Genomic DNA, 266,486 nt, shown 5'->3' on the forward strand with positions numbered 1-266,486 from the left:
ATCATAGCATGGGTTCTCACTGACTCAGTAGGTGGATTCAGTTCCATTGTGTGTTCTATTCAAAGAAAACTGTCTTGAGCAATGTGCGTAATTGAGGAAGAGACCAACAGACTTTGTGTGCTATCAGTGCTTACTGAGCTTTTATACTGCTTTGCTGAAATTTCTAGGTCAAATTTAAGACATACAGTTAGGTCTATATATATTTGAACACTGACACGTTTATTTTTATTTTTTTTACTTGTTTACTTATGTTTACTGAAACATATTCCAGTAATAGTTATATAATGGACATAATGTGTAAATGTAAACTTTAAGCTGTCATTTAAGAGTATTTACAGTAAAACTGGATAAAGGGTTTAGGAGTTTTAGCTCCTTAACATGTGCCACCCTTTTTAAAGGGGACCAGAAGTAACTGGACAATCGACTAAAAGGTTCTTTATTGGACAGGTGTGGGCAATCCCTTTGTTATGTTGTTATCAGTTAAGCAGAACAAAGGCCTGGAGTTGATTTGAAGTGTGGTGCTTGCATTTGGAAGATTTTGCTGTGAATGGACAACATGCAGTCAAAGGGGCTCTCCGACACCACCAGGAACTCAATTATTACTCACTTAAGGAGACCAGAGTGTAAATGCGGTGTAATGGAGACATAACAAGTAGCTAAACTCCAAATTAAATTAGCTTAAATGCTGTTTATGAAATATTATACCAAAGCGATTTACAAACCAAATATAATACATATATAATATGCACTGTATACACGTGCAGCAGCATGGTGTGCACACTGCACGCCATGCCCAGATATCCCAAGTTTTTAGCTTAAACCTTAAAATGCTATTTTATGCCAAACTCTGTTATCATTGGCATTTTTCTTACAAATGGGGAAAATCAGCTGCTAGTAACAAAGTGCCTAACCATACAATTCAAAATAGTTTTTTTGCTAAGCTGTCTGTTATGTAAACACACAACACTGGTTAGGTGCTTGAATGATTCATAGGTCAGTGTTAAGTTGCTTAATAAGCAAAAGAAAACATCCCTCTATCCTTTCCCACTTATCCAATTCAGTGTTGCACAGGGGATTAGAGCCTATGCTTACATTCACACTTATGGGCAATTTAGAATGACCAATTAACCTAACCCACATTAACTGCATGGCTCTGGACTGTGGGAGGATACTGGAGAACCCAAAGAGAACCAACACAGACATGGGGAGAACATGCAAAATCCACACAGAAAGGATCCAGAGTGAATTCAGACCATGAACAATTAGGCGGGTGTCTAATGATTCAGAAACAGTTTCAGTGGAACGGTGACTGTCAAGAAAAATGGGTGAGGATGACTGTGTTTTGTAACCATGTCTTCAGAGAGGTTTTTTGGAAATTCAGTTGTGACACAGTGACTCACACTCAGTGCCTGCCTTTGTTTGTTGGTGATTGGGGATGCCAGCACTGTGTCCAACTCCTTTAGATGGGAGAGAGCAAGTAAATCCATCATGGGTAGATTCAAATAAAACAAGAACAAAATGAAACTAGGCAGCTACTAACAGGGAACTGTGTTTAATAACATCTACTTTGTGGACATTTTTTTAATATTCTTTCCCAACTATATCAGTACTAAGCAGGAGGTTGTGTTTTTTCTATGATTTGGTTCTCAGATTGTTATAATAATAACATAATAATAAGCACATTTCACAAAAATTGTGCTTGCATGCAGAAAGTCATTCACTTTTGGGTTGTCTCATCCTCATCATGACTGGGAGGAGTCTGGTCTAAATGAGCAATGCCGATTGGTTGAGAAATGGGTTTGGTTTGTCAAGTCCACAGACAAGTACTATATAAATTTGACACATTTTAGTGATAAAGAGACACAAGCATAAGGATCCACAGGATCTGTAATATTCAGGGAAACATGTCTACAACCAGGTGAGCTGAAACTCTCGTATAAAGGACCGCATTGTGAACTGACATTTCGTTATTTATTAGGTTGATGTTTTGAATTTTTGATCTTTTTGAAAAACATTTGCTTGCTTTTTGGTCCAAAGTGAAATGAAGACCCAGCAGGATCTTCACGTGGCCACTCCAGTGAGGGAGAGCCTTGCCCTCACCAAACTGGCCGGGACCTCTATTTACCTCAAGCTGGATTCGTCACAACCGACAGGATCCTTTAAGATCAGGGGCCTCGGTCACCTGTGCAAAACGGTGAGTAATTCTTATCTGGTAATAATTTGATTTGCCCGGCATTTGAAAGAGGATCTTGTCGGGAGTAAAAGGAACCGGCAGGGATCAGTTTACTGGCTCATGAATTCTGTGTTGACATGTTTCTTATGGGTTTCCTTGTAGCTGGCAGAGCGAGGATATGAGCGATTTGTCTGCTGTTCAGGTGAGAATACAACAGTCTCTACTTTACCATATTGATGCATTCAGTGTGTCTAATTTTTTGTTTGTTTGTTTGTTTCAATAGGAGGAAATGCCGGCATGGCAGCAGCTTATTCTGCCCGCAAGCTCGGGGTTCCTGCAACTATCATTGTCCCAAACGTCACACCGAACATAACAGTGGAGAAAATGAGGGACGAGGGAGCCACTGTGATCATTCATGGCAAGGTTAGTTAAATGTTCCTCAGTCACTTTTTTACTTTTTCCCAGAACAAATGAATGTACGAGGGTGGTAGATTCTGAATGAAAATGTTTCATTTTATTAATCCGCAGGTTACATTTAGAACACAGGATGTGACTATTAAATGGTTTTCGTTGATTCATTGAGAGGCAAATATCCAACCTTGGATAATGCTGAAGGGAAGTGGGGGGGAAAACAATATACCAGATCATTTGTATCTTTTCTTTCCACAGAATGTAGATGAAGGCATTGCATACGGACAGGAGCTTGTGGCAAACAACGCTGGCTGGATATACATCCCTCCCTTTGATGATCCCCTCATCTGGTAAGATGGCTTCAGTCGGCATCCTCGGAGCTGTGACTGTGTTTACATTAGCCTGCTGTTACTGTGACACCTGTTTTAGCATTCATGAACAGAACAGTTGCAAGAAGTAAATGAGATGATGTGGCAAGATGTATGTTATCACAACTACTCGGGGTGGGGTGGGGGTTGTCAGATAACTAATTTATGTTTGAGATGTCACATTCAAAGTGTTAAGCTTAACCATAAATTATTGAAATTATGGGCTACTTGGTATATAATTAGCATTTGATAATCATATGCCACAACCAAGCTTTATAAACCAGGCTGCACCATGCAGAGATTTCCTATATTGCTGTGCATTAAAGCAAAATCAGTGCTGAGTTTCTAGAAACTGACAGCTTGCGTTTGTGTACAAAGGGAAGGCCACACATCTCTGGTGAAGGAGCTGGAGCACGACCTGAAGGAGAAGCCAGGAGCGATAGTGCTGTCAGTGGGAGGCGGGGGCCTGCTGAACGGGGTGGTGGAGGGACTGCGTCGCGCCAACTGGGCTGACGTCCCTGTTGTAGCCATGGAAACCATGGGTGCACACAGCCTCCATGCAGCCATGGAGGCTGGAGCGCATGTGACTTTACCTGCAATTGCAAGGTACTGCTGATTAGCTAATTAACTATAAAAATAAGGGTGTCAACGAATGTTCGGACTGGTGGTGAACAGCGGCCTTGTATTATACTCTACAGTGTTGCAACCACACTGGGCGTGGCAAAGGTCTCAGCGCAGACAATGAAACTGTCACAAGAACACCCGATTCTGTCAGAAGTAGTCACAGACCAGGAGGCTGTGAAAGCTGTTGAACGCTTTGTGGGTGAGTACAACCTGAAGAGACGAACAACAGATTTGAAATGACCGATCTGATCGCCGATCTCTCCTGATATTCTGTCTCTGCAGATGATGAGAAGATCCTGGTGGAGCCTGCCTGCGGTGCTGCTCTGGCAGCGGTGTACAGTGGCATTATCAAAAGGCTGAGGGATGAGCGCAAGCTGCCGCAGCACCTGGGCCCTGTGGTCATTGTGGTGTGTGGCGGCAACAACATCAGCTTGGAGCAACTGAACAAGTTGAAAAAGCAGCTTGGCATTATTTAACTTCACCCTGAGTTTTCCTGACCTTTCTTCCTTTTCCCCACCTGGTCACAAACCCTAAACTCTATTTTACTGTCTGTAATATATTATAAGTACTAGTATGTAGCACTTAATAAAGATGGGATATGTTTTTAATTGTGTTTCTGTTTATAAGCTCAAAAGCAATAGTTTAACCCACATTTAAGCTGCATTTGATTTGTATTTAGTATGTTTTGTTTGTAGGGCTGTTACATATGGTGTATATGTGGTGTATACTGACTGTATGTTAGGCACCAACATGAAAATTTAGTAAAGATGCACAAAACTCCATTTGACGTAAAACAGTTCACTCAGTGTGTAACTGTTCACCATAAAATATGTGAAAAAAAGCAGGTCCAATTATTTATTAGTTATTGGCCTTAAAAATAACCAAATTTCAGACTATTCTTTATTTTAAACTATAGTTCTGTTCTTTGTCTTAAAACTAACAAGTTCTTCAATTTACCGTATTGGGCAAAAGTCTTGAGCCGCCTTTGATTTCTTTGTATTTTCCTTGCAAAAAGCCACTGTATTTATTTATTTTTTGTAATTTAAAAAACTGTCTTGAGCAATAGCTCTCGAGAGTCAATCAAGAGTTTGATTGGCATAAAATATATATTTTCTTGCACCAACAAGCTGATTCCCAAAGAGCTATTAGCCCAAAATCTGGAACATCACAGCATGGTGTGCAGCATTTCCTTAAAAAATTTGAGGAAGCTTAACAAGTAAAGAAAAAAAAAAAAGAAGAACTGGGCTGAAAATCAGTGTCAACAGGTCTTGTCATTCATATGTAGGGGATAGTTTGAGGCTAAATTTCAGCCAGTGATGTTGGGGATTTTTGTCGAAACTGATGGATTTATGAACACAGAAAAGTACAGTCAGAATTTGATAAAACATGTAATACCATCTGAAAAGGATTTTGAATGACAGTGGCTTCATTTTTCAACATGACTGATGCCAAACACACTGCCAGTGTAGTAAAAACAGCATGAAGAACTATTTGAGATTACTCAAGCTTGTCTAAGAGAGTTATGTTAGAGAATAAATGTGGGCATACCAAATATTGATTACCAAGTGCGCTACAATTGTAAAAAGTCTCTTTATACCTTATATACTGTATCTCCATGTCTTTTTTTCAATGTTTCAATAAATCGCTCCATTTATTTCCTATTTTCTTAGCAAACGATAAAGAAATGGGTAGCGCAACACTTTTCACTTTACTGCAACTTTTAATTTATACTCAGAACTGAGCAACATTCAAACTCCAAGCTTTTATAGCTGTTAAGAAATCAAGAATGCAAAAATGTTTAGTTAGGACAACACAGCAATGGTAGTTTTTACAATAGCTAACACGAATGCTTCTTTTTGAGTGAAAAGGATTAAAAATTGTTTAAAGGCCTAAAGCTTCTAAGTGAAGGATTGTTACACCATCTGTTGGTGAGGAATTGCACATAATGGATTAATTACTTAATTTGTAATGATGAAATCTCCGAAAATTCCTATTTTAGTTTCAGTCTGTATGAGAATTAAAAATATATCTAAGCCACAGATCTGACTGAAAAAACATAATCTAAAAGTAGCCTTCATGATGCGATTGCGAAGTTAATTTGCTCATGTGAAGAGTGCAATGTCAAAGCTTTATATTTATTTCCTCATAGTCCACACTAATAAGTGAAAATTTACCCATGTATCACTCATGTATTTTTATATCTGACATATAATTGAGTATAACATTTGAAAATCTTTCTCATTTATGCAACGTGCTATATCCGTGTGTTTTATGTAACACATATATGATGTATGTCATTTTCTCTGGGCAGTACAGCCTACAATACGCAGCACAAAACCCATCCCACAAGCCTGTAACATAATTTATCTTTATACTCACAGCAATATCACAAACCTGGCATATGTAAAAGGTACATAAATTAAATATGGTTGAGTAAATATTTCTTAATACTTAGTTTATAAAAGTTAGTATTTACCATTACACAATATATTTTGTAACTTTTTTATGCATGTGTATATGTTCTAAATATATGATAATAATTATATATATATCTATATATATATATAGTCATATAATAATTTCAAGTGCTAGATTTAAAAATGTAACACAATATCTGAATGCTAAAAAATGCACTGCACTGATATTAAAACAAGTATTAGAAAAATATGTCACAACTTCATCTGCAAGGTTTTTGGATTCATGCATCAAATAAACAAAAATCGATATTTGATGATTGCAAACAAAAACTGTGTGCACTTCATCATCAACGCCATCTCTGGAAAACTGGGAATAATATTGTTACACAGGTAAACCCAGCTTCGCCACCTGATTGTGTCTGACCTGATATAGGGGTGTTGCTTTTAAAATTACCAGCTACAGCTGTATTATTGAGTGTTAAGAAACATTATTATTTGTGGCTATAGTTTATTGAGTTATGACTGAGTGGGTTCAGATACAGGGTTATTGGGGTTAACCTAGCTAGGCCTCGCATGCAGTAATGGTTATATTTTTGGTGGCTTTTTAATGGCATTATCTGATCAGCGCCTCACTATCTATTATTATATTATTTACATGTTAGCACAATCTCAACAGTCAAATGCCAAATAAACAGTTCAAACCGATTTCCCAATCCACGTGGCCCTACACGGAAGCCCCAACAATATGACCTGAAGGGAGTGCCTCTGGTGACTGCGCAAGGTGAATGCATATTTACCCTCCCCGGTCTACAGCAGGACTTTACCGGCCTCACCAAAAAAATGATGACACGTTTGATTTGAGTTCTACTATGTAAATGCCCCCCTAAAAATGTCCCAAGTAACACATTATTATCTGGATTTTTCTTCTCCCGACTCCTGCAGATCTCCCTGCCTCTCTGTGCGCAGCAGCGCTCAGAAAATCCGCTATGGCAACAGGGGGAAAAAAAGACAAGAAAAAAAAAGAAAAAAGGAAAAGATTTGACAACATGGCGCACTTTCCTTGAGAAAAAAAGTTTCTCTTGAACAGCCACACAGCTCCGTTTTTCAGCCTTTACTCGCACTTTGTCAACTCTTTCGCTGCAACGTGGACTTTTTTGGCGACGCTTGGAAGACTTCTCGTTGCGTAAACAGTCGACACAAAGTCAACAAAGAGTGTGATGGGATGAGAGCGATAACCCGTCGCAGGCAAACGGGATGGAGAAGCAAGCGACTCTGAAAGAAAAGGTAAATTATAAAAAAAAAAACAACTAAAACGACTCTTTCGTAGGCTGTCATGCCAGCTGTCATTTTCCAACTTGTTGGTATTTTATTGCCCCCCGGATTACTTTTTTACCCCGCGTCCTGGACAGGAAATACCAAATGACCATTCTGTGAAAACCTCGTAAAAGACCTCTATCGATTTTCCAGTCATGCATACAGCACTGTTCTGCACACTGGATGTGTGGGCTGTCCCAGTGCACACAATAACCAGCGTAAATCTGATTTGAATATCGCTCGATTACAACATTAACTTGGAGCACATTTATTTAGTTTTTGCACGAACAGAAGACTTTACAGTGGCAGATAGTTTCTGTGTATTAACGAGAGCAAGTCCACACAGTTCCTCCAGCCTGCAGTCTGGACTACATTATAGTAGGAGAGATAAGTTGCTTTCTCTATCTCTGTCTCCTTATGATTACGTTGTTAGGGTGTCCTCTGTATTGATGTAGGCTTTCATTATCTCTCGCTCTCCACCCTTCCTACCCAGTGCTGCCCACATGCAGTGGGCAGCCCCCCCTCTGTATGTTGTAGTAGATTAGACAGCAGAGAGCGGACTTTTCTGTCAAAACCTGCATTCTCTTGGGCCTTGGAAGCACTAATCCATAATAGATGCCTCTCCTGCCTCTCCTTTGGGAGCAAACCTTTGAATGTCAGGCCTGGGCGATAGTGTTGGTTGTGTTGCAGATGTCACAAACTCAGCCTGTTTGTGTGTTTCTGAAAGGTGAGCTATGGTTTATATGGCACTTACACACACAAAAAAAGAAAGACAAAGAAGAAGAAAAAATCTTTAAAAACCTCCAGAGGTTTACCGTACACGAATTTATCAAACCTCAGGTGCTGAATTTGCTCTTAGAGGTGCAATAGAAAAACAAGATGCTGTAAAGGACCCCCCCCCCACACACACACACACATATAAAACCATGATCTTTTCTCTGTTGTCATGTGATACAAAAGGTTATTTAACGGTTGTCATAGAAGCACTCTTTTTTTTCTGCTGCTTCTACTCCCTGGGCCTCTGGAAGTAATTACCAAGCCAGCCCTATCCCAGAATTCAGTCCGAGGAGGTGTGGTGAGAAAGAGGTATAATGGAAGCAAGCCCAAAAAACAGGCAGCCCGAGATGAATTTCATGATTCAGTAATACTCAGCCAGCCGTCCCTGTTAAACGGACACGACGCTCTCCTACTTACTGTAATCAATCAGATGCTTACCGGTTTGATGCAGTTAGTAAGATCGGAGTCAGTACAGTTGGTCTTCCTGCTGTTTTAGTGCAAGAGTGGAAAATAAAGAGGGACAGGGAGAAAGACTTGCACTAACACATATATTATATTTGCTGTGGTAGGAAATTTTGCAGTGCAGTGAAGACGTCTTTATTAGGCTGAACGTCACAGTGATGTTGTTCTTTAAACCGCTATGTGTAATGCTGTAATAAAAAAGTGTGAAAGAAGAACAGCTGTGGACTCCGGGAAGTTGAAGATAAAAGGTTACTTGGTAAAGAGTGACATCATGACAAACTGTGCTTTCATTTAAAGTTAACATATGTGCAGAAATAATTAAAGTTTGCAGCTAAAGACAGAAAATGTTGTCTGCAATGGTTTTGCACAGCTCTGATTGTTTTGTACAACCTTTATTTAAACTGTAAAAACAACAGATGCCTTATAAAGTGTTTTATTTTGGAATGGGATTTGCAGTGGCCCTCATGCTGTGTCAACTTTTGACTTGAGTCATATTGCAGCAACACATCTGCAGGAGTTGCAGCTGCACTATTTACATACTACCAGGATCATAACCTCCCAACACATGACACAGCAGGAAAAATCACAGGCAGCAGTTTCTCCAGAAGCCGTATCGCTAAGCTAGCATGCACAAAAATGAGGCTCCGAGCCTCACTTGCAATTCAGCTGGCAGTAATGTTCTAAATTGCACCTGTGTCCTGATGTGACACGTCAAAATATCTGCTGTGAAAAGGGCTTATTGAGCTCAAATACCACAGCACATGCATTTTATTTTGGCACACAGGAGTTTGGCATAGACTCTGGGTCATGCACTCTTTCAAAAACACCCTGCTTCATATTCATTTCATTCATTAACGGTCCCTTGTGCTTCAGGTGCATGTTCTCAGTGCTGCAGTGGTAGCAGTGGGCAGCAGACATTTTTGGCATGTTGCAGGAGCAAAAGCACAGGTGTAATTGATCACAATAAAAATGACTGTGTTCCATTTAAATGAGCCACTTCCAAGGTCCTTTTAGTGTGCATGTTGGCTCACTGTCGTGGCCTTGCAGGACACTTAATGGAACTGAGCCATCATTAATGAAATTTGCTTCACTTGTGTTTTTCCGACTATGACAGCTTAAAATATCGGCCTTGGAAAAACGCTCACCGAGGTCTCTGCTTAATGGAATTCCTCTTGGTTAAGTGTTGTGATTTTTTTTTTTCAGTCAGACTGATCAAAGCTCTCCGGCTGCTCCCTGTCCTTTTCTCCAGTTTTCAATCTTCGGTTCTCGGACAGCGGGCAGACCTATCCGGTGCGTTGGAGACGACGGAGCCAGGTACGGCCTGAGCAAAGCTGAGTTCATGGAGAAAGTGCAGCAGAGCAATGAGGCGTGTCAGCGAGGTGACTTTCAGGCAGCCGTTCATTTGTACAGTGATGCACTGCAGGTCGACTCACAGAACTGCATCCTGTACAGTAACCGTTCAGCGGCTTTTCTCAAATTGGGCCAACACCAAGCAGCTCTGGAAGATGCTGAGAAAGCTTGTGAGCTTAATCCCAAGTGGCCAAAGGTAAGTGCACCTCAACAGCCTAAAAAGCTGTGGATTCTCAGAACGAGGGGCTTTTTTATTTTATTTATTGCAAAATAAAACAACATAAGAAGTGAACTAAACAGCTGTTCATGCTACATCTCCCATTTTATGTTTTTTAATAGAAATCATTGACTAGCGCACAAATAGAGTGTCATTTCCACGAATGTCAAAGGTTAAATCTAAACTGGGTTATCTAAGCTGCACAGATTGAAATGTGTCACGTGCCAAATGTGCTTATTAAAAAACATCTTTTTATAAAAACTGCTGGCAGCAGAGGCAGCTTTTTCAGTGCAGCTGGTAATGAAGTAGCCACATAGTTATATTTTCATTGCATCGCTGTTTTTACTCACATAAATGAGATCATTTATCTTTAGTTTAAAGTGTATCAAATCCCCATCACGTTTCCACTCCTTCAGTTTCAACCTTGTGGCTTCTGATCAATACAAACTTTTCTGGGGTCTTGTCTTTGATCTTGTCCAAGCCACGTGGACTAACCTGCGATAGATTTCACATTACTCAGCCACAGAGATCACTAGCAGACCAATTCCTCTCAGTGATAGAAATGCATTGATTTCGTGATTTAGCACGCAGAGATACTTTTGTCTCTCCAGCGAGAGATTGATGATAATGTGGTAGAGTGGTATTGATGATAATTTGTCGCTACCAATGATGCATCAGCGGCCACCTCTTCTTTGATCTGAGGTCGTGCGTCTTCGTTTGCTCAGGTAGGTTTCCTCCTCTGTGAAAGTGTGTCATTGCAGTGAGAGCTGACACTGTCACTTCTTATTATGTCGGTTACGTGTGCGTCCTGTCCCATTGTCTGTGGAGTGCAGCCTTAAACACACCTATTGTTTACTGTAGCTTTTTATACTTCTGTTGTTGTGATCGTGTGCTCCAGCTAGTCCGATATATTTCACTTGATATTATAAATTTCTGTAACAGTAGTCTTGACTTTATGGTGTCACTTTTCTCTCTTGCATCTTGTACAGTGGGAGAAATTTCACAAAACCTCTGAGGCCTTTGAGACCAAACTATAATTGAAAATCACTGCCAAAATCGTTCGCCTCCTTTTTACACGCTATCCAAGTACAATGAACTCTTTGTGGTCTGACTTGGGGGATGGTTCGCTTAATCTGTGTAGCTCTGCTCAGCCTGGATTTACTGCCATTTGACAGTTTTCACTCTCATGCCCAGGCTTTTGTTCATCGTGATGTTGATGTATAATTTGACCCTTGTGTCTTAGTTTGTAACAGGAAACAAAGGGATTTATGTATGTATTAAAAATTACACAATATTGCTTTGCAAAAATTAAATCTCTCGACTCACCACTAGGGGGCAGTCTTGTCAAACCGGAATAGATTTTCAAGGTTTTTTTTTATTTATTGTGCAGAACAAAACAGCAGCCAGTTTAATTTCCTTGATGCTTTTTTTCTGTCTTCTGAATGAGTGTGTTTAATAAAAGATTAAGGTAGAGCATTTGTGAAAGCAAACTTCCCTGCATGACAAATGTATAGGTTGATGTTTTGATACATTAAAAAAGAATTTAGCCTCTTTTACTCACATTTTTTTTTAAATCCATTCTGCTGATTATGAATGAATAGTTGTACAAATTACAACTCATGATTCAAAGAAAAGATTCGTAATATCTGCCTTGACACTCATGGTGTTGGCCTCTGGGAAAGAAGGGTTTGGTGGAGTGCAGTTCATCTGCTGTGGCTCGATGTTTGATGAAAGAACAGGGATTAAATCACAGGAGTGTGCTGGCATTCAGATCCTGTGTGAGTACATAATATCATCAATCATACCTCCCTATGACTGCACTTCTGCACTGGCCCATCAAACAGTGACAGGCGTGGTTTTGCTGCCCCGAGCACCGCGCTGCAGCCCACCCTCCTGAAGCCCACAGCCAGCCTGTGAAGGAGCTCCCTGTCTAATCTGTCAGCTTTCCTTGCTGTAACTGCCAGAAAACACATTCTGAAAGAAGAAAGAAAATGTGGGGTTTAATGACCCAAGACAGCTTTAGGCCCTTTGTACCTCTCCCTCTTACTGAATATAAAAAGCTTAAATGAGAACAAAATAGGGTGCCATTTCGTAGACACGGGGCTCACGCGTTGTGTCTGCGCACACTTTTAATCTGCAGCCAGTGATGGAGGGAAACTGCGGCGTACAATGGCGCCTTTTGCTGTGCATTATTAATATGGAAGAACAAAGGGAATGATACTCTAAACTTTTTGATCGACACGCTGGGTGTGTGGCATCACCGTAAGATGGCAAACCTTTCGGCATCTGCTCGCAGTGAGCGTTTTGTGATCCTTTTCTGCGCCTCAAGTGTCTTTTAGCGACTGAGAGGACAATGCTCTTTTCTAGATGGAAATCCGTTGCTGCTCTTCTCCTCCATCTGCTCTCCCCCTCTCAGCACTGCTGTTCCAGTGACATGTTAAACAAACAGGCCTTTCTGTCATCACTCCTATTCTCCTACTTGAGCGCTGACAGGAGAGTTCCTGGGGACCCAGAAGACAACTGGCACCGCAGTGTCAGGGGAAACATCTCTATCATTTGCATATCTTCTGATTACAGGTTATTATGGCACTTGTCATGGGTATTCCGTCTCTTCAAATCTTTATTGCCAAAGTTGCAGATTACACCCACTCATAATGATGGTGAAAAACCATCAAGCCTCATTTTTCGCACAAGGCTGCCACACTTCTTTTTTTTTTTTTTAACACATTTATTTCGATCCATTTTTCTTCTTCAGCAGCTTAAAATGTCCATTTATGTCCCAATAGAGAGGCCTTGGGTTTAACTGAGACAATGAGTGTTTGCAATGGAAAAGGTCATGGTGTGTGGTGTGCTGAAAGGGGACTTTAATTACAGCGCCACCATATCCAGTAAATGCGTAAGGAGTGGATGCTGACACCCTGATGGAGCATAAAGCTTCTGTTTCCTGCGGCGTTGGGTGATGACACGGGAGTTTGCTGTCACAGGAAGAAAGGCATTGTGTGTGTGCGTATGATTTGAAGACCTCATCTTTTGCCACTCTCAGCGGTGCTCTACTTTTCATGTGGATGAAAACCACTGGGGTGTAATGCTTCCCTGTTGGTATGACAGTCCGTTAAAGCAGCTCTCATCTAATCTCGGTGTGTGTACAGAATAAAGAAACTAGCTTTTGATATCACGGGGAGAGTTGTCACAGCTCTCGTGCTTTTCTTTGTGCTTTCATTCACACCACCTGTAATGTGTATTTAATTGCATCTTGGTTACCGATTCTGTTATTTTCATGCTGATTAATGGACTAAAGCTTCTGTGAGCTGGCAAAAGTCATTTGAAATGATGTGTGAGTCTATGTTTGAAGAGCAGAGAAGGTTTTTGTCATAGTGCAGGAAGATTACAATATGGTATGTGTGGATTCATTAAAGAAACTCAGTTTGTCTACATTTGAATGCCATTCTGCTCAGTAGCCTTTTTGGGGTCTCACTGGCTGGATGACTCAATCAGTCAGTTTGCATGTTATCCACATTGAATTATGTCAACAAGGAGTTTTTGGATGGCCTTCTGGTTTCAGTGGAAATGACTGGTTTGTCAGCACTATCATAATGTTGGTGATTGTGGCTTTGAGTGACATTTCTCTGCTGTCGAATGGCTCTGCATGAGATTTGGCACTGCCCTCTGTAGGATGGAAAATAATATTTTCGGTGACTTTTTCCTTAGCTGTAAATGCTAATTTGGTTAAAGCATTTAGGTTCATGGATACATGCCTTAAAAAAGTTAATGACACACCATCAGCTCAGGATCAGTTGCCGATTTATTGGCCAAGCATCGGAACCCGCCTTGTTTTGACTGACAAGATGAGATTTGCTGATGCCAGTGGCCGATGTTTATCTGCTGTGCCACATCAATTTTGGACTTGTTAAATGTTCAAAGACTGTGTGATGAAGAGCTGAAAGTCATTAAAGCTGTTCAATTATTTTCTATGATGGAGCTTCTCTGGTGCAAACAGGGAAATAAACAACAAGAACATCATAAACAAAACTGGCATCTTTGGCTGCGTGCCAGATCGTAATTTTAAAATCTGTATGGATCCTTAGTTACTTATTAAAACATGGACAAACAAGCATGGAAATGCACTATATAAGAGATAAACAGGCTTGGTGCAATTATAAAGACCTTGAAAGTCTGTATTTGCTATGACCACCTTTATTCTTCTACACAGCCTGAACTCTCTTAGGCAAACTTTTGTGTTATTTGTCCTGTAGTCATCTCCAGGCTTCTTGAAGGACACTGAATGTAAGTTTTTGGCTCTTTCAGAACCATCTTTGTGCAAAATAGTATTTATTCCTGTCAAACTGTGTTATCTTTGGCTTTTTTCAAAGATTGAACAAATAAAAATATGAACAAATGATGTTTTTTTGGAACAGGCTGCTAGTAACAAAATGCCCAAAGATTCAAATTAAAATTGATTCTTTGCTAAGTTGCTGTTGTTGTTATGTGTAAACACAACACTTTTCACCCCCTGAGTTAGATGCATTTTTAATGCTTAAATGATTTGTAAGTTGTGATTTAACAAACAACGACAAAAACACGCCTCTGATAAGGGTCGGCTACAGGGACTGAACCGAAAGTGAGTCAATATGTAAAGAAGCCAACGTCCTGAGAAAAGATGAAAGATCTTTAGAAAGCCTGGAGAATAAAATCATAGAAAAGTCGGGCTCCTTGGAATCAAAATATAAAGAAATGAGGGTTCACTCAAGACCTTTGATCAATACTTTAAAATATCAAAAACCTAAAAACGCAATTAGGATATGTCGTTATTTTAAGATAATTAATATAAGTATATTGCACAGGTGTGTTTGCTCATATACTGTACTGTATCACCCCACAAACTGCCTGCAAAATGTAAGTAGAAGAATGAAATGTAAATTGGAAAAAATAAAAAATAAATGCTAAATTCTGATCTTAACTCGGATGCCACGCTGTGTGTGAATTAATATTAATGATATCCTTTGATGCATATTTATGGTTAGCGTGAGCTGGTTTGATTTAAAGAAACTGAGTGTGGAGAACATCAACCTGCATACCTTCCCAAAGTTATGAATAAATAATTATACGATATGAATGCCTCTAGTTAGTCCTGAGAATACCAATAGACAGCAGAGACTCATTATACTGTGCACCATGTTGTCAGATTATTGAGTTACAGAGAAACATGGGGCAGATGATCTCATCTAAAGCAGCATATCTGTTAGAAGATCCCGCTGCAGTGACGAGGCACACTTCATGATTGTAACTGTTTGATTTAATTAGTGCGAATTTTCAGAGGTTGCAGAAAGAGCTCCGACATTTATAATTGAATATGGGGTAAGAATGGAGGAGGAATTTCATATCTACTGAAAAGCCAGGAAAAATTTTCAAAAATGTTAGAAAAAGTTCGAATGAGCGTGCTAGAGGTTTTACGACTTTATGCCACTGTTGTGGTTTTTTTGGAAGAGGCGTTGGTAATATTCAATTGTTGTCACAGTATGCGCAAATTCCCCGCTGTCTCTCATCATGAGGAGGTGCAATCAGGTTACAAAAAAGGGAAAAAGAGAAATCTTCCAGCCAGCTTCCTCTCCCACTCTTGTTTTCCACTTCGCCATGGAGAGAGTAGAGCTATGAACCACTAATAAGAGGGTTCCGTTTCGCTTCTACCCAGCCGAGGGTTGACCTAATGAACAAATCAAATGAATGGCATATAATTATAGGCCAGGGAGGCCGGGACGGACAGAGGGTTGGCGCTAGTGGGCACAAACCTGAAATTATTTGTCTGGAAAATCTGTGAAATAAGCGGGAGCAGTTAAATTCTGACTTTTTCCTTTAGAAGGCCGCTGCGGCTAAGCAGTACAGCACATATGCACCGTGATGGAGGGAAAGTGACCACACACACACATGTCGGCTGTTTTGATTTCAGCAGCACGTCCTTGGCAGCTGTGTCATTCTTTACGCAGATGAGCTGGAACTTGTACTTACTTACGCGGCAGTGTTGCTCCCTCTTACATGGTATCCACAACACTGTTGCTTCATTGCTACTCATTTTACAAAAAGATGCTTCTTTCTCGAATCAGCCCATCTTCTTTCCCATGAGCTACTATTTAGTAAGTATGCAACAAAATTTGCTTGAGCTACGACATTGTTATGAATCTGATGGATGCTACTTGCATCCCAAATCTCATTCTCCTCTTTCAGGCTGACAACTCGCTCAAAATTGAACGCATAAACATCGAGCACATCCTGTTAGAACCAGCTCACATCCTCCGTCTGCAGCTTTGTCACGACACATAAATTAGATCTGTAATATGACTGATAGAAGATATATCCAGGCTTGCTCATATGCTTATTTGATAGTTGATGTTCTGTTTAGTAGCTTTTTCCTTCCCCCCCCTTTTTTAAAAATTTACAGTTTGTCAAAGTCTTTCCAAATCCTGCTTAGCTGGGTTGCCGTGATGGTGGCCAAGTGGTTTTCCTCTCTGCCACCCAGGCTCCACACCAAATTGTAGTGTTTAGTAAAATTTAATCTGCTTTAAAGAAACACCAGCTGTTTAAAAAAAAAAAAAAAAAGGAAGAAAATTAGCATATCTCGTGTGTGTGTGTGTGTGTGTGTGTGTGTGTGTGTGTGTGTGTGTGTGTGTGTGTGTGTGTGTGTGTGTTCTTTTTACTAACCACAGGATCTGTACACTATATATCATTGTCGCTGGAACTTGCAAAGTTCACAAAGGCAGGCTTTCAGTTTTCAGTGGAGCTTTTCAGGGTGATGTAATTTAGTTTGATATGTGGGTGATGATGACCTCCCTCTCACCCCACAGCTGTCTGTCTCCACACTGTCCAGGGGGCAGAGATGAGTCAGAGCTGGTAGCTGATGTCACTCTGATGATAATCTGCCGGGCCCTATCGACACACCATCAGCACCTACTAACTGCTATACAGAAATGTCATTTTCACAAATTTAGAGTGTACTCTCTGTGGGTTTTATTCTTTTGGATTTGCTCAGAGCTTTTAATTCAACTCAGTTTTATTTATATAACAGAAATTCACAACAATAGTTGCCTCAGTATGGTTTATATTGTAAAGTAAAGGCCCTACAATGTCAGGAAAAACACCCCAATAAATGCATGACCTCCTTTTTCGTTTTCAGCATCTCTCTGATACATGATGTTCCTAATTTTAGAGCTATTGGGTAAATGAATGAAAGGAGTCCTACATATCATGTGCATCCTGAAGGACATATCCTAATCAAGAATGAGTCAAAGATTCCTCACAGTTTTACTGGAGGCCAAGGTAGTGCCATTTAAATACATTTCTAGGACTGTAACCTCAGTTTTGACTGGATTTAGAGGTAAATTATAGGTAATCCAGGTCTTTACAACATATGCCTACAGTTTTAATTAGCTCATCTTGCTTAATAAATAAATAAAGCTGGGTGTCATCTGCATAGTAATGGAAATGTATGCAGTGTTTTCTAATAATAATTCCTAAGGGAAGCTTGTATAATGTATAATGTCCCAGCACAGAACCCTGTGGAACGCCATAACTAACTTTAGTGTGTGAAGAAGACTCCCAGTTTACATGAACAATATGAACAACAGCATCCTCTAACCTCTGTAATAAAATACTGCGGTCAGCAGTATTGGATGCTGCACTGAGGTCTAGCAACACAAGAAGAAGGATGAGTCCACCGTTTGAGGCCTTAAGCAGATCATTTGTAACCTTTCCTTACACTGTTTTTGTACTGCGATGAGCTCTGAAATCTTCAAATAAACGATGCCTCTTCAGATGATCAGTTAGCTGATTTACTGCTACTCTTTCAAGAATTCTTGAGATAAAAAGGAAGGTTAGAAATTATTCGATGATTAGTTAATACAGCTGGATCAAGTAAGACCTTTTAAAGTAATGGTTTAATTACCGCCACCTTTGATACACAGCCCATTAATAAAGATAGATTTTTAAAAAATGAAGCATTAATTAATAGTAAAACTTCTTTGAGCAGTCTTGTAGGAGTCAGATCAGTAGGTAAATATCAGCAGTTATTGGAGTTGCTGTATTTAATGGCACGGCTGTGAATAATTCTTTGTCTGTTGATTCAAATTTTATTTGTGCAGAACTTCATAAAGTCTTTGCTAGTTAAAGTTTAAAGAATGCTTGGCTTAATAGAGCATCAACTCTTTGTCAGCCTGGCTACAGAGCTGAAGAGACCGCTTCCTGTTTTCCTCGATCAGTGACAAATAGTAAGATGTCCTAGCTTTATATAGGACTTCATTTTTATAGAGTAACAAACAATCTTTCCAGGCCAAAGGAAGAACTTCTAAATGAGTGCAATGCCATTTCCTCTTCAGCCTACGTGTTATCTTCTTTAAGATGCTCATTTATACTATTGAATCAAGCATGGCTGATTTGTCTTATTTCTTTAGAAGGCCACAGAGTCGTACGCAGTGAGGATGTAACACTATGAAGAAAATAATCGACCTCTGTGGGAGTAGAATTCATGTAGCTGGTCTTCTCTTTGCTGGCCACAGTGTGTGTTTTAGTTTAACAAAAATCTTTCTTTGTTGTTAACCATTTTGCAGATAAGCTATTTGAAAATTAAAAGCAGCGGTTTCTTTGTCCCAAAGGAAATACAGCGTGTCAAAGCCTAGGTAAGCTCCTCAAATAAGAAACTTTCAATCATGTTAAAGATTTTCTGCGCCCTCAGAATGCTTTTTCACCTCCGAATACACAAATTGATTACCAGCTTAATAGCTTTTCGGCTGCTATTACATGGGAAGAAATGTCAAAAGAACCAGAGAAAACCAGCTCGTTGCCATGCTCGTGGCATACCAGTCTGCGGCTGATAGTGGATCAGCTTTACAACACTGAGGAAATGAGAAAAACAATTGCACCCTGCTCCTGGCGCATAACCCCTAGGGTTGCACGGATGCTCTTTTTTTTTCTCACAGGGATTCGTCTCATAAGCAGCTGCATACTGTAGTACGCTGGCCCCTCCTACTTGGAAGCTAAGCAATGCTCAGGCCTCAAGACCTGGATGTCTCCAGAATTAGCTCAGCCTGTCTCTGCTGCAGGGAGGAAGCACTCCCATTGGGGAAATGGGGTAGAGCAGAGAGCAACCTGCAAGCAGCCCATTAGTATACACCGCATAAGCATGGCAAGATGAATAGCAGAGCTGAGAGGCTTCCTGGTCCTCTTGCCTTCACTTCTGAACTTTAGGTGACTGAAACACTCGTTTTTTTTCTCTTGTGTCAGATCCAGCAGAAAAAAGAAAAGAAAAAACAGTCTTTCTGCTCATGCATAACCTCACTAAAGCATTGTCTTATACTACACTGCCTGGGTTTGGGTTGTACTTACATCCTAGTGGAAACTATTCCTCTTCTAGCCTGTGGTCTGTTTCATGGAGCACCTTTTCGTGATGTAACGTCCTTCCATGAGTCATACGCCCTGCTTCCTCCCAGTGAAATAAATGGGCAGGGATAAAGGTGCCACTAATGTTGTTCTCAGGTGGCAGACTGGCCTTTTTGGAAAGACGTACTGCAGTGGTGTGAGAAAGTCAGCACCAAAATAGTGCTTACATGAAAGTAATGAATCATGTGTACATTTAGGTGTGTGTCAGACTTGTCCTGAAAGACTTCTCTGTTCAGTTTATTGCAGAAACTTTGCCATTATCCACTTAGCTTGCTGTTTCTTATTCTAATAAGAAATGGAAAACTTTAGGACCACTTTAATGTAATATAATGTTTCTTTTTTTATATACCTGTAATTACAAAAACCATAGGGAACTGCATTATTGTTTACACTTGCTGAAATAAGGCAGCCAAATGCATTCTGAATATTATTTGAGAAATGCTCCACTCAAATTGTATCTCCCACTCACCCCTGCAGGCTTAAAAGATGTCTGTAAATAGTTCCCAGTTTTCTCACTGATGGATAACAGCGACTGGCGAACAGCAGCCGGGGAGGTGATGCTTTTACGAGATGAGCGTCTCTCCTCGGCGTTTCTATCGGTCACAACTGCAAAAGGCATCTTTATATTAAGTGGGAGAGTTAAAAATAAAAAAAGGCATCCCTCCTCGTTATTGCAAATAGGAACAGGCAGCATTACTTTGCATAATACCACGCTGTAAAATGCCAGCTAATACAAAAACAATATGTCTCTTCACATCTGTCACCGTTTCATTAAGAAGCAATCACTTAATGTATCGCTAAAAAACAAAGTCCTATTTGTTTGCGTTGCTCATCTGGAACCGCGGCAAGAAATCTAATCAGCCTTCAGTTTAAGTATGACCTAATGTTGCCCATTAAGAGTTGCGTGGTCACAATTTTCCTGCAATTACTGACTTAACTGGCATATTGTTTATGATTAATGACAGATAATTTCTAATAAATAATGAAAGTTTGGAACAAAGAGTTCAGCAGGCACAAGATTATGTTAACCTGCTTCCGTGGTGATCGCAGATTTTGCCACGAGACGGTAGGTGCGACTGTTTAATATTCAAATCCAGCCCAATGAAAGATGAAGCTTCTTTTTCTGTCCAAATATCTTGGCGTGTAATGGCCTTCAGCCTAATTCATTCATCTAAAGTGCTCCTTCTAGATCTCAGGGCTCGCTTTTAGGCAGCTAAATGACTCATTTGTGCCAGGTTATTGCAATTAGCCGTTTGAGTGTGTGCACTGTTGTGTCTTACCTAGATACCCTCTAATTCATTCTACTCATAATGAGTTTGACAGGGAAACAACAACAGCAGCGGTGGAAAAATGGAAATGTCTGGGGAGAAGTATTAGCTAAAAAGAGGAAACATGGAGTGCAGTTGGTGTATTTCTGTGTACAAATCTGACAAGTGACTCCTGTGTAAAAGCCATAATTTTAGTATTCAACCAGAGGCTTTGTTTAAAAAAAAAAAAGACACGTGTTCTCAAGTGTTGCTGTTTCGGTGTCTGGAAAAATATCAATCTTTGTTCAGAAGTGAAACGTCTTTGGCGCTGATGCTGATGCTGGACTGTGTTTATTTCAATCTGACGGCATCTGCTTGTGCCGACTTCATATCCTAGTGTAATCTTACCAGGTCAGACCTATAACATTTACGTAGTATTTTCAAAATGGCACAAGTCAGCCATCACATTAATGGATAAGCATGCTTAAAAATGGGCTGCACATGTCTCGTCTGCAGCTTGAGTTGGTCAGCCTGCTGTACTTTAACGCGTATTGTTCTGGTTAATGAATGGTAATAAAAAGTGTTTCCAACTCATTTTTAGTGTTTGTCTTAGGTCTCTGATAAATCTCACAGACGTCTCAAAGCTGCTCCTTTTATCAGTCATATGTTCGAGATTTTTTCTGTATACGAGACAAAATGTTAATTTGATATTTTAGAAACAATCCTGATCTTTGATCTCAGAAGGGACAAGAGACACAGTACGGGAGTCTTTAAGGGAATTGTTGTTTATTATTCCCTTATTAGCTTGTTTATTACTTATAGGTTTTTCCAGATCCTTTTCCTCTTAGTTTGAGGTGCGTTATATCTGCAGGATAACACATGCATTAACACATGCCACTTTGATAAATGATCCCTGACATGGAGACAGCATTGATCAGGATCTAAGAGCAAACGATACTGTGTTATTCACTTCAGACCGGGGAGCTGTCATACGCGCTCACAGCTTATAATGTCCCGTGTTTCAAGGATGTCACACACTGTGGGGGATAAACTTGTAGCAGTCACGGCTTTTCTCTTTTCTCTGATCATGGTGGTTGATATCCGAGCATTGTGGTGGTTGGATCGCCAACATTTCACCTGAGTGTACTTTAGACCACTCATACTGTATATGAACCAGTGACAATTCTGGAAGAGTGAAGGGCATGGATGGAGATATTTGATCCTGTGGAATGATACAGGATGGACTCATTACGCCTCCTGCACTGAACTGTGAACTTGTACAGATATGCATTACAAACCAATCAATATATTTTATGGCGATAGTCGAACAGGGCATTACTGTTCCAGAGGGAACACTCGGACCAAACAACTGATGTTTCTAAGTCCACACTGAATCCTGTCTGCAGCTTACAGCATCCACTGAATACCAACAGTGCGATGCATTGTGTACTTGGTTGCAATAACCCAACCTGATGTTATGATTTTGACAATACTTGTGGCCAGAACCACATGATGTCTGCTGCATTCATCTGCCAGGAGTCTTTTTCCCATGAAGAAAATGTTTTGCAGGGTCTCATATTCTTCTCTTTTCATTGTACATCTTTGAGATTGCTGCTTTCAGCAGAGCGGCAAGCTCTACAATCTTTGCAGTCCTCAAACCCTGCCCTCCTCAAATCCACAATCATGCCTTTTGCATATTCTGTAAGATCATGTTTGAAGCCCTTTTTTGTTAACCCATTCAAATGCAAAAACAAGCGCTGAATTGGAGTTGCTGTTGTATGCACCTGTTTACGTAGTGATACATATGCAAATAGGAAGTACCACTTACGCTGCAGAAACAAGCTTTTGCTGATCACTTGAGCGTAGAGATATGTATTTGCATGAAACCAAGTCTGTCACAGAGGCAAAGCAAAAGGAATGAGGCTTGTCTAGATTAGACAATACACACACAGTGAGTTAGAGTTGATTTGTTAATTAATGTATCTGTTAACTCCAAGTCAAAATTGATTTCTGATTTGTTTATTTATCGATCTGTTTATCAGTCAGTCATGTTACAACACTTCTCTTGTTGCAGGAACTGAAATAAATGATGCCTTTGTCATTTTCTGCTAGTTAAACAAGCAAGTTCAACAAATCCAGATGCTAGCTTTGGAGAACATTTGTTTTATGTGTAGCCGGCGTCAAGAAAGATGCAGAAACAGCTAAAGCAAGCTCTCATTTGAGCTTTTTATTGGAGTTTATTGGATGGTTAGACTACTGAGTCACAACACTTCCTTAACCATAATGAATGCATCCAAGCCTCATCACTAATGACTGGTTAGTCGCCATGCGCAACCAAATATAGACCTCTGTCAGCCATTTCATTTGGTCTGGTTGGCTCTGTTGGCAGTTTTTTTTCTTTGTTTCAAAACAATCCTCTGCCTCAGATGTTGGTGTGTTAAGTAAAATGCTAAAAGGCAACCCTTAATGGCAAAATCCATATTCCCATTAAACAGGAGGGCAGCTCTGACGCATTCTCCTGCTCATCCTGGCCATTCCCAGATGTTCAGATAGAAAAAAATTGCTCTGTTAGAGCTAAATAAAGAGCCGGTTATGATTAACACTGAAAATTACCTTGTAAAAATAAGGGAAGTATGAGTTCACATAAAGATATTTGTGTATTAAAAGCTAGATGAATCATTTGTATCCATTCATCCATCCAGCTGTTCATTTTCTTAACCATTTAGTTGAAACTCACTTTTTGCAGTTAAAAAGTTGCACCTGCGTGTGTGCAAAGACATGGATTGTTACTGATTTGTTAAAGCTTCTCCTGTCGAACTCATCACACAGAAAGCTTATGTTATGAATGTAATGAAAGGTTAAGCATCACTACCCAGGGAGTACCACTGAATTACCTGCATTCATCTAGCTGCTATTATGCTACCCCGCTGGGAACCGTTGGAGCAGGTGGTGAGTCAGCAACAAACAATAGATTGTCAGTCAGTAAATGCGATGTTAAACTGATGTTACTGTACTTAAAAAACATGTAGTTTCAAAGAAACCATTTTCCAAAGAAAAGCGGAGGATGATCATGTCCACTCAAAGCAGCAGCGCCTCATTCATGTGACCCTCCACCCTAAATCTAATCAAAATTGCACCCAGTCTTTCCCAGACTTTATTATTATTATGATTATTATTTTTTGTTTATTAAAGAAGTAATACTTTCATTTGAGGCTGTAAGCATGTGAATACTTCAATCTTCTGCCATCCTCTCCAGAACTCTTATTATTCACAAGTTTACTGTCTTACATGAAAGACTGCAGGAAAGAATGTGTCAGGTTAACCTTGGAGAATTGCTACCATGATAATTCTGGTCTGCACAGCTCCGGCATGTCTGTTTATTATTGATTAATGCTACCTAATTAGCGCTTGGCACCTAGCTATGTTGGTTAAATGATGTAAGTTTGTGAAAGCCAATCTGAAAGCTGTAAAAACAATACTATTAAAGAAACATGATTCGCTTGTTCGAGACTTTGTAGCTGCAAAGACCTCCGCACAGATATAATTAGAGCGGTACATTTCTCTGTAGTCACTTAAACGGTACGATCAATCAGATGCTTTGAACGCTGGCTGTTGGTGTCCTCCAGTTAATGAAGCGCACTGGAAATAGGTGCAGCCAATGAGATCTTTGCAACGTAGTGTTTTCTCCATTCTTCTCCAGGGGCCAATCAGTCACTTTAATTGTGACGCGTTTTTAGTTCTCTTCTGTCCTCCATTCATCTTTTGACCAAAATAGCTTTGCGAATGTGAAAACAGGAATTTTACATGTGACTGTTTCGTCAGCTTTTGCATTTTTCTGCCATGCAGCACCGTCACCGCTCTCATTGTGCTAAACTCTATTCAGTGAACTTCTCTTTGATAAAATACAGTGTGGAGGCTGTTGAATCAGCCATGAAATTCTCTCTTCTGTTGTGTCAAAGTGTGTGTGTGAAACGACCCATTGGAAAATGAGGTCAGAACCTTCAGAGCGCACACGGTCCTTGGGAAACTCGTGTCTAACAATGAGCTGAAAACAGGAAACTGATGGGGAAGTTTGTCAACAAAGCTCGGAAATGACCTCTTTTCTCTGTGTCATGGTCGCATTTGTAGCTGAAAAAGTCAAAACACTCAGAGGAAGTTTTTACTTTTTACTCGATAACGTGGAGTAATGTAAACACAGAATATAATGCTTCAAGTACCAGAATTTAAGATCACACGAGGGACCAAGAAGAGAGCGTTACAGCGCTCACATCTGTTAGTCGTGTCTGCCAGCGGTGATGCATGAGCTATTATGAAGACTCATAATAAGCAACGCTTATGTTCAGTGAGCACACCACAATGTAAATGTACTATATTTATCCCATGTTATCGTGGCCTGTGCCCAGCCTTTCCAGAATTTGCTTACAGATACACGTGCACATAATTAAATATACATGCAAAGACGATAAGGATATTTCTAATTACTTCCACAGTTTTCATTCATCATAAATAGAATAAATTACTCATTTAGACTCGGCATCGGGATGTTTTATTTATGATGCAGTCTCCTTTCGATTTCATCTACGTGCTTCGTGTAATTGCATATTTGCACCACCACGGCTCGCTTTCCCCGAGCAACACTTATAGCACAGCACATCCATTCAGTGCCACGTGGGATTTCACCATTTCAAAGTCTGTCATTAAACACTATTACACTATTTGGGTCTGTTTGTGGAAACATTTCGTTTTTAATTTCAGGCAAACTGGGTCAACAAATGGTTGGGATGTGTTCATTTATCATGCCTTCATAACCTTGTGTCTTATTTTTTCAAAGACTCTGTTAGCTAACGTCACAGCAGTCATCTAATGTCTCTGGAGTCCACACCTGATGTTTAGTGGATTACAGGTTACATGGTTAACATTAGTTACATTAGTTTAAATTGGGTTACCTGCATTAATATAGGAAGTATACGAGTGTGTTCACTTCATATCTGTCTATCCAGCTAGCTGTTTATACACACAGTTACTCACTATCCAGTTAGTAGTCACCACAAACATCAGAGAGAGTGATATTCATTTCACATAGCTGAGCAACATTAGCATCAGGAGATTTCCAACAGCGACATAAGCAGCACTCCTAGTTCATGGAGGGCTAAATGCATTTAAACCCACAGGGCTTCTACATCATTCAGTGTTAAACAGTGCTTTTGTTTTGTTTTTTTGACATGGCTTTTGTGGAAATTGCTCGTTCCAAAGAAGGAAAAACCATCAATTAACAAATCATAGTTCCGGAAAGTATTAATCTACAGTAATGTCCAAAAGTCTTAAGCCACCCCTCATTCTTTTACATTTTGCTTGGAAAATGGGAAATAGGAGGATAATTTGCATAATTCCAACATGCTTAAAAGTCAATATTTGTTATGACCACTTTCATTCTTCAGCACAGCTTGAACTCTTTCAGTAAAGAGTCATAATTTTAAGTAGTCTTCAGAAGTAGTTTCCCAGGTTTCTTGAAGGACATTCAAAACTTCTTCTTCTTTAGATGGTGGTTGTTTTTGCCTGCAGCTCTGGGGAAGCCAATCCATGAATCGTAATGTTTTATTGTGAGTTTTTCTACCCAGCTATGATTTAGTACATTAGCAGTGTGTTTGGGAAGACAGTCATACTGAAACATGGAGGTGCTTTCCAGGTGATAATGCATAGTGGATCAAAATCTGACCGTACTTTTCTGCGTTCATAATTATATCAATTTTGGACAAGATCTTTAATAGCATGCAGTGAAATGCAGTCCCAAACCATGACAGAGCCTCCATCGTGATTTTCAGATGGCTGCAGACACTCACTGTTGTACCTCTCTCCTCTGTACACATTCAGATACTGTTAATCTGCTGTACATCGTTTGTTTTTTTTTAGCCCTACTGCCACTTTCTAATTTCCAGTTTCCTCAATTTTTTTAAGGACACACCGCACACATGCTGAGATAAGCAAAGGTTTTGGGTAATAGCTTTTAGGGAATCCTCTCGTTGGTGCCAAAATGCTATATTATGCTTGTCAAACTGTGCTATCTTTGGCTTTTTTCAAACATTCAACTATAAAAATGGGAACAAATCCTGTGTTTTTGTAGCTTACTAATAGTAAAATGAAGAAGCAAAATACAAAGAAATGGAGGGTGACTGAGGACCTTTTCACAGTACTATAAATTATTCTCAGATACAACCCAAATATAAATGATATTGGCAATCCCCAAATTAATCAAGTCATGTGCGTTGTTCCTTATCTTAGAGATGTCAACGTGTGCAATTACCGAGCCTGTGTTCAGGAGTGCAAAATGTGCAAAATGCTATTATTTTAAAAGAGCTCCTGTCATAAAGTCAGACATGCATAGTTTAGGAACTGTTTGATGGTTTGATCAGTTTGCCATACCTCAGTGTCCATCCTTTTTTTTCACGATGAGGTCAAATTACTCTATATTAATGTGCCTGCACTTCCCTTTGAGCATTTTTTGTCTTTGTTTTTTATCGTCTGTGTTGCAGAGTAGTTTTATGACTAATCTGTCTGAGACTGCTTTCATCAAAGCCTCCTTTATCCTTCTTGCCAGTCCCAATTTATTTCTTATTATTTCATGTACTTTTACGTGTGACATCCCAATTTCCACCTTTTCCCCAGGGACACCATCAATAATCACATTACTCCTCTGAGATTGATTTTTCAAATAGTCCCCCTTTTCCTCTATCCTGTGAAGTGTCTCAACCGATTTTGCCATTTTCCTACAAGTGGTTTCGCTTTTATTTATTTATTTTTATTCTTACAAGACACTTTGTCCCAACTTTCCAATTTTTCATGAGAAACTATACTGGTCTAGAGTTCCTGTTTCTCTTTAAGTGCATTTTCCACTCTACATGAACTCTTTGAGCCATTTCCAACATAATATTTGCTGCCTTTCTTTGCTGATCAAGCTGCACTCTGTAAAAGTCCTTTTCATCAGCTGAAAAGCAGAAATTGTTGCTGGCTGTTCCTCTGAATTTTTCTGTACTAGGTAGCATCTGTGTTCTCAGTTTCAGTGTTGTAAAAGCTGTCGTCTTTGAAACACTAAATAACAAGCCTGAAACTAGAAACAGTGAAGCATATGCTGCTATATTACCACATTGGTGGTGTTTAAGTGTAAGAAAATATAATATTTTATGAATTAGGTCCATAATTTGTTGCCTCTGTACACCACCATAGAAAGTCAATATGCAATTGGAGTGCAAAAAATGTATTAACTGTTTAAGAATTATAGCCAGTTTTATAGTTCATTTAACAAATGACATATAAAGTATATTCAAAGTGCTCAATTTGTATTTTAAAGCATTTTACTGTAATTTGAAATATGAGGTCCAAACAGATGCCAGTGCATCTTAACTGTTACTTCAGAAAAACAACATCATAGGTAAAGAGGACGGTGAGTCATTATCAGGGTATACAGTATTATCAAGAGATGCCTTCATGAATGGAAACACAGAGGGTTTACAACAAGGTACGAACCACCGCTTACACTTGAGACATGGAAGGTCAGATTAGTCTTCTTCAGAACAGATTGAGCTTCAGCTAATCTGCTCAGATTCAGCCCAAAGCTGTAAAACAGATCAGCCAAAGAATACTGCAGAAAAGTAACTCAAGGGTTTCTCAAAGCAACGAAATAAGATGTTCTTCAAAAGTCAGTCAGTTGCTCGTAAACCAATAGAGCATACGTTTTAGATATTAAATAGAAAACTGAATACAGAAGCACCCACACAAGCAGTAACTGAAGGCAGCTGCAGTAAAGGACCAATCAGAGCTTTTCAACTGAGGAAACACAGCATGTGGTGATGTCAGTGGGTTCTGGGCTAAAGGCACTTATTGATCCCAAAGGATTTTCATTCGAGTATTAAAACCAGTCCTTATATTTAAAATGATGTTAGTCTGTTCAATTTATTTTAAGTCTTTAAAAAATTGGGTACTGTGTATAAAAATGTCCATATGTTTGTTAAACTTCGTGAGTTCAAGCTAACCCTGTATATACACCATGTCCTCCTGTTCCTTTTTTAGTGTAGCTTCTTTCTTCCTGCATTAAACTGTGTGTGTGCGTGCGTGCGTGCGTGTGTGTGTCTGTGTGTGTGTGTGTGTGTGTGTGTGTGTGTGCTGTGGGCTGTGAGCTGTCAGGGTAGTGGAAAATAAAAGTAATTCTTCGGTGAGTCCTTGGCTCTGTTGATTTTAAAGCAAAGCATAATTAAAAACAATATGTACAGTATGTGATGGTGCTGCGTTTCAGGGGAATTAAATTCTCTTTTGCCTGACATGTTTAATTAATAAATAGGCACGTTTTGCTAATTAAAGGCTGATGGCTTTGCAGAGGTCAACACAACCCTGACAGCTGGACTCTACAAGTCATAAATGTAGGGAACTACTGTTCACTGGATATTATGGATTTATATATTCCAAAATATTTATCCTTGGGATTTTTATAACACTATGATTTTGATTTAATTATGTGTTATAATGGTTGGACTCATAGAGTATTAATATGTAATATGTGCCCTCCATCCTGTAGACAAGACAGAGCAATTCAAGGCTTAAACACTTACACACACACACACACACAATAATTCCCTAGAGGTCATGTTGAGAGTGTGTCCCCTTTCATTTGACTGCCATTCACTCCACAAAGAACTCTGACAGGAAGTGTTAATGTACTGGGAGAATTCCCTGGGCTTCCTACAACCGTTGGTGAACGCCTACATTACAAGAATGACCATATTCTGGATTTGAAACATTGAATCTGTTTGGATGTTTCTCCATCTCAGGATTCTCTGGAGTTTTTTTTGGCATATTTAACTAACAGTATTTTCAGGCCTGCTTGTCAGGATAGAGCATTGTGAATGTCTTTGTGATAGTTTGATAGAAAATTGATGCGGCTGTAATTGCATTTTAGTGCTTTGCTGCAGCTAAAGATGCCCAGTTTGCTGCCAATTCTTTCAGTAACAGGGATAAAGGCTGCCGTTGCATTCCTCTCATTCCAATCATTGTTTATCTACTCCCTTGATGAATCGTAACTCATTGTTTGATTGCTCTGCCGTTTCTCATCTTTATCTCTTCTGCTCTGTTATGGTCAATACCCTGGACCATTTGGTGCCATTTCACAGAGATGGTTCCAGCATGACAGGCGAAATGTAATCTGTGGGTGTGTGTGTGTGTGTGTGTGTGTGTGTGTGTGTGTGTGTGTGTGTGTGTGTGTGTGTGTGTGTGTGTGTGTGTACGAATGCTGAGCAGACATGGCAGTAACAGACTGAGTTTCAAGTACAATCCAATAAATTTTTTATTTGTGTTTTGTGGCGGTGGGAGAAGGGTGGGGGGTGGACGGGGAATTCGATTCAACTTTTATTTCTATAATCACAATAGTCATTTCAAGGCGCTTTATATTGAAAGGTAAAGACCCTACAACAAAGACAAACCTAACAATCCCCTTGGAGCAGCCATCTGGCAACTGCGGTGAGAAAAAACTCCGTTTTTAAAAGGAAGATACCTCAGGCAAGGTGACCATCTGCGGAGACCAGTTGGGGAGGTGAGGAAACCTTGTTAATTTCTGTTAACCAACGCGGTGAACATGACAAACATTATAACTCTGAGTCATTTCGTTTTTGAGCACATTTCATTGCTAGTGTTGGCTTGTAGCTCAAAGCATCGCTGAAGTGTATGCTTAGATTCTTGAAGGGCATCCGCATGGGAAGTGAATATCCGCAACAGAGCGACAGGAGACCATGAAATGACCATGAAATCAGTGATTTGTAGCGATGACAAGCACAATAACTGTTATTGACATGAATGGGAACTGTCCCGAGTTTAACTTTTCTCAACTTTGAGGTGAGCTTTGAGGATGCTGCTGCTCAACTGTCATTTTATGGGGGTGAAAAACACATTAGAGGGGTTATCTATGCAATCACAGCCTGGAACGTTCACTAGCGACAAGCCACCAGCTACAAAGCGATGCGTGACGACCGCATCGGTTCATACGTGGACGGACTTTACACTTGTATTCTGTCGTATATTTCAAAGCCTCATCAAAGCAACACCTTTATGTGACATGGACATTTTAGATATTTGAGATCTGCTCATCATTTTTTAATATTTATGTCACTATGATGTTACTAATGCTTTGGGCCAAATTTCTGACTAAGTCACAAATTGTATTTGTAATGTTCTTTAGAGCAATGTGGGAAATGTCAAAAAAACAAACAAAACATAAAACAAAAACACATCTAAAATGTTAAAATGAGCCCTGATTAAATAATCACCACCTGTCAATGTGTGATCCTCAATATTTGGGACTAATTATATTTCCCAAAGGTTCTGGTTGAGGGGATAATGTAATCAACTTAATGCTGCATTATGAAGCGCTGGCTTAATGTCGGCTGGTTAGACATGAGCTTGCAGAAAGTCAGCGGGTCACACAATATTAAAACTCTGCAAAGGTAGCCTCAGATTTCTCATTCAGATGCTGCAGTCCTCCTCCAACTGCACCGACTGTGTGCCACCTCTGTCTCAACAGAACTGTGCCCCAACTGGCTTAAAGCTGCTCTCAAACAATTTGTTTGTGCTCTGTTTTCACTGTGAGATCTTCAGATCTGTTACCGGTTGTGGTTATTTCTGCCAAAGAAGATCAGTTTATTTGATCTTGTTCTACTAGCAGCTCTCCTGCCGGGTGTCATATTTACATAGTAGTACACATGCACAGTTAAAAACACAGTGTGAAAAACACTGCAAGTGTGTGTGTTTGAGATGAACACTGAAATGAAATCAAGTGAATGAAAACAAAAGTTGGGAGAAGTGATTATTAGAAGTATTTTTCCCAATTATCACAGTATCTAGGGGCATTTTGGAATTTCATGGGGTTATTTGGGGGTCTTTGCACCTCTTAATTTCTCTTTCTTATCATAGGTTGCAAGACTAGAAACAAACAAACAAAAAACTGTATTTGATATTTCCTGTATTTGGGGAATTTACGACCCAATATAGTTAGACCTTCTGTAGTTACTAGCTGGCTAATAGCACCTTGATGGGGCTATGATATGGCAAAAAGTGTCTAATACAGCTGTCTCGACCTCTGCTCTGATTCTTCCACAGGAAGAAGGAAAGGTGGGTTTCATTGTCTTATATAAGGTAGGCTTTATTGGATGTGACAGACTAATAACGAGTCTCACTTTGGAGTTAAGGTGAAGGGTCAAGGCTGGTGATAAAGGCGTAGATGAGGAGGGATGTAATTTTTTTTGTGTGCCCGTATGTGTGAAAGGGTGGATGTGTGCCTTTTAGAACCAGGCTTAGAGTCCAGAAATCCTCGAGGGAATAAGGTGAGAACTGGACTGGGATTACAGCGTCTCAACGCTGTGTTGCTGTCACTCACAGAGAAACATCGCCTCACATCCCGTGTTGCAGGAGATTGAGAAGGATTGGATGTGACACGTACAGGTGGGACAGGGTGATGGTATACATTTTTTTCAGACGACACATTATTACAAAGATGGAACTAACCATCAAAGTTTAAATATAGAGACATCACTCTTTCACGACACCGCTGAAATGTGAGCCAAATTAGACCGTTCCTTGTTCTGGTTTATGCACACATAATATCCACTATATCACATTTAGAGGGAGCGTGGCAGCACCGAAAACAATATTTTAAGAGAAATCGAGTTTGCTAGACATCTTGTTTAAGTGTGTGCAGTATTTGCTGACTTCCAAATTGCAGGCTGGCATGACACCCCTGTAGAGTTGTGCTTGTTTTACGACTGACTTTTGTATTAATGTTTACTCTTTGCCTATGCAGTGTGCACCTGAGATTTGTTTATGGCAGGATAACAAGCTGTCATAGTGCTCACAGTAAACCCGTTCAGTCTTGGGGCATTCGAAAATATTCTTGGGAACAGCTGGAGGTGCAGATGACCACTGAGGTAATTTCCCCCATAACAAATAAACAGGTAAATGAATCTTGGTGCTGCCATAATTCGCAGTAAGCCACATTTTCTTTGGGCTTTTATGAACCTTGTGGGTCTGTTTGCATATTCAACTATATGGAGCTTGGGTGCATAAGGCCTATTAGAGTCACAGTGATGTTACTCACATTTTTAATGACAGAGATTGCACACCTCAGTCCTTAGTGGGAACAGTGATACATGTTCCATGTCTGATCCCCGCGGTGTGGACGCTGTTGTTGGTTTGGGGGGGCTACAGGCATAGAGGGGTCTCACTAATTAGGACCTCTGTGGCATTTTCATTCTGGTAGTTCCCTTGGTGGCCTTTTTATTTATTTTTAAAGAAGGCCTTTTTTTAAAATTGCAATGCATTATTCACAACACAGGTGTCAGTCTGACCCTTGGTGACATCAGCTCACAAAGATGCAAGCTCCATCTCAAAACCAACCAGCACCCAGTCATGGCTGTGAAGCGGCATGTAATGAAAGATGACGTGCAAACAGATGCTTGGGGATCATAAGCTTTCTCATATTTTTGGCTGTTGTTTGAACCTCATTTCTATCCTGTCTGGATTAAACTATTTTCTGTTTATTCAAGTGAGAGTGCATTCTAGTACATAATTAAACATATTTATCTGTTAAAGCACTTTAATCAGTAGATCTGGCAGCAGATCTAGAGGCAGAAGTAGGACAAGGACATGGCTGATCACTCTGTTTTCACTGTGGCAGCAGCCTTTTTAGAAGACACCCGCTGAGAGGTGTGGTCATCACTGCCGCAGCTGGACGCTCACTTACCTTTTCTTTTTTTTTTAACTGTAGAAATGAATAACAGAATTAAAAAAAATACCATAGTTGCGGCTCTTTTAACTTTGCATCATTTTTCAATGCTTTTTCACATGTTTAGTCTCCAACACCTCCTGTTCTCATTATTTAACCAGTGAGTCACTTCAGTCAGGGCTCTCACAGGGAATGTTTTTCCCACTGAATTGCTCTCTGTATTTGTCTTATTTCTTCTTATTAAGGTTGTCATGTCAGGTGCAGAACCACTCACTATGTCTGGACTATCAGGAGGCTCTAATTTTCCCTAAATAGTCATTGGGTTTTTTTGAGCACTTGTTTGGGGCGGGGGTTGAGACAAGGACACGATCATCAATGTTTCATGATCTAATCATACTTCCTGCCTGTGCGCCTATAAGAGGATATCAGTTATGTTTGTGCTCTTGCTCATATTTGTGTAATTCTCCGTGAGAAGGTGAGACCGGAGAAGTCAGAGATAAATCGAAGTGTTTGCACAATTTAAGATCTTGATTGTTTATCATATATTTCAGAGGGATAAAGTCACCTCCCTCTGCCCCGAGTGACACCGACTCAGTGAGCTATCCATCACCTGGGTGTCGCGCGCTGGTCAATGGGGGTCGCTTTCAAGCAGTTACCTGTTAACTCAGCTAATGGAGGTCTGTATTTGCATAAGCCCGAAGTGAGTAAAGAGGGGACTGGAGCTTGATAGCATACAAGCTGGGCGGAGCCTCTCTCATTGTACAAATGAGATCATTCATCACTGCTTTGTTTGCCTGTATGCACCTTCTCATGAACAATTAATGTGCTGCAGACATTTTAGCGCCTTTCTGCTCTTCCTTTATCTTACCTTCCGCCTCTCTTTGTCTCACTTTTGGGGACTGTCACTGTGGCGCTAAGCCCTCCTGCTGTAACTATGAGCCATTTATTAATTTTGGCTCCCCCAGCTGAGGCTGGTATTGTGTTTCCTTGACAGCCGAGGGGTTTGCGCACATAAAGCCTTTACATTTTCTCTTTTTTCTGTGTCTTACCTGTTTTAATGATAAGTAGTTTCTGTGCCTCACCTCTGATGTGCTCTAGGCGTTTCCCCATACTTCAGAAAACGTAGCGTGCCGTGTTTTGCTGCAGAGATTCAAGCACAGGATTAAATTTTGCGCTCTGCTGAGCAAGGTTTTTCATGAAGGTAATTTTCATCTGAGATTTTACCAACTTTGCTGTTTCTCCCCCTCCTTTTTTTTAGTGCAGTCTTGTGTTACTTAATTTGGTGCATTTTTTTTTAATATCTAGGATCAATATATTATTTACCTAAGTAATTTAGTCTAAGTGCTTGGTTGCCTGAGAGGTTATACAGGAAGAGGACAATCTGGGAATAGATGTCAATACATCCCAGACAAGACATGTCAGCATAAATCAGCCGATACTTAACCATTAATGAAACACATCCATTTTAAACCTTTTTTTTGTTTAGGCAGACTACTTAATCTTGCGTACTGGTTTTCACACTGGAGACCTATTTGTCTCCACTTGTTTAAATATTAAAGCACAGACGTGAGTTATTTCTGTGCTCGTGCTGGCTATCTTTTGTTTGCTGGCCTTGGCTAACAATGTCATAAAAAGAGTCGTATGAATAATAAATTTAACCAGCTATAGATAGTGATTTTGGTTTGGACTCTTTGTTACTCACTGACATGATTTACATATATCGTGTAGCCTGACTCTTGGCCGTATTTCAGTAACACTGGAGATCAGGTTAAGCTGTTTGCACAGGCTTTTGATACCTATCATTGAGGTTTTAAGATGGCTTGAGTAGACCACAGAATAGGATATTGCTGAGTTGCTGAAACGGGAGCAAGTCAGACATTTTGGTAAGAGCCCTCAAATCAAGAGCTGTCTGACTTTTTACACGACTCGCTCTCTCCTTATGAATAACGTGCATTTACCGCCTGCATTATAAGTGGCCTGAGCCGAGGGGACGGAGTTATAGATATTACAATGCCAATCAGCACAATAGATAGATTAAGCCTAGGTCTATTGTGTATTTATAACAGGGACCAGGCAAAAACACAAGCGGGAAATGCCTCAAAAAATAAACATATTCCTAACACTGATGTGTGTTATGTGCATTGATTAGCCCCAAGCTAGGCTATTAGTAGGATATACAGTCTATCACGTTTCAGTGTTGAGTGAACCTTGTTTTAACGTGAAAGATCAGACCTGTATTATGTTGAGTGATGTGGTGGGATTAGTGGATCTGTCAGTAATCCACAGTAAAACTGCTGGAGTTAAATACAGACACCAAACTCCTCTGGATAGATTTCCGGCCTGCAGCGGTGTCCAGTAATATCTCTTTTTAACTAACTGAAGAAATGCGAACAGTTGTTTAATATTTAGCATAAACAACACAGGTTATATTGTAGATTTTCCACACAATGCAGCAGCCGATACAGCTTCTTTCTGCTCAAGGTGGCAGCCCTCCCACCTCCACAACCTCTCTGAGGCTTGCGAGTGATAAAACATGCATTCAGAGACCTTGGGAATTCACACACATCTGTGCCTTTTCTTTTGCACACACTGTTAAACACAGTGTATGCAGATAGAGATCTCGGTGTGAGGCATTTACAAACAACTGGCACTCTGAGCTGGAGCTCTGTTTGAATTTCAACACAAGGAGCATTACTGCATTAAGCTCTATTAATGTCAGGGTGCCAATTTCTGCCAGATGTGCTCAAATACCAGGACAGATATTGAGAAATTCATTCATTTGTTGGTGTTTCTCCCAGTCATGATAGAAACCTGTATGTTGCTTTAGATATTGCAGTGAGGATAGTAATAAAGATGGATTAAAAATCATAGAGTTGTTGTAAGAAAGCAATTGATTTAAATGTCAGGGTGCATCTCACCCCTCCCCCTGTCTCGCTTTATTGGATATTGTCACTGGAATTGTGTGCAGTGAGTGCTCCTGGGAGACTCAGTCAAGCTCGGAGATCCTTGCAGAGGGCTGGCGTGGAAGGGACTTGGGGGGAGGCATGGTGCTAACATCAATAATTCACTATGGTATTGCTAGGGAAACAGGATGTGAAGGTATATGGGAGTCAAGACCAATGCGAATAACATCTCTGCAAGCACCGTGCAAATGAACCAAATCCAAGACCCGCCATTTATTTTCATAGCATTTCACAGCGGTATAAATATATTGAGCTCATAAAAAACCTTAATGATTGCATTGATTTCAAAGGAGCTGTTTTTTTTTTTTCTTCAGCTTGTGTCCCACAAGCAGAGAGTTTAATTTACTGGTGTAGAGGCTTCTGGTTTTTATAAACCTTGTAGCTGAGAGACGACGAGAAAGGTACAGGGAGCCCGAAAGAGCACAGGGCTATTTCCCAGGCCTGCTTATTAAATTTCCAATCATGGCCTGTGGTGCAATGGCATTACCACCATAAAACACCTCTTTGCTATGTAGCCGTCTGGGCAGAAATTGCTATTGCTGTGTGGAAACTTGAGCGTTTCCTTAACATTGATTTCTGTCGAGATGAGAGGGAGGGAAATAGAGTTTAGACTATCATTAAAACAGAAACACGGAGGAATTCCTGTGAACTGCACACATTAGCTCTAGCTTTTTGTAGCCCCTACCACAGGTGCTGAGTGGGCTTTATGAAGCGTTCCCTCTTGTTTTTTTGGCTGCTCATTCTGGCTGCTAGGAGCCGGTCCCTGTTATTGATATGCAGTTGGCCTAATCCATTACTGTGCTGATTGCCAGTGTGATTTCTGTGACACCCTTTCCCAGGCTTGGGTCAATTACAAAGCAGGCAGTAAATGTATCAGCTACAGAGCAATAAGTCAACTGATTACCTTTCTGATAAACTGTAAATCTGCTTATGATTTAGGATCTATGTTGATGACGATGAAAGCGAGATTGAGCTCTTATTTCATAGTCTAACATTAGACTACCTTTATCGTGCGCCCAGCACTAGTGTCTTGCTGCTTTTTCATCTTATCCCCACTCCCCAGTGATGCTCTCCCTCCCTCTTGCCCCTCCACAATTTTCTCATTAGTGATTAGAGCAGAGTTTCCATTTCCAGGCTATTGACTGTGCCGTTGGAAGCTGAGAGCCCATTACATACGTTGCTCCCACTAATTGTTTCCAGTCATAATGAAGTTCCTCACAGTGGAGGAATGGTAGTTAAGGAGCATTAGGTCATAGACACGGACAGCACAGAACTTTTAATGCAACATACCTGCTGTTTGGTCACAGCCATTCACCTTCTAACTGTGTATTAATTTACTCAGTATGCTTTCGCCTAGAAAGGCCAGAGCCGATTCGTTTTGCTCTTCACTTATGTATTTATTTGGACGGCGGACAGAAATCCGTCTACGGCCAGCAGTGAGGTATGTAGTGTCAGTGCAGGTTATCTGTGGAGCACAGGTCCTCGCCGTCGAGGATTAGATCACAGCAACACGGCGTGACAGAAGTCCCTTTCTCTTCATTCTTGTTCTCTTAAAGTCACTCCTGGCTGTTTGTTGCTCTGGGTGGCTCTCCTCTGTCTACAAACAGTACACATTTCATGAATGGCACACCATCCATCCATTCATTTTCACATCACTTATCCTGGATTTGGTTCACATGGATCAGCGGGAGCATAAGAGCAACCAGATATTCTTTTCTGCCATCACCGCCCTCCAGTTCCTCTTGGCGTTCACCCAGTATACCCTCAGATCTAAGCTGGTGTTTCTTCCCAGTAAATTAAGCTGGGCACATCTTCAAGAAAAGGAGGCCAAGAGGTGGTATTTCTTGGTCCCTACATGTGATGGATATTGATAAGATTTTTTTTATATGAGTGCCATTATTGATTCTGCTTATAGATCTTCTTCTTTATTGATTCCAGATCAAGAAGTAGGAAAAACGTAGGCCCTCCAGAGATTGTTAGGATCTGCTCAGCTGTTTCATTTTCTTTTTTGGTGTAATAGTTTTGCAATGTGGAACTATCAGAAAAACAATGCCAGCATTGATGAAAGGAATTAATAAGCTTGGAGGCGTTTACCTCCACTGAAATGGACAGTTTGGTTCCAAAATGGAGCTGGTTTGTGATTCCAGTTTCACGTGCCTGCATTACCTCAACTGACTTATCTCATTGAAAAGGGTTCTTCCAAATCATTGCGAATTGTGAATTAATGTGAATTGGTAAAAAGACTGGCACTTTCATAGCTTACACACACACACACACACACACACACACACACACACACACACACACACACACACACACACACACACACACACACACACACGCACGCACGCTTTATTCTATGCCTTTAAAGGCTTTTCTATCATGGATGCACTCACCCTTTGACGGATGCCTCGGGGGAAATTTGGGATGCTGCGTGGACTGGAGGAGCTGGGGATTGAGCCACTGGCCTTCTGGTAGTTGGACAACCCACTCTATCTCCTGAACCACAGTCATGTGATAATTCTGTTATCAAATGTTCAACTAACACCCATTTAAACTTTATGTAGCTTTTCATTACGGTCTGCTTTTTTCAGTGCTGATGCTAAAATGCACCAGTGAGTGTTTGAAGTTGGTAAATTAAGAGCTTTACTGCCACAGAGTTGATTCCAGTTCCAGCCTGCGTCATGGTCCACTTACCGTGTAAATTGTGAGCACAACGGGCTCTGAGTTTGCTTCACCTTTTGCCATTGAATTATAGATCTGAAAACTTTCGTGTGACAGATAACATGCTATTGGCTCAAAAATAGACAGAACTGTGTGGCCACTAGTAAGAAGAGCACAAATGCTGCATTGGGAGTAGTTTTGGTCTGGGAAAGAAACTGCAACACTTCTCCACATGTGTGCTGTCTTTGATATGGAATGAAAAATACAGCAAACTGCAGAACCTGAAAGCTTTTCTCTGATTTCCAACTTATTTGAGTCCCGATTAAGAACTGAGTCTTCTTCCAAATGCATTCATCACATAAAAGCAAAATCAGCTTGGTCCATTTTCTGCTGATCCACTTGAAGAGAAATGAGCTGGGTTTTTGAAAAAAGACTAGAAAACTCTCTAAATTTGAATAAAATGATAGTGACATTGCCCTTTTTAAAATTTCTGTTCACATAAAGTAGGCATACATTATCCACGTTAGCCTAAATGCCATGGATTCAGCAGTCTTGGCCTTTTGCTTTGTCTTTCATTAACATAGAAAGTCCTTCTGAATAGATGCTCTGTGTCCCATGACTTGATGAGATGTGGTCTTTGTTATTGAAAGCATAGGTAAAATCCGATGCTGTATTCAGAGCCAAAATGACACAGAATAAATACTTCCCAAGCTGTGTCACTTTATCCAGAGTGCAGGCCAAGAAGAAAATTGCTTTGTTCCTGACACTACTGGCGTGAATCATCTTGCCTTATGCCAGCACTGAAATGGAGCCCAGTGACTACTCATACATTTAATTCTCTGACTTTCTGTATATTCGGCCATGCACGAGAACATCACGCTCAGCCGCTCGGATCACGGGGCCGCACGTTGTTCAAACACAGAGTCACAGCATGCCAAGGGATGACAGGCTGTGTGAAATGGAGAGTGATGACACCAGTACAAAACAGGGGTCTGGTTGAGATGACCCTTAAACATGGCAGAATACTCTCGGCTCCAGTCAAGTGTTTAAAAAAGCTTTTTCTCCTCGATCTCAGGCTGCTGGCTCACCTACACGCTGCTCACTCTCTTACCCGCCTCATAAATATACTGTCGATGCTTCTCTCCGTGTCACATCTTTCTCTCGCCACAAAAGACATGTAATGTGACTTCTGGGCAGTAACATCACTCATCGTATTATGATGTAAGGACCTCATAATTTTATGGTACATACATCAGAAAACAGCGTGTCATTGTAAAGCCTTGCTTGGCTCCAGGGTAGGAGCACATACACAGCTGGAGTCTGCTTAGCAGAATCGGTGCTTCACTGAACCCCCCGAATGATAAAATGCAGTATTTTGTCTTAGAAATGGTCAGTATCTTATTCTTATTCACCTTGCACTTTCCCCTACGCTTTTACCTCCTTTTCCCGCCTCTTACGCACAGCCTAATACATTTCTGTAGGAAAGATGAACTGGAGCTTGCACCCCGGCAAAAGTAAATAACCGAGCGCATGAATTATTGATGAGGTGCAGGACCTTTTTTTTTCTGGAAGCCCATCTTGATGTTTTTAACTTAAAGCTCTCAGTTGCAGGATTCCTATCTGCATGCATATAAACCTGCACGTGTGCATGGTTTTTACTATTCAAAATGATGCAGATTTCTGGGATTTGGCTACATCTAATTCGAATCTGCTCTTGAGTTTAGGTCACATGGGCCCGTTTCACACACTTTGACTTAAAGAAACTCTGCTGTGTTTTTGCCCACTGGTAGCACAATGGGCAGCGTTTTCTGTGAGAGTCCACACAGTGTTTGCTCTAATATGTGCATATACACAAACACAGTGGAATAGCTTCCTGATAGTCATTTGACATTTTCCCATTGATCTACAGGTGGTGACCATTCAGCAGTGTGCTAGTGAAGACCGCTTACAAGTAAACATGTGGGTTTCAAAGAAATTGTCTGTGTAAATGTTTCATTGTAAGCAGAAGAACGGGAATTCAGGGTCTCGAGGATATACAAAAAGCGTTTTGGTGAGTAACTCTGAATGTAAACAGGCACTTTGTTTATTTACAAGAAACTGTAAAGGGCACCTGACCTGAGAACTAAAATGAGGACCTGATGATCTGACTTGCCTTGAAAGCAACAACATTCACACAGTTTTTTAGAGAATAAATCTTGTAGCACAACCATTAAGGTTCTTTTAAAGGGCATTAGCTGTAATTTTTAAAGTAAAGTGCTCAGATGCCGTAGTGATGCGCTGCAGCTGGACGCTGGAAAGCAGCGCAGTAAAATTCATTTGCACGTTCTTGTAAATCATGTTTGAAGTTTTCTGTTACTGTGATCGCTTCTTTTGTGTTATGCCATAGTGAATGCGTCTATGACAGAGAACTGTGTAATTTCACACAGCATATATACTGTATGGAGTTCATACTGAGACCACATAATTTTTGTGTGATTTGGTTGGCTGTTTTAGTAGGTTGCAAATGTTTAAAGACTGTTTTTTTTTTTTTTTTTTTTGAATGGCTGGCAATTTTCAATTCAATTTTATTTATATAGTGACAAATCACAACAACAGTCACCTCAAGGAGCTTTATATTGTAAGGTAAAGACCCTACAATAATACAGAGAAAACCCCAACACTCAGGTGACTCCCTATAAGCAAGCACTTAGCGACAGTGGGAAGGAAAAACTCCTTTTAACTGGAAGAAACCTCCGGCAGAACCAAGCTCAGGGAGGGGCAGCCCTGTGCTGTGAGCAGCTGGGAGTAAAGGGACGGAGACAGGACAAAAAACATGATGTGGATGAGAGCCAGTGATAATAACTCCTGATTGGTGTTTAAACATATGGGGAGCTGAAAGAGGTGAGCAGTGCTAATTTTGACAGCAAATTTTGATTCAGTTTTAGTCACAATTTGAGCATCTAAATTCTTTTAGTTTTAGTGTAGTGTTAGTTTATTAAATATCAAAAGATAATTGTAGACTAAATCTAAAGTTGATTGAGTTGACTAAAAGATAAAGTGTAAACGTTTGTCATGCTTTTACCGGTGAAGAGTTTCTCTATGCTGTTAACAAAGCATCTTATTTCCTTGACATCAAATGTGAAATGTCTAAATATGTCTCCTCTTCTCTTGGAGCATGGAAGCCAGTTGTACTGTTTCCCAAATAAAAGCTGAGCTGTGCAGATCTAATGTGTAAACTTACTGTACAAGGAAACTACTTCTGACTGGCTCATCACTTTTCCAAACCACCTAATTAACTCTGATTGGGTTTCATTTCTTTAGACTATTCTCATCTTGTTTTTATTAATTGACAAAAGTATCATTACATTTTGTCATAGTTATTCTTTCCTTGTGCGTTAGTTTTTATGTAGTTATCATCTTGTTTTTGTTGTTGTCAAAATGGTGATAAAAATTGAAATTGAAATTAATACTGGAGGTGAGTGAAGGAGAAACAAGTGCATCATGGGAAGCCCTTTGCTCTTTTTTATGAAAAGGGAAAGCTTTAAGTCTATTCTTAAAAGTAGTTATCATCCTCCCAAACCCAAGCTTCTCCCCAAGAAGAGCCAGCTTTGCTGTAAGTTGAGGATTTGCTGTGAAGATATTTATCCTACAGTAACACGAGGGAAAACTGGTTGGAGACCTGGTTGGTGGCACAACCAAAATTACTGCAATCGTATGTAGTGAGCTCGAAGTGGTTGCCTCAAAGACGGAGACCAAGTCTGCGACCACTCGCAATCAGCTGCCATCTCCAAAGTAACAGCGATAATATGGCAAAAAGATGGAGTCAGTCTACTATCACTTTATAATTGAAGGAGGTCAAGTTTTCAATTACATACAATCTTTTCGTGATAACATATGAATAACTGTGATAAATGTGCAATCAAAAAATCTGTTGCTGTGTGCATGTACAAATAAATTCACATTAATGACTTACATTCAGAGTCCCACCCATTCAGAAATTCCTCAACAGTGAATAATGTAACTACAAAATGACATAGTTCCCCACCGTTCATGCAGGAATATAAGCAGAATCCAACCAGTTGGTAAACAGTTGAGTTGAGTCCCCTGTTGCAAGTAGATCCGGTGCAGTCACTGACACAAAGTCAGAGGGATAGCAACGTGTTGGCAATCGGTCTGTGTTTCTAAATTACTTTTGGAAAAAAAATAAATAAATAAATCACAAAGCAACCACTAATTTTTCCCTAGTTGCAAGGAGGTTTTTCTCTCTAGTGTGACTGTACAATAATAGCTGATATATTGTAACAGAATGCTCCTAAAGATTTCTACCATATTGTATCCTAAACCTATGTCCTGTTTTCCTGGAAGCACATGCACGCAGGAGTAGATGGCAACATGCTGAGCAGGATGATCAAAAAGCTGATGCAAACAAGGAATTTAATTTAGAGCCACTGAGAGAAGTGTACAGTAGAGCTATTCTCTGCGGCTCATATCAGCACGGGCAATTTTGCTCACTTGATGATGCAATGTGAAAATCATTTCAGCAATAGCTTTACACTCCAGCGTATGTGGCGAGATCACGAGGACCTTTTTCTTACAGTTACACGCCACTTGGTGCTTGGCTTAACCTCTTTCCTTAAGTTGTGACCGTACAACGATACAAGAATATTATTATTTTTAAGTAATCCTGCATACATTTATACATTTATTATTCTTTAAAATTCCTTTTGTGCAGCTTAAACTTTTAGAAATTCAGACTTTGTGTTCAGTCATATTGAATCTCCGAGGAAACATCCCAGTTATTACAGGCGAATTAAGCAAGCGTTATCTGCAGAATAAAACTAATGACTGAACATTCACGCTGATGTTTGTCACAATACAGAATGACATTTCTCTGCATTGGTGCCATTCATATTCTTAATTGAATTTCATTACTCTGCCAATAAAGCACTTCACACTAACACAATCTGACCTCATCTGAAATTCATTATCTGCACCGTAAACATTTTTAGTTATTTATTTATTTTTGCATATATATTACACTCCTTTGCATCAAACGGTGCGCTGCCTATCTCAAGTCCTTTTAGCATTTTTCTTCATTTGCATCTGCCTCATATTTGTTTTAGCCCGAGAGACTGTTGACGTGGGGTAATGCAGCGCACGGAGACAGACGTCTCGCACGCCTGCCGGCCCCTCCGTATCCATCCGTCTGTCATGTTAACGACTTTAAATGCCGGCGCTTTGCATCTCTCTCACAGAGAGTAAAGTGTCATGCGGTGCCCCTGTGGTGCTGCCGCCCTAGAGCGATGTGGCACCAGAAAGTCTGCTTAATTATTTATGATATCAGTGAATTAAATAATAACTGTGCTTTGGATTTTCTTTTCTTTTTTTTACTATCCAGCTCTGTGATTTTGAGTGGTCAGTGATGTAATATATCAGCCTCTTTGCCCCTGAGTCTTTTGCTACAGCATTTTGATAAGTCATTAAACTGTATTACGCTGATGAATTATTCACATTTCCCTTTTACTCTTTCAGTTTCACTGTGCTGTACTCTGCATCCACTCTGTGCACCTCATGTGTGGCTTTCTTTTATTTTCTCCTCTATCTCAAAGTCTCCCAATTGTTTTTGGCTTCCTGGAACTGGATGCAAGGATGTTGGGGTGTTTGCAGCCAGCCTCACCCTCAGCCTTTTTTTTTTCACCCTCTTTCACTTGTTCATTTCACACTGATTCTCACCTTCCTCCCCTTTTCCACTTATTGTTAAGCCGGTGAATGACTCGGCTACCTTATCCACCCCCCTGTTCCTTTACCAGCTGGTTTAAAAATAAACAGGGTGGTGGTTTGGCAGTGGCGCTCTGTTCTAGTGTGTTGTAGGTAGCGTTGCACTGCCTGCTGCTCCAGATGCTCAAAATTACGCAGTCCACACTGCAGCCCCTTCGCTCGCTCAGGCTGCTTGCAGCTGCCACTGAAAGGCTGGGATTTCACAGACGCTCAGTCGGCGTTTCTTCACGGGCACCATGCACGAAATTACGCTACATTACTGCAGTTTCAGCACCCCAGAATCTTGCTCAGCGGGCTCTTTAAAAGACTATTCTTGACACATTTGAATAAGATAATGAATGAAGCAAATGTTGGAACACAGATGGGGCTTTTTAATGTTTCATCGGCTCATGAACGCAGTCCAATTACTAAAAAGATGAGATGTAAAGGATGTGTCGCTTTTCTCCCTCACTGTGACATTTGCTCGCACATGTAGTCCTTGCTTCTGGTCCAGTGAGAGCTTCACTGAGGGAGTCATATGAGCCCAGCACAACAATTAATCCTGCCACTCATCAGGAAGTTGCTTGAAAATAGCAGTGGTTTATAGTGGAATTATGCTCTGCACTAATTAGAGGGTTAGCACTGACAGCGTCAAGGAGAAATGGTGAACTGGAGCAATATCATGTGACAGAGTCTGCTAATGCCATCTTTTAAACACTGAGGAGAAGCAGACTCTGTCAATATTCCTCTGCCTCATTCATACTTTTTTTTTTTTTTTAACAAATCTCTTTTTTCCCCCCCGTTTGCCTTGCTCCATCCTTTTCTCCTCCACCCTTTCTTTTCTTGTCACCCAGCCAGCCCTCTGGCTGTGCGCGCCTCACAGTTGCCATGGTAATGATATAGTTTCTCATCTCTGTAATGTGATGTCTTATTAGCTTTCATTGGGGCGTGTGTCACTATTTTATTTCACGCGCCATTTGGTGAGCTTCGGTCTCCTGTTTGGAGAAAAAACCTCGTGGCTCAGAGGTGAGCAGTGAGTGTACTGACAGCACGGTGTGAACGTGGCAGTGTACGCGTGTCGGGGGTCCTGATGTTGAAGAAGGGGACAAGATTGAGTGAGGCACAGCAAAGGAGATATATGGGGCAACGCCTGCAGTAGCTGCATTACATTTTCTCCTCTGCATTAACCTGCAGAAAAGATGCAAATGTGAATAGTGATATCAATTGCACAGTGAAAGGCATGTTTGTCCCAGGGTAGCTCAGCCTCTCTCTCTGTGCTCTGTGAGGCTGGTACATCAGGGAGGGGGTTTCAGCTGCTACCCAGCAGGAGGCACTGTGTGTGTGTGCTTTCCACCATCCGCTGAAAAAGCACTTTATTTGTACTACAGTGCCTACTACACAGTATCTCCATCTGTCTTGCAAGGGTTTTGTCGTTGGGTTAGCTGACGGGCAGCACTGATCGCGGTGATCTTGTGTTAAAACCGCCACTGCTGTAGCTGCACTACATTCATTTGCACAGTATGTGTCCTTGATAATCAATTCCTCTATTTGCATTGTGTTGGCTTTGGAGACTGTGTCCTTTTCAGGTGCAATTACGCCTTATGTTTTTCCTCCTTTGTGTGCGTTTTGAAACGATGCTTTGAATGTCTGTGGAGAAAAAAGAAACTGTGGGAAGGGGGCTTCGATCAATAATCAGTCAATATCAGCCCAGATGCTACTGTCAAACACATCGATAAGGTTTCTCCGGTGGTGGTTTTCATCTCTCAGTATGTATTAACTGCCTCATGTTAGCCCGCAGGGCTTTTAAAAAATGACCCTCCTGCTTCATCTGCCCTGTCTTTGCAGATGCAGATGTCCGTACACGACTTCTGTTGAGAAGTGACAGCCAGTGCTGTGCGACTGTGACTATTGAACTGGCTATTGGGGTAGTAATTGCACATTGGCTCTCTTAATTTGCACAGGATTGCTGCAGCTGAATGAAGATGTTCAGTTCCTCACTATTTCCAATTTGAGAGTACTCTATATTTCAGTGGGTGGGGGGGTGTTAAATGATTTTCGGCAGCCAGGATGACATCTGTGTTTTGTACTCGAAATCTGCCTATTTTGTGGTGGAGGTGCTAGAGCTGGCATACCATCATGATTGTTTTTGTTGCAAGACAGAACATTTGGATGGACAATGAGAGCATCATAAAGAGCCATTTAATTTTGCAACATAACAATCGAGAAGAATTTCTTTAAGTTCTCGTGCATTCTCTGATTGACCGCTTGCCTCTTCAGTTTGTCAAACATTAAACCAAACTTAAAAGTCACAAGAGCATGCACAAGTATGTTTTTACCTTTTGAACTTTGTGGGGCAGCCTAACAACCACACCATGAGGTTTAATTTACACAGTCTCCACCCACCAAACTGTGCTGAAATACTCCTTTGAAGTTGCCTTGTAGTAGCTCCTAATAATGCTCTTAGAAACCTTCTTTTGGCTCTGATGATGAGGAGGTAGGTGACAAAAAATAATACTAAATCACATCTTCTGATATTCGTGAAAAGATCCTAAACATTCGTGGTCTAAATTAAGTGTATGTAGAGCTAGGACTAAGCCAAAACTTGGGAAGTCATGTTTGGGTGTCTCCTCTTAGGGTGCATTTTCTTTAAAAATGTATCCTCAACAAGCTCGTAGAGGAGGGATGGTGTGCTTTGGATGGCATCTGTTGTCTTTCCTTCTCCTCTGGGCGCCATGCCAGGCATTCGTTTGTCAGATGGCAGTGCTGGTAAGATGGAGGCTTCTAATATATCTTGACAGGTTCGCGCTGCACTCGCCTTGACTGGGCCATTTGTAGTATTTTCAGACCTTGGCACATTATAATTTGTATCTACATTTGTCAAATCAACATGCTGTTCATTTAGTAGTCTTACACCAGGAAGCAAGTCTGTTTAAAAACTGAATTAATGTCCTACACATAATGGACCTGAACTTTATGGCTGATTTAGGTTTAGCCAGCAAATCAATCTAAGAAATCTTAATTTACCTCTTGTGGAAAATAGACAGTGATGGCTTTATTGGCTGACTTTGAGACACTCTTTCCAGGACAAAGAAATGTTAAGTCTTTGTTATAAAGTAGCAACTTGACATCATCTTTTGCATTTTCTAGCTTTGTTACAGCACAGTCGGTCAACTGTTGGCAGTCCAAAAGACACACTATTCAGTCCAGGATCCTGCTTTACATAAAATCCAAAGTCTGCATGCGATAAAAAACTTCTGACAAAGTAATTTGTGAGCAAAAATGCTTTTCCATTTATTCCATTTCACCTCTAGGGCTTTGCACATACTTTAACTTATTTATGTTAGCTTCACTGATTCCAGAACTCAGTATGTGCCAATAAAACATTAAAAGGCAGTCTCTTTTAATATTTTGCATGCACGTTGCTCCTCTCACACAGCATGGAGAAGGGTGATGATGTAAGGAATGAATGTGCTGTGGGAAATAGTTTGAAACTCAACATCCTAAAAAATATTAAAGATAAATATTTGCGTGTGTCTTTGAGGAATCAGTTAAAAATATTATCAATGCAATAACACTAGTCATGAAATGGTATTGTTCACGCAATATCTGGATCGCCTGTCTGTGTTTTCATGCAGACTCGTTTCAGGCTGCAAGAGTTAATTATACGTTGTGTAAAAATGTGAAATTTGGAGGTGTCCACTCTTCAGCTCACTTCTCTGCTTGAGACAAGCAGATTTAGGTCAGTGAGATTTGGGGTTGGCAGAGGGACTGGAGAGCTTGTTCTGGACTGTCAGAGCTGCCCTGTATACCATCTGGATGGCTTGATAGTGCTGCAAAGCCAGTGATCCTCTTTTGAGGAGGATCTGCATAAAAAGATGCCTCCAGTGCAACTCTACCTCTGGTGTATCCAAACCAAACTTCACACATAATGGTACATACAGTGTATCCACCTTTGCGCGGGAGTATAACCTGGCATAACGGCTCCCAGGTGTCCAACAGTCACGACTCTGTGAATGTGTTAATCATCCGCTCTGTGCTCCAGAAAGTATTTTTTTTCTCCTTTAAACAGCTCTGAACATTCTTACTGCCTTCAGCCCCCTGTGTCAGTGCTGTCATGTCCGGGATGTCAAGACGATTTCCACAAAGTCGTTCAGGCAGTCACAACTTTCATGCTCAGAAGCAGCCCTTTATGCCTCAGTAGCAGCTAATCGCTACAGCGAGATGAAGACCGAACACTTAACACTGAAAGCTTTTACAGCCAGGATTCACTTGTCAGATTTGAGAGGTGTAAGGTGCGAGTTTGCATTCTCAGATATCAGTGTGTGCGCGCATGTGACAGACAGCTTGAATGTCGGTGTGAAAGCATCAGCTTCCCCACCTTTCTGCCTCTATTCAGCTCGCATTTCTCTCCAGTTCAGAGGGTTTCTGATAGAGCCAACTTAACAGAAATGCTTGAATAGCGAATGCGGCTGATGAGAAAATCCCCTTTTCTTTATTCCTAAATCCACTTCTTGTAGAGATGCCGTTTACTGTAGTAATCGTGCCTCAAGCACCACTTCTTCACAGCCTGTTGTGGAGCACTCTTCGTAAGTGGGAGGTGAAAATGAACATTGCCGTGGCACCAGTTATCGTACCTTTGATTTTTATCCCTGAGTGTTAATAAATTTCGTGTCAACTTTAATGAGCACATAATCCACTGATAATACAGACTAATTTAGTGTGTATTTTGAGTGTGTGTAATGAAGCCCAGACAGAGATTTATACACTGTTGTGCAGTTGGTGGCTTTATCAAGGCAGTGTGGTTGATAATACTTAAATGGATTAGTAGATCTAAGTGGTCTCCAGAAAGGTAAAGGTTCTGATTTTATGCTTTTTTCTGATTTATTCAGTCCTTACACTTTTTTACAACTTCAAACATCTTAGTTGTGCCTGTTATTGTGCAATTGTTCTTACTATATTTGGCACGCATATAATTTACAAAGTATGAGATTGTACTTGTTTGCTCTGTTGCGTGATGTCATTTTGCTTATCTCCACATGGACCACACACCGTGTGGAGTGAGTGTGATGAAAGACAATGGGTGATTGATGCACACAGAGCATCCACACATCTGTTGTGCTCTTCGGGGGGAGTTTTGAGGGATGCCCAGCCCCTTTGAGAGGTGCTGGGGTGTGGGAAGATGCAGTTGGGACACAGTGTGGAAACTCTGCAACTCTCAAAACACAGCTTTTCCCAACATTACATCATCTCCTGGTCTTTTTCTTCAACCACATCAAACGGTTCTCATGCTAGGCCTACTTAGCTGGGAAGGGCAGAAGTCTACTGGGCTTTTGGCAAGCCTGAAACACGGTCTTCTAGTATTCATGTTTTCTGGCACCTGTAAACCCTAAACCTGACCCAAAATGGAAGTCTTTGTTATATTTCAGACACTGCAGTTATTTAAAGCCAGTGGGCTGTTTGTTGTTTGCAGGACAGAAGTGCTGCTCCAGATGTTTGAACAGGAATATACAGGCATAGAGGCCTTTTGATTTAAATTTAAAAAATGTACAAAAACAATGCTATTACTTCACAGCATGGATGTTAGAATTAAACATTGTGGCTGTAAAAATGGATCACAAAATTCTACTCAGTTCAATTTTATTTATATAGCACCAAATCACAACAACAGTTGCCTCAAGGGTCTTTGTATTATAAGGTAATTGTGGTAAACCACAACAATCAAACGACAGTGGGAAGGAAAAACTCCCTTTTAACAGGAAAAACCCTCTGGTAGAACCAAACTCAGGGGGGGGCAGCCATCTGGCACGACTGGTTGGTGGTGAGGGGAGGGAGACAGGACAAAGCAGCAGGTCTTCACTGTGTTTAAAGCACTCTGTTGGATGGTTTAACAGGATCCAAAATCTGAGCCCCTTTAAAGCCCCAGTGCTTTAAAGAAGAGGCTTATATTGTTTGGTTTGAAGACATCCAAAAGCCACATTTCTTAAAGATGAGTTCAGGCTGACAGGTACAGTGATATTGTGTCTTTGGGGCCAATGCATCTATGATTTAGTGAATAAAAGTGTGGTTATTGATTCTATACATACATATCTGTATGTATATATGCAAAAACATACTGTACAGTGTGTTAGATACGTTGAAAAGAAAAGGGATAGTTTTAGCATCTGACTCTAAAGACTCTACTTGACTCTACAAAACCGTGGCCAGCTGTTATAAATAGTCTGCTTGATAGAAACAGTGGAGTGAAATCTGCTCTGCTGGACGCACAATGTAGTGACATCATTTCTAAATTATGCTCTATAAGAAAAAAATTTGGTATCAGTGCACATCGGCTAACACACACACAGTCCTGTGAAATAACTTCTCACAGGGCTTTACCATGCAGTACTCGGAGAACTAAGTACACCCTATGTCACGTAGTTTGCAGCACCAGCTATAGCTTCAACAACTTCACATTTGACTTTATCAGTGTCTCCAATCATTGTTGAGGAATTTTGGCGCGCTCTTTACAACATTGCTTCGGTTTTGCAAGCATTTGTTTATCCACAGCTCTCTTAAGGTCTCAACACAGCATTTCAATCAGGTTGAGATCTGAACTTTAACTGGGCCACTGCAACACCTCGATTCTTTTGTTTTTTAGTCTGTTGTAGATTTGCTCCTGTGTTTGGGATCCGAAAGGTTGACCTGCGCAGACTCCTTGCGATCAAAAGCTGTTGTGAGTGTGAAACACACTCAAGCTCTGAGCGAACATTTTGGTCACCACATGTTGCAATCTGTTGCAGAATGTGAAGACACAGAGCCACCTTTTTTTTTTTTTTTTTTTGTAGATGCAAAGAGGTCGTTGCCCTGTTTCTATTTGTGTGACTGAGCAATTAGCTTCCTCTGAATTAAGAGATAGTTTGGTCAAGCTAAGTGTGTTGGCTCAGCTAGCAGTGTCTCAGGATCGGGGTGCATGAGAGGGGCCCTCTTGTTTACAGTATTTCCAGAGTATTTTAATTTCTTTAATGAATTATTTGGTGTCTCTTTGTCGATACAATATTGCCTCCCAAAATATCATGATAGTATGCTCTATTGATTGTTTTCTCCCACCCCTAGCTACTGTGTTCTTTTTAGAGAGAAGAGGTTTTCTCCTTCCAAACAACTTGTTTGAAATTCAACATTTAACATGCTAAAATCTGAATGCTCCAGAAAACATCAAAACTTCTGCTTTTATAGAGGTGATCACACTCACTGAAGATCAGTCAATAAAATGCATGTGACTAGCAGCACCTGGCAGCTACTTATCCTGTTAATCAGTATGAAAACAGTAAGTGTGTGCTTAGTTTTTGCAGCACTGCACAGAGTCCTGATAAAACTCCTTTTTCACAAGACTTACATGCTGATATTGATATATCTTTGATAGGTCAGTACTGATCCATTATATCTGTTTCCTGGTCAGTGATTGTGGCTCTAGTGTTACGACTGGGCAACACAGCTTACACACTAGCTTGTTCCAAGCACACTGAACCAATGGTTTACCCCTCTTGTGTCCATTCATCCTCCCATTTTCCATCAAGTTTATCCCAGAGTGTGAAGTACTACTGTTCTGTCAGCACTGCTGTCATCTCCAAATTCTGTACAAGGTGTCCTTTGGCAGCTGGGCCTTGACACATTGTTATATGCCAAGAGATAACTAGCCACCATCAGGCGGGTGGAGAGGAGGTGGTGGAGTGAGTCAGGAGAGTGTCAGCCAGGGAACTGTGGTTTGGAAACTGTTCAAAACATTCAGAACTTTGTTTTGCTGTGTTTACATTTGCTGATTTGTGTATTTTTCTCTCATACCCCTCTTTTGTTTTACTTTCATGGTTAGGTTCAGTGGGTGTGGTAAAGTCGCCTTTTAGATAATTTCTTGTTTCAGTTTTGGTCACTAAAGACTATTTGCTTACAGTTAGGATTGACTGTGGTTTGAAATAGAACATTAAACCTGAAAATGATGTTTACTTAGAGTTGTGTAAATGTCATGCATCACTCCTTTGCAATCATCCATAAGTGCAAATTTTGAAATATTATTTAAATTTGCATTTGCTTAGGATTAGACTTAGCGTTGAAAAGGTAAACCTCTTAATAACGTTTTGCCTTTTACAATCCGGTGAGTTAAACATGATCTAAGTGTGATGTAAGGGGTTCTTTACAAACATCCATTAGCAACAAGCTGGAAATGACAGGCCAAAGGTCACCTTGTGTTTAATTTGGAGACGCCAGCAGCTTTGATAAAATGGCATTTTTGATGCACTGAGAGTGACAAAGGGCTGGTTTATAACCACCATTTAACTCTACCACTCTGAGTAGCTCTTTATCATGAGTCACGTCCAGGCTCATGAAATGATTGAATTCAACTAAGAATAAATCCAGAAAATGAGCCTTTTTCACTTGAAGCATCATCATAACAGCATCGTAATATTGGATTGCCTTTAGTTACAACACAGATTTTGTTCTGGCAAAAACAGGCCTCTGTTTTTCCAGTGCGTTTCAGCCGGTAGCTGGACGGTGATAGAGATGTTGTGATGTGATGAATGCTAAATCGAGTCAGATGAAGTGATGAGTCACAGAGGAGTGTGTCAGCGCTGAGGCTAACTGAAGGCTGCATCTGTATCTGGCCAAGCTGTATACCGAATGGGTGGGGGTGGGGGGGTGTAGTGTGAAGTGCAGGGTGCGAGTGGTGATGGATGAGGACTGAGCAATAGAGGGACGAGGCATGAAATAGAATGAGGATGAAGGACAGAGAAGTCCTGGCCGGGCCACGGAGGGGGAAGAAGAGTGCGAGACAGAGATGGAGAGACTGAGAGTCAAGAAAGAATGAGGGTCAGAGAAAGAGAGTAACCTACTCTCAAAACTGCTGATGTTTGCACTGCTTGCTCTCTGCTGCACGGTGGATTCTCACTTAAATTTGCATTTACTTAGACTGTATCAGGTGAGTGTATCAGCGGTGTGTTCTTTGCAAAGGCAAAGCCTTTACCTTTAAAACTTTTGACTTTTTAAAATCTCCCCAATTAGATTAGCGAGAGTATTAAAGCAGATGGCACTTTGAAAAGGTGAAGGCAACGTTTATGCATTCAGATACAGATTTGTTTGCATTGTTGAACCTCCAGTGGATTTAAAACCATTCTTTTTTTTATAGCTTGTTATTTGTTGCACAGATTACACCAGAGGACATCCTGCACATCAAGACTATTTATTTACATCACCGTCATCAGACTAAGAAACATGTTTAACTTATCAACCTGCCCCAAATTGAAATATTTTTGTCTGCCTCAGGCTTTCCGACACTAAGCAGGTGAACTGCAGAGCTGGGATTCAAAATAAAGAGTCTGATATCGTGCTGGGATGGAAAAGCTCAGCGGGGCGTGTGATTCACCATTTTTTTCCCCGCATCTTACATCAAGAAATAAAGTGCAGTCATATTCTTTACAGCGTCACGGTAATATGAATGTAAATATTTCACAGGTTTCATACTTGAGTGGAAACCTTTCTTCTGTGCTTTATCAACCGCAGTTCTAATGACCTTCCAAATAACCATCTATCCCGGACGTCCCGCTGTGGATCTACGAATCACTGCTGAATTGTGGGTGAAATGTAGCTTTCCTTCCGGCTGTGAGCTGTCACGATCTGTTTGAGAAACGCGAGATTGTATTCATGCGTGCACGCATGCTTACATGCTGTACTCTCTCTCCTACACACACGCGCGCCCACACACACACACACACACACATACAGTGTGGAAACACAGACAGGCGGATTCATCAGTCACTGAGCCTCACAGAGGGTGGTCGCTTAAAGGAAGGAGTGTCCTCTCTGTCTCTTACGGTTCCTCTCTTACTTTAGCTCTCAACAATTAGTTTATCTGTCACACCCCGTCCCTCCTCAGTTTTAATCCACTGCTCTCACTCTTCTGGGCTACTTTAGCGCGTCCTGACCTTATTTAAGGTTGTGTTTGTTTCTTTGGCCGACCAGTCGGGGCGAGGGATCGGATGTTAGCAGGCTAGCCAGATGGCTGGGACTGGAGCAGACCCACTGGCCAAACTGGTAGCTGTGGTAGCAGACAGCAGCTCTGTGGGGAGCAGTTTCAGCACCACTGCTACTCCTGGCCCAAAAATGCTAATTAGCCATCTTTTGACAGGTGTATGGACAGTCCTGGGTTTTGTGTTACAGCCTTAGAGTGGACTTAGAGTCATTTTGTCCCAGGTGTATTTTTCCCGGGACTCTTTTCTTGCAGACTCTTAGCTGACAGGAGCTTGAGCTGGAGTGGGATGAAGATGATTTGAGTAGAAAAGTCAAACAGAAGACAAGGAGGTTTGACAGCAGGGGAGGAAGCTGGTGGGGGTGAGAGGCAGCATGTGTGAAGAGTCTGATAGGAATGGACTGGAGCATTTCTGTCCTTGGAGTGGAGTCAAACCCCCCTACGACTTCCCTCTTCCGCTAGATCAGTTACCGAGCCGCTACATGCGTATCAATACGCCGTACTTCTCTCAAAGTGTTTGCCGTACCTTGCCCGAGGATATCCTGTTAGCCACCTGTTAATAAAGGATCTCGAATCATAAAAGTGCGCTTTACATAACCCTCGTCTCAAAGGAAGCAGAGAGCACAGCTGTTTGACTCAGCCACACTCGAAAAACATCGCCTGCATGCAAATGAAGTCATCTTGCTGATGCATTAGAGCACTGCCTGCTATCTGAGTGGTCAGGGTGAAGGAAGACAACTAATCAGGGCAACAACAGCACTACTTTCCTGTATCTGAGCTCTCTGTATTTCAACCCGTAAGTCAGGTGTTGAGATGAAAAAGAGGCCCGCCTGTGCTACATGGCTAATTTAAAGGATTATCACCTGTTCTACCAAGACACATTAATCCTAATCCGACTTTAACCCCTTTGATCTCAAGTCAGAGTGATTTAAGGAGTAGACTGGCCTAATCTCTTCACAGCAGTGATCACGAGCTACGTGCGCTCGATGGGACAGGAAGCGTCACGCTAAAGCATCTACTGTACTCAACACCCCAACTTTGTGTTTCTACCAATTGCCACTCTGCATAAGTAAGGACTTTTTACTGAGTCCATTTTATTATTTTTAAATCTCCTCGCTTCAAAAGAGTTCATTCTCAACTGATGTGCTCTCGCAGGATTAGATTAGTGAGGGCAGGAAGAGCTGTCATTGGCATAATAAGCCTTAAGTATTAAGGTATTATGGTATAATTATTGAGGAAAAAATACTTTGTTAAAGCAAATCACAGTCTCTTGTCTGGCTTTCATGAATTTGCCTTTAACAACTTTGAGTAACCAAAGCGAGGATTTTATGAGTACTCAAATATTTGCACAGTTAGTTTCAATTAATTGTAGTCTGCTCAAGAGATCATCAGTCATAAATTGTAGCTTTAATGCTTTAATGTGCATGGTATGATTACCAGACTGTGGTATGACTTTGTGTGTGTGTATGTGTGCATGTGTAGGAGTGTGACGGTAACACATGGATACATTTGATATGAGAGAGAAAGGAAAAAGAGACTGGGAAATTTTAGATAGATTTGGTGTGGTAGTGATGGTGGGAAGAAAGGTAATTGAAAAAGAGAGGCATACTTTTGGTTTTGGGGCTTTTCTAAATGAGGGAGTAGAGATGGGTGGGTCTGGCCACAGCATGGTTTTGTGTGTTTTTATGTGTGTGTATATTTGTATTCGTGGAAGCAGATAGACACAAACACATTCGAATGCATTGTCCTGTTCCATCTCTAAGTTTAGTGTATAGACTGAGGGGGACCACACAGGATCTCGGTCTCATGCGTTGGAGTGTGTGGCAACACTGTTATTATTGATCCTGCCACAGACGTCAAACCCCAGTGCTTATTTAACTGCCGGTCTGATTGAAACAATATGCTGGAGCCCGTTTCATCCGTGTCCAAGACCACTGAATTATTAAACACATCTCCAAAGCAAAGGTCTCTCTCTTTGCACAAAGTCGGAACAGAAATGCACTGCCGAGGGACTCCGGGGGATAAACAAGCCCTTCTTCATTAGTGTGATTGGAAGACGGAAAAGGAAGATGAGAAAATTAGTGGATGGGACTTAAGGAGAATAAAAAGATTATAATCGTGTGTCTTTATCACACATTAAGATTGTGAGGAATCACTGATTAAACTCTAGAATGTTTCAAAAAGAAAAAGAGCTTTTAATTGCATAATCACATGCTGTGTAGACTACAGATAAGAGTGTTTATGTTTCCTTTGTGGAAATAACATGGGCTTTTGGGTACATCAGGACATGGTTAAAACACCCCAGAGGCCTCTGTTAAATTATTTATGAATAGATGCATGGATGTTCTATGTTGGAGAGATGTTTTATGGCTTCAACTCACAAGTTGCAAATTAACTGCAATACGCACACTGGCTGACACATTTGACTCGTGATTATAACTCAAACCACAGATTTCTTTCTCTTTTTCTTTCACCGTTTTATTGTTTAGCACTGATACTTGTTTTTACTTCTTACTCATTGGCAGGTTTATCAAGACATGTCACAGTTTCAAGCACATGAGCCAAAAATGGAATGAGATTTCTAGACCTAAACTTTCAAAGAGATGCAAAGTGTTGCTAAGCTTATGGTAGAAGAAATGGGTTTTGCCATCATGTTAGCGGTAAAACCCAAATGACATTATTAGCTGATGTCTTGATGCATGCTCAATCATCCAGGTAAGTAAATCCCAAAAGGTTGATTCTGTTCATCTGGACGTAGCGATTTCAGTGGGAGAAATGTTTCGTCACTCACCCAAAGTGACTTCTTCAGTTTCAGCTGATTGCAGGTTTCCCCAACCTCACAGCCCATTTTTCATTCAGTGGTATAACTTCAGTTATTGTGCAAATGTACTGTTTATAGGGCTGGGGAAACCTGCAGTCAGCTGAGACTGAAGAAGTCACTTTGGATGAGTGACGAAACGTTTCTCCCACTGAAATCGCTACGTCCAGATGAACAGAATCAACCTTTTGGGACTATTGGCTGATATTAGCTATAACGGGTAAAATAAGTACTGAACATCTAACCAATTTCTAAATATATTTCTAAAGTCGATAACAACCCATCCAATTCAAACATGCAAAGAAATCAAACTATAGAAACACAACAATCAGGTGATTGGAGCACAGTGTGAACAAGTAAATATGTCAATTAACACATCTTCTCTTTATGTTTTATGTGCAGCTTGTGTATCAGAATATCGGATTTTTGCATCACCAATGATTAGTATCTGTATCAGTGTTACAAATAATGTATCAGTTAGAAAAAAAATCATGTTGTTTGATAAATGGGATCATAATCTGAACATATAACCTGCTTGGTTAGCACACATAATGATAAAAACTGTAGAGTTTAATGTGCCGGGGTTACAGTTAAATAAAGATAACAGTGTCTCTTTGTTGTGTTTTATTTTGCTCTGTGTCTTTGGCACTTGCTCTTACACTGTAGACACTGAACTGGAACAAGTGATGTTCTTATATGTTTTTGTGGGAAGACAGTTATGTGTCTCTGTGATACATATATGCTCTCTTCTTATACTGGAAAATATCTTTAAATCTAAGAAGGTGACGCACGTTCCCACTCAGACAAACTGGTAATTGCATTTGCTATAATGATGCAGCTGCCAACACAAGGATTCAGCCTAGTTTTTTTTTGCACTGGTGAGCAAATATTTTGCCCTGTTCCTCACTGTAGTCTGACTTCATGTAAATTGGTTCTTCTACAAAGACTCAGTGATGTTGGTCAGGATGTGACACGAAGACCCAGCAAACAAATAAGATTTGGGACGGTTTTCAGGGCCTGTGACATCAGCCTTAGCTTGGGGGCACATTGGGTGGTCAATGCATGTGACCTTCTCATAGCGGGGGCTCCATAACCCCTATCCATCCCTATTAGAGGACACTTATCAGGGACAGCAGCCAGAGTGACACACTCCCAGCTGGGCTTCCCTGGAGAAAATACTGTGAAGCGCAGGGATAAATCCCCACAGTGCACTGAGGTGTGTTTCTGTGTATGCGTGCATGTATATGTCTGTACGTGTGTGTGTGTGTGTGTGTGTGTGTGTGTGTGTGTGTGTGTGTGTGTGTGTGTGGTTGTGTGTATGAGTTGCTCTCTGCAGATAGGACCCTGTGACTCTGAGATATGCACAGGCTCATTAATTAGAAGCTCTCATTATCCCCCCTCAGGCTCCAGACACTTAATCAACACCAAGCTCAAACTAAGACACATGCATGCACGCACTCACACACACACACACATGAACAGCCATCTCACAGAGTCCACAGCAGGCTCCATTCTGACACAACATCATCTAAGAATACAGCTGTGTAAAAGAGGTGAATGAGTAAATGCTGATGAGGGTTATTTGTTTTCAGTGATGTACGGCACAGCAGAGTGGTGGGTGTCATTGCTGTTTAACACTTTTATTGTTCTAATGTTGTTAAGCATTTCAAAACAGATTCATCCGTCTGCCATGTCGCGCAGTGGAAGCAATCCGTCAAATACCGTAAATTATATTCTTATGTTTTAAATTTCGATGCTGGAACAAATGAGCTTTCAAGACTTTTTGCTTTATGAATCTCGAATGCCTGCGAGGTTTACCAAATGTCTGTTCTGCCGTCTTCCAACATGAAGCACTGACACTTTATAGCTACCGAACAGCACGGTGACTGCCATGTTTGTACTGTTACGTTAACCTGTAAATATATCTGTACAGGGGATGTTAGACATTACATATCCTTGTGTTTGTGTGTGTTAGTGTGTGTGCTTTACTGGTTTAAAACCTCAGCCCCTAAAATTAAAAGGATGCTGTTTTTTCAGAGAGGGGATGGACGGTGCTCAGCAACACTCTGATGTTGGGACTTCAGAGTGAGAGCCTGTGCTGGGGTAAATTACACTCAGACATTTGGAAGAGCTTTTGGATCGCTATTCTTCAGTCGTGTGTTAAATACCTTTTCAGTTCTCCTTCTATTCAGTCGCAAATTTCGACAGACAGGTTGCCAGCTCTAATAATACTTCTGGGTGGAGCCTCAGAGAGTGTGTTTAAGCAGTTCAGATTTATGATGGGATGATTCCTCCTCCACCCAGTTATGAAGTTGTGGAAGAGCGTTCTTCCAGCTATGAAGTATAAGGCATTTAGCAAATAAGACGGGGAATGCTGTGAGCTCAGCTCAGTAGAATGACTTACATGTACAGTTAATAGTCAAATTTCACTTTTAAGAAATGGCTTTAAATGCACCTGTGCAAGATGAGGTCAGTTTGGGACATAAAGCGTCTGAACAAGGCTGCCTGGGTGTTGATTGCACCCGATCGGGCTATGTCAGATCTGAACCAAGAGTTTGACCAAATTAAATGTGTGGCTTGTGGAAAAGTTTAGCAGCTATGAGGCATTTTACTAGAAACATTTTATGATTAAGTGATGCAATGACATCCCTGAAGTGGCGCCTCTCTAAACATTTTGCCTTCGCAATCCTCAGTGACGACATTGGCTCACAGTGTTGTATCACAGCAGTGCAAACTTTTGTAGTAGTACAGCAACAGACCTTTGCGCCTTACTTGAATTAGTTTTACTGTAATGCAGTTGTCCAACGCTAGCAGATGAGCCTAACTCACCAACCCTCTGAACAAAACAAACAGCGGAGACATTTTTGAGGGCGTTATTGGCAAGAACAAGAAAAGGAAGCGCAAACTTTTAAACAGCTCCAAGTTGTGGAAAATGAAAGAGGGGGGAGAGTTGGGGGCGGGGGTTGGTTGTTTCCCTCTGAAGGCTGGAGTCTGATTTCCTGTGCGGCTGTGATTGGGAAAGCAGAGGCACGCACAGGGAGCCTGCTTCTGTATGGAGATGCCAGATGACAGGCTGTTGCTGAACAGCGCGCTGAGCTGGCCTTTGATTGGTCATCAAAAACGCCTTTTATGAAACAATCTCCTGTGTAAACCTGCTTTAGAAAGTGGGGCTTTAATGTGTGAGCGTGCGTGTGTGGATGAAAGAGAGCACAAGTGTAAATAGTATCTTAGTGGTGTGGTGTGCTGCACAGACCCAACAGGAGTCATTTGTGGCCATGGGAATACAAGCTAGGGAAAAACATAGACACTGTATAATATAGGCACACATAACTCCCACCTCTCTTGACTACAAATGTGTGCTTTGATCACAGTGCCAGCTGCGGATGCGGATGCAGTGACAGTGTTTATGTTCATCCGAGTGTTTCACAGACTCATTTTGCACAGCAGGAGTTTGTCCATCGGGCCATATGTCAGCTTCGCCCCTCCTCCTGCTGCCTTTTGTTATCTTGGTGACCCCTAGGTGCACTGCGGACCCAGCTGACCCTGAAGACACACTAGTTTATTGACAAACTCACAGCTCCATAGAGTCAATTACCTAAACCAATTTAAATCACAAGCCTACTGGTTAAACTGGTTTCACCTGCACTTCAATATTGACCATTTCTTCAATCCAGCTTTCCCTTTACTTTGAGATCATTTCTGAAAAATAGAGAGAGGAGCTTTTATTGTTACTCTCTTAGTGCTCAATCATGTATCTGGTGATGAGTAGTCTATGTTTTTGCTGCAGGAGCTGGGTTCAGCATCATTAGATATGTTTTTCTGATGATAGCAGTGGTGCACTGATTGAAAAATTCTGGGTATTTCTAATGTTTATTTTTAGGGTTTTTTGTTGTTCCTCTTTTATTATCAGGCAACAAAAGCAATATTCATTATAAATGAATACCTGAACTGTTGTAAAAGTTTTGAGCCCCTCATGACACTATTGTTGAAAGAGCACTTTTAATCATAGAATTTTATAAAACTGAATCACAGATTAGAAGATTAGAAACAGGTATAAAGGCCAGTGGCAGAACGAGACACTGATAATTCAACACATCGCCTGCTGATAGTCATTCTTCTTCAGTGTGTCTCTGATGGTGATTCCAGTGTGTTGTTTGTTATCATTTCCTCTGTTCTTAATTTAAAAGAAGCAGGTATTTTTAAACCGTGCTCACCAATAATATTTTGCAATGTCAGATCTCTGATGTGCGGTAACATATTGCACAGTTTATTGCATCTGACAGTTCCTCTCAGCAGGAAGAAACACGTAAAGTGTATAGAAACAGGGCTGTAGCTGTCTCCAGTGTCCAAGGCTCTCTGTCCTTTGTAAACTGTACCCTTTATGTGTGAATTCAGTCTCTTCTTGCCATGAAAATATTCAAAATAATCAAGGACAGTAGCTTCTATTGAGAATGATCAAGGCAGCAAGCTCATGCAGCAGCACTGTGTAGTGTTATTTGAATTTTTTGAGCTTATTCACACCCGTTTATACTGTGATGACCTGCTAACCAGATTCACTCTATCATTTTTCTTTGTGTGAGGTTGGACACTTACATTTTTAGTGACCTAAGGTCAACAGTCGTCCCTCTTTATGTGGGGGTGCACAGCATTACCAGTCCAATTATCCCACATATTTAAACAATATCCAACATTTTGAATGTCTGTTGTTTACAAAAGTGAACACAGCGTTGCAGAAAATGTGAAAGAGAAAGCGATGGATGCATCGCTGCTGCGAGCAAAGATGATTACCAGACAGATGAGCAGCTGAAAAAACGGTCCACAGTAAAGGGAATATACCAATGTGCAAAGGCTATCGCAAAAGACTACAAAAACAAACTTTAGCTTCCATTTATGTTTCTAAGAATTTGTAAAATTGTATTCATATAAAAAGTAGTGGCTGATGCCAAACATTTAACCTGCAGAGTTTGTTTTTGATGTTAGATACACCCACCTCTTGGCTTTGGTAAAGTATCCCAGATTCATTTATTTTGTAGGGACGTGGTCACGCTATAGGAGATTTTTGGAGAAAAATAATCACATATTCTTTAGATTCATACTGAACTGAACAGCTTTAATCATCTTCTGTGCGACTATTGTTTGTTGGAGTGTGAGGTCTATACCAACAACTTAAACTGACACAAGGACATTTCCTGCAAATCACAAAACCCTGTCCTGTATTTAAAGCATGTTGGGCTGCCACAGCAATTGGCACGTGGTTAGAGAGACTGCTCGAGGATTTAGGATCTAGGGATGTGTCCTTGAGCGACGCACCAATCCACAGCCCGCCTCCTGTCTGGGTGGCAGCACCATCTAAGTGCGTAAATGTAAAGCGTACTTTTTGGCAAGTCTTTGGACGGCGGCGCTATGACCCCGCTACCTTACGACCGCTCAGCTCCACTGCTACAAGTCTCTAAACTGTGAGGCTGGAGGAGCGCAGGGAAGGAAGTCATCAGAAAGCTGTAGTCCAGTTTTTCTTTTCTTTTTTTCTTTTTTTGCTGTTGCGTGAACCAGGATATCCTTCCAGCTGCAGAAATTCCAGGGATTTTTTTTGGTGCTTGAACCCCCCCTTCTCATAAAAGTAATCTTTGCCTGTCGCGCCGTCTCCACCGACCGCTGTGTGACTATTTCTCTACGAATACTTCCAAAAGTGTGTTTCGGCCGCTGGAAAACGGGATTTGACCACTTGTGATGAGTGTTTTTGCATTTTGGTAGTCATTTCGCTTCCCTGTGGTCTGCTCCGCATCGACTAGGACAGATTGGACACAGTTTATTCGCACCGCGCTGGACTAAATTGTGTAACCTTATTATAGGGAAGACTTCTCCTTCTTCTTCTTTTAAAGACAAAACTTTAAGAATAAATTTTCCTGAAACAAGATCCCGATTGGTCCCGGTGGCGCTGATCTTGCGTGCCGAGTGAAGAGGGACCGGGTTCATTACGGACTTTGGATTTACGCACAGGAACCTTTTACCCAAACAGTGTCAGTTGACACAATGTGTCTCTGATTTATCCTCCGAGCTTCAGTTGTGGATTTAACCGTTGTGTGATTTCTGTTGACTGTGCTGTCTACCCCGAAATTGCCGCAAAGCTGAGACTCGCACACCATCATGCATAGCTCCTTGGAGAAAATCTGCTGCAAAATCGAGGGAAGTCGAGAGGCAGCATGACTTGCGCTCTGGATTTCTTTGAATCTACATTCCTTTCTTATATAATATCTTAATGCTGTTCCATTTTGGTTTACAAATATGATGAAATGGCAGCCCCGGAAGAAGGTGAGTGTTTCTGAGATATTTTGATGATAACGTTTCTCTAGTAGATCACAAGTTGGGCAGAGGGGCTCGGCCACAGACTGCCGCTCTGCCTGTTCGCTTACTACAAATGATCGGCTACACCTATAGTAGTAATCACATTAACGTTGTGCACTAAACTATATTAAACTGTAGCCAAAGCAGAGTTTATAAGGACGAGCAAGTTTCTGTTCCGTTACACTTTGATCTTTATGGATATTTTCTGCCACAGAATATCCGTTTTAATGATTCCGAGTACAGTAATCACATGCTAATTATAACATGTAATTTAATTTCACATTACTAGCGCACATGCCAGGGTATAAAATGTGTCATGCACTGACGAAGACCATGTTAACCCATATACTGCTGTCGTGTATGCCCTGTACCTCCTTACAACATCCGACAGCCCTGCGTTCCTGATCTGGACTAATCAAGACATCAGTGATTAATGCGTGGGGCAGTGAACCTCTGGAGTTGTGGGAATATAAATCGCCCAATCAAGTGTCAAAATGAAAAATAATCTCGTCAGGTTTAAAAGTGTGTGGAAAAAGAAAGGAAACATTCTGCTAAAAGTTTCAGAATAAACCGGCACCACTTCTTAAATGCCTCTTTTAACATTTTATTTTCTCTTTAGGATTACTAAAACATGTGTCCAGGTTTCTTGTTTCCATGATCAGATATACATTTACTCTCAAGGTTGTATTGTTATTGCTTTCTATCACTGCTCAGTTTTCATAGCCGTGGGGTATTACAGCATGGAAAATATCTGAAAATCATCTGGGGTCTGTAAAGAAAAAAAGAAAAAAAAGGAAAAAAAAATAGTAGCACAAAAATGCCTAAGATTAGGATTTTTACCAGCAGGGGGCACTTGTCTGACAAGAAACAGTTTTTCCCTTTACAGAAGCAGCTTTACTATGGTCTGGATTCAAAGGAGAGAAAAAAAAATGAAAGGATGAGTAAGTCCTTTCCTTCATTTGTCAGCTGTTTTGGATCATTCAGACGACTTTGTTCGACAGCAGCATAAACACTTGCAGGATTTTTCCTCCTGGCCCAGATCTTTTTTCCTCTGCTCAGCTGCAACTTGATGATGATCTGTCTTTGTGGCTATTCGGGGCACTGGTAAATTAACAGCGTAACCACTACCACTAGCGCTGGTTGTAGGTCTTCAGTGCTGTTTCCTAAATTAGATCTCTGTGTTGTTTGTTCTCCATCAAGTGTCATTAATGTGGCTAATCTCTTCCTGAAAGATGAGATGAAAGCAAATTATAAAACCCAAGCTCCTTAATGTTGAATTATCAACACAGAAAATAAATGTTGCGAGCACGTCCTAATGATTTCTACAGCTGTGCAGTGTGTCTGCCAAAATCATCCGTTAGGTTCCCCCCCTTTGAGGGCTAAAAGCCTTTCCACGCTGCAGGAACTGATTCCTACCCCCAGCCTTTCAGTCATGTGTACTCAACTTGAAAACACCATAAAGATACACTGTCTGTCATATGTAGATTATTTTTCGTGGATTTCAGTGAGGTGAGTTGCACCAGAGCGCTCATTTTGGGGATTCATTTCAAAGAGCAAAATGGTTACTCAGTTTCGCCTGATGTTGATTAATTAACCTGTTGGCTGTATAGGATGCTAGATGCATATGGATGAGCACAAGCACTTAGAGCAGAAAACGCAGACCCAAAGAGCAGTGTTCAATATTTTGAATTGCCATGGAAATAGTGTGTGTGTTTTTGTGTGTCTGACATTGTCTGTTCACCCTGAACTCTGGTAGGCTGCCAAAGATGTCCTCCAACTTAGGTAGTGCAAAAAAAAAAAAAAAAATCAACCAACAAACAAACAAAAAATATGCAGTTTACTGGAATAGAAAGCAGCCAATTGCTTTCTCCACAATATGGAGCATATTGTGGAGAAAGCAATTTCTTTTGAATCCAATGCTCACTTTAGAAAGTGCACACAAACTAATTTCACAATCAGTCCTCGAGGTCCCCGCTCTTGTGTTTATCAGCTTCTCTTTCTGTCTCTTTGCTACACTTGTAGAGCATGAGCAATCAATATAAGTGTGGGAGAGTCATATTGATTCAGGTTGAGTGTCCCATCCACCTCCTCCTAATGGATTATAGTAATGAGTCAAAATTCTTAATCTGCAATGTTGAGCAGAGAGAGGAAATGTTGCCGTCAGAGCGGGTTGTCTGTTGTGGAAAGAAAGGAGCGTGAAAATGCTTTCATTCAGGGGGATTGTGTGATTAACTTTTGATTTGACAGACTTGGTTTGAACAACTGAGCTGATTAAGAAAGTCCATGTTATACAAGCTTAAAACGTGGATGGGAAGGCATATGACTAAAGGCTGCTTTAGACTTTTATTTCCAATACTGGTTCAGTAAAGGTGTATGTAGTGATAATCATTATTTTCCACAGAGATGGCTTATTTTTTGTTGGTCTTGAAAATCTCCTTTCTGTTTGAAGAACTACTTGTGTTTTGTGTTTGCAAGGGTAAAAAATGCTGTGTGGATTTTTGTGGCTGTACAGCAGTAGCCACTGCAGTCTTTTTTTGGATGGGTTTCATACAGGGAAGTAAGCATTAAGGAATGTCGTCTGTGCCTGTCCTGTAGGGAAAGGTAACTCAGGAAGTCAGCTAAGAGATGGCAATGTGCCTGCACTGGCACTTTTAAGGCACCAAGTTACACCCAGACAATGAAGAGCCTGTGGGAGTGTTGCTTTTAAGACAGTGGATATCAAAAAAAGCTGTTTTTTGGTGTCTCCATATGTTTGTGCACACAACTCCAAAGAGCTTTGGACATTAATTATGGACTTGGCAGGAAAACTAAGTTCTTTTCCTTACCCATGATTTTCTTTTGCTGAAAAACACTGCACTCTCCTTTCTTTGCTGCCAAATGTGTTTTCAAGTCATGGTCACTTCGTGTTTTCTTGGGCAGAATGGCTCACAACCTGTTGGTGGTCTTAAAAAGCCAGCCCCTGCATTTAAAGTTCACATAATACCTTGTGGCAGTGTGACCAAGTCCAAAGGAAGTTACTGGTTGTTTTTGTGGTCGTGCCAGATGTTTCTGTGGGTTCTACACAGTTGACATAAGGCCTTCTCACCTGAGATGGACAGGATCCCCTGCTCATATTTCTGTGGCAAGACTCATTTCAAAGTCTGACTTTTACCAACAGCAGGCGTGCTCGTACATCTCCAGCCATGTTCATTGACTTTTTACCTCCAGGATTTTCTCATGCTGCTTTTCCTCTTTGATTTGGTATTATTTATGAGCTCACTGGTGGAGGGGAAAGGGCTATCTCCTCCTCCCAGTTCTCCATCAGTCCGTGTGACGTCTCATGGCTGGCAGCAGCACAGCAGTTTTGGAATACATTAAAAGCAGGAAACACCCATGAAAATGTGAAAACAGCGTTGGAAGACAGATATCTGATGAGCGAAGAAAGCCAGCGTAGCTGTCACTGGAGGGAGGACTCACTTGGGAGGACGCGGGAGTGCTGGACAAAGATTGAAATACATCAGGGAACAAATGAATGGGGGTCTAGATTGTAGGCTCTGTAGGAAATAAGCAGAGCGCTGGGTGGATATTGCAGAGAAGAAATGGGATTGCTGTAGCGCTTGATGGCATTTTTAGGTGGTTGGGATTTGAAGTAGAGAAAATGGGGACAGGCTAAGAATAAGAGTGTGTAAGAGATGGTGATTTGGAGATGTGGAGTTGAGGAGTGAGAGGCCCTAGAGTGATGCAGCAGGTATAATTAATGATAGGGAGTGATAGCACCTGCTGTTCCTGATGTTGCGCTGTATTTAAGGCCCAGCACGCCAAGCGGAACTGGATGTAGCTACGTGGCCAGCCTGCTGCCCCGTCCCCCCCTGGGGAGCGGAAAGATAGGATGGGGTCGGGGTATTGGGTCAAGTAAGGAGGGCTGCAGCGTGGGGAACAACGACTCAGCAATGCCGGTGACATTTATGTGCCGCACTTGCTCCGTTAATCCCATTCCTCTGCCTCCCGCTGGGAGGGCTGGACAGAGATGGAGGACAGAAAGAAAAGCTTCCTGGAATGCTAGGCATCCTCTTTCTCATACTGTGACGCAGTGGTCTGCAGGCATTTGCTGGTAAGGCACTCCTGGGAGTGTGCTGTCAAAATACAACAGGAGAGACAATGGTGACTGGGCCATCCTGCTCTCATTAATCCTCATTCCTGGGACCTGCACATTCCACTGTGAGTGTTGAGATGGATTTTTGGATAGCAAGTGGTAAATACAAGAATTGATTTATGTGTAGAACAGTCCATTTGTAATGTTTTCCTCCGAGCCTCAGAGCACTCATTTCTGATTTGCTACACCATTCCTTCTCCCTCCAGTGATTCTGTTTGAGCAAATGGACCCATGTTTGAGTTTATTGAGGTCATTGTTCCAGAGGTGTGGTCAGCTGCTCTTGGGGCTCAGAAGGTGCCTGTCTCTGGGTGCCTCCGCGGGGAATAAGGCGGACCTAACTTGATGGACTACATCAATTGGAACACATTTTCTTTTTCTGTGAGGTGGAACAGTCCCGTGTAGGACTTAAGCTCTATTCTTTTCAGTCTTTTCATCAGTTAAGCTTCTGTATTATGTGCTCAGTCGTGCATGCTGATGAGAGCCAGCACTTTAGACATAATCTGGGTGAAACATGTTTTGAATAAGGGCTGTCAATGGCACTGGAGCCACATCGCTTCAGCATATGGCCTTAAAACATGCATACTTTTCTCTGTTTCACAACATTTATCAGAGCGCAGCTGCCAAAACCACAGTCTCTACATTCCTTTATAACTCCACACTGGACGCTTTCCAGTGGGTCCTGTCTCCAGGCCCTGCAGCTGTCTCCAACCAATGCAGTCTGTGTGTTGTGACAGACAATCGCGTCTAGTGTGTTCCAAAGGGGGCCTGTGATCCAGCCTGGATGGAGACGTGTGAAGAGCACCACTAATACCACCCTGTCTCATACTGATGCCCCTAACTCTCACTAATTCCATCTCTTCTATTGTCAGAGATGGAATTCATAAGCCCTTCTTTGAAGGCTCAATTTTCCAGGAGTGTGTCCGTGGCTTAGCTGTTGCCCCTAAGCCTGGACTTGCCGTTCCATTCCATGGATTGACAGCCTCCTGAGTGGTCAGCGTCTTGTCCTTTCGGAGATTATTGATGATTATTGAGTGTGAAAAAAAGAGCATAACTTAATTAACCCCCGCATCTTCATGATCACTGCCCACTTGGACAGATGGCACATAGTGTAAGAGAGAAGCAAACAAGATTAGCCTGAGCCCCTCTCGCCTTTTAAGTCAGAAAGAAATAGGTGCTGTGCACTGTTTTTGTAGTCAGACTGTGTAGCAGACACACACACCAACAGCCTCAGCAGAGTGCTTCTCCAGGGGTCACAGAAACAACCAAACCCAGAGCAGATTGTTTTAGTTCCCCTCACCATCAATCTGGCCTAGCTGGCCCTGCCTCTCCTTGCTTTTCTTGCCACATAGGATATGGCGAGGGTAGCAAAGAAAGGCTTTTATTGCTGGCTGTAAAATCCCGCAGAAAGGAACGAGAAATGGCGCTGAGCATGACCCATTGAGCTTTTTTTGTCTCCGCTTCCCAAGGCTCGCTTTAGTTGCTACTCCCTCTTGTAAGTTTTGGATATATTTATATGAGGCTTATACTGGGATATTTATGTCAGCCATATGTTTGGAGCTGCTAAGATATGTGGGCCAAGAGCACTGCCATATTCTCAGCGGGCTTGTCTCCTAAGGGAGATTCACGATTCCAGTTTCTTTAACAAGGCAGACAGACAGGTGGTGACTGACAGGCCCGATGAGATGGAGTCTGTAATGAGGACTACAGAACAAACCCCCATGCTTCTTCTTCTCAAATGATCTCATACCTCATAGATTTTATATATTTAAGTTGGGTTTCTGTTGCAGTCTAATAGAGATCCAGCCGCTTACAGCACAAGGCAGCGTTCGCATGTCCCATCGTCTCACTTTGGCCTCTCTCTGTTCACAACTGTGATCCAGAAGCAGAAAAAGTGTATGATTTTTTTCTGCGTAACAACAAATGTAGCTTACATTTCAGTGACCTTAGCACTTCCAGCTGTAATATATCACTGCTTAAGAATGATACATGTGTAAATGAATATGTGCGTGTCAACTCGTGTATCCCGATGCGTTTGCGACTCTTTTTTTGGGTATTTGTCTTGATGTCTCTTGGAAAAATGTCGTCTTGACAAGTGAGCGATATCCTCGTGTCAGATAGGACATGATTGATGCAAACCGTGCGATATTATAATCCATCAGATAGCGAATCGTTTTGCCTTCTCCTTTTCCTCCTGCACCCTGTTATTCCCCTCCTCCACTTCTCTCCGCTGATCTATATTCCTGCGGCTGAGGTCAGAGGCCACAATAGAGCGGCATTGTTCAGCAGTCTGGAGAGTGCTCCAGTTACCGCTGTGAAATCTCAAGCATCAGCAGCTTCTTAGCTGTTTAAATATATTGTACAAGGCGGAGCACTGCTACAGGGGCTGACTGGACACAATGTCTGCAGTGTGATGTTACATTATTTTAAGCAGTGTTTTAATTTATAGCTGCGTGAAGTGTGTTTTCTGCCTTTTCTTGCCACCTGTTTGGGTGTCCTCCATGATGAAATGATGCAGAACGGGAACACGTATAGTAGCGCTGCTCTGTGTTCTGCAATAAAAATACCAAAAATGGTATGCACACTCATTCCAGCTGCTTCACTGAGTGCTTCAGAAAACATACATGATCAGTCACCGGAACAAAAGAATGTAACTTGGCACACAACAGTTGGTGTAATGGTTCATGTGTGAAATTACCCTCCCAATTTACATATCGGGAGAGGCCCTCCCTCCCACTCACTCTGTGTCTCCCTATGAAAAATCATCAGTTACACAAAGTAGACGGCAGTCCTCGCCAGGAATGAGGCTAAAATACTGTCTTTACCAGCACAGAAAAGTTCAGCTGTATGGAGCTCAGCTAGTAAGTTGCTGAGTCAAAATGTTGAGCGGTGTAATGAATGTGTGTGCTGTTTTAGATTTTACAGACGCTGAATACTTCTCGTTTGTTGCCGCTGGGCTGTGCACGTTTTACAACCGTGTGTGCCCTGGGGACATCATTGTAACATAGCTATGCTGGCTGGCATTTGGACATGTGAAATTATCCATGCCTGGGTCTTGTCAGTGAACATGACTGCATGTGTCCATCAGGCTCTGACCAGCAGCAGCAGCAGCAGCAGGCCTCACCGGGCTACCTGCTCTAAGCAGATCTGTGGAAGGATACAGCCGAACCTGCACACAAACTTCCTACCGTGAAGCATTTTCTTCCACACAACTGGGACATTGTATTATTTATAGCATCGCAGCTAGTTCAACAGCTCCAAACTCATAATAATTCATATTAGGTTCTCAACTGCAATACAGCTTAACTATACTTGGTTTGAGCTGAGCTGTTGACATTTACACCGACAGATCTATTTCCCCAAGCTTTCTGCCACTCCATCCTCTCCTTCCTCCATGTCTGCATCGTGCTGCTGCTCCTATAGCTAACAGAGTCGGGCCTCAGGCAGAGCAGGTGCAGGCTGCTGTGATGGTGGCTCTTCTGATGCACTCACACACACATTCATGGCACACTCGGGGGAGATTGGTTGGCTGTGTACCACTCTCAGCGAAATGGCAGAGCAGGGTTGTTTGTTGGAGTAGAGAAAATGCTCTGTGCTGGATTTATTTTGCAGTCTAAGTAGAGAGTGAGCAGGTGTTTAGAAATTAAAGCAGCCCTCCATGTGTCAACGCGGTCTCGGTCCCCGAGGAACAATTTAGATTTGGTCAAATCCTGTTCGCTGCAAATCTGTTGACAGTGTCGAGTGTTTTTCAGCCAGTTGGTGTTGCGAAGCGCGCCTTTTAGCACTGTGGTAAAAATCTAATTTAATAAGTTGGATTGTCCCTGTTGCTGATTAAATTACAGCTTTCACGGCCTTAATCAGCACAGAAGGACCGAATCTCATGGTGTGTAGATGTCTTTGGGCAAAACATGGCTCGGTTAATCAAGAAAGCACATTTTCAAAAACAGTAAATATGGATTTATAGGTGTTTTCTGAAGAATGCACTGGATATCTCAGTATTGAAGCGCGACATCTCTAATCTCCTACTCGTCTTGTTTCGGTGGTGTCCTCTCTGTTTTTTTGTTTAGTTTTGTTCATGCTGTGCTTTGTTCTGGAAGAAAAACTGACTTGACATTTAAAATGTATTTCTAATCAAAGTGAGAGACAAATGTAATGGCTGCGTGAATGAGCTGTCAGTCTGCCGACTCTCTGCGTGACAGCTTTGATAAAATACTTCAGTTCTTTATTTCTAACACACAAGTCATAATTGGAAAGTTAAACAATAGTAAAACTGCAAGACTTCTGTGCAGCATTTAAGGTGCAGCTTTTCCTCACCTCGCATCGCACCCGACACGTGTTTTCGCGTGAATGGAGTTTGTCAGTCCTCGGAGCAAACCGACAGATGGACTGGCAGGTTGACAGATAATGGAGATGTGAATGTGGCGGGCAACACTCCTTCTGAGGCACCTCTTTGACTGTTATCACAGCCACTTGTCCTCGTTCCCATAAAGAGAGGCTCATTTAATTTTCCGCCCTCGTTTCCTGCAATGACAGAAACTGTCGCCCCGGCGCAGGAAACGCTCTCGTCGGAAAACTTGCACACAACAACACGAAGCAGAGAGATCTCTTTATACCTTTTTATTGGACTGTGCACATTCTGTAACTACTTCTTTTTTTTTTTTTTCCTCATTAGCTCTTGATGCACATGCTTAGTTATCACAATCAGGCTGCATCTTTAAGTGCTTTCCTGTTTGGGAAATTAGTGTCAAATGATGATCTTGTTTGAATGCCTCTCTCTTCTTGGCATGTGTGATGGTGAGTCCCCGGGGGATTTGTGAAAAGATTCAGATTGGAGGGTTGTTGGGGTGGGGGGGTATGAAACCTGATTAGAATATGGTTTGAGTTAATTAACCAAGGATTTTTTTTCCTGATTCCGTCTATCTATGTGTAATCTAATTACAGATGGTGGTTTTCCAGTTTCTATCAAATGAAAATGTAACTGGTCCCAAAGGGAGAGTGTGTGTTGTGTGTGTGTGTGTGTGTGTGTGGGGGGCGGGGGGGGGGGGGGGGGGACGACTCCTCCCATTCATCTAGCCACACACCCACCCACCTCCTCCTGGGCTCATCGTCTCAAAGCGGTATTTGAGGAGTTAACAGATGTGATGTCACAGCAATCAGAAAGCTTTGTCTGTGGATTGTGCTCTGCTTAGTTCTGCCCCCAAACTGCCATCACGTCTGTCAAACGTGCTGTGGGTGTGTCGGCACTCGGTGAATTCGAAATGAAAATTGTACTACATAGCTTCTACATGTGGCTTCAGACAACTAACACTTGTGTGCGTTGTCCTGTTGTCTGTAAGCAACAACACATGTGACCACCTCAACAGAGATGGCGTCATGCTCTTTGTTTTTAAAGGAGAAGCGTCGTGATTAGGCGCTGTGGCGTTGGTCTATAGGAAAATGTTGGACTTTAAAAGCGTTTCGGCTGCAGCGTGGACTTCAAACGTAATTACGAACAGATGGTGGAGAACCTCGTCCCTCTTTCCGCTGCCTTTGTTCTGCCGACTCCTCTCCAGCTTCTTTGCATCTTACTGTCAAACTTTTTGAGCGTAGCGAACTTCTCCGTGCTGACGTGCTCTTTTGTTTCTGCTTGTTGAATATCTGAGCAGCTCTTGTCATGGTAGCTGATTGGAAAGATCAAGAGCCGCTCCTCAGCTCCAGTCTCTTTTTGTATAAGAGAAGTTAAAGGCCAAAAATGCAATTCAAGCACTTCTGTCTTCCCTCAGAGATGACACTCATATTAGCGCCAACATCTTGCTTTCCTGTCTCGCAACTTCTTCTTTTTTCCCTGCCTTTTTTCTCTCTGTCTAAATCCAAACCCCCTCATCTACCTCTGCATATCCTCTGTACTCCATCTTTATGTCTCTGTCTCTTAGGAAGAAACAGCCCTCAGCTGTAAATTGGCCCATTTCTCACATTTCATTACTGAAAGTTGAGGCAGGTAGAAGAAAGTGGAGGGGGGGTGGGTGGGTTTGGGAGAACCTGCTAGCCCAGCACATTGGTAAAAGTGTGAATTCATTAGTCTCCCCGGGTTCTGGAAACAAGAGAATCTGAGATTTTCTCCAATCAGCCAGAAATTTGGCTCTCACTGTGTTTCGTTTCATTGTAGATTCATCAGCTTTTGTACACAAGAATCTTGTACACTGGCTGCAGTATAAACCAGAAGCAGGCGCTTTAACGCCAAACTTTTTTTCCCCCTTTCCTCAGTGGACTGGGCTCACTGGCTTCCTAAGTGAAGAAAAATATCAGGACATTTCCATTATTCTGCAAATGTATAAGTCCGTAAGAGCATAAAATTAGATATCTGTGGAGCATAAAATTAATTCTGGGACCTCTACAAAAGGTCAAAGGATATTTTCAAACTAAACCCACGATTAGCTCCTTGTTTGACATACAGCGTTAATGCTTGGTAAGAAGTTAGCCAGTGTGGAATTGCTATGTCCAGTCACACATTAATCCAGCTTTGAAGTCTTTTAAGTCTTTTGTGACCTACTAAGGCTCGCAAATGAATTTCTCATATTGTTCTGATGCACGTTTCAATAATGCATTTGAAACGTTATTGAAATGATTGGTTTGGAGGGTTTTTTTGGATTTCGGCTCTCCAGTCCACCTACTTTCCATGGCGGTAGATTAGGGGAAGGAGAGCGTAGCAGCCAATTACAGTTATATCTTTGTCCTGCCCCGCTGTCTGTCTGCAGCCCTCTCCTCAGTCAAAAGAGCACCCTCTTTTACTCAAGCAGCCCAATTTGTCAAGATCACTCATTCAGATTGGTGTCATTCTGAGTGTCTGTCTGTGTGTGTGTGTGTGTGTGTGTGTGTGGGGAGGGGGGGGGGGGGGGGCGCTGGTGCCTGCCTTTTAGAGAGGGATGATTACGGCAAAAGCAGATGAAAGGACAAAATGCAGATGATCCTTAATCTCCTTTAGAGGAGTCATACCTCCTCTAGCTTCTCTTCACCCCTTTATCTCGTGATTCTATTTCCCTTTCTTTCAAGGTCTTCCTCATGTCCCGTTGACCCCCGCCCATTTTTTCCCTCTTGATTCCTTTCTTTCTTGATCTCCTCTCTTCACTTCATTATCTCCTCTTTTTCCGAGTCTATTTCCCAGTGTACAGTTCTCATCTTTTTCTTTCTCTCCTCTTGGCATCGCACTCCTTTAATGTGTGGACGTCGTAGCTCCCGACCCCATGTAAATATGTAGGCTAATCTGGGCTTTCATTAGTTTGTGTACATGAATATTGCATGAATGGTTCTCCTGTGCTAGCCCAGATTAGTACTCAGTCTTTTCCCTTGGTTAATTGAAAACCATTATAGCAGGCTACAGTCAGGAGTCGCGCTCCGAAAAAGCTCCTTTCTCAGGCTGTGCTGAGGCTGCTCTGATCTCCCCCCTCCCCTACCACCACCACCACCCTCCGCACCGCAGCCGTCAAACCCAAAGCCCGCTTTTCAAATGGACACCAATCAAAAAAGCTCTTCTGGGAGAGGCAGAGCAGAGTGGTGGGGAAATGAGGTTAAGTGTGCGAACTGACCGACCTTCAATATTGCAACGCCCTCCATATCAGAATCTGACAGCCCGTGAGGCTGTGGAAAGAAAGGGCTTGGTGGGACGAGTGTAATTGGACTGGGATACCAGAAAGTAGATGAAGCATTTAAGGCTCGGACCTGTCTATTTTTCAGTGCATGAAGCGTGTGAGATGACAGATTCACCTCTTTGGTTTTTTGACAAGAGCTTCTGCTTCCTTTTGGCAACAACAAACAATATACATCCATAATATACACTCTCAGTGCTTTATTAGGTTTGGGTGTTAGGAGCTTATAAAACAGACTCAGCATGTAGAAAATTTAAGCTCATGATTTTATGCCCTATATATTTTCTTTTCTTTTCTTTTTTCGCTGCTGTTCAAAAATTCAGAAGAGTGTCTGTGGGGTGCTATTTTAAACAGGCCTCTCCCTTTTCTATCTGATCTCGAGTTGTTACTCGGGGATATGGGGGGTTGAGCCGAGTGTGTCGAGACTCTTTGGAAACAAGGTCCTCCATGTTGCCCCTGGTCACGGTCTCCCTATCAAGTAGCTAATTTTATGCAACCCTCATCATCCCTTTGAAACTGAAAAGAGACACAGAGAGATATTATCTTCGGGATGGTGCCAAAATAAGAGGAGGAAATTGAGTGGAAACTTTTGCTATGCATAAAAGAAAAGCGGTATATCATCACATGAGCATGTTTTCCTGCCCCCATCCTCTCCCCTCATTTATTACTTTTCTAAACGTGACTGTCTTGCTGTTGTTGGTTTTCCTCTCTATCGTTCGCTTTTTATTGTTTTGGGGTGGTTAGGAGTTTTGAGCGTGTGTGTGTGTGTGTGTGTGTAAGGCAAATACATATTAACCTGGATGGATCCATAGTATATGTGTGCATTCCTTCTAGAGCATCCTGAGAATACCAGCACCTATGAGTAGTATTAACCCCGAACTTTAAGACACTCCCTGCAGTTTCATGCAGTTTCCTCAAATATGTGTGCTTTTTGTGTTAGTATCGGAATTCTGTTTTCTTCCTTAACCTTGATGATATTCCGCTAGACACATTTACGTGTGCCGTTCCCATTATTTTTCTAGCTGAATGCCGAAGAGTTGTTGTCTACATAAATAAAAACATGTCATCCCCCTTTCCTCATCCCTCAGTTTCCCCTCCCTCGCGCTCCGTTTCCACCACATGACTCTGCAGCGCTGGCAGGTTGGTGGTAAGGCTTCAGGAATGGAAATGAGATGCGTGGTGGCACTGTGTCAAAGAGCAGCAGATTGAACATTAGCCTGAATCGTCCAGCAAATGTTTGCAGATTTTTTTTATTCAAATTAGCCCCAGAATATTGGCTCGGGAGCCAAGGATGCAGAGAGCGCTCTGCAGTGGACACCTGCTCTATTAACCCCACATGATGTGTTTGGGTGTGATTGCATGAATTAACACAAGTAGGCGTTGGAGAATTTGGTGTGCGAGCTATTTATGTTTTCCTTAGCCTGTGTGCATGTGACTCGGGAGAGCCGAAAGTTAGATTTAGCCACCTTTAAGCAACTTGTTAGTTATTATTTGGGGGGGGGGGGTTACGTCCACTCGGTGTTTGTTCTCCCTAAAGAAAACTTTTTCTTTCTGTCTCAGGTTTAGTCAAACAATGACTCTGAACCTGAGGAGAGGGAGGGCCACTCCGAGCTGACTTCAGACAGGGTTATTTATGTTGTGTGTGCCTGTCGTTGGTGTTTGACTTATTGCAGGGTCACAGGATGTGGGTGGATTTAGGTGCTACTTTATCACTCTTACCTCCCCATTCTTAATCAAGTCACGTCCCACCCTGTCACTGCGCTGGGTCACCTCCAGTATCTGCATCTGTATCCTGTGTGTGTGTGTTTGTCTGAATGCATGGTGTACACTGTATGCTCTCCACTTGATACTATTGGCTTGGACCACACACGTCACCTTTCTCCAGACACTGAAGACTCTATATTCGTTTATAGAATTAGGGACCTAATAATTCAGTCACTTGGTTATATATGCAGGACAACTTTGCATTCACTGCAAAGATTCAGGGTCTCTGCTCATCTTAGTCTAAGTGTCTGATGCATTTTGTCTTATGCAGACAGTTGTGTACAGAAGGTCAAATGTGTGGACACGTTTGACCTTCTGGAGCTCCAAATGCCAGAATGAAAAAAGGATTTAAGAAATGAAAGCGGCAGTAAGAGATATACAAATATTTTTTCTTCTTCTTTGAAAAAACAAAAAGCGTACACCTTGACTGCCATCAATTAGATTTGCGTTTCCGATATGTTATGCCAGCAATTTCAATTTCAGTTTCCTTTCTTTAAGCAGGCGCGCGTCGCCTTGAGATTCCAAATCTAATTTTAAGGAGTCTTTGGCGAAACAAGCATCAGCAACAATGTGAAGCTCGAGAAAATTCACAGAGGATGTTGAGTCAGATTTTGCGCCTCTCTCTCCAGAGCCACAAAGGTGTTACACATACAGCTTTGTTCACGTACGCAGCAGCATAAAAAGGAAGACCAGAAAACGAATGTGTAATATCCCACAGGATGTTGTTTACTTGGAAGGATAGGCTGCGCGTCGTATCGACAAATCAAGACAAATCAAGCCCAGTGCAGATTTGTGATGTCATATATTGCTGTGCTCCGTGTATTGCCCTCAGACTTCCCCCTTCCCGCTGTCCTTGGTTGGTTTGTGTGTGCTGGCAGTAGCTGGCCGCCTCTGCTTTTAACCTCAGTCTAAAGCCATGACTGATGGGATTCGCGAGCCTCCTCCCTGCTTCACCTCTCACGCATGATATATGTTTGTGCAGAAATTCAACTTCACCGGTTTGTGTGTGGTTTATTACGCCTCTCCGTGGGTGTGTCTGTTCCTTAACTTTGACCTGTGTTTGGCACAGTGTCATTTTCTCTCTCTCTCTCTCTTTTTTCTCCTTTTTTTCTTTGTGTATTTTAACTAGGAAGGAATAAGTGCCTGCAGCTCTCCGTTGCTCGCTTCTCTTGTCTAAGTCTCGGCTGACTAGATATCATGTCAGCCGGGTATTAAATGTTTAATGCTTGTGGATGTAGAATATTGCCTTCTACTTGTCCTGATTAAATATTTAGGGGTGTCTGAATGGTGCCTTTGACATTGCTAGGTGGTAAGGGACCTTGTTCACAGTGTGAAGTGTGGGAACATAACTGACTGCCAGCTGTCTATTTGGTTGTGACTACGGTGCAGCTGGGACCTCAACTGAGTAAAAGTGGTGGCAGACACAGAATGGGCAGTGAGAGGTGAGGTTATATTTATCCATGACCTTCCTCTCATATAGAGAAGCTTTTCCTTTCTATAGCACAACCCTGCTTCTTTTTGAAAAGCCTGCTTTGTCCTTTTGAATATGGGACACCTGACAAGGTTAAAACCTGGATGGCATACAAACCTTATTTGGATGTACCCATATAAGTGTGAGCCATGATTTTACTTTTCAGTTTAACTTGATGGAGACAGAAAATGTGATTTTAAAACACTGAAACGGAGCAGACATTAACAAAAACAAAAGTGTTTCTGACTGCAGTAAGTCTTCCAAAGGATAGAAATTAAGGTTTCAGTTTCCAACTGGAAAACCCAGCAGGGTACAAGTACAAAGACAAACTTGGATGAATATCTTAAAAGCAGCCACTCACACACAAAATGGCTCGATCCATTTATCTGACATCTTTGTCCACAGTTAAAGCGGAAAAGATTGGCAAAGCAGCCTTATTTTTTTCCAGTAGCTGACGGAAACGGATCAGTCTATAAACAAATCAATTCTGAATTTATTAAAATCCATTTATAGTTTTTTGGCTTTCCTTGGTTTATCAAGTGCCCTTATGCTTTTTCTGTGAAGATAACAGTAGTCTTACACTATCTTGCTATATAGCAATACACAGATTAGCTTTTATTGTGACTTGTAAAGTGACATGTAAAGTAACCCAGGTATGGAAATCCCAGGTTGTTGATCCTGTTCATCAGCAGTACAAAATGTTTTATCGCTCATTTGAGTGGCTTCTTCAGCCTCAGCTGGCTGCAGGCGTCTCTAACAGTACAGTTAAATAATGCTAACAATGAACCTCAAATTTAGTTCCATGATTTTTGATATGCAAACTGTGATGACCATTAATCAGTGACAATGAGTACTATAAGATGTACTTCTTGACCATCTTACAAGCTGGGATGGGAGCCAGTTATTAGTTTGGTTTACAATCTCAGCGCAATTAAGGAGTAAAAATTACTGCTACGTGTATTGAATAGATTTTAAGTAGCAAATGTAACCAAATGAAGAGATGTCCTAATAGCTGTCTATGAACTACGCTGTGCAAATCTACCCTCCATCACCCCACAGCATCTGGAAAACCAGATTGCTTACTGTGTTTAAAACCTGATCTTTAGAGCCCTTTCAGTTTGTCCAGCTTGGCTTCTGCTCACCACATCCTCAAAGCAGTAAGATGTGCTAGGGTATCAGAAGAGTATCTCGACATGGGACCCCTGGGATCAAGTCAGGAGACACCTGCTCGCACCACAGACCACTTTACACTGCTGGCTCACACTGGCTGCATTGTTCTGAGACGCTCACAATAGAGAAATGAACACAGAGATGTATTCTGTGGAGAGGAGATGATGCATTCTTCAGAGGTTACAGTGTACCGAGCACCCTGGCGTTCTCCCCAGCATACACATCCATATTCACAAGGCAAGGACAATCCAGTAATGTGTCACCCAAAAACAACTGCAGTCTGCAAATGGGGAGATAAAGAGCGGAGAGGCAAACTTAGTCCAGCTGGAGAGCATTCCCTCTGGTCAACAGAAAAAGACAAAAGTAAGCTAAAAGCAGGTCTGACTGAGCCTGTCTGCTTGGCTGGTGTGTTGGATGAGCCACAAAGGGACACAGGGGATTGATCAGAGGAGGAGAGGACCTCCACAGGAACAGCCCGGAGGCAGGAGAAACCTTCTGCTTTACAGTCAGATCTCTTCAGAAGGGACAAATGCTCAGAGGATAAAAGGAAAACTGTACTGATGTGATTGCTGCCTGAGCTCAGCAATGCCACATGATGAACGTAGATGCTTGGATCACAGTTTAGCATGTGCTCTTGCAGTCTCTTCTTCAGTGGTGGTGGCCTGGTTCTGGGGCTTTGGAGAGACTCAATGCAGTATAATACCAGTCAAACTGGGCTTGCAATGTAACAGCCACAGAGCAGATGTGACTTAAATACGCCGAGTTAAAGGGAACTCTAAACTAATAATTTACAGTGAGACTTGTTGTGGTCGTGCTCAGAATAAGCAAAATTTCATGACTGTCTTTGCCCGCTGTCTATTCTTTACAATATTCCAGGGGTTTGTGGTCGGACTGTAATGCTGTTTTCATTGTGTGGCTCTTGTGTTTGTGTTGGTATCTGTTTATTGTACCCATCATCTGAGGAATGTTGTTGTGTCTCTGCTTTTCATTAGCTGGAGGAGGCCTGGAGGGTAAAATCATAGGCTATTGTAGTGCTGTTGTGCATTTCTAATAACACTGCCCCATATCACAGTTCATTAGTGATTCTGTGATCCTGAGGCTTCGGCTCCAGCTCCAGCGTTTACACTGTGCCTGCAGGTTTGTTTGGTTTACACACTGGATGATCATCATTTCATTTCTCTATTTATTAGTCACCACTAAGTTGGCTTTATTTTCTTAAAATTTCCCCTCAAGACAAGCAGTGATGCTCCGCTTAGTCTTTAGGAAACCTTGTTGGGTGGATCAAGGTAGGATAAGTGGTTAAGGTATGAAGGAAGGTCTTAAAGGCCCTGTTATGGCTGAATGGTTTAGTCCTAATCCGATTGAGCAGGCTGGGGGGACTTGATTGGGCGGCATCAGGTCCTCACCGCAGGACAACCAGTGTGCTCACACCTGCCACTCCATGTCGTCTAAATGTTGTAGCTGATTGCTGACAGTAATTAAAATTTCTAATTATATCTGATTCACTATCTCACAGGATTTGTAGAATTTCAGATTATTAGCTGGTTTTGTTTTGGCTCAATTACCCACTTGTGTCTCATGAGAGCTGTAGATCGAAAGCTGAGCTGTGCGAGCTCGGTGCCTCTCGGCGAATCCGTGCCTTAGCACCTGCAGATGTTTATGACAGGTCTGCCTTTTGGTCTGTGTTATTGTGTAATGTTGAAGGGTTAGAACAAGGCGCCTTCCTGTGATGACAGGGCCACACATTGGTGGCTCTTGTTCGAGATAACTGATGAGTATTCAGAGGAATATGTAAACAGATGAGCAGGGTATGAGCAGAGTGCCATTGGGGCTATTGAAGTTTAACCAATCAAACCCATGGAAAACACAATCGGGATTCCCAGATGGTGAAAGAGGGGGAAAAACTTCTTGAGATTAAAAGCAAGAAAACCAGTGGTGGAAAACATGAGTGGCAGAAGCAATCCTCTAAAGCAATCTATAGCAGCTCGTCCAACCTTGAAGGAACGTACAATAGCCCGAGCCGTTTCCTCGGCATTAGCAGTCTTGTGTGGGATGCTGTATAATCTACCTGCCAGATTAAGATGACATGGTCATTGTCTAGAAGAGAGAATTGAATTATGGTGTGTGAAGGGGGTTTAAATGAGATTATGCAGAAAGAACTCATCCGGCATGCGTGAGATGTGCAAAGTCAGGGGCTCGGCACACTGACTACTCTCTGCCGCTCACGCTCACACTTGCTGCACTTGCGCTCATGCAGGGTGTGCTGCTTTGCATATACCTAAGCACCAACACAGAAAAATGCAAATAACAACGCTTAGACATGCAAATGCTCGTCCACACATACACACTTGGCCTACATTCATATGCCAGGCTGCAGTGGGGCTCATTCCCTCCTGCTTTTCTGCGTTCTTATATGCAGAGATGGTGATTTTATTCTTATTTTGGTGACACTGCTTCTCCTGTCTGTGACTCTGTAATTTGCTCACTAATGTGTTTACAGTGCTGGCTTGCTTAGGGTTCCCCTAACATAAGTATACGGGCTAATCCCTTGGATGAGTGCGATTAGCCTAACAACTCTGCAGCATATTTAGTACATGTATCTGTTCTGTTTAACAGCAGCTAATCTCCTTGCACCCCCAAACCACTGAGTTCTCGTGATCCTCCCCCCCATGTTTACATTTAAACTCAGTCTCTTTTCATGTTTTACCTCGGGCTCTGTGTGCGTGCATGTGTGGATGCTTTTCTTTTTCACATTCATTACAGCGGTGGCTGATGCGTGCGTGTTAGTCTGTCTACCTGTACATGTGCGCTTGGTTCCTCATCCATGATGCAGTTTAAATTCTGTGGATGCTGTTCTCTCAGAGGATATTGCAGTGCGTGTACCTACCCTGGGGGGGGGGGGGGCAAGAATATGTTTAGAGATTCTGCTAGAGCAGCCGGCAATTTATCTTCATTGATCATCAGGTGATAGGGTGCACAAAGGCTTTATAACAATGATGATGGTATCAATTAATCACATTTACGGTATAGTGCTCCGTCAGATAGGATGTGATCCCATCCTTCGGGACTAACACATATGCCCACGTATATGTGTGTCTGTGCCTGTGCATCGGTTGAGTTTGGATGGATTAGAATTACCAGATGGACTTGTATTTGCATTAGCCACCAGGGTGCTAGCACAGACGGAGTCAATCTGTTGTTCAGGGCTGAGACCAGGTTGTTGCCCACTAGGGTAGAGCCAGGCCAGGACACCCTGTCTGGGACTCTGCATTAGCAGCAGGGAGTTGGGGAGGGAGCAGTCTATATGAGGTTAAGGAGATATAAAGCAAAGGTGGAAATTTAGAAACTGTTATTCAGTTGCTCACTGATACTGGGATACTGTGAAAGGCAGCGAAAAAAAAAATTTGGACATAGATTTGTGCCGCACTGCTAGAGTGATGAAAGGGATATGACTTGAACATAAAAGGAAAGGAAAAGCAGGAGATTATAAGTTGAGGAAGGCAAGTACAGTGAGAGGAGGAGCGGGGATATGAGGGGAGCTCAGGAATCTAAAACCTATTGCAAGTGTTTTGGGGTCAATTAGCATTCTTCCTGATATATTCATGCTTTTTGTTTCCCCTTTCTTCTCTGGCCTCTTGTGGTTTTTCATAGTCCTAAGCTCTCTGCAAGGGGCTGGTTACAGTGTTTTGCTAGGCACTGCTTGTGTTTGTGTCAGCCAGTCATCACATTCCCTGCAGAAATGGCCCAATCCTTCTTTTTCTCTCTTCATTGTTTCTCGTATATCTATTCCTCTCAACATTCTTCCTTTGAAAATTGATACAGCGTGCATTTAAGGCAACATTCTGAACCAGAAGAATGCACAACTCATCCAAAAGTTATGACAACATTTTTTCCCTTTCATTTTTTTTCCATTAAATAGTAAATGGTCTGCACTTTAATAGCACTTTGTAACCTTGGTGGTTTTATATAACAGACTAATGGCAGCCATGCTGCTATGCAAGGCACTGAACTGACTTTGTGAACTAACTGTGAAACGCCTTGCCCAATGGCACTTCTGAATGCAGAGGGTCTGGGGATTGAGTTATGACCCTCTGCAGTTATTGGATACCCGAGCTTCAGCTGCCTCGTTAAAAAGCCCATTAAGCAAATACGGTATGCAATCCCTTTTCCCGGTGAAGGCAGTATATGTATGCAAGAACTAACGTCTGTCCTTTACAGTAACAAGCTCCATTGTTATTGTGTACAATGCTAACAAATGAGTCTTCGAGAGGTTAAAAGCCAGAAAGGCGTGATTATTGCTCTTCGAGGTCCATACAAATCAATTTCAACTAACAAATAGGATGCTTGAGAAGCTGAATGCCTGTGTGGGCTCCATATAAGCAGATGGTTGGCATTTTTTTAAGACCATCTTTTAAGTTAATAATTAGGAAGTTAGAGCAACTTTGCTACGACTCCAAGATGTGCTTTGCAGTAAAAGATGCTGTCAGATGCTTAGTGGCTTCTTTTTGTAGCAGTTCTAGAGCATGACAGTTGTGGAACAAAAGGAGAATGAAGTTTATTCGTCTCCAGAGCTTTTAAGTATTAGAGCAACCTTCTGTACCAGGCAAATGCTTCTTTAGGAGAACAAGAGAGGGGACAGTAAAGGAAGCAAAGCTTTTTTTTTTCTTCTTTTTTTTTGCGCTACACCCATTACGTGTCATCATTCCAAACTAATCATGTCCTGGAAATTGAGCCCGAGGAAGACTGCTGAGCTTGGATTTCACTCTGCTTTCCATCCCCTCCCCTTTTTCTTCAGCCATTCTTTCAATTTCTCCCCCCTTCTTTCTCCCACCCTCACATCGTTTTGCCTCTTTATCTCAGTCCGATCTTTAATTCACTCTTACACCATCCATATCTGTGCCTTCCTTTAATACTCTCCTTCTCTTTGCTTTCTCTTTATTCCTCCCGCTCCATTTCTCTTTTCTCTAGTCTCTTAGCCTTTCAGTTTCTTGTCTCAGTTTTTCACTGCTAACTACTGAGCCAGGGAATAGTGCTTCGGCTTCTCTGCACTGGATTGTTTACTGTCAGACAAAGAAGTGGATTTTCAATTAAACTGGCTGTCATTAGAAAGACGACAACACACTCCTGCCTCTCCTGAGCCATCTGCAACATGGGCAGACTTCATGCTTTGATGATTTTCCTCAGTGTTGTTCCCCTATTCTCCCTTATCCTGTCTAAAACACTCGAGCTACACGGCTGCGTTTGCATTTCTCTGACGCACAGCTCTTATACCATTGGTTAGGACTCCAACAGACCTCCTTATAATATCAACCTCCACAGTTATCACATGGTGAAGGTCTGCTGTCTGTTAAGATGCTGACTGAACTGGAGACCACCTGGCTGGTAATTGCACTGGCTTAATAGTACCAAGAATGCTATCTCGTCCTCACAGGTGGTCACAAGATGTGGTGGGATAAATCGCTGCATAAATTACCAACCGCAGTCGAACTGCAGATTTTGTTAAAACTGGAAAGTGTAGGTGTTTCAAGGGGAGAAGTGATAAGCCACAGGATTGGGAAATACGATGGGAAGAGGCGGAGAGGACTTACCTACCTACGATGCACACGGTGCGGGGGAGCAGGGCGGCGTGCGGTTGAACCCTGAACGCATTGTGTGCAAGTGTTATCTTTCAATACAAGTAATTCAGATCTCGGTGAATGAGTTTGAAGAGCGGAAACACAGAGGCCCCGAGACAGGCAGCATCCAGATGACATGCATGGTCTATCCTCTGGAGGGGAAGAATGCGCTTCTTCCTTTGACGTGGTATTTTCATACATATTTCATTTTCTCTTGGCTGTGATTACCACCATCTCTCCCTACTTCCAGTCTGCTCTCCTGTTTGTGTGTTGGAGTTGTTTGTGTGTGTGTGCGTGTGCACGCATTGTAGGGAGAAGGGGGCCAGTTATATTAGATTTGGCAGAGGCAGCAAAATTTGCCTGACATGTTGAGGGAGAAGATTAGAGGGAGAAACACAAAATGTATTCAGTATTACATTCTCATCTCACAGCTTTAGCAATTGATTTTTTTTTAAGCACACATCGGCGCGCCTGGACTGCCGATAGCTGAGAAGGAGGTGTGGAGAACTGCCATTATCAGGCCGACGACGCCGATGCACACATGTAAAAATTGCGAATGAAAAGAGGATAAACAGCAATAATCTGTTTCTGCGGATAGAAGCGTGTCTAAAGTCATTTGGGGGCAGCCGCTGTGTATGAGTTTCTCGACTGCTCTGGCTCATTGTCCTTTACTTCATTGCTTGGCCTAAGCCTGCCCTTTGGGTCAGATTACTCACAAAATGCCTCGTAGCCTTCCCAGGATTCCCCCAGTCTGAGCTTATCGTTCTTACACACACACATTCAGCAACTCTACTGGAAAGCCAGCGTACTGTCTTAGTGTTAGAGGGTGCACGTTATGGCTGCCAGTTTTGACCAAGCGCGGAATAGTGCAGGCAACAAAACAAAGTGGAAAAAATACATTCATCAGCAGTGGATGGCTCATATGGATCTACCTCCTTCACAGCAGCACAACAGCAACTGTAGCTGACAGAAAGTTCCTAAATTAAATAGATTGAGATATTTCTGTATGCCTCTGCTAAATGAGCAGACTTCAAGTCAATACTCTTATTGCGTTGGCCATTGATGAGGTTGAACTTTAAATGTAAGCACCAGTCAATGTTAGGCAGTTAATGTCGTCCTTTGGCAATAAATGGTTTCTTAATGGTTAGTCAATTTTCCCACTTTTGCGTGTAGTCTCATATGAAATGATTAGTGACGCATGGCTGTGTTGGGAGAGGGAGCATCAATCAAGCCTGAGAGAAAGAATGATTAATGACACGTGTCTGAGAGGGAGGCCCAAAGGGGTGGTAGGTGGTGATGGTGGGTAAACAGCCTTTCACGCTCAAAGATGTGTTTTTGTTTTCTTTGTTCTCTCTTCTCATCTCACAACTTGTAATTATTAGTTGTTCACACAGACCCCCTGTTTTTCTTTTCATTTTCTTCCTTTTTTTTGAAACAATCGAATTCCAAGAGTCCTGAAAGTTAAAAGTTGATGGGAACACCTTTGAGTCCATCCCAGTACTTCACTTGCGATGCAACAGAATCCCCTGGTTTTGCAGGTAAATATGCGAGGGTTTTATAGAGTGTGCTTCTGCTCTGTAGCCGTTGACGTAATGCCTGTGTTGTTTTTACAAGTCCCCTGCTCCATGTGTTGATCTTCTCTGACGTCAGCATGTGGGGCGCTGTGAACCATGAAGCCCCACAAATCATGTGTGTGTTGGAGCAGATGAGACTCCACTCTCAACTCTCTTTGATCAGTGCGGAAAACTCAAACCAGCTCCTGTCATGCTGCGCCAGTGTGTGGGAATGTTTTCACACAGCATTTACCTTGATGGCGAATTGAAGCTGACTTGGTAGAGGAACGTGACCCTGTTGGAGTTTAGAACAAAGTACTTGTGTTAGTAAACAGATGCATAAGTTGCATTCTTATGAGCTGTCAGTAACAACTTGCAGGCTCTCGGAGCTCGTATGCGGGGGTGTATAATTTCACTATCCCTCGAGCTTTCCAAAACTTTGGTTAGACATTCCAGAAATGCCATCCTGACGATCTGTCCGTGGCCGCAAAGCTAAAGCGTGGATTCCTGTACCATCTCCACTCAAGGTCTAATGGTGTCCATATACTTCTGTATGGAGCTCTCAGATCAGCCAGCACATACTGCTCCATCTATCTGCTCACACTTTTTCTTCTTTCTTCTTAGTTATATCCGTCACTCCCGCCTGGTTCCAGACCTTTGAATCTGTCCACTTCACCAAGTTGACTGATTTGTTTTGTATCGAGACATGAAAGACTAGTTTTTCAGATTCATGAAAAAAAAAGTTTGTCGAATGGTCGCTGCTTGAGGACTAATGATTAACCAATCGCTTGCATTGGTGAGACTAACGGGGTTGTCAAGCTGTGTGCTATTGCATGAGGAAGATGGAATCCGTGTGGAGGTAATGCCAGACGAAAGATGGGAAAGAAACGGAATAAATAGACAGTTCTGTCTGACATCAGGCACGCTGTCACGCAGTATATTCAGTCGTTGCTTCTTTTTCCGTGGGAGTACCTGTAATGTGCTAGCAGCTTTGTATTAGATTGTATACTTAATTTTCTTAATAGCTGTTTTTAGATCACTGTATTCAGTGACCTAAATATAAAATCCAAAAATGTGTGCCTTTTTAAATAAGTCTAACACCAAAAGAAAGATGCACTGTCTTCTAGAAGTTAGGTTGCAACAAAGATTAAGAGATTTAGGCCCCAATCACACAGGCTTGGAGACCAGTGAGTCACTGCCCGCCAACCAGGAAGCCACCTAAGGAAAAATATTGCATGTCCTACTGATTTCAATTAATTCCTGGCTGTCCCAGTCCAAGTCAAGCAGTCCTTGCTACAGTTGCCTGCAATCACTCATCTGATACTCACTAAGCAGTATTGAAAGTGTGGAAAGTGTGATGCAAACCAGAAATGTTTGCCTTCAAAGTGAATTTTGTGCCTTCTGCAGTTTGTTGTTTCAGTGGCAAAGCACAACTTTGACTCCAAAGGTGATCAGTCTCTACTCTTCTTCAGTTTGGTGTCTTCCATTTGTTCTATAAGCAGGCCTGATATGAGAGAAACCAAGACAAGAGCTTCAAAGGTTACTCCTAGTAGGCTTTCAAGGGGGTCTGTCTTGTTTCAGAGAGAGAATGAATGAGGCCCTGCACCAAAGCCCAGTACAAGACACATAATGATTGGAAACAGGAATGAAAAATCCACTTAAATTGGAAATTTTAGAAGAGCACGAGACACAGTCATGATTTTGTTCAGTCAGTGGAAAATGGACTTCTAACTGGTTAAAGAAAATCAGGCCATTAGCTAGCTGTCCAGTGCCAGGTGTCCTCAAGCTACATGTCACACTTTGTATAGGCTACCTTGGTAGAAATCATAGCATGGTATTACCTTAATGCTAAATCAATTACGGGCTTTCCCTCCTCTGAGCCCCAAGCTTAACCTTATCTTAGATGGCCGTGAACCATAACTGATATAATCATAGAAGTCCCCGTGTGGATGTGTTACCAGCACATTATCAGACGTAGTAAATCAGTTTATGGATTAATCAAGTTTAGCCCCCACGTTTTTAAATAGGAGCTCCCCGCTCCCTCCCCTTGTTCCTCCACAGCTGAGCACTCTGCCCATTTCCAGTGCACTCAGGTGTGGCTCCACCTCCGCACGCTGTTAATAGGACATAATGGCTCCGTATCTGCTCGCAGACCAAATGAATTGAATCAGTTCCACTTTGTGATTAAAAACGTGGAACTTGTGACCTGGGTGTTGTACGTAAGGCTGCACCCGAGCTCTAGGTTTGGCTGAGCTCTGTGTTTAGGGGAGTCCAGGGGAGAGGTCTTAGCTCACGTACACCGGATGCCCGAAGCACCTGCCTGCACTCAAACAGACATGATCAAAGGTTCTCAGCAGGAGACTCTCACTGTGGCAGGTTTAGTGGAATTTTAGGGGGAAAACTTTTTCTAAATTCTTTTTTTATATATTTATGGGAAGCATTTTTGAACGCGGGATTCCACCTCTCAAACTACAATGTATTTACACCCATATTCATGGTTTGTAACAGGACTGAAATCGTTTGTTTTTCCACTTAGATGTAAGCAGAAGTCAGAAATGTCTTTAGCACAAAAGCAACCATGACCTCTCATCTTTTTTGCGTTTCAGTGATAGCATAAATAAAGAATAATAGATGCTGACAGAGCAATAGCACACACCTACCGCCTAATTAAGTGTCTCTGTAGCTAACAGCCATAGATAATGAAAGCAGCTGCAGTTGGTGGGAATAGGTTTGACAGCCTTTTTCTTTCTGCTTCTCCCTCCAGCAGCCTCCCTCCTTTCTATCCTCTCTAAATACCGTTGAGATAAATTAGCCTCACTGATAAAAACCTTAATTGTCTTTCTCAGATTACATTTCCTAACCTTTGCACCTCTTTCCCACCGACTCTTAGCAAGCCTCAGATCTCTTAGCACGCTGGACTGAGCTGACAAGTTGTTGTGCACATTTACTTTGTGGACCTTAATAAGCTCTTTTATTCCCTCTTTGTCTTCCACTGGTTGTCATACAATCAAATTGCGCTGATGGAACGAGTCGTCACTTTGCTGCCAGAGAACCCCCCGCAAAGTGAACAAATGTGATGAACACCCTCAGCGCTTTGATCCTATTTAAATTGCGCATTTATGTCACTCACTCTGCTCCTAACAGTAAAGCCTCGTCTGGCGTGCGTGCAGCCAGAATGTGGTGTAATAATGCACAGTATGTGCATCATTCACAATAAGTTATCTGCAATATTGTGTTCTTTTTGAGGAAAACAAAGCCATAAGAATGCTCATAAAGTCCAAGCAAAGTGATGGATACAGTAAGGCAGAGAGATGTAGGGGTGGGTGAAAAGATAAGCAAGTGTGAGGGAGGGAGGGACCGAGAGAGAGGAGAAAGGCAGAGATGAATAACTGTTTGACAGGTGGAATGAAAAAGCCGCAGAGGGTGTTTGAAACAGTGTGTTAGGAGTGTGTGCGGTGTGGTGTGGCGCAGCGCAGCGTTTGGGTCATACATCACCGTAATACAGCAGGAGGACATAGCCTAGCACAGCGCTATGCAGAGCAGGGGAGAATAATGTGCTGCACTTGCACCCGCTCAATCTGATTGAAACACACAGCAGAGCGGGCTACATTTACTCACCCCCCACATTCACACCTTATAAATCTGCTCTTAGCCTGTTCATATTCTCTAAGACACCCCCCCCCCTCCCCCTCCCAAAAAGAAAAACAGGAACAAAAAAGAGACACAAGTTCTCCATCATGCTGAGGCGAGGGTCTACTGTGATGTGTGCCAGCTGGTTTCGTGTTGCTGTAAAGCTGCTGTAACATGGTGAGTAAATTGCAGTGCGTGCACTTAAAAAAGCATTAGGTTGTCATTAAAAACGGCTTTGGCTTTGTACGAGACGTCTATTGATATAGAAATTGATTGTTTCATTTATAAAGCTAGAGAAAAGGGGAATATTAACAAGACAAACATAGATTGTGCTGATATTACGTGACATGCCTATTCACGTTATCTCTATGTCATTGTTTTGTTTTTTTCATTTAATATTTGCAGCTTGACACGTGACTATAAGGGCGCCATATTAGCAGCAGGGTGTCTTCAAAGCTAAACTGAAACTAATTAAGGTAGATGATGCTTTCCAATTGCCTCGGGAGTCAGATGTCGGAGCTGGGAGTGATGTCACTCTCGAGGTGAGCAAGTTACAGTAGTAAAGTCGGAAAAAGCAAGGAAAATTAGGTATTGTTTTGCCTGGTTTTGCTCCTTAGCAACGCGCATCCACTAGCAGTTTTGTGCAATGCAGGACTTTTTTTGCACTTAAAAACACTGCAGCACGTTCATGGATAGAGCCTGGTGAGGGCTCCGTGTGTGGCTCATTTAGCGTGTCATAGATGCACAGCAGTGTCTGTACAGATTACACGTTTTAACGTTTTACTACTGTTTACGTGCACTTTGCCATTGTTAAGTCTGGGTTAGTGGGGCTGCTCTGACATTCCCAGCTCAGAGTCTGACTTGAGGGGGCGTTCCCGTTGAAAATTCCGACTTCAAATGGAAAGTATCATGAAGATCAGTGTCTTGTTTTTTTTTTTTTAGCTTTCACATATCATGAAATAGTTGCAAATTATTTAGATTATTATAACTGGCCCTGGCTCTGTGCTCCTTTCTCTGCATGCCTTTGATCAGTGAAGCAAGATTCAAAGCAGAGCTCCTAGCCTCTCCCTCATGCTACTGACATTTACATTATACACCCTGGTCTTTCTTCAGCCCTGATAATTAGCTCCATCACAACAGCGCTGCAAAAAAAAGTAGTGTGATAGACTCTGGAAGGACGGCGGGAAAAGCTGTGTGTTATCACGTAGGCTGTCACACAAACTCCTGAACCGCGCAGGCGAAGGCCCACACGCCAATCACGCCTAACGACATGCAGCAGACAGGTAAGGGTGATGTGATATTCATGCAACCAGTTATACATTGTGGTCCCATCTGTGGGTGTACCTAATTGGCCAAGGGTTCAGGTCTCAGAGGCTGCCACCTGCTTACACTGTCATTAGCATGGAGGCTGTGTTGCTTTACATTTGTCACCTCTCACCTCCTTCAGGAAGCTGTGGTGTTAGAAAGGCTCAGTATGAACCCTTTTGCTGTTGTGCCAACTTGACCTCTGGAGGTGATTAATTAATATCAAACTAAAAAAAAAAGAGTTGTTGATGAGGAGCACTTGAATTGTCGTCTACCACCCCGCTGTGCTGTTTCACCTCCTGGCCAAGAAGTTGAATTAATAGAGTCATCATTGATGGCTAACATCTTCTCAGATGTGGATGGCCTACTGGGGACCTCAAGGTCTGCCTTGAAAAGAGAATTGGATTCCCTCCATTAATAAGGATTTTATCACCAGGGAGTTTTAAAAAAAATGATGGAGCTTGTCTTGGAAAGATGTGCCTGAAGGGATATTGAGGGGTTCGGGGTTGTGCTAGGAGTTGATAGTTTGATGTATAGAGGTGGATCTCACCGTCGACTAGGATGCTATTTTCATTATTGTCCCGGTCTTGTCTTGGACTGTGTTCATTAGAGTTCAAGGGTTGGTGTGTACCAACTTTCACAGAGGTTGAAATTGGAGTTTTCAAAGGGTATGAAAAGGGCCCTCAAGCGATGAACTGGTCCTTTGGAGCAGTGTAGTATTTGACAGGGCAGCTGTAATTGCTCCCCAGAGACCAGGAAGAGTCAGCATCATCAAAATGGGCACTTCTTAAAGGGATTCACTGCAATCCAGAATGAAATACATGAGAGGAGGGAGCGCCTAAGAGAGCGAGACAGGAAAAGACATTTATTCATTTTGTGTTAATAACTTGTATATTTGTGGAGAAATTACCTCAGATGTCTTTCTTGGGTCCTCTGGGACATTGAAATCTCTTACCCTTTTACTGTCTTGGCCTTTTCTTTTCAGCAATTGTTTTTTTTTTCTTTCCAGAAATGCAATCTCTTTTCATTTGTGTCAGCAGTTGTGTATTGAAACACATGAGAGCGAGGCCAAGCCTCTGGGCCCCCTAGGGCCAGCACCGAGGCTCTCTTTCAGCATGCAGTATGATGTTCAAAAGCTCCTTCAGTTTTCAGCCCAGTTGAAAGCCGGGTGTTTAGGGTGATTCAGAGTAATGGCTGCGGTCATGAGAGTGGTGTTGGCTCATGGGCATATGAAGGATTTTGGACCGTGAGGCTAAATAGCCTGCAATAGCTATTTTCACATCTGCTGCTAGGAGATAATAGACATGGTGTAGCACTTGGATTGAGTCTTTATGTGTGAGGTTTGTCTGGAGGCTGTGATAAATATACCTCTGTAATTGACCAGGGTGTCAGAAACTACTCACTCTTCAGTGTCTGGAGTCCGCGAATGCTTTTTTATGACTGACGGGCAGAGACAGCTGCAGAAGCTGTGGCAACACCTGCTGTTGTATAACTACGCCTGTATGTGTGGTGGTTGAGGAGGTGTATTATCTAGGTCAAATGGGTCACTACTAGAGTGATGGGTGTGTTCTTCATCGCTGACCTAACCTTCTCACCCTTTACCTCTTTCCTCCACCCTTCACTCTTATGCACTAGTGAGCATGATATACTGCAATATACCCGCTACTGTTGCCTTTGACCAATGATTTTTCTATAGACGAGGACAAAATGATTCGCCCCGGCTTGAAATTGAAAGTTTTATTCATAATTTTCTGTGCTTTTTTTAATGGAGTAAACAATTTTCAACATAACATTTCTAAACACAAAACATAAATTATTTCTATTTACATACAAGAGCAGAATTTTCTGTGTTATTAGTCCCTTGAAAAACTGACCTTTTATTAAGCTATAGCTCACAGCTTGTAAAATTAAGTTAAAACTGAGGGTTATCTTCCAATTTACACACAGTATGAAAACTTCAGCAAAGGTTTTGAGCAGTCACGTAAGAAAGCATCATGTCAAAAACAGAAGAAATCAATTTAAACTCGAGATAAAGGATTCTTGATGCTCACAAAGCAGGAGATGGTTATACAAAGTTATCACAGGGTTTCAAAGTGTTAAGAGCTGGACTGAGAAGTATCATTAAGAAATTCAAAGAGAACCCCACAATACAGAATACGCCTAGCAGTGATAGGAAGCAAAAGATTCCAAAGACTCCGGAAATAAAACTAGCGATAGATGTGCCCAAAGACTTCAGAACAACTGCCAAGACTCCAGTGAATGAATTAGCAAAGTCGGGAATTGTAGTCTCAAAGAAGACAATCATGAAAAACCTGCAGAGGAACGGACTGCGAGGATGCAGACCAGGAATCACTCCACTTCTGCAGAAAAGATGCCAGGTATGCTAAGGACAACCTAGAGAAAGATTCTTGAGACTGAAAGTGCATCGTTTGGTCAGATGAGCCCAAACTAGATCTCTTTGGCCATGGAGACGCTGCTTATCTTTATGTATGAATCTCTTCAAGGTTATCGGAATCATTAAAAAAATTTTTTGAAAGAACAGTCAAAAGTAAAACTGGGTCTGGATCATTGCTTTGTCTTCTAACATGACATTTCCACTTCCTCTGGAGTTTTTTTTTTCCTACAATAAAATGACTAATCAAATCTTTGCTGATTAAGACTCAATGAAACATTAGGTTGGCAAACAGTGAAAAAATTTGATGGTTTAATTATATCAACTGGCAGTTGGTCTGCAGCTTGCTCATGGTGCACATAAATTTGCACTTTCAAAGAGCAAACCCTCGTGACTGACTGTTGACAAAAAAAGATCCCTCTCTGTAAACATTCTTGGTGTCCCTTGGGTTGACCCCAATTGGTGACCCATGATGAACTCCTGACCAGAGCTGCCATGTCCTCCTGAGTTGGTTCAGTGACACTCTGGATTGGGACAGACAGACAGCAGCAGACAAACTGACACCCTGACCCAGACACACTGGAATGCAAAGAGGGGGATCTATAGAGATTATACTGCTCGCTTTTCAAAATAGACTCTGCCTTTGAATGTGCGAATCACTCTCTTCCACAGAGGCCCGGTCCCTGTTTCTTCCTTTTCATTCTGCAAGCTTTGCTTTCACTTAATCTAATTTGTCATCGCAGGCAAACAATTTTTCTTTATTTTGTGTGATTGTTCTAAGCGCTTCTTTTTGTATGGCTTAAACTGGCTGCACTGGCAGTTAGAAAGATATACTGTTGGCCCTAATCTCCCAAACCAGCTACCTCTTAACTACATTTGTCCATTATCCTTTCATTTTCACTCCTGACCTCTCCCCTCATCCCCTTGCCACGTTGAGATGGCTTATGGAAATTATCTAAAAATGGAAAGAAATGGAAAGTCCAGGGTTCTGTGGCTCCAACTCAGCACATATTGGTTTCACTCACAGTGGGTACAGCAGAAGCACTTTTTTTGCTTTTTTGGGTCATTCATTTCCTCTGCAAGTAAACAGTTTAGCCTCACTGATAAAATTTACCAGCAACAGATCAAAAATGCCTTAGGGCGATACAACATCATGTTAGAAAGTGCTCATATGATTAAACGCTGAGCTATTTGATGTTTAAGTGTCTTAAAGTCTTTGTGTATTTTATATTTTATAGACTCATGGTAAAGTCAGTGTAAGAATTTATGATTTTGGTACTTTATAGAAGCATTTACAGATGGTTACTCAGTTTAATTACTGAATTGTTTTCATACTTGGAGAAAGTTGGGCATCCCTCTGTGAAACCCTTAGTGCAATTATATGTATATTAGAGATGTTCTGGTGTGTTTGCTTTGCATATTCTCAGTGGTTCAGGACATTAAAATACCCTCCTAAAAATCCCTCCCTTCTGTTCCACGTTGTCCCTGTTCAATCACAGGTAGCTGAGCTGTGTGGGGCTTCTCCGTAAGCCCGATGTCACTCTGCCAGAACCCCAAGACAGCAAAGACAGGAGGGGAATTTGTCTTCCTTTCCCCTTCACTTATCTCTTTTGTTTGTCCTGGTTTCCATAGATGAGCAGCAGCCCTCCGTTCTCTTCTCAAGCGAAACTAAGTGCTGCCGCTACTCTCGACCTGCCAGCTCCAAATTGGCAGCCTGACCTTCTTTTTCTTCCTCGGGGCGTCTGCACAAAGCCATACCTCTACCGTGGGGAAAAATGCAATTAAGAGGTGACATAAACACTGAGCACCCGTTGTAGCCGTGCCCAGAAAGAAGGAGGGGGTAAGGCAGCTGCCATTGTGACACGCTTGCATAGACACTGGTCTATTAATTGGAGTTGCACGTTGCAGAGTGACACTGGGGTGAAGAGTCTTGATAGAGAAAGTGGATGTGACTCGGTGTTACTGAATGAGCCTTGACAGGAATGCGGTGTCAAACTTTGCTCTGTCTGGTGTATGCATTAAGTGCAGCTGCTCTCTGACCTTGTGTTTTCATTCGTTGTAGGCAATTATCACCTAATGTTTCTGTACTGGTGACAGATATGCAGAGCAGGGGTGTGAATTTTAAGCAGTGCCTTAACTAGTATAAACGCCATTTATAAGCATACAAGCTGCAAAACATCTTCAATTGAAGACATAGGATTAAGGCTTTATAAGACTTGTGAAATACTAACAATCTAAATTAAAAACCTGATTTAAATCCAAATTAAACCTAATATTTTTTGGCAAATTGCAGGCTATGTTGCAGGAAATGATTTGGATGAAATGTAGGACACCAATTAAAAGTGAATTCATTGCTCTAGTAAGGAGAAAACACGCAAGCTGAAAAACGTGGCCTGCATCTCCTACTAAATGTTTTCGTTATCACCATTTCCAAGCTCAATATGACCTGATAACTCACCTGCAAATTATATAGAAAATACATGTTATGGATCATCACAACCCTCCTTTTCTTGTAATGTGATATGAGTATATCTCACAGCTTTTATTTTTAGTGGAAGAAGCCCATTAAAACTGCCACTGTGGGAGAGAGCTGCTTAATTGCCAACTAAGGTGTGTGACATTTGGAGCAGCACATTGAATCTGGCCCAAAGTCCAAAAGGTGTTGTGAAGGACTGAGTAATTACTCTGGTCTCTCCAGGCAACGAGTTTAATAAGATGACTCAGTCATGGAAGGGTATTGCAGACATGCACACTAATACACACGCGCGCACACAAAGATTTTTGTGGGATGCCATTTATATCTTAGTGGGGTTTTTTCAGCTACTGGATTTCAGCAGCTGTATAGTTTAAACTACAATGTTTATACCATTCCTACAGAATTTTCTTTATACTTTCTGTTTAACAGATATAAAACATTAAAATCATTTTTAGAGATGCATCAGTTGCAATTTTCTTGATGTATTCTGATGTCCGATTTGTTATTATTCTTTTTTTTTTTTTTTAGTTTGTCTTATTTGATTTCAGCCGGTCTTCATTTTCTTTTTCTACGAACAGTAATTTCTTTCATAAAAATGCCAGATGTGTTCATTCTTTTTACCTTTCTTCCCCAAATCTGCACCCAATTAGTGGACCTTTTTATTACTTTCACTCAAACAAACCTCAAAATCGTACCACAGGTTAGTGTGAAGCTTTTTTGTGCAAATAAAATCCAACTGAAATTAATTGCTGTATAACCCATTTTATCCAACTTGTCTGGGATTGCTGCAGCATCTTTTTTTTCTCTTTGAAACAATGCCAGCTGAGCTGTTGTCAGAGTCGGAGCTAATGAATGTGCAATGAATGTTTCAGTTTATCTGACATTACTGCATCCAAAAAAAGAGCAAAGACTTCAGAACTGATTGAGTTACACACAGATTGGTAGAGCAAAAGGAAATAACAGATGCTACACTGGCAGATAACTGGCACTATCTAGCTATACGGAGCAGTGATATGAGTTAGCCCACTCACAATTATGGCCCTTCATGTTTGTTTCACAGAAGAAATTTCTTGCACAAATCAATATGTTGTGTTTCTGTTGATTACCCAGCATATTGCTACCAGGCATGTTGATAACAATCACAGTTATTGTGGTCTATATCAGGGAGATGTTTAGAAAGGTGTGCATCAAGCTTCTGCACAGCATGCTACATTTTAGCCATGATTGTTGAATGGTTGCAGTTTTTCCCACAGATTTAGGCTCTTTTAGTGGCCTTATGGGTCAGTGCATATGTTTTCAAAAGGTTGCATGCATATAAGCTTATTTAAATTATTGATTTAGCTAATACTGTTCATAAGGTTCTGCAGTGCACAAATGTTATTGCAGGTGTGTCACATGTTGAAGCACTGCAACTCCACCGTCTTTGACTGTGGCTTGTAGTCCTTGTTCTGCTCTGCAGCCTCGATGAGCTGGATGTAGCAGCAGAACCAGCTCTGCACTTGCTGTAGGCTCTGATTAAGACTGGCCCTCAAGCAGATTTCCAGAGCAGAAGGAGGGGTGTTGTTGCCAGCCCTTCCAGTTGTGGAGTTGGAGTTGATCTAAAGTAAATGAGGTCAAGAAAACTGCTTTAATAGCGACCTAGCTAATAGTGAAGTAGGTTGGGAAAAACGGGTGAAGGGCTAGACTTGCCTGGTTAGCAGCCTCAAGAGTCCAGCAATAAAACCATTAGAAGTAGTGTTCCTTTCAGACAGATAACAAAAATAAAAGATTTACCAACTATATTTGGGTGTTAATATTTCTTGCAAAGTAAAAATGAATGTTTGTGTGGGAAACACTGGGCTGACCAGTGAAAAAGCAGCAGCTTCTAATCACTATCAGGATCAGTGCAATCTACATTTGCTGTCCCTTCCAAAGAACTTATGTTTTAATTGTCATTTGTTTGTCCTTCAGCAGGACCGAATGACATTTTTGTACAGAGCACTATAAAGTATTAGATCCAGGAAATTATTCTTTTCCCTCAGCAGCTACTGCAAAAGAATGCAGACTAACTAATAAGGACCTTGGGCCCTTGAAAAGCCTCACGATGGTCGATTTCCAGTGACATAGCAGGAAAATATTATTAACAGGGCCTTTTGCAAAACTCGGAATTCTCTAATAAGATCTTTAATAAACATTTTTCTGTGTTTGATGTACTTTCAAATGCTGAAGCATGTCGGCACGCATGCAGCGGTTATGATTTTGATCAGAGAATTGGCCCTGACAGTGATCTAGTTTTTTTAAATTGTTTTTCATACACTTGAACTTTTGTTTTCTTCATTCTTGAGTAAAAGTAACATAAAACCTAAAAGTAATGTTCCACTAATCATCTGTGTGTCACGGTTTTAACCTGGTGTCGTGCGCTATTTATCTTAGAGAATCTCTCAGAGTGATCACTGGTGATTTATCTGCTTGGTTAGTCTTGTAAACAGCCTTCTGCTCCACCATGTCTGTGCTTCCCATGTTTGTACAGTAGATGAGTGGCTCCCTGGCCCTCTCCTTGGGGTTGTTTAGCTTCAGACCCCTCATAGAGAAAAGGGAACTCCCTTAGGGGAACATGAAGCACTACAGGTTGAATGAAATTCTCTCTGAACACTCCAAAGCTCTCTTCATCTCTGCTGGCTCTGGGGAAAAAAGCGGCAGAAAAATGTTTAAAACAGGATGCTTAATCCAGCAGCACCAAAAAAAAAGCACACTAGCACACTTTTTTTTCTAACCCAAGAGAGAAAACACTTTAAAAGAGGCCCAACATGATAAGCCAGCATAATGAGCCATCGCTGACTGATATTAGGAAGTTTATTCATAGAATAGCACTAGAAGATGACTTAGTGCAGGATGTTATCTTAATGCCACAACATGATAAATGATTCAGGGAGGATAGTGTTAGAAAACTGCAGTAGTTACATTTTCCCAGCACGCAGAGCAGGAGCATAGTTTACAGAAAAGAGGATATATACAGCACATGAAACTGTGTGTTTGGGTGGTGTGCTGGTATATAAAGACCAGTATAGGTTTCAAAAGTGCTGTCTGACCTGATAGCTTGGAAGCTATCTGTTGCAATAGCTAGTGTTGCACTTGATACTGACACTAATAGCTGGATCAGGTATCTGTCCGCAATGATGCTTTTATTGTGTCTTGTGATATAAATACAGGCCGTCTTTCCTTTACAAAATGTATCTTTGAATTTCTCATTTCAGTTTTATTATATTTAGAGTTCAAGGAAATCCCCAGTTAAAAAGATTATGTTTCTGAAGTCAGTGAATAATTGTATAAAATAGCTGTGATTTCAGCGTTGAGATAAAAGATATGAGGGGGAAAGGAAGCTTCATGGTGCACTGCCTTTTAGCTTGTGTGTCTCTCTCTTTCTTCCTCTTTCTTTTTTCACCCCATTTGGTTTTAAGTTGAACAGTCGTCGGGTGAATTTGAACAAAATCACAGTGACTTCACCTTCCCATCTCCTCTGCTCCTCTCTGTGTGGGTGGGGAAGAGCGCACACGGTGAAACAGAGAGCAAATGAGAGGAGCCCAATTAGAGCGAGTGTAAATAAATGACAGCAAAACAGAGCAGAAATTCAAAAAGCAGATTATAATTGAGGTAAGTAATATGATATAAATCATTATATCATTTTGTGTATGTGTGCAAGGGGCTACTATTGTCGCCTTACACATAAAATAATGACTTTCAGTCCGCACAGTACTCGCTATCGGCTGTTACCCAAAGCCAAAGTATCTGTAACAATACTGGGACTGAAAAATTCACATTGGTGCATCTCTAGTAATTACCTCAGTAAGCATGATATAATAGGCTCCAATATTAGTATTGTCATTAAGTAATAGAGCACTACTCTCACATTGTGCCATCTAATAATAGGTTATGAGAGTAGAGGCCCATTTAAGGAGGAGGTCCAGAGGGTGTGTGGGTGTTTGTGTGTGCATGTGTGTGTGTGTGAGTTATAGCAAGGTCTCGAGCAGGGACTAGTGGCTTAGTAATTTATGGTGGCAGGGTTGGCTACGTCCACTGGGGTCATCACTCCCTGGCCAGCCTGATAGGTAATTCATACACCCCTACTATATGGGAGGGGATTCGGCTTCTTTTTGCCATTTATCACGCTGCATCTATTTCTTAAGACCCCCAACCCGACCCCATGGGCTTCTGATGAGGCAAACTGTTGCATTAATACAGTGAGGCTAGAAGTGCAATGTGGGGAAACCACAAAACCAGAGGATGATTGCCCTTATTGGTCAAACTGTGTCCTCTAGGTGTTACACAACAGAGCTGCTGGTACAGACCATTTGCTAATTTGAATTTACAGGTTTCCTGATGTTCATTTGCAAACGGCTGTTTCAGACCTGCTTCTTGCTTGGGGTGATCATTACCACAAGAGGAGGATTTAGTATTCAGCTCAGCCGAGGCGCTGACATGGAAGGGTCTCTGGCTTCTGTTTCTATTAGAGTCCAGGCCCGCGGCTGCACAGCCAACACTTCGGTGAGCCCTTTCTTAACACATGGCCATTTCCCTTCTCCTGCTGCTGCAGCTGCTGCTCCTTCTAACTCTCTAGCTTTTGGATAGAAATATGACACTGGAGAGCACCCATGGCATTCTTGTGCCCTACCCGTCTGTCTTTTTCCTTCCCAGCTCCACTCATGATTTCACATCCAATTTTCCCATTGCCCAGTGACGCCCATTCCCCTAAGACCCCCAGCTACTATGAGATCACTGGACTCCTCTGTGAGTGTGTGTATGTGCTCTGTTATTGATCAGGGTTGTGTCTTTGTGGCTCTGGGCTCCTGCTGCTGTTATCACTGCAGAGTGGAGGGTGGGGAGGAGGAGTGTGGTTCACAGCACTGAGAGCTTGAGGGCAGCGTGTGTTATCTAATGGGATTTACAGTATGCCCAGCATGTGTTCAGTTTTAGCTTTTTTTCCCCCTCTCTCTCTCTTTGCTTTTGTGTTTGCGACGAGCTCAAAAATGCGCGCAATTAAACTAATCATAATTATGGTGTATTTGGACTGACAGTAGTCCAGCAGGAGAAAGGTAACAGGAAATTACAAGAGGCAATAAGAGCGTCTGCAGTGATTCATCTCTAGGATCATTGTAATCACAAAGTAGGAGGAGGGTGTCTAATGCGATAAAAACAAGACTGCTGCTGGATTTGTCTTTCAATTAAAAACTGTGAGCATAAGCAATAAAAAACAAAATTACAGATGCTAAAGTGGTTCTAAAGACGTGCATCAAATGTTGTTTTCTTTTAGAGGGAGAAACCGAGCAAATGATGTTTATTTCATGTTAAGTTACCTGCGGCAGAAGATGAGCATTCATTTCACTTACAGTGAATTGAAGGTGAAAGGATTATCTGGATTTTTCCAGATTTTTACCTGCTTATCCCGCAGCTCCCTGTTACTGTAGGTTTTTTTTTTTTCTCAGTGGGTGTGGATAAGACTTTTATGATGGATTGCACTATAGGTCCCCTCGAGTGCATGCATGTGAATAAATGGGTGCAGCGTGCGCATGTTTCATCTTTCCCAGCCTCGTTCCTCCATCGGTCTGGTTTTTTTTTCCTTCTCTCTCATGAAAGTTCTCCTTAAAACCCTTCCCTGTCCCTTTTCACTCACTTCGGGTCTTTCGGACATGTGTGCAGAATGTGTAGTTAAATTCACATATGGCTGCGCAGTCACGCTGAGCAGAACTGTGCAGCACTCAAGGCACCTAACCCTCCTCTGTGGCCGCAGTGATTAATTACTTTTAACAAAGCAAACTAAGTCTTGCTTGTCTGGATCAATTTTTTCCCCATCTTGGTGCGAACCGCTGTCACCAGTAATTGCCAAACTCCGTGTAGTATGAAAAGAGGTCCACTTTTCAACTCTCGCTGGTCCTAAGCTAACCATAGCCTCAATTTTCCACACTCGTGGGCCTACTCTCCTAGCTCCCATGGTGCTAACGATCCTCTCCCCCCGTGTTTTTTTTCCCTTCTTTTAAATTTTCCTTTGTTTCTCAAATGTTTTTCCTTGTAACACCTTCTTAGGAGCTATAATGGTTTTTTATAAAGCTGTGACATTTTTTAAGTCACATTTTTAGTAGCTACCCTGCTTTTAGGGCAGCACTTATAATAATAATAATAATAATAATAATAATAATAATGATAAAGTAATAATAAAGCACAGTGCTTCTTTCCATCTACGCATGCTAATTGGCATTGCTCCGCCAAGCTGATCAAACACCATTAATCTGTTTGTAGTATATATTTGTTTCTAAATGAGAAAATTAATACATTCCCTTGCTGCAGCCAGCTGTGTGCGGTGAGCCATATTGATTGTTGGCACCCACAGTATGACTCAGAGTTCTGAGCAAGTGTTTTTATTTGGCCTTCTTTGCAGGGGTGTGTTTGCGTGAGCATGCATGCATGTTTTCTTGTTTCTGGAAGCGGATTAATTTGATGTTCAGAGCAGCTGCCAAAGGATTTCCAGTGAACATATACACTGTCTGTTTTTTTAACATATACGCAGTCCACAGGTTGTAATGCAACCTGTTCACTTCATCTTTTTTTTGCCGGACAGGCCGCAGAGTGTCACAGCACGCATAGAGATAGATATCAAAGTGAGGGAAACGCAGCAAACGTTATTAGCAGGCGGGCACAATTAATGATGCATGGTGATGGCCAAAGAACGCTGAGGGAACCTGTTTAATGAGCTAACACAAAGACTGCGCAGATGTGCTACAGGACTACTCAGCGTTATCAGAGGCTGATACCTCCTTTCAGTAGGAGTCTGCCAATTAGCCCTCTATTGGGAGTCGACTGTCAGGATTTCAGAGTAAAATTGGAAGCACTTGCTGCTATAATGTGCATTAGCTGCGATGTGCGGCTCTCTGCATCTTTTGGGCTTTTTTGCTTCTCTTAGTGTGACAAATATCCTGTGAAAATTATGCTACTGTGGAGCTCAGCTACATTTAGGAGTGACCAATATCTCGTCACAAAAAAGCTGCCCTGAAACCTACTTCATTGTCTCCTCATTAATAATGAAAAAGTCCACACTAGTCCACTCATAATCCTGATTTTTTTTCTCTCTCCAGCTTTTCATATTTTCTCTGGCCCAGCAATGTGCTGGAGCATGTCATATATATGATAAGTAGAGGACCTTGTCCGCGTGGGACTCATCACACACTTAAATTGGCGCTCCGTGGAGTTCATATCGCAGTGTGGCCGAGGGGGAATTAGCCCGTCTATATATAAACCTCTGCATGTGTTGTGAATTAAAGTGCATTTATCTGATAATCGCTGGGGACTTCCCTTTGTGCATGGGTATGGTGAAGCAGTGGCGCTGTAGCCACAATACCCCAGTATAGTGATGCTGCTGCTGCACTGGGAGATGGGAAGGAGAAATAGGTCATTCACAATAAACAGCTCTGATAGCCTGGATGGCAGCAGACATGTACAGTAGACGAGGGAGGAATAACAAGGGGGCATCAGTGTGTCTCCTTGATGCGCAGACCTTTACCTCCTTTTCGAGCCCTCGTCCACTGTCGTGTATATAAAATTGTTATGTGCTCCATTCTCATTGTCTTTTCAAATGCTCCCCTCTTCTTTGTCCAGTCTTATCAACCCCTCAGCGATTTATCTGTGATTCAGCTTGCCTTTACTCAATCATGTATGACTTCTCACTAGCAGAATCAAAAGCAGTGGGGCTCATGCCATGCTTTTCATTAGAGCTCTCCATAAAGGCTGACTGTGAGTCTTTTGAAGTATTGTAGGGCAGCTCTGGAGAAGCACACTGTCAGATGGCAGCCTGGGCTGCTGACTCTTGTTTGATGAAGCAACTTCCCACTAAGGCCAGAGCAACTTAATGAACCCAACCCAAGTGCTGACACTGGCAAGGAGCTGTGCCTACTGTGTGACAGTGTAAGAGGGTAATGACTTGGTGGACTCTCCCTCTCTCTGGGATCTTCAGCGATAACCAAGAAAAAAAAGCACCTTGGGCTCCAAAAAACTATTTTGACTTGGCAGCTTATTTTTCGCACTCTGCAAATGCCACTTTCAAGTGTTTTCATTTCGCACAGACTAAATATTTTCCGAATAGAGCTTTTTTTTTCCTTCATTTTTACCACAGTACATCTCGAGTCCTGCTATAAATTCGTTAAATCGGGGGAGATGGAAGCAACATGTGCGATATTAAAACAGCTTATACTGTCATGCTTTAGAGAGTTCTCGCAAGAGGCTCAGTTGGGCGCAGCTTCCAGTGAGTAATGAAGACGCTTGGTTTCTCATGTTGGGAACACTTGTCCCTTCTTTTGTGTTTACTTAGAAGAGGGTATTTTTCAGCCATGCTTGAGGTTAGTGTCAGAGCCAATTAAAGGAGTACAAATTAAGATGGAGGACACGGTGCCTCAGGCCAGAAGAGCACAGAGCCGGGGCCAAGTAGCCTCTTCTATTATGACTGTGGGGTAAAGCACATCAGGGGCACAGGCGATTAGGACTCCTTATTAAATTTGCATTGTAAAGAAATGATCAAACACACAAATTTGTATTGAATAATTGGGATTATCTGTTACACTTTAAAAAAAGACTGAAAAAGACTTAATAATGGCAGTAAACACTTAAAATGTCCAGTGGAGTTTGCCGCTCGTTGCTCGATGGACTGTTTCACTTGAAAAATGTGAGGTCTATAAAAAGCAGGCCTTTCTAATATAGTCTTTTATGACCACCTTTAGCCTAGTCGGCACAGAGGGCACTTATGCAGCCTTGAGTTTGCTCTCTTTTTTTCAGGTTCACCATCTGGCCTTGATTGATTAAAGCTCCTTTAAGTAATTAATGCCCACTTTAATTGCTAGTCAGCCCCTGTGGCTGTTGGGATCGTGTGCAGTGCTCAGGCAGAGCCGAGCCAAGGATCTAGTTGAGAGGGGCACGGAAATCTGTTTAACACCCTGACCCTTGCAGCCTTACATCTAAACACTCTTAAGATGCTAATAGGAATGCAACTATGCTAGCTGCATCCATGTGACAAATCGGGCCATAAATCATGGCGGCAGAGTGTGACGTGGCTTTTCTAACATTGGAATTAACATGCTTGGAATGAGCTACAGGGAGAGTGATTTTTTTATTTTTATCTGGTGTTTTAACACTTTCCATCGGTTTGTTTCCTTTGTGAGGCCGTCAGTTATGGTGGACGTGCACGTACCAGAGAGAAAATTGAATTTCCTCTGCCAAACAGTGCATTGTGACAGCGTGTCACTGCCCGACCCCACAGCTTGCCACTATTGTGCTGTTTCATCTGTTTGTGATAAATGAGCAATATCAGTTTTTCCCCTTCTGTTTCACTCCGACTGTCACAATAGATGTACGCCATATGACACTCCACCGGTTACAAGGCCTGACCTTTTTTATTGAAGGTTCTCTTTGTCTTTTGATAATTGTTTTTAGAAAGCGTTAAACCATCCCCCTAACCAGATAATGCAAGACTCAGTGAATACAGAATACTCAGCATTGATTCCGCATACCTGACTATGACCTTTTCCAATCTGGAGTCCTACGCTGCCTGCCAGTTTGATGTGAGCCGGCTAATCGATTCCTTGCAGCCATGAGAGACTCCTACATTGTCTCTCACACTGAAATCCCTGCCAGGCAACCTGGAGTATACCTGAGTTTCATTGTTGCCACTCACTGAATAATGAAACATTTACCCTTTAATTGCCAGCTCTACATAGAATGATCTGTTTAATTTGCTCTCATTAAAGCCATCTAATCTAATGGGCTAATTAGGGACTTTGGATAGTACAGCAATCACCAGAGTGTACAACGCCTTTAGGGAGGAATGCATCAATGGATCATAAATATTTTACTGTCTACCTACATGCAGATTGCGAGGTGTCTCAATTTGACTTGCATAGGTGCTTAACATGCACCTTTGATGTGGCTTATCTTGTTAACAAAAATGTCACTGTACAGTTAACCGGGGGAATTCTACAAAAGCCCTCAAAGTATGCACGTAAGGCAAAACAAAATCCTGTAAAAGCAACATTTTTTCATTGATTGGCTGGATTATTGAAGACATCTTTCACCCAGTGTGAGGGAAAAATGAGTCTGTCACTGCTTTTTTTTTCTCCTCGCAAACAGAACGCAAACGGACAGATAAACACAGATCGATCGATGCAGGTCAGGGATGTTTTGCCGTTTTAGGGTTTGGCTTTATTAGATTGGGGAGACGGTAATAGACAGGCAGCTGCGTCATGATTCCATCCCTGTGACCCCGGGGCCAAAGGTTTATGTTTGACCCAGGGCAATGGGTGTAATGCCCCCACTGGTCCTCCTGGGGAACATCGGACCTCTTCAACCATGGGGGACTGGGGGATGTCTACCTGCGAGGAGTCACGGGAGATGGATAGAAGCTCGCAGTTTTGGCTTCAGAAATAGATTTAATTAAGCAGAGGCTCCATTGTGCTTCTTCTGTGGCTTTCAGCTTGTCAGCTTGAAGGGCAGTGGGCCCAAAGCTGCAATCATTCCATTTCACTTTTTCAACTGTTCTCCCAGCTAATTTGTCATAGCCGACAGTTATCCCTGGATATTAAATTAAGCAGCTGACATTTTGTGTACCCGCCGAGTCGACTGTGTCACCTTGAAAGCGTAGTGGCGGAGATGTGCAAGGGATGGCGCAGGCACATGTCTTAAACCCTGGTCGACACATGACATTTCTGGGCCACACTGGCAACCAGGCAACAACACCTATAGTTAAAGAGCAAAGACAGAGAGGAAAGAAAAGCAGCAATGCCTTTGTTCCTGTCACGCTATTAGTGTTAATCTAATCCCAGCGTCCTGGCCGGTGTGGAAAGCTGATTTCAAGTAATACACGTTTATTGGAGACAGATGGGCGATTTTCTTCTCGAGATATTGATGTATTTTTTCTCAGTTTGTGTTTGTGTATGTGCGTGTGTGCCTGCAGTGTGTTTGCAGCCTGCTGTCCCTGTTTGATGGACTGATTTGGGTTCCATTATGTCACCAGCGGGGGTTCAGTTCAGAGTCGTAGCTTTGGCACCACTCGCCCTGTGGGTGATCAGAATCCATCTGCAGCAGGCGTATCCCAAACACAGTACAGCACTGAAGGGTGTGGCACGATCTAAACGGAGCTTATGCGGCTTCTATTGATTTCCACATTTGAGTGCATCTCTATTATTGCTGATCACCGATCAGGACACAGCAAGCTACACAAGGCCTTGGGCTACCGGAGCACAGCTGTAGCCATCTGTTCGGTGACAGGCTGTCTGCATTGTGTGTGAGGAGCTAGGCTACTTGTTTAGAGAGACATCAGTGTGCGTGAGATTTTACGCCTCTGAATGTGAGGGAGAGAACTGCTTCAGCTGTTAGTTAAAAAAAACCCTGAACACATGGGCGTGTTTCCAGCTCCAGTGCCCTTGGTACAGAGTATTTGCAAATTACCTATGCTATTTGATTTCATTCTGAAAATGACAGATTTGGGATCAGGCCTGTTGTCTGGGTGCATTTTGTCTTGGAATTACTACATGCATCACACACTGCAATTTGAGAAAAGAAACTTAGATAGTGGACACACGTGTAGATACACAAATATAGCAAAATGGTTACAGCTTTATATTTAATGAAATTATAATATATAAGACAAAAACAGAGTTTGTGCAATTCTAATTAGCTTGGAAGTCAGTATTTCTTGTGGCCACCTTTATTCTTCAACACAGATTTCTTGTCATTTCTTGAAGTAGTCTTCAGGACTAGTTCTCCGGGCTTCTTGAAGGACATTCAAAGCACTTTGATGTTTGCTGCCTTTTGTTCTGTTCTCTGTCAGGATGATCCCACACTGCTTTAATAATGTTGAGGTCCGAGTGCTACAGACTGGTTTTCTATCCAGGTATGCTTTTACAACATCATCAGTGTGTTTGGGATCGCTGTCATGCTGAAAAATGAAACGGTTGCCAGTCACACACTTTGCTTAAGTGCCAAATGCATCTCTCAGGTCCTTTGTGAGGTTTTTGCTGAATTTTTTCCCCCTATTTCTTAAGGACACGACTTTCAGATGCTATTCATCTGCTGTGGATTGTTTTTTGGACTACCACTTTCTCTTTTGTCCTTCACTTCACGTCCAGTTTTCTCAATTTTTTAAGGACATACGGCACAGCATCCAAAGATGTGCAAGGTTTTCAGCCAATAACTCTTTGGGAATCACCTTGTTGGTGCAAAAACACTATTTTATGCCTGCCAAATTGTGTTATCTTTGTCATTTTTCATAGATTCAACTAAAAAAATGGGAATAAATTATGTATTTCTGCTAGCTGCTAGTAAAAAAATGTCTGTTGGTGTGCACACAACAGTGGTTCCTCCTTTGAGTTAGGTGCTTTTTTTAAACTTGAATGATTCATAGGTCAGTGTTGAGTGGCTTAAGAAACAAACAAAACAAAAAAAACATTCCTCCAAAAATGGTCAGGCACAAAGTCTGGACTGAAAATGAGCGAAAAAGCAGCCAAATGTCCAAAACTTTGAAAAACCTTCAAAAATCTTGGAGAACTATTACTCAAGAGCTTTTCAGAAAATTATACAAAGTCTGGTTATTTGGTTTTCAAATGGCTCTAAAAGAAATTCTGTATAAGTGCTTATATCAGGAACAGCGCTGACTGCGTACACACAGTGAAACTTCGTTTACCAAATCATATTATTGTTGCTCGGTGTTCTGATCCATTTGGTAGTCATATATATGTTTTCACTAGATTTTTTTTCTTTAACCCCGAGATCTTGAGCAAAGATCGACAAATGGAAACACAGACATGTTCCCAGGGACTGAGGACACCTATGGGGTTAGAGTGTACAGCCTAAGAAGGGGGCAAGGACATATGCTGAGACATTAATCTCCTAATAGAAAAAGAGCCTCCAACAGCTGGTGTTGCACCGAATTCACAGTCTTAATCTTGTCAACTTTCTGTTCACTTGCTCTGACTGTGAGCCTTATTGTGAACAACAGAGCTGTCACTTGAAGAAAATTGTCCATGTTTCATTGTAAGTGCCTTGTTAGAGCGAAAGAGCGTATTCAGCGGTGTGCGTGAGCTTATTTGTGTATATGCACAGGGAATGTTGGTTCCCCACAGTGTCTAGCACAGTGTATTGCGGTGATTTTTTGCATCATTTCCCTCTTCCTCCTAAGCATAAAAGCATGAATATTTAAAACTACATCAAACAAGGATTCATGAAATATTAAAATATTCGAGAAAGAAGAAAATCTTTTACCCTGTCTCTTATTCATATGTGTTTTGTAGGCTCTCTCTTTTGCTCTCACACACACACTCACACGTAATCACGTATTTGCACACATGCACATAAGCCCTCTCAGAATTCACCCACGGGTACGAACGACAAACCTTCCCCTCTCTATCCACTCTTCTGTGGTATCAGCACATTGCTGCATTAAGTACAAGACGCGAACATGCAAGAAGGTTCAATAATTTACCCCGGATTGAATTTCTGGCAAAACACATTATTCGAAGTCTTGGTTTGTCGATGTCATGTTGTAAAAAGATGCCAAACAGATGTGTCACGTTTCAGGAGGGCATGTGCTGCGTGGGAACTTGGCTTTCAGAGGAGTGACTCTCTTTCTTTCCTGTTTAGGGAGCTGTTTCTTGGCTGAAAGATGAGACGCTGACACTCAGTTGTGCATACAATGTTGTACATTGACAGGTCACAGCAAATCTGCATCGCTGCCTCCTTCTGTGTAATGCCCCCTGTACCGTACCTCTGTTTATTTCTCTTGTCTGGCTAAGAGCTACAGAGGCTGTGCTAATCACTGTAGCAGCAGCTCTGAGCAGATGCTGCTGTGTTTTTAGAAAAGATCCTGTTAAGCGTGGATTCAAATAAAAATGTGTAGGGGTAAACATCTTGCTTTTACTTCACCCAAAATGCTTCAATCCACGCTAACAGCATCGCCAACCTGACGACATTATCTCTGCAGCACTGTTTGATTTTGCTGCGTGCTATTCAGTGTTTTACTTGTACGTCAGTTTCGGTTTATCTTGAGCTCTCATCAGTATCACGATCACCATTGTCCCTAATTAGTATTCAGCCACTGCAATGTAAATTCAGTGGAACCCTCTGTTTTAACAGCGGTACTTGGTTGAATTGACTTGTTGGATTATGCAGAGGCTGAGGTTATGTGACATTTATGTCTTTGTGCAGCCATATGGTGTATTTTGAAGCCCATGGGAGACTAATGGAAGAAGAAATCTTATAAGGCTGTATGGCACATCGATTCTGTCACTTTTGCAGTGATGCATTCAGTGTTGTGCTTTTGTTTTCCAGTATTTCAATGTATTTTCTAGCCGGTCTAGTCTTTCAACCTTATGTAGGATGAGAGAAGCTACAATGAAGTGATTAAAGAAGAGGACGTTTTTTTTGTTTGATTCAAACCTTCCTTTTAAATACATCTTTTTCCCTTCATCTTTTTTCCCCGGTCGTCTCGGTCAGGGTACGGCGCTTAAGAGAATGAAAGGGAGAGCAGTCATATTGTAGGCTAAATCTAATCAAAGGGAGAAGTGCTTTTAAATGTCTTTTGTTCCCTTGGGCAAAACGTTTGTGGGGTCTCTCAATTCTAGCCAGTGCATCCTGCCCAAACTCCACTGCTGCTAGATGCAATTAATATTGAGCGGATTCCCTGAACCGTGCTCCACTCATATAATAACAGTGTTAGAACAAAGGTTAATGCTTTGAATTTAATCTCTGTCGTCGTCATTTTCATTGAAGATGTGATGCAAGTGAGGGGTGGTGGAAATGTTGAAGTGGGGGGCAGCAGGTCTGGAGAGAGATTGGTAGTCAGTGGGGGGTCTCGGACGGAAACGAAATTAATTACTGGTCTCTATAAATTCGATGTCATGTCTCATTTTCCCTAATCCTCTCTGCTTTTCTCACTTGCTAGTCGTGCTAACAGAGAAGCTTGGGAAGGCTAATGAAAAGGCCTCTTAGATGCTAATGGCAAATTAGCCCTTGTGTCACTTTTGGAAGCTATGAGTGGAGTTGCTGCCTACCGAGCGAGAAGGTGGCCAGACGGTAGCCTGGACCGCTGCTGCTACAACTCACACACGAGCCAGCGCACAAAAAACACACCAGCATAAGGGAGTCTTTGGGACTCTTATCTCTTATTGCTTTGTAGCTGTAAATGTGCGACACGAGCCCATATATGACTATTCTGGGAGACACTTTGCTTTCTCCTTAAGGGGATTTATCGGTTTGGGTTGTGAATAATGAGCGCAACGTAGTTTCATCTCTCTTTGCTGGTGTTGTAAGACTGGACCAGAGTCAGGTTTAACAACTCAGTAGGATTTCTGTCTGATCGGGCCTTAGACACAAACATACTGAGTCACTTGCCTGGATGAAAGATCTCTCCGCAGCTAGTGATTCCAAACAGACATGCGGGGGGGGAGAAAAAAGCACACTTATTGTTGGGGCTTTGGATCGCAGAGACAGCGTCTGTTTTAGGTTTCAGTGTGCAGAATGTTCCCAAAAAAAAAAAATTAGTCTCTAACAGAAAGATACAATATGTTGCAAGTTGCATGCAGTATCTGCCTCATGGTACTGATTTATTATGCTTCCAACAATGTGACTTTCCCAGCTCTATGAATAAATGACTGGATGACAAATCTGTTTAATTTCTGTCTCTTTGAAGGCTCTTCCATGTGTCCAAAACATTACGCAAATACATATCTGAAGTTTTGAAAAAAAAAAAAAAAAAGTATAGCAAAAACAGACTGGGCAGTTGGGTTACTCTTTTACAAGTGTGTACTGTCAAAGAGAATGAGTAATCTGAAGTATTTATGGGTGTTATTTTCTAAGCTACAGGCAGACTTGAGTAAGTAGTTCTGTCTCATTCCCCTCTCTCTTTCCCATCACTTTTTTTTTCTAACAGCCAGAGAAATCCCAGCGCTCGACTTGTGCAGTTTACTCCCACAGCAAGGAGACAGAGAGCAAAAAAAATATTGAATAGAAAAACAATCGTTGCTCCTGAGAAGGCAGCCAGCCAGAGTGTAACATGTGCATTTATGTAAAACTTATAATCCAATTAACAAGTACAAAAAAAGCCAGTGATCACTCTATTATGGGAATACAAAGGAGAGAGGTGCCATGTTCAGAAAACTGCTCATGTGGAAAAAATGCTAATGGCGTGAAATGAGTGTGTCTGGTAATGTGTTTGAATAAAGCCCCATGCTGTGGCAGAAGACTTGAGCACTGATAGCTCTTTTACCTCCTTCTCTCTGCAGGCATACTTCCGACAGGGTGTTGCCCTTCAGTACCTTGGACGCCATGCCGACGCGCTGGCCGCCTTCGCCTCGGGGCTGGCCCAAGACCCCAAGAGCCTACAGCTACTGGTGGGCATGGTAGAAGCCGCCATGAAGTCGCCCTTACGAGGTGAGAAATGTGGCAGGTGAACACGTGCACTCTGTGCGCGTGTGTCAGCAGGTCTTCGTGTGTGTGTCTCACTCTTTTTCTGCTTCACCTTCTTCACGTTTCTGTCCTACAGCAGCCTAAAAGCCTGTCTCGGAGATAATCCTCGCTCAGTCAATAAATGCGTTGAGGTGACTTTACCTGTCAGTTTTGTACCTGTTTTGTGGGCAGGCCATCTCTCTATCTGCCCATCTTCCTGTCTTTGTGAGCGACTGGTGGTGTCAAGCACTTACCTTCGGACTCTAAGGAATGACGCCTGCAGCTTCAGCATATCTTATTGTCAGTCAGGCTGACACACATTGATAGCCTGTTATCTTAATGAGCATCCAGCACTAATGCCATTGTCTGTGTCTGCCCCTGTGTAAGCCTTTTTCTTCTTAAAGCTGAGTGGATTTATAAGTAGCGTATTCAGGCCAAGATTGTCACTAAAATGTGTTCTTTTTTTGTTACGCACTGTTATCTGTTGTATCAAACAACTGCAGCGACCTGATTGTCCATGAGTAATCCGTACGGGCCAGCCTAATGAGCCTCAAACAAACCTGGCACCAGTTTTACTTTAGATGACCACTGCGGAGGATTTAATATGCTTCAGATCTAGATGGCACAGATTGCCAGCATAGACTGTGAGTCATCCTGCAGTCTCGCTTTGTCATCACCTCCTTGCCAAACTCCTCTGATGCCGTGCCTCTGAATAAATGTGGCCTTGTTTTTATAATCCAAAAATTACTGCACTGTGCAGTGGATCAGTAGCTCAGAAGGCCTTTGTTCAGTGAGGAATCAGCCTTCCCGTGATTGAATACCGTGCTCCTCTGAATATTCTTGTGCAAATGCGACAAAAAAATATTGCAAAGAGAGAAAAGAATGGAAAGCCCATCTTAGCAACAGTGAGCATATAAGCCTGCCATTGGAACCAAAACAAAAAAAGGCTTTGGGTGTGAGCCCAGACCTCAGCATTATGGACCAGAATGGGTCCTCTTAGTAGGGGTAGACCAACATTTAGCCCAAGCCACTTAATCTCTTAATTGTTTACCCTATTTCCCAGAGTGCCAGGCAACCACCAGAGGACCTAATCCAAGGTGTGTTGAGGAGAGGTAGTTAGGTCAAAGGATTAAGAGCAATGATCCTCTCAGAGGGACTCCTGGCACAAGGGGACGATAATCAATGTTACGCCAGCAAACAGGGAGGATAATCAGTGTTACTCAGCCAAAGTCCCCTGATAAGTGAAAGAAAGGTAGGCGAGCATTGCTTTCTCTCCTTCAAGGCAGAAAGTGCCATGTTTCTGTCGGCCACGTTTAATAGCCGCGCAGTAATTCAGGATCCAGAGTTCGTTACCTCTGCTGCCATTTTAATTGGAACTAATCAACGCCAAATTATATTTATCAAAAACACTTTAAACACTTTAAAGAAGCATTTATCAAAGTACTTATCAAAATATTGCTTGTTAGTTGTGTAAAAGCCTAATTATATAATCATTGTAATTAATAGGTTTCTTACTGGCTTGCCTTTGGTGGTAACAACATTCTTATAACTGTGAAAAGTCTTTAGGTTGGCTCAAATTTATCATAGTACAAATTTCTTTAGTGAAAACTGGATACATTTTTTTTGCTCATCAGCATATAAACCATGCAGCTGATGACAAGAAACAGTTGATTATATCTAGCTGTGACTGCAGCGCTCACTTATCTCGGTCATTTATCTTACCGCTGTCGTTTCAACAAACTTATTTTCAGACTGCTCAGATCACTGTTAGGTTTATGGTTTGCCACTGGGTGAAGAGATCCAGCCGATAACATTTATTCAAAATAAACAAATCCCTGAATGAGACAAGAAGAAGGGACCTAAGAGAACTGAATAAAGGCGTTTGTCTTTTGATAAGCGATACTGTTTTATGTACAGTTCAACCCAACAAAGTTTTGCCGCACACATGCAGTTTACGTGCAGTTTACAACGCACTAACCTGCGTTTTTTTCCTATAACATCAACATTGTCCACCTATATCACTGAGTGGCATGAGCAGTGACAACTCAGCCTCTTATATTTTCACTAATGTCATCAGAATCAGAATACTTTATTAAACCGAGGGGAAATTGTGTGTTATTATTGTGTTTCAGTCCCGTGGAGAATATTCCTGCTGTTCTTCCTGTTCTTATTCTGTCTTGTTTGTTTTCTTCGAGGGCCAGAGAGAATCTTAAGGATCCATTAGTTTTTAATTGTTAATCATTGGGTTATTTTACACACATGCTAACTAAAAAAAGGTTTTTCACTTGAAGCTCAGTCCAGATGAACCATGAAGGACATGGTGTGGCAGCTATTGACCCAGGCTGGATCCACTGCTATTAAAAGATTTTCATTTAACTAGAGTTTCTGGACACTCTGTGTCTAAAGGCAACTAAGCAGAATACCTACAATTGCAAAGTACACTTGATTTTATACCATGGGCATCATCTTAAAAGTAATAATAGATAGAAAAAGTTGTAAATTATTTTGGTTCAAGTACAGCTAGCAGTTTAACTATTAGTTAAATGAATGACCTAACCATTGAATGAGGAAGATAAAAGCATGTTAAGACAGCTGTCTTTTGACTGACCTGTCAGACAGTAATGCTGTCTTTTTCTCGAAAAAGTTCCCAAAACAACTTTTTAAAAATTAATTTAAACCAAAAAAATCGCTCAGAACTACATTTAATTATGAAGCAGTCCCAAAGAGCCAGCAGCAAAATAAAAGGGACTGATTGGAGTGAAATCTCCACAGATGAAGACACAGATAGTGGATGTGATATATGAACGCTTAAAAAAATAATCTGATTGCATCGTTCAGTAGTGCGAGGACTCAAAAGGAAAGTGAATACCCTGCTCTGGCTGCATAGTTAATGTGGGAAACTGATGAAAAATACGGACAGGCTGCTTAAGAAAATCACTGAAATTTGGTCTTACAGAGTGACCAAAAATAGTCTTTATAATGAACAAAGTAATACAGACCATACAAAAGGCTACAGCAAATTTGCTTAGATAACTTAAGGTTGTTTGAGAAATGGAAGTGAAAAGAAATCTGACAAAATTAACAAAATAAATTGCAGATTTGTAACTAAAAACTAATATTTTTTAATATTTTCTGGAAAAAAACAACCTTCATAGGTACAAAAATCACATTGTTTGATATGACTAACATTACTAAAGTATTAACAGAAGAAAACCACAACATGAAATGGGCAGTATGATTAATTCAGTATCATTAATTCCAAGAAGCATCTTTAATTCTTACGTAGGCACTGACTCGTGGTCATGTGGTGCATTCTAACGTCTTCCTACAAGGGGAGGTGCTTAACATTATAAAGTAGTTTGAATATCTTGGTCTTACTTTGGTCTCTAACCTTTAAAAGTCGCCCTTTTTTTGGTATATTTAATAATTTATGTATAAATTTCTTATATTTTTTATAATGACATTCCTGTTAAAGAAACAGGAAAGAAATGAAAGGTATGTGGGTGAAACTGATCTCGGAGCATAAAGAAACGAACAGATGTTAAACAAAATAGTATCCAAAAGTAGTGACTTATGGGTAAAGTAGTGTGCCAGTAGCGATGGTCTGTTGAAAAAACTACGAAGCAATAAATTAGAAATGGTAAGCTGAAAGCTGTCCAAATACAGTTTTGAAATTACTCTTCTGAACATGAAAGGTATTAAAAGGGAATGTTATTCTTTCAGTTTATCTGACAAGGCTGTGTGGGTACTAAGAGGGAAAAGGTTGGGAACCACTGCAGCCTAGCAGGCTGACCTCCCTGGAGAGAGCAAGAAAGGAGGATTTTTATGTATTTATAATATTTTTTTTTTTGTTGCTGAGAGGATTAGTAAGATTTTATTCTGCATTTTTCTTTTTGTCAACAGATTCAGTGAATGATCAAGTCAGACAATGAACTGTTAATACCAGAAGTTGTTAGTATAGCTTATTTTTTAGGGGCATTGTTGACCAATAAACCACAGCGAGTTAACACATTACTGTGTTCATTTCAAAGAAAGTAGAGCAGCCAAAATATTTGATTCCAAACCGAATACACTGCTGGAAAAAAAGAAACACAACTCTTCACAGGGGGCGTTTTTGCCTAACGAACAAAGTGCTGGGTGCCATTGACAGTGCAGGTAAAATATTTTGCTTTTGGTCTTTTAATAAGATTTTTTTTCACGACTTGTATTTAACTTGTCATAATCACAAATGAAATCCAGCTGGCAGCAGACATTTACATTAATTTCAAAGGGAGAGGATGGTAAAGATAATCTTATCGAGTGATATTGTTTCGTAGAGGCAGTTTCCATGAAATCGAGGGATTAAAAATTAAAAAGAGTATTTTATAGCTTCACCAGTCCCGCTGATGACACATGTGCCTAGTGCAGGAGGGAGAGTGCATGCCTTACATCTTTATTCACATGAAATGGAAGGCAGAATATGGTGCATTAGTGATACTGTATGCAGTCATGCTCTGCACATATCCAGTCACTAAAGGAACGTATGGCTCAGGCTGCAAAAGCAATAATAAAAGGCGAGAAAGAGGCACAACGTTATGATGTTCTGTTAGGTGTTTTCTGAAACACGAGGGCTGTAATTCTTGCTTCATATGCAGTAATGTGGAAAAAATATTCACCCTCTTCCTGATTTTATTGCATATGCATATGTCACACGTACATGTTTCAGATCATCAAACAAATTTTAATATCAGATAAAGATCACCTGGGTAAATACAAAATGCAGTTCTTAAATGATGGTTTCATTCTTTTCATTTTTTGGAAAGCTGAGTTTAATTTGACTTGTCACACCAGACCTGCCAGACCTGTTCGATTAAGAAATCTGTTTAATAGAATCTGTCTGACAAAGTGAAGTAGACTAAATGATCTCAAAATGAAACACATCATGCCCAGATCTAAAGAAACAGTCTGGATAAGGTTACACAAGCTATTTCTAAGGCTTTGAGACAGTGAGACGAGGAGCAGCGGTGAACCTTCTCATGAGTGGCGAGCCCACTAAAATAGCATTTCATGAAAAGAGCATCACACCAACAAACGTGGTGGTGGTAGTGTGATGGTCTGGGGCTGCTTTGCTGCTTCAGGACCTGGACGACTTGCTCTAACAGTGAATTCTGTTCTCTACCAGAAAATCCTGAAGGAAAATGTCGGGCCATCGATTTGTGCCCTGAAACTCCAGCACACCTTGGTTCTGCAATAGGACAATGATCCAAAACACACCAGCAAGTCCACCTCTGAATGGCTCAAAATGAACAAAATGAAGGTTTTGGAGTGGTCTATTCAAAATCCACACTTAAAGAATCACTGCCAGTTATTGCAAACACCTGACCTCCGTTCTTGCTGCCAGGGGTGGCGCAACCCGTTATTAGTAGGTTTGGATAGGCTTTTTATCTAATCAATGAAATAATCATCTAAAAACTGCATTTTTTTAAAAAAAATTACAAGGGTTATCTGTACAATAATAAAACAAATGTGATCATCTGAAACAATTACTTGTGAGAAATATGCAAAAAATAAGAAATCAGAAAGGGGTCTTTCTCAGCCCTTTTTCCACAGCACTCTATTGGCCCACGACTCTATTCTCTTAAGCATTTGTTTGTAAGCCCGTGTATGTGTGTGAAACAACACAGTCAGATGTTGTCATAACTACCTGTTTATGAATGCAGCAGTCATGACACCTTTTTAAAAAAGCATTCTCTCAGTGTTTGATTTATGAGTCAGCTCTTGATGTCACTCCGACAGCAATTACAAGCTATGAATGGATATTATATGCAAGCACTGTCTCCATAAGCACGACACTCTGCCAAGTGCTGGAACAGAAGCGACGCTCTTGAAAGAGCATCATCAGTTATGCTTTTGAGTGCTTGTGTGAGGATGCATCTCATATTGTGCGTGTGTGTGTGTGTCTAGGTGAATTAGCATCTGTGGATGTTTCTCAGACTGAGTTACGACGAATTGTAGACTACACATCTGGTCACACGTACCCGCTTGTACAGGCACGGCCTTCTGTGAAGCGCTTTGCCCTGATTAGTAGCAATTCTCCTCGGGACATTTGCAAATACAGGGCCGTGTGAATTTACTCTGATGAATTCAAATGCGTACTTAAACACAGAAGAACGCTAATGCATCAATAGACGGCAGAAAAAATAGATAACTGGGTAAGCCTCCCTTACTCACCCTTCATGTGGTTTGATGCTCGTATCTACCAGAGGACTTTGCAAGTCTGGAGGGGCCTTTGAATCCCGAATCCCACGTGGCCCACCATTGATTTATGTCATTGTGTGTATTTTCAGCCTCTTCGGAGGTCACCTTTCTGCATCTCCTTTGCTCTGCATTTCTCCATCGATGCTGTTGTTGTGCTTCAGCTGCAGTCGTTTCCCCATCACTTTTAAAACTGTCTCAAAACCTACTCATTGTGCGCCATTCCTTTAAATTCCCTCAAATATCCGTACTAGCTGAAGGAAAAGGCACAAATTTGGTTTTGCTCTGTGGTTTGTAAAGACAGTTGCCCCCAGTGGTCTAAATTGTTGCTATTTCTACACAGCACTGTTGGAAATTGCCTCTGATCACTCCAGTCAGAGTGGAAGAACAGAAAAATGGCTCGTATATTGAGTTATTGTTAAATTGTCAGTGAAAGCAGTCAGTCAGTCAGGCTGCAGGCTATGCTTACTGAGGCAGACAAAACACAACTGTTACTGGAGGAAAAGTAGAATCTAAATTCAGACAACAGTCACCTTTGTCGGAGACGTTAAACACGTAACAGTTATTGCAGTCAGTGTCAGATATCGGTGTCCATCAGAGTGTCAGAACAAGGTTCTCCACTGGCATAATCTGTAGTCTGTTTCTAATCTTTGTCTTGCTTGTGTCTCTCCTGCACAGAGTCTCTCGAGCCCACCTATCAGCAGCTGCAAAAGATGAAGCTGGACAAAAGTCCATTTGTGGTGGTTTCTGTGATCGGCCAGGAGCTGCTGACAGCAGGCCACCACACGGCCTCTGTTGTGGTGCTAGAAGCCGCACTGAAGATCGGCACATGCAGCCTCAAGCTACGCGGCTCCGTCTTCTCTGCCCTCAGCAGCGCTCACTGGTCCCTGGGCAACACAGAGAAGAGCACGAGCTACATGCAGCAGGACTTGGAAGTGGCCAAAACCTTAGGTAAGACCCCTGAATAGGGCGGGGGGAGTGGATGCAGATAATATAGGTTAATATAGATTGCTTAGATACAAAAGTTCCCAGAGTGTGGCATTTCATTATTGTGTCCTACTGTTTAAAATGAACTATAAATAATAGAGAGAAAATGCTCAGATCCTCATAAGCCCTTTGACATTTTTTCTTGTTAAATTATGTAAACAGCTAATAAAGTGAAATCTTTGTGATCAGTCATCATACAGTATTTTGGGCTGGTGATGACAGTGTCTGTCAGTCAGTCAGCAGCTGTTGGGTGGTTATTAATCAGACATTGCAGAGAACGAACACTGTGGTTTTATGTAATCCTCTAACTTTGTTATTTGTGCCATTGTGAAATTACGAAAAATTTGATCTAATTTGTTTGTTTCTTTAGTTTGTGACCAAATAAAATGATCCCATTAGCTGCAGTATATTTTGTGCTTAAAGTAGATGTAAGCATGAGGACAGTCTGAACAGTGTTTGAGCATTAAGCTTTGGCTGTTAGAGATCACCTTGTCAGTATGTTTAGCCACACAGATTATCACTGTAAGCATTACAGCATGCTAATGTTAGCCCTAATCAAAACGCATTCTTGTCCTCAACTCCAGCCTTACATAACTCATGTACTGCGTCTCTGCTTACTTTCATACCTGAGTTGCTCTTGATGCATCCATCGGAGCGTGTGTGCGTGTGCGTGCGAATGTTAGAAAGTGCTCAGGCAAAGATAAAAGCGTCGTATGAATGTGTGTGTGATTGGGTGAATAAGACTTGCAGTAGAAAGCACTTTAAGTACTCAGCTGAAAAGGAAGGCGCCGTATAAGTACCAGTCCACTTAACTTACCCATGTCACACAAACACAGTTCAAAAATTGGAAGTTCAGAACAAAACAAAAAACTGAAGAGCTTGTTTTGCCCGGTAACTGACGCAGGCGTTGCACTCTACAAAGCAATCTGTACATGTTCAATGTAGCAAATACTTTAGACTAATTCTTGTGTATCGTGATGAATTCCAGTATAAAAGTTGTTAGTGTGACCTTCCAGTGAAGTTTTCTATTTTGTCCCTTTTGTGTATCTTTCCATCTGAATATATTCCACTAAAATGGTCAAATTCCAGTCGCTGCTGGGAATTTTCTATTTTGTTTGCTCAAAAATAAATAATGCCTGCAGTAAGTATGAATTTGCCTGTTTGGGATTAATATATGAAAAGGGGAGAAAGGCAGGAAAGGAAGGGAAAAAACTTCTGAAGGGAAGATAGAAAAAATGAAAACAGGGAGTAGCACAGACTGGCTCCACTCTTCTTACCCCCACACAGTTTGACACATGACTGGGCAGCACAGCTGCAGATAAGGAGCTGTGGTTCTCAGGTAGAGCACAGAGACTTGTGCTTTACTTTGGCCCTGTCTGTGGGGCCTCTCTGTCAGGAAGAAATAATAAGGCTTTCCCCTCTCACCCTCTGGAGCATTGAGATCAACACTACCAGCTGTCAGAAAAGGCACTCTACTGTGGAGAACTTATAACGGGTTATAACGGCACTTTCCCTTTTAAGGGTGCGATGGCATGTCAGTGGCATAGATGTGGTTCATCACGTCCCTGTTTGACAGTGACAGTGGAATGATGTGAAATAATCACCGGCTGGTTTGCAATCCTCCGAGCTTTACTGTAAATTTTATTTGTTAACTCTTGAAATTTCAGTCTCATCCCTTGTGGTTTTTTCCTCTTCAGGTGACCAAACAGGGGAATGCCGTGCTCACGGGAATCTGGGCTCGGCATTCTTCTCCAAGGGGAACTACCGTGAAGCGCTGACCAACCATCGCAACCAGCTGGTTCTGGCCATGAAGTTAAAGGACAGAGAGGTAAGAAACGCACAAATTGCAGCAGTCTTGAAACGGATAGAGCGGAATAGCTGTCATCTCAGAGGGCGATAAATTGATGTTACTACCATTCTTTCCCTTTTTTCTCTCTCCCTGAGTCTCTTATCATGTTGTAGGTGTGGAATTGTGCTGTGCCTAGCATTCTTCAGCTCTGTCTTTTAGAGGGTACTTGAAGGTGGAGGCTGAAGGTCACAGAGATGCTGCTCCGCTTTGTCTATTTAAAAAAAAAAAAAACTGGCGTCAAGTTAATGCAGAGAACAAGTGAAGGTGATGGCGGAGGACGAAGAATGAGGAAGTTGTAATAAAGGGCAGTAGGATAGCCTTGGCAGCTGTTTCTCCTTATTATCAATGCAAAGTATTTATGCAGATATTATGTAGATGTGTATCTGGTTTGTGAAGCAGTAAGTCTGGGACTTTGGAGCATATGCCTGCTTTGGAATGTAATTTAGAGAGATTAAGTTGTTTGCGGCAGCGAGAGAAAGGAGGAGTTGGAAGGAGAGAAGAACATGAAGGAGAGGGAGAAAAAAAAGTTGGACAGACTGATCCACTTTTCTTTCAATCGGTGCCCTTTTTCTCTCCTTGCTCTGTCATCTGCTTCTCTCTCCCTCTCTCTGCGGTCATTGGTGGGGGTTGACAGGTGCTTGTTCCAACACAATTCCTGTTGCACATGCAGAAGAATGGCCTCTGTTTCCCCTTCATTCCTTATCCTTCCCAACAGGCAGGCCTGCTTGTTTATGCTGCCTGATATCGGGAGACATTTAAACGGTCCAGCCAGACGTGGCACAATGCGCCAGGATGAAACTAACTGTTGAAAATGAGGCCAGAGGTGCCCTTGACATCTTTCACTCTCACATTCTGAGGACATGTGCAGAGCACAAGTCAGATTATAAGCCTACAGACGCCAGAGTGAAACCTCTCCGTTATTTGATGTTAGTGAGGGATACAGGCAACACATGTAAGGCACTGACTGCTTTCAGCTATTTGACTGTTCTGCTAAAAAGAAATGTTTTGATTATATGAGATACAGACATGAGATAGTTCTTCTGGCCAGAGTTTGTAGTGACATCTAAAGACTGCAGAGAAGTATATCAGACTATCTGCCACTAAGGCCTGTGCTGTCACTTCACTGTCGCTTCTTAAAAGAAAACAGTGCAGAAACAGTGCTTCTATATGTGAAACACAAGTGGGAAAATGACCACTCATGTCTGCAGGAACATCTTTGGGTCTATTGGAGGTCATTGAACAGCATTAATAGTTGCCTCATATGCGCAAGGTCTCGATTGCCCCCTGCACAGCCCGCCCTACTTGCCCCCCTTGTCCTCTTGTTCATCTAAAGGCCCCTTAATCAGAGTCATATGTGTGTCACACCACCTGGTCTCCCTCAGAACACACTGGAGCCGAGTGGAGAGCTCATTACAGTCAGCCTGGTGTTTTTGTTCCTGATGTGGATTTTTTTTATCTGGCCTTTCTGAAGCTGAGGTCACTTCCTAGAGGCCCGAGGAAGGATGTTGTTGCTGCCTGGATTTCCAGTGTCTGGCCTGCAGTCTAAGGGTGTTACGAAGGCACTCAAGCAGGAGATGATGCATAGATTCTCAGGGAACATTGGGAATTTGTACCATTTGTGATATGTAACAACTTGAATTATTTAGTAAATTTCCTGGGGACAATAATGAAATCATCTGGTGAAATGGTTCATTTAGGAAAAATAATGTTGTGGACAATGGCACTGAGCTAATGTTGGATGTGGGTTTTGATTGCGTTAAGCCTAAGGTTTTAATCATGAAGCTAAAATGCTTGGATCTAATATGGACATGCATGTGTTTATATCCTCTTTTTCCTACGTTTGATAGCACTCTTAGATTCAAAATCAAATTCAGGTCATTGCAGCTCCTGGAGGTTTTTCTTTTCCATAGTATTTGTTTTCTGTCTCACCATGGGAACTGGTCCTGGTTGACATCAGAAGCCCAAATTCGATTAAACCGGCCCTGATTAGCTGGCATTAGTGATAGCTATGTCAGGAATGACTCCTCCTATATATTAGACTAACACAACTCTACTCAGAAACCCCTTCTTCTTCATCACGGAAGCCATCAGCATCTGTGCTAAAGGTGTTAGGGAAGCCTTTCAGCAGGTATCAGTGCTGCTGGCCTGGGAAAATAGTGACGTTCACCAGCTGCATAAGCTATCTAGCAAGGCCTGATAGTGTCCATAAGCCATTAGTTAATTATGACTAAATCATGAGTTTAGTGTATAAACTCTCATACGATGTGAAAATGTAATCAAACTGTTTATCAGAGTGTGATTTTTAGGACACTCAGACCTGTTAGCTGGTATGGTGTTTGTTTATAACCAGTTATTGTTGTTGTTTAGCCAGCGAGTTGTCAGCTGTTTGGAGATGGGAGGGTCACCAGTCTAGTCTGCTGACAATAAGTAATTGCGGCAATATTGGAAATAATTAAACTTCAATTCAGGAGATGAGGCTGAGGTGAAGAGGAGGAAGATGAGGTGGTAATTAGGGATGAGGGAGAGCAGTGGTGGAGGAGGCAGATGAAGAAGTGCAAGAGAAAGACATCATGAGAAAAAGATCATGAAAATATACGAGTACAAATGTCTGACAGCGCTTTTTGTGATCTTTAAATTCAAAGTAACTCATAAGGTGTTCTCTCTGTCTCTAGCTACATACATAAAACCCGATTAGGTAAAACAGCAGTGTCCATCTCAGTCACTGTATACAAGTTTGCTGGGCAACACTGCAGTTCCACCACTGCTATGTATTTTTAATGTATTAGTTCTAAATTTTTGAGAAAGCATCAATTTGTTGGTAGATATAATTACACGCTTTTCAATGCTTATTTATGAATAAAATATTATTTTTTCCTGTTAAATACCCTATAACAACTACTTACTCTACCTCTAAGTATCAATAACAGAGCGTCATTAACTAGGATGTTTTATGAAAGTAATTGGTATGTGTTTTTGGGCTGGTGCTAAGAATCAAAACCTGTCCTTTTCAGTGCTCTGTGGGACCATTTTTGAGAACGCTAAGGCAACACACGTATTGGGATTTATTTGGCAGATATTGGCAGCTAGCCCACCATATGGGTTTTGAAGGAACAATAATGGGTCAGCACCCTTTAGGATGGCCAACATTAAAAGATGTAAATTGTCACATCTAAACCATTCTCTAAATCAGCGGTCCCCAACCTTTTTTGCCGGGTTATGTCCGACAATATTTTCACAGACCGGCCTTTAAGGTGTCGCAAATAAACACAACAAAATGAAACCAGTACCGGTACCAAAAAAAAGATTTATTCATAACACACGGGAATAGACCCAGGGAAACCGAGTTTACAATAAAAATTATTAAAAAAAATAATGATAAAAACTGATTAAAACCCTGAAAGCCATAAATTTCACACCCGAGCCTCAACTCTAACGGCCAGGTACCAAACGACTCACGGACCGGTACCAGTCCGTGGCCCAGGGTTGGGAACCGCTGCTCTAAATGCTCTGACTTGGAGTTTAAAACAACCTTCACGGTGGTCATATTGTTTGCTTTCTCCTCAGCTAAGCACATAGAGGAGATTCGTGTACTTTCTGTGTATCAAACATACATGCAGTTACCCTCAGGAAAACCAAGGTCAGCATGCAGCCTAATCCTGCATTTTTCACAGAAAGCATAAGCTTGTGTTTACACATGCAGCTTGCTGCCCTTTCCTCTTTCTCCTTCATGGAGCACTGTTGTTCACATAGTCGTCAGTGTCCAGTCTGTGTACTGTGGATTTATTTGGTCAAGACCCCGAGTTTTGTTTTGTTTCTTTTGTTTCTTTTCTTTTGTCTATACAGAATTATTTCTACTAGATAAAAAATAGTTTATTGTAGAGGAAGTCTTTAGTCTCCTGATGGCCTGTGTGAACATTCCACCAGGGACCTGGCAACCTTGTCCACTCACTTAAAGGGAGTTTCTCTCAAACAACATGCATAGCTGCATGCTGGGCCTGTCCTCTAGTGTTTTTAAGTAAGATGTCCACTTAAGGATTGGGTCACTGACCCCAGTGCACCCAAGCCTTAATGCAGGCTCTTTTTAGGATGTGGCCCCTCCTCTATCAAGTGTAATTGGAGATGATTATCTTTTCGGCAATCCAGGAATCAGTATTTTTTTCCCATAGAAAGATTTCAAATGTATGCTGTATAAATAAAACTTATGGATAGTTAAGTAGTGAATATCTAATAGCCAGTGTCTTTGCTATAGAAACAAGGAACTGACTGTTAGTCAGCTTAATATATAGTAGGGGAATCCCAACTCTTCCTGCATTGGTGTCACAAGTGCCAGTCAGTCATGGCTGGTGTATTTGATCTGCTAATTAGGGCTCACAGAAAGGTTCCCATAGTGGGATGCTCGCCCAAGCTAATCAGAGTACAAGGGTTATATCCAAAACATTGCATTCTTAAGTTGTTATGGATACAGATTATAGTAAGATTGCACTCATTAAGTTAATTACTGACATCTGAGCATGTGGTGATATCATTAGGAGAAGTCAAACAACTCAAAAAATCAAATGTGGCCAGATATGGTACAGGTTTCAAGAAAATTGCTGAAGGGGGGGGGGGGTAAATTTGGACTTTAATGGTTACTATTCTTAGCCTTATTGATTCTTTGTACAATGAGGAATTAATAACTCATCATTTTCATTACAGTTATACTTGTTCACTTTTATTTTTGCCTTGAAATAAAATATCTTTTTTGGAGAATGCTGCAGTAGCATTGTTACCATGGTTCTATAACTCTCATGAGTAGTGTAACAAACAGAAGTTTGTTTACACTACTCATGAGAGTAATTGAATTTTTGCATGTGGTAGTCTAACAAACTTCTGTTTGTTAGACTACCACATGCAAAAATTCAATAAGTTGTTATGAACATGGGTAAACTCATAATCACGTAAAGAGGTTATATGGCTTAACGTTTGTGACAAGGTAACATATACCTCATCGCGTATGTGTGCTAATAGTGGTACTAATAACACAACTGACAGTAGTAGACATAAATCAAAGCTGTGCCACAGTAGCTACTGTTCTCTGCAACATGGTGCACAGTTTCCTGTCTGTGATGAAGGAGCAGAGACAGACAGAAAACAGGGATCCCATATGAGGCTTGTCTATAACTCAAGAGGCAGTACAGTACCTGGATTCTGTTATGTCAGTAAAGACGCCAGGCCTAGGATGTCTTTTCATCTTCTAATAACAGTGGAAAATCTCTGTTGTGGCTCTTTATGGCACAGTGCAGCAGAAAAGTCAGGCATCCTGTTGGATCCCTGCTTTCGGCTGACCAGTGTGGCAATAATAGCTCATCGTTATGAATCTGAAATGATGAAGAACTGGAAAAGAGCAAACAAAACAGAAAAGACAGCAGAGGCAGGGTAAACGCTCAAAGAATAAATGCTCTGTCATCCACGAATGGGAACAGGAGCTGCAGTCCAAACCAGTGAGGTCATTGGCTAGCGTGAAGTTAGTGTTTTTCTTTAGCTCACTGCTTTTTGGAAATAACCTTAAGCAGAATTTAAGCTGTCAGATATATGCAGAACAGATAAAACATAAGCTAACTTGCTAGTCTTTGTAGCTGTGTCTGTGTCGTTTCCAAGTTTTGTTTTGTCCCAGTTTCCACACCTGGCTTTTTCCAAGGCCTGCCAGTAACCATATTTAACAAAGGCTCTCTCTGTCATTGTGAAACAAAGCTGTTAAACTAGGTCTTTCCTCTCAATACTCCTGTTTGCCACCTCTTCTGTTTGTCTGTGACGTTTTCATCTTAAATAGTAGGTTTAACTAGAAGGAGGTAACCCCTAATTTGGGCTGTGAGTATTTAGGAGAAACTGAGGCGGGCTGGCAGTGGTGCACTCTATAATTATGTTTTGTGTGATGTTAAAAAGAGTCTCCACTGCTGACTCCCCCAACCCCAAACTGACATGGAAATCGCAATCAGAGAAGGATACAAACAATGCTTTTTTTTCCTTTTTTTCCATAGGCCCCCGCACTACTACTTCATCTTCCACCACCATTCTCCTTTTAATTCTGGCTTTGTTTATCTAAGCTCTCCTTCCCTTTCACGCCATCTGCTGCAAGGAATTTGCCCCTCACGCTGAAAGTGACACGGACTGTTTCGTCATGGGTGTTTATCTTGCTGCTTGTTTGGGGCTGTATGGATCCTGCTGGACCCTAGCTGGTATAATGAGGCTGAGGGCTGAGAGATGAGCCTCTAAATAAGGGGTGAGGCAGAGGACTAAGTGTGGGTGTTCCTCTTGTCAGGGTCAGGGTTTGTCAGTGTTTGTCAGCACTCCAGCAGAGGAGGGGATCATTAAGGAGTCATTAGTGTATGGACGTGTGCCTCCACCACTCGTCTTGGGGCCCACGCTAATAGAGGATGGAAGGGGAGGGGGGGCAGCTTGGCACCCTTGTCTTTTTTCTGTAGCCTTCACTGCTTTGTTGATTAAAAAGGATTTTGGGATGATTAGAGGGGTTAATTTAGCAGAAATGCTGGGTGGGGGCAGGAAGAGATTGCTGTCTAACTAAATAAAAGACAGCACACCTGTTTCTTACAGTGCACGCTTCACAGGGAAAGGTAGCTTTGTGAGGGCACTCAACTGTTGATATTAAAACCACTATGAGCAATACTACCTTGCACAGAAGTATTTGCTTCCTCACCTCCTGCTGTGCTGTGCTGAGGCACAGACCTGGCTGTAGTGCAGCATGTCCAGCCCGCTTTGCCTTAATGACACACAGGCTCTCCTCGGCCCACTGGTTTAGAACTGCACTGCAGCCGCTCGCTTAGCCATGAATCATGAGAGATGGACGGCAGGCATCAGCCAATGGGCCGTGACCAGAGCCGAGGAGCAAGGATTGCGTGTGTGTGCTTTATTTTGAGCACACATCTGTGCTCCCATATTCTAGTGTGATGTAAGTGTGTCATGTCTTGTTCATGTGCATGTTAGTCTTGGAGCTTTTCAGTGTGCAAACAAACATGAAGCACAATATAAGATCGGGGGAAAAAATGATGGTTTCCACCTCTATACTGTTCCAGTATTGTGGCGTGTACTGATTTGTCCCCTAACACACTACTGACCCACAACATGGACTTTCATGCACACCAGAGTCCAGGCATCATCACCATGTGTATGTATGCACACGTATGCAGGCGTGTGTATTTGCACTGTGCATTTGCTGCATTCGAGGTGACGCAGTGTTGTGTCTCCCCCAGTGGAGCATTTGGAAGGCTGTCAGAGAGATGAATGACTGCCGTTATATCGACTAGTGCTCCTTGCCGCCTCCTCCCTCTTTCCTTCCTCAGCGCCCCGTGCTCTATTTCTCCTTTCCTCTACCCTTCCACATCACCTCCACTTCTTTTCGTTTCTTCTCTTCCATTTCCCCCCATCTTCATGTAATTTTCTTTCCTTCTCTATCTCTGCTTTTATAGAATCACACACCATATCGCTATATTCTCTGTGAGCATTGCCTTTAGAAAGAGCAGAGACAGTGCAGTGTTGCAGGATTATTTGCTATCATGGGCTTGGCTTTTTTAAATTGACAGCAAATCTGGATGTTGCATGGTCTCTTTGATTTACTGGTTAAAGAATCAATGCAGAAGCATTGCAATCCCTGTGTCTAATGCTACTCTAACAAGACTTAAACTCTATAGTTCCTTGTGTGGGTTGAACTTTGCAGAATTGGGAAGTTGAGCAATTTGTCTTAAACAACAAACCTTGTCTATCTTTTCATCTCTTGCTGCTCCAATCAGTGGCGAGTGATTAAATAACAAATAAGCAGTGTTTCCTGACATGCTGTTGTGATGCACTTTATGATCATCACTGACATACGCAGATAGCGATCGTCAGACACTCCGGAGACAATCCATCGTGCTCCTTGCAGTTTCCGCTGCGCCTCAGGACACTGAGTACGCCGTAGAAATTTTAATCATTGGGAAAATCAAATGTCCGCTCATTAATCTGTGCAGAGAGATTCGATGTCGCACGGCAAGAGGGATGAAGATGGAAGGTGCCAACTCATCTTCCCTTAGAAAATGTGTAACAATAAGGGATGAAGCCTGATTAAAGGTGCCAGCCAGTGCACCATTAATTCACATGGCTTTGATTGAAATAAATTGGATGCCGGAGTACCCAACAGAAAAACTCCAAGCTCTCCTTACCAATATTTTGAATGCTCCCACTATAGTGCTTGCTTTCTGGAGAGCTTTCAAGTGGTCCAGGCAGCCTGGATAATGTGTTGTCTTTTAGTCAAGGATTAATTCATTATCTCGTCACATCGGTGTAATCCTTATTACACATTCGGTGAGTCATTCTCATGTAGATTCGGATAAATGCCATCGGGTCAATCTTAGTGTTCTTCACTGGTGACCAGAAATGTGTCACGGTCTAGATTCTGGACAGACCTCCCACTTAAACCTGGCACTCCCTCCTCCTCCTTCCCTCCGGCCCTAGTCCAGCCCAGCCCTCATCCAGGCTGGCCAGAGAGCCATTTAAAGCTCTGGAACTGCATCCCTTTCTCCGGCCCAATCGATAGTGGAGCTGTCAGCAAGACGAATGGAGGCTTTAGGAAGTCCATTTTAATGAAGGAGAAGGAGCAAAGGAAAGAGAGGTACTTGGAAAAGGGTGGGGGCAAAAGGACAGGTGGAGGTCCACTGAAAGTAGCTATGAAAGGAATAAAGAAACACAGAGAGTGAGGAAAGGGGGAAAAGGAGAGAAGCAGAGCAGGAATATGTGTGTGTGTGTCTTTATTGAACGTGTGTATAAAATTATGTGTGCACTGTGTAATACCGTCTGCATTGAAGGTTGGGGATGGGTGGACTGGGTTGATTTAGCTACAGTAAGACCTATTTCTAGCTCAGCAGTGTGAAATGGCTGCTTAGCTATAGTAACTTGTAAAGCACACTCCAGCACAGAAACCTATATTAGTTTTATCTGGCCTGCACACCAACACCACATCAAGTCTGGCTCATGAATCATGTCAGCAGCCCTGGGGTAAAAAGACATTGTTGTGACAAGGGAGAGCTACAAATCCAAGGAAACTCCCTCCACAGCCACCCTCTACCTACACACTGGCAGATCAACAGATCTGTGCACGTTTGCATTTAGAAGATGTCCTCTGGAGCGGACATTTGGCATATGATTCTGTTGGCGGTGCTTGTTTTCAGCCCCTTTAACAGGCATTCTGAGCTGATACCATTTGCCTTGCGTCAATATGCAGAAAAGGATACATGCTAATTGGTGATTAGCGGTAGAGGCTCGAGGTTAGGCACAGTCAGTGGTGTAGACCAACAATCTCTTCTGGGCAGTGGCCCAGCTAAACTCACTGGAGCGATTACTAGCCCTTGATTAGTCAGTACGACTGTGAAAATGATTGGCCATTTTTAAATATAGCCAAGTGCCTGCTGTCATCAGCCAAAAAGTTGACAGAACCCTCATGGCATGAAATAAATACACGAGTTTCTATATTTCATTTTACTGTTATAAAACTGTAATAATCGATAAGGCCACTGACAAGTAAGTTGAACAGGGGATTTTGTTAAAATGCAATATTCTGCTTGGAAACTCATCTGAACAATACTTTAACATGTATCAATCACCTAAACACTCTACCCCCCACCCCCACTCCTCCATGGCAGTTCCTGAAGGCAGTGGCCTCTCCCAGTGAGACTATGATGCTCAAGCTGCTCTGGAGTGGTTTGATGAACAACACAACACTGACCCAGCCTCCAAACTGCCAAGATAACTATGTGAATGAGCATCATCCTCTGGCTGTGCTGAAACACACCAAAACCTCTGAAGCTCCACCCCACAACTCAAAGGATCCACTGGTGACACTATAGGATACCGGTCCTGTTTCAGCACCATTATGGGTCAGACCTGTTTTGGTAGCACAAGGAGGAACTTTACAATATTATCCATGTGGCTGTAAAAATTTTCCCTTTCTTCTTTCACTGAAACAGGTTGCGTTGGGAAGAAATTCCCCCTCCCCTCTGTGTTTTCCTTTTCTCCTGTATTTAAAGAGTAAAGCCAAAAATAGGAAGACATGTGTAAAAAGGATGAGTTTGTCCTTAGAGATAAGGTGAAATTCAGACTTAGTGGCAGAGTTTTGGACAAGTCCATGTGTGTTTTCCAAATGGTTTCTGTGCTACATGTGAACAAGAGGTCTCCCATGGGAGTCAGAGAGGTCAGTGCAGCTACAAGCATTTGATGTTTACGTTATATATAGCTGCTGCACACACAGGGATGTAGGAGGCGGCATATTTGCACAGTGAGGAAATGGTCTTTTTGCATGACTCCTGACATCACGCCAAAGACGGGGGATTATAGCTCCTCAGTTTGGTTTGGCGCAAGCTTCCGCACAACTCCTATACGCTGAGATTTGTTCTCTTTTTCGCTTTGTCTCTCACCACTCTTATCTTTAGCTTTTGTCCCGACTTACAGCAGTGTCAGCATTCTTGTCCTTGTGGCACAGTATCCAGACCTTCCAGAGGCTTTCTTGGACGGGAGCCCCGGTTTCTGTATGAGGAGGTGGAATGTGTCTTTGTGGAAAGCCATCAGAGAGAGCAATAAAATGGAGAGAAAATACGATGCCCCAAGTGCGTGAAATGAAAGTACTCCATCTTAGGAGGGGATGAAGCCCTCTGGGTTCTGCTTATACTTGACCTTGCAGCACACGTGGTATGGTCTCTAAATAACAGTCAGGTCAGGAATTAGCTGGCTACACATCAGCTTTAGAAAAATCTCTTGAATGTGCAGCCTTAAGTGTAGCATATTCAGTAGAAGTCTCAGAGGTAAACAGTCCTCTGGTTCATTTTATTGCTTCCTTACTCAGAACTAAGTTGCTATTGCTGGTGCTGTCGGTAGATTTAGTTGGCTTTTGCTTCTGACCAGGTGTGTCCATCTCAGGTTGGATTGGCTCTCATCAGACATGCAGATGCACACAAGTACACTGATGGAACATTTATCCTGAGATTTAATTACTGTGGACAGAGCAGTAAGTTTTGATTTCATAGTAAATAAAGTACTGTTTAACCGTCCTGCATTATTAATGAGCTAACGCAACTTAAAGTAGTAGTAATTTAGCTATTTAATTAAATGCAAAATGTAAAAACTGAGTAACAAAAATAGGCTGTTGAACAGTGAGGTGCACATATTGTTCCCATACTCAGAGGAAATTACATCCTTGACTGGAAAAGGGAATTTTAGTTTTTGATATTTCTCCTGCAAATTGGCCATAATTGGTTCATATTGTTTTTGATACCAGACTTGCTTTTACAGACTGCACACAGCTGTTTGTGTGCGCTATGTTTTGTGATTGCGGTGAAAGCATTTGCCCGCATGCATATGTGTGAGCTGGGTGTTTGTGAATATGTGCACGGGCACGTTTTTGACTTCATCGCCATTCGGAGAGGCTTAGCGTGATTAGAGTTGCGTGATCCTCTGAAGAGTTAATGATGAGAGAAGCAGTAGCTCCGCGGAGGCCAATCACACACTAGCCTCTGACAGCACACGGAGGCTTATCTTGCTCTATGCAGTGTGTGTTTCTCTGACTGCGTGTTTGTGTGTGTTTTTGTGTGTGTGCACCACATGGGTTCTAATGCGTGGGAACATGTATTTGATGGGGTTTAGCTATCATTTCTCATGATAGTGTGTGTTATCATTTACTATGAACACCATTAAAATATGCATGATTTCTTTGTCTGGGTGTTTGGCATTTGGGGGTTTATGGACATACGATGAAGAATCCATAATCATATAGCTTCATTATGCCAGTGCCAGACATAGATCCAGCACAGGAGGGGCTCTTGGTACCTCCGGGTCTCGTTCGGGGCTAAACACCACACTGAAAAAGACCGTTGGCTGTTTTCCCCACCCTCCCCTCACTCTGCGGGACTGACTGACAGGCTTAATGACGCTGTCGGGGTTACAGCATGTCTCCAACTCATTTTCGAATGTGATTGAAGTTCGCAGTGGGTAGCTTTTCATCAGTGTTGAGCAGACAAAAGGGACCTTTTTCAGTGTTGTCTTTGTATGTGTGTGCAGTTTGTGTGTTTGCACATGTATGCCTGGAGCTCAGATGAGATGCACAAGAGAAAAATCACTTTATGGTTGTAACCCAGACTGTGCAGGAATCCCATGTTCCCAGAGATGATAAGCTTTCTATGGGCTTGTCTCTAGTGTGTACTTCACTTGTTTATTGGATGCCATATACTGTATATAGACTGTGTGTGCTGATGTAGTGTCAGAACTGTGGACACTGCACAAAAAAAATGTATGTGCCGGCTGGTGTGTCATTATGCCAAGATGTTATACAGTAAGAAAATTCAAAGGTTACACAGCAATACAACACACAGGAAGTGTTATTTAAAGAATCTTGTCTTATTTATTCTCCTGTGTGTCTATTGGATATATAGCTCAGTAGGCTGGTGTAAGACTGAGTACAGTCCACCTTCGTTTGGCCATTTGTTGCTGCAGATGTGAGATGAGTCATGTAATAGTTGTTGGTGTTGGCTCAGCTGTAGCTCTAACTCCATCCTCCTTTCCACCCCTCCTTTTTCATTTCCGCCCCCTTCTTGCTCTCTTTTTCTCGTGTCTTCTAAAGCAGGGAAGTTGCCTTTATTAAGCAGCAGTAAGGCATATGTTATGGCTGTGAAGCCTCCATCCTGTCGCTAAATGGCAGTGCAGAAGTGGCCTGTGATTGCTCCGTCACCCCAGTGTGAAGTGGGCAATCGAACGCAGACAAAAATCCACTTTGTTTGAAGACACACGTGTGTGGTTGCCCCCCCCCCCATCATTCCTGCCCATGACTGATGGAAGTAAAAATCGACTCGTGCTTATGTGTCTGCTTTGAGTCAGCTGACACTCTTTAGCTCATGCTCAGCATACAAAGTTTCCTCCCACCTGGAGCACCGTTATTTCTTTTTTTTCCCTCTTTTGGCTTCAGCTTGTCGTCAGTAGAGGGAGTTTAGTGGAGTCTTCCTCCTACGTTGGCGAATCCCCCTTCTTACATTGCGTGACCTGAACACAAGAGGCATTCCAGAAAAAAATCAGGCCTTCAAATTCCAACCCAGTCCCTGCAGAGTGTTTGGTAAACATATTCGCCTCTCTGCTCTCTGTCTCTTTCTAGCTCTGCCTCTTTATTCCCCGAGCACCCATTTTTCCCTTAAATTCCTTCAGTGTGGTTTTCACCAAAATGTGATGCGATTTCTTTTATTTTTCTAGGAACGCCTGTGCTAAAGAAGAAGAAATAGATGTGCTTTTTTATTATTTTGTTTATTTATTTACAGAAAGGGGGGGGGTTATATGTGTGTGTGTGTGTATGTGCGGTGGCTTGGCTGAGATGCCAGCTTAATTCGTGGCTGAAGGGCTGTAACAAAAGCCAATCACCCTTCTACTCTGGCTCCTGTTCTGCCACAGGCGAAAGATACAATCAGGGCCCCCGCTAGCAACTATTTACCCTCTCTGTCAATCAGAGTCCCATGGCGCGTGCTCACAGCTGAAGGCACCACTGGCAGGTGGCCCAGCGTCGCCAACAAAACATGCCTTTAAAAGCGGCGATTATTTCTGGAATGTCCCTTCCTGTGTCCTCTGCACCACATCCCAGTGCTAAACCTGGAATGCCGCTGATCTCTCATCTGCCATTGTGTTTTTTTGTTGTTGTTTTTTTGTAGTCAGCCTTGTTCTTAGTTGTCCGCATTACCTGCAAATGAATGCCGTCAGTAATGCTCATCTTGGGGAATTTTCCAACTCAAGAAAACTAATTAGGCAATTTGGTTTTGATTGTTCTGCCTTCACTCGCTGAGTCGCACAGATTTAAAACAGGAACAGCGTCACCCCAGGAGGCGCACACGTCTCAAATGGGACAGAGAATGGAATGTTTCTGGGATTTGGTTTCCATCATGTTGCACTAAGGGAGCTTACCATCCTCATTGTCTTAAATCTCTGTCACAGTGGGAGGTAGTGTGCACATGCGTGGTTTTGAGTCTATGTGCATTTGTGTGCATATGTGGGTAATGTTTTTTTATGAATGTGTAATACAGCCCAGTGCTGAAATCCTCCTTTTAGTCTTTATCAGGAAGACCAGTTCTGTCCACCTGCGGCTGAAGCAAAGCACCCAGCGGTGCTGAAAGCATGGGGTTAGTCTGGTGTCGCTCGGAGGAGCCACTTTCTATGGAGCAGTGAGGTGCGAAAGTGCTTTGGAGGGATAGCCTCGTCTTTTGATCCCGCAAAGTGCTGGTGTTGATGCCGTGTTCTGCAGACTGCCTAGGCCACAGTAGCCACCATCACCAGGCTTGTAATTACATTTGGGGAATAAAAGCACAGAGGGAGGAAGAGATTTAAATGGTTTGTGTGCCTGGCTGGAGGTAGAACAAGGCCTTTTCACTCACTCAGCTGCATGTCTTTGCTGATTTATTTTCCTAATACTGCAAAGCATGATGACAAGAGTCAGCATTAAGCACGATTTAGCTAGCAATTTAACTTGCACACGAGAGGTGAGAGATTTTCTTGATGGGAGCATTTGATTTTATTATTATGTGGCATTCCTTTTTTGTACATAGGACTGAAACTACATGTTTAGCTGCTTTTGGAGAGGAGCAGCTGGCATCATGTACCACTGCACATTGTTCCCCAAGACGGACTCCAATGTTCATTAGTGATGTGATCTAATCAGCTTAAAATTTACATTTGAGTTCGCCTTCTCCAGGGCATAACAAGCTAGAAAACAAAAATCAGATCTTTTTTTTCATGAAAATAATACGTTCGATACCTAAAAGAAAAACCCAGAAATACCCCAAATTTTTATATAGTTATGTGAATAACATAACAAGACTCTATACAGTCCTGTGAAAGTACACCACATGATTTAATAGCTTCTCGAACCACCTTCAGCAGCAAAAAGTGGAAGTGATCCTTTTCTGTATGACCTTATCAGCCTCTCACATCATTGTGGAGGAATTTTGGCTCACACTTCTTTACAGTGTTGCTTCAGCTCATTGAGGTTTGTGGCCATTCATTTATGTACAGCTCTCTTACGGTCCAGCTGCAGCATTTCTGTCAGTTTGAGGTCTGGACTTTGCCTGGGCCATTGCAAAACCTTGATTCTTTTCTTTTTCAGCCATTTTTCAGATTTATATTTTCAGCTTTATATTTTGGTATACAGAGTTCATATTTGACTCAGTGACTACCAGGTCCTGTGGCTGCAAAGCAATCTCAAATCAGCACCCCTCCACCACCATGCTCGACAGTTAGTATGAGGTGTTTGTGCTAATGCGCTGTGTGTGGTTTTCATTTGTCATTATATCCATTTTGGTCTTGTCTGTTATTTAACAGACAAGGCCTGTAGAGTCTGAGATGTAGCTCTTGGGGTTGTTGCAGTTTCTTTGAACATTGTTTCGTGGACCTTCGGGGAAATTTGATGGGACATCCACTCCTGGGAAGATTGTGGGATTATTTTAACACACACCTGAATGCTCCAATTAGCAACCTTTCAGAACCTCTGCTTTTATAGAGTTGCTTACACTTGCTGATGATCACGTAATCACTTGCAGCACCTAACTGTTCCTTACCCTTTTAATTGCTATGGAAGTAGTAAAGCTGTACTGTTTTTCACAGGACTGCATAGAGTATTTATACAACCAGCGGACACAGACCAACGTTGGCATTTATGGCTACCTGAAAAATCATTATTCATTCTCTCTTTCATGGTCACCACCAGTTCCTTAAAAATATGTGGCTCATTAGCTGCTAGATTTTCCCCAGCAGGTATTTCACCAGCTCGTGCCAATTTGACTCTTCCTGCTGTGCAGATATTGTGCGGTGGGTTTACCAGAGCTTTTTTGTTGACAGCAGTATTTTGCTGTTTCTTGTGGAAACAGAGTTGATGACAGCATGATTAGTGAGATAAAAGGGGCCAAAAAGCAATGTTTTGTTTGCTCTTTCAAACATTAATTTGCCCCACTGTTAATGAAAAAAGGCTTATTTGTGTAGATTTAAATATCTTAATAGAAATTTGATATTGTCTTCTATCTGTCAAGTGTACCTCTAAGCAATCATTTAACTAGTCCGCTCATAATATGATTACTACTACTAATAATAATAATAATCATAACAAAAATAATAACCCAGGAAATGTGATCCTTCTGATCTGGGATCACTTTCTGTTAAGCAGAAAGCAGCAAACTCTCTGTTTCATTGCTGCTGATTTACTGAAAAGACAGAGGAAGGAAACTTAAAGATGTGCACTGCTTGTCATGACTAATTAAGCCAGCATATCTTTACTTTTTAATACCCCTTTCTTCTCTTTACTATTTTCAGCATTGATCTAGATTGTGAGAATGCTACTTTAAAAACAAAAAAAGTTGATAGAAGTCAAGTTCTGTTTCACAGAAATCCGATGTGGTCTAAACCCATTAGGTGTTAGTGTTAGTGGATTAGAGGAGAGCAGTGCAGGAGCGCCTATCTCCCCTCTCAAAGAGAACTGTGAGGTGGTGATAGTCTGGACGTTTGGTTGTCACTCTTCATTTCATTCTTTGTGTCAGGGTGCTCCAAGCGCCAACTCTGGCCAACTCATATTGATCCGGGTCCTTAGACCTTTACTTGTCTCCTCTCCTCTCCTCTCCTCTCCTCTCCTCTCCTTTCCTTTCCTTTCCTCTCCTCTCCTCTCCTCTCCTCTCCTCTCCTCTCCTCACAAGCACACCAAATTTTCTTGTGTACCATTAAAAAGATTGAGCTGTGTAGTTCCAAATGCCAGGCCTGATTTGTCCAGCTGTGCAGACTAACAAAGACACACCACTTCCCATCTTTAGGCTTCTGAAATGCCCTTGAATAACCCATGACTTGTGCGTCCTTGGATTGACTGCCTGGTATCCTGCTGAATGCTAACAGATGCGAAGTGGAGGCCTACAAGCTACGCTATATTTGGCACCGTGTCCTCAGCCGCAGCAGGAAACCATAACGGCAGCTAATTAGCTTTTAATGGATAGACTTTGAAACCAGCATTATATGATGACATGGCACAGCCCTTTTAATCTAACTTTAGACTGTTGTGTTGCTTTTGCAGTTTCTTTTATCAGTGTTTGAATGACATGAAACTCAGGGCACTGGAGGTTTTGCACACATGCAAGCCTTTTTTGACATTGTTTTCACCTTCCAGAGACAATAAAGAAAAGTTGCCGTGATGCTGAAAACTATTGTGGGTCTGTCTTTTTCTTGCACATAAAATTGATCAGGAATCAATCGATAGTAAACGGATAAAGAGAGGGACTTATAAACAGAATTGATCATCGATCAATCGATAAAATCATGTCAGCAGCCACCCCAGTAGCTTATCCCACCTGCAGTACCTTTGGATTAACTTTGAGTAGTCATTTTCAATTACATTCAGTATTATTAGAGTTTAAAGAAGGTGTTTTCCGCTCTTCAAAGCACCGTGCATTTCTCTGTTCTGTGTCCCTTTGCTTGAGGCTTTGCAAACCTTGATGTTTACCTCAAGCCCCCCCCCGCTCTCAGATGACTTTGAAACACCACTGTGATTTCCCCTTCTGTCACCACAAGGTCTCTCAAGAATTGATTCCCTACAGCAGCAGGCATCACACACAGCTATGCCTGTGGAGATTTGACTTTAGCACAGAAATAAACAGCAGTGTCGTGCAACCCTTCAAGGCTTTGCTCTGATTTGGAGTACATTAAGATTCATTCACAGTGCCCCACTTCCCCTATGTGCCACCTCTTCAATTTCCTCCTCAACCAGACTTTAGATTCATGTGTTTATATCAGCAGGCAGGAGGGCTGTTTTTGCATTTGAACAATGCTGACATCCTGTCACAGGGGACGGGCACTCTGAGGTAGGGGACTGCTGAGGGTGGGGGGCTGGGAAGCTCAGTTACCGTGCTGCCCTCTCCTTCTTTTCCTCACTTAACATTTGGCCATTTCTGTAAGCCTTGTTTTGTCTAGCATATTGTCAGAGAGAGGGAGCTTGAAATATCAAACCCCCACACCACTTAAAGGGAACAGTCAAATTTTCCACCAACACCAATGGAGACTGTCAGGTTCAATTTTACTCTGTGCCTCTAGTGTTCCTCCCTCTCAGCTGCCTGTTTGCCACCAACTCACAGGCTATAACCTCAAACAAACACACGAGTGGATATGAGTAGAAGCATGTTCCAGAACACAGTTGCAAAAATGTGGCTAAGCACAGAAGTACACACACACACGCACAGATGCGCAAAATGACAGAACACACAAAGTTCAGGGATACATGTGGAATATTTGTGCGTTAGGTTGTGAGATAGTGAGATAGTAAACATGTGGCTTGCCATATCGTTATCATTAGCTAATGATACACGTTATTTTGTGTCTATATGTTTGCAGTGAGTGTGCGGCTCTGTGTGACTGCAGTAGTCAGTCTGACAGGCAGGACAGTAGCTGTAATGAGTGCCCACTGCTTGACCTTTAGTGACAATCAATCCTTTGTGCACATGTCCCGTGAAGGCTAAAGGAATTATTAACCTTCCTACCTCTGGCGTCATTCATCTACACGCTGGAGGTTACACAGATCAGAGAAAAACAAGTGGCTCCGCTGGTATCTCTTCAGTGTGAATAGATCAAATCAGCTCTGGTGATTGATTAACGTAATTGGCAGCCACCAAAATTATGTCTGTATTTCTTTTCTTCTCAGACAAAAACAAATAACATTCCCACAAAGGCACAGTTGATGATACAGCCTGTCTTTCATTGATTTGCAATTCTGGAAGCAACAGAGTTATGACTTTTATGAATGTTATTTTCAAACTTGGAAAGGAAAAGAGAAACGGGGCTGAAATTTGGCTCGGAAGATGCAACGTTGAATTGAGCTTGGATTGCAGCGAGTTTATCAGCCACCGTGGACTTGTGTGCGTTAGATATGTGTGTGTGTGTGTCTGTTTGTGTAAGCTCACAAATGCGTGTGTGAAAGCGAGCAATCAGGCACAGCTGTACCTGCCCTCGCTTGGCAAAGCAGAGTATTTGCCTGCTTAAAAAAACAGAAGGTTCTGATATGGCAGAGAGGCAGTCATTTGGCTGATCTAATGGTGGCTCCCATAGGATCCATATCTGTGTGCAAACACCGAGCGAGGAAAGAGAATGGAATATACACCCATAAAACCAGATGAATATTTTATCATACAAATCCCCACCCCCAACCCTCCAGAGTGACGTCGCCAGCGTGCCTCCTTTATGTTCCCCCCTTTTTCTCTCTTGTTTTTTCATACATGCATATATGTGTTTTTGTTTTTCGTTGTTGTTTTGTTTTGGGTTTCTTTTTTGCATGCATAGACAAGAACGCTCACCTTTAAAAAGCCTCGTTCAAGTTCCTTTGAGAGCATCTGTGACTGGTCTGTTCCGTTTATTACTGTTGAGATGTTTTCTTTTTTGTCAAAATGCATCTCTGCAGGTGAATTCAGATCTAAAGACATCCTCGCCCTGGGGACGTCTCCAGCATTCTCTTCTCTCATCCTTCAAACACAATCTCTTCCATAGCCTTTTATCAGGCCCCATTCCTCCTCCTCCTCCTCCCACTCTGCTCTTCCCTGCACCCCCCCCCGCTCCCTCCAGTGTGTGGTTCTGTTCCCTGCCAGCCAGGCTCCTGTTGCTGCCTGAGCCCAGCTCGTTAAGGGAAACACTGGTGCATGGTCCTCCTCACCTTCCCTCTGCACTGCCTTTTAATTAGACAGCTGTTCCTGTGTGCATGCGTTTTGCGGGAGAATACATTGAGGTGCGAGCGTGTGGTGTTGCAAATGTTCTCAGTCACACTAGTCACCTTTTTGAAGTGACTGGTATCACTTCAGATGCTTGTTTCATGCCTGGGTTAACCCAGGAAGTTAATGATGGCCTATACTCGATACATGGTAGCTTTTATCAAACACAGCTGACACAGATTGCTGGTTCGAGCTTCTTTAAAATTAATATTTGTTTATTTAGCTTGTGTATCTCTTGTTCTGTCTCCCTTCCCTCACACCCAGCCGGTCACTGCAGATGGCTGGACATTCTTTCCTGTTAAAAGGGAGTTTTTCCTTCCCGCTGTCGCCAAGTGCTTGCTGATAGGGTGTTGTCTGATTGTTGGGGTTCCCTCTCTAACACTGTGGGGTCTTTACCGTACTATATAAAGCTCCGCGAGTTGACTGCTGTTGTGATTTGGTGCTATATAAATAAAGTTGACTTGTGTTTTACAGATATAATGAATGGCAAGCACTCAAATGTGTCATTTAAATACGTAACATTGGGCTCTTTAAATGGGCATATTGGACTACTTTTCTTCTTCTGATTACTCCTCGCATCTTCCGTATAATACCTTTAATAAGACTTTACTAAAATAGGAGCTACTCTGCCCTGCTGCAGCACATGCCTTTTGGACAGAGGGTAAACTTTAACATCTTACACCTTACTGACCTCTAATTCTATCACTTTTATGCTATGTGCACTTACGCGTAAGCCAATATAGCAAGTTTAGACTTCAGACCTTTGTGATTTCCTCTTTAGCTCAAACCTGTTAATATGCACCAGTGAAGAAGCGTGTCTCTGACCAGATACAGATACATCCACCAGGTTCAGCTGAAGAAGCAACAGGCAGAGCAGTGGATGCTTGTTTGTACACTCGCCCTTGCCTTTGTTTGCCTATTTTTGTTCGCACAGAAGGAGGTCCCACACCTATGTTTATAAGAATAGTAGTGGGAGTCTCTCTACAAGGTCAACCATAATCCAACTATTTAGATCTCCATGGCAACCAGGCTTGTCCTATAAGCTCTGCCAGTGTGTGATGATAGCCTTGGTTGTTTAAAGTATATCAGACCTCATAGGTCCAAAGTGAAAAAAAGGAGGATGTTCAAAGAGCCATAGTCCCACAGCTGTAAGGCGAGGCATAACCACATAGCTCAGTGCTGCAGTGAAGTGGTGGGCAGCACTTGTCTGTTCCAGGGTAAGAAATAAAACACACACCAGGGGCTCAGAGTCACACAACGTGCATACCACCAAGGCCAGTGATCAAAAGCAGCCTCGTTGCATGACATAAGGGGCTAATTATGTAAAGTATAATGCATTACTTCTAGCATGTTCTATGAAAGCAGCCATTTCTCTTTTGTGCTACAAAATATAAACATACTTAGTCGTGGAGTCTGAGAGAGAAAAATCAGCAAGAAATCCTAAACCACTGTCCCTGTCAGGGGAAAAAAACGGAGCCAAACATTTCTGATTAACATGTCATCTCAGCCCGTCCTCTGTATCCCTCTCGTTCCCTCCTCTCTCCCGGACAGAACTAGTTTACCTTTCATTAGCAGACCTTTGGTGCAAAATGTGTTTGCTGATAAGAGCCAGTGGTTTATCAACAGTTTATAATGGACGGCGTTGGGATTAATCAAATCAGCACACATCCGGAGAAGGGCTGGACTCTGTAAACACAATCAGATCTGACTCTCCAGGCGAATTGAGCGGAGCGGGGGAGACGAGCGTAAGAATGTGGAGGGAGGAAAGATAAGTGCAGAACAGAAATGGACTCAAATTAGAATGAAGTCAATTTGGCAGAAATTACACAGCATTATTCCTCTTCCCCGACTGAGTGTTATTTTTTGTAACTAGCAGGGAGTCAGAATGAGCAGTGTTGGGGAGGACTGCAGTCAGAAGTGAGAAAGATTCATATGGTCCCAAGCACTGTCCAAAAACACCGAGCCAAACGCTGTGTATCCTCTGTAACTGGGAAGGCTGGCTCCTCATTATCTGCCTATCTTGGCTTCCATCTGAGGAGAAAATGCAGCGTTGCAGTCTCACTTTAGAGGGACACTGATCACAAGAGCAACTCATCTCAACTGGAGAATGATTGTGCCCCCCTCCCACCCCCTGTTTTCTCTCCCCTGTCTCCCACTGCGCCCGGTTGAAGACAGACAGAAATGAGGAATCCTCTCTGTTTTTCTGCACAGAAGAGTTGAAGTTTGAATCGGAGAGATGGAGGGAAGCTTCAAAAGGCACATGTAATTGAGCAGCTCTAGATAGGCTATCTGGGAACATGAAACAGCAACAGTTGTGACGGAGGGATAATTGCCTCCCTGGGCTTGTATAATGCCTTGTCAAGTCTTTAAACTTGAGCAAACTGCTGGAAGTCCTTATGTCAGCAGGTAATTGATTCCAGGCATCAGCAGCTATGTGAAATGACGGAACGATAGTGCTGGTTTGGTGCATTAAAAAAAGAATGTGTGAAAGATTCAGAGAAAAATGTTTGTCTTTATAAGCATTTTCAAGAGTGTCCGATTGTATTGATTTTTTTTTTCTCAGCAATGTCCTTCGCTTTTATAGTTATTCAGAGCGCTCAATATTTTCATTAAGTGGTGCTGGAACGATGCAAAAGAAGAAAACAAAAAAAAACCATCTCCTGCTCTCCAGCACAGTTCTTTAAATCACATCCGTATTTGTATTCGTTAAGCAATATGGAAATGGTTAAAGCGAATTGAATTCACGGAGGTCCCTTGCCTTTTCTCACGCCTACATTGGGTAGTTCATCCTTTGCTTTAACTGTAACTTTTAATTTTCCAGTTTTGACTTTCTGGGTATGTTATGATCCAGGTCATTTCTGTTGCTGAGGCTGCACGCAGGCCGGGATGGGCTCTAATGTGGCCTTAACTGTCAGGATGTCTGTCCTTTCCTCTGGCCTCCCTCCAACCCTCTTCCTGGCTGGTGGATGCAGAGTGGGACCTCAGGAAGGAGATGCTTTATTAGATGCCCCTGCATGAGTAATTGAACATCTGTTCACACAAAGACAACTGACCCTAATTCCCAGCTGTTTATCCTCCATATAAACAGCTAATAAGCTCGCAGTGAATGTGCCATATAGGGGGTCAAAAATCAACTTTTAGAAACCTCTATATTTATATACTGAAATGCCTCCCATTTTGCAGGTATAACCAGTGTTTTCTGTAATTTCATTTTCACAGATGGACGTTGGTTATAAAAATGGAAAGACTGGAGTCTTATTTCTGTTCTCCGTGTTTTTAGCGCGTGAGATCTTGAAAGCAGTCAGTCAGTTGGCCGCCCGCAGCTCTGGTGTGAAGCTAAAACACCCATTCTCTCCCTCCTGATTAGCAGTGTCTTTGTTCCGTTGGTGGTGGCGCGCCACGAAGCGTGATTGCAGTGGGCAAACTGGCGGCTTTAAAACAAGCCTGCTGCTGCGCTGATCTGCATCACACTTTACCCCCCTCCTCGCTCAGCCAAAGACAAAATCAAATCAGGTTTTGTTTGTTGTTCGGTCTCTGAGCACTAAGCCTCCTATGAGATTTGGGGAGTTTAGATTTTCCTTCTTTCCTTTATTTTTCTCATTTGATCTACAGTACATCTGGGTAAAGGGACATATTGGTGTGGGTGGGGAATGTCTGAAGTAGAAGCAAAAAACAAAAACTCACTGTTGCTCAAATGTGGGTGTAATTAATTGTTTTTGTGTTTTCTTTACATTTGCATAGATTTTAGTATCTTACTGTTTATTTCTGTATCTGCCTTTCTCTTTTTCTCTAGGCAGCCTCAATGGCACTGAGCAGCTTGGGCCATGTATATACAGCCATAGGGGACTACCCGAATGCCCTAGCCAGCCACAAGCAGTGTGTCCTTCTGGCCAAGCAGTCCAAAGATCAGCTGTCTGAGGCTCGCGAGCTGGGAAACATGGGAGCCGTCTACATTGCCATGGGAGACTTTGATAATGCTGTCCAGTGTCATGAGCAGCACCTGAGCATCGCCAAGGCCCTGGAAAATAAACGTGAGGAGGCCCGGGCCTATAGTAACCTGGGCAGCGCTTACCACTATCACCGCAACTTTGACAAGGCCATGTCCTACCATACTCACGTTCTGGAGCTTGCGCAAGAGCTGGAGGAGAAGTCCATCGAGATGAGAGCCTACGCAGGACTGGGTCATGCTGCCCGCTGTATGCAGGATCTGGAGAGGGCCAAGCAGTACCACGAGCAGCAGCTGGCTATAGCCGAGGGCTTGAAGGACAGGGCTGCAGAAGGAAGGGCCTCTTCCAATTTAGGTATGTAACACTTCAGTTTAGGTTGGCTGTTGTGTAATGTACACTGTGGTCTTCAATACTGTTAGGCGATTTCTTACGATTGTAACACACAGAATGAACAAATACATATTCCTATATCTATACATTTATCTCTAATTAATCTAAATCTGAATCATTATTAGAGTCTAACAAGAAGAAAGAAAGATAATACTATAACATAAGACGTCACTGATTAAGAGGTGACGTCTTGCATTCACAATCAGGAGGCTGCGTTTGAACTGATGTACTGGGTCAGCTGGTAGTTAACTGATCACACTGTTTAAGCAGTTCATCCATAAGACTTACAGACAGCCCTCAGTGGTTTATGTGTTTTTATGCTCTTACAGCAGCAGCAATCATGTTATTCTCTGTGTTGACAACCAAGAGGTAAACTGTATAATCATGCTGCTCCTTTAGAGCTGCAAGGATTAGTTAATTAATTGATTAGTTAATCAACAGGAAATAAACAGGCTTTTCTTTGTCTGATTATAGATTTGTCTTGTTGTGTTTTGGAGAATAAAAAACAAAAAATCTGATTAATTTATGTTCGACTTTGAGCAATTGCAGTTGACAGCTTCCAATATTTACTGACATTTTGCAGACAAACCATTTAATCCATTAAACCCTTAATACTCACTCGCTCAGTGGAAGTTTGATCAACAAAATAACTTACATCTGTAAGTCTCTCTGCTCTTATAAAACCCTTTCCCTTCAGGAAAATGCACCTTCATTAAGGATTAATTCTCTTGTCTGAGTGGAAGTTGTGATCACGTGTCAAAATGGTCACTGCTAACACGACAGTTTGCGATGCCCAGTGTTTTCACGCATTTGTCACTTAACACAACTATTTCACACGCATCCTCCATCAAGTCACCTCCTGTAAGACTTTTTGAGACTTCAGTTACATGCATCTGTTCTTTGTGTTGTCACACACTTGAAAGTAGTTAGTGGCAAAAACAATCACTTTTACGTGGACAATTGCCATGTGGAATGGCATTGCAGCTCTTTTGCAGTTGCTGGTTAGTGTTCTTGTTCAGCACTAGAACTATTCCACATACGTGTTTGTCCCTACAATTAATTTCAATCTAGAAAGATGGGGCTCAGGTTCAAAAATAGATCAAATTTTCAAATTTGATCTGATTTCAAATTTTCTACCAAGATTTCGAATACTTGCACTTTATTGGACATATTGCTTTGCATTGTCAGAAGTTGAGGTAAACTTTTATGTTGTTGTTGATTTTTGTTTGCATGTTTTTACTTCTTCTCTAAAAACCGTCAGTCACCATTGTCCATGATATGGTGCGATCCCTCACTTCAAATGCCATCCTGTTCAGGAGCTCAATGACAGATCTATTTCAAAGCACATCCTCCAAGATGAGGAAGCATCTGGTAGTTTGATAGCAAGAAATCTTGTAGACTGGAAGTAGATAACATTTCAGTTACTCTATATTTACACGTAGTTGCTGTAAACCAAGCTTTCTTGGTTTAAGGCATTTTTTTGAATTAATACAGAACAATGGAGGAGACTAAAGAGATGGAATATGAGTGTTTAATGACTGCTCTTTGCATTGTTTTAGGCTGATTATGAGTATGAGAGCCTCGTCTTAGGGTTTTGGCTATGTTGCAGGCTGCATTCCTTTGTCTTCTTTAAATGCGCTGCTTATTTATCATTGTTTTACTGAATATTTACGACTCATAAAGCCAAGCAGTATATTATACACTGAAAATATGCTGTGGTGTTACTTTATCATTACTATTTTGTGTAAAGTTGCTTGCAGAAATATATATTTAATTCATAAATGAATGTCTCAAGTGGATAGTGCACAGCAGATAATGTGATATAAGGCAAGTGAAGTGCAAGGAGTCTACAATGAGAGCAAGGAGGATGGTGCATGTTAAAATCAGCTGTCATTTCTACTTGGAGACTGTCAGAAAGTAAATAGACCCCCATGCAAGTCTGTAATTCTTAATGGGAAATTCCCTGACATAAATTTGCTCTGCTCTCACCTTCAGAATGGTTCAGATTTAATCACATCTTCCATTGAAATGTGAATGTGAGATAGATATAGAAATTAGGTGGGAGAAGTGTAATATTTGATTGAGCCGGATCTTAAAAATGTAATTACAATCCAGTGTTTCACATTTAAATCCTGCTGAAATTATTAGAAAGTAACCTTGCGGAGTGTGCTGATATAATGATGAAGGGAAGCTTGGGGATAAAGGTGCCCTTTTGGATTTTCAACACCCGATGAGCAGTCTATGATAGGGGCAATTCTTCTGTATTTAGTCCAGCAATTACAACATGTGCCAGATGACTTATGATAGCCATCAAGACTGTAGTAAACCCAACTCTAATGGACAACTAAGAGGCATAATAGTTCCTTCCAGATGAATTATTCCTTAACCTAATGCGCAAAATTGTGCAAGCAGAGTGCAAGGTTAATCAGCCAAACATAAATTGAAGCTGTCCTTTGACCAGCCTAATGGCTGCACGTTCTGTCTTGCTCTTAGCTCCAACACACACCTGACTTTAGAAAAAAAAAAAAAAAAAAGAAAGCTGGTAACCGGTTCCCATAAATTAGGGGTGCCTGTGAGGACATTTTATGATGCTACATGTGAGCTTTATTACGAGTGGGCACTGTATGTTAGGCAGCAGATTTATCCCTGTCTGTAGCGTGATTGCTGTTATGATGGCAAGAGCAGTTTTATTCATTATTAACATTACAGTTCTTCCAGTCCATGACAGAGTAATGATAGTGTAGCTGATGTGGTATCAAAGACCGCCAGCTGGTGACGGAGCAGAAGCTAAGTGAGTGGGTGGTAACTATGAAGCCTGTTGCTTTGTGGACAGGTGCCTGGACATGCCTGGACCGTCATGTGGATACATTAGCACTCGACACCCAGGAGAGCTTGTTGCCCATCTCCGTGTTGCCTGATCGGTTAGCACTTGTTGTCTGTTTTCTCTCTCTCTCTTCACTTTTTGATGCCTCCCTCTCTCAGTCTCCCCATCTCTCCGCTCACCCCTACTGATTGTAATCTGCAGCTGTCAAGCTCCCAGTAATTGAAACTGACTTGATGAATCGCTTAATTACCTTTAATAGCTGATTCAAGAGGAGCTGAATAATGAAGATAACAGAGAATGAAGTGGAGGTTGTGAAGCATCAGTCCGTAATTGCCCCATTGTTGTTGTTTTTGTTTGCGCCACTGCGCCGTGCATTGTTTTTCCCCGTCATCGGTGCCCGCGAGCCTGCTTATGTAGCACAAGAAGATATGGACTAAAACTAACAGGATGTTGTCTCAGACTTCCAAAAAAAAGAAAAGAAAAAAAGAAATACTGCCTTTACGCTGTGCACAAAGAGGGAGTGGATGATCGAGTGAAGATTAACGAGCAGTGATAAAAGCGGAAAAAACATCGCGAGAGGGATGGGAAGGCAGAAGTTGCAGAAAGAGGAATGAGCAAACTTTTATTATGCCCTCTCAGCTCGTCGTTAATGTTGCGTGTAGTGTGGGTGGAGCGGCAGCAGTTGACATGGCTCTGAGGTACAGTTGTATAGAGATTGCCGTGCTTTAATATCAAACCGTGATGCCCGGCGGTACCAGCAGCCCTGGCTCAGCACACTCTGACCTATAAAGGATATGAAAATGTTGCATTCCTGCTCCATTTATTATTCATTAATTGGCCAACTTACCCCCTAGTCAGCAATATTTAATATCTCAGAGAGGAATGAGGCGGAGGGGGATCCCATGTACTTCACATTTGTGGTATTCATGAAACAGAATGTAAATTGTATTATTCCCCCCGCCCGCCCACCCCTGTGCATTTCACTTCAAAGAGACTTCAAATAAGTTTGTTTGGAAGTGTTTGTGCTTTCTTAGCTCGGCCTTTTGCTGCTTGCTTTTCTTTAGTCATCCTGCTCCTTTGACCATTATGACGCAAAAGGAGTCACTGGAAACGTTGGCTCCTTCAAGCTGGAAAGGCTGGAGGTGAAACTCCTAATTAAGCATTTTTTCCCCCTTCTTTCCTTTTATTGTGCATCCTCAGGGAGAGCTTTCTGCTGATGTTCGCAAAAACAGAAACAGAAAGAGGAAAACAACAGAGAGAGGAGTTCGCAAAACAACACGGAATCAGACAGTGTGTACTGCTGTGCTCTGTATTTAGATCTTGTCACTTGCTTCTGAAAAACAAAACATAACTTGTATAACGAAAGAGTTTCTGAAGTTGCTGTAATAAAGACTGTCTGCACTTTTAGTGCTTTTTAGCTTTTTCCCTTTTGCAAGTCATTTGAGAATGGATTGCATGTGTCAGCAGCACCGGCAGCGGACTTGGTATTTTAAGCGCTCGTAGTTGTTGTCACTTTGGTTGAAATAAATTGACGCTGACCCTGAGATTAGGAGCTCATTGGCACCCAATTATGGAAGGAGTTAAATTGATGTAACCTTTTGAGTAAGTGCCATAAACAGGAAGAATAAAGAACTAATTAGCAGATTTTATTTAAAAAAAGAAGAGAAAAAGATGTTGCTCGTTGTGAAATGATTTTACCGAATGCTCTCTCATCTTCCTCGTCAGCATCATAATATTATGGTTGTGTGGACATGAATCCAGTACTTTTCCAGTGCTGCCCATAACTGGAGCAAAGTACAGACAGGGACCAGACTTGCCTGGAGCACCGATACACGCGGATTATTCACTTTTGTACCTAAGCCTTTGGAAAAAGTGGTAACTGTGGATATATTAGAAGTCTGACCAGGAAGAGGCGGGAGCAAGAGAGGACTGAATTTACAGAGGAATTTAGTGAGCCTAATTGGCCAAACAGGATGAATGAATGCACATTGCACGGATAGGGGCTGTGAAGGAGCCAAGCAAATGTTTAAAAGTGAATTTATCTAAGTCCTGTGACACTTTTAAACTCTCCACTAATGGCCAGGTAAATGCCTTAAGTAAATATTAGCTGGCCTGCAAGTAAGTAAGGAGAAAAAGGAGTAAAAGGAACAGTGGTTGGAGAAGAGGTCAAGTGGTGATGGGCCTATTATGATGTCAGGCTTACGTTACTCTCTTGGAGAGGTTTTTGAAAGAGAGTGTGTCTTTCTAGCCTGGCCCCACTTTTCTGTTTTGTTCCAAAAAGCAGCAGATGCTCTCTGTCTCCCCTTAGCATGGCCCCATTAATCTCATGACCAAATACCGAGCCAGAAACCGGACGAAAGGCCTTGTGAAACACTCTCTTGGTCCTGGTTCTTACACTGAAGTATAGCTCGCCATGCAGAATTAGTACTTGACTCACTGCGGAGCCAATAAACGAAACAAAAGAGCTGTAGCATTGCTCTGCCTCGAACGACTGTGCCCTTTTTTTGCAGCACATCTGCAAATTCAGCATGAAATGTGACCTATTCCTAAACAGACAGGAGATTTTGCAGTGCAACCGAAAAAGATGAGATAATTGAGACTGAACATTGTTGGTTAAGAGGCAGGATGAGTCAGGTGTCAGTCGTGTAGATAGTATAGAGATACTTGGTTTAGTGGGCTGAAATAGGGGTTGAGGTCAATTGGAGCACAAAGGAGCACAGCTCAGCCACAGGCAAGAGGGCGAGCACAGCGCTCTGTCTGCATGTTGTTGTTGGCAGGCCACCCACCCTCTAAGCACGCACCCATCTATCCACATCGTGTCCTTCCTGGGCCTCTGTCAGTCAGACTGTAGGAGATGTCTGTGTCTGCGAGTGAGGATTAAGTACCTTAAGTCCAGAACCCCCCAGCTCCACCCCTTCCTGCAGACCCCAGGAGGATCTGATGTCTGCTTCAGCTCACTGCTTCCCCCAACAGATCATTACAATGCTATTGTGTATTGTGCAACTCTTTTAAAATGCTTCATATAATGTAGCATTTCATCCTTCATCCACCCTTTAATTTCCATATACTTGATATGTGGGCTGCCTGCACCGTTGCTATTATGATACAGTCATCCGTATCATCTTTGGAAGTTTCACATTCTCTGTATGAGTGTCATACTCAGACGGCAGCTATAAATAATGCTGTTTCAGTGCAATATTTCTTTTAACTTCATACGAGATCCCTAAAGTTGAAAACTGTGTTAGCAGAGAGACTCTCATTAGCCATCTATAATTACACTGTATCCTGTGTGGGGAAGAACTGAGTTATCATTTAAAGAATGGCTTAAAATATAAATGAAATTAGAACTAGGGCCTCTTTAAGAAAAGAATGATTACTGATGTTTTATCCTCTTTTGCCTTCTTAAATGGTTGGTTGTTTTGGAAATTCTATACTAACAGCATCAAGTAGTTTAAAATAGCAGTGCATCTTTTATTTGCTTGTTTTTTATACTGCCTTTACAGTATGCACAGGGCTCTGTGCTGTGTTAATTTCCCACAAAACAATGCAGTAGTAATACAGATACCAAACAGGCAGGCAGATGGCAATCAAGGCTGCTCAGCTTAGAAACTAAAGTAAATAACTCTTGAGTACATGAGTGCAGATAAAGTTAAAGACATAGCACACATCCAGCTGACAAGGACGGCTGTCAGAAAGTAGCAGTGTTGTGCACTTAGCGCATCCAAAAGTATATTGGCCTTGTTGACTGCTGTGCCACATCAGTTTCTGTTCCTAAATGCTAAAGGATACTGTGATGAAGAGCAACAAGAAAATAAAGTTGAATTTGTTTAAATATTATTGTTATTCTTATTTAAATGGTTAATTAATTCATGATATTGAATCGATATCTGTATTGGTCCATTAGGTAGTGGTTAACACATTCACCTAATAGGCAAAAGATCCCCGATTCTAGACTGGGGTGAGATGCAAATCCCAGGAGTTGTGGGTCAGGAAGGGTATCTGGTTGAAAAATATGCACCTCCATCTGCTATGGTGACCCCTGGTGAATAAGGGAACAGCCAAACTAAGCTTTTATTGGTCCAGAATTTCACAGTTGGTTCCCTAGAAACTAAAATATATTCAGCTTTTTATTCAGCTATTTATGGCAGCTGTGGTACGGTAGAATGTGTTGTAAATACTGTCCAAACTCATTATCATATCTCTCAAATAGTTCTTGGTTGAAGCAGAAACCAAAGACTGAAATATTAAAGAGAGACACTATTCCACGATTGTGTCCTCATTTTCTCCATCATGTAACCTAAAATATTGACCTCATTCTGAAATAAAAATATAGAACCCCAGTTATTTATGTTTTTTGGACACAGACTGGTCACCTCTTTTCCTGGTATCAGCCCAGTGGCAGCAGCAGCATTGTTTGTAAAATCCTCTTAGCTGACTGCAGGCAGCAGCGCTCCGGACCTTCCTAGCTCCTGGAAGAATGACACAGTGACTTACTCGGAACACGACACCATCCCTCAAAGTCATCACTGCAGCATATCCCTCTATGTACAGCCAGCTATGTAATGAAAAGTGACAACACATTGTCATGCTTTTAATGTCTTTGGTCATGGGGGGATGGATAGGGCTCTGTATAAAAGTATTTGGATTGCATAGTGTCTGCTTTATCCTGGTTTTTTTTCCACTGTTTTTTTTTCTAAAGCTGTGTAAAAGAACAATAATTGAACCATATTTTTAATACATTTTACTAAAGTGCATTTAGTGTGCTCCACAGACTTGCAGTAAAATCAAACGTTAAATTGAGGGGTAAGAATGATGTTTTGTTGCAGTCGTTTTGATTTGGACAGTATGCAACGATGGCCACATCTGCTAAACCTCGTTGTACTAAGTCCCAAATTTTGTGTTGCAGCAGTATTTACCATCATATCTGGTATGGTTTTATTTACTGCTATGCTGGATACTATTCCCAGAGGGCCTCATAATCCTCTTACCATATGGGGGGCACAGAATATATTTTCTTGCTTCAAGTGTGGCTCCAGGCATAGCCTGAGGCTTATGGCAATTTTGGCTGCATCTTCCAAGTCCAGCCATAAACCTAGCCATACTCCCCCAGCCTCTGTCCAGTCTCCTGCCTCCTTTACCCCTGCGTCCGTCAGCGAGCCCTGGATCCATTTTTAGCCTGCAGCATGGAACATGTTTGCTGGTAATACATCAGTAGGCATTATATCCTCAATAAGATCAGCCTCCACTGGGGAAAGCATAACCTTGGGAGTGACTTTGTGGCTACAACTATCCGTACTCTTCCAACTAGCCTGCTGTGAATCTTAACATGCTTTCACTCTAAGAAAAGACTCTAAGGAATGGGAGCACTTGGAAGTTTGTCAAACCTGAAAACCCCATATTTACTTTTATTTGTGCTGTATATAGTCAACAGCAACATGCATTTGACTCATTATGAAAGTCATCATTTGGATTCTGAATCCTTCCTTCTCATTTGGCAGCGCTGCTTCTGTTTGGGTTCTGCTGTGTGGCATGCCTAGCATACCAATTCCTCAGGGCCGTGACCTGATGATTAGAAGGTCAGTTCAGGTTGTATCACTTACACCCGAGAACACAAGCAGGCAAAGAACGGCATATCAGGTTTGATTTGTCGCTGGGTGTGTGCCGCATGCTGAATCACGGTCTGAATTAAGCAGGCAGGGGATCTTTAATTATGTTTTCCCCAAATAAATCTAAATTATTTGCAGGAAAGGCTGGTGGATTTATTTTCTGTCTAATTTTCAGACATCCAATTCAGGCAGGTTTAGTATTTTAATTTGTCTCCTATTTTACACTTAATTGAGACTGAAATATCGGTGTGTATTGGACCATGTAAATGTCTTGCAACATTATCTGAAGTATGCATGCACTGTGGGTATGCGTATGTATACATAGACAAAGCTTGCAATGTGTCAAACCAGTGTGCAGTCCAATGACTCACACTGCAACGACACCAAAGCTTTTTTCCATTGGCATCGGCCAGATGTGCTGCTTTTTGACTCAGCCAACATCAGAATGCGTTTCCACATCTACTGTGTAACTTCTGCAGTCGTTTGAGCCTTCTGTTTAGTTTCAATCCCACTGTTTACGTAGCCTGTGTTCGGGCTCATAATGTGGCAGGTTTCGGTTGAAATGAATGGGAAAACACACATGGTGGTAACTAATCCCAGCGGCACCATCACACACTCACCACAAGCCACAGAGCCCCTCTCCATCCCCAGTTCCCACCCACTCTGGCTCCAGAACTGTTTCCATCCCTTGTGTCCCATCAGCGGCTGAACCCCCATCCTACTGGCCCATTAGTCTCTGTGCTGATGCAGCAGAGCCGTGATGGTCAGGCGGTATGGTAGATGAAAGACTGAATTATTTGCCTTGCAGCTGTTTTCTTCGTCTCCATCCGCTAGCCCGCAGCCACCCTGTCTACAATTTCAGTTTACTTTAATTCTATCATTGCCGTTATTATCATTGAAGGCTAGGTGACAAAGCAAACGAGGAAACATACAGATTAGCAGTGAGTCTTAAAAGCTCAAAGGAAAGGAGGGGAAGAATGGTAGACTTGCCACTACGGCTCTTTACTCTCTGCTGTGTATTTGTCATTTTGTATGAGTAAAAAGGTGTGGGTGCGCATTTGTTTGGATGTGTGTGTGCCTGTGTGTGCCTCTGTCTGTGTCTGTGTGTGTGCCTGTGTGTGTCTGTGTGCCAGATAGCTGCCTGGCTGTGGGGTAAAGCTATTATTTTTCAGAGGATGGTATTTTATCTGAGATAATATGCTCAATAGACTGGGTTCTCCATTATTTATTGTTTCTCCACACTTATCAAATTTTTTTTCTAAAGTTGTTTGCTGAGCTTTCCATCTGCTATTCACACTCCCCCACACTTTTACTTCCCCTGTCTTTCTTTCTCGTTCACTCGTAGCTATTTTCAACCCTGTGGAAAAGTTGTTGATTTTGGTAAAATCCCTGTAAGACACGATCATCAAAGACAGCTTAAACATTCAAAAGATTCTATTTTAGTGTTATAATAACTCTTGTTTGATTGCACTACATTTTAATGACCATAATTCTGTGGGAGAGTGTGTTGTGTAAGCAGAGAACAGATGGCTCGGAGAGCCTATTTTAACAACCAAATGACTTGTTTTGTACACGAAGAGCTGACGAGGCACTCGAATTTTACTCAATTACAATTTTCCCCTAAATGGGTCTTTAACTTCATCCTTTTGCTTTCTCCCCCCCTCTCCACAGGCATCATCCACCAGATGAAGGGAGACTACGAGACCGCACTGAAACTCCACAAAACACACCTGGCCATTGCTCAGGAGCTAAATGACTATGCTGCTCAGGGCCGGGCTTATGGCAACATGGGTAATGCCTACAACGCCCTGGGAGCCTTTGACCAGGCTGTTCGCTACCACCGTCAGGAGCTGCAGATCTCCATGGAGGTCAACGACCGAGCCTCACAGGCCTCCACCCATGGCAACCTGGCTGTGGCTTACCAAGCTCTGGGTGCTCACGACCGTGCTCTGCAGCATTATCAGAACCATCTCAACATAGCTCGTGAGCTCAGAGATGTCCAGAGTGAGGCACGGGCTCTGGGAAACCTCGGCAACTTCCATTGCTCTCGAGGAGAGTTTCCTCAGGCTGTACCCTACTATGAGCAGTACCTCCGGTTGTCTCCTGACCTCCAAGATATGGAGAGCGAAGGGAAAGTTTGTCACAATCTGGGTTATGCCCACTACTGCTTGGGCAACTACCAGGATGCTGTCAAATACTATGAGCAGGACCTAGCTCTGGCCAAGGATCTACATGACAAACTGAGCCAGGCCAAGGCATACTGTAACCTTGGTTTGGCTTTCAAGGCTCTAGGAGACTTCACTAAGGCAGAGGAGTGTCAGAAGTACCTGCTGTCTCTGGCCCAGTCCCTGAACAATGCACAGGCTCGCTTCAGAGCTCTGGGGAACCTGGGGGACATATTTGTTTGTAAAAAGGATGTGGCCGGGGCCATTCAGTTTTATGAGCAGCAACTGGCATTAGCTCACCAGGTGTGGCCCCACATAACACATATTGTTCTAGAACAATTCTTCTTCTTATTAAAATGAAAATGTTTATTTTGTTTATTTATTCATTTATAATTATTCTGTTATGTCCTTTATGCCAATATAGTGAAATTCTTTCTTGTTTCAGGTTAAGGAGCGTAGGATGGAGGCCTGTGCGTATGCTGCCCTCGGGGCCACCTATAGACTTGTACAGAAATATGACAAAGCCTTGGGCTACCATACCCAGGAGCTGGAAGTGTACCAAGAGCTCGGTGATGTGTCAGGAGAGTGCAAAGCCCATGGTCATCTGGCAGCTGTCTACATGGCCCTCGGGAAGTACGCGATGGCTTTCAAGAGCTACGAAGAGCAGTTAGAACTCGGTCGGAGGCTGAAGGATCCTGTTGTGGAGGCTCAGGTGTATGGAAACATGGGCATCACGAAAATGAATGTAGGGGTGATGGAGGAGGCTATTGGCTACCTTGAACAACAGCTGGCCACTTTACAGCAGCTGAGTGGAAACGAGGCAGTAATGGACCGGGGCAGGGCCTATGGTAATCTGGGAGACTGTTACGAGGCTCTCGGAGACTTCGAGGAAGCCATCAAATACTATGACCAGTATCTGTCAGTGGCTCAGAGCCTCAACCGCATGCAGGACCAGGAGAAAGCCTATAGAGGCTTAGGCAATGGACACAGGTGAGTCTAGGAATTTGTTTCAAATGTACTTTTTTGATATTATCAGAGACACTTTTTTTCAGCATTAATATCCTCTTGCTGTTACGGCAGCAGATACTTGTATCGGCTCAGTTTTAAGTACTAATGACAGTACTTTGCATATAATTTGTCTCCTTGCTCTCACAATTATGGACCACCATAGTTTAGAGACGCCTCGCTGTAGTGAACAGCACTTGGATGTGGCGCTAGCCGTCTCAGTAGCAGCAGCCTAGCGGCCCTGGCCTTATCTGTATGCAAAGTGGCTTTGGCACACAGATGTCTGAAACGGAGGGAAGCACAGTTATTTCGAGACAACCTCTTACATCTTGTGTCTCTTCGCCGTTCTATTTCTCCTCATGCCTCAAAGAGCTGATAGCAACCTGGGAGACTACACTGCAAAATAAAACACGAGAAGGCTCGCCGAAATCCTCATTTCAGAGATGATTTTCTTCTTATTGTGCGTCATCAGCATGGCACGGCAGCAATCACACACAGCAGTATTAGCCATGCATGAGTTCAGAAGGGAATAATAGACATCACACATAAACCCTTCTCATCTTCCAGCGGCTCTTAGTCAAGCAAATACATTATCACACAAGATTAATTAAGCCGAAGGCTTTTATTCTTTTAATGCACCATTTGAACCAGCAGCCAGCAATTGTTGCTGTTCCTGAGAATGCGATAAAAGTCTGTTTGAAGGCTGCAAAGGCGAATAAAATGTTCACATGGGATGATTTCCATTCTGTCAATACGTACTCGAGAGGATGGGAGCAGGTGGCCTATCTTACACGGTTAACCGTGTTCTCCTGCAAAATAGTCTGCACTTGAAATATCATATCATGCCTCAAATATTCTTCATATAGGAATACTTTCACACGCTCTTTAGTCTGTCGACATCAGCAGCTTTCAGCACCGAAATGAAAGGCAAAAATCTATATTTCATTGACTCCAATACGGAAATTATCTGGCACTTTGCAAATGAAAGTCTTCCTGCAATGTGTGCTGCACGATGCGTTCTAATAGTTCTCTGTTAAGAGAATGTCTTTATGAATAAAGTATATAGTTTTCCCAAGATATGAGATAAAACAAAGTGCTATAAATAGATTTTTGATTTTGAGTGTTGTGAACTTGAAAGGCATTTTGGGATTGTTTCAGCTTTAACTGAATCTGTCAGTGACATATTCTTCCAAATTTTCTTGCTAGGTTACATCACATATCTCACTTCTAATCTGCTTCACACTAACAATCGCTGTTTTTTGTCTTGATCTGCAGGGCTATGGGAAATTTACAACAGGCACTTGTGTGTTTTGAGAAACGGCTAGTGGTGGCTCATGAGTTGGGCGAGTGTGGAGGCAAGGCTCAGGCCTACGGTGAACTGGGCGCGCTCCACAGCCAGCTGGGCAATTACGAGCAGGCCATCTCCTGTCTGGAGCGTCAGCTGGCCATCGCCCGTGACACCCAGGACAGACTACTGGAGGGTGACGCCAGTTGTGGTTTGGGGACTGTATATCAAGCCATGGGAGAGTACGAAACGGCCCTGCGGTGCCACCAAAGTGACCTGGAGATCGCAGAGGAAGCGGGCAGCACCACACGCCAGGCCCGCGCCTATGGCAACCTGGGCCTTACCTATGAGTCGCTAGGAAACTACGAGCGGGCGGTCGTGTTCCAAGAACAGCACCTAAGTGTGGCTGCTCAGACTAATGACTTGGCTGCCAAGACACTGGCCTATGGCAGCTTGGGGAGAACACACCACGCACTGCAAAACTACTCACAAGCTGTCATGTACCTGCAGGAAGGTGAGTGAGTCAGGGGGGAACAGGAGAGAGGATTGCCTTTGTTGCCTGAGCTGATAGGCTTAGAGTTTGTGAATTCATGAATAGGAAATGCAGAGCCTATTTGTTGCTAAGCCTTTGCCACATTTTTATTAGGCTGTGTGCATGTATATGTGTGTGAATGTGTGTGTGTGCTTATGTGTTATAAGTGCACTAGGGAATTTTGTGTGTGTATTATGCGTCTGTGTTGTCTTCTGAGCTGTATATGTATACCAGCATTTGTGTGTGTGTATGTCTATGCAAACCTATCAGAATGCATGCCAAGGCATTTTTCCCGTGCACCCCTAGCTGTTTTTCACACCTCTGTATCTACCTTCTCAGAGGGTTCTTTGCAGCAAGCTGCAAAAGAATCTTTTCACACCATAGCTGTCATACTCCTGCCTCTTAACGCTTCATTGTGCCCCGCAGATTATGGCGAAATAAAAACCTGCAGCTTGGCCTCTCAGAAATTCATTATGTCAGTGGCACCGCTCAAAGTGTTTGTTCCTGAGGATGTGATAAGTTGCATCTTTCATGGATGTGTTAGCTCACCGTCCACAGCGCCAGACTTGCCCGTGCTCACTGACAGGCACCACCCACCATGTTACAACCCAGACCCTGTTTGAATCAATGAAGCCGGAGTTTGTGTAAGAGGACATTTGTATATTCCGCTCTGGAGTGAGTGGAATGCAGGGGAGCAAGAATAAATCTCCTCTATCTCTCCTTTGCCGGCTGTATTCGAGTTCACTTTTTCTGCGGTGACCCATACACCCTCTGCAGGCCTGCTTGTTGAGCTTTAATGGAAACAAAGGCGACAGGCCATTCTGTCTCCACACCGTCCTCTTACTGTCCCCCGCACTGTCCTTGCATTGCTCCTTGGTCTGGCCGTGAAAAAGAACAGTGCTGCCTTGACAGCCAATTATTTCTGGCCAACCTGCCCAGACCAAAAAGTTGGCATGGTTTTTTTCCCCATTTAGTTTTTCTGTTTTTTCTGCTTCCACTTCTAGTTTTTTTATCTTCATGCTGCACTGCTTATGTTTTGTTTCTGTTTCCAAAAAAGATTAATTAGTAAGAGGGAAAAGGAAAAGCAGCTCCAAACTAGCAGATATTGTCGACAGCATGTGACCTCCAAACCACTGCTCGTGTATCTGTATGTGTCTGCGTGTCGGATGATTATACTTTGTTGTGCAGTACATTATACAAAGATAAGGCTGCCCGATAATAAGCTTTGGGGTTTTTTTCTTTATCTTACACTGTAATATTACAGAGCATTGTGCAGGACTTTCTAAATGTTAAACAAAGAATCATTACACACCGAGATGCACTTTCCAACGATTGATGCAATCAATAGTGTCATTAAATCAATGCAGTCATTGTAGCGACTAATGGAGATATTCCATGCCTGACTTATAGAATCACTTATTAAGCAAACTAAAGGGATAACAATATTAACCTTCAAGGGCAGTTATTTGTTGGAAATGTACTGGAAGCCTCTTGTGTTTACATCATTTAATTTGCAAGTGTATTTATATGTATTCTGCACAAAACATTTTATAAGCTACACTCTAATTAATAATATTTGTGGTGAATGTTGGATGCAAAACATTTATAGGAAGACAAAATCATATGAAAAACTCATCTTTGATCAAGATGGGGTCTTGATCAAAGGTCAGATACGCAACTAAACATCAGATAAGCATTTTCGTTTCGGCCTTCACCGTGGAAAACGAGTTTTGTAACACATATAAATTCTTTCTAGGACAGGACCAACTTAGAAATTCCCTTAAAGCGTGTTCATGTTGTTAGGCTGTTGAGGGCTTGTCAAGAAGCATTTAAAACTAAATAGAGCTGGATGATATGGATCTCTGCACAACTCTGGACCAGTTATCATCATGTGCAGACCCTCTCATATTTTTGGTGCTAATATTTTTATGCTATTAATATTAAATGTTGGTTGCAGTTAGTTGTGCTGAGTGCTGAGCTGGTGGCTTAAGGAGCTACAGATATTCTTTATTTTAGTTTTAATCTCCATATTATTCTACTTTGGCTTAAAATCTTTCAAATTAACTACAAATATCTGTGTAAATGTCACAATAAAGCCCAGCTTTTTTTTCTATAAATCATAAATTGTGATAAATTACACAAAGACCAATACTATTTTCATTATTAGCATTTCTTATGCATCTTTGTTACACATTATATGAGAAAATGTTGGTTGTTTATAAACACCTAACTACAGAATAATATATAAATGGAAAAATCTAAAATATAATTATTGGTTTTCTTTGCAAGCTACATAGAAACCTGTTCAGTTTTAAAGAAAAAGAAAACCTAACCTGTTAACCTTGGGTTTGATGTTTATATAAAACACTGTCATTTTGTTATGGCAGGTGATAATCACCAAAACATGTACACCGTTATATTTATATTTTGATGGGCAGAGTACATGTACTGATTTCTTTTAGTCAGTAATTTTCTTTTGGTCAGTAATTTAAGATCCCATTTGTAATACACTGTGTGTCTTGGCTGTTGATCTAAATTTCCTCGTAGTCTTATTATTTAATCTCAAACTGGTATCTTCATAGTAATTGATTTATATTTTTTATATATATTTACATCGATCAGGCGTAACATTATGAGCACCTGCCTAATATTGTGTTGGCCCACCTTTTGCTGCCCAGACAGCCCTGACCTATCAAGGCATCGACTCCTGTAGACCTCTATGCCTCAGATGTAACAAACTACGATGTTCTGTGTATTCTGACACCTTTCTATCAGAACCAGCATCAAATTTTTTAGCATTTGAACTATAATATCTCATCTGTTGGATCCCATCACACGGGGCAGCGTTGGGTCCTAATTTTTATAACTGAGCCTTGGTCGCCGTGACCCCGTCGCTGGTTCACCGCTGTTCCTTCCTTCGCCCAGTTTTGATAGATGCTGACCACTGCAGGCCGGGAACACCCCATAAGAGCTGCAGTTTTGGAGATGTTGTGATCCTTACTTAATTCTTACTTGCTTCCTTAAATATCCCACCCACTAACAGGCGATGATCGCTGCATGTGGGATGATGTTGGTGCAACATTTCACTCAGATTGGCCCACCCCTTAATGAGGAGATATGGTGCAAACAGACATATATAGCAATAGTCTGAAGTAATTATTTATTTCTACGGAATACATACAGAGTGTATGCACTGTCAGTATTGTAACTATTGTCTTTCTTCTCCCCAAAATGTGCTTGTGGTACACCTAAGCATGATTTATGCCCTGTCCTAGCAGCATATCGGTGCTATGAATATAACTTCAGCAATCCCTCCCTGCTAATCTTTGCAGCATCTCTTTGGCGATTTCTGTACCTGACATTCACAAATAACTCCATGGCACTGGCCAGCTGCGCTGAGATGAGAGAGAAGTGAGGCTCTGGACCCTCTCTTTCTACTTCTCCTTTTTCATCCAGTACTAAACTACTCTTTGCAGTTTTTATTTGTACAATATAGTGCAACACTATCAGAGCAGTGTCCCTGGGGGAGATTGCCTGAAAAAGTGTGCTTAATCTCAAATTTTTTAATAATATCACACATACTGTCCACCGTTCCACATGCGGCCATGATCAAAGGGCCTTTTTTTGTGTGTGTGTCACATGCATGCGTGTCGGGATGTTTATTTGCAGCACAGTGCACTTGCGGCTATGCAGTGCGTGAGATGTGAATGTGGAGTCTGCATGTAAAGCTTGTTTGAAGGCAGAGGTGCGTGGGCCTCAGGGGCTGCAGAGGATCTCTCACCCAGCTGTCAAGCAGCCTTTAAAGTGTTCTCTAGTTGCTCTTCAGGGTGCAGCCAGCCACGGCCACATCCTCATGTCAGCCGCTGCTACGTGCCTGTGCCTGCGGGGTGCACCAAAGGCACGCACGGTGACAGTGACAGACACTGAATGATACAGAGCAGGAGAACAGAGGGAATGAGAGAGTTAGGGAGGGAAGGAGGAGCAGAGAGGAAGAAAGAGGATGGCAGCGGAGTGGAGGGAAAAGACAGAGATCGGCATGAGTCATAATTCACATGTATTATTTCACTGTCAGCTGGAGAATAAAGAAAACATAGGTTGGTTGACATTCAGGTTTGATCATAAAAAAAAACTATCACAGAGCAGCTCAGAGAAAGAAAGGTATGTGTGTGCGTGCACATTTGTGCGTGTGTGTGAGTGTGGGACATGAAAGACTCAGAGCTGGAGTTGAGATGAGTGAGGGGTGAGGCTGTCAGAGAATGAAAAGGATAATTTAGATCTGTTTCCTCTCTCTTACTTCAGCGCCTAATGAGCCCTAAGCAGTGCCGAGTCCCTGCAAGCACTGCCACCACAGTGAAGATGAAACAGGTAGAAAGTTTGGAGGGGGGGGGGCGCTCCGAGACAGAGGCACAGAGATGAGAAAATGAATAGGAGGTAGAGGGAGAGAGTAGTATAGCAGATGCATTGGGGGGAGAGGGCAGGCAGTCAGACAGAGGGAGGGTGTGTAGAAAGATAAGGATACAGAGAGAGAGAGAGAGAGGGAAGACTATTGCAGGCTTCAAAGGCTGCCGGCTAGCGTGGCCATGGAGGAGCCATGAAGTCTATGGTTCTGTGGTGTGCTGGTCTTGCGGAATAGGCTGGCTTTTTCAGGTCACGCTCTCTGTTCTTGGCTTATCTGGTTCAGCCACAGACCGTTTTCCGGGAATGAAGAAAAAAAGCAGACCCGGACAAGGGTGGCTTGGCCCATTTTCTCCCCCCCTCTGGCCAAAAGCACGTCTAGACCCCTGTATCACACGAGCGGGGTGGAGAGAGCAGACTTGCAAATACGGAGCTCGTGTAAAGTGAGACTGTGCATGTGCGGTGGCCTGTTGCCTGTTGCTTGTGGGTGATGTGTGACCCAGCGACTGTGTGTGTGGGTTTTTTTTTCATTATTGTCCTCTGAGGAGTGGCATTTTCATCTCAGTAATTGGACTGAACCAAGTGCTCGGCAGGCAGGCTGAGGACACATGCTAAGATGTGACGAGTGCCTGAGAAATTGGAAGTGAAAAACAAACCAGATGATCTGACACGGGCACATTTAGCGAACGAGCACACGTGCGCGTGCACATTCATACCTCCGCTGGCTCCCGAACAACTCTGAAGGTCTCTCAAACAAATATCACAAAGTAAACTCTGTGTGTTTGCACGTGGTCTATTATTAGCTCATCAGTGTGTTTGCAAATATTTGGAGATGTCCTAGTGATGCGGCGTGTTTGTGTTTGCTCAGCCAGTCAATCCTGAGCATTGATTACTATGCAGACCCATTAGTGCTCTAAGAATCTCCCGCTATGGCCAAAACATGTGTGTGTGTTTTAGCCCCGGTGCGAGCAGCATCTTACAACTGAGGCCAAATATCCAAACCTGTTCGCTGTCAGAACATCAGTACCACGCTATGCTTACATCTGTTCCTCTGAAAGATACCTAAGAGTCTGTCTGCTCTGAATAATTTTTACCCTCCTCTCCCTCTCATCTGCTCCCTTCTCCTTGCCTTCTGACAGGCCTGCGGCTTGCGGAGCAGCTTGCTCGGCGTGAGGACGAGGCGAAGATCCGCCATCGTCTTGGGCTTTCTCTGTGGGCCAGTGGGAATCTGGAGGAGGCCCAACATCAGGTAAAGCATCTCCTGCTCGCTTCTCTTCTGGTTATGGATCACCATAACTCAGTCCTCTCATTTCCTTCTCTCCTCACCTCTTCTCTCCTCTCCCTTCCATCTGGGCTCCTTCGACCTCTGGTAGTTAAGGCTGACCGCCAGTAAGCCCACATCTGTCGACTTTGAGGTTGGCAAGGATTAGAAATGAGAGGTGGAAGTACTTGTCTTAAACACATGGGGAAATATAAGTTTTCAGTAATGCCCTCGAGGTAAAAAAAAAAAAAAAAAAGAGCCATGAGGAGAGAAAGAACAACAGGAGGAAAGAAAAAAAGGCGAGGTGGCTGTAGAGCTAGAGCATTGCTGCTGGCAGTATGCTATGGAGTCTGTTGAGCTGGTAAATGCTGTCATCTCAGCAGACAGGCGACAGATGAGTGAATATTTTTTTGTATCTGCGTGCATGGTCTCAGGATCCCCCAAGCCTCTGCATCACACACACATTCACTCCTCTTCAGCCCACTGCCCACCTAGCAAGCATGGAATATCCCCTTAACATCTCTCTTTGCAGTCTGTCCACACACCACAGCTCACTAGTTGAGATATATACATATATACATATATATATATATATATATATATATATATACATATATACATTTTTTTTCCTTTCTTTGGCTTGTGTATCCACATGCAAGTTTGTGAACAGTCAGTCAGCAGCGGTGGCTGTCACGTGTGTCTGTGGGGATGTTTTTTAGCTGCTTTCATTTTTAAAATCTAGTCCAAGACTCTTTTTTTTCTTTCCCTTTTTTTTTTGTTATGACACACGCGCATGACTTACATTTATTCGACCCAGATAGCTTTTGTTTTTCCGTCGGCCCTGCATCATACTTTTTTGAAAAAGTATTTTTGTCTGTTTGCAATTATCTGTAACAAGAGCTGAGAATGAAAGACTGAACCAAGGTGGTGGCTAGAGCAGGGGCTGAGTGCTTGTGACTCATATTGAGGAATTTGTGTTCAATTAAAGCAAAATATTATTCTAACAAGCCAATGCAACATATTTTCCACTGCATGTTTGCTTTCCAGCTTAATGCTTCACCTTCAAGACCCTAATAGTCCATGCTAACATTGTGTTGTCCTTGTTGCAATTAACTGCAATCCAGTCGTTTGCATACATACAGTACACCACAGCTATGTTGAATGTTTTTCTGCCTGTCAGCTTGTAGCTCCTGCAGTGACTTGGTGGTGGGAAAGGACGCTGTTGTCCTCAGAGTATAGATGAAATGGTTATTCATGAGCTGGCCTGTCGCTACAGCTGACCTTGGTAAACACTCTGACCCACTTTATACTGCTATTTTAAAGGCTTGTATTTAAATTTATAAAGCGTTCATAGGTGTAGATTAAGAGTACTTGACCTCATGTTCCTCATTTCTCTCTATCTGCGCACCGAATTGTATTTTAGCACCCTAGCTGTGATCCCGGTGCTCGTACTGGCACACAGATTGACGTGTCCTGATTCTAATCAGGTATTTGAACAGTGCTTGCTCTCTCTAAGAAGCATTCATATCTCGGCAAACGTGAATCGATACATTTGTGCCTGCTTAAAAAAAAAAAAATCAGCGGTCTACAGTCGATTAAGCCTTTACCACTGATATCATCTTCCACAGGGGGATGAGAGCTCCCCGGGGAGTTTATTTTAGAAAAATCATTCGAGGTATGCGTGCATTCAACTCTGCTCACGTTTACTGATACAGTGTGACACTGACATTCACTTAACATGTCAGATAAAAGCCATGTTAGTGTGTCAGTAAAACAAGTGAGCGCTATCTGAATAGGTAGTGGCCTGAGAATGCCGCAGATTTTACTGCACCTGTGTCGCGGCAAAACAAGACACTATAAATGCAGTGCCTTTGGGATTCTTTCCCCCCCACTTTCATCTATGCCAGTAGGGGTGAAGACAGAGGAAAGGCGCTGTGAGAAATTAGTTTCACTCTTAAAGGGATATCTGCAAGCCTAACAGATGAAACTAGCACTGCAGCAATCAGCCCACAGCCCTATCAGCAAAATCAGCCTGAGACTAGCAGCTCCTTCTACTAGGACTAATGCAGCAGAACTCACAGATTCTCTACTCTCCCCCCTACACTCCCTCTGACACACTTTCCTCTTTGACCTTGGGATATGCCTGACGAGCTAGATTCTATGCCTATGTACTCACTAGGAATCCACACACACTTTCTCTCTTCTTTCCTCTTGTCAAAGCCACAGGGTTGATAAAATCCATTTAATCCATACCAACAACCCTTTTTCCACTGCAGAGCTCTTTGTCTTGCGTGTACTATGGTCGAGCAGCAAGAGTGTTTTACCCTCTCTGCTGGCCCCAGACTCCTGGAGAGTCACTCTATAGCAGTCCCAGTTATTCTACAGGGCTGCTATATAGGTGCAGAAATAGGAAATCAATAAAAGGCTCCCATGAATCAGCACTCTTGGCTGGTTCTGCTTGGCCAGTGTGCAACAGTCCTTGCCGCCCCACCTTTTCATTGTCTCGCCTTCTTCTTTCAATCCGGTGTCTGGCACTGAATTGAAAGATCCAACAACACAGATGGGCCTATTGAATTCACAAAGCATTTATTTTCCTGAACCGTGTTTGTCTAAGATGCTCAGGGTAATGGTTTAGCTGCTCGCAGCCCTTTCTGGGCAAATGAGAGCTGAGGAGAGGTTTACCTGTGTTTAATGGTTATTCATCAAGCTACATTACAGTACTTTATTCTGCTGTGAGAGAGAAAAGAAGAAAGGAGGCTGATCAGTGATAACCTGTGAGGTGGAATGCTACCATCTAGTGGCCATGTTCATTTTCTATCCTCTAAGGCCTAATCATGCCCAATTTAGTAAGATGCAGACATATTTATCCAACATGTCTTTTTCATATAGTCCCAACTGCCTTCCTTTTTTTAAAACACAGTTTATTCATTTAAACTTAATTTCCAGAAAAGGTATTTTGATGCAACGCCTTGCTGTTTCGGGGTCATCGTTGACTGTGCCGAGGACTATTTCTTGTTATGTTTTTGTACACTATTCTTGTCTGGTAAACGAGCAATCCAGGAATGTCTGAACGCATTGTTGCCGTTATTTATCCTCAGCTTTACCGAGCATCAGCGCTGTTTGAGACCATCCGCCACGAAGCCCAACACAGCACAGATTACAAGCTTTCTCTGTTTGACCTGCAAACCTCCTGCTACCAGGCTCTCCAAAGGGTCCTTGTCAGCCTTGGTACGTCAACACACTTTACTCACACTCTCAGTACTGCACGCTGTTATGACTTGTTTTTTGCTTTTGCCTCTGTGTGCTCCTGAACGATTTTAGACTTCATCCGCTAATCAAAGCTGACCTCTGAACTCCGCAGGCCACCACGACGAGGCCCTGGCAGTGGCAGAGAGGGGTCGTACAAGAGCCTTTGCTGATCTCTTGGTGGAGAGGCAGACGGGCCAGCAGGAGTCGGATCCATACACGCCGGTAACAGTGGAGCACATCTTGGATACCGTGAACAGCCAGAGGGCTTTGGTGCTTTATTTTTCTATGGCTGCTGGTTACCTGTACAGCTGGCTGCTGGCTCCAGGAGCAGGTAGGTTTGGACTCTAGCTGAAAACTTTTTAATGAGTTGCTGAAATCCTATCATGTCTGTCTGACTTCTGCTCCCACTGCTCTCCTGAATCTCTTTGTTTTACTTTGTTCTTTTATTCAAAACATTTAAGTGTGTGTACTTCCAATGCTACATTTTGGGTTTTTTTTACTTTAATAACCTGAAATGTGGCAAAAGCACAGAAAATGACTATAAAAAAATGGCTTAGAAATTTTGAAGTGGCACGATTTGTACAAAGACGATCAATAATATGAAATTATTCTGTCTGTACAGAAGCTACTTGGTTTAAAGCAAAAGCAGCCCCACGCTCACGCTTGCTTGTTCAAATCAAAGCAGATAAAAGGCCCAGAGGCTAGAGGCTTGTTTTGCACTGCAGGGGTAGGAAGGCCAGCTTTAACACTGAGCGACAGTGCCACCTGCCACTCCACTGCTAGGATTTGCCCCCCTGCCTCGCTTTTCACCCCCAGAAGGCATCTGCCTGTGAACTATGCTAATTGATTGTGTCACCGATAACGACACAGCCAAAACACCAGTGGCGTCATCTTCACACATGTCAACAGCAAAACACTTTGCTGTTACAACAAGTCTTCTCTGCTTTTGTGTCTCATGTTTGTTTTGTTTTCATCCGTTTTCTTGATATCGCTTTGTCCTGGCACTTCTTTATACACTCCTAAATCTTTCTCTCTTTTGTTTACACTCTGAGTAGCGCTGATGCTAGTGCAGCCCCTTTTGTTTGCCTTGTAAAATTCCAGTTGTACAAAGAAAAAAAGGGCGAATAAGCTACGGTGCATGTCGCCCGACTGCTGTGGCTGCCCTATTGCTGGCTTTGCTTTGACTCTCGTGTGAAGAGAGGAAATGAGAGCCGTGACCCATGTTCCAAGGCACAAGAGCCTGAACATTTGATCAAATCCAGCTCCCAGGCAACCAGATGAACTTGACCTCCAAGCACTAGTCATAAGGAGGGGAGGAACACTACAGGGACCGGAGTACATCTTCAAAGCATTGAATATTGCCCCAGGCTAAGAGGGAGCCACTTGCTCACTAATCGCCTGTCTGTCACTTCCTGGCATTCCCTGGCATCCAGCTGGTACACAAACATGTCCAGCTCTAAAGAGTCTGCAGTCAATAAATAGGGCTCCTAATGTCATGCTGTAATTACTCCACTAGTGTACATTCTGGCCCGAATGTGCATGCACGTGCATATTCACCGGAATCGCTTTACCCGTCTATTTAAACACATTTAATACAAAATGGTGAAACACACTGACACACCCACAAACCAGACACACACAAACAGCCCGTACTCGCCCGATGTGCTCTTCCCCACCTGCTTGAAACTTAGCCGAGCTCTCGCGGCAGGCACCAGATGGCACGGGCAGCCTACTCTTATCTTTTATTGAACAATATTTGTTTTATTCATTTTGCACCACAGATGCACTGCTGCACGTGCCCTCACTCACAGCTCTCAGTTGAAATAATCCAATATTGCCACCGGCGAGAGCGAGTAATAGGAACATATTAAAAAAAAAAAAAAAAAGGAAAGAGAGAGAGAGTGGAAAATAGTCGCTTTCATTTTTTTTGTCATTACACTTCATAACCACCTGAAAGCAGCCAGTCATATTTACCCTCCCCTCCTTTCTCTCTCTCACTCTCTCCACAGGCATCCTGAAGTTTCATGAGGTGTACCTGGGCGAGGGCGTAGCTGAAGGGGGGTCGGAATTCCAAGAGGGAGGTGTCAGCGGAGTGGTCAGTGGCTCCTCGTTGGAGCAGCACATCGCCAGTGCCCGTGAGGCTTTGGGGGTAGAGTCTTATTACAGCAGGTGAGGTGTAATAATGAAATGAAAACTCGATTTAGTTAGCTCATAATCTGTGTCACTTCCTTTTCCCTCTTTAATAACTCACTTTGTTGATTATGGCTTAGCGTACACTCGTTGCACATGTATTTGTTTTAGTTTCCCTTAAAGAGAGCCACATTTTAGGTAGATTAAGTAAATGAATTGCACAAAGCTGATTTACCAAGTCGACATACTGCAAATTGTGCAAATTGTGTTGCATGTAATGCTGGAAAAAAAAGCATGTCTTATTTTGCACCCGATGTTGTTGAGATAGTTGCCGCTAGCAGTCTTCATTTATTTGTAATGAGAGGGGGAGAAGTTATCAGAACAAGTGCATAATTGGCACGGGTGGATGGCTCAAAGCTGTGAGTCCAGTGCCAAAACTTTGGCTCTGTCCCGTAGCTCTACATTCAGTCCTCGTCCTGCATGTTGTCCTCAATAATACTGGTATTAAACTAAACTGACTAAACTGAGCTTAATGTAGAGTGTTAGATGGAGAAGGAGAATTCAGGTACTAGATTCATGCAGGGGTGTGTCTTCTTTTATAGACAGCCACGGTAATTTTTGCACTGAGCTGATGGGGTTTGCAGTGTTTCAGGCTTTTAATCGCTGTGTGCTTTCACAGCTTTTACATGCCTTATTGAAATGTCTGTGAAAAGAAAGCTATTAACGGGACTGTGTTGACATATTAGATTAATGTATGAATGTTACTATATCTAATAATGACTTTATTAAATATCTAAAGCCTGACACAGCCTGCAGAAAAAAAGTCAAGAGCAATGTGTGCATTTACGCACACGGCACAGTATTATTAACGTCATTAACACACAGACGGCTCGGGAACTGGTGCTAAATAATTTCTTCTGCTCTTTTACGCGTGGGACAGGTGAGTTGTTAAACACATATTTCAGATTTATACGGTGGATGAGTTTGTAATAAATCCTCCACTTCAGTCCTCAGGACCACACACAGCCGCCAGCAATGTCTGTCACAAGAGTTTGCCCTTATATCAAAACATTTTCATTCTTCTTCCGCCTCTCAGTTATCTGAATTGCCACGCTGTTTTCAGAGAAAAACACGCATAAAACCTGCTTTTTATGTTATTATTGTTATTATTGTTCTTCCGTCTTCACCCACCCTCGGCTGGTGTGTTCGTTTTCCTGGTAGAAGCTTGGCCGTTACTGAAATGAACTAGTGCCATCTTTGTTTATAAATTAGCACACTGTTAGTAGATCACCTGCAAATCTTTCCGCAGCTCTTGTGAGGCCTGTTCAACACCATCGATTCATCCTGTGCATTTCTGGCTACTTTTACGCACAGTTTTTTAATCTATCAGTGACAGAGTACCAGTCATCACCTCAGTTATAAGGAATAATACTCACAGCCTCAATATAAGCAATCTCAAATGTCAGCAAATTCCTAGAGGGACGTGATGGGAATGTGCAAAGAAGCTTCCCTCTAGTTTTCCATCACATCAGTTTTGATAGTTTCAGCAAACTCCCTCCAGGAATTTGTTGACATTTGTGAGTCCTTATATTGATGCTATTAATATAATTTCCTACACTAAAGCGATGAAGTAAGATTGCTGAAACTATTGTAATTGATGTGAGGGAATGTTCAAAAAAGTGGTAAAACTACAGGGACAAACATCTTTGCACCCAAAAAATACTCTCCACAACAAAGTGCAGGGATACACGAGGTAAAAAAAAGTCCCAGCATTTTACCACATATAAAACACTGGGTCATGACCACATGGCAATTAACACGTAATGCACCAGAACAAGCATAAGTAGGTTATAAAGATTCCCCTCAGCAGTCTAAATCAGGCCTTAGCAGAAGAAGGGTTGTTTTATTGTGAGTGTGTGTGTAAAAGAGTGTGATGCTTCCTGTGATGACAGACATCCACTACCTGCTTAAAGGGCTTTGCTCTCCCCCCCAGTGGGAATAAATGAGATGGAATAATGGCTCTTCAGATAGCTCGAGGTGTTGAATCCACCTAACAGACAGTCAGTCTGACAACCCAAGGAAAAGAGAAGGTGGTTACTGTAACCTTAAGGAAGAATGGGGAGGAAGGTTCAGAGGAGACGCTAAAATCAGTGAGCCAAAAGTCAAAGAAGAGGCTGGTAGTGAATAGAGATCTAACACACAACAGGGGATGTAGTCATATGTGTAGGGCATGTAAAGTGTTCTGAGATGTATCAAAAGTTCAAATCACCCATTGACATCCTTGGAGCTACACTGTACTTGACGTTCGCCATGTTTCTCTAGTTGGAGTTTGATCCATAGTGACCAGCTGCTCCACCCAGTGCCAGTCTCTTCCACCCCTAGCAGTCTGGCCCTCCTGCCCCATTACCAGCTCATTTACTTCTCCAATGGGAAGTTGCATACACACCACTGCGCCTGGATGGGCACCATATGGCCCCACTTACCAACCCATTCAGTCTCCAGAGTGCAGAGAAAGGGAGGCAGCACTCTGAAATGAGTGTCTACAGAATGAATGGGATGGAGAAAAATGGAGAGGAGCATATGTGTGTGAAAGACAGGATAATAAAGAGAGCGGAAGACACAGCTTTTGTGATAGTCGAAATCTGCGTATTAACATGTGGAACCTCTCCATCTTTTTGAAAATCCAGTCTGAATAGGTCTGTTACCATGTACATTCCCGGAGAGCGAATCTCAGTGTGAGCCACGTACTGTGGCTTTAAGAATTGCAGTGGTAGGTGCACAAGGCAATCAGAGATCTCATGGTGGTTCCAAGAAGTTCATGCAGCTGGTGTGAGATACTCTAAGAGTTGCATGATATCAAAGGAGAGGTTCACGCATGAAGGGCGAGATGAGAGAGTGGTGGCGAGCTAGTGATTGGGGGGGGATGACACCCCCGCGACTGGATCAGCATTACTGGCATTATATTGAAAGGATTACAATCAGGCTGTTGGATCCAGGCTGAAAAAAAGAGGCCAAGTGTGTGAGGGTTGAACGGTGTGTGTTTTTTGGCAGATCAGAAGTGTCTGGGTGTGTGTGTTTCTGTGAGTACTTGATTTATCCGCAGCGAAACAATATAAGAGTGTATTGTCTGCTGTGCTCACATGCTTTTTTTTCTCTTGGCAACATTTCTGTGGCCTTGGATGCCTCTCACTCCATCTCTTTCTCTCTTTCAGAGGGTGCTCAAGCAGTGAGACTGAGAGTGAGGCGGGAGATTTGTTGGATCAACAATTTGAGGAGCTCAACAACAAGCTTAACTCCGTCACTGATCCAACGGGCTTCCTGCGCATGGTGTCCAGAAACAACCTGTTCAACAGGTAGGGGGGTTTTGATGCACATCACCTCAATGTTCCTTGGCTGTTAATGAGTGGCAGTGTTAACCACCAAATGCTACTTAGACCCACTTTTGCACAAAGAAGAAGATTAAAAGTCTCTGCTCGAGTAAGGAGATTCGTGGGTATTGTGGCTCATCTGTGAAAGGACTCTTTTCTCCATTGTTTAGCCAGCGCAGAGGCAGCATGTGAATCCTCCTTATTAAATAGACTGAGTAAAGCCAAAGCTGCTAAAGCCCTTATCAACTGTCTACTCTGATGGAAGCCCTGTGTGTGCGTGAATGTGGTCACATGTGCGTGTGACTGTTTGCCAGGCGCAGACATGGAGATGAATGTGGTTTTAAAATGTTTGCCATGTCTGTGTTTGTTATGCAGATTTATGAGATTTTAGTGAGAGCGCCACTGGCTTGTTCACAGCATTATTTATTGACACTATGCAGAGTATTCATTTACATTGGGCTGATTGGTAAGGTATACCGACGATGTGCGTGAATGTGTGTGCATACTTGTGTGTCTGGGTCATATTTCCCTGTCCTCGTCCACAGTTGAGCTGTTCTTTGATGAGAGGGTAATTCCAGCTTTAATTGAGTCTTGGTGCTCATTAAGCCCCTTTAATGGGCTGCCGGTAATAATCCCCTCATTCTTTTGGGCCCTTAAAAAAAAAAAATCTGAATTATAAAGCTCATCATGCTTAGGAGCCTGTCGTCTGTCACAATACCAAAAGCAAGAGAAAATTGAGAAAACCTCTTTGTCCTCCATACATCTTGAGGTTTGGTGTCAGATAATCTGTGTGTTATTCAAGAGCTCTTTTTGAATTCACTTTCTCCTGCTATTTTTCCTTACATGTTAAGATTTAGGCTATTACCATTTAATGGAATGAATTTATATGAATAATTCAGGATTTTGATAGTTATGTATTACAAAGAGAAAGGATACGTTTATTTAAAAAAAAAAACTTAATTGAATAACATTTAAATTAAAATAGGTACAGGGCAACTATGCTCACACTTATGAGATGTGTGAATTGCCCTGCTTTAACACTGAGATCTCGTCTTCAGTACGGAGCTTGGAAGGATTACTGTGGGAAAGTGATAATGAAAGTCTCTTTGTGTCTTCGTTGTGTAACTTGATGACATTGTTTAATGATCTTGCAGTTCTCTGTAAAATTCTGCCAAAAGGATGGTGCAAGGTTTATTTTATCAGCGCTACAAAGACAGCCAATATAATAAGCTTAGAGGTACAGTAAGTATTTTTTAGGTTATTAAATAGAAAAAAAGAATATTGTATTCATAGTTATACGTGAATTCGTGTGTAATTACATGCTCTAACAAAATCATGCGTTCTCATAAACTTAGAATTAATAGTTAAAGATACACAAACTGGAGCAAGTGCCAGTTTGTTGAAGCCGCCGTGTTGCCCTGTCACGTTGTCATGGCCATTTCACCAGCCACATACGCAGTACACCTTATACGTTACTTTGAATTTAAAGATCACCAATAGCTCTTTCCAACTATATTCGACCATTTAACATTTGTACATGTATATTTTCATCATCTCTTTCTCATAGTGTCTTTCTCCTCCTCCTTTCCACCTCATCCTCTTCCTCCTTATCTCAAGCTTCATCTCCTGAACAGAAGCTAGGGCTGTAACACAAAAATTTGAATAAACGTGTGTATTTATTCATGCAGTTAAATATTGTCACCAGGTAATTAGATGCCAATGTTAGGCTTGAATGTCCTAAAAATAAACCTTTAAAAATATCGTCTCACACATTTCCTGAGTTTATTTGCAAGGTGTCCGAGCCCAGCAATGTTGGATCCACTTCAAATGAAGTTCCCTTAATGCTGGCTAACAGCAGCTAACAGTGGCAAAAGATCAGCTCTTAAGTTCAGGATATCATCAACAATTCGTCTCAGTATCACTGACATGAGACAGGAGTGAGACCCAGCCTTCATTCACAAAGTCTGACAGCCTCTTCCAGAATACATAGACATGCATATTGATAGCTGAGGTAAACAGCAGATTGACAGCCTACACTCACAGATAAACGACATCCAGAGTTCTTTATCCTACATTGGCCACCGTAGCCAGGATTACACACCTGAATTTGGATGGATAACAAAACAGAGCTCAGTTGCCTGCAAGCTGCAATCCACTGACATCTAGTGGTGAGATTTCACACACTGCACCTTTAAATGTATACTAGAGGATGATTTATTTATCTCTGATTACCACGCAGATGACACTTAAAGACCCGTCTTTCACTTACAGCCACTGAATGCAATCTTCACGTTCAGCCTCTCTACAGCTCCCAGTCTTTTCTTTTCACTGTTTCCCTTTACACTTGACACTCACCTTCTTTTGGCTTATCCCTTGTCTCCTCACTCATTCTTCTTGTCAGGCTAACAAACGATTGTTTTGCTTTCCCATGGAGCCTTATGCCAAGGCCTGGGAGATAGACAGAGTGTCGGGAGGCTGGAGGAAAGCCAGTGGCCTGGGGCTACCAGAAGGGCAGGATAGATGTCTGTTGGCTGGGTCCGGAAGAAATTCTGGCTGGTGGAACAGATGGAGGAGTAGTGACAAGTGTGACTATAAAGCTTGGCCCTGCTAGGAAAAAGGAAAAGGCTTCTAGCCCCTCAGCCACCATTAGCACAGTTCTCAGTATGCTGACTTTCTCTATGTGAGCTGAGGGCTGTCATTCCCTTCACACAGCAGACAGGCATCCAAAACACATTGTGCTGTTATCTTGAGTTGGTTTGTTGATAAAGATTGAAGACAGTCACAAAACTAACAGATGATGGGATGTTCTGAATTTAAAATGTTGAAGAAAATGCATGAATGGTGCTCTCCTTCTGTGGTGATTCTGCCAGTCTGGCCCCTATTTAGGCCAATAAGCGCTAGATAAGCAGTGCAATACTGCCATCTAGTGGAGCTTTACATATTGACATGGTAAACTGAGTGAATTGAAACAGTCTTTGTATTATACTTGCCTTCCCAAGGGCTAACAACAAATTATTATATCCTACCCTCAACTACCTCCTCTTGGATTAAATTTGTTCTATATTTGAGCAGATATATGAATGTGATGATCCTCTGCGACACATTATCTATTAAATTAAAAATGGACTTTGTCATCCACTTTCACAACACACAGGCAAAACTGCTTTTTGGAATTAACAAGAAGGCCAGAAAGGCCCAAAGAAATAGTGTTATTTGAACAGTTTAAAGTTGGTTTAGTCTCAGCAAGGACTCCTAACTCAAAAATCATGAAGAATCTTAAGTGTCTGAAACTTTCTTGAGGTTTTCAGGATTAAAATGATAACTACAGTACTTTGTTTTGTGTCTCTGCAGGAGTTGCCAGAGTATGACAAGCCTGTTCAGCAACACAATGTCTCCTGCCAAAGATGGCAACTCTTCCCTGCCCCGTCGCTCCAGCAACCTTGGAAAACCTCCACTGCGGGCACTTTATGATTTGCTCATCGCACCTATGGAGGGGGTAAGTACTACTTCGGCGGGGTATTGCCTGTCTGTTGAGGCAGTTGTGTGACAGAGAGAAGAAAACACAATAGGGTGCTTTTGAGAGGAACAGAAAAGCAGAAAAAAATGAATTTCCTTTATATGATTAAGTGTTTTCATATCCTTGCCTCACAGGGCTTGATGCACTCCAGTGGGCCTGTTGGCAGACACAGGCAACTAGTGATGGTGCTGGAGGGAGAACTGTACCTCATCCCGTTTGCTCTGCTAAAAGGAAGCTCTTCTAATGAATACTTATATGAGCGTTTCAGCCTCATTGCTGTGCCCTCCATTCATGGCCTTGGAACCAGTGCAAAGGTACAGCTTCTTATTTAAACTTTGTCACATTTTTACAATCTGTAATGCTATAACAAACTATTCACCATCCGTCCTAAGCTTTGCTGTGCTACAAGGTAAAATTTGTTGATGTCCTCTAAGGCTCATTCTCGGCGTCCTGGACCAGCCCCATGCGGCGGCGTCTCAATGGCAGCAGTGGTGGGTAACCCGAGACTTCCCTCACCTGTGATGGATCGCTGGCTGTGGGGACCTATGCCGTCTGCAGAGGAGGAAGCACTAATGGTGGCTGAGCTGCTGGGATGCCAACCCCTTGCTGGCTCTTCTGCCACAAAGGAGAGGGTCATGAGTGCTCTAACACAGGCTGAATGCGCCCACTTCGCCACCCACATTTCTTGGAAATTAGCTGCTCTGGTGCTCACCCCAAACCCTGAGGCTGTGCCTGGGGGAGCAAGCGCCAATGTGGGAGTGGGAACAGTGGGAAGAGGTGCAGGGGGGAGAACAGGCAGCAGTGGCCGAGGCAGAAAGGGCTCCACTGGAAGTGGCTACACCATCCCAGAGTCTCTCCACATGCAGGATGACAGCAGTGATGTGGAGAGCATCTGTGACAGCCCGCCCCTTCAGGAGTTCCTGCTTACAGCTGCAGATATTTTGGATCTGAGATTGCCCGTCAAGCTGGTTGTGCTGGGGTAGGTAGACTGGCAAAGGGATACAACTAAATAGTGATTTTTTTTTAATGTAGATTTAAAGTCATTAAAAAACCATGAGATTAACCATACTGAAGATCTGAATTCAAAATTGATTGACAGACATGAAATTCATTAAATACTCAAATGTACTTAAAATGTACATCATGATTTATTTGATAAGCACAGGGTAGAATACCAAATTTCAAGCTTGACATTTTAGTTTTACAGTTTTCACATTTGAGCCTTGTCTTTTCGTGGCTACAGGTCATACCAAGAGTCCAGCAGCAAGGTCACAGCAGATGGTGTTGTGGGACTGACTAGAGCTTTCCTGGCTGCTGGGGCTCAGTGTGTACTTGTGTCCTTGTGGCCTGTCCCAGTTGCTGCCTCCAAGGTTTTTGTCCATGCCTTCTACTCCGCCCTTCTCAACGGGACCAAAGCTAGTGCGGCACTGGCAGATGCCATGAAGACTGTCCAGAGCAGCAAGCAGTACTCACACCCTTCCAACTGGGCAGGTCAGGGATGAAATTCCTTTATGCATTATTTCAACATTAGTAATAAACAAAGTAGTTAAAAGAAGATCCCTGTGAAACTGAGCTCTTCTTACTTTATTTCTTTTTTCCAGGATACATGCTGATTGGCAATGATGTGAAGCTTAACAGCCCATCTTCCCTAATTGGCCAAGCTTTAGCTGAGATTCTACAGTATCCAGATCGGGCTCGCGATGCTCTGAGAGTTTTACTTCACTTGGTGAGACATGCACCGTTACTTACTTTACAAGATGTCACAGTCAGCACTGCTCAAAAACACTGATGGTGCATTGCTGTGCTCACTGCAGGTGGAAAAGTCTCTTCAGAGGATACAGAATGGCCAGCGTAATTCCATGTATACATCCCAGCAGAGTGTGGAGAACAAAGTAGGGGGTGTCCCTGGTTGGCAGGCTCTGCTGACAGCTGTGGGCTTCCGTCTTGACTCTGCAGGCACCGGTATCCCCGCTGCTGTCTTCTTTCCCACTGCTGACCCAGGAGACAGGCTTCAGCAGTGCAGCACCACCTTACAGTCACTGCTGGGTATGTAGACAATGTAGCTATTTAAAACAAACCAAGTTATTTACAATGTGCCCAAGGTTATGGATTTATAAATACTAGCAAATCCCTGTGCTATGACAACTTATTTGGCTTATAATGTTGGGAAATTGAACATTTCTCATTGAATAAAGTTAAAGGTTTAAATACTGTTTGTATTTGATATTGTTTGTCTTTGCTGTAATGCTGCCATCATTATGATGCTAAGCTTCTGTTACACAGCAGCACTGATTCCTACCTGAGCATTAATAAAAATAACATTTTTTTTTAAATGACAACAACAACCAAAACATTGCCCTAAAATTTTGATGTCAAATAATCCAATTAAATGAGAAAACACACTTTATTTACCAAAAAATGCACACGAAGATTACTCTAAATCCTGTGAGCATTTAGTGTTATGCTTGTCACTAAACATAGCTTATTATAGCCCCAACAGGAGTTGCAAGGTTGTTGTCATGCTGCAGGATGAGTTTGAGACCAGGGCACCTTCCTGGCATCACTCTGTGATAGAATCTCAGAACATTTTAACACAATTTATGTTTGTGCCATTTCATTGTTCCATGTATCGCCCCATGTTTAGCACTTTTTTTTACCACTACCATTTAAACCAATGTGCCTTGTTAATGAATGATGAAGAACTTCCTTTGATCCAATCCCTTAGGTCTGCCACCGCCAGCTCTCCAAGCTTTGTGCAAACTCATTACAGCTTCAGAGGCAGGAGAGCAGCTCATCAACCGGGTAGGTCCCTGCAGCTCTGAACAAATGCTGTTGAACTTTGTACCCAGTGCCCACTGGTCTTTGGTTCAAATGACAAATACCATTCCTGTTACTTAGAGTTAAAAAGTATTGTAGCAGTCCTCTTTCACTTTCTTTGAAACTTTGCCACACCTTTGTATTATAAGTGCGTTACTAGAAGAAGCATATCAGTGATTTTATCACTGTGTAATTTGGTAATGTCAGGACTGGATACGCTCTAATGAACTGGCAACTCAAGCTGGAGCTTAATCTGCATTGAAATGCTGCACTGAATTCTAACTAGTTCCCCGAAGTCTTAACTACAGTCTGAGTCCTGTTCTCTTTTTCCCCAAGCTTATGACACCAGAGAATTAATCTGGGACTGACGTAGTTTATCCCTGTTTACGTGTAACATGTGGCTGTCACATGCTTACAGTCAACAAGTTAGTTTGTGATTGGCAATTTTCATAGCCTCAAAATGTAAGCGTGTGTGTGTCAGTGGACAGACTGTGGAAACACTTGATCTAATCTATATATGCTGCAAGCATTAAACTTTAATCTGTTAAACCACTAATGTTACTTGTTGCTGTATCCTCTTGTTGCCATAAATCCTTGTACTTTACTCTTTTTCTTTTTTTTTTCCTTTTCTTTCTTTTTTTTTTTGCAAATGGCCTGTGTGCATGCCATTAAACGCCTGTTTTCTCTCCCCTGCTCCTAACGTGTGGTCTGAAGGCTGTTAAAAATATGGTGGCGATGGTAAGTGTGCATTCACTACCAGCACTCCATCCCATGCTATCTTGTTAAATCACTCTTTACTGTCTGTTCTGCTAAACTCTCTTTGTATTGGCGAAAATGCATGTTGTTTTTCCTCTCCACATGTAAAGTTTACTGTCTTGTGTTGTTCATAATTTTTCCTTTGCTAGTTTTCAGTCAAATCTAAGGGATTTGGGGGTATTTAAGATTTAGAACTTGGGTTTGGTTCAGGTCAAAGGAATGTTTCAGGGTGGAAGCGGGGATAAATCTGTGATGTAAAAAACCCTTTCTCAAACGTGTCGGGTGAAATGAGGAGAAGAGGTTTCTGCACAGTTGCGTCAAGTTGACAAAGATGTCTCTGTTCAAAGCAAAGTAATCCCCAAACAAAACACGTAAGTGTGCTCTCGGGCCGCGTGTTAAACCCTACAAAGCCCAAACCCTTTCAGCTCAGCTTACCTACAGTTATTTTATTGCCAAGATTGCTCGTGCACTGGGCTCAGACATATTTTTTTAGGACACAGGCTTATACAAGATACATGACTATTTTTTAATTGGACGACTTAAAGAGAAGAAAATGAAATCATTATTAAAAGGAAGAAGCTGTATAATTTTTTACTTGGGTTATTTAAGTTACTGATGCAACGCTTTGATCACCCAGTTCTCTTTTAAGCCGTTAATTACATCTCCACTACTTTATTGTAATGTTGTCCCCTGTCTTTTTCAGCTCCACCAGGTGCTAGTCCAACTACAGACAGGAGAGAAAGAACAGGATTTCTCCCTGCTGCCCATTCAGGTGTCCATTAGTGTGCAGCTATGGAGACTGCCAGGATGCCATGAATTTCTGGCTGCTCTTGGTTAGTCATCTATTATGTAAAAAAAAAAAAAAAGTCCCTATCCTATTGTCTACCATATGTCTATTTAAGTTACAGCTGTTGTCCTGTTTTGCGTGTGCAGGGTTTGACTTATGTGAGGTAGGCCAAGAAGAAGTAGTACTGAAGACAGGCAAGCTAGCCAACCGCCGCACCTTGCACTTTGCTCTCCAGTCTCTGCTGGCACTCTTTGGTAAGTAAATGTATTTATTTGCTTATGCACTTTCATTCTTTACTGATTGTTGTTGAGCTCCTAACTTGATTCCCTGTACACTGGAATCTGAACTGTGCATTGGCACTTTTTAACAGCCTGTTTTTATCCTGTGTTTATCTCATGTCACATTTTTCATCATCTCTTTTCTTTTATGTTCAGACTCCACAGAACTGCCCAAGCGCTTGAGCCTGGACAGCTCATCCTCCCTTGAGTCCCTAGCTTCAGCCCAGTCTGTGTCAAACCCCCTGCCCATGGGATACTCAAGCCTTCCCTTCTCTCCTCCTTGCCTGGACAATCAAGCATCTGATGCCATTTCTGTTTATAGCCTTAGCTCTGTAGCCTCCTCTATGAGCTTTGCTTCCAAGTCAGACTGTGATTTCCTTGCTCATCGGCAGCGCGGTGGGGTCACAGCACACTACTCGGTCCACAAACACCCTCATGTTCCTCGCAGTCGCTCGTCTCCCCATGGAGCAGCTGCTGCAGTGGCGGGAGCCCGCGGAGATGAGGAGGAATATGAGGGCTTTTCCATTATCAGCAGTGAGCCCCTGGGAAGTCATTGTGACTCTCTGCCTTTGCCACCAGGCCACAGCCAGCGCCACCACCGGGGAGGCAGGGGTGTCGTCGGTGGCTCCAGCACAGGAACGGGGAGAGGGTACACTGTATCTGTATCATCGAGGGGCAGTGTCAGCACCCCAACATCTCCCGTCAAAACAAACCTGGTGCCCAGCCCAAACTCACCGTTTCAGAAAGTCGGTAAGGTGAGCAGCTCAGATACAGGAGAATCTGACCAGTCCAGTACTGAGACGGACAGCACTGTCAAGTCTCAGGAAGAAAAAACTGTCCCTCTAGATCCTCAGGAACTGGCCCAGAAGATTCTGGAAGAGACTCATAGCCATTTGCGTGCTGTGGGTAGTCTTCAGAGGGCTGGTGCAGAGGCCGGGACAGCTGGAGGAACCTCAGCACGGAGTAGCGCATTCCGCTCTTCTGAAACTAGTGCGTTCAGCCGTCCTAACAGCGGCGCTAGTGGTCGAGCTCAGTCTTCCCCAAGACCCAAACCTCCCTCCCGATCTTCTTCACTGCAGAAGATAAGCTCTGGCTACAATAGCCCTGCGGTCTCTGAGTCTTCCCAAAAGGAGGGCAGCCATCCTTCACCCACTTCAGACACTCACGCACAGTTCAAATTAAAGTACCCGAGCTCCCCGTACAGTGGCCACATCTCTCGTTCCCCGAGCAACGTGTCTCCCAGTTCTGGTCACCAGTCCCCTGCTGGTAGTGCTCCATCTCCTGCTCTTTCCTATTCCTCTACAGGCTCTGCCTGCTCTACATCAGCTGACACGCCGGATTTGGATCGACTAAGAAGAGGGGTCATTGATGAAAAAGTACAAGCTATCCACAATCTGAAGACCTTTTGGGCTAATGCTGCAGCCCAACAACAGCAACATCTAGGTCCCGTCAAAGCTGTCCACAGCACACCTGGTCCTCTCGCCTCTGCCAGCAGAGATGTACTAAGCCTTCTGAACCTCTCCCCGCGCCACTGCTCCCCTAACGACACCCAAGACAGCCTGGAGCTGCGGGAGCTGGGGCTGCAGTCACTGGATAGGGGTAGCAAGAACTCTTCCAATGGACATCACTGCTCCAACCCCAGAAAAGTGGCCCCATCACCTACTATTTCCACTAGCAGTAGCCCTGGTGCTCGTTCTATCCGACTACCTGCTGGCAATGGATACAAGTTCCTGTCACCTGGAAGATTTTTCCCTTCCTCTAAATGCTGAGACATTTAAAATGGTCCAATACTTTTACCTATCATTTACTATCCTGGGTGCTGGAGGGGTAGGGCACTTTTTGGGGACCGCCATTGGTCCATCAAGGTTGACTGACAGCGAGAAGGATTTCTTTGGTTGTGAGTTTGATTCTGCAGAGGCACATGAGTGCTTTAGAGAGTGTCTAGTCTTTGTGCCCATAACACTGTAAATGGCAATGAGAAAAACTCAACGACCTGATACTGTGTTTGTGTGTAACTGTGTGTCAGGTAGATGTAAATGCCAGTCGGTATTTTTTTCCCCAAAAAACGTTGCTGTTTGTGTGGGCTAAGATGCAACAGCTATGACTGATTTCTTCCATTTTATTTTTGTTTTTAAATTTAATGGTTATTGTTATTGTTTGTTATTGTTATTAATATAATAATTATTATTATGTTTTGTAAATTAATTCCAGTGTTTCACAATCAGTATTAAGCGTTTTTATATGATTAAAAAGTGAACAAACCTGTACCATGTAAAGATGGATAGAGTGGAGAAAAAGATTTAATATTTTTTATTGAAATCAAAAGGGCATTTTGCCTGATTTCTTTGTGAATTGAGTGTCTGCTCTGAAGCATGGATTCTCTTGCTATTCAGTGTTAAGTACCATGTATGACTTTTTAGCCCATGATTTTTTTAGATTAAACATGAAAGTTTCATGACAACCATCTGTCATTTATCAGTAAACTGTTTCAATAAAGCATCATGTTTGCTTTCTTGTATTCTTGACATTATTCTCTTGTGTGGCTTCATACATCTATAGAGACCTTATTCCAGTTCAAGTTGGGGCGGCTGTCCAAAAAAGAGAAATGATTAGCATATCATTTAAATCCTAGATTTACTTGAATATAGTACAAATATAACATGGCTAAAGCTGAAAGTAATATGAACAATATAGTGAGAAAAATATTTGCCCTCTTTTTGTCACGTCAGATCCTCTGGAGTAGAGAGAGCAGACGCAAATGCAGACTAAGAACTGAACTTAACGAAAAGCAAACAGTTTATTTTTGGCTGTACAAAAAAATTAAAAAGAAAGATGGACGGGGACTAAGGTTAAACTAACAATGCTAAACTGGGGGAAGGTATATACTAAACACTAGATACCTGGAATGTGAAAACCTGAAACATGGAAACCGAGATCAGAAACATGAGCTTAGATGAACAGACGATATGACGAGGGACAAAAGGAAACTCGCACAATAAATACACAAAAGGATGATCAGGGAAGTAGAGGCAGCTGGACAACACAGGAGGAACAAATCAGACTGAACAAAGTGAACACAATGGATACAGGACAAGAGACTATCAAAATAGGACAGGAAACAACAGACGCAAGCTTGACACAGTGACTGGGGAGACACGAGTAAACACGGCGACAAAGACTAACTAAACACAGAAGAAGATTAGACACTGAGAGAGAACTAAGATTGCTAAGAACTGAAGGCTAACAGAAACAAACTTAAAACATGATGAAAGAAAAATCATGAACCTAAGAATCGCAATGAATATTCAAAAGCAAATAGCATAATGTCCAGAACTAGAAAACACTGGGTCACAGACAGTGCCCTGACACTTTTTGCCTTCTACGGGGGTTTCTTTTTGTATGTTTGTCAAACTTCTATGGGGGTTTTTTGGTTTGTGTTTATGTTTTTGGAAAGCTGAGTCCAGTTAAACTAGTCACACCCAGGTCTGATTATTAACAGGGCCTGGTAGGTATAGTAGCTTTTAAATGAAATTATCATTTAAATACTGCATTTTATATTTACTTCTCTGTTAAATATTACAATTTGTTTGATGACCTGAAACAAATATGGTGCAACAAATATGGAAAAATATGTATGGACTGATGTTTGTGCATTAGAGCAGCAGCAAACTGAGCCAGTCGTGGGCCCCGCTGAAAACATTTGGCATATTAATGAAAAAAAGATGACAAAGGAGACACTGAGCTGTTGAGCAGCTGAAATCTCCCATACCATGTTCTAAAATGTAAAAAACATGAATTTCTTTTTATTTAAAACAACAAAAGAAAATTACATTTCGGTTTCAGTGTTTGTGTCTTTGTACCGTCTTTAATTAAATATGGAGTAATTATTATTTACTTATTTATAGATTAATGGAACCGCATGCTCAACTTTTTTAATTATTAATATTTTATATATTTAGTATTTTTACGTGTTCAAGTGTGGAATAACGGATTCTAAGTAATCCATCCTCAAATACAGTGGGTGGGTTTAAAGTCACCAAAGAGAGATTTCATTGGATGATGCCAATCGTTAGGCCCACCTCTCCGTCATTCCGCAAATCACCGCTGCAGAAGGAGGGACCTGCCGCCTCACTTAGTAGCCCATGACGTCAGTTAGTGGTAGCTGGGCAGTACCGAGAGGAAGAAGTTAAGATGGTTCTCATCAAGGAGTAGTAAGTGCGGGGTTTCTGTTTAAACTGTACTTTTCTTATTATTTCTGAAAGCACTCTATAGGTTAGTATAGATCCGTGCACTCACGGCAGTTTTTTTCAGTCCCTGTGCGCTGATGCAAACTTTTCATCATGTCTCGGGGTCAGCGTCAGGCACACGAGGGGAGGATGGGATTGGCCAAAAGCGTCTCTGGCCTACCGGCTTTGACAGCAGATTATCGCTCTCTGACAGCTGCTGGTTTCCTGTAGTTTCTCATATGTTATCGCCAAGCTGATGGCTTCTAAACGCTTCAATCTGCGGTTTTTGTTATGTGGTTTTAAAGCGCAGACATTTTCTTTTTCAAAGCCTCGAATTGGCACCCGAGTTGCTAACGCTAATTTAGCTAACTACTTAACCTGAGGGGAAGTTAACTGGAAGCTGTAAGTTCTCGCTGTCTTTGCAGTATTGACACAGAAACTGTCGGCGCCAGCTAATCACCCCAGGATAACACATTTTGATTACTTAACGAATTGGTAGTTTGTTCACTTGTGTCTGTTTCAGGCATCAATCATTTTGCATGTAGTAAAGACGAAGCTAGCAGCTGTTAGCCTTAGCCTTTTGGGTTTTGAAATTGCATAAAAGATTTCAGTTTCCATTTGTAAAACCGCTATCCTTGGCGAGTGTCGAACTACAGCTCTAAGTCTGACGTCTTCTGACACAGGCTGAATATGTAAGCCGGCTTCTTACTTCACATCTTACCAAATGAATTGGGTTCAAGGCAGGAAGACTGAACACTTAAACGTTTTTAGAGATAAAGAAAGTGAATATAAATGGGTAGATGGAGGATGTGAATGGGTCATGTTTTGCATCGCACAGGAATTCTGAAAATAAGGATTGACGTAGATTTGAGTTATGTAAAAACCTTGTTACAACATTGTCTTATTCCTTAAATATAACACAGTATTGCTGCCAGCATGCACCTCAGCACTGTGGCGCCCTAATTCCATCAAAGTCCCTGTGTGGTAAGCAAAAAGAAGCACTGGAATTCTGAATTGGCACTACCTGCACTATTGCATGTGGCCACTTACTGGCCTACAGGAGTGAAGGAAGACTGTTCCCGCATCCCTAACACCCCACAATGGCTCACATGGTTTGATAAATTTGACATCTTCTGATGTTGCCTGCACATTTTGTTTGCTTCAAAAGTAAACGTCACTAATTACAAGTCAGAGCAGCTAATTGCTGTCAGAGCAGCATTGAAACAAAACATCTGATGGTGGATGACATTCAGTTTAGCCTTGTCTGACAAAACATTGGTCAGTTCCCATTGTTATGGTTTGTTGACACTTATCTTGCCCTCACTCATTAAAAGTTAATTGATAGAAAAGGAGAAAAGCCCCCCCCCCAAAAAAAAACAAACAAACAAAAAAAACAAAAAACAAAAACCCACAAAGAAAAAGAAGAAGTTGTGTTTTCATATGTTTTCAGCTTTGCTTTAAATATGTACTTGGAGAATTTTCTCCCCCTAACCTTTTGTTTTGCACTCTGTGGTTTGGTGATGGGAAATGTTTTACTCACAGCCTGTATTGCGTCTATTTTTGGGCATGAAGGAAAAAGTTGCACCATCATCATACGGTGCACTGACCAGGGATGGTCTTTAATGGTTAGAAATCTTGGATAATAGATTCAGATATGTTTTGTCTTCTTAATTAAACTGCTTTGGCTAAGCTCACTGTATTTCTGGCCCCACCTAACTCACATTATAAAAAAAAAAAACAACAAAATAAACTTTCTGTAGTCCCATAAAGTTTTGTCTTAATTCAGCTCTAACTTTTCCAGCCAGGTCTAGTAATAGGTTCCTCTCATCTTGCTGATGTCAGCAGTATGTCACTATGGGTGGTACTAGAAGTCTTTTTCCCTCAGGAAGAGTAACTTTGAGTGTCTTCCTGTTCCTGGCAGTGAGCAGGTCTCTGTGTGTCATCGTGGTTCTTCTGGTTTTGTAATCCGGAGTTCATGTAGTTATGTTCTCATTGCTTCTTCTGCACTCTTCTGCATACTGTGTGACCTGAAAGGCAATTGTCATGTTGCATTCATTGTGAATACAGACAATAATATAAGGCATGAGTAAGCAGTCTTGTGAGTAAATGTGCATGCTGATTTGGCATGGTAATGAATAATATTTAAAGACTGAACCTTTTTGTAAATAATCTCAATAACAAAGGCTATACAGGCTTTACTGCCAAGATGTAGAGACATTTCAGGCTCCAGAGTTAGTTTTATTGTTTTAGGATGTATTATTACTGTGTTATTTATGCCACATGCATCTGCAGTGTTTTCTTTTTTTGTCCTATTAATATGTGCTATAACTCACTCTTAAAAATACAAATGTCAGCATACGTCTAGAAGAATACTCCTTCTCATATATGGGTCGCTGCTTTAGATTGATGTGAAATGATAGTTTATCTCATGAAATTGTCTAATATGAAACAGCGGATTTGAGAAATGCGTGCTTTGTGAAAGCTACTCATCATATGTTTCTCTCTTTTGCAGCCGTGTGGTTTTACCCTGTAGCGTCGAAGAGGTGAGTAAGTGGCTTAATAGCTTGTTATGCTATTAAGGTGTTGTAAATTATTAACTTTTTGCCAAGTCTGCTTATATTTTCTCTGTTGATATTGATAATAACAAAATAATGACAATAACAGCCATACAAAAATTACAATAAATTAATAATAACTAAATAAGAAAAAAGTCATAATAATGTTAAAGGATATGAAATGCACTTCTTCATACTTACAAATATGTAGTTTCTTTTCTATAGTGCCTGTACTGTTTGTGTGGTTGTAAACAAGCCCATATTGATGCTTGAAAAAAAGTCCATCCTCAGTTAGTCTGACTGTGTAAACTGAGTCAACCCTCAGTTCCTTTTTTGGGCTTTAATGTGTCACTGTGGCATGGCTAAAAGGAAATGTTGCAAGTCTCTGACACGTGCCTTTTGTTTAAGACAGTTCTTTTCCACTCACTGATAATAAAGACATGGCAGTGTTGTATCATTTCTGTTGTTTTGGCTGCTGGCTGCTAAAACCAAGAAAAAGCTTAATTTTGCAGATGTTGTTTGTTTGAGCCAGCAATTGTTCTCTGTGTTTAGAGACATTTCTGTAATAAATCCCAGACTTTCACCCAGCTGCTGGGATACAATCTCTTGGCAATTAGTGCTGCATATCCAAATTCAAAATATTTGAAAAGTAATTCTTGTCTTTGTGGAAGAAATGTTAGCAAGAGTTATGGTAGCTGATTATTAGTCATTCTCTTCTTCTGCTGTTTGATGTTCAAACATCATAAGACGACGCGTAAGTTAATTTAGCTTTAAGATGGTGGAATTGGGGAACACAGCAGCAGAACTGAAAAAGCTGGCTTAAACATTTAGCTCTTCAGCAAGTTTTCTCTGCACGTTATAGAAATCTAACCTACACTAGAGTGGCAGCAGGACAATAATAGAGCTTAAGAATTTTATGGTTACTTTTTTTTTTTTGCACAGTTTTACAAAACAGGTCATGGGTTGAGTTCTGTTCCTACAATTTCACTGTATGGGACAGACAGAGAGAAATGAATGAATTAAAAAAATGTTATCCATATAAAATATTTGATTTACTTTTCTGACAGTTTTAGATTTCCTGTGTTGCCCTTGAGCTCTCAGGAGTAATGTACATTGATTACTGTTTGGTTGAAAAGCGTTGCTGTGTTCACAATTAGCCTATATCATTTTATTAGATGGAAACTTTCAAAATGTTAGAAAGAGAAATAATTTTGGTTCGTGATTTAGATGTGTGTCACAGTAAAAAGTACTTAAATCTACTGTCTAGCATCATGTTTTTATGTTATGATGTTTGTCTTGCAGTATCAAGTGGGGCAGCTGTTTTCTGTGGCTGAAGCAAGTAAAAATGAGACGGGTGGTGGTGAGGGCATTGAGGTACTCAAGAATGAGCCATATGAAAAAGATGGAGAAAAAGGACAGTACACACACAAAATTTACCACCTAAAGAGGTATGTGCTTTCCCTTTGTGTTTCTTGTTTTTTAGAACTCCACTGTTGGCTTCATTGATTCTTTCTTATAGTGTAATAGTGCAGTGCTACCAGGCAGTGTCAGTGTTGTCTTATCTGTGAAGCATTTTCAGTTCATTTGCTAACTGTGCAATCTTTGCTGTAGAAAAAATAGGTGATAAGTCTTCCTCCTTCCTTTCTTTTACCTGTACCTCCTACCCTCCACCACACCCTACAGTAAAGTCCCAGGATTTGTGAGACTCCTAGCTCCTGAAGGTGCCCTGGTTTTCCATGAAAAGGCTTGGAATGCCTACCCCTACTGCAGAACCAGTGAGTCCCCTTCCCAGCACCACTTAGTTTAGGTTTGCCTTGAAACTCTTCTTCTCACTTTTAAATTAAGTTCATGTCTTGTCTTTCTTCCCCCCTTTTTTTCCTTCATGCCTAACCTGGAACAGTTGTGACGGTACGTAACCCCAAATGGGTTTTATTAGCTAAGATTAAAGTTAATAAGAAAAAAATTACATAATTTTTTTCTTCATTATGTTTCTTCTTTCTCTTTATTCTAGAATGAATATATGAAAGATAATTTCTTCATTAAAATTGAGACATGGCACAAACCAGACCTTGGAACGCAAGAAAATGTGAGGACGTCAAAGCAAACGGATGTCTAATATGAATCATGAGTTTCATTTTCTAACATATCTTTTTGTATTTGCTCAGGTGCACAAACTAGACAGTTCCACGTGGAAGAATGTAACGGTGGTGCCCATTGACATTGCAGACAGAAGTCAAGTGGCCCATGCTGTAAGTAGCTTCATACACAGTATGGCGCCTTCATGTGGACAACTTTGATTATTACAGTTCTTCTTTGTCATGAGAATGTTTCGTAAGCAGGTGTTTTATGGCTCTGTTTATGTTTTAATTTGAATATATATGTATTTTCCAGGGAGAGAAAATAAGACATCTAGCCTTTCCTATGTAATAGGGATGCAAATGAATAACACTGATGAAATGAAACAGCACTTTCTTTCTATTCTCATCTAACCAATTTATTGAATTGCATACATATCTGAAAGTAGCTGAAAGAGCATTTTGTTACTACTTAGCAGTCTTGTGACTTATGACTTACTGCATGTTTCTCTGGTGTGATATTACTGCAGTCCAATTTAAAATCCAGAATAAACGTTGTTTGTAAACGATCCTTTCCCTTGCCTATATAGCACTCTCAAACTGTTAGAGTCAGAGTTTAATTCATGAAAACAATACAGGCGAGCTAACTGACACATGGTGGTTTCATCTGTGGAGTTTCAGGGAACAATCTTTGGGCTAAATCGGTTTAGTTTATGTATTAAAGATTTGCTCTTGGTTTGGTCAGAAATCACGCCGTCCATATAAATCATATGTTGTCACAGCATGTGGTTTCTCTGCTCAACTTTGTCTTGCTCTTAAGCATTGATTATTCTCAGCTACGGACACAGACAGCCGAAGTCCTGACAGCCAAGTAGTCATTCTTTGAAGTCCGCCACCTGGGGTGCACTTGTACTTGGTGCATTGTAGTGTAAATCCACAGTGGACAGGAAAAACTGGCAGATATGCAGACACTGTGCTCTGTCTCATAAACAACCAATCACTAGGACCTGAGTGGACCCTAGTGGACTCACAAGATGTGATCAAGGCTTTAACACAAGCAGAGCTGTGTGCATCTGTTTTTTTGTTTTTGTTTTTTTCAGTTAATATAAACTGGTAATCAACCGGATATCCTAGTTAAAGAAGAAGTAGTACTTAATGTATCTGTGCATATTCATTGACTATTACTACAGTTTCAGGGAGGCTAATAAAATATTTTGAAAATTGTAATGACTATTAGACAGATTAGAATTCAGTATCTTCTAGCTCCTGCTAAGCTGTTTATTCACAATGATTTTTTTTTCTTCTAATTTTTTGCTGGGCTTTAGCTTTAGTTGCAGTTAAAGCCCAGCTCAGTTTCCAAAGTGTGTTTCTCGTTTCAATTTTGTTTTTATTGTTTGAAAATGTGTCTAGTTTCTATTAATTTCACTGTTAGTTTTAGGTTTTTTAATTTTTTATTGTTTGGCAGGCATATGTCAGGAATAGGTTTGGCAAAATCCTTACAGATTTTACAGTAAAAACAAAACTTGTTGAAAGTACTTGACTTAGTCTTGTAGACATCCAGAATCACAATAAACATGTCTATCAAAGCCTCATTAGGAAAGTAGTCATAAAATATCCTTAGTTTTAGATAATAAAAATAAGGATATTGTGTCTATATATTTTTTAGTTTTCCAGGTTCACAAACGGTGCTTATCCATCCTTTTTTTTTTTTTTTTCCTTTCTTCTTCTTCCCTCCTAAAAATTGCTTCAGGGCCATGGTGCTAACACAGAGCCGCAGACAATCATTCACATTTAGACCTATGACTAGTTTAGAGTCACTTTACTTAATGTGTATGTTGATGTTTTGTGTGTCTGTGAGGAAAAAACTATTAGCAGATATCTCAGATTTTTTAACTCACCAAGTCATATGTCAGACAGGCACCACTTTAAAAAGCACGAGAGAGACTGGAGCACATTTTCAGTACTTAACTCAACATTTGGATTTTATTTACAGGCTGTCATGAGCTTCAAAACAGTTGTGTATTTTGTTCTTACAGCAACATACTTGATTTTTCAGGTATGATTATTCATTCATGGAGCTGAAAAAGCTGCTTGTGCTCGTGGCATCGACAATAAGTAGAGCATTTCAAGTGAAGAGAATCTTTGGCAATCTTCATAAACCTTTAGTCAATCCTGACCCATTTTATAAATATTTTACTGAAGTTGGCATCAGGTCCAGCCCATCTCCTTGGTATTTTTTATTTTGTTTTGGTTTGTCTGTGAGTTTTTCCCCAGTCTCTCTTTGTATTTTCTTTATAAAGACACAGAACATTAATTGCTCTCTGGGCTGTCGTGTACTTGGCTGACTGTTCTGCTTTATTGGGCTATGTTACTTCTTAGTTTTGTTTTGTTTTCTTGTTTTTTGTGGTCTGTTTCTTTGCCCCGTTTGAAAATGTATTTGCTGTGCTGTAATAACACAGTACATTAAAAATAGTTGATTTCAGGAGTGTGTCCCAATACAGCCAGCTGATTGGAGAGATCTTTGTATTTAAAAACGTACATATACCAGTTGAGGATAAATTAAAGATTTGAATACTCTGCTTGGAATCTCTGAAATCATATGTGAAGATGTTGCAGGTTATTGCTCTTATTTGACATCACATTGCCTCATTTCAATGTGACTGCCAGTATGCGTGCAAGCATACATGTGGCTATTTGGCCGAGAAGCCCTAGTTTCTGTGTGTGTACATGTTTGTTTGCGGTGGGTAGTTAACGAGGCGGACGTGTTTGCCTTGCTGGAGGAGTGTGTTGTGTCTGAGGGCCCTATCAGCCCTCAGCCTCGGGCATGACTGCAGGCTCTGGGGCGTACCGCCAGCACAGATGAGTTTGTTAGTGTAATTAAGGTTCACAGTGCTGCGTGTGCCGGAACTAGACAAACACACACTCGACGTAAACACACTTGCAGTCTAATACACACTCTTTTAGAAATGGCTTCTTTTCGCGTACCACGCCACATCGATTCACAGACCTCATTAGTGCAGCACAGTGTATTGTTATAGTGATGGAGCTCTCAGCATTAAAACACCCAAATTAGAGAGAAAGTGTGGGCTTGTGTGTGTGTGTGTGTGTGTGTGTTTTAGTGGTGCGTTTTCATTTCTTTCCACACGTTTGGCACCCTCCTGTTGGATAGTAGCCCTGAAAAAGTAGCTTTTAGCTTCAGGCGCATCATGATTTATTTAAAATTGCTGGGCCCTTGAGCTGTTGATAATTTTAAAGCCATTTCATTTATTTGTATTATTATTTCTCTTGTCTTTTTTTAATTTTTTTTATAAGAAAGTCAGGTTTGTTAAGTTTTTCGTGCTCGTCACGTATGCTCAGTATCCCTCTACATTTTACTATACCCTTTAATTTTTTTCCCCCAAGGCACCAAGATCTCTTTGTATTATAGGGCAAAAGTGCTTACATCACCACATTATGTTGGCAGGACATGACCTTTTGAATTGGATACTGTATATGGGGTAAAAGGTTCTTTTGCAGTTGGAGCTGCAGACATACAAACTTAAATAAGCAGCACAAATCCTCATCAGCACACAACGGGTAGATGCAAGTACATTCACTTACGTTAACTGGCATCATCACCCTAATTAAACAAGCGTCAGAGCCCCCATACACAGATCGGTCTTATCTTCAAGCCACTTGTGAGCACAGCTGTGTTATAGTCCTGCTTTGTGACATTTTCTGCAGAGATGGAAGGATTTGTGAAAAGGAAGAAGCCCTCTTCTGACTTTTCTTGTAGTTAAGCTGTTTCTGCTCTTTGTTCCCTTACTCTAGTCGTTGAATAGTTGTCCCACATTTCCATCTTTTCATTTAAAAATGGTGTCTATGTTTTTTAAATTGGGGTAAAATCCTGCAGATTTCTTGGCTCTTGTTGCAAGATGAAACAAATACCAGTATTCATAAATAAGCTTGCCTCAGCTTTGTTAAATATTCTGTGCTATATATTCTACTAATGAAAGTAACTGAAAGTTTCATTGTAGGACTACAAGGAAGCTGAGGATCCTGCCATTTTCAAGTCTGTCAAGACTGGGAGAGGACCTCTTGGTCCCAACTGGAAGGTAATGCTGTTGTAAACTACATACATTTTAAACTGAAAATGGTCTACATCCATGTGACTGTTTCAGCACCAGTTCAGAAATAGTCATTTGATAAAATACAGACTTCAACTGCACAGTGGCTGCTTACATAGACAATAAGGGCATCAGTGCGTGAATGAACTATTGCTGGTTAAGGCTGATTTCTTTGACTTTCTTCTGACAAAGGATCACATGTTTGGGTGGTATAAATCCAAGGTAGCATGTAGTTACCAATCAAACTCAATTAGGCAATTGAGTTTGATAATATCTGTGTCAACTATTTCAGCCCTCTTGGGGTTGGCAGTTTTGACAAAAGTTCCCTCTCTGGGAGCCCTAAAAAGGCAAATTAGTGTGGATGCTCAATGTAAATACAGCAGAAGTGGATTTTTCTTTCTTTCTTGCTTTCTTTTTTTAAATGAAATGCGATGCATCTAAGAGTTATGAACACGGCCTTAGGCCACAGGATACTTTAAAAAAAAAACAACGGAGGCAAACATTTGACCCATTTGCCAAGTTATAGGAAAATGGGTATATATCTGGCCATCAAGACCTGGATTAGTAGTCTTGCTCTCATGGATTTTGCTTCTGTATTTCATGACTTTGTACAGTCACGTGCATTGTATATAGTTGCTGCAATGTTTTGATCTCCAAAGTCTAAGTGCAGCTTGAACATATTGGGTCAGCCAAAGATTGTGTTTTGTGTGAATGCCCCTATAGCAGGTTTATGTGATGAGATCTAGGCATTAAAAGTCTTTTACAGGTAACTTACAGAGCTGCAAGAACACTCGGGCTTTGTCCACAGCTGGAAGTAAAGTGTCCGTTTGTGGACTCAGAGTCTAAATCGGCAAACAGCAGTTCTGTATAAAGAGGGACATATTTTGATAAGGGGTAAAAAGTCAATAAGTAGTTCATCCACAGAGAAACTTTGTCAGTAGTTTTGTTGCTTTCGCCTCTAAGCCCCGCCGTACCCCGGAGCCACACGACCGGGTCCTGTTCGCTGTTGGAGCACAGAGGATTTCTATTCTGCAGTGGAGCCCTCAAAGTTCACCATGGGAAACTTTCCTCTGCTTCAAGAATTTTTGCAGAACAAAGGCAGCCAAACAGCTTTAAAAAGTATGAATAAAGAAGCACAACTTTTATTTTGTGTTTTTAATTAGATCACTTTCCCGTCCGCTGTGGACATGGAAAAAGACTGTTTTTGAAAAGGTGGGGGGAGAAAGTAGTTATGTGACAACAGAGGCACAATTTCTGCCAGCTTCTCAGAGCAATAAAACTCTTGTCTATCTCTGCATGCACACATGCTTGCATATCGGTACCCTTTGTATTTCTGAAAACTTCTGCTCCTTTGAGTGGGGCACAGAGAGGGAGAGAAGAAATGTCACCGTAAGTGTTTTGATGTAGAATCCGTTTCATGTGAAGTTCTCCTTTAGCGATGACAACTTTTCTAAACCCACTGCAAATTTAGAAATGTTTCTCATTTCCCTTCTCTCACGCTTCTCCATGATCGTAGCATCAAACGGCAGTGGGATGAGGGCGATTGAGGCGGGTCTGTGGCATTTTCTTTTTGGAATGCCGAGCCAGAATGAAGTGATTAATTAAACAGGTGTTCTCAGAGGGAGAGTGTGTGTGTTCTGGGGGCGAGCAGGTCCTAGGTGTTAATAATGTAACCGGCTTTGCACTGCGGCGCCCTTATCGCTTCGTGAGCACCGTTTTATCTGCCTTCTGTGGCCACAAAGACATGCCTGTCGGGAACGGTGTCGCTGTCAGGGTGGAGGCAGAGAAATGGTCCCTTCATCTGGAGTTTATCCACTTTGCTGTGGTCCCCCCTCCCAACACCCAGCCTCTTTTCTTCTTCTCTTCTTCAGAGCGCGCGGCAGAGTGCAAGCAGCGGATAGATTTAGAAAGTGTGCTGTAGATTAGGGCACTTTTATCTGTGCACAGCACATCTTCATGTTGATAATTATTTCAGCAACCTTCATGCCCAAAGCATTATGTATTAATGAACGAATCTTAGATTTGTCAAAAATAATGCCTTCTGCTGCTTTTACAATTGTTCTCTCATTGGAAAGTTTCTGTCAAGTTTTTGCAGCGCATTATTCTGATATAGTGACGGGTTGTAAGTCGGATTCTTTTCCCTGTTCCTCTCAACAGAAAGAGCTGAATAGTAATCCTGAATGCCCAAGGATGTGTGCCTACAAATTAGTCACAGTCAAGTTCAAGTGGTGGGGCCTGCAGACCAAAGTGGAGAACTTCATCCACGAGGTTAGTGATATATTTGGGATTAGGATTCAATTTTATTGTCATTACACATGTATAAATACAGGATAACGAAATATAGTAGAAGAAGGAAAAACTCATTTACACAGTTGGCTCATGAGTTATATTTAGATTGAGAGTATTGCAAGTTTGCGCATGCAATACTGTGCCTCTTCTGTCTGGGTGGGCAGTGCCTAATTAGTGTTTAATTATTATAAGCAAGCTGTAACTGCAAACATGATGAGGTAATGTTTGGCGGCTCTATAGTCAAATGGAACTTAAGCCAGTAGGATACAGTAGAGTAATTTGTATTTAGAGTTTCTCAAGTTTCAAATGTACTTATAAATACTCGAATGATGCTAAACATCACCCAGTCCTAACCAAGACTGCTGCTGTCTACCACAGCAAGAGAAGAGGATCTTCACAAACTTCCATCGCCAGCTCTTCTGTTGGATTGATAAGTGGGTGGAGCTAAATATGGATGATATACGGCGTATGGAGGCGGAAACGCAGAGAGAACTGGATGAGGTGAGTGTATAAGTAAAAAATCACAATTAAAAATGAAACCTTAAGTCTGGTAAGTGATGGATTTGGTGCAAGAGAAAATAAAACTTTCCCAACCCTAAACACTTTCTTTGGTTAAATTTCTCTTATTCGCTGTGCAAAACCCATGTAACACCATTTTAGTTATCCAGCTGTTGTCTTCCATTCACTAGAAGTAGAGTGTGCTAATGTGATAAACCCGGAAGACTGCTGGAGTAAATGTAGTGGCTTAAGGGCTCCCTGTGGAGTCTTTGACCCCTAGTGGTGCGATCTAGCTGACTTTCTTTGAGTGGATCCTGGTGTTATTTACCGAGTGCACAAGTAAAAGGCCCTTTATTAATATATGTGAATTCAAAACGTCATAGTTTTTAGTGTTTTGTTTTTTAAAATCAATCTTTTCAATATCAATAATATTACATTTAAGATCAATTGTCATATTTTTTCCTTTTCATGTATGCATTGTTTTGTTTGTTACTAAACATCCTTAAACTGTTTGGTAATCAGCTCAAAACAGATGACTGTGAGAACAGTGTTTGTTCTTCCTCATAATCCCATTTCTATGATTGCCTTTATTGTATTTTTATCCAGAGGCGTAAGAACGGTTCTGTATGAGGTACAAAGGCTACAGAGGAGTAGCAAGGCCAAGTGTAGGTCTTTGTACTGCTGTTTGTTGTTACTGGTAGGGCAGCATGTTAATGGGGTTTCTGTTAGCCTGGCAAGGCTGTGCCGCATCATGCCATATAGCTAATTATGATCTGATACATTTCCACCGTCATCTGTAGGCCGCCTGTGTTGCAGTGTATCCCATGGCTAGTGCATGATGGTCTCCCCTCAGCTTGTGATGTGTAACAATGTCTGCCAAGTGCAGGGTATTTTTATGTTAGTCCCCCACCCGTAACTCTGCCTGAGTCTCTATAGTTTGGGGATTAGTTTACTTTCTGTGTCCATGTTTGCACACTTCAGTATCATTTTCTTTATTTTTCTATCAACCAATCACTAAGTTGGAGTAGTTTATATAACCTAACCATTCGTATTATTATTCCATCCATCCGTCCATTTTAATGGCTCATCCAGTTCAGGGTTGACCTTCACAGTAAACAGTGTCTGCTTGCAGGAACCTTTTATGTGTGAAAAGTCTTAATATATTGTCTAATGTTTTATCACAAAGTTGACAGAGCTTCGTTAGATGCTCACTTTAGACGACTTTAGTTTTTCTGTGCGGTGCAGTGGAAAAAGCACTCGTAGCGAGCCAGCACTGCTTGGCTGATTGCAGCTGTTCATGGCATGATGCGACTTCACTCTGCGCTCTTCGGTGTTGAGAAAGGGCTTTACTCCACTGTGCTTGTGCTTGTGTGTGCACATACCATTTCACATTCGAGGTCCAAAAGCAGTCATCTACGAGGAAACACTGGTGAAAAGCATCCATTTCTTTACCACAAAAACTTCTTCGGTTGCATTTTTGTAATGTTTCTCTTTGTGCGATTTGAACACAGGATAACAGTGTTTGACTGAATCTCAACAGTACAGATGTGTTTTTTTAAGTGTTCATCCTGCTACTTCTGTCAGTAATCACATCATCAGTAAATACCCAGTGACCAAGTTCTGCTGGCAACCACAGAAGCCCATGCCATAACATTGCCTCCACCATGTCTGACAAATGATTTGCTAATCTTAGTACGAAGAAGGAATAAGACTACGTACTGTCTATATTCATGTTAATAAAGGCATTTTTTGATTATAGGCTTCGACAGTGGTGTGCCTACCTCCTCAAGAGTGCTCCTCAGGTAGCTAGATGTTGTGAACAGGCTTTTTCTTTAAAAATTCCTCCATTTTAGTTGTCTTCTGTGGTATTCCGGGCCGTTTAGGGTTACTGAGCTGCCACTGCTTTTGTTCATTTTAAGAAGGAGCTATAATGTTTGATTTGATAGCTCACGTGCAATAAAACCTACTTTTATTGCAAATTGAGAGCTCCTATGAAAGGCTAGCATACAAGTTTAACACAAGTAGTTATATATGTACACAGAAGGGCCTGCAGTCCAGTTAATCCCCATAGAAAAAAGATGTGGGGTAAAAAAAAAAAAGTAAAAGTAAAATAGTCTACTTCTAAATCACAGGCTTCAGTTTCTGCGTCTTGCATTCACTCTAAACCTCTCCACTGCCTTGCTCTTGAAACTTCTCCAAATATCAGTCTGGGAGCTTTTGGCCGTACAAGGAGAACAAGGGAGGAATCTGGGCTGGACCGGCCAAAGTGGGCCAGTCTCAAACATTCCTGGCTCGCTACCAGCATGCAGAATTTTTGCGCTTTGCCTTCTCACATCTCGCCCAGCTGAGCATGTGTTTCCAGTTTTCCCTTGGAGTAAGTAAACAGGTTGGTACAATCAAAGACGGCTGTGGCAAGCAGGGCAACAAGCCTGAACCTCAAAGCTCAAGGGTTACCAGGGTCACATTTGGGTGGTGGTGAGAACAGCCTACACACAAGTCACTGCCCTTCATGTTCTAGACAAACACAGCACTGGGTGAATGGAAAAACCCAGCATTAAGGAAACTGTATACTAATAGTCATATCTGAACTCTTTAAGTATAGTGGTTGGGTGCTGATGGTGTGGAAGGAGGAGGTATGCGAGGACTGGGTGTGTACGAGGGGGTTTCAAGATGGCTCCTTTTTCCTCATTAACATACAAATGGAATTCTGCAGTTGAGAAGGAGTCTGTGCTGTGATTGAGGAGAAAGGGAGGGAGGATTGGGGGGTGAAAAGATGGAGAAGTGGGAGGGTGAATCCTCGTGCCATTTCATCAGATCTGTCTATTCCTCTGTTTAGAGCCAGTGTTGGTTTGAACTGTTCCATTAAGGTGTTCGGCTATCAGATTCTAACACTAATTGACTTTCCAAAGCCATCAGCCTCAGGGTGGGAGAATCTGAAAGTGATGCTTTTATCTACCTAGAAGACAAACAGGAGGCTTGATAAGGACTTTTGGAGCTGCCCTTTTTTTCCAGTTTACAAAAAGAAATGTAATGTATTTTTACTGGTTTGCAAAGCCAAAAGTAAGATTTAATGAATAGAAAGAAGTCCAACCCCTCCCAGTAACTAGCAACTCCTGAAGCCATCATCTGAACTCTCCCTTACGTGTTTAGCTTGCATAAATCTAACGCGTGTTATTTCTCTCCCTTTCCCCACAGCTTCGCAAAAAGGGTGATGTGCGAGGAACCAGTGCTGCGGATGAATGAAAAGGATTTTAAACACCACACCCACAATGACAGCAGTTGCGAAGGCTGCTAAGCGGGCTCCTTTTGGTGCCACTTTTTTACCCTAACTGAATCAGGCTGTGGAGGAGGGAGCGCTGCTACCTGCAATCAATAGAGCAGATCCCCGGCTTTAACCCAATCATAGTCATTCTATCCAGTGAGGAATTGATTTATAGCCACCGATACGATGCTGGCTGATGAGACTCAGGTTAATTTTGATCTTGGACAGAGAAAGGCCCAGCTATGGCCATCAGGATATTGAGACCTAGTCTTCTGCAGAGATGCAAAGAAAAGCTATTTACTTTTAAAAAAAAAAAAAAAAAAAAAAAAGCAAATTCATCAGCTTGATTCCACAGTGGCAGGTGTTGGACCAAATATTTCCAGCTCCCCCAACCTCCTGTTTTTTCCCTACCCAACCCCCCCCCCCCCCCCCATTCCTCACAGAATGATGCCCTCTGTGACCTCTCTTTGTCTCTTCCTCAGTCTTCACTGTACACACTGTGGCTCAGTGTGTGGTTTGCATTCCCTGGCAGGAGACTGTTTGTCATGCTCTTGTTCCTTCCTGACATAACCTCCATTAAGTGATTACTAACAGCCTTGGCGTCTTGGCCCATTGTAATCCTTCTTCCATCACCCCCCCACCTTATCGAAGCACTGCATCTTATTAACACTGACAATCATGTCTGTACAGGTATTCACTCTCACTCCCACATGCAGAGGTAACAGGAAGCCCACACACGCACACATTCATATGACACATACAGTGTGCAGAGAGGATAAACACGTGAATTCATTCTTACCCACACACACTCACTCACAGGTGTGGATACCTTTGTGCTGACTGATCTTTGAGAAACTCAAGCAGGGGCAGATCCTCGCGAGCTCTTTTAGCTAAAGGATGTTACTTTGAATATGTTTACAACTCTCACCCCCACCCTGTGCTCACTATTCTGAAAACAGTCGCACATAACATACATTGCAGCATTCACCTCTCTAACAGATGTCCCTAGTGGAAAAAATAAAAAGGAAAAAAAAACTGCACTGAAAAACAGCCACAGATGGTGCTACACCCCTCCAGCCTCTGTCACAAGCCAAACTGTGCTGCACTCACCCAGCCCACCACCAGAGGCCTTTCTTGCTCCTCCAGCTCTCTGAGGTAGACAGTTTCCAGAAGGCCTCCTCCTCCTCTGCATCATTCTAGCTGTGTTTACAGATTTGTAATTGCCTTATCAGTGCCTAGTGGATACCAGTACCATGTAGAGTTGCTTATGTATCCAGTCCTTTACACCTATCAGAGCTACTACACTTAATGAACCTCTGCTGCCAGCCATTGTTTTAGCTACCTCTCTCATTTCTGACTGGCCATTTTTCCTGATGCCCTAAAGTGTGTCCACCAAATGTTTTGGAAAATGTCAGGCACCCAGTTGAACCCTTAAGAGGCACATAGGTTTGGGTTCTTTTTTGTTTTGTTCTGTTTTTCCCATGTGAGAGGATCTATTAGTATGTCACACAATATTTTATGTCAAAGCGGTTCAAATACACGACTGTGCCTGGTAGCCGGTTTACAAATAAAATGTTCCTCCAAGCACTGTTTTTATATCAATACTGCGGTTGTCTGGTTGTCATCTGCAGACATGCTCTTACAGCTCTCAACAACTTATATAAAGTTGAGCACAGAAAAGAAGCTCAGTGCCGCTTCAAGCTGCTGTCGTTTTATTTTTTGCGTAGCGTAAATACACGACACACTCGTGCTCAGGAAAAACGCTTTGGTGGACACACACCTCGTAAGGGTTAGCATTAGCTGTTAGCTGGTACTTCTTAGGATTCTTGATTCTAGTCTTGACAAAAGAGCTTTATCAGGGCGCAGACTTGTATGTTATTCCTTTGTTTCCTGGTATGTGGAAGTGCAATTCCTTTCCATTCCCGCAAGCAGAACTTTGTTACTATAACAGCCAGCGTGCACCGTTTGTCATGTAAATCTTTACCTCAGAACAGCCATTGGAAAGAGCTGCCATATTAATGTCTTCTGGCTTTTCAGCTCTGTATCCAGTTCTCTCTCTCTTTCTTTTTTTCTTCAGGCTTCAGAATTGTGTCACATCAGCCTTGACTATTAATTATGGCTTGTGTTACATGTATACAGTATGTGTGGTTTGCTCATCTGTTCCCTCATAATGTTCTTGAATATTTGTGTTTTGTTTTAAATTGCCCAACATAAATTTGGGATTTGTGTTTAGTAATCGGTTTCCCGTTATTTCTCAAGGCAAATTATATGATTAAATACTTTCAGGAAAGTATTCTAGTGTGTTTGGTTAATGACAGTCCTGTGAGGGCAAATCTGACCATGTCCATGGTAATTGGCTTTTCCAAAGAGAATAAATGGTGTTTATGTGTTCAGCAAATATTGATTTAATATAGGAAAATTTGGAAAACGGTTGTCAGAAGCAGCGGTTTTCAATAACAGAATCTTCTCAGGCTAACAATAAGACAAAGATTTGAGGCTACAAAGATAATGTAGCCTGTTCCCTTTTATCGTCTTTATGTGTTAGAGCCACCTTTGTCTATGTTACGGTCATGAATGCATATGTCTCTGAGCAAACAGTGTAATTAGTGTTTCAAAGTTTATTTGAATGATTCCTCATGTGTGTTTGAATTAAAAAAACAAGCAAACAAGAACCCAGTGGAGGGGGGGAAAGGAAAAATCTTAAATCAGTCGTTTGCTATTCTTCAAGACAATGATATTAACAAAAGTGTTTAAAGGTTCTGATCAGCTTTTAAAAATCAGGGGTTGTGGTAACGAATGTATGATGTATTGTGCCTTTTTCTTTCTGCACATCTTTTTGTGCTACTAAGTCTATATATTGTATTGAATATTGTATCTAAATATAAATAAATTTCCTTTTTTTTCTTCTTTTTTTGACAAAGTTTTCTGAAGTTCAGTTTGTGCTGTTTTTGTCTGATTCCTAGAAAATAAAGGTTTTGCCTGAGGGGGATTTGATCAGTCCTCAGGGCAAAGGAGAGAGCTGTCATTTATTTGTAAAGCTTTAAATGGTCACAATCTTTGCCAAAACACTATAAAAGATTTATTATGTATTTATTTATTTGTGCTATATGTTATGCTTTCTTTCATTTTGGCCCTTTGAATGACAGTTCTGTACTGTAGATTGCAGATAAGACAAAGATTTCCTACAGATTTTGGTGACTCCAGCGTGGACCGCACTTTCTACTACCTGCAGGTCAGGAGAGTCACACAATAAACAGCGGAATCTGTGCTAAAGAGCAGGAAAAGCCACCAGTCTGCTGCCTGAGATAGCTGCCTTTTCTTTTTTTTTTCTTTTTTTTATTGTTTGTGGAGGAATAGTCACATGTGCCTGCTGCAAGGAAACCAGCTATATCTGCTACAGAACAAGCAAATAATGCTGTTTCTAAAAGGGGAGATGGGCAGACTCGCCCACACACCTCCTGTTAAGTGGCAGCTCACAGTAGTCTACTGTAGGCATGCATCCATCCGTCCATGTGTCTCCCTCCCGAGGAAGATGAAGGGACATGTCATGAGTGAGCCCCTGTCGTTTAAATAGATACTGCAACAGATGAAGGAAAGAAATGGATCTCAAAGAGAGGCTCGAGACTTGACACAGCAGGACATCCAGGCGCGTTACCAAAGAAAGCCTCAGTGTTTACAGCTCCAAACACTTTGTTATAGCGGCTTGTTGCTTGATTGCATAAGCACACAGTATCCTGAAATCTGTCAAAATGAGTCGTGTAGGCCTGTGACACCTAGGAAAAAAAAAAGTTGCTCTAGTGTTTGTGCACCACATGGCTGCGTTTCCTGCCGCAAGACAACACACTCTGGTAGAACTTCTGTTTTTATAGGAAGTGGCACAAGTGAAGATTTAAACTCACAGTTTGGTCCACGCCTACAGTGTTTGTGTATGTGACCCCTCCCCGGGGGGGGGGGGCACATTTGCTCAGTGGCTGCAGGTTTTCTTGGAGAGGAAAGTTATTTCTGGTCTACACGGGTTAGCAGTGATGTCACGAGTGCTTCCTCATCCTCCGGGCTCGGGTCAAGTTTAGCCCCAGAGATTCTCCTGAGTCTTTCCTGTTGTTCTGAGAGAGGTGCGGAGTCGAGCGATGCGTGTGGGGTGGGATGGGGAGAGGAGGAGGGGGTGGCTGTTGCCACCCTCCCCTTAATACAATGGTGGTTCTTTTGGATGACAGATGCTGCTTAACCCATCCTGACCCAGGGAGCTGCGATGCCTCATCTGAATGACAGGCCCACAGAGGACACACTGATGCTCTGCTGCTCACTGCCTGAGCTGCACAGGACACTGTACCCCCAACAAGGGAAGGAACTGTCTCTTTGGGCAACCCCCACAGTAATATATGTCTAGCTGAGGAAAGCTTAACACTCTGAATTAAGGGTAGAAAAGGGCACCCACTTCTGCTATCTTGTCCTATTGAGTAAAATATTGAGACAAATTGAGTACTAAATCACTGTAGAAAAGAGTGGTATTGTGACAGTGCTTGAAAGCCTGTAGACTCTCCATTGTCATGAAGTCGCCTCAGCAGCAGCAGCAGTAGCTCTGGGCTGCATTTATCATCACTGGGGACTCAGGAGGAAAGAGACCGTGCCATCAGTTTGTCATACTTAACTTGTCTGTCTCCATTTGAGAAGACAGTGTAGACAGAACTAGCAGGCTCTGTATCACAGAGTTATTAGTATTACTGTCAGACAGAACAATATCTTGATGTTGTTGCTGTTGAGCTGTAGAATATTTGCTTCGAATGCTCTTAATTGGGTTTTGGGATACAGTCTAGTCTTTACACATTTAAAAAACAAACAAACCCATGAATCCTAATTTCTAAAGCACAGGGTGATGCTCACACTTTCAGGTTTCATGACTAAAATTCTTGTCATGATAGATCCAGATGGCTTTTGGAATACGGAGGCAGCCGATTAACACGAGCGTGAATTAGCAGCAATAACACAACAGTATTCAGCACATCTGAACAACTTAGCATCCCTCTCCGTCCCCCTCTCACTCCAAGCCTCCCTCAGAACACAGCCACTACCCATCACTGCCTCTGCAACACGAGCTTCTGTTCTCCCAGCTTCAAGAAGTGCATTTGCACGTGTATATTTGAGTGCCTTGTTCTGACCTGCTTCCAGGTTCAGCCCTTACATAACCCCTCCCCCCCCCTTTTTTTTTTTCTCTAGGTGCAAAGCTGAGCACTCTGTCTGCTTCTGTTAAATCAAAGTTTGTGCCATACAGAGCTGGTTATTTCTTTTCAGAACACAGAGCTAAAAAAATACAAAACAAAAAAAAAGAAGAAGCTATTTTGTCCTCTTCATGATCCACGACACTGAGGAGAAATGTAGCATGTGCATTATTGTAATAGGCTTGAACATTATATACATCCCATCATATATTTGTTGTGTGTGCGTTGTGGCTGTTGAAGAGAGGCAACACACTGACCTCGCTGAACAAAGAATTAAAAATATCACTTTTTTTATCTTAAATAGCACTTTCCACTGAATGACCATGTGACACTATAGTAGACGCACATTTTCTTTCCATCTTCCCAGTTAAAGTATACCTCTGAGTATTGAAATAATTCATTTGAAAATACTATATTTGCTGTTTACAAATAAATTAGTGCAAAAATCTACGTCGGTATAGCAGTTTAGAGCATTACACACTCAAGTTTGTAAAACTAATATCTAAAAGCTTCAGTCTGACCAAGTCTTCTCCTCCGTCTTTGACACCATCCGCTAGGTGGCACTGTGTCTGTTTGGTAAAAGTCCTCATGGATACCCCAAAGGTATAGAGCTGTATTAACACCAAATTCTCCCACTTCCCACAGTGTCGAGAAAAGATGATATGGTTTTCTCCTCTGACCAAAGAAACTCTCCATATTTGGTGAATGAAAGTGCGTTTTGTTACCAGCACGCTCCCTTTGTTCTAAATACCCGCTTGCCTTTGTTATAGTAACCTCACTGTGCTTAAAAATCTACAGACAAGAAAAACTTCCTTGTCTATTCACACCGGGATTAAATGCAGGAGGAAGGTCATGTGGAATATATATGTGTGTGCTTTTTTAAACATTTATTGTTCTTTTTGTAAGTTGGTAAGAAAAAACAAATGCACTGGATAATTAAAATCCACGAGAAGTACCGTGTCCAAGAGGTGTAAAATATCCCGAACCAAATACATTTATAAGCAAATATGTGCGCTGCACGCGAGAACACACATTCAGAATTACATAACACATAACACGAAATAAATTTGAGAAAAGCCTTAAAAACACTGTGTGAAATATACTCAGATATGCTCTAATTCTTACAAATGTATTATTCGGACATTAGATGAGGGTGATAACCGCTCATACTCTGTTTGTTATGCTGTGACTATTGTCTCAAAACACGAATATGGGCTGTTCTGGCAGTTTTATGTCTTATCTTTGGATATGGCGCTACTTAACCTTACACAGATAGCCTAGGCTGTTGCAGGCCTCTAATTAACCTTTAAAAACAAATCAGGCTTATCTGTTCTTACAAAAATGTTGCCTTTTAAAGACTATAATACTAAGAGAACAGTATTGATTATCGGAACCGCGGCCCAATACCGTCCACATAATTTAGTTCAGATAGTCTTTTAAGGGGGATTTTTTAACATGTGGAATGAGGAGAGTGTGATTGGCCGTCGAGGTGTGGATCGACACTTTATAATATTAGTCTGACTGCCTTTTTTATCCTTGCATCGAATTTTTGTCTGTATTTCCGACTAGGCGTCATAAATCAATATACGGAGCTCAATACTGGGAAGTTTCATTATTCCTGATAGATTTCAGATTGAGATTTTGAATGTTTACGCAGTTGATTACACGTGAGAGCAAATCCAACCTTCGGATTATTACCTCCGCACTAAGGATGCATACCAGTTCTTCTCAAATCATCGTCGTCATTACTATTATTTTAATGTAGGGCTAGAAAATCTGTGAACTCCTGCTTACTCGTCTAACCCCTTAGTTGGTGTAACTAGATCCTTTTACACTCAGGCTTTCTGTCATTGCACTCTAGCCTAAACTGTTAAAAGCACACTGGATACTGCGTGGATCACTCTGTTTAATTCATAAAAAAATGTATTTGACCGTGAGTGGAGAGGTCTAAAGGAGCAAACAGAACAGCATTGGGTAGAATTTAACTTCACGCAGTCTCATTCAGTTCATTTTCCCATTCCTTATCAGAATATAAATTTATGGTATACGCCAGTGTGGCAGAAAGTCTCTGTTATTTTTATTAATGTTGTGTTTTCAGCCGCGATATCCCATCTAGTGCAAATCCCCACTTGTGCTTTCTTTTGGGGCAAAACATTACTTTTGAAGTCGAATTTACGCACACGCACGAGTTTACAATCGCTTTTACTCTGCGGACCACCTTAACAGCGTTTGTCCCGCCCTCGAAGCTTTCTGTGGTCTCTGTGATTGGCTGAAATCTCGTGGATGGCAGTGGCTGTAGAAATGCAAAACTTGTTGCTGGATCCTCTGGACGCGTTGATCTCACACAGCGCCAAGCGGTAGAGCGGACAGCGAGTGTATCTGTGAATCGCTCCCAAGTGCACTCAGACCACACCAGACAAGACTCGGTAAACGGAGGGGACGCACGCATCAGGATCGAGACGCACGGAAAGGACTTTGGGATCGGCGCCTCGCTGCAAAGCGCATGACCGGCAGTGGGTGAAGGATGCTGTCAAGCCACTCCGTAGTTGTGGAGTGCGGGTAGCGCGCGCCGTGCTGCTCCTCCGGCTTTAGGTCGCATAAACAGACGCCCCGGTTCACCCGCGGCTGGGCTGGAGAGTCGTGTTTGTGGACTTTCCATCACACTGGACTTTTGGCTACATGCCTGCTTGGCCGTTTTTGATGTTTTGAAGGACGTCGGTGGGCAGTATTTATTTAAAGAAAGATTTTCTTCACTCAAAGCCTGGACTTTTTTTTTTCTCCCCCACCTTTATTTCCAGCATGGGACCTTATTCAGAAAGTCATTCTGGGACATTTGACATCAGATTGGAATAATGAATTAGCTGTGAGAAGCAGTTATTGCCCGTTTGATTGCTTCGAGTCCTCTGCGCTCACCCTTTAGTTTATAAGCGAGCTGTATTTGTGCCATGTTCGCCCCGAAGAAATGCGCGCAGAAAAACTTCGGAATGTCATAGGTCGCTCGTGTAGCAAGTTTACTAGACGGATTTTCTATTCGTTTGTTTAATCAAAAAGACAAGTAGTGTGCTGCACGCATTCACACGGGAACAGGGACACAGTTTACGTGCGTATTTGGACACAGTCTGTCCCTTCTCTGCGTCCTTGGAGAAGTTGGATAAATATTCACAGCAATGAGAACCTATTTGGTGAGTTTTGACATTTAAATGAGATAAACTGTCATAATCAGTAGATTCAAAAAAATATCTGAATAGTTCTTCTGTATCTTTTTTTCTTTTACTTTTTTTTTTTCCTTTTGGGGACAGACGGAAAAATAGACAGTGTGCCGATGTCTGGCAAACTGGCCGTCATGTGGGATTGATTGCAGGGGAGTATGTTTGGGCTGGAGCAGTTTGGTTCTCAAATTAATAGCAGAAACCCTGGCCAGTCAGAGAGAAACATAAACCAACAGAGACTGAACATGGGCTCCCATTATAAAGGCCCCGGTTTTCATGCTGGAGGCCCGCCGGGAGCCGTGGAACCCGGCATGGGCCCTCTGAGCGAGCCGCAAATGCTCGGGCTCAATATGAACATGAATGGTGAGCAGTACGGGAGCTTTCACCCGCGGGGACACTCAGACATGCATGCAGGCAGTGGACTTCAGCAGCAGCAGGGGCAAGGACCAATGCATGGATTTTTTAACAACCAGCAACCTCATCAAGGACATCCTCACGGCCATCAACCCCACCCCCACCAACATCACCCCCATTTTGGTGGGAATTTTGGAGGGCCAGAGCCAGGGTCATCATGCCTGCATGGCGGCAGGCTGATGGGCTACAACAACAATAACGGCATGGGACCACAGCAGGGCTTTGGAGAAGGATTTGATCCTCTTGCTGAGGGACAGACGGGGGATGGCTTTCCCCAGCAGCAGCAACAGCAACCGCAGCAGCGGCCTGGTAACATGCCTGACTTTCAACATCATGGCCCTCCAAGTGGGAACCACGCTGTCCCTGCTCCCTGTCTCCCCCTGGACCAGTCACCTAATAGAGCAGCATCCTTTCACGGTCTTCCTTCTTCCTCATCCTCCTCATCTGAGTCTCATGGTTTGGAACCTCGGCGGCTGCCAAACCAAGGAGCCGTAGAGGGATTAGAATATAACTTTCCAAGTGAACCTCCATCTGGACATTTTGATGTACCTGTATTTTCTCCTTCAGAATCAGAATCTCAGTTACCACATTTTGGGCCAGGAAGACCAGTTCCCGGTGGGAATTTCCCAGGGAACGCTGGCATGCCACGGACACCAGGTATGCAGGGCATCTCTAAGGGACACCAGCCACCACCCCAGCCCCAGCAGCCTCAGCACGGAGTGTTTTTTGAACGTTTTGGAAATGGCCGGAAAGTGCCCGTGGGAATGGAGCCTGGGGTCAATCCAAGACATCCTCTCATGCAGCAACAACAACAGGCTGGCTTGATAGCCAGACAGAACTCATGCCCCCCTGGCCTCCCTCGACCCCCTCAGGCTGAGCCCGGCACTACTAACCCTAACATTCTGGATGGAGGGGTCATGATGCCTGGCCAACACAACCAGTTTGAATATCCCATTCACAGACTGGAAAACAGGGGCCTGCACCCCTACGGGGACCCCATGTTTAATATGCAACAGCCAGCTCCTCCTCCCTCCCAACAGCCTGCAAATCAGAGGCTCCAACACTTTGACTCTCCTTATATGAACATGGCGAAAAGGCCTAGATTTGACTTTCCTAATGCACATGGCGGTGAGGGCTGGTGTGGCGGTATGGACAACCACCTCTCTCCATCTGCCTACCCTGGCCTTCCTGGAGAGTTCACCCCACCCGTGAATGAAGGTTTTGGACCAGGTCCGCTGCAGCATCCAGGGCCCGAGCAGCAGTCTCTGCAGCAGCGCCAGAATGCAGCTATGATGATAAAGCAGATGGCCTCTCGCAACCAACAGCAAAGAATGAGGCAGCCGAGTCTACAGCAGTTGGGTCACCATGGCGATGTACCTCCAGGCCCAATGGTTCACGGAGGCCCAGTCGGGAGCATGCCTCATCCTGGCTTTGACAGGGAGAATAGTGGCAGGATGCCCAACATTGATGGGCAAAATCCTCATGTAACTCAGGAGAACTCCTGGTTTCAGGGGTCCCACCCACCAGGAGAAATGATGTCACGGCGTATGGGTGGAGCGGGTAATGAGTCAGGGCCTCATGACATGGGGCTGCAGCAGAACGGCGCTGGGATAATGTTTAGGCCGGGCATCGGCATGCAGGAGCCCATGAGAATACCAGGAGATGGACATGTGCAGAACCTTCATTCCCCAGGCATGCACTCACAGTTCAGTGGCAACATGGGCAACCTCACACAAATGCAGTCTCCGGGAGCAGGAGCAGGACATCCAAATGCACCAGCAGAGAGACGGCCAGCTGACTTCCCTGCACCTTCAATGGGAGCACAGCCAGCTTTTCCCTATGGGGGGGCTAACCGTCAGGGGCCGGCTCACAGTGCTCCCCAGGGGGTGAGCACCTCACCTGGCAACTACCCTCCTCAGTCTGAGTTCCCCTCGGGCCAGCGGTCGTCTGTTAGTAAGCTTGGAAATCTGTCCCTCGGGAACTTCAGCAAAACCAGCTCTAAAGACAGTGTTTTCGGCCAGAGCTGCCTAGCGGCCCTTTCCACAGCCTGCCAGAACATGATCGCTAGCCTAGGGGCCCCCAATCTTAACGTAACATTCAACAAGAAGAACCAAAACGAGGGCAAGCGAAAACTGAGTCAGACTGAGCAGGACATTAATAGCAGCACATCTAATGGGACTGGCAGTGCTGGTCCTGAATATTTTCAGAGCAGCACTTCCCAGAACAGCCAGATGCCTGGCACTGGGAATAGCAACTCTAAGCCTGCAAGTCAAAGCCAGACGGTGCAGGGGGAAGCCAGTGCCCTCTCCCCAAATTACAACATGGACGCTACCCCGTGCAGTGAGGGGAAGGCAACAACAGGGAGTGGGAGAGGGAGAGGGAGGAGAAAAAGAGACAGTGGACATGTGAGCCCTGGAATTTTTTTTTCCTCTGATAATAGTAACCCTGTTGTAAGTCCAGGCCAGCAGACCCCCTCGGCTGGCGTTGGGGAGAGGGGTGGGGGCACGCCCCATGAGAAACAACTCCAATCGCCCTCTTGGGGGAAAGGAGGTGACCTAATGTTGGGGGACCAGGCTGACCTTATGTCTTCTTTAGACAGTGGCATTCAAAGTGTTGCCAAGTCTGACAGCAGCTCACCAAGAGTGGACTTTTCTGAAGATGTCAGCACCCACTATGGCAATGAGGATGAGGTGTCCTCCAGCTCAGACGCAGGAGGGGCCTCAGCCAGCAAACCTAATCGCAGCCCAATAATCAACGGCTCACCCAAAATGCAGAGGAGTGACCACGGGTTGATAAATGGACAAAAGCCCCTTGGCCTGGGCATTAACAATCATACTACCTCGACGCCAGACACCTATGGACTGAATGCTGGTGTGGGCACAGGGGCCAGTGGGGTCAGCCACCCGGGCACTCCTGGGGTGGAACAGGTACGCACCCCATCCAGCACCTCTGGCCAGGAAGAAATTCATCCTCTGGAGATTCTGCAGGCCCAAATCCAGCTACAGCGGCAGCAATTCAGTATCTCTGAAGACCAGCCCTTGGCCATGAAGACAGGCAAAAAGAATGGCGACTGTCCCTCACAGAACGGAGACAATGAGCTGGCGAGCTGCAGCCCGGATGCTGGGAAGGGCTCAATGGGCACTATTGACCTTGACACTCTCATGGCAGAGCAGCACGCCACCTGGTACGTGCCCAGTGACAAGGTTATGATGGACGGGTCAGAGGATGACAAGGCCACGGGACCCTGGGAAAAAAATAAGAGCCAGAACAGCAGTAAAGAAGGTAAATGAAACAGTCTCTTTCTTTAAGTTTTAATTAATCTCTCTCACCCTCGTCACAGTCTCTCTCATATGCCACTCACATTACATCAGCAGATCATGCTCATACAAATGAACAGATTTTCTTTCTTAAGTGTTATTTATTTATTTTCAAAATCTGAAATGCAGTGATAATAGCACCAGTATAAATATGTAAAATAATCAGGTGACACTTACAAGAGAAAACATTTTGTCCACATTGCGCAGGCAGAAAGCAGCGTCTCCGTTTAACTGGGGCCTTTGGGTTTTAGAGGTTTAACGTTTATAGGAGGATACTGAATTTAAAAGTAGAGCCATTCATAGTCTTGAAAAGAGAGAAAGACAAAGAAAAAATATTTTCTTTTTTGAATTGGGTCTGTAGTACGAAATGTAAAAAAAAAACAAAAAACCCACACACACTATATATATCTATATAAAAACCGAAATAACAATAAGCAAAATAAACTTGCATCCATGCAAAGTATTTTATAGGGTTCTTCAGTCCAGAGGCACTTCAAAAGAACAGCTCAAGAAAAGTAAACATTTCCTGTGGCTCTTTATCTCGGTTTTCAGGGTGAACAACTACATTGTAAGATTAATAGCTTTCTGAGGATATGCGTTTTCGCAGCGGGGTTTCCCCCTCGCCTTGTTACGTGTTTGTTTTTGTTATTACCATGAGATAATACTGAGCTGCTGAAAGAGGATTTTTTTAAACATTTGTTGGACAGAAGATTAGACAGCATGGTGATATTAATGCCATTCATTTTCAGTTTTGTTTTACGTGGGAAATGGAAATGGCGAAAAAGATGAAAGAGTTAAATGTTTTTTTTAATTGTTAAATGTTTGTTTCGTCTTGCTCCCTGTCCCTTTTGAATAATGTAAAATAATTGTCTCACACAGTCAAAGTAGAAATATTTTTACTATTTACAGCATATTATTTTGGTTGTTTTGTTTTTGAATGAAATTGGAAAAAGAAACTGACTCTAAGGCACAGAATTAGTTTTTTAAACTGCAGTCTGCAGACGTGGTTTATGGACACAGTGCGATTTTATCTTCTTTTTTATTATTATTATTATTTTGTATTTTTTGTATTTTTTAGTGGCTCTAAAAAATGCAGACAAACAAATATACTATTTAGCTTTTAGAGCCATGATAATAATAATAATGACATTAATAATATTAATAAATTAAATTTATTTTAAAAACCTAAATTTATGATGCTTCAATATGATTTCTCATTACGTGCTTTAGTCATAATCACATCGTTTTTGCAGTGTAACTGCATCATTAAGACAAGCTTTGTGTAGTATTATATGCTACTTTAATTATTGGTGTTATATTTATTGCTTCTTTTTACTTGTCTCTTCATTCTCATTTTATTTCCCTTTTCCTTTTCGCGTGGGTTCTTTAGTCGCTCATTTCAAACAACAGCGTTGTACGGAGGCGTCTGTCGGTGTTAGCAGACGGACAAGCTTTTAAATGGTTGAACAGTGGCGGGTTTGCGCTGAAAGGCCCCTGCGTCTTTTGATATATAATAATAATATGGATAGGTTATATAATTGCGCGAGTGGCTTCGCGCGTCTCGAACGCCTCTTTGTTCTGATCGGCGCGAGCGTAGAGAGAGGGGCGGGGACGCGCATCGCGCGGACTCTGGAGTCCAGGCACACTTGTTTATGAGACTGAGCACAGGACGTCTCGCTGTAGCAGTGGTGGCATTACATCTAAAAAGCACTCTGACTCACCATTTTGGTTTTTTTGTGTTCACCCGGTCATAAAGTAACTGTAACAAGCGGTGTGCTGCATATTAATGTGATCCAGAATCAGCCAAACTGGTGCATTTCTGCTCACCTATCCCTGTGCTTCCTCATAATTAAAGAGGCTTCTGTTGTCAGAGATGTATAAATGGTAACTCATTTTGATTATAATTACTGAGCAAATCTAACAATGATGAGCAGTCAGCCACACTCATCCTACTGCATTTACTATTTTAATTCCTCTGGGGCTGATGGCACATTTAAAAAATTTTCAATAGGCAAAAATCAGTAATTTAAGGCAGAATAGTCCTCCTCTCCTTCCTCTCTCCTCTCCTTCCTCTCCTCCTCTTCTCTCCTTTCCTCTTTCAGCCCTCCCTGCATGGACACAAGGCATGCAGCTCTGGAGCGATCGATAGCTAGTTAGCACAAATCACGGCTCCTGACAGTTTCTCATTTGAGTGCTTCAGACAGCAAAGATGAAAAAAGGGTGGAGGTGTATTTGAGAGGGGGGAGGGGGATTTTAAGATTGAATCTGATGCTTAGGCTACACAGAAGGGAGCAAAATAACATAATAATTTAAGATAAATCATACCCCACAGTGTAGTTCCATAACATCCCACAGGCTTTTCGCACTGCAAAAAATATCCATCTCCACCACTGAGTCGAGTTATAAGTCCTCAGCCTTGTAAACAAAAATCTGCCACTGGCAAGATAATGCCAGTGACACTAATGTAAAATAAATCAAGGCGATTCTTTAGTCCATTAGGCTTAACGAAATTTAACTGGGTCATAGAAAAATGACCATTTTAATTACAAAGAACTTAATTTGTGTAATTCCAGTAAAAATGATTCTTCCTCACGTATCTGGACATTTTAACGAATGTTCAAAGATGACATGACTTGTTAAGATATTTCTGTGCTGTGGAACTATAACTGTCATGTGAGTCGTACGTGCTGGCTAAAAAGAATTGCAGCCATGTTACATTTTTTTCCTTGCAGGTCAAATAGTTCTCTTTCTGACCCCTTCCAAAAAAACACACTTCTTTCCTCACCACAGCATATACACACAGCAAATGTCTTAGTATTTGTTTAGAATTATGCATAGATTCTTTTTATTCTTGTGTCAGATCAATAACGTCAGTAATGATGAACAGTAATAGATAAAAGCCTTGTTTTAAAGGTGAAAAAAATGCTTTGAAATTTAGTTCAGTTGTCTGGCATTCATCTTTTCAGAGAATGTATCTCTATATGAAAAATGGCTTATTTCTAGAGAAACTTCAGGCTTTGTGCTCAAAGTGTTTTTACTCAGTTGTGTCAAGAAATGTACCTTGAGAAGTGGACCAGGTGAATCAGCAGGCTGTGTGTACTTTGCATATCTGTATCTGATGAGGTGAGAATGACCAGCGTTGGGGGTCAAGGATCACTTTGGTTCCTTTAAAGTTGAAGCTTTTCAATCTCTGATCACCGTTTCACTCAAATGTAAAGTAGGGAAGTGTAGAATAATTGCTGTTGCCGTGTGTATTTGTCTTTCAGGAGGATTTCAGGAGCTATATATCTTGCTATGCTTTAAATAAGACCCAGTGCTGATATTTACAAGCAGTGTGTAACTTACTGGATGCTTGAGTATGTAGATAAAAGCTAAACTGTGCTTACAGGAACTGTATTCTGAGTGCTGATATCTGTGCATCCCAGCTCACATCTCTGTGGTCCCTTTGTGCCTGTTAAAGTGATGCGTGTGGCAGTAATGTCCCCCACTGGACCCCATACTTGGCCTCCTATCTAAGTGACGTTGTGCAGCGCAAGTCTTTCGCCCAGGCACAGCAATACCAGTTGGTATAAGCCCCGTGGCCTGCAGAGTCTGGTGTGCTGCTCGGCTTCCCCGAACTCTCAAGAAGGTTTAGCAAGGAGGAAGAAGTTTTTAGGTGTACACGATCAACTTTCCCATGTCAGTTAATGTTATTTCTCCTTTTTCTAAAAGCATTTTTTTTTACGCTCTTCCTCTTCCCTTCTCTTCTGTATATCTTTGCCAGAAGCTGACCGCTCATTTGGAAAGTCGTGCATAGTCAAGATAACAGGCGAGCAGCAGGCGTAGGAAGTGATTCAGTTATTTTTATTTTTACTTTTCACTGTTTTTTTTTTTTTTTTGCCCCGTACACAGTTTTTTTTTTTTTTTCACACTTCACAGTTGACCTCATAGAATAGTTTTCACTCTTCACGCTCAGTAATCAGTCCTTAAACAGCTTTAATAATGATCAAATCTGTCACTCTGACTTTGACAGCTTTGAAAAGAAGGAGCTTTCGTCTTATCACACCTACGAGAAAGTACTTAAAGCACAAAAAAGGAGGCTGTATTGATAGCATGGAGAACAATCCTGTGAGACTACCTGGCTTTGACATTTCGGTACGACAACAGCTCCTCAAATCACACCAGTAATTTGTGCTTCCTTTTTCTAAAATAGAAGAAAGTGATTGGCACGTGCTTGAAATGTGGAGGGGGGAGGGGAAAAAACAGCTTGGGGCAGTCTGTGTTCTTTACCTGTCATTACAAGGTGTTTTATATCGACTTTTTTTTTTCCCCAACAACACACATCCACCAGGCCTCGCCCGCACACTTCTGCACTTCATCATTATGATAATCATAGCAATTAGCATTGGTAATATTGTTTTCCGAAAGTCATAATTCATCTTCCAGTGACTACTTCAAGCTGACTTGGTTATTGACAGGTTCATCCAAGCTGCAAAGGACGGTTAGTTTTTAGCAGCACAGATGTATTAATGTAAGAAAAGGGCAACACTTGAAAAAGTGTCTGTAGTGTGGACATAAAAAAACAAACAAACAATATGCATTAAAATATTTTAATGTGAAAAAAATATTTTACTCCTTTAGCGTGTGTGTGTGTGCGCGCTGGCACTGCAACTTGCATATGCATTTGTCTGCTGTGGACATAAAGTTTGATTTATTTAGACTCAGTGTCATGCCCACGGCTTCAGCCTCAGATCTCAGGTGTCTCTCCCGTTGGAGCGCGTGCACACTGATTCCTAACATGCTGAAAACATTTAAGAGTATTTACTCTGAGTGTAAAGTATACAGTATCGAAATGCATCCGTCTTTATATTTAAAGCATCTAGATTTAGGACACTTTCTGTTTGTTTGCGTGTGACGTGTGCGTGGTTTTCATGTTCCTTGGGATCTTTGCAAGACAGTGAAAGGAAGCCTATTAAAGACACATGCTGGTGACTGATGAAGAGAGAGTGAGAGAAAAAGACGAACCAAGGTGTCAAGACTTTTTTTTGCGTTGCTGGAGTTTCAACTCTTCAAAATAGAACCTCCATCCGGTGTTTTGTTTTCCCTGGGGAAAGGTGTTAGAATAAAATGAAACTTGTCTCAGCATGTGGTAAATATTCTCCTTGGAAGCAGCAAGGAATGGAAAGCTGATTATACCTAGGAGATGCACAGAGGGAGGAGTTCCAAGCATTTGAATGGGGGTGCAAGTGGCAAGCCTCCAAAAAATGTCCACGTGTCTTGTTTAGCGACACAGGGGTCCAAAGAAGACACACACATTTTAAAAAAAAACCAAACCCCAAAAATCAGTTTGATACAAAGGTCCCGAAAGATGTCCTGGGTTCATGTATTCACTGTTATTCAAGTGCAGCTTTTTAAAAAGTGTGTGTGTGTTTTTACTTTCTTTTCTTTTTTTCAGAGGTGTAGATGTTGTCATGCTGCCAGGAGCGGTTATGTTATGTGCCATACAGGTAGTCGTCAGGCAGTGTTTAATTTGTATTGTGGAACTGACAAATGAGTTATGACACTGGAGCTGTTTCTCTTGGGAGACAGAAGTAGAAACCGATGGCGGGCAAGAGAAACTAAGAGAGATAGAGAGAAGTTTTGTGTGTGTGTGTGTGTGTGTGTGTGTTTTTATTTTTTTCCCCTTAAAAGAACATCTGTGGTTTCACTCACGAGGTGAGTGAGGAGGTAATAGCTACCATTTGCATTTATGGAAGAGAAAATAATTCAATTTTTCCATCACTTTCATGCACCACAACCATTGTTCATTCTAGTCTGTGTGTAGGAGTTGGGTTTTTTTTTCTTTCAGTGTAGCTGTGTATCTATAGCTCTTCAAATATGTCTGCCCATAAAACTGTCACTACTTAACACTAATTAGAAAAATACTAAATAAACAGTATAATATTCTATATTTTACTCCTTACACTGTACATGTTGATTTGGGTTTTCTTTGTTTTGTTTTTGTGTGTGTGGCAGGTTGTGGTGAAAAATGAAATTAGGCACATTATTGTTTTAGCTCAAAACAAAAACCAAAGGCATGCGAAACATCTTCGAGTAGCCTTTGTTTTCATATGTGCGTGAACCCTTCCGAAAAGACCGAAGCGCGCAGTACTGTGCTGTGAAACAAAATAGAGACAGTGAAGTAGATCAATATGTCACTGACTTGGATGACATGTTGGACAGGTCCCGGACATGGTTGTGAGTTATGAAGGAGGCACTAAATCACTTCCCATGTTCTGATTTGTGTCTGGTTTCCTAAGCGCTTCTTGTGGCCAGAGGCAGAGGTGTGCGAGTGTGAGTGCGTTTGTGTGGGTATGAGTTTGAGGAGATGGCAATGGGTGTGTTGTTGGTGAGAAGGTAACAAATGCTGGGGGCAGAGCCTGCCTGGGCAAGTTTTTCTCTCTCTCTTTTTTTCCCCCCACTTTATGTTTCAAGCCAGAGAACAGAGAGGAAATTCAAACCAAAATAACCCCTGTGCCCTTGCCTGAGAAATGTGCCCCTGCTCCCCGCAGATATCCTCTCTGCTCTGAGGGAAAGGTCACACTTCGGCAGTTGGGTGGAGATGAGGGGGAGTTTGCAGGCAGCCCCCCCGGTGCATGGATACCTGGGACAGTACCTTTGTTAGCCCCACTCTTCTTTATTAAGGCTTGCCTCAACATATTTCTTTGTTTTTAGGGATATTATTTGGCTTAACCGCTTCAGATCATTTTTGGCATGTTCTGAGGTTTCACTGAAACCATATAATGAAGATTGCAAAGTGTTCTGCTTATCTTTGGTTATGTCTGACTCCTGAAGAGATGCAAAACTTTTACTCTTGCCCTTCTTTTCCTGTGGCTTTTTCTCTGTGTATTGTAACGGGTGTTTTGTGCTGACAAAGACAGACTCCTCACACAACACCATAGTGTTAGTTGTTATGCTAAAGGAATCTGACCTGATGTCAAACACTGTCATAGGAGCGGAGGCCTTTGGGTGTTTTTTTTTTTTCTTTTTTTTTCTTTTCGCAGCGAGTGGAGCATTTTGATTGGTCTGGTTTGTGTTCAGAGAGGATGGGGTCATGGCCTCAGGAGCGTGAGGTTAAAGGTGAAGTGTCGTCATGGAAGTCTAGAGCTCGGGATTAAAAAAAAAAGCAAAAAAAAAAAAAGCAAAAAAAGAGGGGGGGGGGCATGAGATCCTGAGTCCTGGGAAGTGTGTGTGATGGAGGCTTTTTGTAGATTCAAATATGTGGCATGCATTGATTTTTATTTATTTTTCTTTCTTTCTATCAGTTAATTTAAAAAAATGCAATACGTGCGTCAGCGTCAGTCGTCATTATTTTTAAGAGTAATTGAAAAAAATTAATTGCTGCTGTAATACTTATTTTTTAATGGGTAGAGGATACAGACTCGGAGCAGCCATTGTTTATCTTCCTGCGTTGCTTCGGGTGTGTTGAGTGTGTGCGGCACGACATGTAAACCCGTGTCAGGCCGTCAGCTCCCAGACACATTGGTGTCATCCAGACAACCAGAGCTGTGCGCTGTGCTCCCTGCCTTCATGGCATTCGAGCTCTACTCATCTCTGTAAATTGTTTCTGGCTGTGTCTGTGAGACAGCTCCACAACCCTGCTGCTGCTGTGCCTGCATGTGTGTGTGTGTGTGTGTGTGTGTGTGTGTGTGTGGGAGCATCATCACCAGGTACCAAATAAAAATGTACCGCACTTGGGGTAAGAGATATGGTGATATAAGAGCATCACGTTAAATTCAGTGCCTACTTAACACATCACTTTGGTAATCTTTTGTGGCTGTAATGTGGTTAAGGATATTTAGGTGTATTTGTGGCTCGGCGCAGCTGCTTGTGCCGTTTCCGTTTTATTAGGTATTTTCCCCGCGTGCTTGTTGAAGCTAAGCACTTGTTCTCTTCAGATGAATAGGCTATTATTGAGATATTACCGTGGATATGAATTCTACCTTCGTCAGTGAACAACCATAACAAGATAGATCTTATTGAAGGGGGGGCGGTTAGAAAAAAAAAAGATTTTCCTGCTTGTAAAATGTCATGGTGATTTGGGATTTAGTCTGGTGTGATTTAGAATTTCACACCGTCGTTTCCACCTTTTGAACAAATCCGTCGGCATGGATAATGCTTGCGATTTAAATGTAGTGTCAGGATTTTTTTTTTACCCCCCCAACCCATAAAATCACAGTCTCTCTCATAATACTCATACTGACTAATATATTTGATCATGTGGTGGTCAAGTGTTTGTGTGTTGGATTTTGCATATGTTTTTAATGCTAAATGGCAATCATCCCATTTTTTTTCTCCTGTGTTTAGTAGTATTTTTAAAGCATTTCTTATGCTTGTATATGTGTAAAATAAACTGTGAGAATATGGAAAGGATGCACTTGTGTTTGTGGGAAATATTCATTTTGTTGTATTAGTCTATGCATACATTTTTTTTGTTAGTGTATTTTCCACCTTTGTCCTTGTGTTGAAGCTGAGTAATGTGTGTAGCCGGGTTCGTGTGTGTGTCTTTCTGCGTGCACGTCCATATGTAGTCAGGCGTATGTGTGTGCACATGGAGCAGCAGCTGAGGGCTTGTGTGAGTATGGCAGTGGCAGCAGCGGTTGGCGTGTTGTGTGTGTGTGGGTTTTTTTTTTTTTTTTCGGGTGCGTGTGTTGTCAGTTTGCTGTGTGTCAGCAGTGAGCCACGGGAACGCTTGGCTGCCTATTCAGGCCGGTGCGGACCCTGCTGTGCCCAGCTAGCATGAGCTGCTGGCGGGTGCTGGAGGGCACAGTGCTGGGAAGAGGGAGTGTGAGTGGTTACGGTGGAGAGGGGGGGCGATACTGGCAGGGGGTTGGGGATCAGCCGTGCTGAGGTGTATGACTGGACCCTCTGGCAAATGTGAGATCTTGTCACAACCGCCACCAACACCACTCTAAATCCTCATTTCTCCCTTACCCCCTGCACCCTCAGCCTCCACTTACACCACGTCTCTAGTCCTTGGGAGGGAGATGGAGACAGAGAGACAGAGAGAAGAGCTCACAGAGACCGGCAGTCAGAGATGCAGATGAAATGGAGAACAACGGGGAGGCTTGGCTGCCTGACCTTTCACCAAATCCCCCCACTTTTCCATTCCAGTGGTCGCAGCCCAGACCGGCTGGGGGGCAAGCCTGCCTGAGCGCCTGCATGTCTTCCTGCCTTTCTTGGTTGTCCTAGCTGCATGGTCTTAACTAGTCTAGCTCGGCCTTCTCTCTGCCTGCATAAAATCGCTGCTGCCTAAGCCTTTTGTGAGGGCAGAGAGGAAGGGAGATGGAAATGGTAAGCAAAGCAAAAATAAAACATGGTTAAGAAGCAAAGGAGGATGAGCAAAAAGAGAACACAGGGTAAGGGATGAGAAAGGGGCTGGCGCGATGCTTCTCTTTTCTCCTAGGTGAGCGCTAGCCTGACTGGTGCGTTGTGATCTGCAGCCTCTGTGCCCAGACTGTCGTCTATCACAGCCTCTCCTTTCTCTGACGCATGTAACTCAGCTTGTCAGCGCTGTTTTCCACCTGTCTCTACACTCAGACATCTAGTTGTCCCTGCACCTCAAAGGTCTTCGTCTTCGTGCAGCACACCGATCCGTTTCAACCATCCGCACAGAGTATGTTTTGTGTGGGGAGGAGATGGGAGATTAATCGGACTGATTTAAGTGAAGGATCCTTAACATCTTTATACGCATTTTCTCTTTGCTCTGGGCTCGCTTGGAGGCAGAGCCCAAAACACAGGATGCAACACTTGTGTCATAACACCTAGCCCTAGCACTAACTCTTTGCTAGTGTTTCTCTTATTTTAGTTTTTTATGTGCCTGCTTCCAAACTTTTCCTTATTTCTGGCCTCTTTTCTCTCTGATTGCTACAGTCTGTATCTTGGCAGATATGTTTGATGAATTGTGATGTGCCACATTAAAAAAAAAAAAAAAAAAAAAAAAAAAAAAATCTTCTCCTGGCTAATTTTTCCACTGAACAGAACAAAGGGGTTTTTATGTATATATATATATATGTATGTATATATATATATATATATATATATATATATATATATATATATATATATATATATATATATATATATATATATATATATATATATTGTTTTAATTAATTATTTTTTTTACAAAATATATGACATAATCAGCCAAGGCTTTGTGCAACCATTTATTATGACGCTTCACACATTGGTGACACAGCATCGATACTGTGGCATGATCATTATACCAGTAAATTGGGTCAAGCGGGGCTAAAGGACAGGTGTCTCGGTACTCTCTGGCCCACTGACCAGAGGCCATTAGGAGGGTTCCACATTTGCGCGCCTGGTCGCAGCCAAAATATATGCGCTTACATTTAACGTACGCCCGTGTTTTCACGTGTTTATATCAGGCGACAGGAGGCGGATGCGAGGAGAGGGGAGCTTTTGCATGTATCCTCCTATTCGGGTCTTATTGATGGGTGGTGGAATAATGTTGAATTAATTTCACAGTGCAGATTTAGAGTGGGATGTGAAGATGACACTTGTTTAATTAAAAGTGTGTACTTTAAATGGTTCGTCTGAATCAGAGAATGCCAACTGCTTGAAGTTGTTTTTTCCATTTTTCTGCTGTCTTAATTAACCGCTTCCTCTCTGTTGTTGTCTGTCTGCAGAATCTGAGCTCACCCAGAGTAAGGCTGGAGCCGGAGCCCCGGGGGCTGTAGGAGGTGGAAGCAGTGGAGGAAACCACCTGCAGTGCCTGTCTGTCCACTGCACAGACGAGCTCGGGGACAGTAAAGGCCGAGGGGGGCCCGTCTCGTCGTGGCGCTCTCTCCACTCTGATATCTCAAACCGATTTGGGACGTTTGTGGCGGCACTAACTTGAGGGGGGAAAAGAAGAGAAGAAGACGACGACCCAGCAGGACGAATTAAAGAAGATCAGAAAATATCAAGAAAGAGAGATTCAGAGACATTTAACCACGATAAGGATGCGACTATGTTAATTTGTGGATGGAACGACTGTGTGCCGCTCTTGCCTGTTCAGGGAGAGAAAGACATTGACACTCACAAATGGAACACAAATACAGCTACACACATGCACACGTGCATGCACGCACGCACACACACACACACACACATGCTCACAGACACTCGAACACCATGTTTTGTTTTCTGATACATGCAGTCACACTTAAGAAAACTGCTGGACAATAACAGCACGGGGCTCTACTCGACGATGCCCACATCTGGAAAACCTCAAATCATTTATTTTTCTTTTCTTTTCTTGGTTGAAGAAAAATAAGAAAAGTTAAAGGAGTTAAAGGAGGAGAACGCAAAAACGAGAAGCATAAGAAAAGAGGTGAAGTTGTCATTGGCTTTGATTGTATACCAGTGTTTAGTCTTATGACTTATATTACTGCCTGTTCTTAAACTTAGCTAAGATTGCCTTTGTAATGTGTATGGCAACTTCGGCATATGTCAGTCAACCCCCCCCCCCCAAAAAAAAGAAAAATAATAAAATAAAATCCTGGCCTTTGACTCCTGTATTACAATTAAATATGGCCCACTGGTTCAGAAACACCCCAAATACTAAAAAGGAGAACGAGAGGAAGGCAGGATGAGGAGGGATTACGCTTGAATGTAACTCAGCAATTTTCCTTGTGAACACAAAGTTGTTCCTCTTTGTCAACGCGAAATTTAACCTTTATCGTTTGCTGCTCTAAATCATAAGGTTTGTTGTAGCTCTCTATTATTTGTGTTTCTGAGAATGTCTTTCCCTCATTCTATCCTATTCTATTCTATACTTTTTTCTGCTTTTCTCTTCTGTAGATCTTGTGAGCTCAACCACTTGTATACAACTCAGCCAATGGAAACTAAAAAAAGGGAAAAAAATGGAGGTCAAGGGATTGATAAATAAGGGAATTGAAAAAAAGATTATTGGTATTGCACATGTATAATAAGAGAAAATTTGCTGTGTGTTAGGCAATCTTGTAATCTTTAAATAAAGCTTCTGTTGAATTTGAATTTCTCAAACAATAGATGGAGGACTGTGACGGCAATTTAAAAACTGATTTTTTTTGTTTTCTTTTTTTAATAATATGTAAAGTGCAGTCGTCTGTTTTCCTGCATATTGTATATATCTGTATATGTTTTATTGAGTAACTGAATAACAATAAATATGACGTTAAAGGTGGCCTTGGTGTTTTCATTTTGTTTGTTTTTTCTAAGAGTAACACCCCCCCCCCCCCCCACACACACACACACACTAAATACAAGAACAAGCTAAACACAGATTGTCTATTTAATGAATAATAAATACTGTGAAATACCGTGTGCGTATTCTGAAGATCAGGGAAATCTAGAGTATATTCCAAGCGACAGATATGACAGGAAAGTTGTGGACTGATGCATAACACCTGACAAGCGTGCTGGAACCTGTGTCATATTAAAGCCCGAAGCAGGCGCATGAGAAATGCTGGAAAATGTGGCTTCCTGGTGGATTTAGAAGCCGAGACAATTCATTTCATGTATACTTGCTTACGACATGTGTTGCATTTTATTCCCTCAACTTCCCTGACATCTTTGCTCCCATCCTCTAATACATCTCTAATAAATCAGCAGTGATGACAATAAAAAAAAGAAAAACAATAAAATGAGTTCTTAATAGAAATAATGTTAAAAGGCATATAACTGAAACAGAAATGTAAATTAATAAATCAGTTATTCTCCAATTTTCTGTCTCACTACTTCCAGCAGCCTCAGCACGCACGCACGCACGCGCGCACACACACACACACACACACACACACACACACCCTTCTCCACTCCCCAGACCCTCTTTGGCTCACCTGCTCTTTATTGGCCATCTGCATGGATGCTTAATGCTAATCAATAACTCCCCTGTGTGCCAGCTCTGAGGTGGAGACGTCAATGCTACCTAACAGGACCAGCGATCAACCTTCATCACTGCGGTCTAGGATACGCACACACACAAAGTGGAGCTCCCTCCAGGACCCTGTCTGTGTCATTCAGGTGTGTTTGTGCTTGCTGCTGTACTTGGCGCCTGCTGTGTAGGATTGCACAGCCTGTTGTGAGTGTGAAGCACAGAGAGCTGCAGCGTTAGCAAACAGCAGAGACTGGTTATGTGAGGGACTGTCATATAAGTCGGGAGTGCCTGTTTAGGGCGGGAGAATGACTGTGAGTGTGAGATAGATGGGGAATAAATGCTGATCGTTCTGCTCACTATAAAACTTAAGGTGGAGATTGTCTGGTTTTAATACTCCAACACGTTTATTTGCCTTAGCGCGACGAGTGCGCAGTGTAAGCATTTAATCTCTCCAAGCATGCAGTGCATTTGTTCATAATAAGGCAGTTTTGTGTGTCACGTGTCTATTCTCACAGAACATTTTGTACAAAAGGACAACAGGTTCAAAGTCGTGGATGACACTGGTTAGACTAGTAAAATGCAATAGAGCTGACACGAGTGAGTCACTTAGATCAAAAGGCATGTCTTTTTTTTAGGGATAGACTGGGTGTCTGCTTACTGATCAAAACAGGTTCAAGTGCTTTTTATTGTCGGCTAAATCTAGGCTAAGCTTAGGCATTGTGTTTGCTCATACCAAGGTGCTAAATTTCCTAGAGAGTCACTGCAGTCTGTGCATGCCAGGAGACTCCTGTGGTGACACGCTACCTGCCTACCTGTCTGGTTTGGCTGACCTCTTAAATAGCAGGACAAGGGCTTGTGCTCACAGGTTTTTCTGAGCTCACAGTTTGCGAATAACAAACAACTGGTATCTACCTGAAACTCTATTTTTGCCATCCCAAAGAGAAAACTGTATCACAGTCTGACATGCAGTCTCACGATCTTCCTCTGTGTCAATTTGTTGTTGTAATAGACCTAAATCCAGCAGTTATTGCAGCTCTAAACAGGTTAATTGGGTTTTGTGTGTCATATAAGCATAGAAATGCAGCTCGCTTGCTCTGTTTTCTCAAACATACCATAGCTGCCCAGCCACATGCCATGTGGGACACAGTGACAAAGAAGCCTTGGGATATTGGCTCCAGTCAAGATCTTTGATACTGGGCATTTTCCATCAATGGGTGCCTCTGCATGGCAGCCATATTGGGAGGGAGAATACTGTGTGGTCGCCTGAGAACTTGTGTGTTTCCCAGCCAACGTGCATCTAAAGAATAACAATTTCACTAGCCATGAAGACCATCCATGGAGCCGTGGGGTCCGTGGCCAGAAAGCTCGGCCAAACACTCCACACTCACGCAGCTTTCTATGTACTCCTATAAATACATCTCCTATTTGTATAGAGGCGATATGCATCTTTGGGAAAATACCACAATGTTGACATAAGAGCACCCTCTACACTCTCACCTCCCCCTCCCATCTCTATCTCTCTCTAAACTCCTACCCCTTGCTGAACCTTTCACTAGTTGGGAGAGAGAGAGAGGCAGAAAGACGGAGAGAGTGAGGGAGAGAAGGAAAGAGAAATGGAGGGAGACTGAGAGTAAAAGAAGTGTCTCTTAGAGGCCTCCACGGTCTTTAAGCCACTATGGTATCCACCAGAGCCCTCACATACACTTAGGCTCTAAAGGGCTTTTGTCCTGTAAAGAGGGGGTTTGGCTAAATTGGGGGTGCTTGTGCATTGGCGGGTGGGATTGGGCTGGATGTAGTATATTTGGCTCCCACGTCTCCATCACTGGAATGGTGAACTTTTTTTTTTTAAAGTTAAGGAGTAGGAAGGTGGAGTGTGGAGTGGGGGTGGTGGTGGTTTTTTTTTTTTTTTTTTTTTTTTGGGAGGGGAGAGAAGTTTGGAAATCTTCCAAACAGTGCCTTTTTGCTTTCAAAAAAAAAAACCCTCTACTTGTGTAAATGTGCTCTTTGTCCCTTGGCCTATTGTTTGAATAGCATTGTGGACTTTTTGTGGGAAGCTCACAGGGGCCTGGGGGCCTAGGGGGCCAAGGAGGGGCCAAGGGGGGCTCTGCCTGAATGACTTAGACCCAGGACACGGAGCTGTGGAGGCACCAAGGTACAATTAAGAAATGTTAATGCATGCATACACACACATGGAAATGCAACTCCCCACACATGCTTGGAAAAAAATAACACAGAAATGGTAAAAATGCACTTAAAACTCTGTTAACATTCAAAAAAATGTTAACAGTACGAGTCTTTCTGAGAACTATCCCATTGTAGTAACTTCTTTGCTGATAGAAACAATATGAAAACCACCCGGCTCCCTCCCCCTATTAAGGGATTTCTTAATAGAGCTGAATGTCTGGAGTCCCTCGCTTCAGCCAATTCATGACATCCATCTGTCCTCGCTCTCAAAAGATGCCGGCAGGTGGAAGAAAAGCACAGAGCATTTGCATTTTGGGGCCCATTTATTCTTCAGAGTCCATGGGTCAGTCCAGTAAAAAGCTTGCCTGTATTGTAAAATTATAGAGTTGAAGTATGTTAAAAACACTAACTCCTGGGAAATGCAAGGACTTTGGACCTGCGTATGGTGCAGCCGAGAGAAGCAAAGAGAAGTAGCACACTTTACGTTGTGATGAAGTCCTTGTAGAACTGAATGCAGTTAAGCAATAAAGTTGTTGTGATGCCATATTGCAACAGGTGCATTTAGTTACACAGACCTCATGCAGATTTATTTCAGATCCAATCAGGATAATGTAATGCGGATGAAGTAAGACCTAATGAGTAATCACTTGCATGTAAGGACAGACTACTAGTACTTGAAGTTTCTGCGACTCTGTAAATCCCTATCCTGGCTGTACACAGACCCTTGACTATACTTCCTATAGTTGGTTAGATACCAAAGGCTCTTCTGGACTCTCCTTCACTGTCATCACTAGATATCCTGTGACCTTCCTAGCACTGATTTCCCCCCCCACCCCCCACCAGAGCAGCACACGAGCTTTCCACTGGAAGGTGATTGAGCATGGCACCCTGCTCTACCCTGTCCTGCTTTGTCTGGGGACGTGTGCCTGTGTCAGGATCCACAATTAGTGGGGCGCGTCCCCTACCATTAATCACAGAGCAGTCCTGGATCTCAGTACCCTACAGCCACACTTACTGACAACTTACTCAGCATCAGCAGCCTTATGCTAGCATCCTCAAACACAGCGAGGCTATGTGAAACCAAACGTATTCTGTTTTTTTTTTTTTTTTCTTTCTCCCATAGAGTCTAACATTGCATTTCAGTATAAGAACTCACTGAACTGATGCTTTATCTTGTATTTTATTCAGCATTGTCACCACATGAGATCTTCTCAACATGTAAAATATGCACGGATGTAAAACTGAAATCCCACAGATGACTTTGCAGTGTCACATGAACTTTGCAGCCCGTGCGATGTACACCAGTGAAGTCATGAAAAACAATACGTGCTTTTGGCAGAACGAACTGCAGACAGACGGCAAACACAAACCTGACCTCTTGAGGGGAAAGTATATCCCCAATTCCCATTTCACTCAGAGTATTCAGATCAATACAGTGGCAAGATGTTAAATATTTGTCATCAGACGATCACACATTGATGAAACAAATCAATGGGTGATAGGAGGCAATGAGACAGAGCTGTGTGCTTGCTTACCTAGCTCCTAAGGGACGGGGAGGGAAAAGAACGGGAACGATGGAGGGAGACAAAGATTTGTGGCTCTCGGGGGCTGAGATTTTTCTCTTGGGTACTATTTGTTTGTCTTTTTTTTCTTTTTTTTTGTCGATGAGGGACAACCATGAGGAAAAGGATAAAGGAACTCATGGGTGGAGGTGTGAAGAGTTTCCCCTGAGAAAACGCAGAAAATTCCATGCAGTTCATTTAGTAAGCTTTGCATTCTTTACCCACATGCTTGTATATAAGACATCACACACATAATTCTCTGACATAAACTGATATGTTGAAGCACAGACACACTTTGTCCCACACTTACACACAAACACTGCTCTGTATGCTCTGACTGTCTTTATTTAACGCATAATGAATTTTTTGCTGGCTTTCTTTCGATCTCTCTCTCTCTCTGTCTTTCTCTGTGCTCTCTGTGCTTTGTAAAAACAGAGGAATGAAAAGCAGCCAGATGGTAGCTCAGGCCTAATATAAAATCAATACACTGCCTCCAAGAGAACTGAAGGGGGAGAAAAAAAGAAGAAGAGTTAGTGGGGAAAAAAAAGAACATTTAAACACCAAATTTGCCAAAATAGAGTTCTTTGGTCTCTCCTTTTCTCTCTGCTCTCTCTTTCTTCTCCTCTTTTTCTCTCTTTCTGTTTTTTCCCCCTCTCTGACACAAATATGTGAGCCGAGACATGCACGCACAAATTGAGTCAGTGTGCTTCAACCACTCTCTTCAGCTTTGAGTACACCTGTGCTGCCGAACTTCCCCACCTACTGTCTCGCTATGCACCTCTGGGGCACGCAATAAGGCTTGCTCGTGTGCGCGAGTGTGTGTTTGTGTGCGTGCCAATGATAGCACACAAGGATGTCAGGACATCTCATTGGGCCCTAAATTGAGAGGGAGGAGGGCAAGGTAGAGATAGCCTTTGAAGAGGAAGAGGACTGAGGGCCATTGAGAAATCATTAGGGTAATGATAATTGGCGCAGTGAATAAGCAAAGAGACAAGAGGAGGAGGACAATATATATGCATTTGTGTGTGTGTGTGTGTGTGTGTGGTGGGGGGGTTAACAGATGCGGTGTTGCAAGAAACTGTGATTGACAGCTGCGTGCTAGATGGCGATATGGGTGCACAACTTTTTTTAAATGTGTTTGTGAAAAACAGGAAGATTGTGTGTTTTTAAAATGGAGAACGACAGATGTGTGTGTGTGTGTGTGTGTGTGTGTGTGTGTGTGTGTGTGTGTCAGCTCCACTCTGTGTGTAAGGAGCAGTAAAGCCTGTCCCCCAGTGACTGGGCCTGCTTGCTGGGTGACAGATAGCCCAGGGAGAGAGGGGACACCAGGCTGTTTAGCTGATAATTAAGGAGGTTTTATCTTAATTTGAGCTGTTACTCTCTATCCTCTCCTGTGATTTATGAGTCACTGGCCAGCCCTGCTCCCCTGCTCTGCCCCTTAGCTTTGGGAACAAGACAAAGGAACCTCTTCCCTTTCTACAAACACATTCATAAATTCCACATGTACATTATCACCAGTGCAAACTCTGTAGCACTGACACACACAAACTGATAATTACACAGATCCTAAGGAATACATTTGCACACGAGATCTCAGAGGAGCCCATGGGCTCAAAGCCCACAGTATCAGCACGCTGGCTGATTGATATCTGCCTGCTGCGGTGCAACAGGTCTCTTCCACCTCCTTTATTCTCCTCAGTGAGGCTCTGGTGGTAATGAATCATATGTGAAAAAGGGGTTGAAGGTTTAACCTCTCACAAGCTGGCCTGCGAGAGAAATGGAGAACGGCACAGTATTCAGTTTCTGCAAGGTGGAGTGACCGCAGGCAAGAGTTAACTCGATCTTCAGCTGGGTGGGGTATGAGGTGAAGAGAAGGCAGGGTGGAGGAGTTGGGGGGGTAGAACAGGCAAACAATGCAAGCCACTGTTCTCAACCTATCACCCCCTGGGGTCACAGAGGAGAAGACATGCTAGTGCAACCTCATCTCCTCCAGTCGCCTTTCACATAAAGGCCGGGGATTTCTCCTGTGCCCCGGCTTGGATGTTGTTTTTACCAAGATAGTGGGTAGGTCTTTTGGCCGAGCATGTTTCAGGCTGTGCTGTAATAATCCCACAGGTATTTGGCCTCAGGGAGGGACCTTCACACCTCCGCAAAAAAAAGGAAAGTAAAAAATAATGTTGGCAGGTGTGTAAACTCAGACGTCATTCTCTGCGTCTTTCTTTTTGAGCTGCGTTTGTCCAAACTTTTCCAGTTAGTCTACATTCAGGAGATTTTTCTGTTGTGTAGTACAACAGTTCAAACCGGTCACAGTTTTTCTAGCGCTATGACCTTTAACTTGTTATCTCTGCCGTTTCCATAACAAGTTCGTAATTGTTTTGACCGGAAAAAAGACAAAGACAAGTAAAAAGAAATCCAGCGGGAGGAATTCCTATGTGAAGGAATTTTAAAGATGTTTTCGTCTTCGTGGACCAAAACTTAAAAAAAGCCAAAGGCGCACTTAGTCAGAGAGCATGTGTGTGCTTGTGGACGAGGCAGTTTGTGATGAGGCGTGCAACAGGGCTAGATGTCCAACAGTGGGAGTCAGAAACATGTTTGTGTTTCTAAACGCGGCCTCCCTGTTTGCTCTTATCTCTTTTCTGGTGGGACGAGTGAAGAGGTTAAAAAGGAAGTTAGTGGTTTCAGCCAAAGGCACAGAGTCGTCTCGGGGCACGAAACCTCATCTGTCCCCTCTTCTAGCCATATAGGCTCTTAACTTTCACCCCTGACCCTGTCACACCCTCCTCTGTGCTCCAGCAACAACAAAAGCAGGAGATTAGGGAAATCAACAGGCTAGAGGGGATTACTGTAGCCCTTTTCATCTCGGCCTGTGCTCACAGTTGACACAATCTATTAGCAGTACTTCAACTTAATCTGAGTGCAGTTTACTTTTTAGTTTGTGTATTTATGTTAGAAATGGTTTGTACATAGACTTAATTGTAGAAAAAGTCCACAGAAAAAACTGGCCGTGTGTGCTTTTCATTTATAAAATTTAGATTAATAAACACACACAGCCACATGCAGCGGCTTAGCTGCCGGAAACACTAACATGTGTTTGTTGCTTTGCGTTAATTTTAGGGGGTGTCTCTGAAGACAGACACTGGAGAGTCCAGCAGGAAGTCACTGGAGTTTTACCCCTCTGAGCTAGAGAGGTGCAAAAGCTCAGCAGAATGTGCAAGCGGGAGTAAATAATGGATAACTGTTTAGCCGTCTTTATTGTGTTTTGTTGCTGCAGTGGCCTCTGATTAATAAAAATCTTGTGTTGCTGCGCAAAGTTGGCTGCAAGATACAGAATGGCTAAGTAAGCTTTAAAACAAAATGCAGAAAGTTGCTTTTGCAAAAGCACAGGATTCAGTTTCTGCACACTTGTCTTTTAATTACAGTTAAGTTCTTCTTCTTTCTCCAGAAAACCCTGCATATCCTTTTCTTTACTTTTTTTTTGTGAACCATGCCTGAATCGCTTTCGGCTCTCAGGGTCTGGCAGCAAGTCAAAACTGTGTGCTCGACCCTCTGGAAGCACGTCTGCTAACCGTTAAGCCGTTTAGCTCCTAATACCAACAACAAACACTCTTTCTGTGTTGGCCCTGGGCATAGAGCACAGAGCTGCCTGTGAGGGAGGTCAGACAACTCTATAATCGGACTCTACCCATCTGCCCTCTCCTCTTCCACACTGAGCGGCAGGTTGGGCTCCTCGGCAGGGGACTAAGTGGGACATGGGGACACAGATGCCCACTGACACTGGACCACTCGGGGAGCTTAAGCCTCAGTGTAGCCACAGTCCGATCTCACAATGAGCAACTCCTTTAATGATGATGCTTGTGTGTGTGTGTGGATATTGTATGTATTTAGCACCTGTGAGCAGGAATAGGTGGATGTGTGAGAGCTGGTTTTATGAGCATGCATAATTGTGTGTGGAGAGGTGTGTGTGTGTGTGCCTTTATATTTATGAAGTGCTAGATCAGACATTTAATTTGCCACAGCCTAGTGAATGTGCAGAGAGGCGTCTCAGTAGATGTGTGCTGTCACCACCCTCTCTGCCATGTCTCTGCATCGTACTCCTTTTCCTCCCACCCTCATTCTCTCTCCTCTTCTTCCGCACTCCCTTCCTCAACCTTCTCGCCTGTTCCTGCACCCCATGCTGGGGCTAATTTTAGAGTTTCTTCCCTGAATCCCAGAGTGCAGGTGGTGGTTGTCTCTCCACCCCTGCCTAGCTGAGAAGCTTTGCTCATGGATGTGCTCCACAGAGTGCTTCAGTGCTCCTCTGGGGCATGTAAAAGGTGTGCTGGAGGGGAGGGGAGATTGAGCACTGGGGAAAGTGGGGGTGGAGGCAGGTAAGCTACAGCTCCATGCTCTTTAACCATGCCAAGATGCCATGGTAACAGCAATCTACCTCGTTAATGGGTTATTTTTCTCATTCTTTTCTTTTGTTTCTCCCCCCCTCTCTGCTGTTCACCCTATTCACTGGAAGAGTGCTGTTCTCCACTCAGGAGTGTAAGCTCACAGGTGATTGGCTCAGCAGAATCCCTGGTGACGTATTAGCAGCCAGACAGTACACATACTGTTCTGAACACACTAACAGGCAGCTTTCTGTCAGACAAACTCAAATAAGACACATGTAACTGAACACGCACACCCCAGAAATGCAGTTTAGATTCATGCGTGGAGTGTCTGCCTTTAATGTTCTAAATGAAATCAGTTTTTCCACCGATCATGGGTAAAATTGGCTTGCAGCACCATTTGCAATGCGATTTTGAACACTCTGTGTACAGTCCTGAATTTACTGTGAATTCAGGAGTGTGTAAAAAAAAAAAAAAAAAATAAATAAAAAATCAAGAAGCACAGCTGTCAATAGATAAAATTCCCCTTTCAAATTGAATGATAGCTCTACTGTAGAGCAGTAAATCAATCACTTAACATAAAACACATTTTTTAAAATAATTTTTGAATTTACTTTGGAATTGATTTAAAATCGCAGTTGGGAAAAAGAACGCTTCACAGAAAATGTGAAAATTGTACTTTTTTTTTTTTTTGCAACAGTGAGTTTTGTTGTTTCTCTTTAAATTTAGCTAACACAGAAAGGCCGTGTGCCCCAAAGCACAGTGGGAAGAGTAAATACTTTGCTTAAATTGAATTGTTTCTTTTATATCCCCCCCCCCCCCCCCCCCCCCCCCCTTCTGTCACTGACTGACTGTAATTGAAATCGGAAATGTTTCACCAGCAGACAACAATGATCTCAATGACCGCTAAGCTGCCTAAAAAAAAAAAAAAAAAAAAAATAATTTCTGCACCAGAAAGTTACAAAACAAACTGGGCAATGTCTCACTTTGTCGTCTGTCCACCTAGATTTGCTCTCTTGTTGTTGTTTTTGTCCTAGCTTTTGGGCCAAATCATTACATGTAGGCATTCATTCAACTGCTTTAACAAGCCTACTGGGGCATGAGCTGAGCTATCTGTGGGACATGAATTGGACCTGGCCAAGGGCACAAATCACAGAGAGGGAAGAAGAGAGACCCTGACAGCAGAGGGCTGTGGCTCAGCTTTCTCCCTCCTCCCCCCTTTGCTCCTTGGTGGATTTTGATTTTTTTTTCTTCTCTCTGTAGCCTGCTGCTGTTGAGAGCTCTGACTTGGCTTGTTAAAATTAATCTCCATGCAGAAAGCGGGTAGAGGACAGTTGTTTTTCCCGCCTCGCACTGCTACGAGCTGTGTTGGTGAGGGAACCGGTGTATCGGCCTCTGTGTGCCGTTTTGGATGGAGCTGGGATGTGATTCATCATGTGGCGGTCAGGCGAACTCAACAGGCATAACCACAGCCAGCCACACCAAGCCATCTGAGACCATGCAGGGCTGTTTGGTTGGCTGCTCTCTACACACAGCATCACTCTAAACACCCAAGGGAGGCAACAGAAGTGGCGTGTGAAACGTACACACGGGGGGAAAAGCTGGAGGGTGCATGAGCTCATGCTTGTTGATGTGTGCGTGTGCACAAACTGTATACATGCAGATATGTTTGTGTGTGGGGTGCATGTGTTTGATTAAAAAAAAAAAAAAGCCTGCTGAAATCAGCGGTTTTGGGGGGTTAGAAAACAATGTGAAAAGATTCTGAGAAAAAGTGGGGGAAAATCATGTTGCTGTGCCTTTTTTTTTGTAAGTCTTTCTTTCCATAGCTTGCCTGTGGAGTAAGTTTCCAGCCATGACTGAGGCCTCAGGTTCCCGGGATGGAGTGGGGATGATGGTGGAGGGGGTGGCTGTATTTCTGTCCTCTCTTCCTCCATATTCCCTGTCTTCCTCCTTCTTTCTAGTTCTCCCTATGGATTGAGCTGAAGGACATGTCACTACAACAGTGCGCTGGATGAGACAAGCCCACATCTCTCCCTCACTCCTTCCTCCCCTCTCAGCCTTCCAAATTCCCTCCCTTGCCTCCTCCCTCCATGCACTCTTTCTTTTAATTCTTTTTTTTGTGTTTGGCTTTTTCTTCTGTCCCCACAAACACAAACACATAAACAAACTCAATTAGCTAATGACACTGGCCCGGCCATTGGGTGGTCCTAATTAACGTTTACTGGCTGCCTGATGTCAGCTCTCAAGCAGTGATTAATAACTAGCCCCCTACCAGCACAGGCACACACATACACACATACACACATAAAGGCCATAAACACAGAGGTGAGGGGTGCTTTTTTTTCCATCTTTCATATTATGATATTACCATGCAACTGTCTAAGGCTCTGACAACTCAACATGTGCCAGTTGGCCACAAACCAGAGCTGTTTTTTGGGTTTTTTTTTTTTTTTAATGGTAGACAAGCACTCTGGAGTGGTAGAAGCTGTAATATGATCATGTAAATCCGCTGTGCTGTTAAACAGATTAGAGCCTTAGGGTAGTACAGTGGAGTAGTAAGAGGCTCCGTCCAAACATACCGGACCCAGCAGACAGTGTGTGAACTGGCCCCGAGGAGCGCTCTTCAGGAAAGACTGCTGTTTAGCTTGCAAAGGGTTAACATCTGCTGGGCTTGCAGACTCCCTGCGTGTGACGCACTGTCTCGATGAGGGAAAGTCTAACAGGAAAGGCAGTCTAAAAAAGGTCCCTGTGCAGCGAGGGCCCAAGGTACATTTTCTTTGGCCCTCTTCTCACATTTTTTTGCACTTGTTTTTCCAATTTGCTTAACTACGGTTCAATGGTTTGTGGATTTCCAGATTGCTGTACGGGTTCCCCATTGATTTTGATGGTGGAAAGGTGGAAGAGTCATCTCTTATAGCTATTGTGAGGCTAATATGACATTTTTTGTTTTTTAGCTATGTTTTTACTGTGAGGCCCGCTTGCCTGCCACAGGTCTTGCTAACTATCTGCTGCTCCTGTTGCCCATAAGTTTACCGTCCTGTTGATGCACAATCCCTCTAAACTGCTCAGAGATTTTTGGTGATAAAACAGCATCCACCTGACCCAAAAGCTCTAAGTGTTTGTGTGTGCATGCATATGTGTGTTTGTGTGCGCCCGAATACGAATCGGGTCAGTTGGGAGGTGGACACAGCAGTGACAGGGCTTCATATGCTAATATGCTGCACATGTGGCTCTGGTATTGGAGGGCTGGGGTGGTCAGAATGACCCCCTACCCATTTCCACCCCATCCCATTCATCCCCGCTGAATGTGGCTCTCCATTCATGCTGCTTTCACAGAGGAGGGAGGGAAGGAGGGAGGAGGAGAAGGAGGGACCGTGGTCACAGAGGGAAAGAGGTGGTCTTTCTCTTTTCCCTGGCTCAGAGAGAAGGAAAAACAATTGGTGTGCAAATGGATTCCTCTCCTTATTCCTGGATGATTCCCCTCCCTTCTTCTCCTCCTCCTTCTCTCTATCCCTCGTTTCTGTGGTCCCGGGAGGTTTAGAATGGGAAGAACAGTAGAGAGGACGGCTATTGGCTGATCATCTGTGTTGAATCAAAATAAATAAAACGGGATAGTGTGCATCTTGTGGGCGTGTATTTAAACTGTGTTTTTATGTGTTTATATATGTATGTGTGTGAGTGTGTGTGTGTTCACGCTTGTCTGTGTGCTAGCTAGCCTGTCAAAGGAGAAAGGCCCCCAGTGTCCTCTGTAATTTTCATAGGTCAAAACTGACAATGGCCACTTTGATAGAGAAGCTGTGGAGATGTAAATCAGCCAATGGAGGAAGACAAAACAACTGTCCTCCCATTGGCCCCCCACACCCGACCGAAAAAAGAGGAATTTAGATTTAAAAGAGTGAAGGAGCAAGCAACACAAGAGAGAGAAAGAGCAAGAAAGACATCCCTTCTGCTTCTGTTGGGATGATAGTCTCCTTTTCAGATTCTCAGTGAGTTAGTGTTAGAAGTGAAGGCGTTTGTGTTTGGGGGGGAGGCGGGGGTTAGCAAAGGTTGCTAAAGGTGCTAAATGAACTATTTTAGTCAGTAGGCCTCATTCCTGGGAAAGTTTGGAGCATCTTCTCTATTGCCTGGCACCTGGAGTGGGTCGCTGGGAAGCAGAACAATAACGCTGAGGTTGGTGGGTCGTCGGAGCATGGTCCGGCTCAGCTCCAGACGTGGACACGCTCCAGGCCTCCCTTAATCCCATCACTACAGCAGCCCTGTGGCTGAAAAGACCCTCTGGAGAGGGTGGGAAAGCCTCCAGAAGCAGCAGTCACATTTAAAATATGCTTCTGTAGTTAATGTAAATAAGCTTGTATGTGAAGATCTATAAAAAGAGTGGAAAAACTGAATAAGCGTATGAGACAGAGACAGACCACGAGCTCGAGCTTCCTACTAGTTGCATTCAACATATTTTTACAAATATGTAAAAATTGTGTATGTTTCTGTTCTGTGTCTTGTGTACTGTTTGTTTGTATATGTGTCTTTCTTGCTGCTGTTACACCCAAATTTCCCCTTGTGGGACAATTAAGGGATTATTCTATTCTATTCTTCTATTCTAACAGGTAAAGCTGAAAACAGCAACAAATTAGCCCAAAAAACCCCAAACCAAAAACATATAACTTGAAAATTATTTGTTAAACACAGATTAAAATCACAGGAATACCACAAATAATGATATGAAGTTTAGCTTATGTTCTGTTGGATTCCCAGATGGAGGGTGACTGATGCAATAATAAGAAGAAATGAGATCTTCTGCAGAAAAACCCTAGTGTTTATGTTCATCTCATACATTACCTCTTCTGGTGCTATTCCAGGATATTTTTCTCAGCACATTTTGGTTAGGGATCTGTGCTGACATCATAGCAATGACCAGTATTTTCACAACTGCAACTTGGGAAGCATGGTGTCTATATGCTTTTACACATGTGACCAATGGGCTTGAAGGAGGCCCAACAATAGCGACTGCTAAGTCACCAATGCACGATTCATACACAGTATTTAACACAGACGTAGATTTTAGAATAAAGTGTTTAAAGATGAAAAGTGAGAGATGTTTCCCTTTAAAACCCACTTCCATTAATGGTTGAGATCACTGACTATGTTATGTATAGAGGTTTTTTTCCCCCTCTATTTTGGGGGTACGGAGTGAGAGCTGCAGGGCTGTGTGGAAGCCTCCGAGTATGAATGAGCAGCGAGGCGGTCAGGCAGACAGACAGTGGTCAGAGATAAGCAGATGAAAGCCCTGGGGATGGCTGGTGGGAGAGAGATTGATCCATCAAAGTCTACAGACAGCCTATGTGACATTTGATGCCTACCTCACAAAAAGGAGATGCAAAGAAAGATGGTAAATAAATCTTAGCAGTCATTTTGTCACAGTGTTGTTTTTTTTTTCACAGAGAGAGAAGCATTTCTCTTGTTTAATTTGACAAAGGTTTTAAACTTTAATGGGTAAATGCAAAGGTAAAGAAATTTGAGAATGACGAGGAGAACTTTTGACTTCTGACGAGCTTTAGAGATTAAACCCGCTCTGGATTTTACATGGTAAGTATAGCTGATGACTCTGGGGATCATAAAATCCACTAAAACTGAGGTATACAAACATGCAAAACTTGACATATAGGGATCTAGTACTAACAGGAGTAGTAGTGGAGGTTGAAAATACAGATGTAGGTAATTGGTCTTTTCCCCCCTTCTTTTTTGTGTTTATTTGAAGCTGCTGTTTAATGTTTGCATGCAGGAATACAGATTGAAAAGCACCAGTGGAAATTGCTATTAGATAATGAACTCAGTTCTCCTCCAGTAGGTGCCAAACAGCCTGAGGGTTCAGAGTAGTCAAGTAACAACAACTCCTGGGTATACAGTGCAACTGACAACAAGTACAGATCATCCTGGAAAAGGGCAACACACTTCATTAAGATGTATATCATGATTATACGGAGTGATGATTCAGTCGTGGAACCATTCTGTAAACGGTACAAATTCATATTAGGCTGTCATAGGGAGATCATTTTGTACTATTGATTCTATTTTTCATGAGCAAAAACTTTATGGGCTGCTGTAAAATGTTGATTTCAGCAATTGGATATTATGACTGACCATTTTGGTCATTTAATGGCTCACATATTCAATCTATGGGACCCTGTGAGGGCGCCTGTGGTTACTCACTCCTGGCTTGTCTGTGTGCGCAGTGCAGTTTTCACGAAGGATGTGAGCCTGGCAGTGGGGAGCAGTGTGTGTGAGAGTTTGCTCAGAGCTCCTGTGCTGTGGGAGCTACACATCAAGACACAGAGAGCGCTCTGTTCCAGATATCTGAAGAAGAAGAGCAGGAAAACGATGGCACTGAGGAGTCATGAAAAAGTGTCTTTGTGTCAGAGGGTTGAAAAACAGCCCATTTAGAGTGGTCTGCCTATTAGCTGAACAAAGACAAGGGTCTGTCTCTGAAATCTGCTGCAAAGACTATTTAGTGTGTATACTGTATCAAGGGACAGCAAACAGGATCTTCTTTTTTTTTGCGCCCCGGCTCTGGCTGTCCCCCATCTTCTCAGAAAGGACTCATCCTTTCTGTGTATTCCTCCTCTGGGCCCACAATCCTCTCCGGCCCCTTTCTCTCCTCTCCATTCATCTTCTCATCTAAGCTTCTGTGAAAACATCAGTTTTCTTCAAGTAAAAACTGCAGGATTGTTGTAAGCTGCAAAAGCAGCGAACTAAACACAGCTAGCACAAATGCAGCGTGTGATCTTGGTTGTGTGGCTAAAATCTTGTGACAGGGCCAGTGGTATTTATGTCCCCTGCTGACCTCCTCTCTCCTTTTTGTTCTCTATCTTGCTTTTCTTCGCTTTAACGCCACACGCGATTCTCATATCTCCCTATTCCGGCTTGCGGCCACATATGACACTACTTTGTCATTTTTTTGACACAGACATGTTGTCTTTGAGGCCTCTGGTCGATGTGATCGCGTGGGACACAGCTGTGGCTCCATGCCTGCTTTTTTTTTTTTTTTTTTTTTTTTTTGTTAAGCCGGGGGGCAGTTTTGTTTTGCTGCACGTTGTTTATTTGTGCCCATGTGCTAGGCAAAGCAATATAACAATTCTATTAGGCATGATAGTTATTTTGTAGGCATGTTGGGTGTGTCAAAACTCATTTAATCACACGTTCTTATATGTGGGGGTGTAAAAATGGATCACTCACACTTTTGAGGTGGTAACAAGTATTTAACAAGGTTGGAAGACATCCAGAGGCATTTTAGCTATAATCGTGTAACTCGTGGGAGTGACTTTCATTTAATCGTTTACTGGGTTGAAGTTAAACCCCTTGTTTCAACGTGGAGCTTAGTAAACTGCCGTTGATGTACTGCAGACACAAGAGGCAATAAATACTGAAACATTTGAATTCGCATCCTCACATTTATGCCGACAAAATATATGCATTTGATTCTGAAAGCGGGCGCTTACATGTGGTTTTTTTTTTTTTTTTTCAGTTTCAGTTTTGTTGAGTTGCAACTCACTGAGTCACCAGGGTGAAAACGCAGGAAGCCATGTGGTGGTAAAGGGGAATGTGCCCTCACCTGTAACACTGCTTCCAGCTCCAGTGACTCATGTTGCTGACGGACTATGAACTCTGAACATTAACTGAACTGTTGATTCCTGTTCTCACCCTGTTCATCAAGTGATCGCTGGTCTACGGGTATTTGAAAAAAACCTTTTGTGTGAAAAGTTCTTCTGTATAAAGTCCAAATGGTGTTAGGTTATAATTAGCAAGTACAGGTATATAACGTACGCATGTAGAATATTAAAAGACAGCTACAACATTTTCTGTATTTCCATTTACTTCGATTAAACATAAACATGGCGCTCTAATTTGAAGAGACACAACCCTCAAACTACAGTAAGCCCTTCATGTTTCTCTCACGCTGCAATCTGCAGAGTGAGAGACAGAAAGGATCTTAAAGGGTTAATTTACATAAATCACACACACAGACAGTCATTTTTCCGTGACTTCACAGAACATTAGACTGACTTGGATTATTTCCTGGAGATTTACTCTGACATTAACCACAACTGCGACTTTGTAAACCTGAACTCCATCCTAAAATTAGCCTCTTAAAAACGTGCCTTCACCTTAAAACTGAATGATTGATGGGACTTGTGGTTTTTTTTGTCCCTGGTGAGAAGATTAGTCCCATTCATCTGTGTAAACAGACTGGTCCTCACAATATTTGGATTTTTAACAAAGCAGATGCTTATTTTAAGTATGAAGCCAGAAACCACTGCTGAGGAGAGGCATTGTAGCTGTTGTTAAAAGTGAAATGTTTTCCTATTCTTTGTTAGATTAGGATAGTAACTAAACAGCTCACACCGTCTTTCGTTGTATTTTTCATTTCCTAATGTACCAAACGTGTGGCAGTTGTAACCTACCAGGAGCCAGCTCTTGCAGAATGCAGAGCCATACTGTTCCAGTACATGCAGAATATAGAATGGATTTGCTTTGTCTTCCTGGAACATGAAGAATGAAATAAGCATCCTTGAGAAAGACAGCTTCTGGATGATGGTGTGTGCAAGCTACACATTTCATGTGTACTACTGCAATCCCATACCACCATGGATGCCTTCTATCTTCAGTGATGAGTCCAGAGAAGAAGTTAGCATTTGTGGATGTTGGTTAGACCTGTTTCTTATTCTTTTTCATGGTAGAATAATCACTTATATATACTTGTGAGTCTTTTCCTTAATCTTATAATATGTCATATACCATAGATGCAGAAATTTACAGACAGTGGGCAAATTTACACTGTAGACACTTGGACACACACTATTCTTAAATACAATTTAAAATGCTGCTCAAAAAAAAAAATTAAAGGAACTCTGAAAACACATCAGCTCTCAAAGGGGAAAAAGTCATGCTGGGTATCTATACTGATATGCACTGGGTCATGTGTTAGGAGTTAAAGGATGCCGCATCATTTGATGGAAATTATCAACACACAAAGGGCTGAATTCAGAAACACCATGAAAATCAAAGTGAATGTTATCAATTCCTCGATCCTCATGAACTGCTTGCATACACTCACTGCATGAGGCCAGAGAAACCCATGAAACCACTGCAGCAGCATAGGGTCTAACAGAGGGTCCAAGGATTTCATCCCGATTCCTAATGGCAGTCAAGGAGCCGTTACCTGGCCTGTAGAGGCTAGATAACGGTAACTTACCCATTACTAAACCGATCGTGCTGAACAATGTTAGAGGCAGTCTGTCACATGCTCAGGGTTAACCTAGTCGCATCTGTGAATATGAGCTGCCAATTCTGGTATTCCATGGTAAACTCCGTTCGGGCCCCATGGTGCTGAACAGTGAGCAAAGGGCCCAGTGGAGGATGTCGGCCCTCAGGCAACCCTCATGAAATCTGTTTCTGGTTGTTTTGTTAGATACATTCACACCAATGGCCTGCTGGGGGTGATTTTGTAGCTCTGTAGTGTTCATCCTTATCCTACTTGCACAAAGGAGCAGATATCAATCCTGCTGATGGGTTACAGACCTTACAGACCTTCTACAGCCCTGTAGAAGGCCCTCCTAGAGTAACTGCCTCTCTCCTGGAATCTCCTCCATGCGCTTGAGATGTGCTGGGAGACACAGAAAATCTTCTTCAATGACATGTACTGATGTACCATGCATTAGGAGTTGGACTACCTAACCTCTGTAGGGTCCAGGTATCGCCTCATGCTACCAGTAGTGACACTGATCCTCCCCAAATGCAAAACTAGTGAAAAAAACTGTCAGAAAATATGAGAAGGGGAAAAAACTGTCGGTGACTCCCACCTGTAAAACAAATCCTGTTTTGGGGGTTGTCTCATTGTTGCCCCTCTAGTGCACCTCTTCTTAATTTCATTAACACCAAAGCAGGTGAACCTGACTAGCAACCCCCTCTGCTACTTGACTTGATGCTGTACTCCGATTAAAAAAGCGTTCCTTTAAGTTTTTTGAGCAGTGTATTTCTGGCAGTGAGATCTCTTTTAGTGTGACTGGGTTGGGTAAAACGAGTCAGTGGTTCCCCCCAAGCAGTGAAAAAGATATTCTAAATATGTCATTCCATGTTAAGTGGAGTGTTAAGTGTCAATCTTAGACAATACACTGGCAGACTTGAAGGATAAATTTAAGCAAATATTAGATACACAAACTGCTGTGTCGACCAGCTAACCAAAGCTAAGGTATTCAACTGCTACCAGCTTAACTCATAAATATTATACCAGTCTTTATATTTTTTCCTATAATGCCTTAGAGTGAGCCTGCAGTCAGGAAATAATCATCATTAGGCGGCATGGGTAATCAATAGCTGTACATCTGACTGACATGCTAATGTTTTTAAAGTCCCTCGAAACTCTTTCTGGCAGCTGAGTTTTCCAGAATTCCGATTGCACCCTCTTCTCTTGCCCTCCTCCTAACTTAATATTGAATTTATATCAAGACCGTGTTAGCAAAAGGTTGTGTTATGCTCAGCTGTAGCTCTAAACCATACAGTACAGTGTGTATCTCTCCACAGTCTAATTTTAAATCCTTGGCAAGTATTTGGAGTAGGAGGAACTGGGTTGTCTACTCCCAGTCTAAGCACTGAGCTGTTTGGCACAGCCTCCATCTGCTTGAATCTGTGTAGGACAGCATGGATCAGTCCAAGGAATGCTGTACTGATGCCATGATCACATTCTAAGGGCTTAGGTCTATTAAAAAAAGGAAAAGAAAAAGCACTCATACACTTTATCTGCTGTAAGAGAAACAATTAGTGTCATTTGTCAGGAAATGTATGGACATAAATAGACACAATAAAATACAATAGAACACTTAAAAAAACAGAAGAATCAGCAAATCTCAGCCAATAATCTTTTTTTTAAGCCCCCTGCTAGGTTTCCAGGAGTGAGTTATCCCACAGAAACAGGATGTGAACATGCATTGCTTAGCTCCTTGTTGTATAATGCACTATCAGGAGATGTCACAACCTGTGCAGAATAATCCATATGCCCCCCCTCCCCCTCCCCCACCACCTCTCTCCTCAGCTTCACTCTGTTTTTCAGCTACTTTCCTTCTTCTTCTTCTCCTCTCCTCTGTCTGGATCTGTCCTTTCTCACACACAGAGTGAGGCAGTAGCGAGAACGGGGCAACAGAATAAGAGAAGATGAAAGTGAGTTTCCCTGTGACCCTATAGGACATGACGTGACACGTATGTGCTTTGTACTTTGCAGGGCTGCCCTTTATGCTCATAGATTTTCAGATGATGTTGGTAAGGAATCAGTGGGACAACAGCCAGTACCAGGAATGCAAGTCCTTTGGAGGAATACTGCAGTTAGATAGTATTGGGAAATAGATTTTCCTTAACCCCCCACCCCCACCCCCCGCCCCTCAAACAACAATGGGTTCCACAAGCTTTCTCTTCAATACTAAATTTACTTGGTACTCACCGGAGAGCGATGGAGCCTTGCAAAACTAAATTGTCTGTTTGTGTGTACAATTAGAGTGACCATGGAAGACGGGTGATGTAATTCAGGTATTGTTGTCATCCCATTTAACATTTACATGCATGACAACATGACAGATTTCCTAGAACCTCTGTTGTCACATTCCACACTTGTGCAGGCATGTGGAAATGGACACACACATCCACACACTTTTCTTGTGTTTTATCCCCTTAGGAATCTGGAGGAAGGTGTCAGGTCCATCTCTGCTCTACACACAAGCTTCCTTCTCCCTCCCGTCTCTCGCTTTCTTTCATTCCCTCCATCTCTCCACTCCTTTTCCATCTCAAGTTTTTATGTTATCTTTCTGCTTCCTCGTCTCCCTTGTGCCCTCCCTTCTTTTTTCTTCCACTCTTTTTGACCTCCTCTCCCCCCTACTCATTTCTCTCTCCCTTTCACTCCATGCCTCTCTCTCCTCCTCCCCCAGACTGCTCTATCTTCCTTTTCCTCCCCCTTCTTTTGGTGTCTGCCTTTCTCCTTCCACTCCCCCCCTCCCCTCCTCTTTCCTCCTGTCCTCCTCCGTGTCTCTCTGTCTTACCCGTTTGCCTCTAATTCTCCCAGCCTCTCTTGCTCCCTGCTCGCCTCACTCTGCAACAATAAATTACGCACAAACTCAATGTACATCTCTTTGTTCTCCCCCGCCAGATAATTCAATTCATTTTAGCCGGGCTCTGCATTCTGAATGATGAATGCATTGACTATGCAATTAAACAGGGCTATGCATTAGCGCACTCTCAGTAAGCTCTGACACATGCATCGCACATATACTCTCTTGGACCAGTGTTTAAATGCTGTAATGCAACCATACTTTGCAGTGAAACACATGCAGAAGAAAGCGAACAACCCCTTTTGTTTTCACCTATTTACACCATTCACTGAAATTATCAGCGTCAACGCCGTTTCAGAGACAGAGGCAGTGTTTCTCATCCAGATGCCTCAAAGGACAAGGATGCTGCACAACATGACAATGTTGCGGCGTCCTACCTACAGTGAGGCAGATGAAGAGCTGTCTGCATACCATTTGGGTTTACGACACTGTGCAGAGAAGTGTTTTAACAAAGGTGACCCTGCAGTCCTTGAAGCCATTGGTGGGTGGTTTCCCCTCTGTCCTCCATCTTCCTTTCTCACCATGGCTTCCTGCGGTGTGATTAATGTTTGCTCAACAACATCCAGTCTGCGTACATTCACATTTCCCTGTCAAGACACGAGGGCAGCGTCAGTCAGCTGGTGGGACCGGATCAAGTAGTGTAGGGTGGCACTAATAGACTGGTGCCCAGCTGGGTAGAGCTTGAATGTCTTGACAATTGGGACTCTCCTGCACCAGTTGAGAGTGAGATGTCAAGATAGTTATCAAGGCCAAGGGCAGAGTTAAGCGAAGAAAATGGCAAAACCTGGGAGGAGAAGGTGACCAGTTCTGGGGAACTTCATTCCCTTCCTTAAGAGAAGGAAGAATATTTACACTGGCACCTGTGCTGCACATTGTCCCCAAGACGAGCACCCACTTTAAATGCTGTGGGATTGTGGGAAGGCAGAAGGTGATTAATGGGGCGTGTGTAAACAAAGCCCTTGAAACAAAAGCGAGAGTGTAAAGAATAGAGATAAGGCCCGACTCCACTCAAGTTTGGCATCATCCCTCTTCCACTAACGACCTCTACTGTCGCCCAGTGATGGCGGGGGCAGTGAGGATGTGGGGACTTTAGAATAGAAAGAAAGGGAGTAAAAGAAGCCCTGACATGCACATTCATTCTTTAAATGAAAAGAGATAATTGTGAGAGGAACCGACCTGTCTTCATTCTTTGAATAAATAAAAACGCATGACCTGCCTGAAATATGGACAATGCCATTACTGATTTAATTTGAATAGACCACTTGTTATTGTGCCTTGCCATGAATGCTAAAGTGGTCGACGTGACTAAGAAACGGTGAAGGGGAAGATAAACCGAGCCTGCTTTGATGAAAAAAAAAAAATCATATGCAAAATGGGCCAGGTATATGTGTCAAACACAGGTGATAGTCTTCCTCGGCATTATCAAATGGCTCCCCCCCCCCCCAATCATTTTATATGCGCTTCAGCTAGTGTTGCCAAACTCAAGTCAATTCATTATTAATATCATTGTGACTGCAATCATAAAATGAGCCACTTTAAAGATGAGTTGCACGGGTCCTACATCTCTTTGGCCTTATCTTTTCTTCTTTCATCAGCCCCCAGTGTGGTCAAGTGAGGAAAAACATGTTTAGTAAGCACATTAAATCATAACAACAAGCCCCGACTCCTAACAGCTGAAAGCTTATTCATTTACACTCTTCAATATGATGGTCTCACGCAGGTCTTAATCTAATATATTTGACAAAAGCTGACCAATTAAACAGATTGATTTCTCACAATGATGTAAGCAAGCTATAATCAACGTGGACTTGTTCTCTGCTGATTTATGAAATACTGCCTGTCAACCTGTGGCAAAGTCCTGTGTTTACATAATGATATAATGGAAGAGAGGGCGCCTGTGTCCTCCCCTTCAAATACTTTAGATAAGGCGAGTTAGGGGGTTTTGGACGGAGCAGTGGGGAGGCTATCTGTGGGCAGCCTGGCTCATTCCACAGAGCATCTCTCACCGCATAGTGAGAAACCTAAATCACTGGAAACGCATTCATGGCATACATGATGCCCTGGATGTTCTCCTCGTAGGAATGTATGCGTGATGGGGAGGGAAATCTGGTGAAGGGAAGAGACTGAAATTAAGAGGTTGGATGAGCCGGGAGTGAAGCTTTTCTTGTTGACTGAACACAGTAAGGTGTAGCTGCTTGGTTCTCGTCATCTCCCGTCTCTTCTGTTGTGGTAGCGTCAACTATGGCAGGTTCAGCAATGGGTCAAGGAAAGACAAAGGCAGCCATCTTATTACCCACAACCATAAAACACCTTAGTATATGAAAGACAACTGTATGTGTGCATCCATGCAGCTCTGGGGACAGTGCTGATCAACGCTTTGTGCTCAACTTCAAGAGGTTTGGGATAATATGGGCAACCAGGTTGCACTGGTGCCACTGAAGTAAATGCAACGCTGTTTTTATTTTGTGCAAACTGTGGAATGTGAAATTCTGGTTGTTTCCTGACATTTCGTAATTATGCGCAGTAATCATGGCTTGTTTTATATTTAAAGCCTCAATTTATTTATGCTTAGCGGTATGCTGTCAGTACGTCTGTATGTGTCAGTGAGCTCCATCTGAGCGAATACACCAGCCATTCACTCAACCCATCGACCATACAGTGCTTCCCTGTCTCCTAGCAACTCACCGAGTGCCTGCGGCTGGCTGTTACCTTTCCGTCAGGACCCGTGATTTCTCCCGGTTGGAGTGAGGTGACTTTCATGTGTGATGTGCGTTTGAGAGCCCTCCTCCTCTTCTTTTGCAGCTCCCCCTGCCAGCCTCCTCCGCTGGTGCTACTGGGGTGTAACATACAGGAGCAGCCCCGCTGTCGAAACGCATTGGGTTCAGATTCCTGTTTGCTGTACCCCCAGTGAAAACTGCTTTTTGAAAAAGGGGAAGACTTGAAAGAGAGGAATCACAGAGACTGATCAGTGAATGTAATATAACAAGAGAAAATTCTGAAGTGCTCGTTGGAAGAGGAAAAAAAGAAAAAATTGCAAGAGGAGTGACAGTTAGAGGTGAAATGTTTTGCGAAGAGCAGGATGTTCAGATTCATGAAACAAGAAAACGATATCCACCCATTTTCCGCTGTTTTCTCAATGTTTCCAGAGAAATAGGCGTGGAACAGTAGCCATCTGAACCAACACGTGCATTTTAACAAGTGCAACTGAAAGGCTTGTGCAGGAACGTCAGAGTGGTCCGTGGCAATGGACATTTTCAACACTTCATTCACACTAAAGAGCCACTTCAATAATTCATCACTCATTCTCTGCACAGTGCCTCTCTGCAGCGGGCTAATAGTTTTCAACACCCTTTAAACTCTACTTTCACACACACACACACACACACACACACACACACACACACACACACACACACACACACACACACACACACACACACACACACACACTGAGAGCTCACAGAACTACTTTGCTTTGGCAAAAATACCAACAAAAATCATAAAGGGCAAGGTAAGTTTATTTAATAAAGGGAAACTATTTTTATACTTTCCACACAACAATAAACACGTCAAAACTGATTTGATGAAATAGTATTACTGCAAATGTGATGCTCATTTTACATGCTTGAAATGCAGGGATTGCTGGAGTCTAATAGCGGCCTGTGATGACCCCATTTTGACCCACGATATGGCTACTCAGCAGCACAGTGCTTAGAGTCTGAAAGGGAGGCCTTAGAGGGATTTCTGGCCTGGCAGTGTTCACCACAGTTTGGGAGAGTGAGGTCACCGGTGTGTTTTTTTTTTTTTTTTTTTTTTTTTTAAATAAATGTGTGAGTGTGCATGTATGTGAGTGTGGCTTTGTATTTGCGAGTGTGTGTGCTCATACGTGTGTGTGTGTGTGTGTGTGTGTGTGTGTGTGTGTGTGTGTGTGTGTGTGTGTGTGTGTGTGTGTGTGATTTTTCATTGTGCCAGGGGGATATGGGTTTGGAAAGGCTAATTTGCGTTTAAGGGCACTGGGCCCTTGCCAGGCACACCAACCAATCTCATATGCCATTTATTATATGACGGCCACAGCCTACATGCACAAGCATGCAACCAGCCTTCAACCCTGCCCCCACCCAGGGACCATTCCCTGAGAACATCAGTTCGTTCAGCAGTGAAATACACTGCACTGAAATCATTCTTAGCTTGTGAGTCTCCTGTCATCCTCAATGCTGCTTATTTACTTAAATCTCTCACTTATTCAGTCCATGATTGCCTATTACTCTGTAAATTTTCTTTCCATGTTAATCAAATCCTCAAGTTTTTCCCAGATTTAAATACTAAATCATGGATAAAAAACTTGTTAACAGTAGAAACTCAAACTGCTCTCTTTTGGGAGTCACAGGGGGATGTGCTTTGTTTTCTCTGTTTTTACTAAATGGGAAGGCATTTTTAAGTCTTACCGCCCCTCCATCTTTGGTGTTGAAACAGTTGCTCCTGATTATGGTTGAGTCATAAGACTTGAAAAAAGGATGGAGGGTTGGTGGAGGGGCTACAGAGGCATCAATGACACAAATAGCTTTTCACTCTTCTTCCTCCCCCTTTTTCTCTTTCTTTCCCTCTTACTTAGGCCCTGCAGTTTCCACCCCTCTCCATCTGCAGTCTGACCTCTGCTATTCTTCACTATGATTCCTGTGTGTTCAAAAGCGGCAGGATGTCAGTAATTGGAAGGGATGTGATGGAGCGGGGGGCCGCTCCTTGGGGCTGGAAGGCCCCCAGCGCTAGAGAGGTCAGATAGAGCCTGTCTCACACTGACATGTAGGCTTGGACGGCAGCATCCAGCCACAACAGGCCTGAGGCAGCGCGATCAGCAGCAGCGGCTCTGTCAGGGGAGAAGCAGGAGAGCAGGGGAAGGAGCTGCTGTTTCTCCTCTCTACAGTCCAAAACCCAAGCTCTATGTGTGGCTCAGGTTTCCACTTAAAGGTATCTTTTAAGATACTTTGCTGCTTCTGAGCTAACAACAAAATCTCTGTTCCTATATACGGTACTTTTCAGTGCTAATCTCCCGTCTACCCGTTCGCCTTGTGGGCAGTGGGCGCGTTCTCTAATCAGCTGTGATCAAATTGCTGGGCTACAGGGAGCATTCCTGCTCACCTCGCACACAGACATGGCAGAGCGATTAGCACACCTCTTCACACTAGCTTAGACCACAGAAGCCCCGGAAAGGGCGGCTTAACGGGCTACTTTAACCACATCAGCTTTAAATAAAGATGTCTGGACCCACCACAAGTCTGAATCCACACTGTATGCACAGGTTATACATATGCACTATATACACTACAATGTATTCTGACAGAAAAGCAGTCAGATGCTTATTCACACACACACACCCATTCTAATACATGTAGATGTTTATGAGAAAAAGATTGTGCGTGTGTGAAGTGACATAAATTACACATTACACAAGCACACATAGTCAGTCTCTGCCTTCAGCATATGTCATCTTCAGTAGTCCATATCGTTTGAGGGCTGTCCTGGTGGAGTACGAGGCTGATTTGGGGAAACACCCAGCTGACACATTAGCCCGGGCTTTTCATAGCACAGAGTCGCCACTGCTCTTCTATGACACTACCTGGGGCTTTTCATGTGCCATTTGGGATTACCACTCGACCACGTTAGTGCCATACTGCCCACCCACTGCCTCCCAAAAAACAATCCCACCCCACCCAAGCGTCTGGCATTTCTGCAAGGATATGGCGATGAGAGAAGGCAAGGCTGATGCCGACCAACGTTACTGTCACGTTAACCCTATGGGGCTCCGTCTGCTTGTCTTGCCCTGGGGTGTGCCATGCTTGGAAACCTTTCCCAAGGGTGGACTTGGTCTCACAGCTCAGCCCCCACCCAGTATGCTAACCCCTCCCAGTTTCTTCTTATGCCACCAAAATTCACCCAAATCTGAGCGTCTCCTCCTCTCTGTCTGTCTCCTCAAATCTTTCGTGGTCGAGGTCATGAATAATGTCAATTTCATGGTCACAAAGAAAATGCTTGCGGTATTTACTGCCTTCGTATTTTACAGTGTGTGTACCTTATTTCCTCAACATAATTTACTTTGGATGCCATCTTTTAAATGTATTGGTGTCTACCTCTCATCACGAGTTTCTAATATGCATAGAAAATGATCACGTCATCTGTTTCTTTTTTACATAATCTCTAATCTCTAAAAAAAATAATGGTACTCTAAGATGATATTAAAATAGTGTTTTAATAATAATAAGAATAATAATAACTTTATTTATAAAGCGCTTTCAAACAAAGTGCTGTACAACTATTTAAAACTAAAAAGATAAGTAAAATAAAAGCGATACATAGCAATACAGGTAAAAGACACAATACAAGTTAAAAACAGTAAAAATTTAAAAACTAAAAGCAATAGAATTAAGACATGTAGGATAGGGTGAACAAATGTGTCTTCAGCTTAGTTTTAAAAACCTCCACAGAGCATGCCTGCCGAATATCTTGAGGGAGGTTGTTCCACAGAAATGGGGCACGAAAAGAAAAAGCACGCTCTCCAATTGTCTTTTTTCTGGTTTTTAATAGTGTTAAAGAGAAGAAGTCTGCATTGACTTCTCTGGCAGGTCATTTCAAGAACAAAGAGGCTCAGTCTTCTCAGGTTTTCAGTCTTGGAATTACCGATTACCTTTACCTGAGGATATTAGGCCACATTTAGTGTCGCATGACGTCAGCATAGACTGTTTTCACACATGAACTTCGGACCATTTCTTGAGAATCAAGGCCAAAGTTCATATGTGGAGTTCCTCTGTTTTTATTCATGTATTATGTGGCTACAGCATTCAGAAGGCATAATCGAAACATCATGAGCAGTTCAAAACTTGCTTGCTATGAACGCTCTGGACAGTTGCCTGCTGTATTCACACATGGGTTCACTCGGACATAACACAGACTTTGTGTTCAAGATAGGAACAGCAAAGTCAGTTTGATGTCTGGCCCGACTGTTTCAGACTTTTGCATTATAAAATAAAGTTTCTCTGGGTATTGTCCTTAAAAAAGGACAGGGCAACAGTGCAATGTAAATCTAGCTTATAAGATGTAATGCAATTTAAATGCATCAAAAGAAGCCAGCAAAAATGTAAAATCTGTTTTGAAACACACAGTTAAGAATCAAGACCTAAAATTATATTAACTATACCCTATGGGGAAAGAGCACTAAATGGATGTGATATGTATTCTTGTTAGCCTTATCGTGGGATTCCTAACAAGTAAAAATTTGGGTAGGCTGGTTGACTCGGGTAGGAATGGAGGCTGTTACACTATTATCAATAGTTCCTAACGGGACGTCTTTAACCTAAAAACATTCTCGGAATTAACTTTCCCACTTAGGTTGGTAATGAGAAATCTGGTGATTAATTTATAACCATTTTGCACATAATCCATGATTAAGCTAGTGTGTTCAACTGCAAAATAAATAAAAATGTCGTAAATATTCTAATCATTGAATCCTTTATTAACTTTATGTTTCTTATTCACTGGTTCACACATGTGTGTAAAACGTTACAGATATTTAGGGGTGAAAAAGCTGCATACACATCCATGTGGCATATTACGGGCACTGCATATCCTGTTGGTTGGTTGTTCTTACCTTCTCAAGAGTGTTTCCACTTCCACAAATCTAGCATTAGTAGGATGGTCATGTCTGACATTTGACACAAAAACTGTAGTTTGAGTCTCATCTGTGTCCATTTGCAGATTTCGTTTTCACTGAAGTTGCTTTTTTTGGACTAGTTTATGGGCACCAAAACTACTTGGATGTCTCTAAGAGGACAGTAGCAGTCAGACGCCTTTATAGTAAAAGGCTGATTAACTTTAGTTTTCCATTATTGCATTCACTGAAGCCAAAGTGCGCAGATGTGGGACCGCTTCTTTTTCCATGGCTCGTCTTTATTTATTTATTTTTATTTATTTTATTTAGAAAGAGGGGCAATACATATTAATGAACATTTTAACAAATGTAAATATGCAGACCCTCTGGCAGGTTGGTGTTAAACACAAGTTAGTAAAAACATACAGAGACACTATTTACAGGTCATGTGACAAGGACAAAAACAGTGATCACATTATACTAGAACAAACAATGACAAGAAGAGTGGACAACAGAGGACAATATAGATAACAATAACGGAAACACATCAATTATATTGTACAAACCCCAGTATTGCACATGCCCTGACTGTCCTGATATTGCACTGACCCATTACACTAATAGTTGTTTCCCTTTTTGTAGTACACTAACTCTTTTTCACGTCCAATATAAAGCATGATTATTAAACATGATCACATGTTTGTGTTTGTTATCTGCACCTTGACTGGCTCTTCTTCTCCAGCACTGGACTGGCTTCTGCTGCTGTCGCTGTCCCTCCTAGTGAAGTCTTTTAAAGCTGTCAGACGCTACATTTATGTGTGATTGAGGAAGCATAAACATAGGTCCTGCGAACTGGCAGTGATTGGCTGTTTGTTAGAAAGGTTAGCTTTGAGTCAATTGTTGAAATTATAGGTATAGATATAGATTAGAGCCTTGGGGATGTAAGGCGAGTTGTCTGCTGAAAGAAGGGTTTTTCTGATCATTTTAAAAGTGTATTCATAAACTGTTAGCGATACGGGTATTTTCGATTGTATATTTGTGGGTTTTTTAATGTCACAGTAGCTTAGATTCTCCATACAGGGACATATATGAAATTATTTTTCTGATGGTAGAAAACAATATTTTGATTGCTAATAACCTTATAAACTTAAATTTGGTCTTATACTAACATAAACTGGATAATAGCAACACCTTTTGGCAGTTTATTATCACTAGTGAGCGGCTAGGCAGCTGTCATGGAGTGGTAGAGTGTGAAGAGAGAGAGAAAGTTTCAGCTTGGAAGTGATGGTTGAATCACATTATACTTCCACCTGCCACTCTAGTAGGGAAGCATGCTATTTTCTGGCCAACATACAGCTGAAGGTTTGAGAGACATCAGCTGGAACATCACCTGACTGTGAAGCTCTACTCTTACTCTGTAATGAACCGGCCCTGGAAACCTATCTTCTGTCTCTTGTTCAAGCAATATCATCTCGTTGATCTTGATTGTGCATCAGTGGACCAAAACATTCAAGTCAATGAGTAGCAGTGCATCTGTTAGCCATCTCTTTTTGTCATTCCGATGAACTCTCATGGGGTGAATAGTATAGATGACCTGAGCATGGCAAAAGGAAAGGAGGCTTGTTACAGGAGGTGAAACAAGAAGCGAGAGACCCAGGGAATTTAGGATACCTGAGCTGGCAACTTGAGCCCAAGAGAAAGAGAAAACCGCATCCCAGGGGAGAGTGGTAGGGCTGGAGTCGGCCATGGTATGAGACACGGCCCAGGTACAAGGACGAGCCAGCACGCTGCTGAGACAGTAGGATGAGGTTTCACTTCAGTGGGATTAACAGGTGAGCCAAGCGGGTTGCTTATTTAGATGAACAGAGCACCCCATCTCATTAGCAGAACAGTCAGACCTCTCTTTATGGGATAGGCAAGATAAAGTTTGGTGTCCATGAATTTCAGCAAGGAAAAAAAAAGTGCTTTCTAAATCCACACACTGCAGGCTAGTATTCAATGCCTGCCCATTCCTTTGTTATCTCTGCTTGGCTGTAAAGCAGTCAGAGAAGTGGAAGGAATGTGAGATATTTTCCAGGGTGTGTGTGTGTGTGTGTGTGTGTGTGTGTGTGTGTGTGTGTGTGTGAGTACGTGTGTGTGTGTGTGTGTGTGTGTGGTGAGCGGTTCAGGAGGGTGGTCAGTCAGTGCCCAGTCAAAGCACTGCAGCAGCATGATGCCTCCCAACACACATAAAGAAAGCCTTGTCCAACACTCTAACTTCATTCTTTTTCCTCTTACATACATTTGCTTTCCACATCCTTTTCTCCATTTTCTTCTTTTTTTTGCTTGACAGACACACACAGACACACACACACACACACACACACACACACACACACACACACACACACACACACACACACACACAGGCACAAAAATCCAGGCGCACACAAAGTGACTTAACTAAACTGGCGAAAATGATAATTATATAAATCTTAATTAGTTTCCAGGGATTAAAAGTGTGCAGATTTGGTAAGTGAAGAAAACACGAACAGCTTGAAACCATGATTATCTCACTGCGTAGTATAAAATTGGGGTTAATATACCTGAGATGAAACAAACAGCTTAAAAGTCCCAAACCTCCCTGTGTCTGGCAGGGGATTCTGGCAGCATCACAATGACAGGGATTGAAATACAGTTCTATCATAGACAGAAAACACAGAATATTCGCAATTTATTCAAGAGATATAATTCATCTGGCTTTATGGGCCTCCGTACATTCTCTAAATAACAGATGATGAATCACATGTGCAGCTGTGTCTCATACAACAGAAAAAAACATCTCGGCGTTCAGTGGTAGATAAGGCTTTCTTATTTTCTTTCATCCTCAGTTTGCCGCTTCTCTCCCCGTTTCCCCCCTGCTGCCCTTACTCCTCCTCTCTGTGTTAATGCTATTAATCTACACAGCCTTATTGAGAGTGCCTGTGCTTGGAGCAGGATTCAGATATTGGGTAGCTCATTTGGTAAACTCATTGACTGCTATCAGATTTCAGGTCAATGACCTAAATGACCAGACAGCAGCAGAAAGCAGGTACGGAAAGTGGAGAAATGAACACCAGTGTTGTTGGTATGCTGGTATGCTGGTTGGCTAAATAGATGCCTGGTATTGGGGATGGGGGAACTATCTGGTAGATTATCGGTGGGTTTTACCACTATCGCAAAAACCATTTAACAAAAAAATGTATGCAGGATTGTTAATAGAGCATCAGTTAGATTACTGGATTAACAATATGAGTAATTTGTAGACATAATCTTATGTTCCTCTTGCTATTGTAATATTGTTGAATAATAAGGGAGCACAACTTCAATCTATAAAAGTACGATCAGAATATATCTTGATGTATCTGATATCCCTGTGTCAGTGTCGTTCCTACATCATCATAATAATGTTTGCCCAGGATCAACATCGTGATTGACTAGTCACATTGTTGTGACGTCATAGCTTTGCAATATAGGGGGAAAATGCCTTGGTTCGTATAAAACTCACTTCTGAAATAAATAGTAAGCATTTTAAGTGTTTTCCTTTTTAATTTGTACATTATAATAATGATATTAAGGGACAAGGGTTGACATCCTCGTATTTGGTTATAAACAGACTGGAAAATGATGTTGCTGATATTTGTTTTGTCCTATAAATCGGTTGCACCTGCTTTTGTTAGAAAAGGTAAAATACAGGTAAAAGTGGGTGTACAGCAACTCATTTGTTTAAATTTGTACCTCTTTCCTGTTCCTGTACATGCTCTCTTTCACAGCTTGTCATGTCCTCCTCGTCTCACCCCAACCGGTCGTGGCAGATGGCTGCCCTTCCCTGAGCCTGGTTCTGCTGGAGGTTTCTTCCTATTAAAGGGAGTTTTTCCTTCCCACTGTCACCAAAGTCCTTGGCCATAGGGATCATATGATTGTTGGGGTCTTCTTGGTTGTATTATTGTAGGGTCTGCCTTACAATATAAAGGCGACTGTTGTAATTTGGTGCTGTGTAAATAAAATTGAATTGAATGGAAGTGAATCTGTCAGTTCTTAAAGTGAAACACGATCCTGTAACTTACTACAGTTTTGGGGAAATTGTAAATTAAAAATAAAAAATAATATTTTGCATTGAAGAAAAGTTGATTTTTGTTTATATATGCTCTCTATATGTTTAGGTATTACTCTATTACTTAAATTAGAATTGGCAAAAATAGGTATTGTCAGGTCATCCTGGGTGAAAAAACATTGGAAACAATTGGAATTTGTCATTAGTTTGTACAATAAAATACTTTTATAAATATATTACATTATGTATTATTATAGCATAGATAAGGGACTATAATAATACATAAGACAAGATATAATATAGTATGTATTATGTCTTTGGCTGTTTGTTAACTCTCTGACATCTAAGTCATCATCAGTAATGACACTAACCTTACGCCATCAGAATGTGGAAACGTCATGACAATTATGGGCACATAAGAAATGAATCACTGTAACTGACACATGCAAAAAACTATTTACAGTTTTTCACAAAAAGTACTTTTTGCTTGTATGCAAAGCATTGGGTCTGAACCAAAACAAAAAGCCAGTAAAAGCAAAAGTAAATGAAGAGTGAAAGCAAAACAGAGAGTGACACTAAAGATTGTCTTTTACACTGTGAATTACACCACAGTCACGCCACCACACCCCTCCTGTCTACTTGTGTGTGTTGTGTGTTTAAAACATATTACTATTATTCTGACAAAAACAAACAAACCCCAAAACAATAAATATCAGTTACAATTTCAGAAAGGACATCCAGTCAGTGTTTCTGGAGGCTGAAAAACAGTATTTATTAACTATTTACGAAGTTTTACAATTTTTGGTGCAAAACCAATAATTAAAAGTTAATTGACTTTCAATGTGCTTTTATTAATAATAAATGGTAAATGGCCTGTATTTGTATAGCGCTTTACTAGTCCCTAAGGACCCCAAAGCACTTTACACATTCAGTCATCCACCCATTCACACACTGGTGATGGCAAGCTACATTGTAGCCACAGCCACCCTGGGGCGCACTGACAGAGGCGAGGCTGCCGAACACTGGCGCCACCAGTAGGCAACGAGTGAAGTGTCTTGCCCAAGGACACAACGACCGAGACTGTCCAAGCTGGGGCTCGAACCGGCAACCTTCCGATTACAAGGGATACTCCCAACTCTTGAGCCACAATCGCCCCCAGTTATCCATCCATTTTCTTAACTGCTTATCAAGTTAAGGGTCGGAGCTGTTGAAGGTTCAGAGGTAGCGTATATCAGGACACTATTCATCGGTGTTATTGATATGTTGGTAGTCTCAATAAAAGCAAGTAAAATACTTGTTTTAAAAAATAAGCAACAAAAAAGCTAAAATGGAAAAGATAACAGTTAAATCTTTATGCACAATAATGCTGTTTATATTAATAACATTAAGGAAGGACTTTTTTTCTCACAGAGTGCAGTAAATATTGTGGCATTGCATTTTAAACAACAGAGTTTTGTGTTAGATTAAAACTTGCTGAGAACAAATCAGTCTGAGAGATGCTGCACTCTACATATCGTGACATTCAGTTAATTGTTTCAGAACAAATTCAAATATACAAAGCAAAGAGAGCTTTTAAGGCAGTCGTGCCACGAGGACAAATATAACATGTTTGAAAAGTATAAGCTGTGGTAACATTATGGTGAAGACCTTGATGTTCATGCATAATGTCAGTGAGTACTTTGGGCTTTGCTATAATTACATTTAGAGCTGGAGTGTAACAAGGTTCATCTACGTGATGTATTTTCTCTTTGCTATTAGTACATGTGCTGATCACAATGATTAAAGATGCTTTTCTAAATTTGCTCCCTATTTTGATCCTAATAGGTGATACTTTCATTCAGGCAGCTTTGAGAAAGACATTAATTAAAATATATAAAGGTCCTTAAACATATACAGCATTGACTATGGCTGTAAATGACAGCACAGCTACATCAATGTAATTGCAGGCCTTAATGAAGATTCTGTAACCTTGGTTCTTTCTCAGTAAGATGTTGTGATAGGAACACCGACCTTCTTTTTTATCCAATCCTAACTGTTCTGAAATTACATGTGAAACAAAACCTGTAACTCATTCTCATTTTGGGCATGATTAGAATGGAAGAAGTATTTATTGCATGTCTTCTGGGCAACATATTGTAAATGTGAGGCTCACACAACTTAGAAGAAATGAAGTTTTGCTTGCAGAACGAACACCACCATTAAACTTGTCTGGGCTATAGTCGACTGAAAAAGGTCGATCATGCAAGTTTATAAGTGGGCTATAAGATACAGTGACATCATTAACTCTGTAAACCTCGGCACCTTCATAACATGGCTTTCTAACATGCGTTTAATAATGTAAAATGCTTTTTTTTTAGCTACACTGTAAAAAAAATTGTAATATAAAGTATTTTACTGTGTATTTTACAGTTTTGTACTGTTCTTCTAGAATACCATTAAATTTACATAAATAGACTGTGAGTTCACATCAAATGTAAATTAACGTAAAATCACTGTAAATGTAATAAAACAATTTTCTTGTTTTTTAAATGTATTTGTCTGTACATATGCATATTTAGATTGTTAAAATACATTCACAAATGTATCATAATTTCACAAATATTTGTCCGTTATTTGAAAGATTGAACTTTTAAATTCAAATGTAATGCTATGGAAAAATATATAAAATGATTCTTATAAACTTTTGTTACATCAAATAATTATTATTATTATTGTTATTTAGGGCGATCGTGGCTCAAGAGTTGGCAGTTCGCCTTGTAATCAGAAGGTTGCCGGTTTGAGCCCCGGCTCGAACACTCTCGGTCATTTTGTCCTTGGGCAAGACACTTCACCTACCACCTACTGGTGATGGTCAGAGGGGAATCATAAAGTGGAATTGTAAAGCGCTTTGAGGGTCTCAAAAAGATCTATATGAATGCAATCCATTATTATTTAAACCAACTGTTAACTGTATATTTCTGTACATTTAAGTATTATTATTCATATTGCCACATTCATTGACCTTGCTTATAGGTAATTTCATTGTTTAATCACATTAAAATGTTCCTAATTTAGTGTTTAAAAGCACTTGAAAAAGGCAAAATCCCATGTAAAATTATGGCAACAAACTGTATTGTCATTACTGAAAATAACCATATTTTCATGAGAAAGTTATTTTCTGGTATTAATTTTGCGCCCCATTTTTTTACGGTGTAAAAACATAATCTTTTCCTGACTCTTACCAAGGTGCTTGGATGCCTAAACCTAATGTGAAGGTGTGTGAAAGCTCACAATGGTCCCAGAAGACAGTTGAACTGCTGCACGTGTCCTTTAAAGAGAAAATGCTGTTTTTGTTCAGGTTCTTGTGACGAGCCGTTTAATAAAATGGATGAGCCCCTTACTTTGCCATTCATTTTGTATATTGTTAGCCTTTGTAAGATTGAGAAAAGAATGCTATCAAAGATGAAAATTACAACACTGCCATCTTGCAGTTCAGAAGGCTGTGCTGCATTATGATTTTACTGTTTTGGATCCCTCAGGGAGCTTGCAAACTAATACTGGTTTCAAACAATACAACAACAAAAAAAATATTTTTATTGTAACGTAACACTCCTGGGTTGCTAAAACCCAAGTTACACATGTAATGGTTCATAAGTGTAGTTCTCCTTATCATATATATTATGTAGGTCATGTAGACATTGCCTTTGTGACCTCCAGCTGTGTCTCAATTGTTTATAAAAGAGGAAAACATCTGTTCTGTTGGTGACCCCATCCTTTAATTATCTTTCTGTTTATCTTTGTTTCTCTACCTCTATGCCTCCTTTTGCTCTCTTTCCTCCATCGTCGCCCCCTCCTTTCTGCCTCTCCTTGGGTCATTAGCATGTTGCTGATGGGGGCCGGTCATCCATTGAGCGGTGTGGGGAGGTTTTGGCCGGGGCTGGAGCAGGCCTGTCAGGGCAGGTCATTAAGAAAACGACGGGTCGTGGAATACACGGACAAGGTTGATTGGTTTCCTGCAGCCGTCAGCAGAGCCCTGCAGCATCTCCTGACCCTGTGGGCCCCATCTAACCTGTGTGCACACACAAGCACCTGCACGAGGAAACACACAAAAGACATACTTTTGCATACACATGAACTCTCAGAACCTGTGCAGCCATACAACACAGTAATGTATCATGTGTATTCACACCTCTGACCAAAGGCTAAAGGACTGGGAAAGGATCATGGGGAGCCGCATTCAGGTGATTAACTTGATCCCGATCTGAAAACCCAGCTTGTTGCCAGTTTTTAGATCCCCTAGTAACAGTGTTCAGCTTGGCATTAATCCAGACAGCATGCCTACTGCTCCTACTGTCAAGACCAGGGTATCCAGGGTAGAGCCAAAGGAGCACAGTGATAAAATAAAATAAAATAAAACGCCTGAAGTTGACCCCAGTTTTCTTGAAAGGTCATGTGTGGGATTGAATGTGGCTGTGTTCAGGGAGTGGCTCTGTCATGCATGCATAGATGGAATACTACCCAGCATCCATCTCTGCTGTCTGTTGTGCTGTGAATGTCAAAACCCAGAGGCTCTAACACCCTACCTGACCCCCCCCCCTAGTTTCCAGCTGCCCTTGCCTACCTGATGAACAGAGCCTCATGCCTGGGGCTTCTGTGCTCCAAATGAGCCCTATAATAATGTTACTTCAAATGTCAAAGGCAGGGCTATTATCGCGGTGCGTGTTCAGGGGTATGTTGCATGTTGTTGGGAGGATACATCATGTTTTGTAGCTGCCATAGCAGTCCCTGCATCTCTCAGTGTAATCAAATGCATTAATGTGTAAAAATGCCATTTAGCACAGTGACTCTGACTGCAGGCTGGTTAGTAGACACTGATAGACGGATAGGGTTTGACTGACAGTTCCTGGCTGTGGCCTGTCTGTGGGTGTTAACGACACACAAGCCTGTCTTCATGCTGCAGGGACCGACATGATTGTGCGCTGGTCCTACTCAGAACTTTGCACCCCATATGTAGATCAGGGATGCCGAACTCATTTTACATGGTGAAATGGCCCGGACCAGTGAAAGTCCCCTTTCTGTCAGTGTAAAGAAGTTTATTACACATTTAAACCCTGATATGTTTTAATATAAGAATAAGAAGTGCAATTTCAAAAATTCATCCCAGTTTTTCTGCATGATAAAGAAATGCTGCTGCAGAAAATAGAAGAAATCTGTCAGCATGATTCTTTGGGCATAAATTACAAGAAATAAATCTCAAATTACAGAAATAGTTCTGTTAGCATAATGCACATTTTGTCTTTTTTCGTTTAATAGAAATTTCTATTGTAGATAGTGAAAAACAGGATCTTCTCTTCTGTTCATCTGTTCCTTATTTACCATGGTGTAGAATGAATGACATGGGGGGAGGTCGTTATCAGTGGGAAAAACCATAAAAACAGAAGTTCAGATTTATGCCTTCCTTCATATTTTCCAAAGTCGTCCAGTGAACTAGACTGAAGTCTTTGCCGGGCTGATTCTGTTCCCCGGGCCTTATGGTTCATATCCCTGGTCTAGATGATGCAGATTTGTGCTGTCACCAAGAGCAGTGTGCAGTATTGAGTGTAACACACTGCAAAATAACTTGTTACTCATTACTGTATTAAATCTAGTAATCACATTAAATTTGCAGTTATGACATTACTTGCATTACAAATGTACTTCAGTTTCTCCATGATGGGCAGATGGAAAGGAAAAAAAAAAGTCAAACGTGGATTTTTCCACCTGCAGTCAGCTGATTGCAGTTCATTTACAAGGATGATGAAAATGTGGCGTGGTCTATAGCTTTCGAGGAGTGGGGATATGGGCTTTAAAAACAAAACAAACCACCAATGGTGGTGTGAAGTGTAAACTTCGTTTAAGACAGAAACAATTGGATTACACTGCTAACACGGCATTGGCTCTTTGCATGCATCTGCAGAGATGGCATGCTAACACAAAGCTAGTGAAGAGGCCAGATTGAGTATATGCAGACTTAAGCCCAGCAGCTAGACCCTGATTTTTAACAGGTAACAAAGGCAGTGATGGGGAGTCAGGCTTGGAGCACTGCAGCCGTCATTTCTACCTGGTTCACCAAAGTTGAACTACAGAAGATTGGAAAAATGTCCTGACTGTTTTATCTGTATTGCTGTTGATCATGTCCATCACGTTCTGACCACAGTATACTCATCTTCTGATGGCTGCTTGCAGAAGGATACCACACACTCACTGTATTAAAATGGTCTCCACCAGATTTCAATCTAAGAGCACCATTGTGATGTGGTCATATGGGAGATTTGAATCATCGATGGGCAGCCAACAAATGTGCAGCAGCTGTGTCATGCTATCATGTTAGTGTGGACCAAAATCTCTGAAAAATGTTTCTAGCACCTTGTTTATTGTGTACAAGTAAGATAGCTCTGAAGACAATAGAGGTTGCAACGCAGTACTAGCAAGGTATACCTAATAAAGTGGCCAGTTAATGTTTGTTCTTGACCATAACAGTTGCATACCACAGTTACTGTAGCTAACATTTGCAGTGATTACCATCATTACATTGATGTCATCAACAATCAACTGTAGCTAGTTTATTCAGCTCTTCTCCTTTTATTTTAAACAAGTAAACGCATGATTTTTATTAAAATATTCTTTATAACGATTGTGTTTTCATGTAGCAGAAGATTAAATTTGTTCTTTTAGCTTTAATAAATAAATGTGTAATCTTTTTAAGCAATATCAATTTCAAACTACAGTCACTTAATATTGTATGGTAAAGATCCTGCAGTAATTATAACATGCATTGACAGTCACTTTTTTGTCTAAATTCTCCTCTAAAGCTGCAAGGACACAGAAAGCAATTTAACGCGCCTGCCAGAGACCACAGAATATTGATGAAATTTAGCGACTTCAACTGATTTTCTGGTTAAAAAACACACTGTCTAGGCCCCGAGATAAACTTTTCTCAACTTCAATGCGAACGACTGAAGCAACTACCAGTGAGAGTGCCTTATACCGGTAATTGACACATGACAGGGTAGTGAATACATTAGAGGGTTACCTAGGCAACCGGAGCCTGTGATGTCTGCTAGTGACCAACCTTCACTTTCAAAGTGATGCACAGTGATAGCATCGCTCCCTGTGTGGACGCAGTTTCATTTTGGCGTGCTCCACACACCAACACACACATTTGTAAGGCAATGTACACACTCTGGCATTAGCCCAATATAACTGCTAATGGGACCTGTCTTAGAGGTGAAGCGTTGTTAACCTTTGATCAACCCTAGGCTCAACCACTTATAGGCTAGATAGAATTCATCACATTTCTGACTGACCAATTTCACACCCGTGACAATGACGAACACGCGAAGAGAGAGATGACCAAGAAACGTTTTAGCGCTCCCTTTTTTTTCTGCTAATAGATAGCCTTTTACTGTTTTTTAAATGTTAAATTCATTTCAGTAAGTGATGGTCATTACACAAACAAGCCTGCTGACTGGATAATGTGTTGTTTGCATTAATGAATTAGTGAAAAGCATTCGATGAACCAGCTAGTCAGCCAGAAGCTGGATGTCAGGGCGGGTGTGTTTAACTCACTGTAACTGCCAGTTAACCAGGCTGCAATTAAGATGTTAGCTTCATAAGGATGACAAAGTGGGGGTGAGGGGTGGGGGGCACCCAAGCCAAAATAG

General features: G+C 42.2%; 4 protein-coding genes across 6 annotated transcripts; all 4 read left to right on the forward strand.

Annotated features, from left to right (window-relative positions):
• The first annotated feature begins 1,886 nt into the window (after nucleotides 1–1,886).
• LOC134639314 (L-serine dehydratase/L-threonine deaminase-like) lies at nucleotides 1,887–4,090 on the forward strand. Its single transcript, XM_063490442.1, has 8 exons — nucleotides 1,887–1,918; nucleotides 2,038–2,194; nucleotides 2,336–2,375; nucleotides 2,457–2,596; nucleotides 2,843–2,934; nucleotides 3,331–3,558; nucleotides 3,651–3,775; nucleotides 3,859–4,090. Exons 1-8 carry the CDS (start codon nucleotides 1,905–1,907, stop codon nucleotides 4,050–4,052), a joined length of 990 nt encoding a protein of 329 aa, XP_063346512.1. The 5' UTR covers nucleotides 1,887–1,904; the 3' UTR covers nucleotides 4,053–4,090.
• Nucleotides 4,091–7,178: 3,088 nt separating this feature from the next.
• On the forward strand, nucleotides 7,179–185,274 carry LOC134638441 (tetratricopeptide repeat protein 28-like). 3 transcript variants are annotated; one of them, XM_063489064.1, is made up of 25 exons: nucleotides 7,179–7,277; nucleotides 9,796–10,092; nucleotides 113,471–113,618; nucleotides 120,546–120,818; nucleotides 122,552–122,682; nucleotides 146,263–146,770; nucleotides 156,908–157,704; nucleotides 157,847–158,391; nucleotides 159,682–160,205; nucleotides 165,758–165,867; nucleotides 168,978–169,107; nucleotides 169,241–169,459; nucleotides 171,138–171,297; nucleotides 174,471–174,611; nucleotides 177,978–178,122; nucleotides 178,278–178,457; nucleotides 178,578–179,122; nucleotides 179,387–179,634; nucleotides 179,745–179,869; nucleotides 179,958–180,189; nucleotides 180,869–180,945; nucleotides 181,675–181,698; nucleotides 182,420–182,549; nucleotides 182,650–182,757; nucleotides 182,938–185,274. In XM_063489064.1, the coding sequence occupies exons 1-25, from the start codon at nucleotides 7,248–7,250 to the stop codon at nucleotides 184,548–184,550; spliced, it is 7,440 nt and encodes a 2,479-aa protein (XP_063345134.1). In that variant the 5' UTR covers nucleotides 7,179–7,247; the 3' UTR covers nucleotides 184,551–185,274. The 3 variants fall into 3 exon arrangements, with proteins under 3 accessions (XP_063345134.1, XP_063345135.1, XP_063345136.1); XM_063489065.1 differs by lacking the exon at nucleotides 181,675–181,698; XM_063489066.1 differs by lacking the exons at nucleotides 7,179–7,277; nucleotides 9,796–10,092 and adding an exon at nucleotides 63,055–64,024.
• A 1,638-nt stretch (nucleotides 185,275–186,912) lies between these two features.
• LOC134638867 (phosphatidylinositol transfer protein beta isoform) lies at nucleotides 186,913–202,225 on the forward strand. Its single transcript, XM_063489796.1, has 11 exons — nucleotides 186,913–186,992; nucleotides 189,520–189,550; nucleotides 190,865–191,010; nucleotides 191,246–191,337; nucleotides 191,463–191,470; nucleotides 191,574–191,648; nucleotides 191,728–191,811; nucleotides 195,654–195,731; nucleotides 197,901–198,011; nucleotides 198,411–198,533; nucleotides 201,726–202,225. The coding sequence occupies exons 1-11, from the start codon at nucleotides 186,973–186,975 to the stop codon at nucleotides 201,771–201,773; spliced, it is 816 nt and encodes a 271-aa protein (XP_063345866.1). The 5' UTR covers nucleotides 186,913–186,972; the 3' UTR covers nucleotides 201,774–202,225.
• Nucleotides 202,226–209,342: 7,117 nt separating this feature from the next.
• On the forward strand, nucleotides 209,343–226,129 carry mn1b (meningioma 1b). Its single transcript, XM_063490064.1, has 3 exons — nucleotides 209,343–210,190; nucleotides 210,308–213,913; nucleotides 224,619–226,129. Exons 2-3 carry the CDS (start codon nucleotides 210,376–210,378, stop codon nucleotides 224,828–224,830), a joined length of 3,750 nt encoding a protein of 1,249 aa, XP_063346134.1. The 5' UTR covers nucleotides 209,343–210,190; nucleotides 210,308–210,375; the 3' UTR covers nucleotides 224,831–226,129.
• Nucleotides 226,130–266,486: the final 40,357 nt, after the last annotated feature.

Source organism: Pelmatolapia mariae, linkage group LG12, assembly GCF_036321145.2.
Source record: "Pelmatolapia mariae isolate MD_Pm_ZW linkage group LG12, Pm_UMD_F_2, whole genome shotgun sequence".
Classification (NCBI taxonomy): Eukaryota; Metazoa; Chordata; class Actinopteri; order Cichliformes; family Cichlidae; genus Pelmatolapia; species Pelmatolapia mariae.

What these genes read in the sequence shown, in the direction of transcription:
- LOC134639314 (XM_063490442.1), top strand. An exon ending in CTGTGATCATTCATGGCAAG is followed by an intron (nt 2,597 to 2,842) that starts GTTAGTTAAATG and finishes TTCTTTCCACAG; the next exon opens with AATGTAGATGAAGGCATTGC. An exon ending in ACTTTACCTGCAATTGCAAG is followed by an intron (nt 3,559 to 3,650) that starts GTACTGCTGATT and finishes TATACTCTACAG; the next exon opens with TGTTGCAACCACACTGGGCG.
- LOC134638441 (XM_063489064.1), top strand. Translation starts at nt 7,248, where the DNA reads ATGGAGAAGCAAGCGACTCTGAAAGAAAAG. An exon ending in AACTGGCATTAGCTCACCAG is followed by an intron (nt 157,705 to 157,846) that starts GTGTGGCCCCAC and finishes TTCTTGTTTCAG; the next exon opens with GTTAAGGAGCGTAGGATGGA. An exon ending in GGCTTAGGCAATGGACACAG is followed by an intron (nt 158,392 to 159,681) that starts GTGAGTCTAGGA and finishes CTTGATCTGCAG; the next exon opens with GGCTATGGGAAATTTACAAC.
- LOC134638867 (XM_063489796.1), top strand. Translation starts at nt 186,973, where the DNA reads ATGGTTCTCATCAAGGAGTA. An exon ending in ATGGTTCTCATCAAGGAGTA is followed by an intron (nt 186,993 to 189,519) that starts GTAAGTGCGGGG and finishes TCTCTTTTGCAG; the next exon opens with CCGTGTGGTTTTACCCTGTA. An exon ending in CTCTTGGTCCCAACTGGAAG is followed by an intron (nt 195,732 to 197,900) that starts GTAATGCTGTTG and finishes TCCTCTCAACAG; the next exon opens with AAAGAGCTGAATAGTAATCC.
- mn1b (XM_063490064.1), top strand. Translation starts at nt 210,376, where the DNA reads ATGTTTGGGCTGGAGCAGTTTGGTTCTCAAATTAATAGCAGAAACCCT. An exon ending in CCAGAACAGCAGTAAAGAAG is followed by an intron (nt 213,914 to 224,618) that starts GTAAATGAAACA and finishes GTCTGTCTGCAG; the next exon opens with AATCTGAGCTCACCCAGAGT.